Source organism: Balaenoptera borealis (assembly GCF_965194805.1).
Source record: "Balaenoptera borealis genome assembly, chromosome: 10".
NCBI classification, from domain to species: Eukaryota; Metazoa; Chordata; class Mammalia; order Artiodactyla; family Balaenopteridae; genus Balaenoptera; species Balaenoptera borealis.
The window spans coordinates 90,303,218-90,591,575 of record NC_138874.1 but is presented as its reverse complement, the minus strand read 5'-3'; the positions used below and the strand labels follow the sequence as shown (position 1 = coordinate 90,591,575).

Sequence of the window (288,358 nt, the reverse complement as noted above, 5' to 3'; positions counted from 1 at the left end):
AGAAAAATAAAGGACAAGAGATGAGAATGGTAGGTGGTGATAAAGGGCCACCAACAGTTGCTTTGATGTCCTTCATACTGGCATCACCAAGCAATAAGGCATGAAATACTTCAAGTATGGCCTCTCTGAAAATAGCAAGGTGACAAAAGAGAAGCTTATTGAATTAAATGACAGCTATTTGTTCTACATGTTGTATAGCACGTCTAAATGTAAAACACTAGGCTTACCAGCCACCCAGATCGGAGATGACTGGAAAAAGGGCAACCCAAAGGGGCTCATCATACATAGCATTTGGGGATTGTGCTGGAACCTGGAATCAAAGGCATTGTTATTTTTCACCCTTTTCTCATTTATTTATTTATTTTTGGCTGCATTGGGTCTTCGTTGCTGTGTGCGGGCTTTCTCTAGTTGCGGCGAGCGGGGGCTACTCTTTGTTGCAGTGCACAGGCTTCTCATTGCAGTGGCTTCTCTTGTTGCGGAGCACGGCCTCTAGGCGCTTGGGCTCAGTAGTTGTGGCTCACAGGCTTAGTTGCTCCGCGGCATGTGGGATCTTCCCCGACCAGGGCTCTAACCCATGTCCTCTGCATTGGCAGGCGGGTTCTTAACCACTGCGCCACCAGGGAAGTCCCTCACCCTGTTCTCTTTACATAGGACTTGCTGCTTAATTCTCAAGGATTTTTAATATTGCCCCTTAGTTTTATAGTGTAAAGACAGAGAGGGGTCATAAAATAGGTGAATCTGGTTTTTCTGGCTCCTAGCCTAATACCCTAAGCTGCAGACCACTAGATGTGACTTACCTACAGCTCCCAGTGAAACCAGGAGATTCTCTCGGGGGTTAATGGTCTTGTCATAAGGGCGATATCCGTACAGGTGGGCAGCACTGTTCACCAGCCAGGTGGCATTGAGCACAACGGCATAACGCAAGAAGGTGGCGACTAACAGGCTGTGTGGAAAAGTTTCACCCCAGCAGTAGCAGGGCACGACTGTGGGCAGGATGAAGCACATCAACAGGACAGCGGGTTTGTAGTACCTACATTGAGAGATCACACGCCCGGTCAGTGGAGAGAGGACTCTGAGACCTACTTGATTTTCTATTCTCACACAGTTGGGCTGTCTCTTTCTTTCTACATTGTGAGCACAATGTGGCAGGAAACAGAGCAAGAGGGAATGGGGTGGGAAATCTTCTGAGAATGTAGTGTTATTATCATACTTCTTAGATGAGGTAATGAGGGGTTAAATGACTTTTCTAGGGTCACACCACCAGACACCGGTGGAGCAAGGATTGGAATGCTTTGTCTCCTGACTCTAAATCCATTGCTCTCTTTTACTACAGCATAATACCACTTTGGTAAAACAGGTGGGGTCCAAATTACAGACTGAGTTCTCCTTCCTGGGTTTTTCCATCCTGCCTTTGGGCTTCCTTTCTCTTTATCAGTGCTCTTGGCAGAATCTATGTTTAGTATCTTGCCTCCATCTCCTGCTAGCCAGGAATCCTTCTCATCCTTCCTCTTCTTTTCCCTCAGAGAGGCACTCCGAATGTCCTAGATGCCTGCAGGTCTGTCCCTCTGGAGGCCCTGTCCCATTCTTCATTCTCCCAAATGTACAGCAGGCCACTGACATTCCGAGGGAGCTGATTTCCTACATCCCTTCAGCAGTCAAGTCTGATCCTCTTGTATCATTAGTAACCCCTGCTTCCAGCTCCTCTCCACTCCTACCACCACTTCCCTGCACGGATCCCCACTACCTCCCCACCTGTGGCCCTGCTTCCCACCTCTTTAGCTCAAGGCCTTCTTTCACCTATCCCCAGAGTGACCTTTCTAAAGCACACCTCCAACCATGCCACATTCTGGCTCAAAAGCCTTTTCAGGGTTTCCTATTGCCTGGGTTAAATTAAACCTCATCTGCTTTTAAGAATCCAGAAGAATGGCATCGGTTTCCCTTTCTAGCCTTATTTCCTACCACACCCTGTACTTCAAAGGACTCTGTTGCTGGAACACACTTCAGCTCATTCTTTCTGTTTGCACTGTCCCCACCTCCCCACCTGTGAAAATCTCTATCCATCAGTGGATTCCAAAGCTACTTTCTTCATAAGCCCTTCCCTGATGTTCCCACTCTGCAACCTCCCTCCCCTTTGTGCCTCTCCTGGGTATGGAAAATATTTTGCCACGTATCATAGGTATTTGGACACTTGGCTTATCCCTCCACTCCCCAATAAGCTATGAACTCCTTGAAGGTAAGGACCATGACACATTCAGCTTTGTATCCATGACCGTCCTAGGTCAACAAACATTTGTTGAATTTAATTGGTTTAGATAGCTCAGAGAGAAAGAAACAACAACAGTCTATGGCTATGGGCCTGTGGGCTATTAAAAATTAGGGTTTTAAATTATAATTTGGGATATGGAAACCCAGTAAATTTCTCAGCTCATGTTGACAAGTCCCAGGAGAAAAAAGTGGGTCACCAAATGCCAGGTCCCCAGCTCCATCATCATGTCACTCACCTCCTCTGGAACACCAACAGCTTCTCAGCTTTTAGGTCAGATAAGTTTAGCAAACCACCCTTCTCTTTGACGTCTGGGTGTTTGCGCACAAGCAGCCAACCCACGTGAGAGAAGAAAAAGCCACGTCGGGAATTGTGGGGATCAGCATGTGTTTCCGAAAACTTGTGGTGGGCACGGTGATCTCGGGCCCATTCGTAAACGTCATTCTGGAGGAACAGAGAAGAGGAATGAAGGCCTGAGGAGAGACACCCTCTCAGGCGAGTTCCAATGGCTGGGGAGTCTGCACAATCTCTTCCTTCTTTTGCCCCACAGGGACAACGTGGGGAGCCTTCAAGGCATTAAGTGCTATGGCAGAGATGATTATGTAACCGTGGGATATTGCCATGGAGAAGGGGATTAATTTGGTTTCCTTGTTTTTTCCTCTTGCTCCAAGCTAAGCCTTGCACTACATGCTATCCTTTACCCTCTGCTACTGCTTAATAACTATGAGTTCCCTTTCTCCAATTCCCTTCATTCTATCTCTGCTATAAACTTCCTGCTTCAACAAACCTCAACACTTGACTTAGGCAGCCTGGTAGCCCAACATAGGACCATAGCGTTGGTCTACCTAAACCCTCAGTGACACAATTTCCCCATCTGTGAAACGGGGATAACAATAGCAGCTACCTCCTAAGATCATTGTGAGGGTTTAATGAGGTAATCTATGACAAGTGCTTAGAATAGTGCCAGGCATATAGTTAGCACTATAAAAGTGTTTGATCTTCTTACCTGAAAACAACAGAGTTCATGAATCTGTGAAACATTAACTTCCGCCCCATTGTGGTGGCGTCCTAAGACATTAAAGTAGTGAATGTCTTGTTCAATGTCTGCCAGGGAAACCAGGGTCAGTTCCTGCCTTCAGTTCCTGCCTTAGGCACTTATGAAGGACCACAATGGCCAGACTTTGTGATAACAGAGGATCAAAAATGACCCTATACACTGAGAGTATTTCCTCTTTATCTCCTACCTCCCTTTTCCAGTCACTCAGAAGTAAACTTATGTTTTATGGACTTCAGGACTGAACTTGAACTTGACTATAAGGAGAAAGTGAAGTGGCTGTCCAGGTGCTGCTCCTCTCCAGGCACTGATCGCCTCCATTCTGCCCCCAGATCGTCAATAAAGAGTGAGGAAAAAAGAGCTGAGCACAGTTGGCTTCTCACCTGGAATGCCATCGTGTTGGCGATGATCAGGAAGAGCCGCAGGGGCAGCCGAGCTTTGTAACTTCGGTGACTCCACAGGCGATGGGCTCCTGCTGTGACGCCCAGGGCACTAATCAGATAGTAGAAAAACGCTGCCAGGAGAAGACAGGGCAGGGAGTCACTAATCTGGGAAAGCATTCACATGATGTTCTCCTCAGGTCAGAGTCTGTGTGTTCTTTAGCCTCCGAGTGAGGATCTGCTTTTTCCTGAACTCCAGGGATACCTTGATCTCTTAGGCTCCTTTGATTTTATCACTTGAAAAATACCATCACCTCTCATCCTCTCAACCTAGGAGCTGGAATAAGCTTAGGAGTCCCAGGAATTTCAGAAAGGCAGGACAGAGAAGAGGGCTCTCACCCCCCAGCCACTTGGCATTCTCATTCGTGAAGGACACTCTCCCAGATCGCATCTCCTCTGACCTTCTGCTAACCTTCTCCAAGGTTTGAAGGACCACAGACTACTCCTGCAGTGCTTAAGACACATAAGCAAGGATGGTATTAAAATATTTAACAGACAGTATGGTCTGGGCACTGACCAATTCAAGGGTCCCTGGGTTCTAGGGGACATTAAGGGGGCTCAGAACTAGGGCTATTTACCAGCTGGTACAAAAGCATTTCAATCTTTTAGCAGGTGGTGTGGCCATAGGAGGGGAAAATTTGCCCTGTATGTAAGTCATAGCTGCACAGCATCTTAAGCTTCGCCAAGGATTTTATATTCTCCGATTCACTGGATACCTTGAATGGGGTTTAATATCCTCACTTTGCAGTTGAAGAAATAGAAGCTCAGAGAAGTTAAGTGTTTATCTGTCGTCACATGGCAAGTAAGAAATGGAGCCAAGATTTGAAACTAGATTTTCTGTCAATAAGCAGTTTATGTTCGAAAGTCTGGCACAAGGATGTGTACCATCCACCTCCCCAAGATAGGCACAAGGCTCCTGTGTCTCACCTTTGCCATGTCCCTTTGCCAGCCCACACTCCCTCTGCCAAGGCTAATTCTAGATAATAGCGGCACGGACCCAAAGCTGTGGGTGGAGCACCCCAATGCTGTCCTGCCTCACCTTCCTGGAGGCCTGCAGGCTCCGGGGGCGCCAGACAGAGTCTCTAACTGGGAGGCGGGTTGCTTGGCATACCTACCTTCCTCTGTTCAGTAACTCTAGGAGGCAGGGGCTGAGGCCTTGGTAGAGCAGTGACTGTTGACAATGTTTCATTCCTAGGGAAGCAGCTAGAAACAATGGATCCTCAGTGGCCACTGAACTTAGTTGCAGTTGGAGACACCACACATTGTAACAAATCGTCCTGTGTTCTTCAGCCATAGATACCAGTTTCCTAAACAAGCTCCCACCCCACCCATCTTCCTCTACCCTATCCTATTCCTCCTACAGGATGGGGAGGAGAGCCATGGAGCTAGAGTCTGTCCTAGTGAGAGCTCTACCCACAGTCCCTCTGGGCTGAATTAGGGCCCCCTATGATTTGCTGGTCTCCAGCCACGTGGTAATATCCTCCCACATGCAGTATCTTGCCTGCACCTGCACCTGGATAAATGACAGTTGAGCTACAGCCCGCCAATCACTAAGGGTGAAGAAAAATGTCTTTGGGCACAAAAGAAGAAGCGCTCAGCTCAGAAGCAAGGAAGTTATTGGGGTTGTTTCATGCCACCGAAGACCCTGGCAAGTTGACTCAGAAAGCACGTAAGATCCTTGCATTAACAAAGGAATTGGGAAAAGCACCCAAGCCCTCTGGTGCCTTTTTCTCTAAGGCTTATCTAATAGAAGGCCTTGTGTCAGTTGGAAATTCATTCTCTATTAAAGTCCAAATTGATGGTTAAGCAAAACCTCATAGCTTTAGTCCTAAGAAAGAGACTGGAGAAGTTTTGCCCCATGGCATCTCAGTGTAGCCAGAGATATCTCTTCAGCCCTTCCCTCAGGGCTCTTCTGAGACAAAATTGCTCAAAATTGCTCAGTCATGAGAAATGCTGGAATCACAACCATTTGCTAATTTAACACTGTCCTTAGGGATAAAACAAGAAAAGGTAAAGCCAAGCTCCTGAACTCCGAAGGACCCTCTGACCCTCCCCCCAACCCCCTTTTGTTCCTTAAGAGTTCTGATATCCCCATACCAAATCGGTCATTCCGTCAGCTAAGCCATCCACCACAGGGCCCAGGGACAGGAGTAAAATAGTCACAACTCATCCAGTCTTTGTGTGACACATTTCTCTGTCCAAAGGCACAGCACACACCCATGGGCAGGGCACCAAAAAGGTAGCGGGCACAGCCCTGGTTCGGGGATAGCATTCTGCCCCCTGCGCTAGCAGCCGAGGAAGAGGAGTGAGCAGCAGCGGTCTGGCCAAACTCTGGACTTTACGAGAGGCATACAGGGAGACCTGAGGCTGGAAGGGGCTTGCAGGTGACTAAACACCTGGTGAAGACTCCTTTACTGGGGAGAAGGGGTAGAAAGAGGGGTCCACAGTCTCCCTGGGGAATCCTTGTCCCTGCTCTTGATTCCTCACGCTGAACTAAAGTTCTGCTGGGTCCTCAGAAGGGCTAGAGAACAGATGTCCCCCTCCCCTCACAAATATAAGAGCCCTTCCTGGTCTGCAGATGAACTGATTTCATCTGCATGTGGCCGGCTCCAGCAATGACACACGTGTAACTTAAGGAGCACTACCTTTCTAATCTCAAAAAAAGTACTGTCGTCCCCAGTGTGTATCTGGAAAAATTGAGAGAGGGGATCTACCCAGCTGCATTTCTCTGTCTGTGGCACCAAGAGGATTCCCCAAGACAAAGCTCCGTGGACCTCTTTAGTCTAAAAGCAACTTTAGACTAAAGAGGTTCTGGAGGACTCGGCTGAGACCTGCCTGCTGGCCCTACTACATAACTCCCTTCCAAGAGTGCAGCTGTCTGCAAGTGCCCCGCACCCCGGACTGCTCTGGAAATCCTACAGTTGCTTCCTGGAGAGGGAGTTCTGGCCCACCCCCCTCAGACAGTGGCGATGTGGGTCCCCTGGGTCTTTAGGCTTCCCTGCTCTCCCCTTCCGAAGTCAGACTTACAGTGGCAGAGGTGGAAATGCCCTCAGCGCATGTGTGTGTGCAGGGGGCAGGGCCCTGCTCTCCGCCCAAGCCCATGGATTCCTGAAAGAGCTGAGCTAAGGGCAGGGCAGGGATGCACTGGGGACTGTCTCCCTCACTGCAGCAGCCTGAAGGCCAGGGCTACCCAGGCTCAGGAGAGAGGGGCTGGAGCAGGATGACTGGGGAATGGGACATGAAACACTTCTTTAACCTTATCTCATTCTAAGAACATTTTGTTGAGTGGCATGTGCAGTCCCCTGGAGACCTACATGGAGTCACAGAGCAGCGAATCTGTGTAACTTGGGTTACGCAGGAGACTTCTTCACCTGTCTATGTAACTAAGGAGCCTGACAGGGCCAAGGGTCAGGGCAAAATAATTTTGTGGATGACCACCGCTCTGTTCCTCCCTCTTCTACAAACTCTTCCTGAGTAGCTTCTCTCGCTATCCCATGACTGTGCTCAGCATATACCCTCTAAAGCCACTAGTCTAGTCCCATGTCCCCATGCCTCCCAGGTAGGGACCTTGATTCTTTCGTGGCTGGCAGGGCTGGGACAAGCAGTCAAGCAAAAGACTTGAAACAGAAAACCTCTTTCCGGGAAAGCTGACTCTCTGGCACAGTTCTGCTCACTTCAAAACCTGCGGCCCATGGTCTCAGGGGTTCCTCCCCAACACCCAAATTAAAGGACCCCCAGAACTGACACTCCTGCATCCCAACCCCCCTAGGCTCTGTTCCCAGCCCACCCAGCCTCTCAGGACACCAAAGAGAAATGGCTGGGAAAACCTCAGCCTGGAAGGGCTGGTGTTTCTGCTCTATGTGAGATCGTACTTTATCAAGAGTGGAGAGAACCTGGGGTACTGGGTCAGGAGGATGGGGGAAACTCTTACCCCAGAGCAAGGTGTACATTTTGCAGGTGGGGATCCATGTGATCCCATACAGGGCTCCCAAGTGTAGCAGAGACATGAGGATGATGTTTCTCCAAACATACTCAAGCTTGGGATTTGGGCCCTCCTTATCCTGGTAGCTTGGGTCATAGATGTCATCTCTTATTTCAGGGCGGATGTCTTCTTCCAAGTATAGGGGAGTCTTCTCCAGCTTGCCCCCTCCATTCTGCAGGAGCCTGGCGGGAGGCGCTGTGATAGTGGTGGTGGTTGTGTAGGAGCTAGAGATCTGGAAGGGAGAGGAAGTGGAGGGTCAGGAGAGAGGAGAGGACACGTGGACGTAGTAGGGGCCACTTCACTCGCTAATCAAGCTGGGGGAAGGGCGGGGTATAGGCACAGACCTGGCCCCAATACCCACGTTACCTGAGGGCAAGGTCTATCCCAGATGGAAGAGAAGGAAGTCCCTAGGAACGGTGCAGAGAGATTGGGGAGGGGGGGTTGAAACCTCAAGGTGAAAGGGAAATAGGAAAGAGGAGTAAAACGCTCGCACCCCAACGAACACACAAAGACAAGCCCGCACGCCTACATACGTAAGAGTACCGGCACGACCAGATTTTTCTTTAAAGCTTAAGAAACAAAAGTTGTGGACCTAAGTTCCCAAATTACAATCCCCATTCCCAACAAATTGAAGGCAGTACAACTCGCAAAAGATGGCTGTGTGCAGAGATCTCAACTCTCTTCCCCCACCGAGTCACTTAGAAGCCCGACCAGCGCCGGCGAACCCGCGGTCTGGGGGCCATTACTTGGAAGCTCACCTCCTCCTGCAGCAAGTGGGCTGGCATCTGGGCTCTCGGACGCTGGGATCACTTTCCCAGGGCTGAGACTGCGGAGCGGAGTTCGGGGCAGCCCGAACTGAGGGTAGATTAGTTCCCGAGGCCGCTTTTGCGCGGCGATCCGCGGCGCTGCGCTCGGAACCCTTTGCTGCACGGTGCGCGCTGGATCGGTGTCCGGACCCGACCTGCTGTGCGTGGATCTCCCCAAGCTGGTGATTTAAAGGCTAAAGCTGGCAGTGGGTGACCGGGTCCCGTATTTCCTCAGACCCTTTTATTCGTTGCCAACAAGGGGCAAAGTAAGCAGAGTTGGCTCACCGTGGGAGATCCGCATGGGCGGGAGAGGGGAGGAGACGCAAAAATTGGATGCTGCAGACACACCGCGGCTTGGCCGCCGCAGCCCCTGCCTCTGGCCCTGCCCCTGGGGAAATTCTAATGGGCTTCTGTAGACTCTGGCGCGTCATTGGCCAAAGGGAATTTGGTGCCACCTCGTCCTGCCGTTGCCATTGGCTCGGCGCAATCTGCTGTTTCCTCTGCCGCGAGCTCCTCACTCCCCCTCCCCTCCCTTTCTCCTTCTAGGCTTCTCTTCCACCGGCCGCTGGGCCTCTGCCCGGCACCCCGCCGCCTCGGAGGCGCTCGGAAGGGTCCTCTCTGGAAGAGGGAGAGGACCCGATCGGGGAACTGGGGAACGGGGGGTGGGTGCCAGCCCAGGACTGGCCCCGGGCACTTCGCGAATGGATGGGCACTGGGGAAGTTTCCCGGGGAGGAGTGGGGAAGCCACACGGGCGACCACTACACGCAACTGCACCCCCGCCTTCCCGCTCGCCGAGACGCGTAGGAGGGGAGACTTGCTTTCAAGCCCGGGGTCGCGGGCTGCGGGCCCAGCGAAGCCCCGCCTCGCTCCGTGGCGAGCGCTCAGGGGGTGGGGGTGGGGGGCGGTCGGTCCGCGGCGGAACAATGGCTCTGCCCCGCCTACCAGCGGCGCGGCGCTAACCCCGGACTGCTGAACTCGCGGGTCTCCAGCCTCGCGCACGCATAGATGCACTGATGTGTAAACCTGCACGTGCGCACGATGTTCAGCCACTGGGCACGCCCAGCAGGGGACGTTCACCGCCAGGCACCAGTGAGCTGTCCCATCCCTGTGCCCACGCCTCCAGAACGTGTGCGGGATGTTTTGGAGATTCTTCAGATTGTCGGGTTGTAGTTTTGGAATTGCCTTCATGGGGAAAGGCAGGAAGCACCAGACATGTGCTTTCACTCAGAAGCAAGAGAAAGTACTTGTAAGTGGAACAAGAATAGCTAACGTGTAGTGAATTGTTACTGCAAGACAATCCACAAGAATCATTTCATTTAATCCTTACTTGTGACCCTGTGAGGTGGGTAGTCCTTTATTCCCTTTTAAAGATGAGAAAACTGAGCTATGGAGAGATTAAATAACTTGTCTATGGTCACAGCAGCCAGTAAATGATGGAGCTAGGAGCTGAGCCCAGAAATGTGATGATGGAGCCCAAGGTCGTAATCCCTGCTCAGAATCTTTGGTCCCTGACATGCTCTGACTTCATTTGTCCCTCATGGCCCTGTCTTTTCTGGGCCTGTGGGAGCGTTGCCATGGGAGTAAGCTGGGAACCAGGCAGGCTGTGCATTCTCCCAGCCTCTGCCACACCCCTGCCTCCCCAAATACTATCCCAGGAGCCTTCCTCTGGGAAGAGGAGAAAGTGAGGAGTTTTGTGCCAACCACTAGCTTCTCAGGAAGAGAGGCACCCGGGTGCCTGGGAGGAGGACTAAGGAGCTCCCTAGTGGGCCACTGGTCTTGGGGTCAGGCCAGCTCCCTGGCCCGTCACCATCCACCTCTGTTCCAGTCCTGGCTCCCTGTCTAGTACAAAAGTTTTGAATGAGATTAGATGTCTTCAGATATGGACAGCTATCTCGTCACGGCTCAGAAGCCTTCAGCAGGTGTGTGGGAGAGAAGTCTAAGGACATGCTGCTCCTCTCCAGGCTCTCCTTGCAATGTCTAGTTTGCTTAATTCCTCTGCCATCTACAGGGTTATCCTTCAAGGGAGAAGATTCAGGGTTTCTTTGGGGGTGTACCCTCAATTGTGGCCAAAGGTGGCTCTACCGTTGAGACCAGCTTTCTTTCTCTTTAACTGCCCGTTTCCTCCAGACCCTGGACTTCAGCAGAGAACAAGCTGAAAAATCAGAGTTCCCTGGAAACTGCCCTCCTCCTCACTTAGACTCAGGTAGGTATTACTACTGTTATCACTTAATGCTGGCAATATTATGTAAGCCAGGTGGTAGGTCATTCATTTTTCTGCCAGAGAAAGGAATGGGAGGCCTGCCAAGACAAAAATGGAGAACAGGAGTATTTTATTCCTCTCTGAAGACAAGATGCTACCCTTGTCCCAAAGAGGGAACCTTTGGGAGTCTAAGGAAGGTCCGGATAAGGAGAGAGTTTGGGGGAGCCCATCTCACTGTTGATAACTATGATAGAAAGGTGAATGGTTCCCTAGCTTGGGCTTCCTCCCTGAAGTTCATCTGAGGCATATCACATGGCTATGAGTGTGTCACCCATTACTTTAAAACCCTCAGTAGCTTGCCGCAGCCCATAAAACATGGCTGTGTGGTAGGAGTAATATTATGGGAAAAGCATGAGCTTTAACTTTTTTTTTTTTTTAATTTTTTGGCCGCGCCGCTTGGCATGTGGGATCTTAGTTCCCTGACCAGGGATTGAACCCGCACCCCCTGCACTGGAAACTCAGAGTCTTAACCACTGGACCACCAGGGAAGTCCCAGCATGAGCTTTGATATCAAGAAGTATTAGGTCAATGGCAAATTAGAAGTTATAAATAAGTATGTGATCAATATCTGTATCCAATTGCATTTATACATTGATTAAGATGATAGATATTTTAGCATATAATAGGAAAGTATAAAGTATGCTTGGGAGATGGAAATTGGACCTATAAATCTTGCTCTACGAAAAGGGGCACAGGGTACCATGGCAGTTTCTGAACTTTGTTTTGATTCTTCAACTCAAGAGATGAAGAAGAAACAGACCCTGTTTAGCTCTCTTAGGTAAATAAGATGTCATTAGCAAGAAGTCACAGATAACAGTCTCTCTCTTCTTCAGCCCTTCTCAAGTGTTCCTGGATCTGGTCTTATAGGCCAAGAACATCTACAAAAAGGCTGCAGCTAATATTATACTTAATGGTGAAATATTCAAAAATTATTCCCCTAAAATAGGGGAACAGGCAAGCATGTAATCTCTTACCACTTCTATTCAACATTGTACTAGAAATCCTAGCTAGCATAATGGTCAAGAAAAAGAAATAAAAAGTATAAAGATATGGAAAAAACAAGTAAAATTGTTATTATTTGCAGAAGACGTAACTTGTGTATGAAAAATGTACGGAATACACACACACAAAAAGCCCAAATCAGTAAGTGACTTTAGAAAGGTCAAGGATAGAAAGTCAATATAAAAAATTATTCCATCCTACATACTATTTAAAAACAATTGGAGAATTAAAATTGAAATATACTATTTACAATAGCATCAAAAATATCACATACAAAGGATAAATCTAACTAAATATTTGTGGGATAGCTACACTGAAAATGACAAAACGTTGCTGAGAGAAACTTAAAAATTCTTAAAGAAATGGAGACAAAATAGAAATTGAGACATACTTGTTCATAAATGGTTAGACTCAATGTTGATCTGTAGATTAATTTAATCCCTATAAAAATCCAACAGATTTCTTTGAGGAAATAGACAAGCTGATTCTAAAATGGAAATGCAAAAAGGGTCTAGAGTAGCCAAAAACAATCTTGGAGGAATTAAGTTGGAGGAATTAAACTATTTTAATTAGGACTTACTATAAGGCTAGAGTATTCAAGGGAGTGTGGAGTTAGAAAAAGTAGAGACAAATAGATCAATGAAATAAATTAGAAATTTTGAAATCCACCAACACATATATGGTTAACTGACTTTTTACAACGGTCCCAGGTCAATACAGTGTGGAGGGGAAAATCTCTTTAACAAGTATTACTGGGGCAACTAGATATCCATATAAAATAAATGAACCTCAACCTCTAGCTCACTCCACACACAAAAATTAATTTGAGAGGGGTCATAGAGCTAAATGTAAAACCCACGACCATAAAGTTTCTATTGGGTTGGCCAGAGAGTTCCTTCGGCTTTTAAGTAAAAATAAAAGGCACATTTTTCATTTTCACCAAGAACTTTATCGAACAACATATTCACCATTTTGTTCCACTACCTTCTGCCATTTTCCAGGCAACTTCATAATTCCATCTTCCTAAAACTTTTTGTCTTTTTGAGCAAAGAACTGTTCCAGGTGCCTTTTACAGTCTTGAAGGGAATTGAAATTTTTTCCATTAAGAGAATTTTGTGAAGACTGAAATAAATGGAAATCCAAAGGTGCAAAGTCTGGTGAATACGGCAGATGAATCAGAACTTCCCACCCAAGCTGTAACAGTTTTTGCCTGGTCATCAAAGAAACATGCGGTCTTGCATTATCCTGATGGAAGATTATGTGTTTTCTCTTGACTAACTCTGGACGCTTTTCATCGAGGGCCACTTTCAGTTGGTCTAATTGGGAGCAGTACTTGTTGGAATTAATCATTTGGTTTTCCGGAAGGAGCTCATAATAGAGGACTCCCTTCCAATCCCACCGTATACACAACATCAACTTCTTTGGATGAAGACTGGCCTTTGGTGTGGTTGGTGGTGGTTCATTTCGCTTGCCCCACGATCTCTTCCTTTCCACATTATTGTACAGTATCCACTTTTCATCGCCCGTCACAATTTGTTTTAAAAACGGAACGTTTTCATTATGTTTCAGTAGAGAATCGCATGCAGAAATACGGTCAAGAAGGTTTTTTTCTGCTTAACTTATGTGGAACCTAAACATCAAAGCCATTAACATAACCAAGCTGGTGCGAATGATTTTCAACGCTTGATTTGGATATTTTGAGTTTGTCGGCTATCTCCTGCGTGGTATAACGTTGATTGTTCTCAATGTCTCAATTTGATCGCTATCAACTGGTCTACCTGACTGTGGAGCATCGTCCAGAGAGAAGTCTCCAGCACGAAACTTCACAAACCACTTTGACATGTTCGATCAGTCACAGCACCTTCTCCATACACTGCACAAATCTTTTTCTTTTGCGTTTCAGTTGCGTTTTTACCTTTCTTGAAATAAGAAAGCATAATATGCCAAAAATGTTGCTTTTTTTCTTCCATCTTCAATATTAAAGTGGCTACACAAAAATTCACCAATTTTGATAAGTTTTTTTTTAAATGCACGCTGATATGACAGCTGTCACAATACAATCTAACAAAGTTGTTTCAAATGACGTTAAAGGCAACTAAGTGCTACTAGAGCCATCTTACAGAAAAAACCAAACAAACTCTTTGGCCAACACAATATATAAAACAGAGGAAAATATCTTTGTGACCTTGAGGTAGGCAGAGGTTGTTTGGACAGGAACAAAAAGCAGTAACCATAGAGGGGGAAATGGATAAATTAGACTCATGAAATTTAACATTTTCATGCAACTAAGAGTTTGCATGCCGCAACTAAGACCCGGCACAGCCAAAATAAATAAATAAATAAATAAATAATTTTTAAAAAAGAAAGTTAACATTTTCTGATACCAAAAGGAACTATTAAGAAAACAAATAGAGGGCTCCCCTGGTGGCACAATGGTTAACAATCTGCCTGCCAATGCAGGGGACACGGGTTCCAGCCCTGGTCCGGGAAGATCCCACATGCTGCGGAGCAACTAAGCCCATGCGCCACAACTACTGAGCCTGTGCTCTACGGCCCGCGAGCCACAACTACTGAAGCCCGCGCATCTAGAGCCTGTGCTCCACAACAAGAGAAGCCACTGCAATGAGAAGCCCCCGCACCGCAACGAAGACCCAACGCAGCCAAAAATAAATAAATAAATTTATTTTTTTTAAAAAAAGAAAGAAAACAAATAGACAGGACAGGGAATGGGAACATATAGTACAGTACATAAAAAGATAAACAACTCAAAAATGGCAAAAGATTTAAGCATAACGTTTCACAAAAGAAGGCATAAAAATGGCCAATAAGCACATGAAAAATTACTGAAAAGCACTAGTCTTAGATATGACACCCAAAGCATAGGCAACAAAGGAAAAAATAGATAAGTGGGACTTCATCAAAATTAAACCTTTTGTGCTTCAGAGGATATTATCAAGAAAGTGAAAAGACAACTCACAGAATGGGAGAAAATGTTTGCGTATCATATATTGGATAAGGAACTCATATCTAGAACATACAAATAACTCTAACAACTCGATAATAAAAAGACAACTAACCCAATTAAAAATTGAATAGATATTTCTTCAAAGAAGATTCACAAATGACCTATAAGCACATGAAAAGATGCTCAACATTGTTAGCCATCAGGGAAATGCAAGTCAAAACCAAAATGAGATACTTCATACCCATTAGGATGGCTATATTCAATACCACAAATAAAAAGTATTGGTGAGGATATGGAGAAATTGAAATCCTGCTGCTGGGAATGGAAAATGGCGCAGCCTCTTGAAAACAGTTTGGCAGCTCCTCAGAAGGTTAAACATGGAACTGCCATCTGATCCAGCAATTTCACTCCCAGGTATATCCCCAAGAGAAATGAAAACATATGTCCGCACAAAAACTGGTACACAAATATTCATAGCAACTTTATTCATAACAGCCCCAAAGTGGAAGCAACCTAAAATGTCCATGAACTGACTAATGGATAAATTAGATGTAGAATATTTTTACAGAGGAATGTTACTCAGCAGTAAAAAAGAATGCAGTACTGGTACATACCATGACGTGAATGAACCTTGACAATATCATGCTAAGTGAAAGAAACCACTCAACAAAGAACCGTATATGTATGACCCCACTTACATTAACTGTCCAGAATAGCGAAATCTATAGAAACAGAAAGTAGGTTAGTGGTTGCCTAAGGCTTGGAGGGGGCAATGGGGAGGTTGTGTGTGTTGGGGTGGGGGTGATGGCTAAGGAGTGCAGGGTTTCTTTTCAGGGTAACAAACATGTTCTGAAATTGATTGTGGTATTGGACGTACAACTTTGTGAATATATTAAAAACCACTGAGTTGTACAATTTAAATGGATAAATCGTATGGCATGTAAACTGTTTCTCAGTAAAGCTATTTTTTAAAACTATAATGAGATACCACTAACACTAGAATGGCTAAATGATAAGGACTGAGAACACTAAATGTTGGTGACCATGGGGAATCACTGAAACCCTCAAACATTGTTGGTGGAGGCATGAAACAGTACAACTACTTTGGAAACAGTTTGGCAGTTTCTTAAAATGTTGAACATTCATCCATCCTAAGATCCAGTAATTCCACTCCTAGGACTGTCCTCAAGTGAAATGAAAACATATGTCCACCAAAAGACTTGTACAAGGAAATTCATTATAGCTTCATTCATTATAGCCTCAAATGGGAAACAACCCCAAAGTTTGGCAAGAGGAGAATGGATAAACAATTTGTGGAAAGAATGAACTACAAACACGTGCAACCACGTGGATGATTCTAAAAAACATGCTAACCAAAAGCTAGACACCGAAAGTATATACTGACTGATTTCCTTTGTATGAAATCTGGTAACAGGAAAAACTAATGTGTAGTATGAGAAGTTAGAGTGTGGTTGCCCAGGATAGGGGGATTTGACTTGGAAAGGGGCCCAAGGGAAGATTTTGGTGATTGAAATGTTCTATATCTTGTTTGCGGAGCTGGTTACCTGATTATATACAATCGTCAATATTCATCAAACAGAGTACTTATGATCTGCATAGTTTATTATATGGTAATTTTATCTCAACTGAAGTAGGAAGGGTTGGGAACAAGCGTAGAACCCAGGAAAGGGAGTCCGAAAATTTGCTTCATTCATTTTTTTATTCATTCATTTAAAGTACAATAAATATTCATTGAGCCTCTACTCTAGAGCAGGCACTGTTCTGGGAGATAGGGACACTGGTGAAAAAGCTCCATGTTCTTGTCTTCATGGAGTTTATATTCTGGTGGGAGAGATAATTAAAAAAATAAACAGATATATAACGTTGAATGCAGGAAAGAAAAAAGAATAAAGGAATTTAGAGTAAATGGTTCTATGAAATGCAGGAACTTTGGAGATTCTGGGCATGGTCTGTGCTCAAGAGGAACCCAAAGCTCACATGTTTTTTCTTTTTTTTTAAATTGCTGTCCGCTGGCCCTAATAGTCCCCTGCTTCAACATTTGTGCCTATTTCTGGGCTGAGTTCCCACTTAGCTATGACTTTTCTGGCTCCTCTTTGGGACACAAATATGTACTCAGACTTGCTGTCCTGTATGTTCCTGGGCTGGACCCAGAGTAGACAGAATCTCCATTGGTGAGGCTGATTTCTAGGCTGCAGGTAGTTGCAGGGAACAGCCTGCAGGCAGAGCTTGCCAGAGGGACTGAGTCTCTTCACCTGGCCTCTCATCCCTTCCTGGCCTCTCATCCCTTCCTGACCTCTCATCCCTTCCTGACCTCTCATCCCTTCCTGACCTCTGCTAGGGGTGAGGCGGTTTCTGAGGATTTCTGTGCCCTAGCTCTTATTTCATTTTTTTTCCCATCAGAGTCCGGCAGCTGAAATATCCCCAGTACTTGTGCTGTTGCATATACCTGACCTCTGGCTCACAGGGACACCTGAGAAAAGGGAGGTCAACTCAGAGGAGTTTTCTACCTCTTCCCACTGCTGGGAGGGCAAAGATGTTGATTGTCCTGTCAAAATTTCCTCCCACCCACAAAGAAAGGACATGACCCCAAGCAGGCAACAGGTCACTGTCAAGAGAGAGGAAAAAGAGAGAGAGAGAGAGCTGCCTCTGGGATATAGAGGCGCTTATCAGCATGGCATCAGCCCCTCCCCTCGTGTGAAGGCCTCTCTTTAATGACCTTGCTGCTCCAAGCATGGCTTTGGGCGTCCCACTCTAAGCAGCCCAGCGAAAGTGCGGTAGGCTTCCCTGGGAAGCCATGATCTGCCTGGAAGAGGAGTCCTCCAGGTGTGTGCGTAGGGAGGGTGGCCCACTCCCGGAGCTTTCCCGGGCTTTCAGGAAGAAGCAGACTTGTGAGGCAAAGTTGCTTCTCCCTTTTTCACCTCCCGTGGTTGTGAGTCACTCTTGGCTGCAACATCAGCTGTCATGTCTGTCAAGACAGTCCCTCTGTTGACTCTGACATGGCCGGGGCAAGGGTTTTGAAATGTAGGGGCACACACTCTGCATGCTGGTCATTCTGACAGTTTACTAGTGTCTCTCTGCTTCCTGGACTCAGGTTGAAGCCTCCAGAGTCCCTGTTCTGAAGACTCTGGCAGCCCAGGCATTATGATACTGGCTCTGCATTGCTTTGTGGCCAACCACATCCTACCCTTGTAGGTTTCAGTTTCTCTCCCTGTGCGCAGTAGGCAAGGGGGTGACACAGTAGACGACTCTGCTGGGCAAATAAGCTGACACTTAGGAGTATGGAAAATAGCAAGATTCCAGAGCCTGTTCCTTTCTCTTCCAACTCTAGTCCCAGCTTCATCTCTGACTTGCTCTTTTAATGCTGTCCCTCAGTTTCTTGTCTGTGAAATGGGGACAAGCAGACTTAAATTATCATATACTTCCCTCGTAGGTGGGAGGTCAATAAATATCTAGCTCTGGTCTCCCAGGGGTTTGGGGAAAGGATGAGGGCCCTGTGATAGGCTTTCTGCACGTGTGTGACCTTTATCCCAAGAAATCTCGTGATTCTCGTGAACACCTGCTTATGACATGGATAGGCCCCAGCACTGGACACAGTTTGGGCCTCCCTTTTCCCTTTCCTTGTTCAGGGAGAGGGAGCTTGGGGACACATGCCTGGGATCATGGCACATTAGGCTGCAGAAGGAAAGAGGAAGATGGAATTGCAGCTTAGTGGTGGGGCCGGGTGCTTGGGTAACACCTCCCTTGAGGATCTGTGACTGTCCCCAGTCAGATGTCAAACGGGGCTGGAGGAGAAATATGTTCACAGCTCTTCATGCAACCTGGACAGTCCAGCCCACTTGACAGTCCCTTCCTTTTGCCCTCCACGATCTCTGTAAGGAGAGGCCAGCAACATCTATAAGGTCTGAGCCTGGGGAGGTCAGGCTTACAGAAGGACCAGCTGTGAGCCTCATAGGTGCTCAGGGACATCAGGCCTGTCTCCTGCCCCAACTCCCCCCGGTCTGTCCTTCCTTACCCCCTCCTTCCTCGCTCTTTTACGCAGATCTAAGCCAAACCTTGGATGTACATAAGTAAAGATAATACATTCCCTTCACCTAAGGTCCTACTCAGTGATGCCAGAAACTTGGCCCATCTCTTCCCCCATGACTAGCGAGTACCCAAGCTTTCTCCCAGCCACTGTCACTTCAGCCCCTCAGATCCTGAGGGCATCTCAGGACAAACAAGCACACTGAGACAGGGTATGACCGAACTTGCCCCACAATGCCATCCACACTGCCCATGGCATTGTGACATCAGGGCAAGAGGCCAGAGCTGTATAAACTGTCCTCACAACCGTGACCTCAGGCTTTCCCATGGGATCTGTCAATGTGGTGGAGGGATGGAAGCCAATGCCCACATCTGGCCCGGGGTTTGCCCCAACCTGTCCTCTGTGCAGAGAGAAGGGGCAGGAGCCTCCTGGGCTGTGGGCTCTTCCCTGTCTCATGGTCCAAGCTGAGTCACAGGCAGCAGACAGCCAGGAGAGCTAGCATCAGTGGACTCCCTTCCTCCTGCCCGGAGGAGTGGGGACCAGGCTGCTCTGCCTTCTGGGTACCCACTGGCTTCTGGGGGAGATCAAGTGAAACAAGGGATGGGGCCCCCACACCCCCATAAATATATTGGTTCCCTCATTCAATGAATGTGGAGTGCCACGTGGTCCCAGGCACAGTGGTAAGTGCTGAGGTCATAAGGAGGTCCTGCCCTTGGGCAGTTCACCATGGTGGAGGAGATCCTTGTAACTGGCTGATGGAGTTTAGCACAGGGTGCTATGGACTCCAGAGGAGAGGCACACGCCAGACCAGCATGGGAGAATCAGGGATGACTTCCTAGAGGAGATGGCAGTGCTAAGCCTCAAGGGGCCACTGGGATGGATGATGTGGAGAAGGGCATTTCTAGGACAAGTTTAGAGGCTCAGAAGAGGGAGAGAGACTCAGAACTGACCCTCTGCTGACTAGGACCTGGAACATGCTCCTCCAGGGCCCCAGGCCAGAGAGATGGTGCGAGGTCTTGTGCTGTGTGACCCTGGTTGAGGAAAGGCCGGTGCACTAGTCCAGCCAGCTCCCTGTATGACCACACGTCTGTGTATCTGTACCATCCCTGGAGCTGTGACCTACCTCTCTGCAGCCCTTCTCCCCCAGATTCTGCCCGTCAGGCACAGAACAGCAGTGTGTGTGTGTGTGTGTGTGTGTGTGTGTGTGTGTGTGTGTGTGTGTGAGTGTGTGTGTGTGTGTGCACGCGCACGTGTGCGTGGGCGTGCATGCCTTTGTGTACGCACATACTTGCATATGCAGCTGTGAGTGCCGGGGGAGGGGCCTCTACCAAGTAATTACTACCTGTCTCTGGGAGCTGGGGCTATGTCTGCAGATCAGAGTGAGTGCTACTGGGAACAGTTCATGTCTCTGGGCAGAGTGTGTGAGCCAGGGACTGACAATCTGGGCAGGCGAGACCTGGGGACCAAGGTCTTAGGACCAGGGTCCAGGACCAGAGATTTCACTGACACCCCGGGTAGGTGAGACCTGGGGACAGAGATCACGGGACCAGGGCCAGGCCTGGCGATTTCTGTGGTGACCTGACCTTCCGCAGGGGATCTTCCCCCAGCCCGGGAAGGCATCCCACACCTGAGCATTTCATCTATGGTGGGCAGCAGAGAGGACAGGCACATACAGGCCCAGGGCCTCCAATAACAAATACGTGAGCTGAAATGAAAGTCTTTCTTGCCCTGACTCTGTTCTGAGCTGAATGGGGAGGAGAGGGGTTTGCCCCAGCCTTGCTTTTGTGGTCAGAGAGAGGTGTGCCCCCATTTGCTTCGTACAGTGGCTAAGTGTCCTAAAGGAGTCTCACTGTCTTCCACAATTCCAAACCAGTGTTCCCTCTGTCCTACAGGTGGAAGGTTCGGGGCCTTAGCCATTCCATGCCCTTCGCCCCCTCTCTTTGGCTTCTCTCCTCCCTCTCCCTCCCCCCTTGCTGCTCCCTGCAGGCCCCTGTCTGTACCCACCCCGCACAAGGTACCCTTTCCCCAGCTGATCCAGCCTGTAGCCTCATGCACCCATGGAGCACAGACAGCCTGCTCTCCCCTGCCCTTCCCTTTGCCTGACAGTAACCTCTTCCACAGCTGATGTCACCCTGCTTTGCACTGACACAGCAGCTGAGCTGGGCACAGCAGGGCTGCAAGGTCCAGAGGGCAGCTGGCTGTATTCGGAGCCAAGCTTCCCTCTGTGCCCCCCTACCCCCAGCCTCTCCCAGCCAAGAGTCTGCTGCTCTCCCTCTGGGCCAATTCCATCCTCGGAGCCAGTGTATCCACCTGGGGATTGAGTGTTGACTGAGGCTTCGCAGTGCCCAGTGGAAGGTCAATTCTCTGTTCTGAAGGGGACAGGGGTGGAGAATGGAGCCAGAGTTCTGGTCCTGCCCCTGGGGAGCTCGCAGCTTTCCAAGAGAAACAGGACAAAGCACAAGAGCTAACCAGGCAGGATCGTATCTGTTGATGGCAGACTGTAAACATACCATACATATTAAGTGGGGTATGGGTTCAGGAAAGTGAGAGGGGCCCTTCCTAACAAAAGTGCCCCTAGAATTGATTAGAAGAAGAGGATGGGCCTGAGACAAACACATTTAGCATTTTTTTAAGTGTCGACTCCTGCGCACTGGGCTAGGTGCTCTGACAAACTACTAATATTTATTGACATATTTAACCTTCTTTTACAAGGCTCAGAAAAGCTGTGCCAGTCTGGGGCTATTGGGGTGGAGGATGATGTGGTGGTAATGTATCTCCTACATCTGCTGGGTGTGTGGTAGATACTTCATAGATTTGTCTAGTAAGTAGCGCTTTGCCAAGCACAGAACGATCGTGCTAAGCAGAGAGTGGGAATGAGTTGTGCTGGTCCTGCATCTCCCAACCCCTACCTGAAAAGGGAAAATCCCACGCTTGCCCCCAGCTTTGCCTTTGATGTCTAGGTGTAAATAATGTAATCAGGGTGGATTTCCAGGCTATTTCTCTGCTGCTCCCATGCCAGGGGTTGGATGGATGCCCTTTTAAAGCCCAGAGTTATTTCCTTCTATTTCCCTAGGGGACTCTGGGTTTGCAATGTCATCTGGCCCAGACATGCTCTTGCAGAATCCTTGGTTTCCCCATGTGCTCCTTTCAGGCAGCAGCCCAGAGAGCCAGCTGTATTCATCCCATCCCTGCCAGGCTTGTCTTTCAACTGAGGACCAGCCAGGGGGAGGGAGGCGCCAAACCCAGAGTTCCGTGCACAGCGGTCCCCTCAGCCCCAAGAGCGCTCAGGGCACCCTCAGAGGCTATTGACTCAGTCAGTCCCTGTCATGCCAAGCACCCAGCAGTCTTCTTTCCTAACACCCTTCTTACCAAACTTCTGCTTTCCATGGGCAAATGCCAACTTCTTCCTCCTGGCCCCCAAGAGCTACCTGGGCCTCTTGACCATGTGACAAAGCTATGTCTGCCCTGTTATATACTTGGCCTTGGCTGAGGCCAGAACCATACTGCCAACTCTGGGGCCAGAGGAGGGTCACCCGAGACAGCAGGACCCCAGGAAAGGGATGGGGCCTGGTGCTGGCCAACCGCTTCCTGCCAGGGCAGGCTGGTACCTGGGCCTGTGAGTCAGGGCTGAAGCCAACACCCAGCTAATCCCATTACCTCCTTCACTTTTCAGGGCTTATAAGCAAGAAGGCGCCAAAGGCAGGGCCTGGAAAAAGTAGGGCTTTCTTGGGAGGGTGCATGTGCCTGGATCCATCCAGGAGAGCAGAGAGTCAGATGCAGGGAATGGGAGTCTGTTCTCGGGTCTCTGGGGTGGGGTTGGAAAGTGGGGAGTAAAGTCAGCACAAGAGGTGTGAGGTGGGGATTGGATTGCCCCTCTCAGAGGTGGGGAACACAGATGGCCCTTGGTGGAGACTCCTGAGGGCTGAGGCTACTCCTTCTCCAAAGGAAGGTGTGGAGGCCATGAGAACAGGCCTTACAGACCTCCAACTACTGGTGGAGTAGTTGACCAAGAGCCTCCACCTGGGCCACTTCTAGGTGTGCAGCCTGGGAACTTGCAATTCCTAGGAGCAGCCCAGCCAATAATTGAGCTTAGCAGGGATATTAAGGCAGCCCCTTTCTTGGGAGATACAGAATTCTCCTGGTGGTTTATTTTGGCTCCCTGTAGGTCCTGGCAAACCTTTCTTAGACTACCTATACTGCAGGAATCCACCCAACTTTCCTACCCTCTCTCCTTCATTCGGGGTCAGACTTACATTCTGGTCTGACAACTCTCCCAGCCTTCCTAGGCTCACTCCCTGTTTTCACTCACAGGTGTTTCCCCCACTAAAAACCTTTGTACCTTTATCCAGTCGTGGCTACTGCTTCTCAAAAGACCCATATTAACTCAGAAAGCTACTGTGTCTCCAGAATGATAAATCCCTGTGGGTTAGGACCGGTTAGCAGGGCCAGAACCTTTAGAGTTACCCAGAAGAAAAGAATAAGTAACAGGAAGGAGCAGGGGAGAGAAACAGTCCCTAGGTTGGAGACCCTCTGAGCACATAGCCTTCCAAACTGGTTTTGTCTGCACTTAAACTAACAAGAGACAGGGTGAGGGGCCTGCTGCCACCTGGTGGACATTTTAGGCAAAGCACCATTGCACCTTTTCACTCTGTTCTGTGATTCTGCTCAAGAGGGTGGGAGTGGAGAATTTATTCTGGGGTTTGGGGTCCTCTCTCCCTCATTTACAGCATAAATTAGAGGAACTGAATTCCAAACTTTGCACTCAAACGTTTATCCTTTAAAATCAGCACCATAGTTGTACATGTCTGTGTAGATGCTAAAAATCATTGGCTGTACACTTTAAATGGGTGAACTGTATGGTCTGTGAATTATATCTCAATAAAGCTGTTTTTAAAATTCAGCACCATAAGAGGAGTTGGAATGAACTGAAACTTTTATTTTTTTAATTTTATTTTATATTGGAGTATAGTTGATCTACAATGTTGTATTAGTTGCAGGTGTATGAACTGAAGCTTTTCGAACATGAAGATGAGGATGGTGGGTTTCGGTTTCTTGGGACATCCCCAAACAGATATGCAAGAAGGTCAAACAGCAGGTACTCAGTAAATACTTAGTAAATTACGTGTGCAGTTAAATGGAGCCGCTTCTTTCATTGCCTCACCACCCACCCTTTAACCTCTACACCCCGACTCCTCCAAATCAGGTATCTCTAGCCTCCTCACTTAGCAAGGTCCCCTGAGAGATTCTAGTCTAAACATCCAAAAGCTTTTATCGGACCCCATGACCTTGTAGCACCATTTGATACTGTCCATCAGCACCCCCTTCTTAAAACACTGCTCCTCTGGCTTTTGTGTCTTGAAAATCCCTGTTCCTCCTCCTGTCTCTAATGACTCTCTCTCCCTTTTGGCTCCTCTTCCTTCCTCCAGCTCCTTAAGCCCTTTTCTCTCTTTGTTCAATCCAATCCTTTGGCAATCTTGACTGTTCCTGTGGCTCCAATAAACACTTCTAGCCACATGATTCCCACATCGCTCTCCCCAGTCTTTATTACCCTCTCAAACTCTAACCCAAATTGTTCAATGGCCTCTCAGATTTCATCATCTTAACACTTTAGACTCAAATATACCTAAAGCTGAATTCATCACCTTCCTACTGAAATCCGCTCCTTTTGATCCTTCTCCTCACCCCCCTTTTAATAGCATCACCACCCTTCCAGTTGTCCAGGTTTGAGACCTTAGATGTACTTTTGATTTCTCTCCCTTGCATCCCACATCCAACCAGGTGCATTATAATCCCAGCAGCTTCTGCCTTTGAGATTTCTCATATATCTTTCCATTCCTTTCTATTCTTATTTCACCGAAGGAAATTCAGGCTTTCGTTATCTGTCCCTGAACTAGCACAGCAACCTTCCAACTGATTTTCTTGCTTCCGATTTCTCCCCAAACCAACCCATCCTGTTGTCACACTATTTTTCATAAAATATAGCTTTAATTTCATTACTCTGTTCAGATGCTTTCTTTGTCTTTCTGTTGCCTAATGAATTAAATGTCTGGCATCTGAGGCCTTCCATATTTGCTCCCAACTCTCTTTCCAGGCTTCCTATTCTCCAGCCAAAGTGGGATTGTTCTTCCAAAAGAGGCTTACTTCCAAGTTCCCACCTGCCTCCCTTTGTACACTCTGCTGCCCCTGCATGATGACACACAGGAAGTCATTATCACTGTAGTCAGACCCAATTCGGAAGCCTAATGCCACCATAAGTTCTCTCTCTGATCCTCAATTTCTTCCACCCATAAAGTGGAGATAATGAAAAGCTATCCCATAGGATTGTGTGAGAATTAACTGAGATAATACACAGTAAAGTGTCTGGCATGTGGGTGGTTAATAAATGGTAACTATACTTTATTACTGTCTCTTAAAATATTATCCATCCTTCAAAATCCATCTCAATGCCGTTTCGTTCAAAATTCCTTTCTTGACCTTCCCACTTCCAAACCCAATCACCTCCCTTCCTCTGTTAGATGCTGTACTTCTCATTACATTACTTATCATTGTAGCTATTTTCACACCTGTCACACATTTCGCTTATATTCTTCCCCAACTGTTATCTCCAAGGAAGTAGCAATTAGGCTTAGAGCAAGCAGGTGATAAGCAAATCTATTGCATGATGACTCCCATGTCAAGAAATGAACTGTACTGATATTTCGCTGACAGGGAGAGCTAGTGTGGTGAAGGCAACCAGCCAAGAGGTTCTCTGAGTCTCAAATGAAAATGAACCTCAGGTCTCTGTGAACATAACTACTGACAACTGGCTTTTTAAAAATTATTATTTTTTCCAAATATAAAAGTACTCATAATCATTGTAGAAAAAAATCAGCAAAATAAAAAGCATCTATAATCACACCATCCAGAGCTACTGCTACTAAATTTTTTATTCTTCAATATTACTCCTTTTTTTTCTGATGCATCAATCTAAGTATATACACAGGAAATTTGGATTCTGTAGATGTATATGCCAGAATTTTCATATAACATATATTGAGCATTTTCTTATGACATTAACTATTATTCAAAAATGTCGTTAATTTCTGCACAAAAATCCATTATGTGAATGTGTCTTAATTTATTTAATCTTTTCTTTTTTTCTATTGTTGGATATTTGGGCTTCCTCTTTTTCAGCTTTTTCTTTTTTTTTTAAACTGTGATCAATCATGCTGATAGAAATACCAAGATAGAGTTCTAGATTTGGGATTACAGGGCCAGTGGAATAAAAGAGAAGAAAGCTCTTGGTTCTGAATTCCTGTTCAGGAAATTTTTTTAAAATTTTGAAATACAATTGACCTTTATTGAGTTATGATTGCCATACAAAAAGCTGTACTTACTTAATGTGTACAACTTGGTGAGTTTGGCGATAAGTATACACCTTTAAAACCATCACCTCAGGAAATTTTTCATCAATTTGTAGTTTCACCAACTACTCTAGCTCTTTTATTCATTTGTCTGCTTTTCAGATTTTGAAGAGATAACCAATTTCAGGAGTGAAAAAGTGGTTGGATCTGTGTCTTTGGAAAGAACCTGAGCCTTGAGTAATTCAAGCTTAGCTCAACTCACATTCCAGTGACCATGCAGGGATAAAGATCACTGTACGTTTTAACATTTTTTGCAGTGTTGTAACTTTCTCCTTGTTTGGTCTTTTAACTCAGTCTGTTTCCTTGTGCATACTTTGCTGCAGGGACAAGAAGGGGGAAGAGAGATAGAAATCATCATTCCATTCTTCACTGGCCTCAGAAAGTTGGGTATAGCCACACAGCACTTTTGCTTCTCCCTGGCAGCACTTTTTATGATTATAAATCATGAATTATTTGTGTATTTGTTTAATGTTTATCTTCTTCACCAGAATGTAAGTTTCATGAGACAGAGGCCCTGATGGTCTCATTTACTGCTTCATCCCCAAAGTGTAGCATAATCCCTACCTATATTCGGCACTCAATAAACATCTATAGAATGAATTACCATTGGAAGGACTCAGGATGGAAGAATATGTGTCTTCCGTAATGGGGCTCTCAGAGGCGGAGACAAGGAGGTGTCTTGGGTGCTTGCCCTGAAACCCTGAGGTGCTGCTGGAAGAGTGAGCCCTGGGGAATCTGCCCTGGTACTCCAGTCTCCCCTCCTCACAGGCTTGGGACTTTCAGTCAACGGTGCCTCATTGTGAGATTTGGTGAGTGGCTCCTAGGGGAAGAAGAATTGCGTTCTCTCACGTCCTCTTCCCTGAGCCTCTCTACCCTCCATCCCTTTTCCTTCTCATGCCTTTCTTTCTCCTGGTATCTCCTCCCCTTTCTTTCTAGGCTGGTATCTCCAACTCTCGTGGAGCTCTTTCCTTCCCCACTCCACCCCCTCCAGCAGGTGGCCTAACACTCCACACCAGCTACAGAACCCTGCCTGCCACAGCGGGAGCTCTGCCTAGAAGGGATAATGCTGACGGATTATGTCAGGACACGTGAGCTCTCCGGATGACCGGACTACACTCAGCAAGAGGACATGATCGTGGCCTCAGACCCATTTCCCAGGGCTTAGTCAACTGACAACTAACTTACTTATTTTTGTTGATGATATCATCTGTCTCCTACCACCTGGGTTTGATTGCTTCCCTCCATCTGTCCAATCTTCTGTAGAAGGTATGGACAGACGGACATTGATGTCCAGGAGGGTCCTCTAGAAATGGGAGGAAAGCTGAGGGTCTCATTCAAAAGGGTTCTTTTTGGAGAGATGGAAGATGCAAAATGTATTCCAGAAGGACTTTGAAATCAGAGAGGTGGAAGGAAGGGAGAAAAAAGTTAAAGTGGGTCCTTTTGATGAGGAGATGGGTCACCTCCAGCCTCTCTGTGAGGTCCCTGGTGAAATAGAACAAAGGCTATTTTCTTGCTGTCCTGGGCTGGGACAGCTGCAACAGGACTTCATATACCTGGACCTTCCAGCAGATCTGGCTTGTTCATTCTGGTGTATGGAGAAGCTGGGACTTGTGGTGGCCCCTGGTGCAGTGCTGTGGTGTTTGTTACATGAAAACAGGCAGGGGAGGAGTCCCTTCTGCTTAGCCTACTCAGGTTGGTTTGCTTGGTCCACGATGTTTGTTGTTGAAGTCTTGTGCTACTCGAATTTCAGTATTTTTTAAAAAAATAAATTTATTTATTTATTTGTTTGTTTTTGGCTGCATTGGGTCTTTGTTGCTGCTCGTGGGCTTTCTCTAGTTGCGGCGAGTGGGGGCTACTCTTTGTTGCAGTGCGTGGGTTTCTCATTGCAGTGGCTTCTCTTGTTGTGGAGCATGGGCTCTAGGTGCGCAGGCTTCAGTAGCTGTGGCTTGTGGGCTCTAGAGCACAGGCTAAGTAGTTGTGGCACACGGGCTTAGTTGCTCCGCGGCATGTGGGATCTTCCAGGACCAGGGCTCGAACCCATGTCTCCTGCATTGGCAGGTGGATTCTTAACCACTGCACCACCAGGGAAGCCCCAAATTTTGGTATTTTTACCATGCAGATGACTCTGGTGGTGAAGGTTAAGCTCTTATACCCAGGGTTCTTTCTTATGGATAAGTGATTTCTAGTGTCTTCCACTGAGAATCATTGCCATAGTGAGCCCTTGTTACTTATAAAGTGTTTCCTAATGTTTATGTCTATTGGGGTGAAAAAGGTTGAGTCACTATGTAAAATACAGAAGGTGGTTTGCAGCTTGTTTCTCCCTGTAGAACCTGGACTGTGAATCTCCCCAGAGTTCCTTTCTCTAAAGTATGGAAAGTGTCTTATCCCAGAGGAAGTTCTATGGAAAACTTATAAGGAGATGGACCACAAGTTTCCATCTCATAGACTTTGATGTCTCTGGACTCTGGTGGTGGGAATAGGATAACTCTCTTCCTGGTGTCTTCATGAGGAGAGCATGTGACCAAAAAATTTATCCCACTGAAGCAATGGGACCAATTCACCAAGTGGTTAAGAGGCTTCATGATGAAGAGGTACTTTTGGTTTAGATGACTCACAAGGCTTGTCATGTGGTTATAAAACTCTTCTAAGAGGTGCTTTCATTGAAAGGCTACTTGTATAATACTCTCCACCTGAAATGCTACCATTCCATTCTGTTGGTATCATCTGAAATGAAATGGGTGTAGACACAGAGAGTTCTGGGACCCTTGTCCTTCAGGGACAATGACAACAGAGTCCTGGCTGAAGGTGTCTACCTTAACCATGAACTGCTGGGTGTGAGTGGAATGCACCAGGATGGATGCAATGGTATGATCATTAAATTTGTTGTGTGCTTTATAGTGTACAGAGTTTATAAAGACATCTATATTCTATTTTAGTTTTAAAATAGTCCTTAAGGTCAACAAAGCTGGCCTTATTATCAACAATTTGCAGATAGGTAAAGAAAGTCTCAAAAGGGACTTGCCCAGAACCATCTGGTTTGTGTGTTGCTGAACAAAGAGTTAAACCCAGGAGTTCTGGTTTCAAGTTCAAGCCTCTTGGGTTTTGCTACAGGACTCCCCTGAAGTCAGCTGCCCTTTTTAACAGAGTGAAGTCAAGTGCCAATAGAAGCTGGAGGGCATGGAGAACTGCTGGCCATTAAATCCTTAGGAGATCCCACTTTATTACCACATTTACAACTTCTTGAGTAAGACTAAACCTCCTAGGAACACAGAACATCTTTCAAGAACATTTCTCAAGCTCTGTTGCATAACCTGTGCCCCCTGGGGGCATTATAGGTTGATCCTTACTTGGGGAGTGCTCAAGACTGAGCAGGGAAGCGCAGTGTTGGCCAGGTAGGTGATCGTGACAGGACACACACTGCTGGCCTTAAGCTCCCAGTGATACCGAGCAGTGCCCTGTGGGGCTCCTGGGCACAAAGCCTTTCTGTGTCCCCCATTTCTTTGATTACAGGATATAGTCTTCATTCAGCCTCCTTGACCTTCCCCGAGTTCCAATGGGCAGATTCAAGCAGTTACTAATTAGGGAAGGGAGGGGATGAGAGACCAGGGAGAAACAAACAGTCAAGAGAAACAGTAGTGCAGCCTTGGGGCAAGGTCCTGGTTCCCCATCAACGATACACACAACAATATCTTTGAGCTGTTTTGCAGATACTGAAACCCACTCCAGGTGGGAGAAGTTAATGATTAATGATGGTATGCTGCCCACAGGCATGTAGACCCCAGACCAGTTGGAACCTGGAGGTTGATGATGCTGACTCCTACTTATCTCACCACCAACCCATCAGAAGAATGTCCACAAGCTGAGCACGGCCTCTTTGAACCATTACTGTAAAACTTCTCACTCTCCTCTCCAAGAGGGACACATAGTTTTCAAGGGCAGGAGCACACTGTGTCCCCCTTTGCCTGGCAAAGCAATAAAGCTGTCCTTTTCTACTTCACCCAGAACTCTAAGATTTGATTTGGCACCAGTGTACAGAGAAGCTGAGCTTTCAGCATCATCAGGGGTCTGGGACCTGTCACGTGATGAACCTCCTTGGGTCCATCCAAACACCTGCTATTCACAAGCCTCCCTTAGGATACAAAATTACCACAAAGGAATCAGAAACCATCTCCAGTTCCTTTCCCCACTTCTCTGGACTATACTGCTAGCTTCCTGTTCATCACCTCTGTCCCAGAGTTCATTTTTGCAAGCCAGGGGTCCTTTTGCAATTGTTTGAAAAGCATGTGGGTGAGAGGTAGCAGCTCCCTTTCCTTCACTATCAGATGATTTCAGACAAAATGAGCAGTACAGGCCCAGTCCCTGATCCTTTGTCTTCCCAAAGAAAACAAACACCTTGGAATGTATGTCCCGATAACCAAAAAAACGGAAAGATGGGAACTCCTCCATCTAGGAAAGCTCACAGAGTGGCCTTAACTCCAGCCCAGACAGAGAGTTAATTCCCTTCGTAATATCTGGGCCTGAGGCAGGAGCTCCAGGCAGCAGACCCAGGGGTAGGACAGCCGCTATCTCAGATGCTGAGGTACATTTATTTATCAAGGAGCTGAGCCCAGCCCTGGGTTGTCTGGGATCAGGATCTCTTTATGGGGACACTTAAGACTGGTGGCTTCCACCAGGCTGATGTTGTACTGAGCACAAAGGTGGGCTTCAGGCCACCGCATCAGTAGAGTAGCCCAGATGGGGAACCAGGAGCTGGAGAGAGGGCAGCTCCCACTCCAGCCATCAGGGAGGACGTAACCACCTGCCCTTGTGGGACCAGCCGCATACTGAGCCTGTAGACGAACGAGCCAGGGCATGTGATCAGAGGCTGGATCTGGGCACAGGCAAGGATGTGCTCAAGGGTCCTTGCCAGGGTTTTGATTCAGAAACCAAGACTGGATAAAAAGCGGATCAGCCTGGATACCTCTTCTATGAGCATTTTGTGCTCCTGCTTTGAGTTCTAGGTCCAGTACTAAGCAGAGCCACAAGATAAGATTCTCAGCTGAGCTGGGTCCAGATATACCTTCCCCTTAAGGAGTCCCAGGTCACACAGTCCTTGCCCTTTGCTCTCTGATCCATCTTCCCAGTCAGTGCTTAGCCTTTTCCCTAGGCTGAGCCCTACACCTTCAAAGAAGACCTTTCTAGCAGCATAGCTCACCCATAAGCTACAAGAGGGCAGACCTCGGAAAAAAGGATACAGATAATCTGGAACTCTGCAGGCTTTTCCCCTCCTCATCAGTGGCCAGAGAACCTGTCCCTTAAGTATCTGAAGCAGGGGGTCCTCCTGCCACTATACTTGTCCCCCAGCTTCGGGGGTGGAATGAGGTAGGAGAGGGGCAGCTCCAGGTGAGAGAGTAAAAGAGCCTCAGACACCGTTGGCTGAGCCTGGGAGGGAGGCAACACTTTTCAGTCTCCTGTGCCTGCCCTTGGTCCCCACCCCAATCCATGGCGGCCCTTTCAGGAGCTTTTAGTGGACATGAACTCAGACCTGCTGTGGAGTCCGCCAGCCTCCCACTCCTCCCAGCCCCACCCATTGCTCTTTCATCACCTCTTCTGTCTGACTCAGGACCATCCCTCCCAGGCCCCATCTGCAGGCAGCCCTCCTCTCCCCACAGCATTCACCTCTCTCACCCCTCCTTCCTTCCAGCCCCAGTCTCCACAACCTCCTATTCCCCATCAAGCCCCTGGCTCCCAGTTCCCTCCCACTCCCTTTCTTCTTGGCCCCGGCACTTGCAGCAAGACAGGGGCAGAGCCCCTGATAGGATTGATGGTCATTCCCCACCCTTCTTCTCCTCTGCTCCCTCCCCTGAACAGGCACCGCTTTCCCCCTACAAAAGGCAGGAGACAGAGGCTGTGTGAGACCAGCTGCTCTCACGCACCCTTTCCTTTGCCCTCTGCTGGCTAGGCTGGGCTGTGTCTTTGTTCTCTCTTTCTCCAGGTGAGAGTGGGTACCTGAGGTGCCAGGTCTCCTGCCTCATTCCCCATGAATGCTGTGCAATGTCCCAAGGGGCAGGAGCTACAAAAGCTGGGGAGCGGAGCCTGGGACAACCCCGCCTACAGTGGCGCCCCCTCCCCGCATGGGACACTGAGGATCTGTACCGTCTCCAGTGTGGTGCCTCCTCAACCCCAACCCAAGAAGCCTGAAGATGGACCCCAGGAGAAGGCACACAAGACCTTGGTGTCCAGTTGCTGCCTTCAGATCTGTCGTGGCATCAGAGGTACCTGTGGGGGAGAGTTCTCCTGAGATACTGGAGTCAGGAGAAGGGGTCCACAGAAGCTGTTGGAAGGGAATACAGTCTGAAGAAGAGGTGGAATCTCAGTGTGTCTTTGAGGTTTGTGAATGGTCTGTGTTAGAGCTGAATGCCCCAGAGTACAGAGGCTAGTCTAGTGGTCTCCCAGAGGGAAAGCCTGGCATAGTCATCTCTTGGGGACCCAGAAGAGTATGAGGGAGCTAGTTTGAGGGAAGACATGGATGTGATGATGCCTTAGACTGCCCCACCTGGGATAAGGTGACAGGTAAAAGGGCTGGCGTGGAAATGAGAATAAAGTCCAGGGACTGAAATGTAGGGTAACTGGAAGCAACCCTGCTGCTGGGAATCCTGGGCATCTTTCCGATGTCCCTCCCTTAGGACTTTGGGGAACAACCTTGACTGAGAACACAGCTGAGAACCGGGAACTTTATGTCAAGACCACCCTGCGGGAGCTTTTGGTGTACGTCGTGTTCCTGGTGGACATCTGTTTCTGTGAGTAACATCTGTCTCTGTGTACATCTGTGTGTGAGAACATCTATGTGTACAACAACTGGGCACACACCTCTGTGGGCCACATCTGTGGGTACAGCCTCCATCTGTATGAGCAGGCTGTGCCCTGGGATCTCTATATCAATAATAACATTCTATTTTATACCTTTTCAGCTTAAGATTTTTTAATTAAAAAGAACTTGTCACTGAGTTCAGGAGAAAAAGGCAGACTATTGGAAAACTTTTAATACAGGTTACTTTGTCAAGTGTTACAAGGGGAATCCACTTTTTAAGTTCAAGTTCCTGATATCTACTTAACAGCCACTGTTTTCTATTAGCAGGTGGAAGTTTTTACCCTTCTGTAAAGAGTGGAAGACACGCCTTTCTTTTATTTATTTATTTATTTATTTATTTATTTATTTATTTGGTTGCACCAGGTTTTAGTTGTGGCACGCAGGCTCCTTAGTTGCAACTCCCGAGCTCCTCAGTTGTGGCATGTGAACTCTTAGCCATGGCATGCATGTGGGATCTAGTTCCCTGACCAGGGATCGAACCCGGACCCCCTGCACTGGGAATGTGGACTCTTATCCACTGTGCCACCAGGGAAGTCCCAAGACACTCCTTTCTGTTCAGAAAAAATAGTTTGGTGGGTTTCACAGAGTTATTATACTAGGTCTGATCCACATTTCTTTGGAGGCAGAAGGAAAAAGATTCAGCAGGCCTTAGAGCGCAGATCCCTAATAAAAGGATTAAAGATGCAAATGGTGTGGTAGTCGGTGCAGCTAAGGTTCTCCCATGTGAAAGAGCACCATGCCACAGGCTTTGAGGGAAGCTTTTCTGAAGATCTGTCTATAGATATAAGCTGGGAAGGTTTGGTCTCTAAGTTGAGAGAAGCAAGCGAATAGATCGGTGAACCATGGAAGAATAGAGTCAAAGAATTGGAGATAATAATAAAGGTGGACCAAAGAGATGCTATAAGGCCTACAGATAAACATGCTTTGCTTATCTATTAATTGCTTCTTTAAATTTTTGCACAAGTGAATTTTGGCTAGTTTCATAGAGTTGTGTGTGTATGCGTGTGTTGATTGAAGTTGCAGCTTGGACCTTACAACTAAGGTGCCTCCATTACTAGGTGGTTTTATACCCCACAGAAGCCTGTGTTCTTTTTAGGATGCATGAATCGTTTGCAAGTAGAATCTGAAGGTCTGATTATATAAGTTTTGGTTAAAAATTTCATCATCTTTGTGAGCTATCCACATGTGTATGAGCCCTCTAGGAAAGCTGAACACTTGTTTTGGTTGTACTCTGTTGGGACTCACTCTGTGGGGATAGACAGGACAGTTCTGCGTGTTTACCACAGGCCATCAGCATGGAGTGAAAGGAGGCAGAGCATGTGGGGAACAACAGTCAAACCAGTGTACATTTTGTGGGGCCCATTTGACTCCTTTCAGCAATGACTCTCAGAAATTCATTTGTTGACATATTTACTTTTTGTCTCAACCATCTGCTAGGAAGGAGTGTTTCTCTCCTTTTTCAGATCCTGTGACAGCAGCTGTAACCTGCAGGCAGAGCCTTTCTCTATAAATGACTCGAATATCTCCATTTCCAGGTTAGCCTTTGGAGCAAGATTGGGAGGTTTCTAGCTCCCCAGAGTTAGAGTGAACCATTCTGGCTTCAGGGTGGGAAGCTTAAGTTCTGGGAGCCCAGAAGTCCTATCCACTTGTGTTCTCTACTTTTTGAGATCTCAATGCACTGACAAATACTAGATGGTCTGTAGCTTGCCAAAGTCTGAGTCGTGGACTCAGTCCAATAATTACAGAATCCTTGAGTGGCCAGGAGCTTTAGAGGTCATCTAGTTCAAGGATGCAGAAATCCTTTCTCCAATATCCCTCCTGCGGTGCTCTGTCAGGTGACCAAGCAGCCCCATCGTGGGAACATCCATGGGAGTTTCACTCTTTCATGGGGCAGCTCTTCTACTGTTGGGAAGCCCTATTTCCTTTCATCCACTGAGCTCCCCTTTCTGTGCCAGACATTGGACTGAGATATACAGAGATGACTGATCCTTGAGCCTTTCAGGGGCTCATCTTCTCCTTTTGAGAACTTCCTTCTATTGAGCCATCTACTTCCCTGTTACTCTCCGAAGTGACAACCCTTCAACTGTGACTGAATATGGCTATCATGTTTCTCCTTGGTAATATGTTCCCTGGATTAGTTACCTTCTAGTTTCTCACTAAACCAGTCATTATAATATGGTTTCCAGAAGTGGTATTATGCAGAAATTGAAGGCATGGGCTCTGAATTTACACAGACTTGGGTTCAAACACCAGGTTCTACCATTTACCAGGTGAGGGACCTTGAGTAAGTTGCTTAACTTCTCTGAGTTTCAGTTTTCTCATCTGTACCTACCCAATCCAATAGGATTATTACATAAGGTACATGAGGCAATATCCATGAAGTCATTACCTCAGTGCCTAGCATATAGTAAAAAATATTCCATAATGCTCACCATCCTGCTTGCCTGTCTCTAGGCCTGATCTATATGATGCCCAGTAATGGACAAAATACTCCATAGTCAGTCTGACCAGTTCAGAGTTCTGTGATGCTGTTACTTCAGTTGTATCCAGATTTGGGGAATATATGAGGACATGCAGAGGAAATAATTTCTAAACTAAAATCTGAAAAATGAGGAGAATTTAGCTCCCTGAAAGAGAGGTAAAGACAAGGGAAGTTTCTGGGGAGACAGAACAGCATGTGCCAAGCCCCAGAAGTGACAGAGGGCATGGTTTAGTAAGAGTGCATCAGTGTGGCTGGAGCAGAGAGTTTGAAGAACAAAGTAGTAAAAGATGACAAGGCTGGCCATTTAAGCAGGGGCGGGTCATGAAGGGTCTTATAAGGTACGATAAGGAATTGGGATGCTATCCTGAGGACCCTGTGGGGAGCCATTGAAGAGTTATAAGCACAAACTGCCAGCCCCCTCAAGAACATTCTTATGAAAGAGAATTTGGAGGCCTTCACATTCTGATGGTTCCTACAACACATAATAAAATACTACTAAAACTAGTTTCCTAGGCCCCATGCTCTCCCAGCCCCTTCCTTCCTTCAGGCTAATCTTCAGGCAACATTGAGCCTTGGACATGGTCTCAGGAGGGCTTCTTTGGTGCTCTCCAGGGTCCTGACCTCACCTGTCTGGCATCTCAGCTTCCTCAGCCTCCCTGAGCTCTGGCCACCTGCAACTAGACTATATATTCTCAGTGGGGATGATATAGCCCCCAAAGGGGTGGAAGTAGTTTCCTTCAGGGCAAAAAAAATCCCACTTAGATATTTCTATAGCTTTTTGGCTCTCCAAAGGGCTATAGTACATAAGCAAATGTAGAGAATATATGTGGTATTAACATACTTTTGCCTAGTTGTATCATATTGTACACTTCCACTTACAATTATATCATAGTTCCTCATGTTTGTAAGTTGTTTTTATATTTTCATTTTAATGACTACAGTCACACCACAATTAACTAAAGCATTTCTCTTGTTATTTCAATATTTGCCTAGAGTAGGTAAATATATCTATGCTTGCTGCTTTTTTTCACCACTTTTGTTGAATTATCTCCTTGGAATTTCCAGGGAGAGAAAATTACTACAAAGACAGGAATGTATTCTTGGTACTTGCTATGTGTTGTCATTTTGCCTCTGTAAGCAATCATATAAATTTATTATGTTGCTAGCACTGTAAGATCATACCAATTTTTGTCACAACTTCACTAACATTGGATATTCTTATTTATATTTTTTATTACTGAATAGGCATAACATAGTACAATTTACCTTAATTTATTGGTCTTTGGTTACTAGTGAGGATGGACAATTTTCTCATGTTTTAATATACTATGTGTATTTACTTTTGTGTAAATTGCATAAGAAGTATATTTGAAGACAGGCAAAGAAGAAGATTGGGGGTGAAGTTTGGCACATTAGACCTTAGGTGAGGGACCAACCATCAAAGGGCTTATTTCCAGGATGTGGGTTCCTGGGGCTGGAAAGAACAGTCACCTAAGTCAGGCATCACCTGCACAGCAGTTTGGCCTGGGATGGGCCCTAGTAAACTATAGTGGTCAGCCATACTGAACACATTTCTTCTCCCTTATGCTTTACTCTAGGAACTGGGTGGGTCTAGACACCAGGGCTATTTGGAGTCTCATCTGGCTAAAATAGATCTATCTTTTTAATGCAGGCATTGTGGGTGAACCATCGATCTTTTCATAATAACCATATCAGTCGTGCAGCCCTTTAAACCTTACAAAGAGCTTCCATACCTATTATCTCATTTGATCCTGACAGCGATCCTGTAAGGGATAGATATTATTATTTCCATTCGACAGATTAGGAAGCTGTTATTATTGTCATTATGAATAGTCCAGGAGTGATCAGTAATTCAGAACGGTCCCTGATGGGTGGAGTCAGTCCTATTACTGGGCAGAGAAAGTGCTGGAGAATGATCTTCCTGCCTCCACCCCTTCCCTCCCACTGTCATGCTGTTTCTTTAAGGGCTTCCAGCCTTTTGTCTTCTTGGTGTGATGGCTGTAGCCTTTTGTTGATGGAGGAAACATTGAAGGTCTTTGTGTGGAAACAATGGCTGTTTGTTTTAGGAGACAGTATTGTTATCTCAAAGGTGCACCTGGGACTGCCCCCACTCCCCCCCACAGGAGCGGCTCTGAGCCAAGACAAGGCTGGGTCTGGTCACCATGGAGCTGGGGAGGAGGGCAGAGACCCTTGGCCTTTGGCGACTTGTATCTACACACCAACTAACGTCAATTGGATGTTCTTTATCCGCTACTGGTTGTAAGGAAATGCCTGCCTCTGTTCACTCTGCTTTCTTGTAGAGAATTTTAAGGTTCTGTCCGTAGATTGGTGGAATCTTGCATTAACAGGAGGGGCTGAAGTAAGCTTGGAGATCAGGAAGAATATGTCTTTTTTTAAATTGAGGTACAATTGACATGTAACATTGTATTCGTTTTAGGTGTACAACATGATGATCTGATAGATTTACATATTGTGAAAGGATTACCGCAATAAGTTTACTTAACAATCATCACCACACATAGTTACAGTTTTTTTTCTTGTAATGAGAACTTTTAAGATCTACTCTCTTAGCAACTTTTCAAATATAGAATACAGTATTATTAACTATAGTCACCAGTCCTGTACCCCAGGATTTATTGATCTTATAACTGGAAATTTTTATGTTTTGACCACCTTCACCCATTTTGCCCATCTCCTGCATCTGGTAACCACCAATCTGTTCTCTGTATCTATCAGTTCAGGGGGATTTTTTGTTCTTGTTTTGTTTTTGTTTTTTGTTTTTTGGTGTTTGTTTGGTTTTCTTTGTTTTTTAAGATTCCACAAATAAGTGAGATCATACAATATCTCTCTCTCTTTCTCCACACACACACACACACACACACACACACACACGCATACACACACATCACCTTCTCCTTATCCACTCATCCATCAGTGGACACTCAGGTGGTTTCCATGTCTTGGCTATTGTAAATAATGCTGCAATAAACTTAGGGGTGCAGATATCTTTTTGTGTGTGTGTGATAACAGATCAATTTTAATTCTAGCACCTGAAGCTATTCAAGGGTATGCTTTAAAAACTTCATGGAACTGTTGTACACATTCAATAAAGTGACAACTGTGCAATACCACTTAGTATCTCAAAATCAGGAACATACTTTTGAATTGTTTAAACACAATCCACAGAATTAAAAACAAAATCAGACGTTATCCACAGTTATACTAATTGTCAATTAAAAGTTTTACCACTTACTACTTTATATAACAGTCAATATCTAGTAGGGGATATAGGAAGTGATTTCAGACTCTCATCCCATTGTACTCTATTGGGAAGGTTTCTTGAGTAGCTATGTGACTGGGCAAAGGTGGGTACAACCAGGACCAGAACAGCATGTAAGGCTCTACCACAGTTTCTGTAGTTTTGACTTTTTTTCCTTTGTCAGCTAAAAGTGCACAGTGAGAATTAAATACTTATCTTTACACATACACAAGGTATGCTGTGAAAGCATATTTGCTTACAAACATATAAAAATACTTGTTAACTGGTTTGATAAGAAAATAATGTATAAAAGTATATAGCAAAACATTAATCATCTCTGACCCTGGAAAGATCAATTCCATATTTTATATTACAAACAAAAACAGTTTTAGTTTTTTTGAACCCCTTATCCAGAAATACTTGAAAAGGAAGACAGACAGGAATTATTTATTTTTACTCTCAACATGGCTGTGAAAAGGGTTAAATTAAAAAACCAAGAACACTAAAATGACTAAGTCCAGAATGAGTCCAAATATTTGGCCACATAGAATATTATCTTTAGGAATAATATTAAAGGCTTTACACGCAGTTTTTAACCTATAAATACAATAGGCATTTTGGTATTTTGGCCACTGGAAAACAAAGGCTATAGCATCAGTAAAGGTCTGAGATGTCTCACTTTTGTGGATTCAATTCAGTGTATTTAAGGTTAACTAAAGTTGACATCAAAATTTTTAGAGATAGGCAAAAATTCACATTTAAAAAAAACTCCCTATGTTTCTATTTAGAGTAACAGTAGGCAATATGATTCCAGAAGTTAAAAGTTATTTCACAATCTGACTTCAGCTTGGCAAACAGCTTAGGTTCCAAAACTGGTTCATCCCTATTAAAAGTAAGTCCTTAAAAAAAGAATGTGTCTGTGTATATAGATATCCATTTTAAAGGAATCAGATAATCCTTGAAGCAACCTTAGTGTTTCCTTTAAATCTGTCTTGAATGACCATTGGATTAGCTTCATGGAAAGGATTAGCCAGCTTCTTGGTCTAAGGTTACCACGGTGATCATTTATCTAAGGCTAGAAAGGTACCAACGTGATGCAAACTGTAAGGAGAGAGGGAGAAGATGAGGGCTTTTCCTGGAAATTGGTAGCTAAAATTCAAGGGATTCTTAGAAAATGACCCAGTGGCAGCCTTTCTTGTCTTTTTCTTTCGTTGGTTCTGGTGAAGGAGGACGTTCCTGCTCTTGAAATTTCCTTATAACCTGGACAAGTTCATGGAAAGCTTTATCTATATTCATCCTAATCTTTGCTGACGCCTCCATATATGTTACCTTAAGCTACGGTGCTAACTGCTGTCCTTCTTCCTGCATTACCTGTCTCTGATGATCCAGATCTGCTTTATTATCAGCTAAAATCATTGGAAACTCATCACGATCCTTTACTCTGAGAATCTGTCTTTGAAACTTATAGATTTCTTCAAAACTGCCTCTATCTGTGACTGAAAAGACCAACAGGAAACCCTCGCCAGTTCTCACATACTGTTCTTTCATAGCTCCAAACTCCTCTTGTCCCGCTTTATCCAGAATATCTAGCCGGGCTGCCCGGTCACCCATCACACACTGCTTTGGGTAGGAATCCTCCACGGTTGGATCATAATCCGTTACAAAATAAGACTGGATGAACTGGTTGGTGAGCGCCGACTTGCCCACGCCACCCCCGCCGACCACCACGAGCCGGTACTTCTTTTGGCCGGAGCCGTCCCGCCAGCCGGCGGAGGCCATGGGGACGCCGCCCGCCCTCGGCCCGGCTCCGGGGACCTGTGCGGCCGGCGTGCTGCGGGCGAGCGGCCGGGCGGGGCTCCCGGGGGCCGGGAGCTGCTGGAGGGCCGGTCCGGGCGGCAGCGCGGCGCCCGGGCTGACCGGGTCCCGACCGAGACGCGGAGAAGCGAGGTGACCGCAGCGGCGAGGGGCTGCAGCGGTCGGGGGCCTCACTCCTGCGCACGTCTTCGCAGTGCCTGCCGAACGCAGCCTCCAGCCCCCGCTGCAAATGGCCCTCTCAGCAGATATCTTTTTGAGATAGTGATTTCATTTCCTTTGAATAAATACCTAGGAGTAGAATTACTGGATCATATGGTAGTCCTATTTTTAATTTTTTGAGAAACCATCATAGAATATGTCTTTCTTGACTGAGCATACCTAGAATTAACAAAGAAAGGAACAGAAAGATGTTGGATGTTCAGGAAATGTCTGTGGGTGAGCCCCTAACCCCCATGTGGCTGTAATGATGGCAGAAGATAATTGGTCACATAATATCATAACATTAGTGAAGGCACAGTGGTGACGGAGAGAGCATGGGACCTGGAATAAGGTGACTTGCTTCAAATGATGGTACAACCAGTTACTAGACACGTGCCTTTGACAAGATGTAGGTCAAGATACTTAAATCTCTGGAGGCCTTGATTTCCTTGTATTTCTTTTCTTTTCTTTGTTTTTTGCACGGCTTGTGGGATCTTAGTTCCCTGACCAGGGATCGAACCCGTGACCCCTGCAGTGGAAGCATGGAGTCTTAACCACTGGACCGCCAGGGAAGTCCCCCTTTTTAAAAAAATTTTTATTGGGGTATAGTTAATTTGCAATGTTGTGTTATCCTTGTATTTCAAATGAGGATAATGTCTGCCTTTGTGAGACTGATGGAAAACAAATAAGGTACTTATTACAGTGCCTGGCATATAGTGGGCTTTCAATAAATATCAGTTGTCATTCCACATCATTTCCATAAATTTGGAAAATATTGAAATGTAAAGTTTAACCCACCGGAAGCCCAAGGTCTGTTTGAAAACACCAGGATAATGCTTAGCAAGGATCAGAAAGATTAGCCCTCTAGAAGGGGTTGCCAAGGATTAAGAATGGCCATGGGATGATGATTTCATGCCTCAGCACACTCAGTTACCCTTGGCCTATCCAGACCCAGAGAATTACAAAGTCCTTCTAGTACTAGGGTGAGGTGATCTGAGTCAGTTCAACTTAAACGATAGGGATTTAGGCCCTACCAGCAGGCTTTGACCTATATTTGCTATAGCAGAATTCCCTGGTGTCCCAGAATTTCCAGGGCATGGATCACTATTACAAGACCGGTGGGCCTGGACATATCCTGTTGTCCAATGCTGAGTGACAACTTGTCATTTAGTTTCCCCCATGTGGGACTGTCATTGGTCACTAGAAGTACAGTAGTACATTTAAGTGCTAGATCTTAGGATCAGGGAAAGGGTTTTTAAGAAGAACCCTCAAGAAGCAAAACAAAAACCATAAAGCAACAAGAGTAGCAATAGCATGAATAGAGGAAGTGAGACATCACTAAACTCAGATTTTTTAAATTCAAATTTATTTATTTATTCCATTTCTACAACTCTCTTCCTTTGCCACTAACCCTCTGGGTTCTTTCGCACCATGCTTCAGTCAAGCACAGAAGTGCAGGCAGCACTAGCTGATGAAATCTGGGCCACCACCAGTGTAAGTGGCCAGAGAAAGGACACGTAGCACGTACTCATAAGGCACAAGTCTGAGTGCTGACTCTGCCTCTCGCCAGCTGAATGATCCTGAGCTATTCATATAAACTCTGAACTTCATGATTCATAGGAAACCACTCATGGGTAAGGTGGAACAATCAGGCCATGGCTGACCGGCTATAGCAAGATATTGCATGGAAAAGCTCTTTGAAAACTATGCAATGTGGTACACAGGTAAGGGATTATAATAATATTGATAATGATCTCTTTACACTATGGAGTGGTGGCAGCAGGAAGTCTAGGGTTTTAAGTTCAGGCAGATTCTCAGGTCTGGGTGGAGGTGCTAGTCACAGAAATGAGGCATAGGGCAGTGGTTCTCAAAGGTGAGCAGATTATTTCACAGCATGAAGGAAAAGGACAGGTGAGACAATGAGAGCTTGGGTATTCATACATTCATACGTTCAAACATTTATGAAGTCCTACTATGTGTCAGGCCCTAGGCCAACTGTTAAAGGGTTTGAAATAGAGAGACTCATCCTCTGCCTTCAAGGAGCAAAGGAGGTGGACATGTAAACCAACAGTGACCTGTGGTGTGATGAATGTAATGGTGAAGGAGTGCTCTGGACCATGGCAAGATGTGAGGGGCAAAATGGTCAGAGAGACCTGGGAACTGTTGCAGGTCCCAGAGGCAGGCAACCATTCACATCCGAGGAGGCCCAGGGTCAATGCCAGGGAAGCCTAAAGTCATTGCCGTTTGCTTGCTTGTTTGTTTTAACAACTCTGGCTTTCAGCCTGGAGGAGGCAGGAGTCGAAGGAGGCAGCAAGAGCCAGCTAAGACCTCAGACTATGGAAATGCAAGAGCTTTGCTGAGTCTGGAAGGGCAAGTATGAGAGGAAAATGTAATTTTAACTAATGCGTAGTCCTTGTTTTAAAAAGTCCAATAGGGCCACTGTTATTAACCACTATTAATAGCTTGATGTATATCATTTCAGCCATTTTCTAGGCACATGTAAATATACATAAATTTTAGATAAGAGGCTTTGGTTGGTTTACACTAGAAGGCGGTCTGTGTAAACAGAGATGAAATGTCCCCCGAAGGTGGGAAATGTAGGAGGCTTTCCCAAGGTGTTGATGGCTGATGGCAATAATCTCAGTGTAGGAGGATCTCTTGATGTACTTCGTAGAAACTAACACACTTCAAAATATCTTCCAGGAACTGCCAGCTTGCAGTGAAGGCAGGAATCAGGGACAGTGCTTCTTGCTGGGTACTTCTGTATCCTGGACTGACTCTCCCAGCATCTCTTTTTTTCTCTCTCGTCTCTTTCCCCAGCTCTGGTCCACTTTGCTTTCTTCTCACCTACCTCTGCCCACAGTATTTGACTCTTCTTTCCTTTTGACTTTTTTCTCTGGTCCACTGTCCGTTGCCTTTTCCCTGTCCTCCTGTCCCTGACACAGCTTCTTGAGATTTCTTTGAAAGGCTCTCTCTGATGGGAACTCCAGGGAAACATTGTTCACTTTTGGTTCTTGAGCCCCAGGGAAGGTGTGTTTTGTTTTGTTTTTTTAACTGAAGTTGATTTACAATGTTGTGTTAATTTCTGCTATACAGCAAAGTATTTCAGTTATGCATATATATATATATATACATTCTTTTTTAAAATTCTTTTTCATTATGGTTTATCATAGGATACTGAATATAGTTGTCTGTGCTATACAGTAGGACCTTGTTGTTTATCCATTCCATATATAATAGCTTACATCTGCTAACCCCAATCTCCCACTCCATCCTTCCCAAACCTCCTCCCCCTTGGCAACCACCAGTCTGTTCTCTATGTCTGTGAGTCTGTTTCTGTTTCCTAGATAGGTTCATTTGTGGCATATTTTAGATTCCACATATAAGTGATATCATATGGTATTTGTCTTTCTCTTTCTGACTTACTTCACTTAACGATAATCTCTAGGTCCATCCATATTGCTGCAAATGGCATTATTTCATTCTTTTTTATAGCTGAGTAATATTCTATTGTATATATATACCACATCTTTATCCATTCATCTGTTGGTGAATGTTGAGGTTGCTTCCATGTCTTGGCTATTGTGAATAATGCTGCTATGAACATAGGGGTGCGTGTATCTTTTTGGATTAGAGTTTTGTCTGGATATATGCCCAGGAGTGGGACTGCTGTATCATACGACAATTCTATTTTTAGTTTTTTGAGGAACCTCCATACTGTTTTCCATAGTGGTTGTGATCTTGGCGAGGCAGCAATGAGTGGTGGTGTGAAGCGAGATCTTAATTCCCTGCCCAGGAATTGAACCTGGGTAGCCTGGATGAAAACTAAGAAACCTAGCCACCACACTCCCTGGCTCTTGCCCCCAGTGAAAAATGCATTTCTCACAGAGGCAAAACTGTAAAAAACAGGTACAAAGTTTATTATTAGAGACATAGCACAACAACAAGTGGGAGAGCACACAGAGAAACAGTTTGTTTAGTTAAGATAGAAGCAAGGCAGAGATGCACACCTGGAGAGAAAGGGTGGGACATCCTCCCTAATGAGGAGGAGCACAGTAAAGAGGCGGTTAAGTCATTTATATAGGTCAGTTCTTCTGGGTCTTTGTTTACCTTTGGCCAATTATCTGGTTGCTTTTTCCACACCTGACCTGCCTTAGGAGCCTCCCCAGCATGCGTGCGCAACTTTCTTCCAAGATGGATTCCAGCCAGAGGCCGATGGGACGGCCTTAGCATCATGTATTACGGGGTGGTGCCCCCTCCTTTTTGACCCCCAAGGAGCCTTTCTGCACATGTGCAATGTTTCCCTTGCCCCAAGGATGGGAAATATATGACCTATTGATCTTTTAACAGGGTGTAGTCCCACTCTGTCCCTGCCATAAAAATGTCCAATGTCCGGTTATTTACCCTATTTCTGTTGCTGGTTTTTATGAGGTGCAGATCTCGAAATATAGACAGGAGTCCAGTCATAAGTATGTAGTCCTGGAGCCCATTTGTCTCTTGCTTCAGGAAATGTAAACAGGGAGCTAGTAATGAATGTCTGGCCTGGAGCCCATCTTCTTCTTACCCCAGGAAGTGTGAACAGGAGGCCAGTTGTAAATGTCTAGCCTGGAGCCCATCTATCTCCTGCCTCAGTTGTACCAACTTACATAGGAAAAGTTTGATAATGTGTTTCAAGGAGTTCACGCCCTTCAAAGCGATAATGACATGGTCTCTATTTAAATGATTTAAAAATCAATCCATATATTAATTACTTAAATATGTCTTCCCTTTCTATAGAGCAATTTGAGAGCCTCCTTTTGTGTACTGAGTGCGCATGCCCTGTAGTAAAGGAGATGATGCATTTATCTGCGTGTCTGAAGCTGTCTTCATACATTTTTCCTGGACTGCTTTTATTTTGCAATATCACATGAGCCAATCAATGATGGGCTATCCTTAACAGACCCTGTAACTCCAGAGAGAATCAATTCTTGGCATTGGATGAACATATGGTTTGGTCATGGTATTGATTATCCTACAATCTTCACGGAATCATTGATCCATGCAGCTTGGATTGCAAAATTACAGGTGAAATCCATGGCTTCTCTGCAGTGAAATCACTCATTACCAATTCTACTACCTTAGTCACCTTTCTGTAATCTTTTATAAGGACAATGTGTGAAATGGTGGCATCATAATTGGGGTAACCCCTATATATGTGGTTTAGGTATGTCTTGCCTGGTTTCCCGAGTTTCCTGGGTCCACATTTTCAAGGACTCTAGCCATGGCACCCTTTAACATCAAGGGTTCTTCTCTTAATGCTTCCTCAGTTTTAGTATTAAGTATCTCTTTGGTGTAGTTAGATATAGGCAGCAAAGTCTTTATTTTTTAAAAAAATTTATTTATTTTTGGCTGGGTGGGGTCTTCGTTGCTGCACGTGGGCTTTCTCTAGTTGTGGCGAGCGGGGGCTACTCTTTGTTGCAGTGCACGTGCTCCTCATTGCAGTGGCTTCTCTTGTTGCAGAGCATGGGCTCTAGGCTCGTGGGCTTCAGTGGTTGTGGCACATGGGGTCAGTAGTTGTGGCTCACGGGCTCTAAAGCGTAGGCTCAGTAGTTGTGGCGCACGGGCTTAGTTGCTCTGCGGCATGTGGGATCTTCCCGGACCAGGGATCGAAGCTGTGTCCCCTGCATTGGCAGGCAGATTCTTAACCACTGCGCCACCAGGGAAGTCCTAGGCAGCAAAGTCTTTAAACCTCAGGTCTATAGTACTCTCCATGGCCTTGGCGTTTTCCAAGATGATCAGTCTCTGGGAGAACTCAGGCAAAATCTTTCAAGGAAACACAGATAAGAGCAAGCACAGTCTTCCTCTGTAACCTTCTAGGAGAATATGTGTAGAACCACTTCTGACTCATCAGCCAGTAAAAAAAACCCATACTAAGACAGGTCTCTTATGTTATACCCCAGTTGGTATCTTCTCTTGAAACAGTGTGCCCTTCTTCTTAGAGACCAAAGCTATATATGTCTTATATATCTCTCCTGATATTGCTGAAGTTCATTCTATATCTTGAGGTTTTTGGACAAGAACTATGCTATTTGGGGGGCAGTATTTTTCTTTCCAGGATGGCCCTGAAGAAGACCATCCATCTTCCTCCGGGCCTTTGACCTCCTGGTTTAACTGCTGTCTTAATAAACGTGTCAAGTGGTTCTGAAACCATGTAACAGTTTACAATCCATCAGCTAAGGTTATATTAAATCTATAAGAATCAATTGCTTTTGCTCGCTCTTGCATCTGCACTAAGAAATTGAAAAGAACAGAGAAATTCCAGCAGCTAATCACAAGTGTATTCTTGTGGCCTGTTCCCTAGTCCAATCTCCAGTCATGTAGTATCTTATTTCAGTATTTCATCCCCTGAGATGATCTGTTACAAAATTGATTCAGCATGGACACATTTTTATAGGTCTTTCTTACCCCTGTCATAAGATCTCAGAGCTGTCAGAAATTTTAGGGGGATCACTAGTCAGTTCTTGGATTCGTTTTCCACTTCTCAGAATGATCACCTTCAGCCTGATTGAATTCCTTCAAAAGCAACTCATAACCCTGTGGCCGGGAATCTGATATCCTACGAAAAAATGGGCCATGTGTAGTCATAGGTTCTCTAGAACTTTATTCCTCTCAACGTAAGTCCTAAAAGGCTTGATAATGCTTAGTTACCAAGGCAGCTGTGAGTGATATAGTTCTCTCAGCTGTATTCTCTTAGATACAGTGATGTGAAATCCTTCAGTGAACACTCTGAGGACTTAACCCTTCCCTCATTTCCAGGTCTCAACTTTCTTCTGCCTACTCTCCATCTTAAGAACCATAAGGTATTTGGAATCCAACTTTGGATGATCCAATAGCATTAATCAGAATGTGTGGGTGGAATGGCAAGCAAAGAAGAGCGTGAAGGGAGGAATTGCCCAAGAAGAAGAACAACAAAAAATTTCTTTTTTAAAAAAACTTTTTCATTTTGTATTTATTTGTTTATTTATTTACTTATTTATTTATTTATTATTTATTTATTTATTTATTTTGGCTGCACTGGGTCTTAGTTGCGGGATCTTCACTGCGGCATGCAGGATCTTAGTTGCGGCATGCATGCGGGATCTAATTCTCTGATCAGGGATCAAACCCGGCCCCCCTGCATCGGGAGTGTGGAGTCTTACCCACTGGACCACCAGGGAAGTCCTGACAACAAAAGAATTTCTTAATAGGCGACATCGTACTAAGAAAAGGAAAAATGTTCTGTGTATCCAGTAAATGATTTTAACCAAGAGGCCTGAGATTAGACTTGGCTTTTCTTAGGATAGGAATTTTGTGCTAACAGCTTGTTGACTTCAACTGTTCTTCCCTCTATGCTTATCCTAATTTTCTTAGAAAAGTTCCTTTTGCAAAGTACCCTTCTGATATGGATGTATTCATATGAATTACTTCAGTTGGGATGTTGGTTTAGCTGCAATAACAGTGGCTTAAGTAAGATAGAAGCTTGTTTCTCTGCCATGTAACAATCTGAGGTATAAGGAGCCCTGGACTAATGTGGGGCTCCACAGTCATGTGGGGCCTAGGCTCATTCTACCTTATTGCTTTGCCATCCTCAACATATGGCATCTGTCTCATGTTCCAGCTCCTGCTCTTAAGTCCATGCTCTAGCCAACAGGAAGTAGGAAAATAGAAAGGGAAAGCATTTTCCTTCCTTTTAAGGACATAAGTCAGAGATGTACATGGGAACATATCACTCCACTTGTATTCCATTGTCCAAAATTTATTCAAATGGTCACTATACCTAGCTGCAAGGGAAGCTGGATAATGTGGTGTTCAGTTGGGCAGCCATGTGCCCCTAGATAAAATTATATTATTATGCAAGAAGGAGAGGAAAGCTACTGGGGAATAACTAGCAGTCTGTGCCAGGTAGGGGGAGAATAAATCGTGTCCATAGTTTGGCATGGGAGCAGCAACAGCTAATGGAACCTGGAGAAATCAAGGAACTCATAACCTCCCTGACATAAATCATAATGGAAGCTGATGAGATCTGGTTCTTTTCCATCAGGAGTGAGTATTAAAGTGTTTAGCTAAGCTATTGTGAAACTATCATCAGAAGCTGTTGGGGAGGCATTAAGAAGGGTGAGTTTCAGGGCATTGTATTTTATTTCACAAGATAGTAGACTCACCCTGTAGGGATAATCATACACCTTATTTCCCTCCAAATTATTTACATGACCAAAGCCAAATGGGATGCAGTGTCCTAATAAATAGGTAAAGATATTTCAGAGAGCTTCTCAGCAAGCCAGGTGATAAGAGAGGCTCAGGAAAAGGCCATTAGAGGACCTGTTGGTTAAATATATAGAATTGGTAAAGCCCAAGGAACTTCCAACTCTTCAACAGTTGGAGGACTGATATCACAGTGGAAGTTCTATCCACATAATGACTGCCAGGGCTGGGATTGGGGTGAAAGAGACCTCCATTTTTCTAGAGAAGCATCCTCAATGCTTTTCCTCAGAGCTAGCCAGCTTAGGAAAGAGCAGTTGGCTTTTGCGTGTCAAACACTTGAAGGCACAGAGTTTCCAACAGAGGAGTAGTGTAGACACACAAAGGAATTATACACTTGCTGGCAGAAGCACCCCAGCTCTTCAAGGTTCTTTGTCAATTAGTTGAGAGAAGGCATCTCGTTTCTGCTCAGAAAGAGTGCTGTTAGAAACGGATGGCTATGTTCCCTTAAATAGTAATTAGGGACAGGGAAGGAGCTCAGTAACTTGATGATAACCTGTATGGCAATCACCTGGGAAAGGAGAGGCACAAAGCAACTGCTGACTTCTTATTGCTCTGAGCTGGGAAGGTCTTCCAGCAATTCAAAAAAGAGGACAAGAATATTTGGTCTCTACTGTAAACATTGGAATGGATAAAATCAAGTTATTATTCAAGCTCACGATGATGATGATTGATAATAATTATTACACTCACACTTATTTAATTACAATATACTTATGCCCCACCTATGTCCAAAAGGAATCTGAGCCACTTACATTAAAAAGCACAGATACAGGGACCCAGTGGTTAAGACTCTGCGCTCCCAATTCAGGGCCTGGTCAGGGAACTAGATCCCGCATGCCATGACTGAAAAAAAAAAAAGATCCCGCATGCCGCAGCTAAGACCCGGCGCAGCCAAATATATATATATATAAATATATATATATATATATATGTTTTTAAAACACAGATACAATAAAATATAACCCTTTAGAATTGTAATAAAAAGACTTAACAAAAGATGTGGGAAGAGATAGGGGAGGAAGATAACTTAAGATAAACAAATGCACTGCAAGTGAGAACAAAGCCTGAGGTTCCTGGAAACCAAAGCAAAGAAGAAAACGCAAATAGATTGAGTAGTTCTCACTGTGAGTAAGAAAGAGCACACCAGTTAATAAGAAGATGCTAACTCTGGGAAGAATTGGCTTTGTTGGGTTTTATGTAAGAAACAGGGAATATCATAATGGATAAAAGCAATGTTAAAGATTGGAGCTACTTTTCTTTTGACTGTTTTTTATATCTGCCTCCCTTAAAATCTGTATAATATCCTTACTCTATAAAGGCAATTTTTAGGAGTAGGGATATATATTTACATACATATATATATTTATGTATCTCTATACATACATATATGTGTGCATATATGTACATTATAGATATTTATAAACACACATATGAATGTTTGTGTGTATAAATTTCATGATATTCTAGAAACGTGACTTTACCCAAAAATATAGTTCAGAAAGCTTTGAGAAATAAATGGTAGGCATGTTCCTAGAATATCATCATCAGTTGACCTAGTCAGCAAGCCCTCTTCAATATAGGGTAATAATGTATTTTAATTAATGTAGACTTTGTCACAGATGTGCTAAAGTCATCCACAGCCCTCTAGAGACGTTCAGACAGTAGCAGAAGCTTTTCTAGCTCCATTTTCCTCAGAAATAATACAATCTTTTTGAAAATGTCATGGTTTTCCTATAAGTAAGGAATATGTCACAATAAAATAAAATCCAGTGAAAACAGATGAATGGAATTTTTTGTCTAGGTAATGAAAGTCCAAAGGAGGGCAGGGTTCAGGGCTGATCAATCCAGTGGCTTAAGGACATCATCAAAGACACCTATTTCTGTTATTCAGTTCTGTCAGCTGCACAATCAGTTTCATGCTAAGTCTGGATCATCTGGGGCTTTCTTATTCGTATCTAGTAAGAGACAGTAGGTCCCAAAATGTTCCAGAAATCTCTCTTCATGAGCCCTTGATCTCAAATGGATTACATGCCCATCGCTGAACTGATAATGGTACCAAGGGTGGGGTATTTGTGGATTAGCTTAGCCCTGAGCTCCCTGTCCAAGTCCTAGAGCCAGCTGTGGATTCAGCACCCGGCAACATATGTGAGATGATTAGTAGAGGTGTGATACCTCAAATAAAATCATGGTATGAACCAAGAGAGGGTCTTAGGAAGTAGTCACAAAGCCCAGTATAGCATCCAGCACCTGGAAATTTCATCCTGTGACTTGAAAACAAATAGGTGGAAAGATTTTTAAAATGATTTTATTATTTTTATGTTCTATTATTATAGCATTAATTGAACTCCATGGGAATGAAGAGAAATAAAATCTGCCTATTATACTGTTCATTAAAAAGTCCAATTTTCCTTTAAGGTTTTATATATTTAATATTTTTAAAATATTTAAATGTAATGATAGCAGTGAAACAATTTTGCATTCTGCTTTTATTACCATTTCAATGGCTGTATCATACTCCATTAAGTGGCTCAGTGATATAATTTATTTATAATTATTTATAATTTATTGCCTCTCTGTAGGCCATTTAGGTTGCTTGTAATTTTTTGATATTGTAAATAACCCAGGTAACATTTTTATGCCTGTGATTTTTTTCCTTCTTTGAGACTCATCTATGTCAGAATATGATTCTTCATACAGATTTATATACATTTATTCATTTATACCAGAATGAAGAAATTTGAAGCTTCTTTTTGTTTTTTAATTAATTTATTATTATATTTTTGGCTGCGTTGGGTCTTTGCTGTGCGTGGGCTTTCTCTAGTTGCGGTGAGCGGTGTGCGGGCTTCTCATTGCAGTGGCTTCTCTTGTTGCGGAGCACGGGCTCTAGGTGCACAGGCTTCAGTAGTTGTGGCATGCGGGCTCAGTAGTTGTGGCGCACGGGCTTAGTTGCTCCGTGGCATGTGGGATCTTTGCTCTGCGTCATGTGGGATCTTCCTGGACCAGGGATCGAACCTGTGTCCCCTGCATTGGCAGACGGATTCCTAACCACAGCACCACCAGGGAAGTCCCTGAAGCTTCTTTTAAGATGCTGATCTTTTGAGTTTACCAACTGCTTTCATAATTTGCCTCCTGACTCAGATATTGAACTCTTCAAATAGTTTTCTTATAAGGACACCTTATAAACGTGCACAATCCTAACCATTTGGATTGACCTTTGGAAGGAGAGTCAGGTCCCTAATCAGAAGGATTTTGAGTAGTAGAGTGATATGTTAGTATAATGTAGAGCAGTGGCTAAATTCAGGGTCTTTGGAGAGAATCAGACCTGAGTTTGAATTCAAGCCTACCTGCTTGCTATCTGATCTTTGGACAAGTTATTTAATAACATTTTGGATTTCAGTTATCTGCATAAAATACAGATAGTTCCTACTTTATGAGGGTTTTTTCCAGGATTATCGGAGTCAATGTATTCAAAGCCTGGTGAATAATAAGTGTCAGTAGTGGTGATTATCGTTATTATTCAGCAACTGTGAATTTGATCTGAAGCCAAGGTTAAAAGGCATGATATAGTGTATAGGAGAATTTAGTTTCTGTCTAAGAGAAAAAAAATCAGATTCTCTGTAGTGGATGGCCACCTGGTCTCTGAATCCCTTTCATAGCATTCTCATGCAGTCATTGTGCAGTGTCTGAAAATTTCCTGGAACGAGGCCCTCACTACACCTAAAAGGTGTTAAAGTACTGACATACTGACATTTGATATACTGACACAAATTCTGATTCCTCCCTGTTCCTTCCCTTTCTCTGGCCTCGTGTTACCTTTTGAAACACACAGAGCAATTCCACTCCTTCACTGGATCTTAAAGGAAGGATCCAGGAAGGCCAGCCACTGCCCATTGCAGGAACCCCTTCCACGTGATCCTCAGCAGATGGTCCTTTGCTGACACTCTCAGGGGCAGAATGATGTTTGTGAAGTGTGGTCCTTTTCTTAATAGGAAGCACTAATGGTTAGGAATCTCTGCCTTTTATGAAACTTAAGTTTTCCCTCCTGTAACTTCTACCTTTTGGATATAGTGCTGTCCTTAAAACAGAACAGAATTAGTTTACTATGGAGGCAAACAGATTTGCATTTGAATCCTGGCTCCCTTAGTTGTTTACCTTGAGAAAGTGACTTCAGCCCTCTGAGACTGGGAAATAATAGCACCTAATACATAGGGTTGTTGTAGGATTAAATGAAATAAGCATGTCAAGCACTTAACATAGGGCATATATTAGGTGTTCTGAGTATCAGTGGGCATTTGACTAGGTGAAACCATTTTTCTCAGAATACATAGTCTTTACTGTCTTGGATAATAATCAGTGATTTTATGCCTCCGTAAAGGGTTGACAATCTTTTCAGAGCAATACTGATTTTGAGTGGTAACTTATAATTGGAGAATTGGAGAGGAGAAAAAGATATAGCCGTGACTACCACCTAGTGGCCATCTAGAGGTATAACAATTTAATCAGCAATGTCTTTAGGAAAAGTTGAGCTCACTGACCATCAGTTCTAACTGCTGCGGACCCTCAGCAGACAGAAGTTTGATTTCCAACCCATTTTCCAGATCCAGAAGAGTTGAGTCTGAGTCCTACAGATACTAAGGATGGGAATCACAGATTTGATTTAGAGAGAAGTCAAGTCATTTCTTGGAATTAATAGAGTGGAATGCGGAAATGTGAAATAATGCTTTCTTTTTGCTGATTTCCTCCTGGAAACATATGATGTTGCTTGTGCCTAATCTGGGACCACTCACTGGCCTCTCTTTCCCCCAAGACTGTGGATGAAATTCAGTCCACACCAAAGCATTCCCTTTCCAGAAAGGGAATAAAATATGTTCCAAGATTTGAAAATAAAATTCTTAAAGGGAATTGCTCACAAGAAGCTGACAAATCCCACTTTATTTAATTTTTTGATTTAAAGTTTAATTAGTGAACTGAAAAGTTACAAGAGTAATACAAAGAGTTCTTACATATATTTCACCTAGATTTCCCAAATACGAATATTTTACCATGCTTGCTTTTCCTTTATCATTCTCTCTCTCTGCCCGCCTCTTTCTCTGCACACATACACACACACAACTGTTTGAGGGTAAACTGCAGACATAATGTCCTGTTATTCCTAAATACTTTAATGTGTATTTTGTAAAAACAAGGAAATGATCAAAGTCAGGAAATTATCGATGATCCAGTACTATCATCTAATGAACAGACCTTATTACAGTTTCACCAATTATTCCACTAATAGCCTTTACAGCAAAAGAAAAAAATTATGGTCCAGGATATAATCCAAACTAGATGCACATATTGCATTTAGTTTCCATGGTTCTTTAGTATTTTAGGACAATTTCTTTGTTTTTCATGACCTGGCTAAAAAAACTGAGTAACAATTCAAAATATTAACAAATTATAAAAATTTTTATAGAATTATAGAAATTTTAAAGAAAAGACAAGAATCCATGAGTTCATACTGATATACATACATGAATAAATTAATGAGGAAGAAGGAAAAGCTCTTCCTGAAGAGAATGCCAACTAATAAATGCAGAAGGAATGATGGAATGAGAAAATCACAGCTTGACAACCTTAATAGTAATAATTAGGCAAAAGTCGTCAAAGGATGCTAAAACTAGTAAGTGAAAGATTGATGAATAACAGGATATTTACATAGTTTCCAAGTATTTCCCCACAAAATATGTATTCATTACAAAGAGAAAAATAATAATTGTATATTGAAGAAAGCTGGATGATACCACCTTAACAAGGGATCAAAGTTAATATCACCAGTAATAATACAGTTAGACAATTTGTGCCTCCTGATATCATGCACTGAAAAGGACACAGTCTACTTCTTTGATATTCCTTGCCAAAAATGTATAATGTGAATTTAAACACAAGGAAATATCAAACAAATCTAAATTGAGGGGCAATCTATGAAGTAAATGGCTTATACTCTTCAAATTGTGCCTTTTAACCAGAAAACTTATAGCATCCCTTGACAGCCCTACTTCAGACTGGATGTGTATATTAGGGTGGTCAAGGGAGATCTAGTTCTTCAGGGCAAAGGCCAGGTTTTATTTTGATCTGGGGATGCTCTGAGTCCCTCTCTCAGGAGACAACTGTGCCCATCAGGATGCACCAGGGCCAGTGGTGCCATGCCTACCTCCTACTCCCGTGACTGCAGAGTTGCTGACTCCAAGGTCCAGGATCCCACATCTCCATTGTACGATATTTGACCAGGGCCTTGGCATACTCTAGAATTTGGAGGCATTTTCCCAAGGGCATTAATAGAGGACAAATAAAAGGAAGCACTACCTGATGCAGAAGGTAGAAATTTCTTGGCTCTGGGGAGTAAGAACTAGGAAGTTAAGCTGGTTCAGGAAGAGAAAAGTGAATATTCAGAATGACAATGTCAAGAGATAATTACTGAGTGGAGTTCAGTCTTTCTGAGGTGAGTTGGGAGGAGAGAAAGAGAGCTTATAACCACAACTCTTCCCTAAGGTATTCTCTGGTTTCCCCAATGCAACCGTCAGCCTCCTTAGCCAACTCTAGGGGATAGGTCCCATCCGGGTGGCATCTTTGGCCTCAGGGCAGAGGCTTTCCTGTACCCTCTGGATAATGGAGAAGGGAACAGTGTTCAAGACACAGCCTTTTGGGTTGGTTTATAGTGACCTATGGAATGACAAACTCCAGCGCCTATTACTACACCAAAGTGATGTCTGAGCTCTTCTTACATACCCCATCAGACACTGGAGTCTCCTTGCAGGCCATCAGCAGCATGGCGGACTTCTGGGATGTGAGTATGAGATCTCTTCTATCCCTCCCCTCTTCTTCTCAATGGCCTAAAGCCTGAGGCCACAGGCCAGGGTTCAGGGATGTCAGACAGTGGATAAGGCCATATCTAGAGACCAGGTCATTCCAGAATCAGGCTGAGTCAAAGGATGAATTAAAGGCATGAATTAAAGCGTCAGACTAGACAGAGTTCAGGTAGTGATAGGTTAGAAATCAGGATGATAATCAGAGATTTAAGTCAATACTTAAACTAGTATTGAGAATCAGAGGTAAGGCAGAACTTCAAAATGTATTTTAAATAAAGAATAAGGCCACACCAGGCTAAGATCTGGCCAAGGTTCATGGGTCAGATCTGGCCAAGGTTCAAGGTTCATGGCCAAGGTTCATGGGTCAAGAGTCCAACAGAAGCATACTGGAGACAAGCTGGAGGGGTCAGGGAATGTGGGAAAAGGTCATTCTAAGGGTAAGGGTCAGGATGAGGCTGGGTCAGGTTCAACCCAGTTCGTGGTCTAGTTTGCCCAGGGCCCACTACTGGACAGTTTGTATTGGACCAAATGGTACAACAACCAGAGCCTGGGCCGCGGCTCCCACTCCTTCATCTACTATGAGAACCTGCTGCTGGGGGCTCCAAGGCTGCAGCAGCTGAGGGTCCGCAATGACTCCTGAGTGGTGCACGAGGACTTCCGCGAGGACATTCTGAGCTGCTACGACGTCTACTCCCCAGACAAGGAGGAGCAACTCCCCTTTGGGCTCCTCAATGGCACAGCGTGAGTGAGTGCCCCCACCAGTGTCGCAGGGCTTGCCCCTCTGAGCCTGACACCACCCCAGGTTTGGGAACCACTTCCATTGAGTCTTAAGGAGCCTTGGGGGTACTTGGGGGAGCTGGAGAGCATCTCTCTGAGACCCATCTGTGACTGTTTGGAGACCTTGGTCTGGGGTCACTGAGGAACAGAGAGGGTATGTTAGCAGACAGAGCCATAGCCTCTGGACTTGTTTCCACACACAGGTCACAGTCACAGTTGCCCTACTCTGGAGGCAGTCCTGCCAGAGAAAGCATCCTTTCTTGCCCAGAATTCCCTCAGGGGTACGGAGAATGGATGAAATATTGATGCTGCCACACGAGTCATGTTTGGAAGAGTCTGACCCTTGGAACTAATAGGGGAAGGCAGCAAGGGGCCAAGGATGGATGAGGAATTAGGGAAGAAAGGGGAGATGTGTGGATAGGACAGGAAAGAAGGGGAAGGAAATAAGGGTCCAGGGAGGAAAGTTTGTGGACAGAACAGAAAATCATAGGGTTAAGTAGACAGGTGCAAAACTACAAGAGCGGAAGGGGTCTTTTCTGGCTTGTGTGGGCCGGGTGCTTCCCTTATGGGGACTACTCAGGCTGGAGTCAAAAGTGGGCTTGGGTTTGTCATCCGTAGGCTTGGTGACAATGTGAAAATCAGGAGATTTACATTTGAGTTTCAGTTCTGCCACTAACTAGCTGGATTATCTCAGATATCTGAGTCTTAGTTTCCTCATTTGTAAAATGTAGATAATATTTACCCTCCCCTCCTCAAATAGTTATATTAAACAAGGTAATATATGTGAAATATATATTATATGTGTGATATATATATATATATGAAACTGTAAAGCCCAGACAATTATAAAGTATTGCCGTTGCCTTGGGAGACCAGCTTCTGGGGCTGGTTCAGACCTCTCTGTTCAGATGGCTTCTTCTGTGACAGATGGACCTACCACTCGCAGGATGAGCTGGGGGGCTCCTCTCACTGGGGCCGGCTCACAAGCTACAGCGGAGGTGGCTACTACCTGGACCTTCCAGGATCTCGACAGGCCAGTGCAGAGGCACTCAGGGACCTTCAGGAGGGCCTGTGGCTGGACAGGGGCAGTCGGGTGGTCTTCATTGACTTCTCAGTCTACAATGCCAACATTAATCTTTTCTGTGTTCTGAGGTGGGTCCCCTTTCCCTGCCTTCCCTCCATCCATGGCTCCTGATTCCCTTCTCCTCTGCTGGAGACCCTTCCCTAAACTTGTACCCTATGGTGGGGGTGGAGAGGGGAGGGGATGGGTAGAACTGTCCCAGCCCAGGCCCCACCAGACATCTCCCCCTCCTCCCACAGACTGGTGGTGGAGTTTCCAGCTACAGGAGGTGCCATCCCATCCTGGCAAATCCGCACAGTTAAGCTGATCCGCTATGTCAGCAACTGGGACTTCTTTATCATTGGCTGTGAGATCATCTTCTGCATCTTCATCTTCTACTACGTAGTGGAGAAGATCCTGGAGCTCCACATCCACCGGCTTCGTTACCTCAGCAGCATCTGGAACATTCTGGACCTGGTGGTCATCTTGGTGAGGGGCAGATATCTTAGACTTGGGACATATGGGGTGGTGGAAGGGATCTACCCTGATAGGGGCTCCAAGTTCTTCTTTTTGGAGTCCCAAGTCCTCCTTGTGACTTCTGGTCAAATCACTGAGTAACAGCTCCCTAAACCAAAGGCTGATGTTCCCCTAGCTCAGCCCTGGAAAAATCCTGTCTCCATATCCCCTCTCCCTCTGGCTTATGATCCAGGCCCTGCTCTTTTATTTTTGTACTTGATATTAAGTTCCTCTTCTGTCTCTTGCCTTCATGACCTGTCCCCTTGACAACCCCCCCACCTTTTCTCTTCTCTTCTATTAAAATTTTCTGCCTCTTCATCTTCATCTCCTTCCTATTAACAGGACACATTAATTTCTGACCAAGGCTGGGAAGTGGTGGGGGAAATAAAATTGCTTGGCTCCATTTCTCCATGGTCCTTTACAACCTACATATTTACCACTGGCCCTAAAGCCTTCTCTTGGGCTTTAAGACGTTCCCCAATCATCCTATCCAGTTCCATTTGAACCTGAGATAGTCAACAACTCAGCAGGGAAGGATGTGGTTTTTTCCCCCACCTGTCTTACCCACTGCAGTTCTCCCCTGGGACCTCACTGTTGAACTTCCCTTGAGATCCTCTTGACTCTCTGACACCCCCTGAGCCCTGTTGTAACAGCTCTCCATTGTGGATGTAGGCTTCCACATATTCCAAACCCTCGAGGTGAATCGGCTGATGGGGAAGCTTCTGCAGCAGCCAAACACGTATGCTGACTTTGAGTTCCTAGCCTTCTGGCAGACACAGTACAACAACATGAACGCCGTCAACCTCTTCTTTGCCTAGATCAAGGTACCCTGGGATTCCTCACCCCCGGCAACACCTCAGGGCATGCATTCTCCCTTCCTCAGGACTTGTCTCATTTTCCTTGTCTGGTGTGGCAACTCCTGTGGCCCCCTTAGGCCCCTGGGATGGACCGTTCCAAGCTTTTCTGTTTTCTTCCCTAATCACTTGGTTCAACATGGCCCTTCCAGATATTCAAGTACATCAGCTTCAATAAGACCATGACCCAGCTCTCCTCCAGGCTGGCCCGCTGTGCCAAGGACATCCTGGGCTTCACCGTCATGTTCTTCATCGAGTTTTTCGCCTACGCCCAGCTGGGCTACCTGCTTTTTGGGACCCAAGTGGAAAGCTTCAACACTTTCATCAAGTCCATGTGTGTGTTCTGCCCCTTCACCCTCCAGCTCTGTGGATGTGTGTATCCTTGGGGCAGCTGAGTATGTGGATGTGGGCGTGTCTGTGCTTAAGCATCTGTGTGAGTTCCTGGAAGCCCTGGTGTGTGTGCTCAGTGTCTCTGTACCCTGTTCTGTCTCCATCAGATTGGGCGGAGGTGCAGGGAGGGGTCTGAGTTCACTGAAGAGCAGTAGGGAGGAAAGTGGGATGGGGTCAGCATTGTGGTTGGGCTCTGGGTGAATCCCAGACCCTGGTCTCTCAGTTTCACTCAGTTCCAGATCATCCTTGGGGATTTTGACTACAATGCTATCGACAATGCCAACCGCATCCTGGGACCAGCCTACTTTGTCACCTATGTCTTCTTCGTCTTCTTTGTGCTCCTGGTGAGGGTCCCTCTGAGGGGTGGGGATTTGGGAACCTGAGGGGTGGAGACGTGGATGGCCTGCAGGGTGGGGTTTTGACCCCCCTCCATGTTCTTCCTAATGATTATGATGGGTTTCTCAAATCAAGGGTAGAGAGGTGGGGGAGGGAAGAGCTTCTGGATCTTCTGAGAGCTGGCTAATGTGTGGTCAGCACAGTTAGGCAGTTTGCAGAGTATAAGGGAATCTGCAGGCTCCCTCACTAAAATCAAACCCCTATCCTCCAAGGATGGAAAGAGAAGGAAAAGTGCCTCATGAGGAGAAGAGACTGCCCCTAGAAGCTTCTCCGCCTATTCTCTAAGACTCCCCTTCCTCTGGGGATCTCTGGCTTTTTCTACTACCACTGCTTTGTATTTGCTCTCTCTCCCTGCCAACCATGAAAGATCTGGGTTTGATTTTTATCAGAAAAGCCAGTGTGTTTCTTTATTTGATCAGTAGATGGGGATACAGACATGGATTGGGGATGGATGGTAAAGAGAGCACAATTTTACCCTCACCTTGGAAAGTTTCTGGCTTCAGTGACTGGTGGACTCCTACATGGACGGGGTCTGTGGCATATGTTGGGGTATCTTTGTGGTCAGGTTACTGCAGCAGTTGAGTGAGGACACCCGGTTGATGAGGGAGCATGACCCATCTGTAACAGAATTGTGCTGAAAGACTGGGCTCTGGGGACCCAGAGATGTGGGGATTAGTGGGCTGCTGAAAGCACTGGCCCTTTTAGAACATGTGTCTGGGACATTAATAGGGTCAATGGGCTCGATGCTGTTAATGGGTCTGGGAGTGAGGACCCCGCTCCCTGTTTTATCCTCCAGAATATGTTTCTGGCCATTATCAATGACACATACTCAGAGGTCATGGAGGAGTTGGCTGAACAGAAGGATGAGCTACAGCTTTCGGACCTCCTGAAACAGGTGACTACTTAGTCTCCTTGAGCCACACATGTGCATCAGGGCCCAGGTCCAAGGCTCTGTGTCCTGGTCTGTGCCTGACTGGTTAGGGGCCTGTGCCCTTGTGTGCCTTCAGCTTATCCCTGGGATCCTGTCACCCTGTGGGTGGGGGTGGGAGCAAGAGATGAAGAGGAGGCTGTGGGAACTGGTGCCTGTTTCCTTTCCCCTTCCAGGCCTACAACAAGACCCTACTGAGGCTGCATCTGAGGAAGGAGCAGGTTTCGGACGTGCAGAAGGTCCTGCAGGGTGGGGAGCAGGAGATCCAGTTCGAGGATTTCACCAACACCTTGAAGGAGTGAGCACCCAGAGATCCAACCTTCCCTGACATTGGTCTATAAGTCCTTGACCCTCAAGCATACACCCTTTGCCTATAAGCCTCTGATCTTGGCCAGTGGGCCTTTGACCTTGGTTTACAGGCCTTTGACCTTGGTTTATAGGTCTCTGATCCTGACCTTCAGAACTGTGCCCTTGGTTTAAAGGACTCTGACAATGTTCTATGATATTCTGGACCTTGTTGAACAACTCTTAGGACTAGTGTAATAATAATACCCTAATCATCGTATACATCCCTCATTCCCACAAAACTCTGATCTTAGTTCTATGCTCCCCCACAAACACAGGTCTATTTCCTTAGCCATCCTCTCCCTGCTTCCCAGGTAAACATATTAACAAGCATTGAACAAATATATTGTGAGCACCAGCTGTGGGCCAGGCACACAGTTGAATGAGACAAAGTCTTTGTCCTCCAGGAGTTCCTAGACATGTAAGCAAATAAACAGAATCACAGAACGAGTTCCACAACAGAAGTAACTAGAAGGGAGGGAGCATGGGGTAATAAAAGCACATACAAAAGCAAAGAGGTATGAAATTGAGCAACATATACAGGAGTAATAAGTAGCTGAGTATGTAAGGTATCAAATGAAAGGTCGGGCAGAGCAGGAGATGAGGCCAGAGAAGTGGGCTAAGGTCACATTGGGAAAAGCCTTGAACACCACTACTCTATTCAAAGAATAGGGTGCCCAGGAGGGATTTTAAGCAGGGAAGGGGTATATTTAGTCTTGTACTTTAGAAAGGTTAATTACTCCAATTGCATTATGAAGGATGGATTTCAGGGGAATGGAAGGCCATAGGGCAGGGGGTGTGGGGGAGAGGGCAGGTTATTTGGAGGCAAAGAGATTTCGCAATAATTCCTTTAGGAGGTGATGAGAGCCTGAACCTAGTCAGCAGAAGTCAGGGAAGGAAGAAATAGATTCAAGTGATTTCTTGGGGGATCAAATCGCTACATCTTGGATATCCTGGCTTTCTCATGTGGCCCCCTTCTTCCCTAGAGAGCAAGACTCTTGCCAGAGTCTAGCAAAAAAGAGTGGGGAGTCCATAATGGAAAGCTCACAGCCACAGCAGGTCAGAAGTCATTTCATCACCCTGTTCTCCTCAGGCCGGGGCACATAGAGCATGAGATCACTGAGCTCACGGCTGCCTTCACCAGGTTTGACCAAGATGGGACTCACATCCTGGATGAGAAGGAGCGGGAACAAATGCGACAGGACCTGGAGGAGGAAAGGGTGAGCCTGGCTGGTGGAGAGGCTACAAGAAAACTGCTCACCCTCCCCTCCCTGCCAGCACACCTGGAACACAAACCCAAACTGAAAATCCTCCGACAGATGCGCAGGAAAGGGCTCTCTAGAATAGTGGTTCTCAAACTGCTGCATATTAGAACGCCCTGGAGAGCTTTAAAAAAGTCCTCATGCTCCGGCCACACACTCTAGACCAGAATCTCTGGGGGAGGTGGGAGGCCCAGCCATCAGTCCTTTTTACAACCCCCCTGGTGACTCCAGTGCATAGCCAAGGTCGATCACCATTGCTCTAAAACATCGTCTTAGGGAGAAAAGGACCAACTGTCTGAGAATCCCTGACAATTCCTTCTGAGCACCTGCCTTCTCCTTGGGGTTCTCCAACTCTGATCCTTAGATGCCCCTGCTATGTCTGCTTCATCCCTATCCAGTATAGACCAAAAAGCCAAGGGTAAAAGGAACAGTGCCAGGACACTGTCCCTGCTCTCCCAAATGGAGTTGGCTTCTAGTGAGCGCCTCATTCATCAATGCTTCAAGGAGCTTGTGTTTTGTTTCTTGTGGAGGTGATTCTCTCCCAGAGGTTAGGCCAGCTTTGTGTTCAGCACGACCATTCTGATTCTACTGTCTCCAGAGTCTGAGAGGGAAGGGGAATAGCAAGCACTGGAGCCCAAGGCCTGGTCCTGCGATCCCATTAGAGCAGGTGATGGGGCAGGAGCTGATGGCTTCCAAGTCGTCTTCTCTCTGCTCTCTGACTTCCTGATCAGGTGGCCCTCAACGCTGAGACTGAGAACCTGCGCCGGTCCACTGTGAGTAGCCCACCAGGCGAGTCGAGTCCAGAGGCTGCCGAAGCAGGTGGCTGGGTTTCAGAAGAAGAATTCTACATGTACGTGCAGCCAGGGGGCGCAGGGCTGACTGTGTTTATGTCATCCTACCTTGAGCTTCTTTCCACAACCTTCCAATTCCCTGTACTACCCCAGGGAAAACCCCTCTCCCCCTTTAATTCTCCTGACAAGGCTGGGCCTTACCTTCCTTGCTCCCATCCAGACACATACTCTTCTGTACCCACTACCCCTGGAATCACCCAGCCCTCCACACACATATTTCTCCTCCCTTGGTCTCTCTCAAATCTTGCACAGGCTCACAAGGAGAGTTTTGCAGCTGCAGACTGTCCTGGAAGGAGTCATGACCCAGGTTGATGCCGTGGGCTCAAAGCTGACGATGCTGGAGGAGAAAGGGCAGCTGGCTCCCTCTCCAGGCATGGTGAGTGGTCTCTCACCTGGCTCCTCTCGGCTCCCACAGCTGAACTCTACCATCTTTTCCACTCACTGGGGAGAGGCAAAACATTTTTTTTTTTTAATTTGTTTTTGGCTGCGTTGGGTCTTCGTTGCTGCACGCGGGCTTTCTCTAGTTGCGGTGAGTGGGGGCTACTCTTCGTTGCGGTGCGCGGGCTTCTCACTGCAGTGGCTTCTCTTGTTGCGGAGCATGGGCTCTAGGCGCGCAGGCTTCAGTAGTTGTGGCACGTGGGCTCAGTAGTTGTGGCTTGTGGGCTCTAGGTGCGCGGGCTTCAGTAGTTGCGGCACACTGGCTTAGTTGCTCCGTGGCATGTGGGATCTTCCCGGACCAGGGCTCGAACTCGTGTCCCCTGCGTTGGCAGGCGGATTCTTAACCACTGCGCCACCAGGGAAGCCCGAGGCAAAACATTTTTGAAAGACCAGTGTTTCAGGCTCCTGGGGCAACATGTTCCCAGTAGTCAGTGAATCGTGGAGGTGGGGGTTGGAGGGAAGACCTCAAGTTGGTTGCTCTGGCCTTGAGGGCAGCCTTAGCCTCTAGGAGAGGGTCTGGGGTTGGAGAAACAGATCCAGGTAAAAGGAAAAGTGGGACACAAGGTCCTCCTCCAAATGACCTGTCCCTTTTTCTTCCAACAGAGGAAACAAGGCATTTGGGAGCACCTGCAGGCAGCCCCAGCTGTGACTCCAGCCCCCCGGGGACTCCAGGGCGGGCAGGAGAGTGGTGGGGGAGGGGTCCTAAAGCATCAGACAGCAGGCTCCTCTGTCACCACCTCCCCAGAAGCCCCCTCAGCACACGCCCTCCACTTCTAGGGCAGCGGGTCCCACCACTGCTGCTGCTGAGTCCCGCCCTGTGCCCAGCCTTCTGAGCCAATGTTTCTGTGTGTAACTCTGTGAAATACCTCCCACTGGGTCTTTCATGCCCTGTGCTCTGAACTCTGCTGTGATGATTTTTTAAAAAGTCAATAAAAAATAATAAAGGAAAGGAGGGTAATAACTTTCCTAAGCATCTGGATAGCCATGATTTGTGAAAAAAGTAGAAGCTGAGAGAACAGCAATATCTAGATGTCTTCCTACTTGCCAGTGAACCTTTTCCTCTGTGCATCTAGAGATCCACTGCCAGTACCCATGGGGTTCATGTCTTCCCTATAGGGTTTCCCTGTGAAAGAGAAGGGGAAGCCAGAGAGGACACTTTCTCTTGTGGGGAGAGTACAATGTTGCAGAGGAGTTGGAGTGGTGACTTCCCCCAGCCTTCCCCAGCAAAGTCCAGGAAGACTCAGTGGAAGAGCCTGCCTCCAGACATGCCGCTGAACACTGAGGGGGCTGTAAACCAGGACAGAGATGGAGCCTCAGGAGAAGCTGGCAAAGAAATGCCCTCAGGATTCCGAGATATTTGGTTAAAATGTGGGGGACTCTGACTCTGTCCTTCCATAGGACAATGTGGGTTTGCCTGGTGATTATCAATAAAAATCCTTAGGAAAACCAGGACTTTGCACTTGCTTCGGGGACTGCAGGGGAAAGAAGAGAGTCTGGAACTGTGAACCATCCTTGTACCTGGGCTGGAGAAAGCTCACCCCTGCTGGGAGGTGTAGAGTTGAGGCAGTGACAATGTGAAGAAGCTGGCTGTCCCAGGAGTCCTGAAAGAAAAACTTCTGAGTCATAGGAATGGTTTGAAATAGTGGACACTACCACTGGAGGGAGTGGAGACAGTGACCTAGGGAGGCCTGGTCCTTAGAGTGAAGAGATTATGGTGTGTGTGTTTGTGTGTGCATGTGTGCGCTGTTGGGTGTGGGCGGTGAGAGTGCAGATGGAGGATAAGCAGGGATAAGACAAAGAACTCCTACACCAAGATTCTGGACGTATAGGCCTGCATCCTGAGACCTGACATTTATCCCCTCTCTCTGCCCCTGTGACCTTTATCCCCCCCTCATTCTGCACCTTCCATTGCTCCCCAGTTTCTTTTTTCATCCATTCCCTTCACCCACCCGCATTCTCCCATCCCATCAAATACATTCTATACACCCAGAAGTCTTGTGAAACAGCTGAATGCAATTAAGATAACCAGAGTGTATCCTCAGTCCTAAAAAATTATGATCTAAGCTTTCTTCAAGAAAGTCTGTTTCGGGACTTCCCTGGTGGTGCAGTGGTTAAGAATCCGCCTGCCAGTGCAGGGAACACGGGTTCGAGCCCTGGTCCGGAAGATCCCACATGCCACGGAGTAACTAAGCCCGTGCGCCACAACTACCGAGCCTGTGCTCTAGAGCCTGCGAGCCACAACTACTGAGCCCGCGTGCCACAACTACTGAAGCCCGCAAGCCTAGAGCTCATGCTCCGCAAGAAGAGAAGACACAGCAATGAGAAGCCGGTGCACCATAATGATGAGTAGCCCCGGCTCGCCGCAACTAGAGAAGGCCCATGCGCAGCAACAAGTACCCAACACAGCCAAAAATAAATAAACAAAGAAAGGCTGTATCAACCCAAGAGACGTAGGTGCCAGCCTGAAGTTTGGGAAAAAAGGTCCAATGAGCTGATATTAATCTAGGACATAGGAAGGGAGAGTATTTCGCCTCAGGGATAATGCCCGAAGGTTTCCCAGAGCCTAGATGAGACTATCTTCAAAAGCAAGGATTCCTTGAGCAGTCTTTCAGTGACTAATAGCAGCCGGGCTGAGGATTCTCTGGGGAGGGGCTAACTTGTCTCCGGTCATTTTAGTCAGCAGGCTGCACTGGGCTCGACCCATCCCAGGGAGGTCCTACTAGGCTAGTGATCCCGCCAGGGAGTGGCCGCAGAATTGAGCGCATCCTTGTTCCAGACGTCGGACTCTTGGCAGCTGATCGACTCACGAAGCCTATTTTAGCTTCAAATTCGTCTTGGTGCCTACGCTAGGCTATCACTCATTCCTTGCGGTATGCCTTAGCCCAGAAGCGCAGAATCACAGGGCAATGAACCCTGGGCGGGGAGGGCGGGGCACGCCCGGCGCGCATGCGCAGGCATCCCAGACCCAGAAGCAGCGCGGGGCCGGGCATGGCGGCGGCGGCGGCCGAGGGTGTCCCAGAGAGCCACCGCGAGGAGCCCGTTCGGGGTATGTGGAGTGGATGGGGATGAAGTGTCCAGTGGGAGGCCTGGGGCTCTGGGTTACGGGTCCGAAATGCCAGGGCTCACCTGGCGGGAGCGGGCAGGTCGGAGGGGCGCGCCTGTGTGTACGCGTGTTTGTCCTGTCAGGGCGACTGAGAAGGTTTGGCCGCGGGGTCGAGTGTGAGCTGAGGCCGGTGCAAGGGAGCAGAGTTGGCGTGTCAGGTGGGGCAGGGACGAAGTGAGGGACTCGAAATTACGGCACATGGAGAATGGAGCCGATTTGATGCAATGAGGACAGGTGGAGGGATGTAGGGAGTGGCTTCTGTGGCAGGATTAGGACCAGGGCAGGGCGGGGCACTTACTCATTCTCCTTTGATCCAGATGATGCCGCCGTGGAGACCGCTGAGGAAGCAAAGGAGCCCGCTGAGGCTGACATCTCTGAGCTCTGCCGGGACATGTTCTCCAAGATGGCAACTTACCTGACTGGGGAACTGACGGGTGAGGCGGGGCCCGGGTTGATTCCGGTAGTTCCGGGCACCCCTCGCTGGAGGTGGGGTTTGGCCCTGGTAGGCCTGTGAGGTGCTTTAGCAGAGTCAGTCTGCGGCTCCCTCCCTAACCCCACACACCTCGAAACATGCCTGGTGGAAGTTTGGGGAGGTCAGGAATGTGTAGGAAAGAAGTCCATCCGTCCCCTGGAGAAATTCACGAACTAATTTCAGCAACACAGGATAAACAACGAGGTCCTACTGCATAGCACAGAGAACTATATTCAATAGCCTATGATAAACCATAATGGAAAAGAACGTAAAGAAAAAAGAATGTATATATACGTATAGCTGAATCACTTTGCTGTACAGCAGTAATTAACACAACATTGTAAATCAACTGTACTTGAATAAAAAAAAAATTCGGTACAGAAACACATAAGAATACTTAATACAGCCCTGCAGGCCTCCGTAGTGTAGACTGAGGCTGAGAAAACAAAAAAGAATCCATCAAGAAGTGCTTCTTTGGGAGAGGTGTATTTTGAACAGGGTTGTAAAGCGATTGGCCAAAAAGTGGGAAATGACTGGTGAGTGAAGTGGTATAAGCAAGCAGTTTGTTTGGCTAAGCAGATGTATTTACTAGGTTAAAGGGAAATGGGGAGTGACCTGCAGATTTAGGGATCTATTAGGTTCATCTCTCCCACCCTTTGGGACATGATTAATTTTTTGGTCCAGTGTGTATTTCCAGGTGAACACATGACCCATGTGTGGAGGAGGATCTAAAATATGAATTCTGGTCCAGTGTGGCTTTTCATAAAGGCTGTTATGTTGTTTCACTTCCCCAGGAAGTTGCTGTGAGATAAATTTATGAACCAGAATGTATGGGAAAATGCTTGGTGCAGAATAGGAGGGGTTGTGAGTCTCCAACAGCCTATTTATTTATTTGTTTGTTTATTTCTGAGCAAAAGAAACCAACAAAATCTAGATTTTTTTTTTTTTGGCTTTTTTAAAAAAATTCCAAAGATTTGGCAGTAGTAGTCCCCCATTCTTGCAAGGCTCTAATTGGCTAGAGTTGGGCATTGTCTCCTTTAAATGGACCAGCGCTGTGCAGTTTGTCCCCACTACTCCCTGTTTTCTTCCTTTTACTGAGAGAGACCTGGTGTCAGTTGCCATTTATTACTGTTCTTATATTGTTGTTTTTTGAGTAGTGGTACAGAAATGGTTTTCTGTACCAATCAATGCCTATCAAAATAGGTAAAGTAAATGATAGACTAAGACTAAGAGGATCATAGGTTCCAAGAAGTGGGAGAGTATATTTCTTTGTAGAAGTGAGTAATCTTGCGTTTAATATGCAAACAGCTGGCTTGCTTCACTCATTTACATAATATTGTTGGCTCCTGGGTATTTGAGTGTGTGACCCTTGTTTGAGAGAGACTAATTTGATAGCAGTGAGAGTATGGATATGGAGGAGACACAGAAGAGCAATATTTCAGATGAAAAGTAACGGTCTGTGACAGAGTGATGGTAAAAGGAATGGGGAGGGGAGCATGGATGCAAGAACATTATAGAAGTGGAATTTATAGGACTTGTTGAAGTGGGTGTTAAGGGATGGGAGCAGCTTAAGATGTGTCTGTAGTTTTAAGCCTGGGTGGTGTCATCAGCCAAAATAGGCAGGTTAGAAAGAGGATCCATGTTTAGTGTGAAAATAATATTTTCAGTTTTGACTTGGCTGATTTTAGTTATTACTGGGACACTGAGGTGACTGTTATCAAGACATCCAGGTGACTTCAACATGTGAGTCCAGAGCTCAGAGAGTGATCAGAGCAGGAGAAACAGATTTGGAAGTCACCTGCATAGCAGAGTGAGTTGAGGCTGTGCAGGGTGAGACTGCCAGGGAAGACCATAGAGGTCGATAAGAGGACCTGGACTAAAATCTCAGGGAATGCCTGTACTGGGCAATTAATTTGTTTTTATTAACAGTACTTAAAGTACCTAGGTTTCCAAATGATTTATTACAAAATGAATTTTAAGTGGATTGTAATTTCCCTATGATTGTCATTCTTACCTATACAGATACTTTTTTGAGTTTGGAAGGAAGCTAGCATAACCCTGGGAATGCCCATGGAAATGTGCCACCCATGTAAACCTCAGCCATGTGTCACAGCTGAGGGAAAGTTGAGAACTGATAGTGAAGGGGGTTAGATGAGAAGAGATCTGGTATAGAAACTCAAAAAGAGCAGTTAGAAAATGCTATAGCAGCCTAGGGAAATGAGTGTTTCATGAAGAGAGAGAGATCAGTAGTGTCAGATATTATGGAGAGGCCCAGGAGGATAATGACTGAGAAAAGGCCATGGATTCGGTGGTTAGGAGAGCACTGATGACCTTGGCACTTGTAATTTTTCTGGGTGGTGGGGACAGAGACCAGACTGGAAGAGTTTACATGAGTGAATGGTGAGGAGGAGGAAGCAGTGAGTGTAAGCTACTCTTTCAGAAGGGTTAGCAGTGAAGCTCCTTTGCTTTACTGAGCAAATGATGTAGGTGTACCATAGAGGGAGTGCTTTTGGGCTGGAGGAAACCGGAATATATTTCTAGATAGAGAGGAAGGTGCCAGGATGGAGAGAGAGTTTGGAAGGGCAAGGGAAAGGAGATGACTGAAGAGAGGCCCTGAAGAGGTAGAAGGATTGGGATCTGTCGTGGCAGGAACAGGAACGCTTCCGCCTCTTGAGAAGATACTAAGGTACGGAGAAGTGTGAAAGTGAGGCAGAAAGATTGAGGCAGTTTATGTCAGTGGGCTTGGCTTTTGGGAAAGTTGGAGTAAAGGCCATTTGCTTTGAGTAGGGATGGGGAAGGGCATTGAGGATGTGAGAAGCAGACAAATGGTTTGGAAGTCAGTGTATAAAATGGAGTACAGAATCACAAGTAATAAATGAGTTACTAAGAAGTGTTGAGGTCCTAGTTGACTTCATATATATTTTGATATATATATGTATTTATGCTGCAGTCTGCCAAATTATATGTTTTCATGTTGTAGAGGCACCAAGACTGTTTCACCTCCCTTTTCTTGGTACATGAGTTTATCATTTTCCTTTCTAACTAAGATCCTGAAGCTTCTGGATTTTATTTGGTTTAAATAGTTTGCTGATTGTTGCCTGAATTTCTACTTAGACATTTAGAGTACATAGGCTGAGTATAAATGTCATAGATCAAAAGTGGCCTGCTTCTTTGACATTCCCTAGGTCCTGCCTTGAACCACCATTTGGTAGTTAATTCCACATTCCAGTTATCTAAACAAATCTTAAAGGCATCACATCTTCTGTTTGTTTTAAAGCCACCAGTGAAGACTATAAGCTTCTGGAAAATATGAATAAACTAACCAGCCTGAAGTATCTTGAAATGAAAGATATTGCTGTAAACATCAGTAGAAACTTAAAGGACTTAAACCAGAAGTGTAAGTAATAATTTTTTACAATTAAACGTGTTTGTATTTAATGTTCTTTTGTGCTTGGGGCAGTGGAGAAGGGAAGGGAACATGGCCCCTGTCCTCAGGGAGCTCATTTTCTAAAAGTGAATTAGAAAGTTAAGGTGAATTTCTTCCATTGTGAGGATTAGCATGCTTTGGTGGTATGGTTATTTCTGCTTCTGAATCTTGATTTGATCCGTTTATTCCTGGAAAAACAGTGAATTAATTTAACAGTGAAATCTATAAAGGACTACTTTATAAACAGAAAACCAGAACATCTATAATTGGAAAATGCTACTTTAGACTGGTAGAATGTATTTTCCCATTGACTTATATTTGTGTTCCCTGTTTATACTTGTGTTCCCTGTCTTATATTTGTGTTCCCTTCTTGGTCTGGGAGTACCCAAGAAACCGAATCAGTAACGGAAAGATTGCTTGAGGAGCAAGGAATTTAAGAGAGGAAAACCAGTAGATGAGAGAGACTTAACTTTGTTTAGGTCACCGTCATACCTGATCAGCTAGCTACTGTCTTCTAAGGCGTCTGCCTGCTAGTGATCAGAATCATGTCACTCCACCCACTCTGTCTTAAGCAGAGCTGGAGAGACACTAGCATGCTTACTTTCCACTTTTTTCTGCACTCTTTGTTGATGCTGTGGTCTGTCTTTGTTTTTAAAGATGCTGGACTACAGCCTTATCTGGATCAGATCAATGTAATTGAGGAGCAGGTAGCAGCTCTTGAGCAGGCAGCCTACAAGTTGGATGCGTATTCAAAAAAACTGGGTAACCATTTTTATTTCTGTTTTGATTTGATGAGTACCCTCCTGCCAGTATGACCTTATATAATAAGATGGTTAACATTTATGATGTGCCTACAGTGATCTATTTTAATCTTCACACAACCTCTTGAAAGTAACTTTTTATTAGTGACAATAATAAAATAACATTTCCTGAGTACTTAATGATATATCAGGCACTGTTCTTAATATTTTGCGTCTATTATGTTTTTTATCCTTCAGTCTCTGAGGTAAGTACATGATTTTTATCCCCATTCTATTGAAGAGGAAACTGTGGTTGAAGGGGTTATAACTTGCTTAAGGACACAAAGCTAGTATATAGAAGAGCTGTATTTCAAACTAGGTCTGATTGATTACAAAGCTCAAGCTCTTCATTGTGGTTCAGCAGGCTGAAGCATCTTTAATAATGTAGATACGTGTCTTAAAAAACAGAGTAGTCAATCAAGGCTTTCTTGAAGGGTTACTTTTCCTTTAAGGAGGAAACTGGTACTAGTATTGATGCCTTGCTAATTGACTCTGGCTCTTACATCCATGATTAAAAATAATGCAGTTGTTTTTAGCCTAGATATAATTTACAGATTATTTTATTTTTATCATTGACAGTTGTTGACTACTTCAAGAGATTGGTTTGTAGCAGACTGAGATTTGACATGCGTGGTAGTTAGCAGTTTCATTGTCCACAATTAAATTTACTAAACGGTGACTGTGAACTTTAGAAGGCATTGTGCCAGATGCTTTCAAGGTTTTAAAGAAAAAGGGAATCCATAACATTGAGGTTTATTTGATGGTCTTTTAAATTTCTGTATCTTTCAAAATTGTTTTCCTAGAGAGAGGGGTAGGGATAAGAAAATAAAAGGTGAAACATACTTCTTGAAAGTCCCAGTCTGGCTCTCAGAGGGTACCTGGGACAGAGCCTGGAGAGGCAATTTCCTGTGCTTTGTAAGGCTCCTGGTGGCTCAAGTGCCAGTAGGTCTGCTTAACCCTGGTGGAGCATCTGAGCAGGTACTGTTGATAGGGTTAGAATTTAGGGAACTCATGTTAGGTTCTCAGTTCTGTGTGTGTATATTTGACTCCTTAAGTTGTGCACATTGATTATATTTGGACAGATATCCAAATATCTGTCCTTAGCTAATATGATAGTTGCCATTTATGGTATGCCTATAATTTGGATACAGTTTGGACAGCTAAGAAGACTGAAGTTAATAGATATTTTTTAATGTAATAGACGTTTTTGAATTTGCCTAGAAATGCTAACTGAAAAGTATCTTTTTAAGAGCCAATTTTAAAAGATATAACTTCTTCTCCCTCTCCCCCCTGCAGAAGCCAAATACAAGAAGCTGGAGAAGCGATGAAAAACTTATTCCTATGGGACAAAATCTTTTTTAATGTGGGAAGAATGTTTTATAAGACCTGAATCTTGAGGCTGATGAATTGTCAAAACTCCTCAAACGGCAACTATGCTGGTCGTCCCAGAAACTTTGCAACATTGGAGTAAACTGGAGGACTCTGGCTACTCCTGGAAGAACTTCTTCTGAGGCAGAATCCCTCAAAAACTCATGCTTATAACTCCTTACCTTCTACTTGAATGCTTCATCATCCATTCAGGACAGAGACTCTCTCAAAGTTTGCATAAACCTGGACTTGCCAGTAGAATCAAACGAGTGGGCCTGTTTTCCCTGGTAGCTGTTGATTACTACATTATTTTCTTAAATGGTTGGTTTTTGAGTTACTGTGTAAATGGTTGTTTTTTTCTATTAAGGATGTAATGTATTGCTAACAAGGTTCTAAATTTAAAAAGGAAAACAAAACAGTCTTGTTCTTGACAGTTTGTCACCTTGTGAATGTCAGTAATTTTCCATAACATTGCAAATAACAGAAAATCTTAAAACAATTTCAGGCCAAGTCTTCTAGACTGAACAGAAACAGTGAAAGGAGTGTTGTTGCGATAGTTTGGTGTATGTGATGGGCCCCTCCTGTCTCTTCTCTGTATGAGTCAGATGGCTGGGGATGGATATCATCTTGGCATGTGCTCCCTTTTGGAAATATAAGGACAGGATGTGTACGTGTGTGTACGTGTTAGGTGGGGAGGTGGGGCTGCCACTCGGGCTGCTACTCATTAAATAAAGCATTTTTATAAAATATCTTCCTACTTGTGTCTGCAGGGTCAGGGGGGCTCCCAGGGACCTGTTTGCCTTTCAGACTAAAGACATCAGTGGATGGAGGATACTGACTGACCAGTCTAGTTTGGAAGACAGTCAACCATATCCAGAGTTGGGTGTTAGTGGTTAGAAAGGTGTCTGAGGTCCCCAATTCCATCTCCAAAAGAGTTCTTAACTCTGTTTTTGTCATTTCCCACCATTTAAGTTCTAGTCCACCATCATTTATCCCCTTCTTCTCTGGACTACGGCTGTGGTCTCTTCTTATCTTAAATATCCCTCCAACCTGCAGTCCACGCTGCTGGCAGACCAAACTTTCTAAACTGTAAACTGGCCACATTACTCCTGCTTAGATTTCTTTCATGACTTCTCCTGGCCTCTTTGAAAAAGCCAGACTTTTTTTTAACTTAGAAACCAAACTTTTAATAAATATTTCGTATTACTTTTGTGTTTCTGAGGGTGAACTAGTCTAATGTAATTCTCTTTGGCTCTTTATTAAACTTTCTATAACTTTTTCATACAAGATTTGAAGCATTTAGCCAGATACACATCCTGACACAAATTTTGAAATTGATATACATAAATAGAGTGGACAACATCCCCAATTATATTTAGGATATAGGGTTCTCCCAAGATAGAGCTGAAAATACCATAGTTTTACTCTTTCATTCTATAAATGTAGTGTATTACATTTATTGATTTGTGTGTGTTGAATCATCTTTGCATCCCAGGGATAAATCCCAATTGATCATGGCATTTAAGTCTTTTAATGTGCTGTTGAATTTGGTTTGCTAGTATCTTGTTGAGAATTTTTACATCTATATTCATCAGGGATATTGGCCTGTAGTTTTCTTTTCATGTAGTATCCTTATCTGGCTTTGGTATCAGGGTAATGCTCACCTCATCAGATGAGTTTGGGAGTGTTCCCTCTTCAATTTTTTTGGAAGAGTTTGAGAAAGATGAGCATTAATTCTTTTTTTTTTTGTTTTTGGCACTAATTCTTTACGTGTTTGTTAGAATTCACCAGTGAAACCATTTGATCCTGGGCTTTTCTTTGTTGGGAGGTTTTGGTTACTGATTCAAAATCGTTACATATTATTGACTTGTTCAGATTTTTTCTTCATGACTCAATCTTGGTAGGTTATATGTTTCTAGGAATGTATCCATTTCTTCTAGGTTGTCCAATTTGTTGGCAGATAATTGCTTACATAGTCTTTGTATTTCTGTAGTCTTCTCTTTCATTCATAACTTTATTTATTTGAGTCCTAATTTGTTTTTGTCTTGGTTAGTCCAGCTAAAGTTTTGTCAACTTTGTTTATCTTTTCCAAACCAACTCTTAGTTTCATTATTCTCCATTTCTCTATTCCATTTATTTCTGCTCTAATTTTTATTATTTCCTGGCTTCTGCTAACCTTGGGCTTAGTTTGTTCTTTTTCTAGTTCCTTGAGGTGTAATGTTAGTTCCTTGAGGTTTATTTGAGATCTTTTTTCTTCATATAGGCATTTTTGTTTGTTCTTTTTCTAGTTCCTAGAGGTGTAATGTTAGTTCCTTGAGATTTAGTTGAGATCTTTTTTCTTCATATAGGCATTTACAGCTGTAAACTTCCCTCTTAGAACTGCTTTTGCTATATCCGTAAGTTTTGGTACGTTGTGTTTCCATTTTCATTTGTTTCATTTGATTTTCCTTTTGATCTCTTTTTGTCCATCTGTTGTTCAAGAGTTGTTATTTAATTTCCATGTTTTTGTGAATTTCCAATTTTTCTCCTATTACTGGATTCTAGTTTCATGCCATTGTGCTTAGAAAAGATACTTGATATAATTTCTATCTTCTTGAATTTATTTAGACTTGTAGCCTAATACATGATCTATCTTGGAGAATGTTCCATGTGCACTTGGGAAGAATGTGTTTTCTAAAGCCAGATTTCCTAGCATGCATACAAGGCCCCTATTTTATTCCTTTTTTCAATTTTATTCCCTGTTACTCTGACACTTAACACTGTATTGAGCTATCTTGAGCTACCTTAAATTCGAATGGATGAGATTTTTCCCATAAACTTTCTACTTTACAACAGACTTAGATTTGCTGGAAAGTTGCAAAGATAACACTGAATTCCATATACCTCAATTTAGAAAAAAGAACACAGAATTCTATGGATGAGTTTTCATATCTTAACTGAGGTTTCCTCTTCCTGAAATTATCACCTGCCCATGCTTGATAAACTTCTACTCTTCTTCAAGATTCCGTCTTGACCTCCACTGCTGGGCTGTGCTGTATTACCCCCAGAGCAGAAAAAATATCAATGTGAGAGCAGTACAGAGGCATCAATATTTTGAGGCAGTTAACTTGATTTTTCCCAAAAAAGCATTGTAGAAGTTGTGAGGAAAATCAGAACTTTGTTGTTCTTCCTTAAACTTATTTTAAGTTTTAGTTAATTTTGAATTGCTTGGCTGCCTTTGGTGAGTCTCCCATGCCCCTCAGTTGTCAGGAACACTTCCATTTCCTTAAACACTGTTGTCTCCAACCAATAAGGCCTTAATTCTCCAAAAAACTCAATGTCATGAAAAACAAAACTAAAAGGTAGGTGGGCTATTGTAGATTAAAAGAGACTAGAGGGACTTCCCTGGTTGTGCAGTGATTAAGATTCCGTGCTTCCACTTGCAGGGGGCGCGGGTTCCATACCTGGTAGGGGAACTAAGATCCCAGGTGCCCTTGGTGTGGCTAAAAAAGTGAAATAAAATAAAATCGTGTATTACAAATTTCCCAAGTACTCTCTTTTTATTTTTTTTTAAATTTACTTATTTGGTCTGTCTTGCCCACGAGAGTTACCTCATTAGGTTGGGGCCAACATCGTGCAGGGAGTTTTCTAGCAATTCAATAATTTCAACTGCCCCCAAATAAAAAATTACAATCGGAATGTTTGTCGTCCTTTGTCCCTTCTCCACGCTCCCGGTTTCTTGATTCCTGCTCGAGGCAAAACCACCTGAGAGAGGCATCTGTCCCTCGGCGCTCTCCGTAGGTAACTGAGCTTTCATTGGCTGGGAGCGCTGACGTCTTATCGTAGTGCGGCCGCCTTTTCCGGAAGAGCGTAGGTTCGCTGTCCCTATTTTCGGTGGTCGTCCCAATCCAGGCGATAAGGGCAGATGGCTCAGAAACCGCTGCGCCTGTGAGTGACCCTGAGTCTGAAGCGCGCGCGCGCGCGTGTGTGTGTGTGAGAGAGTGACCCTGAGTCTGAAGCGTGTGTGTGTGTGACCCTGAGCCTGAAGCGTGTGTGTGTGTGTGTGTGTGTGTGTGTGTGCGCGCGCGCGCGCGCTGCAGGGGTTTTTCTAAAGACAGAAAGGCAGGGGCGGAAGCCCGGCGGCTGCTGGTGAGCTTCGATCGCGTCTTTGCCTGGGCACTGCCGGCCTCTTTTCCTGTCCGTTTTCGCTTCTGAAGAGGGGGACTCTTGGCGACACTCGCTGAGAGAGGAGGAAGCTCCTAGCGTCAGGCCTCCTCCATATTAGGCCGTCTTGGTCTCTGACATCATTTCCCCTTCGTTTCTACCCGCAGTATATTTACTAGGCAAAAATTGTAGTCATGGGGCCCATTGATGGGCTCTGGGCAGTGGTCGACAGGAGAGAGAGACAGGGCCTTTGCCCTGGCGCGCTTTTTGAGGGGATGATGAAGAGAGGACTTGCATTTATGCATTCATTCAACAATATTGATTGAACAGTTGCAGTGCGCCGGGCACTGTGCTAGACGTTGCACAGATGGAGTTCCTGCCCTAATGGATCTTACAGTTTAGGGAAACGTATATTAATCAAAGAATCCAGATAAATGTTGAATTACGGTCCTGATAAATGTCAGGAGGAAAAGGTTCACGGTTCTGGGAGGGTGTATAGGGTATTTGGATTAATGTGAGGAATCAAGGTAGTGAGGATTGAGCCTTGATTAATAGTTTTGTCTTTATCCTAAAAAAGTCACTGGATCACTGGAATGTTTAAGAACGCCTTGGCATGATCAAATTTTCATTTTGGAAAGCGATTCTGGTTGCAATGTGAAGAAAAAATTATTGCCAAAGTAGAAAACAGCTAGGATTAGATAGCGTAAAGGCAGAGGAGAAGTGCGGGGATTCAAGGTTTATTAAGGAGAGGACAGCAACAGGGTTTGGAGGTGGTTTGGTTATGAGTGAGGAGGTGTCAGCATTGTCCCGGTCCTAGATTTCTTTCTTCAGTGGGATAGGAAACACTGGTAGAGCGCCCAGATGAGGAGATGATGAACTTTGAGGTGTCTTATGATGTACAAACTGGACAATGGCTCTCCCCAAAACAGAGATAATTCCATGTGACAACTGCTATGAGAGAGGAAGTGCAGGATCCTGTGGGAGCACCAGGAATTGGTGACTGATAGGGGCTGGAGGGCTTCCTAGAAGAGGTGGTGCTCAGAAGATAAGTGAAAGTGGTAATAATTTATTACAGAGATTGCTCTGAAAAGCTATATGGGTTTCTGAAGTTTTGAGAAGAGGACTTTCTGAGCTGGTCAGGAAGGCTTTAGAGATGTGATAGGCCTTGAAGGATGGGAAAATTTTAGACTCAAGATGGGTAGTGTGGGACTGTTAGGAGAAATAACTACCCCAAGGGAATGGCAGAGACAGAGAGTGATCAGATCGACAATAGGGAAGGTTTCTGTTATGGAAACTTGGAGAAAGCATTGGGAAGAGAGATCAGGGACTTGTGGAAAGCTGTGGTTCCTCAGGCAGTGGAGTTGTCTTAATGTTTTTGAGGAAAGAACATTAAACTGCTGGCTTTATGTAGGGTGGACAGGAAGAAGGGAGGGTATTAGAGGAAATGTAAGTATATTCTCTGCGTTGTATCCAATACCAGATTCACTGTATTTCTCTCCGATTCTGCCTTTGCATAAACTACAGGACTCTCAGTTGCTCGACCCTGTAATTATCCTCCATTCCTACTTCTCCACTCCAGTTTGTGTTCAAGTCTTCAGAATTCTAAATTTCTCGTCTGTTTCTGTCCTCCCCATCTTCATTTGACATTGCCCTCTTTGCTGGTATTTTTGCTTATATAGTCACTTGGTCCTCCAGACCATCTTTCACTCTGTTACTAAAATGATCTTTCTAAAACATACATGATCGTGTCACTACCCACATTTTCACTACCTTGAAAATGTTCAGTGGTATGGACAGTAAAGCACACCAGAAAGACATACTGACAAAACAACAAGAACTATAATATTTCAAGATGAGTTAAAAGACATTAAGAAAATGATATGAGAAGTGGAAAAACCATGTAAATCAAAAGTATAAAAACTCAGAAACGAGATTATAGAACAAGTTACCTCACAACTTAGGGTTAGTCTGGCTTACAAACCTCAGGTCTTGCCAGTTTCTATCTCCCTACCCCATAACACTTTACACATACCTCCTATTATTGCCCTTTTTCATATAAATTTATAACTATCGGCATATCGCCCCTTCCCTGATTGTGTACTCTTTGAGGCTTGAACTGAGTCTCCTTCTTCTTTATACTCCTAACGTGTCCTTAGCATAGTACTTGGCATACTGCACTTAGCAAGCATGTGGTAGATGTCCTGAGTGTGTTTGTTGAATGGATGAATGAAGCCCTGTGCTAAGATAGTGGTAGTGGAAACAAAAAGGACAGGATGACTGTGAAAGGTATTTGTAAAAAGGAATTGAGGAGACGATGACTGGATGTGGGATTTTTGAGTCTTGGTAACCAAGTTGGCAGTAGACTCAGCCACAAAACTTGGCAAGTGAGAATAAGCTGGTTCAATTTTGGAGGAAATGATAAGCTAAATTTTAGATATGGTGAAGTTATTGGTGAGACCTTTAGGTGGAGCTGCCCAGTGGTCATTAATAGTTCACCTGCAGTGAACCTCTCAGGTAACCTCAGAGAGACTGGATCACATATCTCCCTAATCCAGGAAGACTAGTATATACCAAACCTGGCAGGCCTATTTGTGTGTCCTGCATTGCCTTAACATTTATGTCTTGTTTGCAGCTTGGCGTGTGGAGATGTTGAAGGAAAGTTTGATGTTTTATTCAATAGAGTTCGAGCAATTCAGAAGAAAAGTGGAAACTTTGATGTAAGATGTTTCTTTTTACTGCATTTAATTTGACTGTTGTAATCAAACATAGTAAAATAAAGTTTGGGCTCCTTTATACATTTCTCAGTCGAACACATACTCTCCTTTTTTGTTAGATTGAGTTCCTTTTTTTTTTTTTATGTATACAAATTTATTTATTTATTTTTGGCTACACTGGGTCTTCCTTGCTGCACACAGGCTTTCTCTAGTTGCGGTGAGCGGGGGCTACTCTTTTTTGCGGTGCGCGGGCTTCTCATTGCCATGGCCTCTGTTGTTGCGGAGCATGGGCTCTAGGTGCGCGGGCTTCAGTAGTTGTGGCATGTGGACTCAGTAGTTGTGGCTTGCGGGCTCTAGAGCACAGGCCCAGTAGTTGTGGCGCATGGGCTTAGTTGCTCCGCGGTATGTGGGATCTTCCTGGACCAGGGCTCGAACCCATGTTCCCTGCATTGGCAGGCAGATTCTTAACCACTGTGCCACCGGGGAAGTCCGAATTCCTTTTCTGACCATGGGAGTTTAGTAGCTGAAAAGTGGTGTGGGAAGGGAGATGTGTTTACTGTAGACCTTTCTATACTTTTTGAATTTGAATTTTGTTACTTTATTACTGTACGCAAAACTGAAAACAGACTAGCAGAACCTCCCTAAGTGATTCTGACCCTGGGTTTGGGAAGCACAGATCTATTTCATAGGTATATGGTATGAGTGAAGTCAGATGGCATATGTGCAAATGCTTCACAAACTAAAGAGCCCTATGTAATTGTTGTGTTGTTGCCAGCTAGACTGTAAATTTTTAGAGTACAGAAGAGTGTTCTAGATATGGGGATAATTTGTTCATTGGGATAAAGGTTGAGTAAAGATAACAAGCAGGAAATGTGTCCTTTATGCCCTGTATCTCTCAGGGTATCTAATATAGTTTTGTATTTTGCAGAGAGATTTTTCAAGGTTGATTTCTCCATTTTTCCCTGACCCTCTTGTCTCCTTCCCCAGCTTGTATTTGACATCCAGGGAGCCAAAATTTAGTAATTTATAGAATCAGTAACTACTACAATTGTTGTAAAAGAATTATGTTTAGAAATTCTGTAAATTGATTAAGGAAATTCTGTAAATCGATTAAGGAAAAAGCTGGGATCATTAAATAGGATAATTAGCTCAATAACGTTATGATCAATTAATTATGTACTATTTGATATTTTTTAAAAATCTCATATATCTGTTTAAAAAACTCATTTTAGCTGCTGTTGTGTGTAGGAAATTTCTTTGGCTCCACTCCAGATGCTGAATGGGAGGAATATAAAACTGGCATCAAGAAAGGTACAGAACTTATTTTTAACATATGATTTCTAATAAAGTTTCAAGGCTACATGGTTCTTGCCTAGTTGTTTTTCACACGTTAGTGATTTAAGAGTTTGCCTTTGAGTTCTGCATTGACCTGGGAAGAATGCCTATGTATCTAAATGTTCACATTTTGAATTTGGTTGGACTTAGTTCCAGAAAAAGAATTCTCTTCTCAGTAGGAAGGAATTGAATAATGCAACCATATGTGTTTTTTTTTTTTCTTTTTCCCAGTTTCAGTGTTTTTTATTAAGCTCTTTGGGGTCTGTGTTTTCCTAACTATACATTGACCATCCTCTCTAGGATGTTACTTCATCAGCCTAGTGATACCATTTAATAGTCAAGCCACAAGGTTGGTTGTAGGATATCCTATGTGGTGACCATGTTCCATATATAGGACTGCAGACTCTTTTTGGCCGTGCCATGTGGCTTGTGGGATCTTAGTTCCCGGACCAGGGATCAAACCCGTGCCAGGGAATTCCCTAGGATTGCAGACTCTTTACTTTTGCTACAAGTGTTTTTCCTATGGGGAAACAGTTCTCAGGTTCCAAAGCAGAACTGGTAACTAGCTGGTGTCATGTCTGTTTCTCTCACTAGCTCCTATTCAGACATACGTGCTGGGTGCCAATAACCAGGAAACAGTAAAATATTTCCAAGATGTTGATGGGTGTGAATTAGCTGAAAACATTACTTATCTGGGTAAGTTGATATCTTGTGTGTTTGTAATGAACATAATGTGTCCCAGGAATGAGCCTCCCAGGAAATTTGTGGCTGGATTCATCTGCCATTATTGCCTGAGAGAATGGGGATCAGGGTTTTTTTCCCTAAAGTCAGTGTCTATACCTTTAAGACTATGTCATTTTTCCTCTGTTGTCTCCCACCTCTCCCCAATCTCCTTGTACTTTCACAACCCAATATATACTCTTTCAGCCAACTAGAGGAGTAAACTATTTGACTACAGTGTTTGGAGTACTTCAGGTATAAATTGTGTTAAAAAAAAAAAAAGTCTATGTATGTGGTCTCACCATGTAACATTGCTAGATGTATATAGCTTATTTGTTAATTGGACTTCTAATTTGCTATAGCTCTAGGTTTCACTGAGGTTTTGAAAAACTCAAGTTTTTAGTGTCGATTCTTGGGTTTTTCACTGCTTTTGTCCTTTTTCTGATTCCAGGTCCACTCTTCAATTCCAGGTTAAAATTGTTCCTCCACAGCCCCCTGAAACTCTTAGTGGTTCTTTCAGTGTCTGGCTGTTGTAAAAAGCACTGTCAAATTTTGCTTTTCTTCTCCACCTGCTCCCCTCCCCCCACCACTACTGCTTCTTGGATCATTCAACTCATTTTTTTCTAAAATGGCTCAAATGGTCTTCACATTTCCTCTCTCTTGGTCTCTCATTTCTTTAGAAAGCTTCTACATTTCCTTTGCTATAAATGCTCTTTTTATAGTTTTTTTATTAGTATGTGTGTTCCTTTTTTACTTTATTATTCTTTGTTCGTCAGTATGTGTGTTCCTTTATTAGTTAGTATGTGTGTTCCTTTATGAGTTAGTATGTGGAAAGAGCCATTTGAGAAGAAGAGACTCAGTAGATGAAAGGGAAGTGAAAATTGATGGAACAAGGTTCTGGAGGCAGCAAGAAGGAAACGGAATCAAGGGCACAAGCTATGAATAAATTTAGAAGATGGCAGAGTCTCTTACTTTTTCACAAGTAATTGCTTTTTCCAAATGTTTTCCTTCATTTGGAAGCTTCTGCCTTCATGAAGAGTACATTTATTCTAGACTATAGCTTACTCACAGCTGCAATTATTTTTTTTTCTTCTCAGTGCCTCTCCCTGTATCCAGGTGTCTAGATTTCTTTTAGTCCCTTTGGAGTCTCTGGAAGGCAGAAAGCCTTTTTCTTAATCAGTGCTTCCCAAGATTTTCATTTGCAAGGCACCTGGGGCAATCAGACTGTGGGCTCCAGCAGCCTTCACATAAGGACTGCTCTTACTTACTGAACAGGAATACTGTTGTAGCCATCCAACATTGAGACCTAGGAGCTGGAAGTGGGGCATGGGGAAAGAGATTCATCACCAGAGTGACATTTCATTCAGCAGTTTGACTAAAACTTGTCCATTTTTCTTTGAACCCAGGTCGTAAAGGTGTCTTCACTGGAAGCTCGGGGCTGCAGATTGTGTACCTCAGTGGGACAGAGTCCTTAAATGAACCTGTCCCAGGTTACAGTTTTAGTCCCAAGGATGTGTTTTCCCTGAGAACAATGCTGTGGTCAACATCCCAGTTTAAGGGTGTTGATATCTTGCTCACATCCCCGTGGCCCAAGTATGTGGGGAACTTTGGGAATTCTTCTGTGAGTAGTGTTTGTTCAGTTGGAATTTCTAAAAGCAAATTGCAGTGGCTTAATTTGATCTTTTTTGTTCTTTATGTGACTATTTCAGCTCTTAGTTCCTTTCAGTAGAAATCTTTTGTGAATTTTTCGGGATACTTAAAGCCTTATTGGCTGACCAAAGCAAAAGTTGATCTTAATGAAAGCACGATTCACTGAAGAGAGAATGCTGAAGTCTTACTTATAAATGAATTTTTTAAAAAAATTCTATTCTCTGCTTCAAGTACCCTTTCTCAAGCTTCTTCTTAAGTTTTGAGGGGTCACTAATTTTCAGTGAAAAGATTTATAGCTAGTGGCAGCTCTGCAGTTTTATTTCCCCCTTTCCATTCAGATTATATCTTTTTGGCTATCAACATATTTTAAAAGGTGGAATCATCATGGGATTGAGGATAGTGATCTAAAGTTGGGAAGCAATATATTGAAAACTTAGTACTTTTCTAATGGGAAAGCTTTAATGTTGGAATGTATTGGAGCGTGCCATGGCGTTCGATCTAAATATTTTTGTAGGAAGAGGATGTACACCAGGTTGGTGAGTGACAGCTATCATGGGGAGCTACCTTGGTGGAAATCAGCCTAAGGAAGACCTTGAAAGGTTGTATGTGAGAGCAGAAAGCATCAGCTGAGCTTCAGTGAAGGAAAATGTAAGAATACATTTAGGGACAAATATCAATTCCTAGATGTAGAGTTATCAGAGATGATCCAGAAAAGGGCCTTGTAGGCCACTCTGCCAACTTTAACATAATGTGTCCATGACTAAAAAGGCCAACAAAATACCAGGCATTGTCAGGATTTTGAAGGGAGAAGGGACAACACTTTCTTCCCCTTCCACAAACCTATGGTTATTCTTCCACTAGTATACAAGAGGCAGTGCTGGTTGCAGCATAGAGAAGATACAGCAGAACTAGGGAAGATCCAGAGAAAGACTACTAAAGTGATGATGGGAGAAAGACACGTGATACTCTATAAGGAAGAATGAAGAGCGGTGCTAAAAAAGTTTACAATTTTTGATTAAAGTAGATTTTGATGAAAGTTTATAAGTAATCATACAAGGTATTTATAGGGGAGAAAACAGTATATCTCACTAGTCCCTAAGGTACTGCAACTAACCTCAAGGTCAGTTCCCTGCCCTTCAGCAGACACCTGAAGGAGGCAAGCATAAGACAAAAGGAAGGTTTTGCTTTACTTAGTGGAAAATTAACTCTGGTAATTTCTTTATTTCCAGTTAATACCTTCTCTTAGAATGAAGTTCATAAATAATGTTATGGATGAGAGAGCACATAATTTATTGTTAATGGAAGCTCTGGGAACAAGCCTAACTTTTGACAGACTTTGTATTACAAACTGTGACAAGGGCATGGTTGTGCCCTTCCACAAGCCACACCTTCCTTGACTGAAGCAAAATAAAGAATTGTATGCTTATGTGATGAAGTCCATGAATGTTCTATGGCAAATATTCTATGGATCCTAGGGGCCCTGAAAGCTAGCTTTTAATTTTGATCTTCTGCAATGACTATGACTGTCTGCATTGTCAGAACTACAGGAGCACAATGAAGCAAATTATAGACGTACAGTCTGTGGGCTCCAGAGAGAGAGTGCTTACTTTCCAAAAAAGTATTGTAATAAACCTTGTTTTGGGTTTTAGTATGGAGGAGTTACCTTTTCCCTTAACCTCTGGCTTCCAACAACTGTTCCTATTTCTGCATTTGTAATAGCCCGGTTCCCCTTATGTGTTGAGATTTCTCTGATTGCCATAAGTATGGAATTCATGATGCAAATTCTACTGCCCACATTGTAGCCACATAAATATTCCAAAGACATTTCAAAGTGTCTTGTTATATCTCTGCATTTCATGATAACTCTTAGGTCTGTTATGATGACTAAGTTTCTATTTACTAGGGAGAAGTGGATACCAAAAAATGTGGCTCTGCTTTGATCTCCAGTCTTGCCACAGGCTTAAAACCAAGATATCATTTTGCTGCATTGGAAAAGACTTATTATGAGAGGCTTCCATATCGGTGAGTAGCATTTCATTCTTTTTGGTTTTTTGAAGAATTTGCCTGGATTTTCTGTGTAAACTTCTCATGTTCATTTCAGCCATATAATATCTTGGTTTCTTTTAGTTACTCAGGCATGAAATGAGTGACTCTCAAATCATTCCACTTTTCTGAGTTTGGTTTCCTAATTTGAAATACAAGGGATTGGATGATACTGTATCATCCAATGTATCATTTAAAGCCCCTTAAAGGTTTGAGGGTCTGACATAACAATGCTGTTTAATCATCATAGCTTGATGTACAGTAAGTCCTGTTTTGATCAGGTTAAACGGTTACTTCTTGTATAGTCTTAAACTCAGGATAATCACCTAAGAAGTATTTCAATTTAGGAATCAAGAACTTGTATCAATTTTTTCTCTCTCTCTCTTTTTTCAGTATAGCTTGGAGATGGAGTTTTTAAAGGATGTATTACAGAGAAAATAAAGCCAGTGTTTTATAAGTAATAGAGCTAAGTAAAGTTAACTCTGAAAGATCTTCACTTTAAAGGCATGGGTAATCCCTAAAATGATTTATAAAAACCTTTTTTTTTAATATACAAAAGCAATATATGTGTTGTTGAAAGTTAAAAAAATATAGGTGAGCAAAAAGAAGACTATAACCTGCCCTTTCCCTATAATCCCACAGCCTAAGATATAACCATAGGTACTACGGATTTTTCTTTTATATCTCCATATATGCATTCCAGAAAAACCTCTTGTTCTCTGAAACCATGCACTAAAAACAGAAGGGTTATAGGAATAAGCCACTCAAAACTTTTAAGGATCCAAATACACATTTCTCTGAAGAACGTAAACCAGTGGCCAATAGGCACATGAAAAGATGCTCACGCATCATTAGCCATTAGGGTAATCCAAATCAAAACCAATGAGATACCACTTCTCACCCCACTAGGATGGCTATAATCAAAAAGACAAATAATAAGTGCTGATGAGGATGTGGAGCAATTGAAGCCCTAATACATTGCTGGTGGGAATGTAAAATGGTACAGCTGCTTTGCAAAAATATTTGGCATTTCCCTACCATATGACCCAGCAATTCCACTCCTATTCCAAGTGAAATGTAAACATAGGTTCACAAAAAACTTGTACACAAATGATCATAACAGCATTATTCATAATCGCCAAAATGAGGAAATGACCTAAATATCCATCACCTGATGAATGGGTAAATAAACAGTGGTATATCCATATGATGGAATGTTATTCAGTAAGAAAAAGGAATGGAGTACTGATATAAGCTATATGTGTGAACCTTGAAAAGATTATTCTAAATAAAAGAAGCCAGACACAAAATACCACATATTACATGATTCCATTTATCTGTAGTGTCCAGAATAGGCAAATCCATAGAGATAAAAAGTAGATTAGCGGTTGCCAGGGGCTAGTTGGAGGGAAATGGGGAGTGACTGTTAATAGATACAGGGTTTCCTTTTTTAGATGATGAAAATGTTCTAAAATTAGATAGTGGTAGTGGCTTAGTATATATGAATATGCTAAAAACTGGTGAATTGTATGGTATTTGAATTAGATCTTAATAAAGCTGTTAAAAAAAACAACAACAAAAAACCCTGTACAACTTTTTAACCAGAGCTGTAACAAAAACCCGTAACTATCATAATAAAAATACTGGCATTTTTTTTCTAGGAAACATAGACACTCATGTATTTTTATATTTTTCCTAAGAGAATGAAATCATGCTATGTATTACCATTTGAAGCATTGTTTTCCACTTAAAACTCATTTCTCTTTGTTTTTCATTATTATAGTTTTTTATTACACAAAAGAAGAGAGAATAGTATAATGATCCCTCCTGAACCCATAACCTACTTCAGCAATTATCAACATTTTGCCAATTTTCCGACTCTTTTAAAGCCAAATTTAGAGTTTTTTGTGCTTTTCAAATACGTGATCTCATTTTCTTCCTAACAGCAGCTCTGGGAAGTAGGGGTGATTATTCTACTAGATGGACAGGTAACATCTGAGATGTTACTGGTGGTGATGTAGTGATAGACTTAGGACCTGTGCTTGTTTCATGGCCCCATGGAGTCTACATATTTCATAATTGCAGATCAAAAGTAAAGTTTGTTGGTGGGAATTCCCTGGCAGTCCAGTGGTTAGGAGTCGGCGCTTTCACTGCTGGGTTCAATCCATGGTCAGGGAACTAAGATCCTGCAAGCCTCGAGGTGCAGCCAAAAAAAAAAAAAAAAAGGTAAAGTTTGTTGGTAACCTATTATCTTTCCAATATATTATAGAAACCACATCATTCTGCAGGAAAATGCACGGCATGCCACCAGGTTCATAGCTCTGGCAAATGTTGGAAATCCAGAAAAGAAAAAGGTAAATTTTGAGTATTTGGTGTTTGGTTAATATTTATTGTCTGTCTGATAAATGTTCCTCTTGCCCAGTTTAGCATTCATATCTTCTCTTCTCCCCAACTGCGATGTCCCAGTACTTCAGTTACTTTACGCTTTATAATAATATGGTAATGAAAGGTTAGGTTTCCTTGGGTCCTTTGTAGGAGATTTTAGAGAAGGGTTTGGGAAAATAGGCCCAGTGGAACAAAGGCAAAATTTCAAATGAATGATGTCCTTCTTCCCACATCCATGTGGTCGTCTCTATGGGTATTTTTCATGAGTTTGACCTCAGATGGTACTCTTGCTTTGCTTCTTTTAGCAACTTCATTTAGCAGAAATAATAAAATCTTCCCAAGGATTTACCTAAGCCCTCCTTGGCTTTGGGAATCTTAATGATACCTGGAATCTGTCTTTATACTGGAAAACAGTGCAGGTGAATGAAAGAGGGTATACCAGAAAAGTGTATTGTTCTTCTCACTTCCCTGAGAGCATTTCTGATTCTGTAGGGCCAAAAGCAGGATACTGTGGATTTCAATAGCTAAAGATCAGAACAGTCAGTCACGTGGGAAAATATATAAGTTATCTGAAGATTATCCTACTATATATAATATGCCATAAACAATGTACATGCAAAAGATAAGCAAATACCTATTTTGTTTTTTCCATAATATCTTAAACTTTTAGGCCCAATGCATTCTTAGCAAGTTTAGATTTGTAATTTTTTTAACTTCCTTCCCTCCCTCCCTTCCTTCGTTTCTTCCTTTTTTTAAACTGCCCTTTCAAGACTGAACATCACTCACAGTATTTTTAGTCTATTGCTTTACTTTCAGGGACATGTTAGCCTTAACCCTAAGCAATGCATACTTCACTCAAAGAATATGCACATTTTAAAATTTGGCAAGTATTAGTAAATTCATTTCAAAATTTTGTTCCAGTTTACACCCCTACCAGCAGTGTATGAGTCTGTTTTCTCAATGGGTAGTGTCAAATTTTTACTAACATTTTTTGCCATTCTGATAGAAGAAAGTTGTGTATCATTGTTAATTAGTTGTATTTCCCTGATCGGTAGTGAGGTTAAGCATCTATTCATATCTCACGTAAAGTTTTCAGTATCTGTGCCATTAGTCCATGGTTTTAGATATTTATGTGAATATTTATTTCTTTGCTACTAATCCCTAAGAAAATCTATCAGCATATACAGCAGAAATTGTGTAAAATCAGAGGGAAACACTAAGTTGTCCAATTTAGTTTTCATTAGAAAAAAAGAAGGGCAGTGCAGTGACTATTGACAAAGTGCACAAAGATAAAGGACTCAGAGACAGAAGCAGTTTGTCTTCAAGGGTTATGGAGCAAGTCCCTCTGGGCCTTGCAGTGATAGTTGTTTTGTGTAAGGGCTGGGCTTTGATGAGTTGCTTGTTACTTCATCAGCCCGTGGTTTGCCCCTGCAGAGATCACTGAAATGGCATTGCTATGGATGCTCTGAACCGCAGATGGGCTGGTTGCTGCTCTTTGATCTTACTCAGTTTCTGAAGCTTTATGTGAAATTTTATGGTAAAATAGGTTGATTACATTTGCATAAATAGTATTTCCCTTAATATTATGTTGTTCTTCTCCCAAAGTATCTTTATGCATTCAGTATTGTTCCTATGAAACTAATGGATGTAGCAGAACTGGTAAAACAGCCTCCAGATGTCACTGAAAACCCGTACAGAAAGTCTGTGAAGGAAGCATCCATAGGAAAGCAAATTCCTGCCCCTGAGGTATGTTCTGACTGAGAGGTGGCATTTTCTGGGCAGGATTGCCCATTACAGGTGTCCTTTTCTTGGTTATAGTTTAATTCACAAGGCAAGTTTAATCCCTCGAATCTAAATCTTTTTTTTTTCCTTTGGGAAATCATGCTGGTGATTAGAAAGCCTTAGTAGATTTCCAGTAAGCTCAATGTGTTTTTTTGTTTTGTTTTGTTTTTGTTTGTTTTTTTAATTATAGTTTGGGGTTAACAGTTTCATATTTTTAGTCTTTCATTGTCTAAACTTGGTTCATATGTTGGGGTTACACATGTAAAGTCTTTCCTTGTCTAAAGTTAATTCTCTGTTCTTAACTTTTCAGGCAAGGATCCAACTGCTTGGTAGCAATGTAATCTGTGATTTTATAATGAGTGGTATAGGTGAATAAGATTTACTCTGAAGAAATTTCTTAATAGCAGACTTTTCTGAAATTCGTTTTCCCTTCACTAAAGCAAGGAATGTCAAGTTTCCTTACTAGTATACATGGTCTGCTTTCTCAGACTTTTTTTTCTTATCTTTTTAATTAAAACTCAGAATTGTTTTATCTGTGAAATTGTAAGACTGCACCATGTCCCTACTGAGAAAGGGAAAGGAATGTGGGTGGGTTCATGCTATTCTGTTTTAGGCAAGAATTGCTGTATAACTTGCATTTTAATTCACTTTTCCAAAGGAATAAATTTGGTGGTAGCTTGGATAAGTGTTGAGAGGTATGACTGAGAGTCCAGGCATCAGGATTGGGAAAATATTTTTCTTCTCTAGGATAGGCAGAAAGGGCAAGGAGGAAAGACATGACATGGCAGGAACGTTCCCTTGTATGTGGATGGTTGGCTACTTGTCTAAAGGTTAGTTTAATAACATTTACTCTTCTACCTTTGGCTGTTCCAGGAAGATTCAGCCTGTCAGTTTTTCTTTGATTTAAATGAAAAGCAGGGAAGGAAGCGTTCATCTACAGGCAGAGATAACAAGTCTTCTCCTCACCCAAAGCAGCCTCGCAAACTTCGTAAGTACCTTGGTTCCAGAGGTCTCTTATGTGAGCAATAACTGTTATTTTGGGTCTTGTTTGGGAAGCAGCATTGCTAAGAGAGCCTCTTCTGGCAGAAGAAGATTGTATATTGAGTCATTAGGACCAATAAGAAAAATAAAAGAATGCAAAGGTGGCCTGACTTTGAGGCTGTCTGAGGCTATTCCTGTCAGAACTATGGAAGAAGCTCCTTTCCGTCATGTCTGTAAACGTAAGGTTAAGAGCCTACAAAACCAGTATGGGTTTATAAAATAATGGAATAATCAAACTGGTAGAAAAGACTTACAGCTATTACATTGAGATCCTCTTTCTCCACTCCCTTGTTTCATAGATGAAGAAGCTGACTTTGGGAGGGTACACGTACTCCCAGGGTCATGTGGATAGCTGGTGGCATGACTAGAACTAGAATTGGGGCTCCAGACACCCAGTTGAGTGTTCTCTCATTGCAGTTAGTTGCCAGTTACATGTTACTTTAGTCAATATATGGTTATCACATGGATCACCTACCTGTGGATTGGTTACAAATTCAGAACTTTTAATAGAGGTTTAGTTTCATTGATAATGGTGATGGGGGCAGGGGTCATAGTGGGAGCACAGCAGACCCAGTCCGTTGTGGCAGTACTGTGTACATATCAGTGTTTGCAGGATACAGAGATCAGACAAGGCTGAATTCTGTAGGGTGGTTATGTGCTGGAGTGCTTGGACCATGGTAACATTTGTCTTTCTTCCACATGAAGCTCAGCCTCCAGGACCCTGCTGGTTTTGCCTTGCCAGCCCTGAAGTGGAAAAGCATTTGGTGGTCAACATTGGCACACATGTGAGTTACTTCCATGAACCTTTTACAGAGGAGACACCTGTTTGTTTTCTGTTAACTTTATTGAGTCATAATTCACATATCATAAAATTTACCTACTTTAAGTGTGCAATTCAGTGATTTTTAGTTAACTCACTGATTGTACAGCCATCACATAATACAGTTTTAGAACATGTTCATCACTCCAATAAGATTCCTCCTGCCCATTTACAGTTAGTCTCCATACCCACCCACAGCCCCAGGCAACCACTAGTCCTTTTTGTCTTCATTTCTGTCTGGGCATTTCATATAAATGGAATCGTACAGTGTCTTTGTGTCTGGCTTCTTTTACTTAGCATAATGTTCTTGATGCTCATTCATGTTGTAGCATGTGTCGGTTTTCTGTTCCTTCTGGTCAAATAGTATTCCATTGTACAGATAGACTACATTTTGTCTATTTATTTGTCAGTTGGTGGACATTTGAGTTGTTTCCACTTTATGGCTATTAATGAACATTTGCATACATGTCTTTGTGTGAACATATGTTTTCATTTCTCTTGGATAGACACCTAAGGAGTGGAATTGCTTGTAATTTTATGTTTAACTTTTTAAGATACTGCCAAACTATTTTTCAAAATGGCTACACCATCTTGTTTTCCCACCAGCAATGTATGAGGGTTCCTGTTTTTCCACTTCCTTGCCAACATTTGTTATTTTCCGTCTTTTTGACTAGAGTAACTATAGCAATTCTCCTGTGGTTTAGTAGAGCCAGTTTCACAAGATTGCTCCTTCTCTCCCTCCTCTCTGACAAATAGGTATGGCTCTCCTAGGGTGATGTTTTTATGTAATTCTTGAACTTTATATGTTTTTATTTCATACTACTTGGGGGTGATGAGTTGCTTTTTTGAATTACTATTTAAAACAAGGATTTTCTTTTCTTTTTTTTTAGTTAATTAATTAATTTATTTTTGGCTGTGTTGGGTCTTCGTTGCTGCGCGCGGGCTTTCTCTAGTTGAGGCAAGTGGGGGCTACTCTTCGTTGCCGTACATGGGCTTCTCATTGCGGTGGCTTCTTTTGTTGCAGAGCACAGACTGTAGGCGTGCGGGCTCAGTAGTTGTGGTACATGGGCTTAATTGTTCCATGGCACGTGGGATCTTCCCAGACCAGGGCTTGAACCCGTGTCCCTTGCATTGGCAGGCGGATTCTTAACCACTGTGCCATCAGGGAAGTACAAACACAAGGATTTTCTTTGTCCCAAAAAGAGAGTCTTCTGTTGCTTATACACTCATATTTGGCTAAAAATGTTGATATTCTTTTTTATATCTTCAGATTTAAAAACTTGAGTTTATTAATTTTTGTGATAATTATGCAATGTTGGGAACTGATTTACACTGATTATATAAAAGACTATAAAGAGATAAATTCTCAGTTTTGCCTAGTAGTAGAGGATATAGCTTCCTAATGACGGGAATACCCACATCCACATTCCTGGTATGGGTATCTGGGAACCCAAGATAATAATTACAAGATTGCTTGGTAAGCACTGAATCAGACTATGAGAACTGGATGATTTTGAGAAGGATTTTATTCAGGCTATGGAAAGTTCTGATGAACTATGTGTGTCTCACAGTAAAGTCATCCTATTTCAGATTTCCCCAGATACTTTTCCTTGGGCAGGGCTTGATTAGGTATTAAATAATATTAGTTTTTGACCCTCATTCCTCTGGGATTCATATAGACCATTATCCTTCTTCTTCATTTGTTTAGAATGAAAGAAGCTTAATTTTCAGGGTTACATTTGCACCCTAGTCACCCATGACTAGAATTGGCTATTTCCCAAGGCTCCGGAGGAAAATATTTACAAATCATTTCTTAGTGTGTGATGCTTCTGCGGACAGATACTTTCATCCATTTTTCATTGATTTATTCTAATTTTGTTTCCTGGGGATGACCTTTTCCTCAGCTTATCCTGACAGTGAGGGCCCTTTTCTGTGGCCTCCTGTAGACTGACTAGAATCTGTGTCATCTTACACTCTAGTCACATCCCCCTCCTGCCATTATTGTTTGACTGAAGAGTCCCAGTCATTTACATTTAATTTTTATGTCTTGCTTATTGGCACACTCCTGTCTCTAGGGGGAGCATGAATGGGGTCAAGGCCTGTGACACAGCTGGGCCATAGAGCCTGTGGATGAACTCTTCAGTGGGAAGAGAAGCAAACTTGAAAAACTCTTCTTTTTATAGGAATACCCTCTTTGGATTAACTCTTGGATCTTGGTTTCCTCCTTGGATTAGTGTATGCTATCCTTCTCTCCCATATGGTATGGTATGGGAGAAGGCTTCAGACTGCCTTCTGTTTAGGAAACTTCAGTAGGTTCGGAATGCCATGCAGGGCACAAGAGATTTGGAATGGGTGACTTAGCTCTGTGCTGCTCTGGGCCTCCAGGAGAGATGGCCTTTCCTTTCCATTTATTGTACCTTTCTATTGCCTAGGGTATCTGGCTTAGGGTATGAGCCTAGGGGATAATCAGGAAACCTGTTTGCTTCTCATCTAGACCTAAAGCTAGAGGGGCAAAAAGTATCTCAGATTTTGATTGTGGCCCAACCCAGCACCCCAAGTAGGAGGTCACATGATGATTTTAGCCTAGAGCCTACCTAGTAATCAAGTTTACACTTACCTGCGCTGTCCTTTGTTGTCAGAAACCTCTTGGGAACCTCTGGTGACCGTGGGTGTCTGGCACAGGGCTTGGAGTCCCCTCTGTAGCCACTCCTCTTGATCTCCTTTCATTACTTTTTTCCCCTGGCTTTTTCTCTGTCTTTGCCATGCCTTCCTCAAGGGATATACATAGAAGTATGCTAATGGCCCATGGCTATAAATTGGTAAAAGCAGGTGCGGGCTGCTAAGAGTCCAGAGTAACTATTGCAAAATCCATGCATTTTTTTTTTTTTAATTTTATTTATTTATTTATTTATTTATTTACGGCTGTGTTGGGTCTTCGTTTCTGTGTGAGGGCTTTCTCCAGTTGTGGCAAGTGAGGGCCACTCTTCATCGCAGTGCGCAGGCCTCTCACTATTGCAGGCTCTCTTGTTGCGGAGCACAGGCTCCAGACGCGCAGGCTCAGTAATTGTGGCTCACGGGCCCAGCTGTTCCGCGGCATGTGGGATCTTCCCAGACCAGGGCTCGAACCCGTGTCCCCTGCATTGGCAGGCGGAGTCTTAACCACTGCGCCACCAGGGAAGCCCCCATGCATTTTTCTATGGGAGAAATATTCATTCAGGTCCTACTTATACATTTGAGATAAAATTAGAGATAATTCAAGTATAGAACAGATTACAAGTTGAGAGTTTGAAAAGAAGGGAAGAGATCGGCCAAGTGTGAAACTATTCACAAGAACTAGAAGGTACTGTCTTGGGGGGTGTTATTTAGTCTAGACTAGAAACTTTAGTAGCTTCAGTGCACATCACAGTATAAAAACTGCTGTTTATGGCGGTGACCCACTGACATAAAGGAAAGGCTAGAAGACTCAGGCTTCTAGAGTAACCTTTTAAAACAAACACAATTAAAAAATTTAAAATTTTTAAATTTAAAAATTTTGGGGTACTGATTTACTGGTTATTTAAAATTTTTTTTTAATGTTTTAGCACATATGAGGTTTTGATGAACTTTAGTCATCTGGGATATTAACTCTAGAGATGTGTTCAGTCCTCTGTGCCAAGGAGATCAAGGGTGATCATGCTTTAGTTTGTTTCTGATACTTATCCTGTCATTCTGTTGGGCTTTCTCAGTGTAGATGAAAAATAAATGACTCCTTCCTTCAGCCTTAACTTTGAACCCACCACACTAAAAGTATACTTTGGATTGTTTTTCTAAAGCTCCAGTACCTTCATTTGTCTGCGTTGATACTCACTGGCCCTTTCTCTACTCACTCAGTGTCTTCCCTTCAAAGAATGTGTGAGTGGTAGAGCAGTATTGCGTGTTTGGGTTTTGACAGAAATATTTTTAGTTGCTGTTTAGCTGCCGGCAGCCATTGTTGGGAACTACAGTTTTTTTGGATGTACCTGAGTTTGAGGTTTCTTCTTCTTCCTTCCCTATTAGGTTATGTTTGCTTTCATTTTGTAGAGGTTAGGCAGCAGCTTAAGGCTGTAGGGACACTGGATGCTAATCACGTCATCTTAGCCTTTTTCGTGAGCCTAAGAGGTGTATTTAGGGGTGAGATTGGGTGTCACTGTAGGGAAAGTAGTCCATTTGAAGTCAGAAGTGGTATCTTTCTGTGGCTGGGGGTGATAATAACTGAAAAATTGTTTTCAAGTTCGGAGCCTGGGAGGAAAAACCAACCGTTTGTTCCAGTCTCCTTCAGCTCTGGTGTGTTTGTAGCCAAAAGCCGGTGTGCATGCTGCTCATTGGCTCCCAGTTCATTTGATAGTTGCATAGAAATTTGTTGCATCTGGGAACTCCCTGGCAGTCCAGTGGTTAGGACTCCACACTTTCACTGGAGAGGGTGCGGGTTCAACCCCTCGTCAGGGAACTAAGATCCCACAAGCCGTGCAGCCAGAAAAAAAGAAATTTGTTGCATCTAATCTCATTCTTCAGCAGGTGCTTGACAACATTGTTGTTATAACCTCTAAAATTAGATTTTTTTTAAGAGGAGAATTTCTACTGAGAGCCTCTTGAGCACTTTTCCCACACCCTTGGGCTCACGCTCTGTAGAGGCTTTTCTCCCTGAAGAATCACACATGGGGTATTGACGTCTCACTTCTGTGTGCTTCCTCTTCAGTGCTACCTTGCCCTGGCCAAAGGAGGCTTATCTGATGACCATGTCCTCATCCTGCCCATTGGACACTACCAGTCAGTGGTGGAGCTTTCAGCAGAGGTGGTGGAAGAGGTGGAGCAGTATAAGGCTACATTGAGGCGCTTCTTTAAGAGTCAAGGCAAACGCTGTGTTCTATTTGAGAGAAATTATAAGAGCCATCACCTCCAGCTACAGGTAGGTGGTCTCTGCCCAAGAACTTGGAAGGGCTGTATGGGGACCTGGATATTGATAAATATTTAAATAATGTTAATTTTTTTGAAGTATAGTTGATTTACAATATTGTATTAGTTTCAGGCATATGGCAAAGTGATTCAGTTTTACATATATATATGTATATATATATTTTTAAGATTATTTTCCATTATAGGGTACTACAAGATATTGAATATAATTCCCTATGCTATACAGTAAATCCTTGTTGGTTATCTATTTTATGTATAGTAGTTTGTATCTGTTAATTTCATACTCCTAATTTATCCTTCCTCCCTTCCCTTTCCCCTTTGGTAACCATAAGTTTGTTTTCTATGTCTGTGCGTCTGTTTCTGTTTAGTATATAGAGTCATTTGTATTTTTTTTTTTTTCAGATTCCACATATCAGTGATGTCATATAATATTTGTCTTTCTTTGTCTGATTTACTTCACTAAGTATGATATTCTCTAGGTTCATCTATCTGTGTTGTTGTAAATGGCAATAGTTCATTATTATTATTTTTTTTCATTATTTTTTTATAGCTGAGTAATAGTCCATTGTATATTTGTACCATATCTTCTTAAGCCAATCGTCTGTTGATGGGCACTTGGGTTGTAGTGTAAATTGGTGCAGCTGCTATGGAAAACAGTATGGAGGTTCCTCAAAAAACTAAAAATAGAGCTATCTATGATCCAGCACTCCCTCTGCTGGACATATAACCAGAAAAGATGAAAACTCTAATTCGAAAAGATACATGCATGCCAGTGTTCACAGCAGCACTATTTACAATAGCCAAGACATGGATACAACCCAAGTGCCCATCAACAAATAATGTTAATTTTAATACTTAATTTTAATTAATATTTAAGTATTTGATTCTAATATAAGGTTAAGTATTTAAATAGTTGATTTAATATTTAAAATATTTAATATGAATTTTCATATTAATATTTAAATAATATTCATTTAAAAGGTTAAAGAGTTTCTGGTGATAACTCCAGAGATTTTACAGGGATTCACAGGAAAGTGCATGGCAGTACAAGTGAATAGCACAGATAGTAAGTGCCTTGTTAGAAAAGGAATGGGTAGTCGAGGAAGGTTCCAAGAAAGGTGTGGGCCTTGATAGAGTTTGGAAGAGAGTGGGTATTTTGTGTGAAGCTCAGCATGAGTGGCAGCTCAGAGTTAGGAAATAGTCTCAGATCCTGCCTGGGGCTAGCAGCTCAGAAATTCAGAGACTGTTACGGATAATTTGATTGTCGTTGTGGTGGTTTTCTTTCTGGCACATTTGTTAAGTTTTCAAATGGGCCTGACTCTGCCACATATATTATATAGGAGCTGGCAAAGGCTTAATGACAAAGAGATCTCTTTCTAGCCTTTCCCACATCAGAGATGGGCTCCCACATGTGGCAGGCAAGCTCATAAGTTTAAGTCCTTACAGACAGGCTGACATAGACCTGTCTGGCCTGAGGAGAATCTCTGCTGAGGGGTGTTTCTCCACCCCTGTGATGGATTTGCTACGTCTCAGGGACTGTGCAGGAGGCATGACCTCTCTGAGACCTGCATGAAGAATTTCTCCTGCTCCTCCCCCTTGCCCCAGGTCATTCCTGTGCCACTCAGCCGCTGCGCTACTGATGACATTAAAGATGCCTTCATTACTCAGGCACAGGAGCAACAGATAGAGCTGTTGGAAATCCCAGAGCACTCCGACATCAAGCAGGTAAAACAGGAGGGGAAGGTCATATTCCAGGAGAAGTAAAGACCTGGCTTCTGACATGTTGAGCCTGAGATACTCAAAGGTGTTTAAAAAATGTTAAATAGGCAGGTGACAGTTTGGTACTAGAGCATGGGGTATTGATGAGACTAGAGACGAAGATGGTATTACATCAAGGCCTTAATGCTTTCCTGGGAAGAGCAAGAAATTAGAAATTTCCTAAGGCAGGAACTTAGGAAGGTAGGTGCTACTGGGAAGATCTTTGTAATATCTGCCAGTTTGGCTTTTTAAACTCTAGTTCCACTGAGTGGCTTGGGATTTATATCTGCTCACATCCTTTTTCTTGTGCTTCTAAGCTGAATTCTTTGCCAAATTAAAGCTTTTAAGAGATGGGCTGGGATTTTGACTTTTAAAGCACTATTGCATGTCCTCATATGACTCTGTTTACTTTAGATTGCACAGCCAGGAGCAGCATATTTTTATGTTGAACTTGACACAGGAGAGAAACTTTTCCACAGAATTAAAAAGAATTTTCCTTTGCAGTTTGGAAGGTTTGTACATTTTTCTTATTTTAAATGTATTTTCACTAGACCTACTCTGAATGAAGTAGTGGGCTGCATGGCCAGTTGAGTAAAAAGCCAAACAAGGAACAGTCCTTGCCCCAAGGAACCAGTAGTCTTAGGGCAAGTCAGATGTTTACATATATGACAGTAATGCAATGCAGAATGTGAAAAGTACCGTAACAAAGTTTTGCGGAACAGTGTACTTTAGAAATTCAGAGAAGGGAGAGCCCATTTCTACTTGGTGGAAGGCGTCATGAAAGGGCTGAAGTTGAGCCTGAGAGATAGATTTAGAGGGTAAACTTTGGCATGTGGGCATTCTAGCCCAAGGGAGGAAAATGCTACTATTAATTGAACATGTGCTCTGTGCCAGACACTGTGCCAAGAACTTTCCATGCATTGCCTCATTTAATCTTCCGAACTCTGTAAGGTAAATACTGTCATCCCAATTTACCAGTATGAAGAATGAGGCTCTGGAGGAGTGCCAATAGAACTTTCCCTGATGATGGACATGTTTTATAAAAGTACACTGTCCTATACAGTAATCACCAGCCACATTACTAGTGACTACTGAGCACTTGAAATGTGGCTAATGTGACTGAGGAACTCAATTTTTAATTTAATTTAATTAGAATTAAATTTAAATATGTCAGGCTAGTGGCTTCTATAGTGGACAGCATCGCTCTAGAGTGGTTAGGTAGCTTGTCCATGGTCACACAGTGACCCTGGACCCCAAAATGTGAGGTCTTAACTCATTACTCTGTAGTGTCCTAAAGGTCTGGATGAGGCTTCATTTTTGCTCCTCATATCATGGAGAACATGACTGCAGAACTGTACAGGGAGTGGTATAAATTAGGCAGAGAATGAAGGCAGGAATTTGCTGGCAAGAAGAGAGAGTATGGAGGGGAGTTGAAAATGTGCGGAACAGATTATCTGATGCTGGTGTCTGTGATTTGCAGTGGTTTTTTCCCTAGTTAGAACTGAGCTTTGAGTCAACCTTGAACCCTTTTTGGACCAATTTGGAAAACCTCCAAGAGATTGCCACCATTGGATAAGTCCAGTAAACGTAGTTGTCTACATTTTCAAAAAGATAATAAATGAGAAGAAATGTGTTAGGAGCTTCAAACATCTGACATTATCTTTGTGTTATTGATTCAGCAACAGACACAGGTGTGAACACTGATGACACAGGCACATAAGCTCACAAAGGAGAGAGTCTCTGAATGATTTTGTGCTCTTGGTAGTTGGTTGTATTTTCAACATTGAGTATTTTTCACAATAGTAACTTACAGTTACATAGCATTTTACAGTTAACGAAATACTTGAAAAGACATATTTTTTTTCCTGCTGCACAAGAAGGGTGGTTCTGTCTTCATTTTACAGATGAAGAGGTAGACTGATGGTCTGCCCAGAGAACTAGAACTTGAGCTTAGGTCCTTTGACTTTTAGAAGACTCATGTGATTTGTTTTCAGCCTTTCTATTTACTGTAGCTTCAAAGTGGAAAATGAACCATACAAATATACAAATAGAGTTCTTTTCTTTTTTTTGACAAGAAAGGATTTATTGGTGGGCACGAGTAAGGAGGAGATGGCGCCAAGGCTCTCTCGAGTGCAGGGCCCGCCATGTGTCCAGGGGCCACGATTAGGGACGTATTTGACGCCACAGCCATCCGGGATGAGCCGCTTTTCTGCCACCATGTTTTCAGATTCATTTAAACTTAGTTAAAGCCCCACTTCTTGGAGACGTGGATCTTCTGGCAGCCAGGGAACTTGAACTTCGCCCTGCGGAGGGCCTCAATCACATGTTCCTTGTTCTGCAGGAGCAGTTGCAGATGGACATTATGACTTGGCCAATGTGGACCCTGGCCACTGTGCCCTGGGGCTTTACCAAGGCACTGTGTGTACCTGTGTGGAGCGTAGATCGGGGACAGCATGCCAGTCATGAATGTCCACTGGAAAGGGCTGTCTCCAGGGTCCCTTAGGGCAACCCATAGAGGCAACAGGCTGCATACACTACTAAGAAGGCTGCTCTTTTCAGTCATTGCACACAGGGGCCCCATGGGGAAAAGAGCACAGTCAGCTTAATTGGCTGCAAAGGAGTTATTTCTAATATATCAGAATAAGTAAAAGTATAAAGCAGTGGCATTTAGAAGATAGGTTGTGTATGTGGTGGTTTTGTTGACATTGAGCCTGTGCTGCTGTGCCTATGTAGGCCTGAGTGCACTAGAAAGAAAGGCAGAAAGTCAGAGTGGGGTATGAGACTAGGTGCCTGACTTTTCACCTCAGCACACTAATGGCCCGAGGTGACAAAACTAGAGTCTAAGGCAGGATGTAATTACAGCTAGTTTGGTGCTTTGATTATGTTGTCTCCATACATCAGAAAACCCTTATTTTGCATTTCATAGGCAAGGAAATCAAGGCACAGTGATGAAGTAATCTGTTCAAGTCACAGACAGCAAGTGGCAGAGCTAGGAATGGAATCCAGTCCCTGATATTTCTGATATCAGGGGCTGCCCTCTTTCTACTGTGCCATGTTGCTTCTTTAGGTACCAGTAATGTAGTTCCAAGTTGTTCAGAGAAGTAAATGGAATTTGAGGGGCTAGAAGAGCTAAGACCTGAGCTGGTCACTTATAACAGGCGTGACTTTGATAGATAGAATGGCAGAGATGGCTCTCAGGGCAGAGAAAATGGTATGAGCAAAGTCAGAGAAATTTGCATGCCTTCTTTGGGTGATGCTGAGTGGAGCTCTCTGGCTGGAGAGGAATGGAAGGAAGAGTGGGTTTTGGACTGATACTGTCCGTTTTGACTTCTTTGTGCTTTTTGTGCAGGGAGGTCCTGGCTAGTGAAGCTATCCTTAATATTCCTGACAAGTCTGACTGGAGGCAGTGTCAGATCAGCAAGGAAGAGGAGGAGACCCTGGCTCGTCGCTTCCGGAAAGACTTTGAGCCCTTTGACTTCACTTTGGGTGACTGAGCAAAGGGAAAAGCACTTTATGAACTTCACAGGATGTAATGGCAGCCTGTTTTTTGAGAAACAACAGTCTCCCATGGGGACTGTTTCCCTGCCTCTTTTTTGTGTATTCCCATGGAACCTGCCTGCAGCAAGAGGCCTAAGATTGAATATTTTTTAGAAAAAGTCGCATTCTAGGATGAAGATCTTATGTTAAAAGCATGTCTGTCATCAAACTCCAAGTACAGCTTGTGTTTATCAACATTTTCAAAAATATTTAAACTATCATATAAAATCCAAATGCTTTTTCATGGTTGGGAAGTGTCTTGTGTTCATGTTACCTATAACCATTGAAATGAAGTAGTGTGTGTGTATAGTAGGAGGGGCCAGGGCTTTAGGCCCAGCTGTTATCCCAGGATCTCACGGGTGGCTTCTCACTGAGCAACCCAGGATGGAGAAGGCCTTTGCCATTTTTCTCTTATAGCAGTCATCTTACTGATATAGAAGAGCTCATTCGGTCCTTCAGCAAATACTTAACTCCTATGTGCCAGGCATTTTTCAGGCTCCAGGAGTATAGCCATGTCCCAACATGATCCCTGTTGTCCAGAATTTACAGTCTAATTGGGAAGAGGAGGGGCAGATTTTTAAAAAGAAGACGAGTTCTCCTTTAGATACTGAGTTTTAGTTGCTGTTTGATAGTTACAAATTCATGGAGATCTGGATTGGTGATAGGGTTTTGGGGCTCATCAGGGTATAGGCCATAGGTGAAATTATGAGAATGGATGGAAATAGGGTGAATACAGTCCTAAGCTGAAGATGACTACCTGAGAAATATCAATATTTAAGGAGTGCTCGGAAATAGAGTGATCCAGTAAGTACATGGAGAAAGAGCAGAGAGAGAGAGAGAGTGATCACAGGAGAATGCCAGATCTTGGAAGCCAAAAGAAAAATAATTGCTCCTATATACTGGGCACTTATGGCCCAGACACTGTTTTACTTAATCCTCAAAAAATATCTATGAGGTAGGTATTATTACCTCCATTTTTTACATGAAGAAAACAAACTGGCAAACTTGAAGATTATGGAGCCTGAAGTTAACCAGGCAGGATTTTTTTTTAATTCAGAAAAACCTCAAAAAGTGAACTATGGGAAACAACCCAGTTCCTGCGAAGATGGCCGCTTCAGGGTCTTCAGGTCCTCAGCATCCCTTCGCAGCTCTTCCAAGTGAGAATTATGGGATTTTGGCCCCACCTGTGGAAATCAGATACACTTCAGAGCTAGATGCTGTACACCTAGCAAGTGAGGGCTTCATACTATTAGAACAAGCTGCCACAATCATCTGTGCAGTCTGCCCAGCTCTAAGGGACATGTTTTTGGAGGTAACATTTGCCACCTCCAAGTCTGATGCTCCAGCTCCATGGCTAGCAAGCACATATAGGAAACCAGAATCTCTGATACCACACTCAGGTTACTGATGAACAACTACAACACAACTTGTTTTGTATCATACAGTGATCAACATTCTCGTTGCAATATTCAGGGATTCTGGTGACAACAGACATTTGCTCTGCCAAAGCCCATTCAATGCTTCCAAAGCAGCCAGCAGCACTGCGGAGGTGCACATGCTGTATTCACCTTGAGAAGTCTCAACATGCTACATCTGTTGTGGCACAATCATGTGTCACAAAGTGTTAGCTGGAATTCTATGTAGTTCATAGGCCGGGCTGCACAAATCATGGTTCAAGTGCACATAATCTCAAACGAGGTTCAAATGACCACATTTAACAGAGCTGACACATTTCTTTAGAGAATTTAATTCCATGCTGATGTTATAGCTTGGAGTGATTGATGAGATCCCCAAGTTCCGTGAAGCATACAACCAACTCAAAGTGAAAACGGGGAGCTGGTTCCCCTATTCTAAGGCAATCTGCCACTCAGAAGCACTTCTTGTTGCACCAATAGCATTCGGAAGCTTGCCCCTGCAGCCCTGCATTGCTCATGGGAAACAATCCCCACAATGAGGAACTACCGCGCTGGCAAACCCACAACTGGGGGTATGCCTGACAGCAAGCTCAGTGAGGGCGTTTAGGGAAAAGCTCCCGAAGTCAGGAGGAGCATTCTTTACTCCAGAACAGCGTCACATCCTTGAGTTGTTTGGGGTTATAGGGGAGATCCTGGAACAGGTGTATAGGAAGTCAAGCAAAAGAAGAGCTGACCTGACTGTCAATGGAAGATGATTAATCATTTAAGAGAAGAAAAACAACTATGAAGCCTAATGCATCAGTGGGCCTGTTAGCGCAGAATTCTTTCTAGTTCTACGGATTTCGCAATATTCAAATCCTTGGTGGCCTTTGCCAGTGCCAGCTCAGAGGGTGGTGAAGCTGGAGGATAGATGGCAGAGGTCTGAAGAAAGGTGAAGTGTAGACAGGGGTGGAGACGACGTGACGTTTAGAAAAGACGAATACGGGAAAGACTGGTTTGGAAACTGATTTAAAGGGAATGAAGGGTTTGGAGGGATCTTATATTTTTGAAGACTGGAAAAACACATATGGGTTCTCTCAGCCACGAAAATTCCCAGGGCACTTAGAATGCATTGAAAATGCTCGCCTCCTCTCCCCACCATTTCCCCGGCTGGTCTCCTGCGGTCCCCGGGAGAAGTTGGGGCGGGGTTTTTCCTGCCGCAGTTACCGGAAGTGACACATCCTCTCGCGAGAAGAGAGACCCGCGAGCCTCGGCAGCCCGGAACCGGCCTCGGAACAGTGGCGGAACGTGAGGCCGCTAGCCCTCCCGCCCCATGGAGCGGCCCCCGGGGCTGCGGCCGGGCGCGGGCGGGCCCTGGGAGATGCGGGAGCGGCTGGGCACCGGCGGCTTCGGGAATGTTTGCCTGTACCAACATCGGGTGAGGCGGGGCGCGCGAGGGAGCGGCGGTGGGTGTTTGTCAGGGCGCCTGTGGAACACAGTGACTGTATGTGAGAGATTGGTGGTGAGACCTTGGGCAGTATTGTGGGCCAGTGAGCGTGTGTGTGTGTAAGAGAGAGAGCGCACAAGTTGTGTTTGTGAGCCTGGTGTCTGAGTCCGAGGTTGTAGTTGAGGTCCTGGTCAGTGTGTGTGAGGTAGAGCTGTTATGGGGAACTTTTGTTATGACTGTCAAGACGTGACAAAGTGTTTACTGAGCGTGACGGTTCGTATGTGTCCCTCTGAATGTAGAGTCAGGGTGTGTAAGGCAGACGCACATCAGAGTGTGTGTTATGAGCATAAGTGGGGGAGAAGATGGGCCTGCCTGTTGGAATGTGTGTTCATGTGTGTGCTTGGAGGCCATGTGATGTCTGTAGTGCCTGGAGTAGATAAGGACGGTGTCATGGTGGGTCCACAGTTAAGCTTTTGGACGCATTGGGTAGGCTTCGGAATTGGGGACGCGTTCTAGGTAAGGAACAGTATGAGGATCAGCTGGTGAAAATGATCATGGCTTCACAAGGGAAGGAGATAGATTGAGGGTGAGGTGCTCTAGCAGGTGGAAGACAGCCAGCATCAGACTTGGGAATTGTGCTTTGATTTAACTGAAAATGTTTAACCATTGTAGCAGCAGCTAACAATAATGTTTGAGCCAGTCTTTTGATACACCAATAAAAGTTAGGAACCCTTTCCCCATGCACAGATGCATACCCACACAACTTTATGCATGGCCGTTTGAGGGGGTCCATGCTCTTTTGAAGGACATTCACAGACCTGTTAGGTTTATAGACCCTGGAATAATAATCCCTGCAGTATAGCTTTTGTTTTGTCATGTATGAAATGGTTATAATAATGTATATACATCATGGGTCTGTTTGAGAGTTAAATAAGGTAATGATGTGTCTAAAGCTAAATAGAGTACCTGGCCCATGGTAAGCCCTCAGATGTTAGCTCCTGCTGCTGCTGTGTTGTTGCTATTGTCATCATCTTCATCATCATTAACTGACATTAAAAACGGAAATGTCAAGGTGAAAGTGGTGTTCTCAAAGATTTTTTGTAAAAGATAAATCTGTGTGGAGAAACAGATGGGACAAGATGAACAGTTAAGGTTTACTAAAATGCTTGCATTGCCCTATGAATTAAGAAGTGGATTGAAGAGGAGAAAGCCTGATTTGCTGTCCTAAGAAATATGGGTGTGAGTAGAGAGCCCACCATATAGGGTAGATGGGAATCTACCTGGGAGGAATAGGCTTGTTTGTGTGGCAGTTGCAATGACAAATGTCACTGATATAACTGAGGACATTTTGTGAAGCAGGTTTCTAGATAGAGCATAGGAGGGAATCTTGGAGACAGGGAGAAAGGAAGGTGAAGGACTAAGGCATTAAGTACTTTGACAGCCAGACAAGTAGTAAATTTAATAATTTTCACCATCAGACATAAGGCACTCAAAGAGTAAAGAGAGGGAGCCAAATACTTCCAGCAGAATATTGACTGTGGTCTTGTTATCTATCTAAAGCTCCCCATCAGTCTGGTCATAAGAAAAAGAAGTATGCATGCTAGCATGCTTATGTGACTGCTTTGCTTGGTCCCTGGCTGGGGATGGATGAATACATCAATTTTTTTTAAAAATTGTGGTAAAGTATGTATAACATAAAATTTACCATTTTAACCATTTTTAAGTGTACAGTTCCGTAGCATTGTACGTTTACATTGTTGTGCAACAGTCATCACCATCCATTTCCAGAACTTTTTCATCTTCCCAAATTGAAACTTTGTGCCCTTTAAACAATAATAACACCACCCCCCGCCCCCATTTCCTCCTCCCCCCAACCTCTGGCAACCACCATTCTACTTTCTGTCTCTATGGAATTCATCACTTTTTAAATGGAAGAGATTTGGGTTCCTCTAGAATCTTAGAAATCTCTCAGGAACTTTCCAGATGTCCACAGTGGCCCTTCCCCAGAACTGGGATGTTTGACAACTGAGCCTGTAGTGAGAAAAGAAGAAATACTCTGTCATAAGACTTGAAAACAGCATAATTACTTTTTCACTTACAGCTTTGAGTTTACAGCTTTCAAGATCCTTGTGTTTTGGTGGAAGCCACATCTCAATATTTCACCTGTGCTTCTTAAATCACGAGAAAGGGAAAAGGATGTGAGATGGTTTATTTAGCTGATTACTGTGCTGGGTGCTGATGGTACCAGAATCAACAAAAACAGTATTTTCTGCCCTCAAGGAAATTTCAAGCCTAGTGGGAGAAGTAGACACTTTAAGTACAATTTGGTACCCTATATAATGAAGGTACTTGTAAAGTGATGTGGAAGCATGGCAAAATAACCAAAGAACTCTTCCTAGGGAATAATAGGGTGGCACATCTCAAAACGTGTTTGGAAAAACTAACCTTGTGAAATGCTTTGAAAAAAGGACACAGTGATCAATACATTGTATAAATGCTGCATATAATATTTCTTCATTTGGAGAGTCATAACCCACATTAGCATATTAAAAGCTCTGTGAAGTCCTATAGTAAAGAAACTAATTTAACTTAGTATTTTCCAATTTTTTTAATTGTTAAAATGGCATAACATTTGCCATTTTAACCATTTTTAAGTGTACAGTTCTGTGGCATTAAGTACATTCACATTTTGTGCAGCCATCATCACCATCCATCTCCCGAATATTACCTTCTTTTTTTTTTTAACACAGAACTCTTCTTTTTTTGTTTTGCTGGACATCCATAAACTTTCCACAGAACATTCTTTGTGAAAAGGTAGAGTGAAGAAGGCCTTCACAGAGTAGGTGAAATATAAACTGAGAAGTTGAAGGATCCTATAGGATGGGATCTTTTCGAAATAGATAGCTTCCTGCCTTATTCATATGATAATTTAGGACTTAATGTTGTTCATGGTTAGATTGACTCCCTGGTAGTAAAAGCTTACATGGGACCTAGCAGCAACTGGGTACCTACGCAAAACAAAAGAAAGGTTGAAGGGAGGGAGGACAGTGGTTAGGTTGGATTGTAGTCTGTCCTAGCTTCTTACTCTCTATACATCAGCTGTCTTATCTTTAGCTATCCCCCATTTCAGACCACCCCATACAAGCTGTCTTGCTTCCTGTTCCTGGGCTGCATTATTACTGTTGCCAGAATGTGATGAGGTCTGGCTACTTCCTGTAATGTGCATCAGGTTGGGTTTAATTTCAGTTAGAATTGGCTAAATTACTAGTCATAGAGGCAAGAGCTGTTAGGTTCATTTTATAGATATGTAAATATACAATCATTGTTAAGATTTTTTTTTTTAATTTTTTTTATTTTTGGCTGTGTTGGGTCTTCGTTTCTGTGCGAGGGCTTTCTCTAGTTGTGGCAAGCGGGGGCCACTCTTCATCACGGTGCGCGGGCCTCTCACTATCGCGGCCTCTCTTGTTGCAGAGCACAGGCTCCAGACGCGCAGGCTCAGTAGTTGTGGCTCACGGGCCCAGTTGCTCCGCGGCATGTGGGATCTTCCCAGACCAGGGCTCAAACCCGTGTCCCCTGCATTGGCAGGCAGATTCTCAACCACTGTGCCACCAGGGAAGCCCCATTGTTAAGATTTTTTTAATGTCATTTGAAATGCAAAGGTTAGGAACTAATTTTGGAGTTTTTTTGTATTAGGTTTGGTCATCTTAAAACTATTTCTTGCTGTTGAGCCTGGGAACCCTGAATTATTCTCCTCATTCTAGTTATGCTGGAGCCTGGGGCCCTTGTTAGCTGTCTTGACTAAATTCAAAAAGGAGTTTACTAGGGAGACAGGGCCTTTGTATTATTCTAGCAGTATATGTGAGACAGTGTTCTGAAGAGATCTGTTATAGGATCAGCTTCAGTGACTTTTTGCTTGTGTGCTTTGGTGTGTTTGAAGGTCAGTTTTAAAGCATTAGTTTAATAGTCTCATGGTGTACCTGGCAAAAGCATTGGCTCAAGAGAACTGTGGATAAATATGTTTAATTAGTAAAGCTAAAGAGTTTTGTTTCCCCGGGTTGGCATTTCTTTCTTAGCAAGTAAATCTGCACAAGAACCTAATTTATAATTTTCTGTTGATTTTCTATTTTGGCAGGAACTTGATCTCAAAATAGCAATTAAGTCTTGTCGCCTGGAGCTAAGCACCAAAAACAGAGAACGGTGGTGCCATGAAATCCAGATCATGAAGAAGTAAGTGTACTTGATGACTTAAGTTTCCCCAGTTTTGCAGCCCATCCAGATGTCATCATAGGGAAGGAGGCTAGGAATCTATTCTTCTTAGGATCTTTTGGCGAACATATTTTTCTTTCTCATTAAATATATGTGTTCTATTTCAAGTAATAATATCACATCATGCTTAAGTAGGTTTAGTTTAAAAAGTCAGCTAGGTATTATCAGACTCAGCTTTCTGAGAGCAGAATCTGTTTCTTCTAGATCTTGGGCAGTGCTCATCTATTACACTTTACAGTTAAATAACAATCACTACTCTCATTTCTTTACTCTCACCTACTTTGTTAAACAGTGTATCTACTGCTTTGTAAAAAATTATCTTCAAAGTTAGTGGCTTAAAACAACAAACTTGGTATCTCACAGCTTCTGTGGTTTAGGAATTTGGGAATGACTTAGGTGGGTGGTTTTGACTCAGGAGATCCCTCCTGAAACATCTCAAAATGTTGACTGGAGCTACAGTCATCCAGAGGCTTGAGTGGGGCTGGAGTATCCACTTCCACGCTTATTTAGTGTCTGTTCGTTAGAGGCATCGGTTCCTCACCATATGGGCCTGTCCATAGGGAAGTTTGAATGTCTTCCTGACATGTCAACTAGCTTTCCCCAAAGTCAGTGATCTGAGAGAGAGCAAGCTGAAAGCTGACATATCTTTATGATCTTTCCTCAGAGGTAACACTCCATCCTTTACAAATAATTTTTTTTTAATAAATGTATTTATTTTATTTTATTATTTACTTTTGGCCGCATTGGGTCTTTCTTGCTGCACGCGGGCTCTCTCTAGTTGCAGCAAGCAGGGGCTACCCTTCGTTGCGGTGCGCAGGCTTCTCATTGAAGTGGCTTCTCTTGTTGCGGAGCGCGGGCTCTAGGCGCGTGGGCTTCAGTAGTTATGGCATGTGAGCTCTAGAGTGCAGGCTCAGTAGTTGTGGCGCACGGGCTTAGTTGCTCTGCAGAATGTAGGATCTTCCCGGACCAGGGATCAAACCTGTGTCCCCTGCATTGGCAGGCGGATTCTTAACCACTGCGCCACCAGGGAAGTCCTACAAATAATTTCTATTTGTTAGAAATTAGTCATTAAATACAGCCTCCACTCAAGGGAAAGAGAATTAAACTTTTGAAGGGAGAAGTAGACATATTTTAAAACCTCCACAGGTAGTGTGCTAATATGTGCTTGCAAATAATTCTTCTAGTTGTCACAACAACCCTGAGTTTAGGCATTATCTCTATGTTATAGAGCAGGAAGTTGAAGCTTATAGAGTCATACAACTGGTAGGTAATAAGAGTCTGGATTTGAAATAAGTACTTTCTGACTTCAGTGTTCTTGATGCACTATAATGGTTCTCAAACTTGGCTGTGTGGCAGAATCACTAGGAAAGCTTGTCAACAATATAAATCCTCAGGCCCTACACATGGAAATTCTGTTTCTTAAGGTCCCTAGGCCCTGGGAATCTATTCCAGTTTTGAGATCCACTGCATGATAATGATGATGATGATGATGATGGGATGATATATTGCTAAGTTTAAAAAAAGATGTTAGGAAATAATATATAATGTGATTCGATATTTATTGAAAAAAATGTATTTGTGCACAAATTAAAAACTGGGAGGAAATATGCCAAAATTTTAATAGTGATTACAGCTGGGTGACACTGTAAGTGATTATGGGAGCGGTAGTATGATATGGGCTTTGGAGCCAGACTGCCAGATTTGAATCCTTACTTGACCACTTACTCGTTGTGTGATCTTATGTTACTTAACCAATTTGTGCTTCAGTTTTCTCCTGTGTGATGAAACTCTTAATAAATCTACCTATAGTAGGATTATTGTGATAAGTAAATGAGTTAATGTATGTAAAGTGCTTACTACTTGGCATATAAAAATGTAGTAATTGTGATAGTATTTTTATCTAGATTTTCTTTTTAACAAGTATTAATTTTTAATTATACAAATGAGAGATTAGAATATTATAAATAATGTCAGCCTTTCTTCGCCTCACTGCCCCCCAATTAACTACCATTTCAAACTCAGTCCCTTTTCATTGGAAACAAATTTTTTATTATAATGTTTTCCCCTTGTTAGGTTGAACCACGCCAATGTTGTAAAGGCCTGTGATGTTCCTGAGGAATTGAATTTTTTGATTAATGATGTGCCTCTTCTAGCAATGGAATATTGTTCTGGAGGAGATCTCCGGAAGGTAGTGTGGATGTTTTGAGATGATGAGATAGTAAATCACGAACTTTAGCAGTGTTCAAATCCCACTCAATACAGTAGAGTAAGAGTCTGGAGTGTATGGCCCGTGATCTGCTTTTGTGGCTGGTTTCTTGTTATAGCAGCAGAGTTGAGTAATTGTGACAGATTATATGGCCTGCAAAGCCTAAAGTACTTGCTTTCTGGCCCTTTGCGGGGAATGTTTGCTGACCCCTGATTTAGAACATGCATTTTTTGTTATTGGTGGTGCAGTTTTCAGTATGGGACTGTATTGATGGTTTTAGTCCACAGTATCAATGTTTAAAGTGTTTATTAATAAGTTGTTTTCTCTGTTGCAAATCTTTCTCTCCAATCTCATTTTAAACCTACCATATGGCTATCTTTACGTATTTATCTGTGAGATTTTTCAACTTCTATTTCAAAAACTTTCTCCCTTTATTTTTACTTGTATAAACCTTGTCATGAAACTTACATGTCCTCAGTATGGATTTGGTAATTTTCCTCCTTATATTTTCTTAATCATGACTTATTTTCTTATTTGAGTATTTTCTCAGAGTATAATGATTAATGATTAATGTATCGGTATTACTGCCCAGCAATATTGGCAATATACATTTTTAGACTTTTTTTTTCTTTAGCTACTCAACAAACCAGAAAATTGCTGTGGACTTAAAGAAAGCCAGATACTTTCTTTACTGAGTGATATAGGTATGTAATCAATATGAAAATGCCATCATAATTTAATGCCCCTTTGGTCTATAAAAGATTCTATATACTACTTGGGAATTAGGAGAATTGTTGATGTACTGTACAAAGCATAGGTTTTTAACTATAAGAAACTTTATAAGAAATTTTTTATCTATAAGAAATTATTAGAAAAATTTAACTGTTAACAGTTGATGCTAAGTTAAAATTAGGATATTTTGTTTTTTATTTTTTGTGTTTGGCTAGGTGTCCATTTGACTAATAGATCTTCCAATTGCCAGAAAAAAAAATGGTGTGAAATGACCTTATTGAGTTGTACTCCTGCTCCCTCCCTGATTAACATAGTAACTTTATTTACCAGTGACATTGCATCTCATGGGCCCAGGTTCTTTTAGGGTGAAGTCGCTTTTTAATCATAATTACTCCTGCAGAATTCCTAAAATAACCAGGACATAGGCCCTTGGAGGAAGTTCAAAAGCCCAGACTATGCTTCTCTGTATATTTTGATTTTGCTTCTTTTCTTAGGTCATGGAGGCAAAAGTCTAGTTGAAGAGGGTGATCTAGGTCGGAAGGAAAGGCTCCAATGATAAATACAGGGATTTTCTCAATTGCTTGTTCCATTTCTTTTTAATATTAATTTTCATAAGTTAAATGAGTACATGTTATAATTCTGCAGTATTTGTTACTGGATTTTCTGTGGAGAAAATCTGAGCTTCTATTAAATCATTAATCATGTAGTTATGATGGTCCATATAAATTCGAGCATCGGAGCAGATCTGTACAAAATGTGAGATGAATTTTTTTTAATTCAGTGTTGTTTATTACCTCAAAATACATTTTAAACTTTATTTAGGATCTGGGATACGATATTTGCATGAAAACAAAATTATACATCGTGATCTAAAACCTGAAAACATAGTTCTTCAGGATGTTGGTGGAAAGGTAGGTAAAACCTGAAGAAATGTTCATGCCAATCGAATAGAGTCTCCATGATGTAGTTTAGTCTTTGAGGTTTGGTGCCCTCCATATAGCATTCTATACTTCATCCCAGCCCTCACTACACTGAAGTGTGGTTTTGTGTTTAGTTGTTTGTCTCCTCTGCTAATACAGTTAGCTCCATTAGAGAAGGAACTACACCTTGTTCATTTCTTTTTTCCAGCACAGTATCTAGCAGAGGTAGGCAGTGAGTAAGTAATTTGTTAATCCTTACAAAGCACATCCAAAAAACACACACATCCTCTGTCTGCTTTAAGAAAAACATATGTTTAAAGTATGTTTCTTATTTAAGAAAAGCAAAACAAAACAAAACTCTCTCTCCTCCCCAAAAGTCCTAAGTTCTATATTTAATTAAAATTCAAAACCTTGATTCCTCAGTTTCCTAAAAGAGTCATCTTGAGAAGAACCAGAAATTGTGAATTGATTCCTGGAACGTATATTTTTATCAAAGTAATTTGAGCAGTTTTCTTGCTTCTGGTGCCCAAATTCCATTCCAATAAAGACATAAAGCCAAGAATCTCAACCTTGAATTGGATTGTGTGGCCTTAGGTAGTGAAGATAATGATCAGTTGGAGGTGATGAAACCTTGATGATGCATCTTCTCTTAGAAGCCCTTTGTGTATGCTTTGCACCAACTATTTGGGGTTTTTTTTGTATCCTGAGACTTCAGGATATTCTTGAAGTTAGATAGGTGTTTACTCACATTGATCCACTCTAAAATGGTATGATGCTTCTTACAAGTTTGGAAGTTGCCTTTGCCTTCCAGTTTTAATGGATCAAGCTTATTCTGAATATACCAAAATAAAAATTAATAGCCAGCCTATATTTAGTTTTTACCATATGTCAGACACTGTTAAATTATTTTCACTATTTCATTGATTCCTAATAGCAATTCTGTGAAGTAGGGATTGTTAGTAATACCATTACATAGGAAACTGAGAAAAGTTAAGTAACTTGATCAAGATCACATGGCTATTTAAATGATGGAGCTCAGGCTTGAAACATGTTTGTGTTATTTCAGAGCCCATGCTCTTCACCACCACCCTCTCCAGAGCCTTATAAAGACATCATTGCCTTTCCTTTTCAAATTTCTCAACCATTTAATACTTACTATTTTGCAGATTATGCATAAAATAATTGATTTAGGATATGCCAAAGATGTTGATCAAGGAAGTCTGTGTACATCTTTTGTGGGAACATTGCAGTATCTGGTAAGACATGTATTGTTTCTTTGAATTTAATTGTACAGGATTCTCATTCTTATTTCTGAAGGTTGTGAATATAATAGTTCAGAACTCATGTAGCTTTTCTCTTATAGTGTTGATGTTTAAAGCATTTTTTTCTTTTTAAGGCCCCAGAGCTCTTTGAGAATAAGCCTTACACAGCCACCGTTGATTATTGGAGCTTTGGGACCATGGTGTTTGAGTGTATTGCTGGGTATAGGCCTTTTTTGCATCATCTGCAGCCATTTACCTGGTAAGCAATGGAAGAGAACTTTGTTATGATTAATGGGAATGGAAATTTTCAGTTGCCCGCTTCCCCCCCAGCCTTTCTTTAAATGGTATAATTGCTTTTTAACACATAATTGAATAAAATTAAAAGGCAGAAATTCTTAGTGTTTGTGAGAATCAGGTTGTCAACTGAGGTAGCTTTTGTTTTTATAGGCATGAGAAGATTAAGAAGAAGGATCCAAAGTGTATATTTGCATGCGAAGAGATGACAGGAGAAGTTCGGTTTAGTAGCCATTTACCTCAACCAAATAGCCTTTGTAGGTATGTATATTTTAGTTGAGGAAGTTTGCCTCAGCTTCTTCAGGGTTGTAAAAGAACAGTAGAGTTGTTGTCTGTTTCAAGCAGCATTATCCAGTGGAACTTTCTGTGATGATGGAAATGTTTTATATCTGTGCCGGCCACATGAGTATCTGAACACTTGAAAGGTGGGTGGTATGACTGAAGAACTGAATTTGAAATTTATTTAATTTTAATTAACTTAAGTGTAAATGCAAATAGCCACTTGTGACTAGTGGCAACCATATGGACAGCACAGGTCTAGTGGAAACAAGAACTGCCATTCAACTGGTTGGCTTAGGTGCTAAGAACACTCTTGGGATACTATGGTGAATGGGTTCCTTAGGGAATGGAACTGGATTCACCTGTTGGAGTTGCCGGTAACTTGCATATGTGCGTTTGGGGTTGTTTTTTATGGAAGAAAAGCTTGTCATGTGTCATTTCATGAATTATTTGAAAGTAAGATATAAAATGATTCAAATAATGACAAAGGAAATGGACAACCTGTAAAACTACCTTTTCTTTTTTTTTTACAAAGCTAAAGGAAAATTGGAACGTAATGAGTTTTATCCCATTTTTGTATGTTTTCTAGTTTAATAGTAGAACCCATGGAAAACTGGCTACAGTTGATGCTGAACTGGGATCCTCAGCAGAGAGGAGGACCTATTGATCTTACTTTGAAGCAGCCAAGATGTTTTGTATTAATGGATCACATTCTGAATTTGAAGGTTAGTTTGAATGGGGTCTACTTCATAAGACTTGCATTGAAGTTAACAAACTTATTTGGAAAATGGGCATAAATATATTTTAATAATCTTTTCCTGATGCTTATATGAAAAAGAAGATGATATCCTTAGAGTGGATGCATTTTTATTTCTTTAGTAAGCGTTCTCAGTTTTACTTTGAAATGGTCTTGTTGATTATTCCTTTGTAGCATCTTTTGGATTTTCCCCTTTCTCATATTGGTACCATTTCACCTCATTCATTTAGGTCTAATCATACTAGATTTGGTTTGGTGAGGAAGGTTCCTACCTGGCTTTCATGCCTCTATATTTCCTTTCCATCCTACAGTCCATGCAACATGAACTGCCTGTCTCATCTTCTGAAAATGCTTTTTTATTCTCCTGTCCAAGAGACTTAACAGTTCTCTCTTGCCTACCAAGTCAAGTCTAAACTGATCTGCTTGGCTTTTGGGGGCTTTCTTAATTCAGGTCCACCCCATCCAAGTGCTTGTTTCGTTTCTCTTACCCTTTACTTCACTTAGGACCAGCTTGTCACTGCTCCTTATGCCATCAAGCCCATTATGCATTTTTGTGCTTTGACAGATGCTTCTGCCCATACTGATATCTATCTCTGTGTATCTCCTCACCTACACTGGCACGTATTCAACTCTCCTTTTCTCTGAATGGTCTGTACTTCACAGTTTGTCATTTAATCATTTTTACTATTATATATTCTCTAATTGTTTCTCATCTCCCACTCATGCCTCTCTGTACAGATTGTCTTTTCAATGCTAGGATTGTTTTTACTACTTTTATTAACAGTTGTCTACCCTACCACCACACCGTCCCTATGCCGGCATTGTGTACAAAGCAGGGCATGTACCAGGTTCTCAGTAAATATCCAGTGATATGAATGAGAGGTTCTATTATGCTGTATACCCAAAAACAACTCTCATCTATGGTCTTTTCATATTTGTTGATTGCTTGTAGCAGATAGCATTTCTAAAATTGAAATGAGAAAGAAGTAGTCATATAACTACTACATGAGAGTTTTACTCTCATGTTGATATACTTTTTAAAATAGGAACTTGAGGCCATGTTGGTGTCGTTCTTGGCTGACATTGAAAAGATATCTGTTGTCATGATTTGATTTTCTTCTACTGTGCCAAGGAATAAATCATCCCCTAATGTGTTAGACAAGCAGGACTTGGTGACACTCTTTAGTTCTTTGTTGCCTTCAAAAAATTTTGGTTTTTATCTCAGATTTTTTTTTGCCTTGTCATGGTAATCATAGCATCACTTTTACTTGGAAGGGGTCTGTGAGCATGTGCTTGTCATAGAGCATGGGGAAAGAGTCCTTTTGTGTTTTGTGGTTTATAGACTTTAGTCAGTTTGCAACACCACAGTTTGCATATCTGTGAATCTGGGCAAAAAAAAAAAAAATTAAAAAAAAATACACACACACACACACACACACATATACTTACTTATAGCTCAGGTACAGTAATGTCTTCTTTAAAGGATCAGTATTATTTTGAGGTTGTACAGAATAAGGTATGTGTAGGGTACTATTCATAGTAGTTCAGGGATGCTTCCCAGACGTAATAATAGGACTGAATTTTGAAGGATAAGGAAGTGTTAATCCTGAGAATGGGCAGGAGGAAAGATATACAGGCAGGGGAATGTCATGAACACAGAAGCATGAACTGCAAAACAGGTTGGTGTTATTGCAGGGCATTTTTCTAAGGTGTTTATTACATTGTTCAAGGAGGGAATGGCATCTGTTTTATTTTCATTTAAAGAAGAAATCAACAAAACAGTTACTGAAATATTTCTTTCCCTTAAAAAAAAAGTTTAGCGAGTCTGCAGATTTTTCCAACTATTTATTATGAAAAACTTTATGTAGCAAAGTTGAAAAAAGTATACTGAACATTCTTTGCTGCTAAGAGTTTCTCCTTAGCTTTCTCTTCTTCCATATTACTTTTCTTCCTTTTCTTTGGCAGTCTCTCCAGTTGTATAACTTTAACTATAAACTGAATATGGATAACTTCCAAATTTATCTCCTTAGTTGTGACTATACAACTCTCTGTGGAGTATTTATAACTACACTTGGTGGTCCCACTTATCCAAGACATAATTCATTAAAAACTGAGCACGTTTGCTCCGTTAGTTACTTCTGCAGCTTTTCCTGTGCCTCTTACTTGCACTGTCACCCTTCCAGTTACCTAGGTTGGAAACTTTGGCTGTCTGACTATTCCATCTCCTTCAATTTACATATCCAATTATTTTGTGAGATTTATCTTTTGAATGTTTTAACAATTCTGAACTTGCCAGGTTCTCAATTTAGAAAGCCTTCCATAGTTCCCTTTCAAAGTCCAAACTCTTACATTGGTATTCAGAATCTATCTTGGTCTCATTTCATCCTGCACCTCCAGGCTTAGCTCCTGTTATGCCCTAAGGGGTCATCATTTTAGGTACATTTGAACTGAATAATTTATATTCTCTGATTATGCTCATCCCTTTCTACCTCTCTGCCTACCTTGTTGTTTTCTGCGTAGAAGAACCTTTCTTCTTTCAATCTTTTCTTGTTCTAATCATTCTTCCTTTTCAAAGTATAGCTCAAATAGTGCCTCCTTTATAAAGCACCCCTCTCCTCCCACCAAGTAATCTCCTTTGGAATCGGCACAATATTTTACATCATTACAGTACCTATTGCATTTTGCATTGTATTTTAGTTCTTTTAATGTTTCTTAATATCTTTTATTTGACTATTATCCTATGGAGGGCAAGGATCAGTAAGTTACTCAATATGCATACCCATTACTAGCACAACACACTAAATAGTATGTACCATAGTAGGTACTTATCAAATATTTGAGTGAACAAAAGGATTAATTTAGGTTGTGTTTCCTCACCCTTTCTTTTGCTCCCTTCTAGCTCGGCTTTAGTAGTGGGATGCTATGATCACCCCACCGTAGTTTGAAATATACCCTATGTAAAAGTAAATGTCCACCTTAGGATTTTCATACTAAATTTCTGCTATTGTTCTTAGTGGCCACTGTCACAGTGTGAAATCTGCCTAGGCCAGGATGGAATGGAAGGTCCCAGCTTTTATGCTTGTACTGTAATCCATGTCAACTTGGAAGATTCCCTTCTCTTCCCCCCACCTTTTTTAAACTTAGAAGGTTATTATATATTAAAAGAAAGTTAGTGCTTTACTTCTGTAATAAACATTTCTAGCAGAGATAATTTTAATCATTTGTATACACTAGTCAGTATGAAGCATTGGGGAAACATAGGTATTAACTTTGTATGGCTTATCTAAGGACAGTAGAAGGAAAAGGATTTAAAATTATGTTGTGTTCAAAAGACTGACCTCTAACTCTGTGGCTGTCCTTGGTTACTGGGGTAGAGCCCCACCTAACTCAGTCTCACACTTACTTGGCCTGTATCAGGCTATTTTCATTGGGGCTTTAGGCAAGAAGTTCTCAGAGCTCTGGTTCTGTCTTTGCCAAAATGGAGATTAGAAGATCTAATTAACAGGACGTTATGTGAAAGCACTTAACTTGTTGGCATCTATTAGGCAATTCATAAACATTTCCTTCCAGGTCAGTGATATATTTCTCAAAGTAAGTGTTACCTTTTTATTTATTTATTTATTTATTGAATTTTTGAATTTTATGTATTTTTTTATACAGCAGGTTTTTACTAGTTGTCTATTTTATACATATTAGTGTATATATGTCAATCCCAATCTCCCAATTCATCCCACCACCACTACCCCTCCCCGCCACTTTCCCCCCTTGGTGCCCATGCGTTTGTTCTCTACATCTGTGTCTCTATTTCTGCCCTGCAAACCAGTTCATCTGTACCATTTTTCTATACGTGTTACCTTTTTAAATTGGGGGTTTTATTTCTTGATTTTGTACATCCCTAGAGCTTTGAAACTTTATTCCTTGGAACTAACATCTGTTGCAGTAGAAAAGTAAACTCTACTCTTCAGTTTTCAGAATGTCATTCTATAATTATAGAAGGAGATCTCACTTTGGAAAATGAATGAACCTTGTTTAATGCAGAGATAATGCCTTTTGCTTAAATTCTCTTTAGTATCTAGCACTGAATCTTTTATGTAGCAAATGATCAATAGTTATTTCTCTTTTTTCTTATTTAAACAGATAGTACACATCCTAAATATGACTTCTGCAAAGATCATTTCTTTTCTGTTACCACCTGATGAAAGTCTTCATTCACTACAGTCTCGTATTGAGCGTGAAACTGGAATAAATACTGGTTCTCAAGAGCTTCTTTCAGAGACGGGAATTTCTTTGGATCCTCGGAAACCAGCCTCTCAGTGTGTTTTGGATGGAGTTGTAAGACAATTCTAATATACCTAGAGTATAAGAAATCTGTTTGCACAGAGGGATTGCATGCCCTGCGTTTTTGATGTATACTTGGAATCCTTTGGGGGATGGTCCGCATCTTAGAACTCTTCTTTTAGTTTTATCCTACTCATTATGCTTATTGCTTTGCAAGGTGAAAAGATAGAAATGAAACATTTGTTGTTTTGAACTATGCATGACTTTCTCTTTGGTGCCACTTCCCTCCTCCCTTTTTTTTCCCCTTTTTGTACTAAAGCCTAGAACCTTCAAATTAGACCAGCAGTCTCATAGGTCTTGTCAGAGGATAGATGGATGGTAAAATATGATTTTGGTCATGACTCTTTTTTCATTTTTCTTTTTTTGACTTTATTGAAGCATATTTTATATATCATGCAATTTACCCTTTCAAGTGTACAATTTAGTGATTTTTTTTTAGCAAACTATCCTAATTGCACAGCCATCATCATAAATCAGTTCTAAAACATTTCCATCTCAGTAAGATCCTTTACGTTCATTAACTGTTAATATCCATTCTGTCCACCCCAGAAAAATCACTAATTTACTTTCTACCTCTATAGATTTGCCTTTTCTGAACATTCCATATAAATGGAATCATATAATCTATAATCTCTTGTGTCTGATTTCTTTCATACTGTTATATTTTTGAGATTCATTCATGTCATAGCACATATCATTACTTTATTCCTTTTGATTGCTGAATAGTGTTCCCATTCTATGGATATATGTTGTTATGACTTTTTGCTTTTGTCCTTTTGGGTCTAGTGATTGTTTTTCACTTTAGTCCATACTACAGTTATTTATTTATTTTTCCTAAACAAAAGTTTAGATCTTAAATCTGTGAGATGTATGCTAATGAAATTGACTTCACCATTGGCATTTCAAAGTAGGAAATCTGATGCTTAGGTACTCAGAGAACCTAGGATTTTCAAGGATCTTTTTTCTTAATTGTTTGTTTCTCTTTCAGAGGGGCTGTGATAGCTATATGGTTTATTTGTTTGATAAAAGTAAGACTGTATATGAAGGACCATTTGCTTCCAGAAGTTTATCTGACTGTGTAAATTATATTGGTAAGTATAGTTCATTTACTGACTGAGCTTTAAATCTGAAATAATATAATTTTGACTCAACATGACTAGTAGAAATGGTCCTTTGGTGTTTCTGTTCTGTGTCTCATACTTCAGGTTTCTATATGTGGTGAAAGATGGGTTTGTATGGTTTGAAAGGTGAAGAGGTAGATTTGAAATCACCACCAGATCCCTCATTTGGGAGAAGACTTACTTTCCTGTGGATAGGGTTCTCACATATAAAACAATGAATCTTCACTATTAATTAAGCCCACTTTTTAGTTTCTCCTTCATTATTTAAGCATGTTCAAATACTTATTTTATCCTATGAGTACTGCTTAACATTCAAATGATTTCATTTATCCTGAGAGAATTATTATTTTCTTTTGAAGAAGTTAAGTGATCAATTTCTGTCTACCCAAAACTAAAAACAAGCCCAAAATTATAAAATCAAGAACAAAATTGGGCATAAGGGCTGAAATTATATAATCTTTCCTTTTCATTAGTTTTTTTTTTAAAGCAGTTCTAGATTTATAGAAAAATTGAGCAGATAGTATAGAGTTCTTATGTTACTCCCCTCCCCCACACATATAGCTTCCCCTATTGTTAACAACTTAAACATTAGTATGATAACTTTTGTTACAATTAATGAACTAATATATTATTATTAACTGAAGTTCATACTTTATTCAGATTTCTTTTAGTTTTTAATCTGATGTCCCTTTTCTGTTCCAGGATCCCATCCAGGATACCACATTACATTTAGTTGTCATGTCTCCTTAGGCTCTTCTTGGTTGTGATAGTTTCTCAGATTTTCCTTGTTTTTGATGACCTTGAAAGTACTGGTCAAATATTTTGTAGGATGCCCCTCTGTTGCAATTTATCTGATTTTTTTTCTCATGATTAGACTAGGAAAATGGATTTTTGAGAGAAAGATCACAGAATTCAAGTGCTGTTTTCATCACATTATGTAAAGGGTACATATTGTCAACATGATTAATGACTATTAGTATTGACCTTGCTCACCTGGCTGAAGTAGTGTTTGTCAGCTTTCTCCACTGTAAAGTTTAGTCTTTCTCCTCCCATTCCATACTGTACTCTGTGGAAGGAAATCACTGTGCAAGAACCCACATTTAAGGAGTGGGAGTTATGCTCCCCCTCCTTTAGGGTAGAGTATCTACATAATTTATTTGGAATTCTTTTGCACACACGATTTATCTCTTCTTTCCCATTTATTAATTTATTCAATTATTATATCTATTTGAATTCATGGATATTTATTTTATATTATGGATTATAATCCAATGCTAGTTTATTTATTTTGTTGTTCAAATTGTTGGAGCTTACATTAGGAGCTCTTTCAGTTGGCTTCCTGTGCCCCGTTTACTTACCCCATCAATAAGGGTGTTTCCGTTTTTGTTTTCTTAAGCACTTCCTTACTTTCTGGTACCACATGGTATTCCAGGACCATCTTTTAAATTTCCTGCCCTAGTCCTAGAATCGGCCATTTCTCCAAGGAGCCCTGGTTCCTTTCATTTTAATTGAGAATAGTATTAGAAACCAAAATCTGTATACTTGATATGATACTTGGGGTATCATTTCTAGGCCCTTTCAGACTTTATTTTTGACAGTATATGATTTTTCTTCCAGGCTCTCCTCACCCAGACTCTTTTTTAAAAGGTGTGGATTTTGTTTTGTTTTGTTTGTTTGGTCTGTTAGAGGAAGCCTCAGGAGTAAGTGTGGGTATATAAAAACAGAAGAAAAGTTACTTGAGGCTATTAATCATTATTAGGAGAGGCAAAGATTTTTCCAGATACACAGCTTTATTTTTTTGAAGTCTGTTTCAGATAATGTGTTTTCTCAATATGAAATCTAGTGTAGTGACCTTTCTCTGAAGATTTTCATTGGAAAAGAATAACAGAATATAATTGCCACCTTAAGTATGAGATGAATCTCTCTTCAATCTTGGAGAATTTTATAATGTTAAAATGGAATTTCATTGAACTTAATATATACCTGCCATGGTTTTAGAAAGAAGCATTCCCTTTGCCAAAGAAAAGACAAGAGATAATCATAAATAGATAATTTCGTAAGTCTTACACTGAGGAAGGCATTTCTTATTAAGCTGCTGTTTACCCTGTAATCACATACTGTAAAAAATAAAGTTTTCCTGAAGCTGGGTTGGTAGTCCAGGGGATGAAATTTGTTATTCAGAAGCAGAAAAGACTGTGGTGGATTGTGGAGGACGTGGGACTTGATTTAGATCTTCAAAGAAATAAAGAATTTGAATTAGTGGAGAAAAAAAAGTATTCCAGGTTGGAGAGAAGCAAGGAAAAAATAGACAGGAATAATTGTAAGCTTTGCGATTGTGTAGTAATTACGTCTTCTTCATTTTTATTTCCCCTTGTATCTGGAGGGCTCATGTTAGGTGTACAGGTGGTTGGTAAATGTACATTGACTGAATGAAACGGTAACAAGTGGTTCTTTCTAGCATCCGTTTCTAGTATCTATGGGAATGCTATTTGTATGGACAGGAAATCACAAAGAATAATAAATGAACTCTAGAATCTTAAAAAGTAACTCCCCTCTCCTTTTCCCCAACTTCTTACACATAGTACAGGACAGCAAAATACAGCTTCCAATTATACAGCTGCGTAAAGTATGGGCTGAAGCAGTGCACTATGTGTCTGGGCTAAAAGAAGACTACAGCAGGCTCTTTCAGGGACAGAGAGCAGCAATGTAAGTAGATTCTCTTGTTTACACGCCCAATGTCATGTGCATTAATGCTCAAGAATTAATTTTGCCAGTTTTCACTAGTCAATATCCCATGCAATACTATATACTGGGCCAATTTGAAATGTAATATTCTGATCAGACTTGTAGAATTCTTACTAATGGTCTGAAACCATCCAGTTGCAAAAGCTTGACAGTAGTTCCTGAGCAGTCCTAGTATAAGAAGATTGTTTTATCATAGAGTATCATGGGCAGGAAGTCTTTAGAGACCAGATTCTAGAGATCACCTATTTCTTATAGAAACATAGGCTGTAGGCTTATGGCAATTTGAGTCTTTAAACTTTTGTCCAGTGTTTCTGAAATGCTTATATCTTTTTTTTTTCTTGCTATGGTTTAGGTTAAGTCTTCTTAGATATAATGCTAACTTGACAAAAATGAAGAACACTTTAATCTCAGCATCTCAGCAACTGAAAGCTAAATTGGAGTTTTTTCACAAAAGCATTCAGCTTGACTTGGAAAGATATAGTGAGCAGATGACTTATGGGATATGTAAGTGTTGGATAATGTATTTGAAAGAAGTGTCTAGTCTCTTAAAGCCATTTGCTATGTTGCCTTCTTCTTAGCCAGTTGTTTCACTTACATTCATACTAGAACAAGAGAGAGGACATCTCAGATCATCATAAACCGTGTTTGGTTTGAATGTTAGTTTTTTTTTTTTAACCTTTAGTTGAGCAACTTTATTCCCCCCCCCGCCCTCCCCGCCCACCTCCCGTCCCCACCACCACCACCACCACCACCACCACCACCACCACAGTTGGACTAAAATTGTTCAGCTTCGGAAAAATACAAAATTGATTTAAGAATTTGTAATTACAATTGTAATTGTAATTTTCATTTAGAAAATAGATACAAAGTCTGTATTGGGGTGACTTCTTAGCCTGGGAAGTCTTAAACTACTTATCTTTCTATAAATAATAGCACAAATAATTCCAGGGTTTTTGTTTCCCCCAAACCACCTACCGTGGAGTCCCACTGTTTTTTATTGTATGCAGCCTCCAATTTTTCAGTATTTCACTCCAAGTTTATCTCCCTTCAGATGTACTAAGGAAATGTGAAAAGCAGAGTTAAAATTCAAATAATAAACCAAAAGGGTCGCCTTCAGCATTTCTATTTTCTTTCATGAAACAGATCTTTTTTTGGGAAATAAATCTGGTTTGTATACTTATCTTGAGCAAGGCATGTGTATTTCAGAATAAATGATCAGCAGTGTCTAGTTGGGTAAATAAATTTACCGACTAAAGCTGGTTCTATGATTGATGTTTTATTTCTATTTGTATATTATAGGCATTCTGATGAATGGCAAACAGTATAATTATTTTATCAAATTATCTTTGACTTGTCAGTTGTATATCTTATACTGCTGTTTAAAAAGAGTGATGTAGCCCTATGTGTGCTGATGTTAAAAGATCACTTAGGTCTTTAACGGCAGCAGTGTTTTAAGTTGGGGAAAAAAGCAAAGAAGGAAAAGTATATATAGATGGTCCCATTTGTGAGAGAAGAGGATATGTATGTGTCTATGTAAGAAATGACTAACAGAGGGATCCCTGAGGGTGGAGGATGGAGGGGAAGAGAGAGACTTTTCTTTTTATACCCCAATATAGTATTTGATTTTTTAAAAAGATCATGTTCATGTATTACTTTTAAATTTTTCTTTCTTTTTTTTTTTTTTAAAGAGAAAATCATCTGTGTTGGCTTCCTAGGGTTGCCATAACAAATTGCTATAAACTGTGTGGCTTAAAACAACAGAAATTTATTATCTCACAGTTTCAGAGGCTTGAAGTCCAGAATCAATGTGTTGGCAGGGCCGTGCTCTCTTTGAAACCTGTGGAGAAGAATCCTTCCTTGATTCTTCCTAGTTTCTGATGGTTTGCCAGCAATCCTTGGCATTCCTTGTCTTGCAGCTGTAGCACTTAAATCTCTGCCTCTGTTGTCAAATGGAGCTTTCCCTTCATGTGTCTGTGTCTGTGTCTCTTCTCCTCTTCTTATAAGGACTCTAGTCATTACTGGATTGAGTCCATCTTAATTTAGCTAATTGCATCTGCAGTGACTCTGTTTCCAAATAAGGTCAAATTCTGAGGTACTGAGTTAGGACTTCAGCATATCTTTTGGGGGGACAATTCAACTCATAACTCTGTTTTTGATGTTGATATGGCAAGAAGATGGGTAGGTCAGTAATTAAAGCTATGGCTATTTCTGAGATAACCAATTAAGACTTTTTTTTTAGCCTCAGAAAAAATGTTAAAAGCATGGAAAGAAATGGAAGAAAAGGCTATCCACTATGCTGAGGTAAAATCATTGAGCTCACTTTGTGTGCTTATTAATTCCTGAGGTCTCCCTTAGAAATTGTCTTTGGTTTTGGTTTGTAGAGTATTTTTCATGTCATTCCTGAATATCAGCCAAATATCTAGTAGATACTTTGTATATATAGAGGGAAGTACCATAGTGGATGAAAACCAAGGCTTTGGGCAAAAGAGACTAAATTGAAGTCTCACTGAGCTTCAGTTTCCATATGATATTATAGGGACTGTACCTGTTTTTATAGGGTTATACAGATTAAATGGGAGTGAATAACAGATGGTAGTTATCACTGTTATTTTTATGACTGGTTTAGATAGGATGGCTGGACATCCTGGTTTACCTGGGACAGTTTCAGTTTATACCTGTCTTGCCATAATTATCAATAATACTCTCAAAATTATGCTAGTTCGGACAATAAATTATATAACAATAAGTTATATGGTCACACTAGGTATAGATCATTCTCTAGGTGGCAGATTCCTTCCTTACCCGGTACATCTGTCTGTGGTCCCACTAAGTTGTTGCTCTTCTTGATGCCAGCACTTCCCTGAGGGCATGGTTGGGGCAGTTGGTATCCTGGGTTGGGAAATCCCATGCCTTTATCTTTCTGCATCCTTATTCAAGGCAGTTGGGAGGCAATGAAAATCATAGAACTGAGATGCAGTGGTTTTGATGGCCACTTTTTCTTGTTAGTGACACTTTTATCTTTTTGCTTCTCAGGAGGAAAAAGAAAATGCTAGTAGTCTACTGTTGTCAGGAGAGAAAAGAGAGAAGCCTAGGAATAAGTTGGTGCTCATGTGAAAATTACATGTCATAATCTGAAAGACAAAAAGGCTTCAACAAAATCAGTGTTTTGCATTAAATCACTTAGTTCTCTTACTGCAGCCAGTCATTCTCTGAGTTCTTTGTGTTGTGTGGTGGTGAGCCTGTCATTTCTTTTGTGTTTCATCATATTTTAGGTGGGTGTCATTGGGTACCTGGAGGATCAGATCATGTCCCTGCACACTGAAATCATGGAGCTACAGAAGAGCCCCTATGGACGACGTCAGGGAGACTTGATGGAATCTCTGTAAGGGTGAACTCGTGTTGTTGGTGTTGGTGTCTGTAATTTTTGGTAGCAGATTATTTGTTCTTTGTACTTCTGGCAGATTAAGTCTATATGTGATTCTTTTCTACAGTTTTCCTTTCCCCAAATATTTTGGCATCATATTTAAAAAGGAAGTTCTTTTTTAGTCACAGTAAGTTTTGGAAGTAACTCTTTGGGTTGACCTTTGCTTTTTAAATCGAAACATCTTTTCATGTGAGTGTTAAGAAATTTTCAAGTATTCTAGTCACAAACTATTTCCCTACTTACCATACTTCTGGTTCAAGGAAGATATTGTCTATTAGATTCCCTAAATAAGGTTAACTTCCTAAGTGTTTTGATTAGAAACTTGAGATTTTTTTTCTCTAATCACAGGTCATAATTTTTTCCCATTTAAGTGTTTCTGGTGCAAGGACATTATATATGTGATAGTAGATCAGAGCAGATATGAAGTATTAATTTATTAAACGTTGCATCTTAAGATCTTGCTTATTACCCAGTGAAATGCTCTGTAAAATATTCATTGGCAATATGTACTTGCTTTAAAATGGGATCATTACTCTATTCAAATAATGTTGTTCATTTCAAGTTGGGGATTATTAAAGTCATTAAGCTATCTTCACATATAGAACCTTTTTTTCTCTTTCATAGGGAACAGCGTGCCATTGATCTATATAAGCAGTTAAAGCACAGACCTTCAGGTAAGACACTTTTTCACAGTACACAAAGGCATTTTAGGAAACCATCACTAGCAAATCTAGGAGACTGGATTTTAAATAAGCTGCAGAATAAATTCCAGTTTTGGTATTGCCATTGAGATGTTTATGGTACAACAGCTTTTAAGTTTGTGAGAATTTAAGAAATTAGGAAGGCAAAGTAAGAAAATTGGAAGAGAAAAAACTTTAAAGGGAAGTGAAAGAAAGGAATGAAAGAGAAAAAAGGAACTCAAAGAAGGGAAAGAGGAAGCAAGAAAATGTGTGGAAAGATGGGAAAAAATAAGTGCTGCTTAAAATTAAAGAGATTGGAAAGAATTTGATACTGTGGGTTCAGGTGTGGAATGGGCAGAGGGATGCCCATGTGCTAGGCCAAAGCATTTACTTTGAAAATGATGCCTTCATCTGCACGTGGTCACTGATTGCTTATTTCGTTGGCAAAACAATTCTGTTGAACATCTGCTGAATACAGAGCATGTTCTGCTGGAAAGAGCACTGGATTGAGAATAGGAAGGCTTGAATTCTAGATAGGGCACTTTACTGACCAAGTGACCTCAGGCAAATAACCTTTTCTCCCTGTATCTCATTTCCCTCTTCTGCAAAATGGGGTTGAAACCTAGCTTTCCTAACTCAGTGACTGTATGTGGCAATGTATTTGAGAGGATGTTTGTGAAAGTGCTTTGAAAACTATGAAGTATTATGTATGTGCAAGATATTATTCTTCAGTTAAAAACTGATTTATTTTGAAGGGTTATAGAAGAAATAAAAGGTGAAGTTTGTGCCCTAATTTGCTATATACTGAAATTGTAAAAAAACAAACAAAACCCATAAGTTTTACACCTTAAAATTTACAAACACATGCAAATTAATATACATCTTAAATTGTATTTAGCAAATATCAAAATCTCCTCTATGTTGGTTTTCATTGTAGTGGAATTTGTTCAGTTAATTTCTACAAACATTTATGAGGTACGTATACAATAGGCATTTAACCCTGACTGGAGGTCAGGGTTGGTTAGAGGAGGTTTCCTGCAGGAGATGATATCTGAGATGAGCCTTAAAGGATAAGTAGCAGTAGCTCGGTGAAAGGAGGTAGGCTCTTGCATATATAAGTATAATAGGTAAAGACGTATACATGTAACAATTAGCATGTTTGAGGAGATGCAGCGTGACTGGATTGTAGTTTCAGAAGGAGAGATGTGGCTGGATAATAAAGGATTTGGTATGTCATAGTAATGATTTTGGATTTCATCATGATGGCAAAGAGAAACCCTAAAAAGTTTTAAGCAGGGGAATGGCATGATCAGATTAGCATTTTAGAAATACTGCTCTGGTAGCATTATGGATAATGGATTAAAGTGAGGCTGGGCTAGAGACGTGCATTAGTTATAAGGTTGTTGAAGTAATCATGGCTCAGGATAAGGTGGGTCATTAGCTAAGGCAAAGAACCTGAACTGTGGCAGTGGGGTGAAGAGGAGGAGGGTAAGGGCATGAGGGAGATTTAGGAGGTAGAACTGATAGTATTGGGTGATGGATTTAATATGGGTGGCAGGAGATGGGGTAGAGAATCATGGATGCCTGCCAAGTTTCTGGCTAGAGCAGCTGGGTGCATGGTAGGACCACTCACCATAATGGAAAGTATAGGAAAGATGACAGACTTAATGGGAAAAGAACATGAGTTCATTTCTGTACATGTTGATGTTAAGGTGTCAGTGGGACATTCAAATAGAGATGTCTAGTAGTATTATATATGTGTGTATGTATATATGCATGTATATATAAACACACACACACACACACACACACACACACACACACACACACACACACACACACACACACACACACACACGTGTACATATATATATGGATTTAGTAGAGAAGTCCAGGCTAGATATTTAGCTATTTTGAGAGTAATCAGCTATAGGAATAAAGTGATCATCTTGAAAAAGTATGTTGAATAAGAAAACCAAGGATGGAATCCTAGGGAATACCAACATTCAAGAAATGGCTAGAAGCAGAAGAGCCTACAAATATTGAGAAATGGCTCAAATATGTAGCAGGAATGATATTATGGGAATAGGACAGAGAGAGTTTCAAGAAGAAAATGATCAGTAGGGTGAAATGCTACAGAGATGTGGGTAATAAAAATGATAATGAAAATATTCACTGGACTTAGTAGTTTGGATATCATTGGTGATCTTGGTAAAATAACGGCCTTTTGGGAACAGAAGCCAGATTGTAGTTGGCTGAGGAGGGAGCGGGACAGGAGGGAATGGAGAAGTCAGTCTAGATCAGCAATTCTCAAAGTGTGGCTCATGAACCCCTGAGGATTCCTGAAACCTTTTCAGAGGAGTCAGTGAGGTCAAAACTGTTTTCATAATACTAGGATGTTATTTGCCTTTTTTACTATGTTGACATTTTCACTGATGCTGCAAAAGCATTGGTGGGTAAACAGCTTGCACCTTGCTTAGCATGAATGAAGGCACGAGCACCAAAGTATGCTAGTAGTCATTGATTTTCACTAACATGCATTCATATTTAAAAAAAATACCAGTTTTATTTAAGAGTGTCCTTGATAAAGCAGTAAAATTTCTATTTAAATCTCAACCCTTGAGTATATGTCTTTTTAATATTCTGTGTGACAAAATGGAAAGTACTGATAAAGTGCTTCTGCTACATACTGAGGTATGATGGTTGTCTTAAGGAAAACCACCTCAGCGGTTGTTTACATTGTTGTTGACTGGCCTCTTCTTTAATGGAACACCATTTTTACTTGGAACAATGACTGTCAGAAAAACTACGGTTATTCAGATTTGGTTGTGGGGCAGATGTTTTCTAAAAATTAATGGAGCATGCCTATCACTTGAAGGAAAAAAGCCAACAGTATTGTCAATGATAAAATTCCATGTTTCCAGCAAAAAATTAAAATGTAGGAAAACATCTATCCATCAGCTGAAATTTGTCAGCTTCCCAATACTTAAATGCTTTTCTGATAAGATTGGTGGTGATGTTAAAAAGATTTGCAAAAATGTAAAACAATGCCAATGCTCTCACTAAATTTTGAGGGGGAAATACAGTTATTTTGAATAAAAATGTATTAATAGATGAGTTTATTGTTATTTTTAAATGAATAAATAAATATTTTTATATTTCTCAGTTTAATTCCTGAAGAACACTTTGGAGTTCTTAAGAATTTTTGAGTGTAGGTGTCCTGAGACCAGTAAGTTTGAGAACTGGTTATCTAGGCTATTCTTTCCAGAAGCTTGGCTGTTAAGGAAAGAAGAGAGGTGAGCAGCTAGGAGGAGATGAAGAATCAAGGGAGGTCAGTTTTCAGAAGGAAGACCTGAGCTTATTTATGTGCTTGGGGCCAAAAGCCTGTGGAGAGGGAAGTCTCTGAACAAGTTTGAGAGGCTGACTCCAGAGAGTAGTAGGAGGGGTTGGGCTTGTTGCCACTGATATTAGAGGGGGGGATGTGTGTGGATACAGACACTTATGTGGGTATAGGGGTTGGAAGGTGAGGATCTTCCTGCATTATGTCCTCCTATCCCGAAGTAAGAAGTGGGGTTATCTGTAATTGAAGAGGTGTGATGTCGTAGATTTAAGGAGTATGCTAAAGATTTTTGAAAGCTGGTGTGTGCAATGGCAGATGTTGCTGATCCAAGACATTTATTAAGAATCCAGAGCAGAAGTGAAAACCTGTGAATTAGTAGTTACAACAGAGAGAATGATAGTATAATTTTTTTGTTGGTAGTGGTTAGTAGCTTGGATACAGAAACTGATAGAGCAGGTGGTTAGACTGATCTAGGGTTAGGATCTTGCTGACAATAAGAGGACAGAAAAGTTGAAGATATTGACAAAAAAGTGATATAAGTGATAAAAGTTGTGGTTAGAGTAAAATATTGAAATTTAAGATTTCAGATAGAGCAAGGCTAATTTTTTTTTCTTTAATCGATATTCATTACTCTCCATCTTCTGGCCAATGAATCAGATATTGCAGATGAAGGATATAAAATGCCATCCATTGACTCAGTGGATTAACTTTCCACAGTCATTGATAACATTTGTTTGGATTATTTTTATAAAAACTTTGCAGTAGCCATACATATCAGCATATCACAGGGCCTAGAAATAAATTTGCTATCCAGGTAGCTTCTTTGAACTGATAGTCACCTTGAGTGACAAACTAGTTGTGAGAAGAAGTTTTGTCTATTGTTGGGGCTTATGTAATCACACTTGAGGTATGGTTTTTGGTGTCTTTTCCAGTTTAGAGTTGCCTTGAAACTTTTGTTCAGCTGAAAATGGTGAAAACCAACTTTCTTCATTGTTTATGTTGGAGTAGGTTAAAGTTCTGAGGTCTTTGACCATCTAAAAGAGCTAGTTATATGGGAAAGCTGTTGGGCCTAGTCCGTGGGATTTATGAAGAAGTGCTGTTTGGAGAGGAGCCTTTTTGGAGTCTCTGTATCTGGTTGTTGTTGAGGGAGAGACAAAGAAAAACGTGTGGGGAATCAAGTTGAGTGCTAGGTGAGGTCTTTGCAGTGCTAACAAAGGACACAACTTTTTTTAAACCTCTTTCGATACTCCTTTCATAGTAAAATGTGGGTAACAACAGTAGCCATCTCACAGGACTCCTGTGAGGGTTAAATGAGAAAATTTTAAGTGGAGAATAGCAAATAATAATAATAATATTTTTGCATTCGAGACTAATTATTGTCCGGGGAAATACCAGCATGATCCATGAGCAACCTTCCAGTGTTTTAAAACTTAAATAGCCATTTTCTGAAATATAACAGTTAATTGTAGTTTTTTGTTTGTTTGTTTGTTTTTTAAATGAGATGGCATCTATAACAGTAGAACCCACTCACTGTGACCACACAACCATCCCATTTGAGGGCATTTGTCAGCTGCCAGTTTGCTTTAAGATTTTATACTACCCTCAAACTGAATTTTCAAGGTGTCTACAGGTCCTTTTATTCGTGCATCAGATTTGGCTTAAGTTGGTCAGCTTTTTTCAACGTTTTCATGGGTATAAACAGGTGGATAAACATGAAATTCCAAGCAAGCCTAGCTGGGATTCCTTCCTTTGAGTCAGTGAAAGTTTGATGAATTGTCCTACTGCTTCTAAACAAATGATGTTAATCATCCAAGAAAAAATAATCTCTTGTCCAGAAAGCTGCATATGTGTCTGGGGCTTGGGTTAGTATGGGTGAAGGATAGCCAAGATGATTCTTCTTAAAACTGAAGATACAGTTGTAAATCTATATATACATTATATATACACAAACACACAGACTTCATTTTTAGTTATATGATTATTTATAGATATATAATCTTAAAATCTTTTATCTTAATTTAGTTTTGAAATTAAATGGAGATGTTAATTAAAACTAGTTTCAGATTTTTAGGAATTTTTTGTTTGGAGGCTGATATGTTCACGCAGAAGAGAGGTTATACCTACTGACTGAGATCTTTTATAGATCACTCCTACAGCGACAGCACGGAGATGGTGAAAATTATTGTGCATACTGTGCAGAGTCAGGACCGGGTTCTCAAGGAGCTGTTCGGTCATTTGAGGTAGAAATATTGTTTTCCTTCCTGTTGAAAAGCCAGGATACTTTTATCATGTTCCTTTCAAAGTGTAATACTGTTTTCTGGTAAATATACTAGAACCAGGAAGAGTACTGGCAGTACATTGGGAACCCTGACCACAGCTGCATGCATTTATGTGTCCTGTTTGTGTGCATTGCTTTGTAGATCAGTCATTAAATCTATGCTGATTGTGATTCATTCCCCCAGCTGGGTTTGGGAGTATGGGGTACAGTCTTGGGGGATGTATAAGTGTCTGACACAGATTTTACCTCTCCAGCAAGTTGTTGGGCTGTAAGCAGAAGATTATTGATCTACTGCCCAAGGTGGAAATGGCCCTCAGTAACATCAAAGAAGCTGACAATACTGTCATGTTTATGCAGGGAAAGAGGCAGAAAGAAATATGGCATCTCCTTAAAATTGCCTGTGTAAGTAATTTTTAATGAATTATGTAATATGACATTGATTTGCTGTTACTCCCTGCAAAAGGAATTTTTATCAGCATGATCTGTGTACTCTTGAAGACGTGTGTATTTTATGTTGGGTTGATGCTCATGTTCTTTGCTTGGTGTCTCACTAGCAATTCTGATACAGGACTTCATGATCATCTTTCATTATCTCTCTCCTTTCCAGTTTCCTGTTTTTATACTCCTCTCAACCCTAGACCACTGTGGTATCCCAACCCAATTTGGGGGTAGATGTGCCTGACTAGTTTAAAAAACCAGTCCTTTGTTCAACTGGAGTTTTTTTTTTTCCAACTAAAGTAGAATAGAAGGATAGATACATTCGGTTTTAGTCAATGAAGAAAGGGGTCAAGGACAGGATAGTTAGTAGGGGTGTGTAAAAGTAGAGATAGGTTTATACAGAAATAGTCTGGTTATGCATAAAAGTAGTGATAGAAATGTTAAGTCTTAGGAATATGAATGTGTGGAGGTGCTTGCCTGTAATCTTTTTTTTTTTTTCCTTCAGACACAGAGCTCTGCTCGGTCCCTTGTAGGATCCAGTCTAGAAGGTATAACCCCTCAGGCATCAGCATGGCTGCCCACAACTTCAGCAGAACGTGAACATCCTCTGTCATGCGTGGTAACTCCTCAAGATGGGTGGGTTCACTTTGTTACAATAGATAGTTGTATTTTCAAGAGCAGTGGTAGGAATGAGGCAGTAGAGTGCAGTGGTTAAGACATATTCTTCACTGCCTTATAGACCAGGATTGAATCCTGATTGTCTCTTTGTAATAACCTTATACAGTTAACTTGACTCTTTTAATGTTCACATTTCCTTACCTGTAAAATGGGAAGTGCTGTGAAAATTCAGCTAGACAGTGTATGTAAAATGCTTAGGAAGTGAATCTTCAGCTAATGTTACTTCTTATTAGCTCAGTCCAGGTTCTAAGTTCTTTATCTGTTATTGGCTTATCAAATCTTTTAGCCAAACTTTATTCCTCACTTAACTATTTATCTCTCAGAAATTATGCTGTCTTTTTGCAGTTATCATTTTAGGGCCCTTGATCAGCCCTCTAATGGAATTGAGTTTAATCTACTCATTTTATAACTTAGTATTTCTAAAATGACTTTTTTCAGTGCCTTAAATCATTTTTGCAAATAACTCAAGTTTGAAGTCCTATATTTTCTTTTAATTCCTACTCTTCTGCTAAAAGCTGAATGACTATCCATTTCTGTTATTTTTCTCAGCATAAGATGTGCCATATCCAGAGCCAGTGGCTCTTTGCTAGCTTGTGTATTGTCGCTTTTCTCACAACTCATGGAGACCTCTACAGTACCAGCATTTCCTGGAAGCTCTGCCCATAATTAGTTTTGCAGAGGTGCAGCCATGTAACATCACTGCTCAGGAGGTCATGCAGTTGCACATTCTGTACTCTGCTTTTATGAGAGAAAAGCACATGGCAGGAAGGCAAGCTGATACCAGGTATTTTATCTTCTTAAAGAAAGCAAGCTCCAGGGTATATCTTGGGGTCATTATACATTTGGCCCAATGTAATACATCCACAGCTACAGCATAGACTATAATTAATTATATGGACTTTAGGAAATATTCCATTAATCAGAATTGACACAAATAAAATTTAATACCTTTTTGCTTTCATTAAAGGCATGTAGGTTTATTAGGGGATGCAAATGGTTGCAAATGTTACCTCTATACAAGTGATTTTCAATGTGAGGTTGTGGTTGTTTGTAAAAGTATATTCAACAGGAATTTTTAAATACATTTTCCAGTAGGAATACATTATAAAGGAAAACTTCAGTTATAATATACCTGCGGTACTTAACCACCAAAGATTGGGAACTGTTGGCCTCAATTTTTCTATCTGTTGAATAAGCTGAATGAGAATTTAGTTCTAAGCTAATAGTGACTATCTTCCATGGCTTAGAACTGATTCTAGTCGGGTAGGGACTGAGGGTTAGTAAAAGGTAAGGATGGAGGCCATATGGAAGAGGGAAGTGTAGAAGGTGGAAACCAAATTCAGGATTTCCTTCAAATACAAACTTCAGGGATACTTCTTGGTTCTCGGCAGCTCCCCTGTCACAGGTTTCTTCTGCTGTCCTCAGGAATCAGCTTGCTTGTTTTCTTTCTCATTGCTGTCATCTGTATTTTCCAAACAGTTTTTTTCACCTTCCCTGATATTTGCAGAAAAGATTGTACTTTTTTATCTCCTCCCCTACATGTGTATTTCTGAAGTAAGCATGCTGATGTTTTTACTACTTATAAGGAAAGGGAAATGTTTCAGAAACAAAGAGCTCTTTCATCTAGCTGTGCCACAGGATCTTTTTTCCCCCAGTGAGCATTTTCAGGGGGAAAAAGTTGTATATAAGTGCTACTTATATTTCAGAGGAAAATCAGATTGCAGTTATAGTGGACTCCTTATTGTTAGAGCTGGGCAGAGGCAGCAGCTTGGAGTAACAAATAGGACTCTTGCCTCTGGGTGGGAGGGATGAGGAAACTGAAGACTACAGGAATCAGCTGCATTGGGTTGCAGGGTTGCAGTGTTGTCGGAAGGGCAGAATCATCCTGACCCTGAAGACCAGAAAATAGAGGAAATTCATATGCCTCTTTGCTTTCATTCCACAGGGAGACTTTAGCACAAATAATAGAAGAAAATTTGAAATGTCTTGGCCATTTAAGCACTATTATTCATGAAGCAAATGAGAAACAGGGCAACAGTATGATGGTAAGTTTTATATGGATACGGATGTCTGTTTTAGGTATGTTGGGTGCAAAGGATTTAACTTTCCATGCTAGATTTATCTGGCATTTGGGATGCAGATGGGGAATAGAACTCAGAGGAAAGAGCATTTGAGGAATGCTTGATCTCAACTCCCCATCTTCTCTTACTCATGGATATACTAGGATTATGTCATCAGTTATCTTCAACAATAGCATTTTTGGTCAAGTTAAATGAGTAGTGAGCTTTCTTTGCAGTGTGACCACTGAAATCGAATGGTTTGTACTTTTTTGCTTCAGCAATCAATTTTCTCCAATAAGATTGGACATGATTTGTACTGTGATTCAAGTATAGTAACTGCTGTATGCAAAATGAATAATGTTAATATGGTTATAATTTATAGAAGTGTTTATATGAAGATTTGGTTACTGTGAATTATTTGTTAAAACTTGGAGAAACTACAATAAAATGTTTACTGAATTAACTTTCACTACATTTAGTCTTGATGTTAATTCTTTGTTATTTCCTCTTTCATTAATTATTTGCTTCAAATACTTATAAAAACTCTGAAATATTTTTTTTAGTTAGCAGAAAAGGTAAACTAAACTCCTTAATTGTAACTTATTTGTACTTTTGGTTTTTCAACTTTTGATTATAAAATGTCCAAATATACAGAAAACTTGCAGAAATGAACACCCATATACCTACCACTTTTAGTCAATATCTAATTGTAACTTTTTCATGCCTGGTTTTAGAATCTTGATTGGAGTTGGTTAACAGAATGACTTGCCACTTACTGACTGTCCCAAACCTATGAAGTTGCTGCACATGTTGGAAATTTGTTTTTCTCTTATGAAACCATTCTTCAGACACCAATCAATGGAAGAAATGACTATGATCAGAAACTACACATGATTTCACAGTGCAATATTTTGACTCGGGGTAATTTTAACCTCTGAACAGATAGAATTTAATGAGTCAGTGGACTTGTTTAAATACTACAGCTACTTAGGAGCATCGCTGGAATCCATTTGTCTTCAAACTTGATAAAACATTACTTATTTAACTTGACTATCTTTCAACATTTAACTTTTGGGTATAAGGCCAAAGTAATGTATACAGAGAAGAAAATCTCAACTAACATGTATTCTAAGTAAAAATTGTTTGCCTGTGTTTCTGTGGAAGAGACTGCTTGCAAGTAGAATTGTACTTCTTGAAGAATAAACTCTACCTCCTTGTGTTGCACTCAACAGTGCTTTTCCTGGCATCATAAGGAGTTAGTTTAATCCCATTTTCAATTTCAATCCCAAATGCACATTTGACTGTATCCCTTTCCTACAGAAGGGATTGTGCATCTGTGCCTTTAATACCAGCTGATTCTTTCAAATCTTGTTAAGTGTGCTATGTGTATATGTATTTAAGATGTACATTTAATAATATCAAAGAAAAGATGCCTGTTAATTTATAATGTATTTGAAAGCTTATCTGTGTTTTCATTTGTAAAAATGGGTCTCTTGTTTAAGGAATCTTTCATGTCTTGTCATATAAATTTATAAAGGTCTGTACTCCTGATCTGTAATTCCAAAACCCAAAAAGCTCTGATAACAAGGTTTTTCATAAGCTTGGTGACAAAATTCACCTGCTTGCACATCCAACGTGAACTGACATTGAATCTATCCCATTTAGTGTGAATATTCTTTTTTTTTTTTCTTGCTGTAGAAATATTAACGTGTTTGCTTGTTTGGGGGTAGGGTGCTGCCACAGACCCTGCCTGGGGTTTATGTAGTATGGTATATGCACTGAATTACCTTTCTAAAATCTGAAAATTTCATAATTCTGAAACACCTGGCCCCAAGGGTTTCAGATAAAGGATTGTGGATCTATCATCTGTTAAATAATTTAGAAGGTATTACTTGTTTAAAAAAAAATGTGAAATTCTTTTGTATTCTAGACAGTTTTTCACTTTGTGTATTAAATAATTTTTAAATTACTTTTTGAACCTCTATTCACTAAAATCAGATTATAATAATTGAATATGCTTTGGGAAAATGTGAAGGTTTTATGAAGCAGAGTTGGAGCACAGAATAACATAATGGGCTCTCAGTGTACTTTCCTTAGGAATGAAACAGGACTTATGGTAAAGACAGTATTGGGTAGCTTCTTTAATATAGTCTTTTCTCCTGAGATGTTCTATCAACACTATCCATGTCTAAAAACTGTGCTCATACCTTGCCCTATAAACTGCTGTCTTAGTTACACCATCCTCATTTTTGCTAGAGGTGTCATTTTCCCAGTCATCTAAGTTTGATACCTTGGGGTTGTCTTCTCCTAACTCTAGTCATCTGGTACTACTGTTTCTCTGAATATGGACATTCTGACTACCAGCTGTTAAAATAGGCAGTCTCTCTCTTCTCCAGTTCTAGAAGGTTTTAATCAATAAACATTTATTGGGTACCTATTGCTTGGAAGATATTGAGCAAAATGGGAAGATCAGAAAAGTTAACACAGGCAGTACAATAAGAATGTTTATTTGGAATGAAATTATTGTTAAAGGATTTTTTAAATGATCATGCATTTTCTAAATATCATTGTAATAACTGATAAAAGATCTGGTAGAGGGTGGGGCCATTTTTATGGTTTGTGGCTGATGTGATCTCAGGCTAGCCTGATCTGTGTGATACCTAAGGGCAAGTGGTGTGAGTCAGAACAGTCTTTTATAGTGCAATCACCTCAAATTTGCTTATGATACATGAGTTGAACACTGTTTATTGGCTGACAACTTTTCAGAGTTAAGTGTCAGTTGTGCATTATATCCATTTCATTCCCTAATTCAAGCAATATGAAAAACTAAGAGAATCCATCCAGAAAACAGAGGCTGGACAAGTTATTTTTTATTCTCTTTGCTTTTTATCAGTTAAAATAGCCAAGCTCTGCAAATAACATTTATCTGGTACAGACAAGGTCCCACATACATTCCTAGGTAGTAGAAGTCAAATGAATGATACAGGTAAGTGCATTTATTGAAGGGAGAAGATACAGTGGTCTGGGAGGGCTTCCTTTAAAGAAGATTTTAATTGATTCTATTTACCTCTTCCCATTTCCACTGTTACTACCATTGTAACCTTGGGCCTGCAGTTTCCTAACAACTTGGCTTCCCTGTCTCTTGTCTCCACTCTAAGCCATTTTGTAGACTCACTGGCCCTAAGGTACTGCTTTCCCATACTTCCCTGCCCAAGAGGTAACAGAGTCCTCCAACCTTAGTCTACCTTGTCCAGTTGTGGTCCCACTGCTAGCCTTTCAAGGCTTACACCATTACTGCCCAACCTCTTCTAACATGCTGCCCTTATTTCCTTTGTATCCATCTTTCTTACTCCCATCTCTACTCTTTCACTTTGTCCTTTCTATTTCCGGTAATACATGCAGATAATGCATAATTTAAAAGAACAGAAAAATATGTAGTGAAAAGAAAGTCTGTCTCTATTCTTTAGCCATCCAGTTTTCCCTCCCTACAGAAAAAGTGAATTAGAGCCTTTCAAAATCTGGGCCTAGCCTAGCATCCGACTCCTTTCCATCACACAGGCTTCAAGGAAGCTCAAATGCTCACTGTCTTCAGTCTTCCCGGAGGACCTTCCAACACACACCCACGTTTACGTGCTTATTAGTTTATTCTGTTCTTATTGCTTGGATGGCTTTCATAAAGCCCTCACTGGATCAGCATTCTGGCACGTTAATAGGTGACTCTACACAAGAACACGCTGACCAGTCCCTTGTCTCAGAGGCCCTCTCCGTTCCTCTGCCTCCTTCCTTACTCCACATTGCCGATTTCCCGTCTCTTCCGGAGCAGGAAACCAGCAGTACACAGTGGAGAGCCCACGTACCTTCGCGCGAGATAGCTCGGCGGGCGGCGGCGAGAATTTTGTCCCGTCCGCTCCCCGTCTCTAGTCGCGGGGCGAGTGCGGCGTCGGTGTGCGTGTCCGCGCAGCCGCAGTGCCCCGCGGGTGGGCGGGGCCGGCTCTTGGCGGCGGTTGGTGCGGCCCGGGTGGAGACTTCACGTGCGCGCGGTGGGCGGTGCGTCACTGATCGGTGAGGCGCGGCCGAGGGGTCGGCCTCTGTCCGGAGTCTGCGGCTGGCCCCCTTCACAGTTAGTGCTTTCCTCTGGGCGGGGAGGAGCGACTGTTGGGGGGGGAGGGGTGTCAAGACGCTCACCGAGCAGGGGCGACCCACGGGCCGGCTCGCGCGGAGGGGTTGGCGACGGGGAAGCGGGCTTTGCGAGAAGGAGAAAGAGGCACAGGACTCCTCAGCTCGGCCTGCGGGAGGGGGCCAGGTCGCGGGAGGGCGAGGTGGAAAACGGAAGGTGGTCCTGTCACTCACGGGGCTGGGGCTCCGTTCCTTCCTCATCCAGGAGGAACTAGGATGAATATGACTCAAGCACGCGTTCTGGTGGCTGGAGTGGTGGGTCTGGTGGTTGTCCTCCTCTACGCCTCCATCCACAAGATCGAGGAAGGACACTTGGCCGTGTACTACAGGTGAGTGGCACGTGCAGTCAGCTCAGGTTCTAGAGCAGGCAGAAGGAAGACTCCCATTAGAGTCTGGGAAGTTGTTCCCTCTGCGGTGTCAGGGAGCTCTTTCCAGTCCTAGGAAGTGACTTTTGTCGCAGCCCTAGGGAGAGTATGGGAGCTGTGGCAGGCTTTTGCAGAGCATCCTCCAGGTGTTGGACAGTTTCAGTGCTATGTACATTGTGTGCAGAGGTTAAGACTCCCTGCAGTTGTTCCTAGTAGTCAGTAAACTCAGTCATTTGCAGAAAAAAATGAAGGGTGGAAGGCAGTGGTGACTCCACCTGTGGCTGAAGAAATGGATAAATCATTGTTAAATTCCATACAGCTGTACTGGCTTTTAGTTTGCAGCGGTAGGTGCTATTTAGAAACTGGTCCTGTTTGTGGTTGTTTCTTAGATTTTTTTTTTTTTCCTTTAAAAAGTTCTGGTGTCTGGTTTGGGCTTGTAAGGCCATTAAGACCATGACAGTTGTTAAATTCCTGGACCTTGGGAGACAAACACAGGATTGTGACAGACACATCCTCCTCCCACCTTTCCCTGTCTTTTCAAGTTGAGGAAAGCAGTGGTGTGGAATGTGTTGATCTCTAGCTGAGATGAATAGCTTTTCCTTCAACGTAGTTACCACCAGTTCTTTTGATATAGACAGAGGACAGTTTGGAGAAACTGAGATAACGATGTATTTGAAAGAGCTTCAACTTTTTGCTGGCTTCTGTCATCTCGTAAAACCAAAATTTCTACTTTTAGATCCATCCTGAGTCTTAGAAAGTCTTCCCTGTGAAGCACTAATTTCAAATACAATTTTAGTGATATGTCTTAGCAGGTGGGGGGTCTGGCATTTTAAAAATGACAGATTAGTCTGTATTTCCATCTAGTTCAGCATTGTCTTCCTGATAGTAAAGCCAAGGAAAGAACATTTCAAGGTATGGCTCTCAAAAAATTAAGGATGGACCTCAAACAGTTCATCTTTTATTAGCTATTTGTTATGAATTCTTTGCAAACCTATTTATATTTTCAAGATAGGAAGGTAAGTTCTATTAATTTACTATTCATTATGTAAAATAGGACTTCTTTTTTATATTTGCCTCCAAATTACCTCCTTTTTATAACTTGCAAGATGTGCTTTCATGTTTCTCACATTCCAGAATTTGGTGAACAGGTCCACACTTATATCTATTTGTAGTCTTATCCCCTCACCCTTCATCTTTCCGTGCTAATTTTTTGTTGTTGTTGATTTTATAGAGGCTTTATGCCCCCAGTATTTTTTTCTTTGTTCCAAATAAGTTTCTTTTTTTATTTAAAAAAAGAATTGTTTAAATTGTTAATTTACAGTGTTATGTTTCAAGTATATAGCAAAGTGATTCAGTTATACATATATATATTTATTTATATTATTTTTCAGATTATTTTCTATTATAGGTTATTACAAAATATTGAGTATAGTTTCCTGTGCTATACAGAAGGTCCTTGTTGTTTACCTATTTTATATATAGTAGTGTGTATGTTAATCGCCCCCAACATTTTAATTGCTTTGTAGGTAGATAAAAAGAATCTTGAGCATCAGAAATTTTCTCCTTCCTTGAAAGTTTGTGTTATCTATTTTTTTTCAGCCTGGTGATTAAATGTATTGTGTTTTGATCTGGCTCATGCTATGTACAATTAAAGTACATCAACTGAGAGCCATTCGAATTTTTTTCACAAGTAGTTCTCAAAAGGTTAAAGACCAAAGAGAATCTTTATACCTGAGAGTGGTGCTGGAGACCCAGAGGTATGGTTGGTACAACTTGTGAAACAAGGTGTAACATGGGCAGTTTAATTTGATCTTTTCACTTTTGTAGGTGTGGCAGATATTTTAGGGACCAGCAGTTGTTCATCATTAGTAACTCATATTAGTGAGGCTTTAGTAGATCAATAGCATGAGTAAGAATGAATATTTATTATAGCATTTTAGATTTGGAAAGAGAATTTCTCTTTTTATAATCTTGTCAAATTGAAACATCTTTTTGCAGGGGAGGAGCTTTACTAACTAGCCCCAGTGGACCAGGCTATCATATCATGTTGCCTTTCATTACTACGTTCAGATCTGTGCAGGTGAGTGATTCCTAGGGAAGCCCCCACACTGGATAGACAGGTGTGAGCGGAACAGTGACCACATTCACGGGTGGAGATAGAGTTCCTTATTTCTTTTTTTTTTTTTTTAATGTTTTTAGTTCTTATTTATTTATTTATTATTTATGCATTTATTTTTGGCTGCGTTGGGTCTTTGTTGCTGCGCTCAGGCTTTCTCTAGTTGCGGCAAGCGGGGGCTACTCTTCGTTGTGGTGCGTGGGTTTCTCATTGCGGTGGCTTCTCTTGTTGCAGAGCACGGACTTTAGGCGTGCAGGCTTCAGTAGTTGTGGCACACAGGCTTAGCTGCTCCGCGGCATGTGGGATCTTCCCGGACCAGGGCTCGAACCCATGTCTCTGGCGTTGGCAGGCGGATTCTTAACCACTGCACCACCAGGGAAGCCCGAGTTCCTTATTTCTTAAGCTAATGGTAGTATTTACTTAAATGTAGGAGTTAAAAGTTCAGAGTACAGTTGTCACAGCGTAAGTTATGGTTTTGAACCACGTCACTCTCTTGAGGTATATTAGAAGTATGAGCTAGGCAGCTTGGAAGGACTCACTTCTCCCATCTATATAGTGGTATGCAGCAGGTTTTCTGTTGCTGCTGTCAAAATAAAAGCAGGACTTTGAAACACAACTAGAGATACAAACCAGTGATAACTTGGTTTAGAATGGTGTTTGGTTTCCATAGAGGCAAGCTCCTGGGCTACTGTTAACATGGAGGATCTGAATTTTTATACACAGCTTCTCTGCTTCACATTTTTGCCTGGAACATTAAGCATAATTTTATGTGGAACCTTAGTGAGTGTTCTATTTTGACAGAATCCCGGAATATCTTAAATAAGCGGCTGGTTCTTGAGAACAGACACTTAGTAAATATCTTTTGAGGTAACAAGATGACAAAACAGGATTAGATTGTTTACTACTTTTGCAGGCACTGTGTGATTATAAATCTTTGGATTCAGAAGTTTGTCTATTATCCGCTACTAATTTTTCAGGGCTCGGGAAAATTCAATGTATTTAATCTTGTAATTTAAAGTCTAGGCTTCCTGCTAAGTGAGATTTTCATTATGAATACTTAAATCCTCCAGATTTCCCTCCAATTCCCTTTTAGATGGCTTGGGGCAAGAATTGTGTCTGTTAAAGTGAAGTATAGTGTTCTTCCCCTAGTCAGACTGATTTCCATATTGTTTTCCCATATTTATTTTATTCATTCTTGCCTAGGCTGATGCTGTCACCTCTTCTCTCACCATCTCTCTCTTTATTCCTTATTTCCTGTCTATATCTTGCCAGCCTTTTTAAGGCTCATCACAAATCCCTCTCCTCCTCTTCCATAGCCCTTAAAGTCTGTATTGTAAGTTTTGGCCCTTGATCTTATTTCCTTTAATAATGTTGTCTTGTATTGTTCTCTTAAGTTTTTGTGTGAATTTTTTTTTTCCAGAAAGTGTCCAAGCTTTTTGAAGGCAGGGGTCATAACACGTTTATATTTCTGACCTTTCTGCTTGTGGTGAAAGTTGTTAAATTGAGCTGATATCTCTGGAAGCGGTATGGTGTAGTGAACATGGGGCCAGAAACCCGTAAACTAGGTTCTGGCTCTGGCTCTGCCACTAATTGTTCACATGACTTTGCAGAAATCACTTAACCATTCTAGACTTCAGTTACTCCTCTGTGAAACAAGGGGTTTTATTTGCATGAACCCATCAACAGCTTAAATAGTCTATATTGATGTTATCAATGGCATCATCAGACCCTTAGAGATCAGGGGCTTTTTTAGATCTTGTTCAAAGCCAGGCAGATTTGTCTGTGCCTTCTTGGAGCTTAGTATGTTGAGTCATACTGATGCAGAGATATATAAAAGAGATACAATAAACAAATAGATTTTAGAGTTTAAGTACATATATAACAAATACACAGTGTGTGTGTTTATATATTTGTGTGTGTGTGTGTGTATTCGTACATATACACACACACACATAGAGTGATAAACTGTCATAAGAAGTGAAAATGAGGGACTTTCCTGATGGCGCAGTGGTTAAGAATCCGCCTGCCAATGCAGGGGACACGGGTTCAAGCCCTGGTCCGGGAAGATCCCACATGCCGCGGAGCAGCTAAGGCTGTGCACCGCAACCACTGAGCCTGCGCTCTAGAGCCCACGAGCCACAACTACTGAGCCCACGTGACACAACTACTGAAGCCTGTGCACCTAGAGCCCGTGCTCCGCAACAAGAGAAACCACTGCAATGAGAAGCCCATGCACCGCGATGAAGAGTAGCCCCCGCTCACCACAACTAGAGAAGGCCCGTGCACAGCAACGAAGACCCAACTCAGCCATAAATAAATAAATAAATAAATAATCTTATTTTTAAAAAAAAGAAGAAATGAAAATGAAATTAGTAAAAAGATTTACTGCTGGAGTCAGTGTGACTAAATAAAAATGGTCTGTCTTTATATGTGAAACTGTAACGTTCTAGGAAAGAATTATATTAATAAAACCCTTTTAAGAAGTTGTTTTCATAAGAATGAGATAAAGAAACTTATTTTTAGGAATTTTTGGAACACATTAGAAGACATTGCTTATATAAACAAATGGCTTAACAGACTTGGCATTTGAAAGGAATATTTAAGAAGCATCTTGGGGAAATGTGAGATCCCATATATGATGTAAGAAAAAAAAAACTATGTTTAGAAAAATATAAAAACCTTCAGCCTTTAAAATATATATTTATATAACAAAACCAAAGACTTTTAAAATAAACATTCATACTGGGAAAATAATTTTTGAGGTAATATAAAAGAAGTATAAAAGTACATGAAGATAGGATGTTAAATTGAAGATTTAACATTTGAACTCTTTCCTAGTTCTACCTGGTTTGAAAATTGACTAGAGAATACCCTTTAGGTTTAAATAGGAATGTATATTTAAAGTTGATTTGGAAGTTGAATTTGGTTAATGTTTTGAAGGAAATAAATTGAGCTCACCTCTCTATCAACTTCCCTCACTCTACCTAGATCCTGTCACTAATGTTTACTATCACCCTTTTAACCCCAGACTTAATATTCTATTCTTTTTCCTCCTGGAATTTTATATGAAACTAGTTATCAAATACCTTCTCTATTGTATCTCCTGGGTTGAAAGCTTTAAATTTCCATGGCCTTTTCTACATTAACCTAAATAAATTACTACTTTAGCTTCCCAGCTGGTTTTCTTGCCTCTAGATATGATAGATAATGAGAACCACATCACACATAAGCAAAGGAATGAAAGAAAAGTCCTATTATTGAAAGGTTTGTTTGTGGCTGTGTATAAGATGGACTAGGGAGAGCACAAGCCCCCCAGCAAACATTCAGGGCCCTCTACCTAACATCATCATGTTGTCTTCTCAGAGTTTCACCTCTCATCTATATTGTCCCCTCTGCTCCAGGCAAGCCAACTGCTTCCTCACACCTGTACACACAGTTTGTCCTCAACTTTGTGTATTTGAATAGATAGGTATTGAATGTAAGATGCTTCTCTGGCTTATCTGTTCTTATTTCTCCTTCTCTAGACTGGGCTTATAAATATTTCACCTCAGAGAGCTTTTCAAATGATTATTTTACTCTATCACTTAATACCTAACAATTCAGTTTATACTCTGTTATTTGTACCTGTTATGGATTGCTTTGTAAGGATTTTATCTCCTGTGTTGGATTGTGAGCTCTTTGGAAACAAGGACCATGCTTCTTTTTTCTGTTGTATTCCATAAAGTACTATGTTGCTGTGGGCTTAATATGGTGCAGTGTGTCCAGATTACACTCATTATGTGCTCGCCTGTTGGAAACCTTCAAGTGCAATAGGGAGTCATTCTGGATCCAAACCAAGTTGTGACAGAAGCAGAGTAATTAAGTACCAGATGGTTGGTTCACAAGGAGGAAGCAGTGCTGATGGTGGCATTTCTGTTAAAAAGGAAATTGAGAGACTGTCTGAGAAATCTCTAGGACCTGAACTAAAATATTGACTAAAGCTTTAGAGGAAAAGGTTGGTGTTGAGCTCAAGGGCCCCTTTGAGTTGAAGACTGCTTGTATGCATATAATAGTTATCTTTTGCCTTCATTGTAACCATTAATATTAGCAATGGAATCAGGGTTCAGAGTACAAATCCTAGCAGTAGTATCCTTGTGGGTAATCCATGTAGTTTGCAGTCCCAGGCCAGCTCCAGGCAAATAAGGGACTGACTGAGAGATTGAACATTGAAACTTTCAGATTGAACATTGAAGCTTTCCTGGTGCATCTTGACTCAAACATTAACTGTAAAATATTCTGTCTCTAGTCTTTCATGTTTGCCAGGATACAAAAAGAGATTGCTCTGATAGCTAATCTTTGGGGACTAAAATTGTAATGGAGCTCTCCTGTACTTACCTTTCAGCAGTTCTCTAGAGATTTTCCTTTGGGACCAGTGGTTCTTTGATGATATGTGTGCTGAGTATTGATGAGATATTTTTTCTTCCCCAGACAACACTGCAAACTGATGAAGTTAAAAATGTGCCTTGTGGAACAAGGTAAGCGTTCCCCTTGCTTACCAACCTCCCTTTGGTTCAGATGTATTTTCTGTTCATAAGCTGTGATCACTTAAACATCTTTCAAATAGGCATCGTAGCAACCCAGGGGGATTTCTCTTCTGAGCATTATTTGAGAAAAGCCCTGTCTCCAAATAGGACCTTTCCATCTTAGGAGCCATTTTAAACTAACAGTAGATAGTTTAAAATGAAATCAGCTCACCTTGTCATCTGTAGTATTAAATGCCATCTAATTTAGAGTTTCTGATTCAGTAAGTCTGGAATGAGACCCGAGAATTTGCATTTCTAGCAGAAGTCCCAGGTGATCCTGAGCTGGTCTGAGGATCTTACTTTGAAAAATCACTGCTGTAAAGTATTGGGGCAAGAAAGGCAAGCAAGGCCCAAATTATTTTTAGAGTATAATCAGTACATTGAATTGTATCAGAAGAAAAGTATAAAGTTCAGTGTATGTTTTAAATTCTGTATTTTAAATGACCAAAATATCACAGAAATGTTCTTAAAGAGGGAGCAGATTCTCTCTGTTTTAAGTTAATGTATTTGATACAAGTTCTCCCTAGGTCTATCTGTAACTTTTTTATGGATTCCTTTTAGAGGTGACTCAAAATTGGCAGCTGATGAGATGTTGGGTAAATTTTATTTTTATCTTCATGCTTTCCTGTATTTGTCAGATTTTTTTCAGTGAGCAGGTATTATGCTTTTTTATCAGGAAAAAAATGTCATTGTAAGTTGGTAGGAAGGCTTAGTTGTATAGTTTCAAAATCTCTTAACTTCATGTATCTTAAATTGAGGTTCACATGTTCCTCAGGGTCTGTGCTGATAGGCCAGGAAGTATAGGAAGCCATTAATTAACAAGACCTATCTTTCTGGAGTGTCAGTTTTACTTCAAGGTTTGGGGGAAAATTCTTCTTTTCATATTAGGATAAATACAGATGAAAAGTAGATTAAGATAAGGCAGGGAATCAAAAGAATTTCAGCCTGTGGCTGACCTCCATACCTCTGGGGAACCACTTTACCAGATTCCTTGATGGAGAAGTTTGAGAAGTGCACTGCCTTAGCTGTTGGCTTCATTTAATAAGGGCAAAGTGCTAAGCAGCTCTAGGTTATAGATCTAGTCTTCCTGTGAGCTGATTCTGATCACAGCAGTTACAGAGGTGAGCTTTTGGTTATGAGAGGAGCCAGGTGAGTGTGTGCAGGGTCATTTGAGTAGTGATCAGTGAGGTCAGTTTAATCAATCAGTAGTATATGTCTTTAGATTTTCCTTCTAAATTTCTGTCATGTGCGATTTGTTTGATGCTATAGAATTAATCTAGGGACATAATAGGTTTGTATTTGGCTCACATTTTTCCATTTCTCTGTTTTTAGTGGTGGGGTCATGATCTATATTGACCGAATAGAAGTGGTTAATATGTTGGCCCCTTGTGCAGGTATGGTACCCATCTATTCTGTTATAGTTATAATCAGAGTTATCTGTAACTGAGAGATTCTGTAAGGAATAGGAATAGATTCCCTAAGGAAAGTTTTATGACCTCATTCATTTCTGATATATATTAAAAAAAATAATCGCTGGAATATTTTCCATTCCTAGGGAATGGCAACAGAAATAGGTCACAAATCCTGGACAGAGTTGACTTTCTGCAACTGTATGAGTTACTCTGAGCTGAGCTGAGTGTATCTAAGAACACGACAGTCATTGATTATTTCTAGAATTTCTAGAAAGTAGCATTTTATCCAGTCAGGATGAGAAATAATATCCTTACGTGTTAAAAGTCTATGACTGATCAGTTCCTTGGCTACATTGATTTGTGACCATAGAAAAATCTTTTCTAGTTGAGATTTGCTATAACTTGCAAAGCAATCTGAAAGTGCTCAGTGTGGGGAGAACATTTTCTTGGTAAAAGATGAAAACTCACAGAGATGGAGTACTGTTCAAATCAAAAACTTAATTAGGAGTTATGAAGTAATATCGACCTTCTTAATGTTTGATTTTTTTTCGTAATTTTTTTTTATTCTGATAAAATACATGTAACATAAAATTTACCTTCTTAACCACTTTTAAATATTCAGTGGGCATTACATACATTCACATTGTTATGAAACCATCACCAGCATCCATCTCCATAACTCTTTTCATCTTGCAAAACTGAAACTCCCTACCCATTAAACAAGAACTCCTCATCCACCCCCTCTCCCAGCCCTGGCAACCACCATTTCTGTCTTTCTGACATTTCTGTCTGTACTTTCTTTCTCTATGAATTTGACTACTCCAGGAACCTCATAAATGGAATCATATAATATTTGTCTTTTTGTGACTGGCTTATTTCACTAAGCATAATGTCCTCAGGATTCATCCATGTTGTAGTAGCATGTGTCAGAATTTCCTTCCTTTTTAAGGCTGAATAATATTCCATTGTATGTATATACCACATTTTGTTTATCCGTTCATCCATTGATGGACACTTGGATTACTTCCACGTTTTAGCTATTGTGAATAATACTACTATGAACATGGGTGTACTTGGGTTTCTTCGAGACCCTGCTTTCAATCAAAAGATCTGCCATTTTCAGAAGACCTAAATGGACATTTCTCCAAAGAAGACATACAGATGGCCAACAGGCACATGAAAAGATGCTCAGCGTCACTAATTTTTAGAGAAATGCAAATCAGCACTACAATGAGGTACCACCTCACATCAGTCAGAATGGCCATCGTTTAAAAGTCTACAAATAACAAATGCTGGAGAGGGTGTGGAGAAAAGGGAACCCTCCTACACTGTTGGTGGAAACGTAAATTGGTGCAGCCACTATGGAAAACAGTATGGAGGTTCCTCAAAAGACTAAAAATAGAGCTGTCATATGATCCAGCAATCCTACTCCTGGGCATGTACCCAGACAAAACTATAATTTTAAAAGATACATGCACCCCAGTGTTCATTGCAGCACTATTCACAATACCCAAGAGATGGAAACAACCTAAGTGTCCATTGACAGATAAATGGATAAAGAAGATGTGGTACATAGATGCAGTGGAATACTACTCAGCCATAAAAAAGAATGAAATAGTGCCATTTTGCAGCCACATGGATGGACCTAGAGATTGTCATACTAAGTAAAGTAAGTCAGAAAGACAAATACCATATGATACCACTTGTATGTGGAATCTAAAATGTGACACAAATGAACTTACCTATGAAACAGAAACAGACAGGACAGATTTATGGTTGCTGTGGGGGAGGGGGGGATTGGGAGTTTGGGATTAGCAGATGCAAACTATTATATAGAGAATGGATAAACAACAAGGTACTACTGTATAGCACAGGAAACTCCATTCAATATCCTGTGATAAACCATAATGGAAAAGAACATGAAAAAGAATGTGTACATATGTATAACTGAATCGCTTTGCTATACAGTAGAAATTAACACAACATTGTAAATCAACTATAATAAAATAAATTTTTAAAAAAGATCTGCCATTTTATTTTTATCCTTACTACTAAAATTTGCATGCTTACTATGTCAGGATACTGTGTTGGCAAAAACAATTTTAAAAGGTGAAGTTAGAGCCTTTGCCTTAAGGGCTTTTTATTTTACTTGAGAAGACATGATACTGACCTAAAATATATATATATATGTGTGTATATATATATATGTGTGTGTATATATATATGTATATATACACACATATATACGTATATATATAGGAATGTAAGGTCGTGCTAAGTTTCATATCACTGGTACAGGCACAAATAGCAAAAGAATTTCGGAACAGAGAGCAATCTGTATTACTATCAAGTGGATTTGGATTATATTTTTCAGCAATTAAGTATTTTCCTGTCTTTTATCATCTACTTTCCCTGGTCACAAATCAGTGGAATGGACTATGATTGAAAAAATAGAAGAAGGGGAGATAGTGCTCGTTTTCTGGCCAGAGATAAAGAGGAAACTACTTATCACCAACTCATTTGGAAATGACCAAGAGGATGAGGTAGTCAGCGAGTATTTATTGATGGCCTGTTCATCTGTTGTGATCTGGAATCCGGTTACATCTAGTATCCTCCGTGGGAAGGCGAGTAGAGCAAGTCTTGGATTTGAAGGGAGAAAGCAGCATGTTTTAATAAGTGGGGCACAGGTTCTGGCATGTTCTAGTATGTACCCTTAGGCACATTTCTGAAATTCTCTGTTTCTCAGTTTCATATTATGCAAAATTAGGAGATTTTTTGTGAGAATTAAGTGTTAATGTATATAAATTGCCTGGTATAAAGTCTGGCCCAGAAATGTTAGCTTCTTTCCTTTCTAGCCTGTTATTTTTTATTTTTATTTTTTTTTAACAGCCTTTAAAAACTGCCTTTTTGAAAATGGTCTTTTGGAGCTGTCTCCTTTTTTCATTCCCACTGTTCCTCAATTAGTTCAGGCCCTCTTCACCTCTTAGCTAAACTTTTACCTTGCAGTAATTGCTTTACACTTCCCCTGCCTCTGATTTATATGCCTCACAATTCATTTTCACTCTGCTGCCAAAGTACAGATCTGATTGTGTCATGCCCTTGCTCAATCTTTGACGGTTCCTTATTACCTCCAAGATAATATATACTCTCCTTAGTATGGAATTTGAAGTTTGCCCATTAGAATTGCAAATGCAGTAATATCTGGAGAATAAGGCACAAGGAACACATCAAGGCTTGGAGTCGTGTTTCATGTTTTCACTATTTCATTGGCACTTTTCCTCATGTATATTTTATCACTGTAACTTTTACCTTGGCTGAATTAGAGGATACACGGGTGAACATGGATAGTACCTCTCTTTCAGTGTTTGATATCGTGAGGAACTACACTGCAGATTATGACAAGACCTTAATCTTCAATAAAATCCACCATGAACTGAACCAGTTTTGCAGTGCCCACACGCTTCAAGAAGTTTACATTGAATTGTTTGGTAAGTGTCTCATTTGTTTTAAATATATAAATATATTTAAATATATAAATAACCAATTAGAAATCTTGTTCAACTTGTCTGTGAGTGCTATAATAATATTAGTAAACATTATGCTATTTGAGCATTTCTTCTGAATTTATAATAGAGCAATTGTCTTTAAAATATTCTTTATCTTAAGTTTAAAATTGCTTAAATTTGCTTAAAATTGCTTAAATTAAGCAAATAGTTACTCAAACAAGATATTTTAAGAATGATAACCATTTTCTGAAATATAAAGTATGTAACTTGGTAGAGATTGGAAAAAGATCATTTGTTACAAACTATATTCTTTGTTTTAATTAATTAATTTTATTTTTGGTTGTGCTGGATCTTCGTTGCTGCACGCGGGCTTTCTCTAGTTGCAGTGAGCAGGGGCTACTCTTCGTTGCGGTGCACGGACTTCTCATTGTGGTGGCTTCTCTTGTTATGGACAGGCTCTAGGCATGTGGGCTTCAGTAGTTGCAGCACCCAGGTTCAGTAGTTGTGACCTGCAGGCCCTGGAGCACGTGGGCTTCAGTAGTTGTGGCATGTGAGCTCAGTAGTTGTGGCGCACGGGCTTAGTTGCTCCGCGGCATGTGGGATCTTCCCGGACCAGGGATCAAACCCGTGTCCCCTGCATTGGCAGGTGGATTCTTAACCACTGTGCCACCAGGGAAGTCCCAGACTATATTCTGTTTTTACTATGATAATATACTGAAAATTAGCTTTGTTGCTAGTTTAATAGATAATTTGGAGAAATTAAGAACCTGTGTCTTGGAGTTTCCCAAGACCCACCCCCACGTTTGATGATTTGCTAGGAGGACTGACAGGACTCAGTATAATCATACTCACAGCTAAGATGTACTACAGCAAAAGGATACAAAGCAGAAGGAAAAGGCACTTGGGTGAAGTCTGAAGGACATCAGGCACAAGCTTTCAAGAGTCTCCTCCCAGTGGAGTCATGCAGGATACACTTAATTACTCCAGCATTGAATTGTAACAACACATGTGAGATGTTGTCTGCTGGAGAAGCTCATTAGAGACTCTCTAGGCAGGATTTTTACTGTGGGCTGGTCATGTAGGTACCCTCTGCCTAACATATACCAATATTCCAGATTCCCAGAAGGAAAGTAGATGTTCAGCATAAAACATTGTTTGAATAAACAATTTAGGCACAGTGAGTCATTGTTATCAGTTCTGGGGATAGAGGGAATACTCTCCAAATCCATGACCCCAGGTGACAGCCAGAGGCCAAATTGCAAACAGGCCTTTCTAAGGATAGTAGTTTCAGGCTTGCTATGTTGACTCTCTTCTGTACAAGTTACTTTTCATTTGTGGTAGGGAAAGCTCTGGCCAGGGATTGGGTTGCTGCTATTGGCTGCTCACTTCTCCCTCCTGGAATTCTTAGTGAATTTCTTAGAGGCAGGCATAGGGATGGTTAATCAATTTAGAAATCTACCAATTGATTCCTCATTGATGATTGAGAACTGTTGGGGTGGTGTTTGAGAAAACTGGTCTGTCCTTAATTGTCACATCACTGGTTATTTAATAATGGGGAAAGTACTGTTGAGGTGGATAGAAAATTCATGAGTTACAAAGCCAAGTGAAGTGACATCTTTATTGTCCATTCTTGTGTGCTTCAAGGACCTTCCTATGAGCCTTCCCCCCACCCTCTCTGTTTTTAAATCCAAAATAATTGGCAGAGGTCCATGGAAATGAAATTTAGTTATTTGGGAATTTGGATAAAGATTGACTGAAGATGAAAATTTGTTTTTTTAGAGAATCAGGACACATATTAAGTAGCAACACTGAATTTAGATATTAGAAACCTAGATTCTTCATTTATTTGATAAACTTCAAGTAGCTGCTTGCCATCTTTCCTTCTTAATTTCTTTGATCGGTAATTCCTCACAATTTTTCCTCACACAAAAGGAAAACTATATATATATATATTTGTTTTCATATGTGTGTGAAATGGTTTAAGCTCTATAAAAGAATAGTACCATGGAAACTTTAGGTCTAATTATGATTGGTTTTGTTTAAATGTTAATACAATGTAAGGAAATTCTTTTGAGTGTAATAAGAGCTGTTGTTCTTGGCTTCAAAAACAGATCAAATAGACGAAAACCTCAAGCAAGCTCTGCAGAAAGATTTAAATGTCATGGCCCCAGGCCTCACCATACAGGTAAGCCCTTCTCCTAGGGAAATTCTTTGGGAATTTTGAGAGCTTTGTATTTAATTGTCCTTTCATCAGACTGTTTATTCAGCAGTTATTTAATTGTAGTGCTAGGGTGATTTACAGAATATCTTTCTCAGTTATGGGTGGCATTTTTTTCTGAACTCTTAGAGGGAACAAATAAGCTGAGGCTCTTGCAAGGAAATAAAATCCGTATACAGCTAGGTATGTGTGTGGCATTATTAAGATACAGTAATGGTTATAAATCAATTTAAGACTAATCCTTGCCCTCAGTAAGATTATGAAAAAGAATTTCATGTATAAAATTTGAATAATAATTCTAGACAAAGTATTAATTGACGGATGAATTGATTGGATGATTATTGCTCTAAGAGTTTAAAGAACATTTCAAGAGAGTCTGCCTGGAAATGACTGATTGAGTTGGGATTTGATTGATAGGTAGGTCTGGAAGAATTAATAGGATTTATAAGGTGGAAAAGAGTAAGGAAGATATTTCAGGTGGATGGAAAGACCTGAGTAAAAGCAAGGTAGCAGAAGAATTTAGTGGTGTTGTGGTGGTGGCAGTGGCATTGGGAGATAGAATGGTGAGAATGACTGCTTTTTTTGGGTATTTTTTCAGATTGGGTTGAAATCCACTAGTAGGTTCTAAAATCAATTTTAGTGGGTCATGACCAGCATTTTAAATAAGATGGAATTGAATAGGAAAAGAAACCGGAGCACATGGCATGTAGTAAGTTAAAGTATCAGTCTGTGAGGCTTTTGTTTTACATAAGTGTGTGGGGTAGATGTTAATATTGGGTGTCACTGTAAGATGCCTTTTCTACTGTAGTCATGGTCAGTAACATTAGAACACAGTGGCTTTGGATCTAGATTACCTGAGAAGTGGTAATGTGGCTTCTCTAATGTCCTTTCTTAGTTTCTAGATTGCACTGCTTCTGAGAAGCGTGCATTTACTGTGAGTGATCATGTGCGATCTCATAAACAAGTCTGGAAAACTTCTGAAGGTTTTCCCCTGTCCTCCATCTTGCCATTATCTCTGCCAGGTGCCTGAGGGGGAACTGCCAAAGTTAAGGGTTCTTTTGAAATGTCCCAGAGCTAACTTTGTAAAACTCTCTTGGTTGTCCTGGAGTAGCTTTTCAATTTTAAAGATAATGTGAATGCCACAGATTCCTAGATTCTGCTCAGGTCGTTACTTGGAGATCTAGCTCATTCTTCTAAACAGCCCCCTAGAGTTCCTTGCCTTATATTACATAACCATTTCCCTACTGTTTCCAATTTTTTGCTATTAATAAACAATAGCGTATTGAATATTCCTGACACACCTCCTTGTATGTACACTTTCTCTCTCAAAGTGGCTGTATAAATCTACATTCTTTTTTCTTAAATATTTATTTATTTATTTGGTTGCACCAGTTCTTAGTTGCAGCACGTGGACTCCCTAGTTGCGGCATGCGAACTCTTGGCTGCGGCATGCTTGTGGGATCTAGTTCCCTGACCAGGTACGAACCCAGCCCCCCTGCATTGGGAGCGTGGAGTCTTATCCACTGCGCCATCAGGGAAGTCCCTAAATCTACATTCTTACCAGCAGTATATGTGAATACTTGTTTCTCCACAACCTCATCAGCATGTAAAGCAATCAAACATGCTGATTTTTGCTGTATGGATAGATGTGACGTTATCTCTCTCCTTGATTTGCATTTCCTTAATTGTTAATGAGGTTGAGCATCTTTTTGTTTATTTTTTTGTCCATTTGTACTCATCTGTCAATTGCCTATTCATATTCTTTCCCCATTTTTCTATTGAAATGTTTTTCTTACTGATTTGTAGTAGTACCTTGTATATTATCAATATTTTTATACACACGCATGTTATATGTGTTGTAAAAATAATCAGATATTAGGAAAAAGATGAATAACAGTGAAATTGAACAATAGTCTTACTATGCAGAGATAACATAGTTCGTTGTATCTTTCCAGACTCTTCTTAATACAGAGGAACATATGTTTATAGTTATAAATAATGTTGAACTAAAATGGAATCATACCATAGCTGCTTTTTTCACCAGCAATATATATAAGCATCTTTTCAAGTCAAAAGTAAGATTTGCTGCATCATCACTTTTAATGTTTTTATTTAATCCCTGTTGGCTTCCAGTTTTTACTGTTATGTGCATGTTATAATGACCAAGCTTATACATACATCTTTTAAAATCCTTCCCTTAAGATAAGTTCTTTTTTTTTTTTTTTAATTTGTTGTGTTTGTTTTTTTTTTTTTAACAAATTTATTTATTTATGGCTGTGTTAGGTCTTTGTTTCTGTGCGAGGGCTTTCTTTAGTTGCGGTGAGCGGGGCCCACTCTTCATCGCGGTGCGCGGGCCTCTCACTATCGCGGCCTCTCTTGTTGCGGAGCACAGGCTCCAGACGCGCAGGCTCAGTAGTTGTGGCTCACGGGCCCAGTTGCTCCGCGGCATGTGGGATCTTCCCAGACCAGGGCTCGAACCCATGTCCCCTGCTTTGGCAGGCAGATTCTCAACCACTGCGCCACCAAGGAAGCCCAAGATAAGTTCTTAAACGTAGGATTGATGCCTTGTTTGGGGGCTTTTTGATATATATTGCCAAATTGCCTTTCAGAAAAATTTTAGTAGCTTATACTCTCTCATCAGCAGTGTTGATGAGCCGTTGTTTTCTATACATTTGATTGTGTGATCGTACTCAAATAATTAACAGATGCATACCTGCTCTCTAAATCCTTTTGGAAAAAATGAATCTGCCATTGTGTATTAATTATTGAGGTTGAATGCCCTAGGATGTTTATTGGCCCTCTGTATTTGATTTGTGAATTGTGTTTGCTCATTTTTCGGTTGTTTTAATCTGTTTTTCTCATTAACTTAAATAAACTGTTTTTGATATGTTAATTATTGCAACTCTTCTTTAAATGCATAGTAAACATTTTCTCCTAGTTTTTTTCTTTGTCATTTAACTTTTCTTTTCCCCTTGACAGTTCTGAAGTTTAATTTTAGTACTTTTAGCAGTAATTTTAGTATTTTTTTCTTTATGGCATTTTGCTGTGCTACTATGCTTTTAAGAGCCTTTCACCAACTTTAAAATATAGAAATTTAAATAAAATCAGAAATTACAACATTTTCTTTACTTTTACAGTTTTATTTTTAGATTTAAAATTTTAATTCATCTGGAATCCATTTTGATTTCATTTGTGAGGTTGGGCTCCAATCTGCCCCTCCCCCAATTTATTAGCAACAGCAATTACTGAATAATTTATGCCCCTCTCTCCTCTTTGTTTGAAATGCCATCATATTATTTGCTGAATTCCGTTATATAGTAAAGTCCTTTTTGAACTTTGTTCTGTTCCATTGATTTTTCTATTTCCTATTCTTTCATTAGTTCTTGAGCCCTTGGTCTTTTCCCATCCAATCTACTTCTCTCCTGTTTTTTCCCTCTTGTTAGTAAATGGCTCCTTCTTACCCTCAGGCCAGTCTAGAGGTATGGGAGGCGTCTTTGAGGACCCTCTAGCCCTTAACATCTAATCAGTCCCCGTATCCTGCTGATTCTACCAAATCCATCTAAAACATCTTCACTGCCACCTCTTTAGACCAAGTACTATTTCTTGCCTGGACTTCTGCAGTAGTCTTCTATCCTGTTTTCTCACTTTCACTCGTCCACATCATTTTCTGCACGGCAGAAAGAAGGATCTTTTAAACTTATCTATATTTATTTGTTGTTTTTATAAACGTTATTGAATGAAAAAATGTCACTTTATTGGTTTTAAACTGATAGATCAAGATCTCCATTTTTTTGGTTGCTTTATTCTTGTTATAAAATAGTTTCTTATGATAGTTGGAATGCATTTTTAGAACTTAAAGGCTATTTTTCAGCATTCCTATTTTTAACATATTACCGTATGGTCATGATAATTCAACTTTTCATTCACTTTTAAAATTTGATAAGATATATTATCTTTTAAAAAATAATGGCCTTTGGCAGTACAGTAGTTAAGACTCCATGCTTCCACTGCACGGGGCACAGGTTTGATCCCTGGTCGGGGAACTATTGGTAAGATACTACATGCTGCATGGTGCGGCCAAAAATAATAATAATAATAATAATGGCCTTTGATATTTCTGCCAGTTTATTCTACAAGGTGAGTTTTCATTATTAGTATTTTCAAGTCATATCAGGTACCTAAATTGGCTTATACATTTAAAAATTAGGAACATAGTCTATGACTTTACTTATAATTGTATTATCATTTTTGTTTCTTTTAGAATTTTTTTTTTTTTTTACTGTTTTTTAAAATTTTTAATTTATTTTTTGGCTGTGTTGGGTCTTTGTTGCTGCGCGCAGGCTTTCTCTAGTTGTAGCAAGTGCGGGGCTACTCTTCATCATGGTGCGTGGGCTTCTCATTGCGGTGGCTTCTCTTGTTGCAGAGCATGGACTCTAGGCGCATGGGCTTCAGTAGTTGCAGCACACGGGCTCAGTAGTTGTGGCGCGTGGGCTCTAGGACACACAGGCTTCAGTAGTTGTGGTGCTCAGGCTCAGTAGTTGTGGCTTGTGGGCTCTAGAGCGCAGGCTCAGTAGTTGTGGCTCATAGGCTTAGTTGCTCCATGGCATGTGGGATCTTCCTGGACCAGGGCTGAACCTGTGTCCCCTGCACCGGCAGGTGGATTTTCAATCACCACGCCACCAGGGAAGCCCCTCTTTTAGAATTTCTGACCTAGGTGAGAAACCCATATCCCAAGTTAAATTAATATCCATGAATTTAATGAGCTTTAATGCTATTAAATATGTAGTCTTTTTTAAGCATTGAGGAATGCAAATGATTCTTGGTGACTTTATTGTATATTTGCAAGTTTGCTGAATTAACTGTCTCTAGTAATTCTTTTGGTTAATTTCCCTAGATTTGTGAGTGTGTGTGGTAAAAAATACTTAACATGAGATTTACCCTCTTAAAATTTCAAGTGTACAATAAATACATTTTTATTGACTGTAGGTACAGTGTTGTACAGCAGATCTCTAGAGCTATTCATCTTGCTTGACTAAAACTTTATGAATTTCCCTAGATTTTTTTTAGTTATATACTTACGCCAAAAAAAAAATCTTGATTTCCACCCCAACCTAGTATTTTAATTCTTCACATAACACTAATAACTATCTGAAATTCTCTTGTTCATTTATTTGCTTTTTGTTGTTCTTTATTGCCTTTTTTTCTGCCTTTAAAATTTTAAAGTCCATGAGAGCAGTCTTGCCTTATTCATTGCTGTGTCCACAGTGGTTGGAACAAACAGTACTTGGTACAGACTAGGCACCCAATTAATATTTGTTGTTGAGTGAACCTTCTCTGTAACAATCAGTATTTTCATTTTTCCCTTCTCTGTATTTGTACCCCATTTTTTCTTCTTGAACAACTACTGTGGCAAATTAAAGTGGTGAAAATAGGCATTCTTGATATTTTTTCCTATGTTATTTAAGGCAGTGACTATATATATTAAATGCTGGCTTTTGGTTTAAAATATATGCTTATAATCCAGTTTCAACAGACATATTCATTTCATCAGCTTTTTTTTTCCCTTTCTTCACTCACTGTGTGTGTGTCTTTGTGTGTGTGTATTTTGACCATTGTTTTTGAATATGTTGCCATTTTATTCCTTAAATCTCTTATGAAGCAAATTACTCATGGTATCTGTTACAGTAGGTGCTTATATTTCACATATTTGAAAATTATGAGATTTCCCAAGATTGGCAAGCATGTAGTATGTTCTTCAGCCTCACACAGCAAGAGAAGCCTTCAGAAGAAGTCCTATTTCATGCTCTTTTTATAAGACTATAAAGATACATGGCCAGTCTCATAATTAAATGCAATATGACAGTGCTTCCCCCTGAATCATATTGGAAGTCATCTGTATTTCTGGTAGTCACTTGGGAAATCTGGCATCTCTTACAAATTCTGGTTCTGAATTTTTCTTTGTCTTCTGGGTATGTCCATGAGTTGTTCTTTATGGCCTCACATGCCTTACCATTAGCATGAAATGACTTTTTTCATCATGGTCCCCAGCTTCTTATTCCATTTCACTCTAATTCTTGTATTTAGTTATTATAATCCTCAAAATTATGTACAGATCTGACTTGTCTCTTTTATGTAGGGGAGGCTATGTTGCTTAAAAGTTTTAAAAGCCTTCTTTCATAAGCCCTAAAAAAAGGCTATGTGCTTAAAGGCCTTGTTGCTTAAAAGTTCAACCAGTTTTCAGAGGGAAATTAAAAGTTTCTTCAGATCAGCAAAGTGCTTTGTGTGTGTGTGTAGTAGGGTGGAGGGGTGGTGTAGGATGTTTAACTAGTAAAATCAAACACTTCTGAGAGATCAAGTCCTTGATACAGGAAAGTCAGCCTTCGGAATCTGTATTTCCCAAGCAGATGTAACCCTGTAAGGGATTATGTGCCCACAGCACAGAAAGCCAAACTCTGATAGTGGGTGTTTGCAGCAAAGTAAGGGTTTTTTTGCAGGGTCCAGCAAGGAGAATGGGCAGCTCATGCTCAAAGGGCCCAAACTCCCCAGTGGCTTTCAGGGAAGAGTCTTTAAAGGCAGCATTTGGGGTGAGGTTTGCAGGGGGCATGACTTTCTTCATGGTGATGTTTCAGAAATCTTAATCATCAGTCTTCTGATTCCAGCCAGTCTGGGGTCTCTGTGCTTGTGCTCATGTAGTCAGCACCCTCCACCTGGGCGAGGGCCTTAGTTACTTTAGAACAGCTCAAAGGTATGCATTAGGTTGTTACGTATATCCCTTGAGGAGGAACCAGGACTCTGTTTTATAAATTACTGTTTCTTGACTGCTTTTCCTTTGTTTCTACATTTCCTCACTCCCGAATTAGTAACTGCTTGAGTTTGTTCTTTGGAACTCAGGGAAGGCCTAGGAGACTAAAGCCTTCTTCTACAAACCAGAAACAGGGAACACAGAGGGGCTTTTTTGTACCCGGCTCTTGCACCCCAAAATTATCCTGTTTCATAGATAATTATGCCAAAGTACACTATGGTTAGGGAAACAGGGTCTAGTAAACAGCGTTTACAGAGATAAGTAGACTTTGTTTTAAGTGAGGTTCTAGGAAGAAAGAATACAAGCTGCTAATTGGTATTTGTTAATTGTTAATTGGTGTTTGTTTTCCCTCAGTGTTGTGCTGTTTGTTTGTAGCCAGTACTGAGTGATTACAGGTTTAGGAAGTGGTAAATTCATTTACTTGTCCACTGTATTAAGTTGCATATACTGACCTGGGTTTTTGCTTGTTTATATTTTTGGTTTTGACTGTTTCCTACTTTATAATTTAAATCTTGAAATTTTGCCTTCCTTCTGTTTCTTTGGTTTGCAGGTTTGAAAAGGAAACACAAGTATCCAACTTAAGAGCTTTGTGAAAGGTCTTTTAAGAGAGAACCTTTTCTCTAAAAATTTATTTCCTCAGCAGGTAGAGTGGTTTATCCTATAGCCAGGCATTTTTTAAAGGAAACAAGAAGCAGCTTATTTTGATTTTTGGAGGTGATGGCAGGAACAGTAGATTTTCTAGTGGGATCCCTACGTGTGTTAGTAGGCAGCTATGTCATAGCTGTTTTATTAGTTTCATTTGAGGAGCTGTTTTGTAGAAGATTTAGTTTGACGATTTATTTTTCAAATGCACTTTGGCTTTTTCACTTTTATTTTTTAGGCTGTGCGTGTTACAAAACCCAAAATCCCAGAAGCCATAAGAAGAAATTTTGAGTTAATGTGAGTAATATGCATGGGATCCCAATATTTTTATATAGGGCTGTCTACATTAATTTACCAGTCTAGAGGAAAATTATGTTTCAGATATTACACTGGGGAGGGGTATATGTCTATCTTCCATTCTTTAATTCTAGTGATATTACCTATTCTGGTGTCTTAATTCCCACTAGACTCTTATTAGTTTTCTCTTTATATATGGACATTTCAGGAGCAGCTTCAGTGGCTAAGGATGCAGTTTGCTGTAGAACTGTTGTTGGAAGCCTAAGGAGCTATAATTTGGATGTGAATAATACCTTGAATTAAATATTAATAGAGGAGAGAAAGGGTCCTAGCTGTTAAGGTTGAAGAGAGTGCCTATATTTTGTTACTGTGTTATAAATGGTAAGAATAAACACATTGGTATCAAGTTTGCTTTTCCATTGTATGTGATTATGTATCTAAAATTAGACGTGATCTTTATAATTTGCCTTTGGGGAAGCTTTGCCTGGGTTGACTCCTGGTAGTCTTCTCTTTTATGTGTCCAGGGCTGACTGGGAATGAGAAGTTACTTGCTTGACATTAAATTAGTTTCGAAGTGTTTTAGAAGATTCCTTTAGGGGACTACCTGTTGCAGGTGAAATGTCAGTATTATTCTCATATGACAAGTACTGAAAAGAAGAAACAAAAGTCTTTAGGAAACTTGACAGATATGTTAAGAGGCAAAATATGAAATACTGGAAAACTAACTTTGCAAAAGTCAAGAAAACAAAAGACGTATAAATACAGGGGGTCCAAAAAGTAATAATACTACTTCTTTGTAGAGTGTTACACTTCTGAGTTACTGTTGTTCCCAAGTCTATATCTTTTATTATGCAGAGTTGTATCTTCGCTTTTTTCATCGTAGAAAAGGATTTCTTCTTTTAAAACTGTAAAGCACAGAGTGCTAGGCTGAGTAGATCATGGGTCTGATCCATTTATAGAAGAAAAATAAATTTCTTGAAGGCTCAGGATGTCTTAGGCTTTAAATATAATAGCTTCTGGTGATGGAAAGATGAAAACTATGTGTTATCTGCCCTCAAATAACTCATAGTATCCCGAATGTCATTTTATGTCTTTTATCAATGTTGGCAGGAGGAAAGGAGAGAGGTTGGGGGGGGTGATGTTTGGGGAAACTATTGGAGTTACTTTTCAGGTAATTCTGGATCTTTCCTAATTTTAAACACTTTTGGAATTCTAGAATTAAATGCTACCTTGGGATAATCCAGTCTAACTTCCCACCTAATAGTGATCTTTTTTTATACCCTTTCTTCCATGTGGTCACCCAGTTGCCACTTGTACATGCTTAGTGATTGGCCACCTATTTCCATTGTTAGAAAGCTCAGATTCTTAGAAAGTTCTTTGCATTGAGCCCCAGTTCACCACCTAATTAGTAACTGCCACTTAGTTATATCTTCTGTATAACAAATAGGGCTGCTACACAGGGGTGTCTGCCTGAAGAGGGGCTGAAATCCAGCCCCCTTCTGCTTGCCAAACCATGCACCTGAGGGGCTGGCTACATCTGCCCAGAGGTTAGTGCCTTTTACTAATTGGTGCACATTAGCTGGAGGCCTAACAGCAGAGGAAGCATTCATATACTCCAGACACTTCCAGATCACAGGCCTTTCCATGATACGATTAGAGGAAAGGGTCTGACTAAAATTCAAATATACTAAATTTGATTCCTATTTCTGGGTGACTTTGGGCAAATCATTTAACCTTTCAACCTCAAATTCATTATTAGTAAAATAGGATAACACCTCTCTTGCCTACCTTACTGAGTCAGAAAGTTCTTGTTGAAAATGGTTCTCTGACCCACTGTAGAGTCAGAATTACTACCTGTGACTGTACATCATTTCTAATTTTTTGTAATATTTTACTCCACAGGGAAGCTGAGAAGACAAAACTTCTTATAGCTGCACAAAAACAAAAGGTTGTGGAGAAAGAAGCTGAGACAGAGAGGAAAAAGGCTGTTATAGGTACTTGGATTTCTTTCTGAAATGGATGCCTCTAAGTACATGTGTTATGAGTTTGTCCTGTTCTTTGTCCATCTCATGTTGGATATTGATGGGACTCAAATAAGATTGCATCATACATAGTGGAGAATTCTGGAAATTCCTTTGTGTATTCAGATGTCCTAAAGCCTTTAAAAGTAGATGAGGCCAGTAGTTGATGAAGTGCTTTGGCTCTTCACCGTGGTGTTGGCCCCCACTGTTGTCTTTTGAGGACAGGAAATGTGGATAGGGTTTGGGGGCAGCTCTAGCCTCTGGTGGAGTAGGGGTTTTGTTTATACAGATTCAGAACAGGCAGGTTTTTTGGCCAAAGCTCAGGATTATACTATGCATCCTTGCTGTTGACGTGCACCTAGTTTTATCTGGATAGATAGATGTTACCGCCTTTAGAAGTACAGCAGGGTTGCTCACGGCTCATTTTGAGTCCCAGTGACTTCCCTAACACTCCAGCATATTGTGTATTCGACTGCCGTCTTAGGTTCTCAATTGTTTGTTCCTTGGTTTGCTGAAAGTTTGAGTTTTATATTAAATATTTCAAATATACAGGAACATACAGAGAACAATATAATGAAGGCTTAACATTTTGCCATATTCCTTCAGATCATATTTTCTTTTAGGAAAAAGTTTATATATCTATTTGAAGCCTCCTTTGTACCCATCCCTGGTCTTATTTCTTGACCTGTCTTCTCAGAGTACATTCTATTCTGAAGTTGATGTATATTTTCTGTCCATATTTTTATACTTTTACTCTAAATATGTAACAATAAACAATTCATAGAATTGTTTTACTACAAAAGTGGTATCAAACTTCACCTTTTATTTCACAACTTCCTTTTTTTACTAACATTGTTTTATTCATATTGATACATGTAGATCTAGTTTATTTTTAACTGCTCTGTATGTATCTCATTCTATGAGTGAGCCTCATTTGATTCTGATGGATTACTAATGAGTTAGTTTCTGGTTTTTCCTTATTACAGACAGTTCTGCAGTAATACCCTTATCCATGTCTCTCTGTGCACACATGCAAGAGTTTTCCTAGAGAAGTGCTACTGCACATGTGATGTGGGTCAGTGCCCTGTCACCGGCTTTTTGTTTTGGATCCACAATGAGATGAGTATGGAAATTGAGAATGAGTGTTTAGAAGTTCTTACAGCATTTTAACACAGTAATTTTATTGTCTGTTGAATCTAATAAAAAACTGGAGCTTATGTTTTTCTTTTTTAATATTTTTCTAGTGACTCATTATAATTTATAAAATATTGAAATACAAAAAAAAATGCTTTCCCACAGGTAGTTTGAGAAGCACTGCTCTAGAATGCATATCTTGAAGTAGAATTGCTGGGTCATAGGGTACACACATCTTCAAATTACAACACGCTGCCAAATTGCTCTCCAAAGTGCTTTCTCCATTTTACCCTCTCCTCAGCAGTGTTTGAGTTTCAATTTCTGTGCTGCCTTATTCAATTCCCATTTCCACACATTGTCCTCTACCCTTGGAGTTACAAGATTTTTAAAAATTTATACCAGTTTGGTGATGGGCATAGTATCACATAATTTTGATACGAGTTTTCCTAGTTACTAGTAAAGTTGAGTATTGTTTATGGGTCATTCGGGTTTCCCTTTTTTTGATATGTGAATTGCCTGTTAATATCTTTAGCCCATTATTTGATTACTTTTTTAAACTGATTTGTAGAAGTTCTTTGTATCTTCTGGATATTAATCCCTTCCCAGGTTTATGCATTGCAAATATCATCTCTCAATTTGTGGCTTGTCTTTGAACTTTATGATGTCTTTGACATACATATATATTTCATTTTCATGTAATCAAATTTATCAGTCTTTTTCTTTCCAGTTTGTGCTTTTCCTATCTTGTTTTAAGAATTCTTCCCCAACCCCAAAGTAATAATTCTATTCTAAAAGTTTTAAAGTTTTTCTTCTCCTATGTAGGTCTTGAGTCCATCTGGAATTTATTTTAATGTTTAGTGTGACATAGAAATTCAGTTTAATTTTTTCCAAATGGCAAGCCAATTGTCTTAGACTATTTATTGAATAGTTCCTTATTTCCTGTACTTATTTCTTTTTTTTTCTTTTTGTTTTTTAAATTAATTAATTTATTTATTTTTGGCTGTGTTGGGTCTTCGTTTCTGTGCGAGGGCTTTCTCTAGTTGCGGCGAGCGGGGGCCACTCTTCATCGCAGTGCACGGGCCTCTCACTATCGTGGCCTCTCTTGTTGTGGAGCACAGGCTCCAGACGCACAGGCTCAGTAGCTGTGGCTCACGGGCCCAGTTGCTTCACGGCATGTGGGATCCTCCCAGACCAGGGCTCGAACCCGTGTCCCCTGCATTGGCAGGCAGACTCTCAACCACTGCGCCACCAGGGATGCCCTCCTGTACTTATTTCTAATGCCACATCTGTCATATAATAAGATCCTATATATAATTTGTTTTGTTGTTAGGGTTTCTATTTTCTTTGAATTTCTTGGTCTATCCTTTTACAGTAATACCTTGCTTTAATTACTGTAGCTTTCGTTTTAAGTCTTGCTATCTGAGAGAGCAAGTTCCTTCTTAACTATTCCTCAAAACTGTTCCTATTTCTAAAATTGTATTGGACTATTCCAGGCCCTTTATTCCTCCAAATAAATTTTAGAACCAGCTCCTCAAGTTCTATAAAATACTGTTAGGGTTTTGATTGTAATCACATTACTTGTATATAGTACATCAGTTTGGAGAGAATTACAATATTTATGATACTGAGTTTTATAAATCTGTTATATTTCTCCATTTACGAGAATGAAAAATGAAAGAATGGTCTTTCAAAAAAGTATCATAATTTTCTTCTCAAAGTTCTTACACACTCTTTGTTAGAGATTTATTCCTATATATTCCTCAAATTTTTTGCTATTATAAATAGGCTCTTTTTTCAAGGCACATTTTCAAACTGGTTTTTACTTTTGTATAGGTATGCTGTTAATTTTTTCATTTAGCAATCTTGCTGAAAATGCTGTTGTTTCTAATAGTCTCTTGGATTTCCCAAGTAATCATATTGTCTTCAGATCAGGACAGTTCTGGTTTTTTCTCTGTACTCCCACACCTTTTAGTTCTTACCTTACTGCTTTAGGCTATGACTTCCAGTGAAGTGTTGAAAAGAAAGATGGTGACAGGCATTCTTGTCTTGTTCCTAACTTTAAATACACAGTCCCAGTGATGTTTGCTATACTTAACTTTTATCGGGTTAATGACATTTCCTTCTGTTTATTGCTTGCCAAGGGTTTTTATCATGAATGACTGCTAAAACTTTTAGAATTTTTTTCTAAATCTGTCGAGATGACCACATAATTTTTCTTTTTAAAGCAATTAATATGGTGAATTATATTAATAGATTTTCTCTTACAGAATTATTTTGTCTTCCTGGAATAAATTCACTTGATCATGAAGTAGGAGTTTTACCCTAATAATTTCTTTTAATTTTTTACTTTTATTTTCATAAATGGTCAGCTTTTTTGTTTTCTTACATTCTTACTCTCAGGTTTTCAGGGGTTTTTTTGTTTGTTTTTTGTATCATGGTTACACTAGCCTCAAAATGAGTTGGAGAGCATTTCTTCTTTTTCTGTGTTCTGGAGCATTTTGTATAAAATATGTTTTACCTCCTCTTTGTAGGTATGGTGGAACTCAATTATAAAAACCATCTTGGTCTAGTGGAGTTTGGGCTTTTTTGTATGCTCGTTTAATTTTTATGGCAACACTTAACCTACTGATTTAATTTCTGTATTGTGTAAGGTATTTGTTTCTTTTTTAAGTCAGTTTTGGTAGTTATACTTTATAGAAAATTCTCCACATTTTATCTGTTATTTCAAATTTGGGGGCATAAATTTGTTTGTAAAGTTCTCTTATGATTTTTAAACCCTCTACCAAATCTGTATGCCCCTTTTCATTCCTGATATTGTTTATTGGTGCCTTCTATTTTGCTGGATCAGAGATCTGTTTTATGCATCTTTTCAGAGAACTAAATTTTGATTTGGTTGATTCTTTAGTCACTTTCTTTTCAATTATTATTTACACTTATTTTTTATTATTTATTTATTTTCTGCCTTGAGTTTACTCACTGGTTCTTTTCTTACTTTTTGAATTACTAAATTCTTTAGTTTTTAGTTTTTTCTAATGGAAACATGTAAGATTATACATTTTCTTCTAAGTTCTGCTTTTAGGTACATCCACAGGTTTTGGATGTAGTTTATTTATTGGTGTTTGGTTTTCAGTTTTTTTTTAAATGTCCATTATTTCTTCTTTGACTCATGAATTATTCAAAGTATATTTTTCAGTTTCTAATTTAATTGGTTCTCCGGGGGCTGCCTTTTTATTGTTGATTTCCAATGTTATTGCATTGTAGTCAGAAAATATGATCTGTTATATGGATTCTTAAGTATTTGTTGAAGTTTGTTTTGTGGATTATCAGTACGTGGTCCTTTTTTGGTAAATGTTCTATGTGTGCTTGAAAAGATTGAATGTATATTCTCTATTTGTTGGATGCAGGTTTCTCTGCATATTCATTATGTCAGGATTATGAATTGTATTGTTCACATCTTCTGTATTCTTCTAATTTTTGCCTTCTTGAGCTATCAGTTACTGAGAGAGGTGTGTTAAAATCTCCCACTATGACCATGAATTTGGTGACTTATAACTTTTTTTCTTTATGTATTCTGGGGCTATATCATTAAGAATGTTTAGTTTCAGAACTGGATTGTTACATCTCTGTGTAGAATTGGTCCAGTTATGTAATAACCCTCTTTTATAGCCAGACATGCTTTTTGGCTTAAGGTCTATTTTGTCTGATGATAATATAGCTATGACAGATTTCTCTTGGTTAGTTATTTTCTTGATGTGTCTTTTCACATCCTTTTACTTTCAACTTTTCTATGTCATTATGTTTTAGGTGTGTCTCTTGTAAACAGCATATAGCTGGATTTTGTTATCTTATCCAATGTGAGAATCTGTCTTTTAACTGGTGAGTTTAGTCTTTTTATATTTATCGTGGTTACTGCTATATTTGGACTTGTTTGTATCATTTAATTTTGTGCCATTTACCATGCTTCTTTTCCCCTTCTTTTCTGATTGGTATTGAATTGATTGTATTTTCTTTATTATTTTCTTCCTTTTACTTGATTAGAAGTTTTACATTCTATTTCTAGAATTTGTAACTAGTTGTTGCCTGTAAAATGTTAACAAGCATACCTGACTTGACAGAATCTAAAGTTAATCATTCTTTCCTTCCTCTTCTTGAACAATACCTTAGGATGCTTTAACTCTTATCACTGTCCTCCAGTTTTACGTATTATTGTTGCCTAGTATTTTAGTTTCATGTTGTTTTTATTCCCCCATTGATTATTATCATCACTGATTCTTACAGTAAATATTTTATTTTGATTTAAATATGTTGTGTAATTTTTTCCTCTCCATTGCTTCTGGCAATTCATTCATTTTTTCTGCTAGCTTTTTTTCAGTAAAGGCTAAGGACTGGAAAACTTATTCCGTCTTCCTTGGTCTGAAATACTTTTATTTCATTCTTGAATGGTAATTTAGCCTACAGTTCTAAGCCCAACTAAACTTACTTTTCTTTGTCACTTTGGCAATATTATTTTGTTTTTGTTTGGCTTCTGCTCCTCTTTTTACTTTTAAGAATTTTCTCTGTTAAAAAAAAAAAGAATTTTCTCTATCTTTGCATATTCTCTAGTTTCACTATGATATGCCACTGGGCTGGTGGGTAGAGTTGCAGCCCTTTAGCAGGTCCTCGGGTTTTATAGGGGAATTTCAGTTTTAACATCTCAAGGCCTCATCTCCTGGCCCTGCATGGGCAATAGCCCAAGGCCCTTTCTCTTACTAGTCTAATAACCACTCCCAGGGCTGCCATCATACAGGCTCTCAGCTCTCTCTTTACTTGTCTCTCTTGAGGATCTCTCATTCTTTCTTATGATCTCAATTATACATTAGAAAACAATTTTGTTATATTTTATCTAGCATTTTAAGGTGTTGGAAGGGTTTCTCATTAGCCTACTCCACCATTTTTCTAGAACTAGAAGTTTGGTCATGCTCTTTATTGGTTTTATGCCCACACGTCAGAGAACAGTGTGAAATGGGATTACTGCATCAGTTCCCCATGTTGAGGCACCATTCTCTGGGTTCTAGCTGCAGGCTCCAGATTCCTGACTTTTTATTCAAATTTTATCTTGAGTTTCTGCTTATAGCTAAATTTTTAGCCCAGCTGAACATAGCCTGTTTTTAGGATGGTATGGTGATAGATTGATTTTATGCTGATGGGGAGATAGGGAAGTATGCCCTAGAGTAGCTGGTAAAGGATCCTGCCTTATGGAAAGAAGAAACCACCTGGAAATGTTCTTTCCATTATACACTTCCTCCAGAGGCCAAGGAGAAGAATGTTAAAATATTCAACTTCTTTGGCTGAAAAGGAGAATTGAGAATGTTCTTCAAGAATTGCAGTGATTGTATTGAAAATATAATTAGAGTCTTTCTTCCCTGGTCCTGAATCCTTTGGTTAGGCCAGAGATTTGCTAAGGATGTTTTGTTTTCCCTGCCTGTAACTGCCTGCTGCAGCTACCTTGTTCACTCCCAACACTTGTTTTCACATTCTCAGGTGAATTACCCTGCTTTCTCTTTTATCTTCTACAGTAGTCAGAATACTCCTCCTCTGGTAACCCTTCATCACATCATTTCCCTGATGGTTACATAACAGTTGATCCTGAGTATATATTAAAGTTAAATTCCTTAGCCTGTCACTCAAAACAGGGGTCTTCCAGCCCTCTCTGTAATTTTTTTGTTGTCTTCTTTTGTCAGCTGGCTCTTTATCACCTCTTTAACTGCGACTTGCTATGCTAATTCGTATATCTTGTTTTTGCTTACACTTTCTGCCAGGTCCTCTTAGGTCATGGTCTATTATTTTCTTTAAGATTTTTTCCAGAAGGTCTTCCTTGTTTTATCTTCCTTATTCTTTATTTCTCCTGCCACATTATATAATTGTCCTATGTTGCCATACATTTGTGTTGCTCTGTTTTTGTTCTGAGAACGTTCATGAAGTATCTTTTTTTTCCCCATTAGCTTGTGGACCATTGCCATTTAATCCCATGAAGGACTGGAACTGTCACCTTTTGTACTCTTCCTTCCCACAAAACAAGCACTGTCAAAATAGAACAGTGAAGTAGGAAGTAAATTCCCTTTTTTCTGTTGAGTTGTTTATAGTCTGAATGGATAAAACAATGAAACAATGAGCCCATAAAACCTTATATAATTAAGTGTTAGACTGTGTGCTCATGTTTCTAAGTACCTCTGGAACTAGAGAAGTGTTTTTGAAGGTCTTGTTTTGTATATAATTATAGAAGCAGAGAAGATTGCACAAGTGGCAAAAATTCGGTTTCAGCAGAAGGTGATGGAGAAAGAAACTGAAAAGCGCATTTCTGAAATTGAAGGTACCTCAAGGAGAAAAGAGGCTCTGACCATCCTGAACTGCTTCTCTGTCTCAGGGACTGGGTCTGGGTTATGGTGGGTGGTCTGGAGGAAGTAGCTGGCCTGATATTCTAGACAAATTTTTTTTAAATTGCCATTGCGTATCTAGCTCTTTTGTTTGTGACTATGGGAAACTCAGCCTTTCATTTTCCATCCTTAAGTTGGGGCTTATTTGTTCTCAGGCAAAGTAATCAGTTTTAAAGAATATACAAGATAAGAAACCCCACCACCAGTTTCTTTTCTACCTGTCAACCAAAAAAATAACCAAACAATTAGCTGGGGAAAAAAGAAGCCCCAATTTTCGTAGAGGCTCCCAAACTCTTGATTACACATAGTGGGATGTCGATGTTCTTAGCTCACAGTCTTGAAGACCAAATATTCAACCTCTTTTGCTTATATAATGATGCTTCCTATCATTCTACATTAACTGATTCTGAATCAGATTTGAAGGGGATGGAGACAGTGCGGTAAATAGAGCATAGCTCTCATGTCTGGACTTAATTATTAATACTTAAAGCCTAGAGCCTGGGTGGGGTGTGAGGCTTTGGGTGATGAGGGGTGGAGGAAAGAAGGAGCAACTTAAGGTGGAAAATGAAGTGGGTTCAGACGAGCTGAGAGTTAACTTGACATTGACAAGAGTATTCCCCTTTGAGAAGGAGTTGTCTGGGGACTGGGATTTGAAAACTGCTAATGTTGTTTTATGCCTTTAAAGTAAAGTGAATGATTGGAATATCAAGCAGTGGATAAAGGGGCTTCTACTTAAGGTAGAGTCTGAACTCTTACCCAGCTGAGGAAATGGATTGCAACTTTGCTCTGTTTTAAACACCCTGACTGTTTTGCTTACTAGATGCTGCATTCCTGGCCCGAGAGAAGGCGAAAGCAGATGCTGAGTATTATGCCGCACACAAATATGCCACTTCAAACAAGGTGACTGGCTCTCTGTGTCACTCTCCTAGTAATACAGGTTAAGTTTTTGCTTTCCCCTGTGGGGGTTCTAACACGATGGAGGCGATTTTATCCAGTGTCAAGGAAGCATAGTTACCATCACACCCTCTAGAATCGGCCAGTCACTTGGAAAGACATATGTTGCACATTCTATGGGTAGAGAACTTTGTATAGTTCTTTATAAAAGTGGGGAGCTAGGACAAAGGCAAGCAGATATATAAACCCAGGTCAAATGCCATAAATTCATCCATTTGTACTGCTGTATAAGGGCTCAATAATCAGGAAAGTTAAAGGTCTTCTCCTGAAATGACAAGAGTGACAGGAGAGGAGTAAAGTTCACTTAAAATTGCTTCCCAGATCAGGTAGACCTTTTGGGTAGATGCTAAGCTTGTTTAGAGCAGAGTTTCTCATCAGACATTCTTAGCATGTTGGGGTGAGATACTTTTTCATTGTTGCAGACTATCTCATGCATTCTGGCCCTTGCCTGCTAAACTGTCAGTAGTGCTCACCAATTATTTTAACAGTCCACACCCCCCACCACACACACACATTTCCGAATGCCCCCAGTTGACTACTGCTTGTTTTTTGGATTTAAAAAATACTCTAGTCATGAGGAATTTCATATGTGGTAATTTGAGAAAGGAAGTTGGGTGATGTGTGAGTGAACAATTTTTGTATAGGGACTGGGGTAAGTTTAGGTCTAGAGAGTACAGACCTAGTTAGTAGGAATTATTTAATTAAAAGTCAGCTAGAACCCCTAGTAGTCTGAGAAGGGAAGGACATAGGGAAGGATATGACCTAGTTTTATAAGGTTATTAATTATACAGTAGAGTGGAACAGAGGAAAAGTTGAGAAGGAGGTTGCTAAGGTATATGATGCAATCTGAAAGGTTAAAGTCAAGATTTAAGGTATAGACAGGGCTTAAACTTTTTCCATTTAGGAAGGAACAACATAATCTATATTCAGAAGAAGTCTGAAGATATGGTAGGTTGTCAGAACGAGAGTTGTCAGTACTTTGAAATCCAGTGTAAATTTAGAAATAAACTTAACATATTGGAGGACACAACTCTATAGAAACAGAACGGAATTTGGTCAAGATGAAGGCAAGATGAGAAATTTCAGTTTCCAAACCAGTGATCCAAATCTGTCATGGGGAAAGCTGCCCAGGCACAAGTGACTTTGTCATTGAGGTGAGCCTTATGCTGAAAGGGGAAGTAGTTTTATGCCATTCTGAAAAACGCTGTCAATGTGATAGCCACACTTCAAAGTGAGAGGGTCATTGGTAGCAATTCACAGTTGAGGAATGATATTCAGGAGAACAATAGGGAAAATCTGTGTAAGGAAAGAGAGTAGTGACTATTGCACCAAAGTGTTCTGATGCCTTTGCTCTTGTTTGCCTCTCACAGCACAAATTGACCCCGGAATATCTGGAGCTCAAAAGGTACCAGGCCATTGCTTCTAACAGTAAGATCTACTTTGGCAGCAACATCCCTAGCATGTTCGTGGACTCCTCTTGTGCTTTGAAATATTCAGAGGTTAGGACTGGAAGAAAAAACTCTCTCCCCTCTAAGGAGGCTCTTGAGCCCTCTGGGGAGAGCCCCATCCAAAACAAGGAGAGCACAGGTTGATGCAACAGGTGGAAATGTTCTCCCATATCAAGATATGGCCCAAGGGGTTAAGTGGGAATGATGGTTATACGACTCTTCAGATTTACAGAGAACTCATGCTCCGTCTGTTCTGCCTTTCCTGTGGTAGTCCTGGTTTATCAGCTGATTGCAGGATAGAGCCAGCTGTCTGGCACCCAGATGGTCTTTTCAGGTGCAGTTTTATCAAATATCCTGTGTGTGTTCCTTTCTAAACTGGTACTCATGAATGAGGGGAAGTCTGATGCTAACATACTGCCTGCACTGGAATGTTAAACACTAAATATTTAACAAGCTGTGTTTTTCTTAGCTGAGATTTATTGGATAATGTTTACATTGGTCCCCGGGGAAATGTGTGCTCAGTCATTCAAGAGATAGGAGGTCAGAGAGAAGGCGGCCAGGATGTGGTAAGTGTAAAGAAGACTGATTATGCCAGGACCCAGGCTTTCTCTTTGGGGTGCAGTCCCAGCATTCATCCATGTGATTAGCATCTAGTCCGCTGAAGTTCCCCAGGAAATGATCTTCCACTTGAGCAACTATTTACTTAATACGATTTGCACCTTTTTGTTTTCCTAGAGTCAAGATGGTGGCCTGCTGGGACATGCACCTTGCCACCCAATCAGAGATTCTTCATAGAGATTCCTAATCATTAGTTTATTGCATTAGTAGGCTCAGAGATAGAGCTTAGTTTGAAGTTTTGGGTGAGATAAAACCTTTGCTTTGAACCAAAGCTCTGGGGGCCGTGCATACCCCTCCATTGGGTGATGGCTGTCTATGTCACTGCCCAGGCCATGTGTGACTAAGGTGCCTGGTTTTTAGGCTCAGACAACTCCTTCTATGTCACCTCTCAGCTCTGGCCAAGAGTGGAACAGGACTTTAACCAGAAATAGAAGCAGCATCCAGTTCCTAGCTGTTCACTGCACAGTATTGTATCATAACTGCAGGAAGTTTTTATTTTTAAAACTGGATTTGGGGTACATTCATTTGCCCCGGTACCTCTGCCTAAAGGTCAGATCCTGGGGCTGCCATGGTTACTGGCCCACGGGTTCTCCTTCTCAACACTGATCAGGAGCCCACCGGGTGGATCAAGGGAGTAACCTAGAAAGCACCCTTGGTCATCTTTGTCTCCTTCCCTCCTGGCCCTGAGATGCTGAAATCTAAGTTGTTCCGCAGCTTTCACCTCAACTAGGAGATCAGGATTATTCCACTGACTTCCTAGGCAGCCAGTGGATTTAAACTTACATGAGAGGATGACAGAGTTAGCCTGTGGCTATGGGAGATCTGTTTCATCTGGACGTTTTTTTAATCTTAAGATTAACTTTCTTGAATCAGTGTGCCCTGTAGTTAGGCCTGAGTTTACACAGTTTAAGACACCATTTGTGTACACTGTGTTCAAGCCAGACAGAAAAGTCATGGGACCACTTCCAGAAACCTTTAAGCGAACTGTCAGTCTCATGACAGCTTCTGGGTTGTGCCAGACACTTAATACAGGAAAGGAGTCCCAGATTTGAGGTCTTTTCCTGGGGCCTTATCCTATAAAGGCATTTGTAATATGGAAAGAATAATTTTTTTGTTTTTGCTCATTTAATTATATACATTCTCTTTATGAATGAATTTTGTGTTCTCTAGCCCTTTTTAAAAGATTTTTGGAACTATATAATAAACTCTTTACCTGTCATATATTGTTGCTGCATATAAATAATGATTGTTGTGGGAAATCTGGATCATTGACCTTTGTGCTTTCATTCCTAGAGATGTTTCCTATTCCCATGAACTAAAAACTGTTGCCCCAAAGTGATGAATATGGGTTTTCTTACAAACCACAGGCTCTGGTGGCAGAGTTGAGGAACAGGGAAGTAGCACTGTGAAGTTCTCAAGAAAGGACTTCTGCTTAAACTCTCCATGGAATGTGCTTCTCTGTGCTCACTGGGGCTCAAAGTCTGCCCCACCCCCCGTGCCCCCCTTCAGGGATGTTCCTTTTGGTAATCTTGAAGTCTAAATTTATATGTGAAATGCTACCTTTTTTAAAAAAGAAACTAAATAAAATTATTTTACTATCAGTGATTTGTGTTTTTCCCATATGTCTCCTTTCTCTGTTGCTTAACCTGCTCCTCAGGCTGTCCTGCCCATTTCAGCTCGGGAGCCAGTTTATTTACTAGTTTAACTTAACTATAGACGCTCTCCTTACACTCTTCCCAGGAGCCTCATGTAAGAATTTTGAAAGCAGGGTTTCCATTCTTTCCTGACTCACGGAATTTAACAAGGGGTGTTTTGATTCCTCGTGGGATGCAGCCAGCAGCAGAGGAGGGAAGAGGGAGGATGGAGCATCGTGCCCCTCGGAGACTGCCTGAGAGCTGAAATACTTACACTGAGGAGGGGAGGGGACATTATCCTGAGGTGGAGAAAAGACAAACTGTATAAATTACAACTGGCAATGGTATGATATAATTAACCTCACTAATTCAGATGTTAACCCAGGAGCCAGGGTTGGACCTGCTCTGCCCAAGCTCTCAACATTCCCTCCTGGGGACAATTTCACAGTGCTGTTGGGACATCAGGGCTTGATAATTGGGAGTTCTGGGGAAAGCAACCCTTTTACTCGGGTTCCTGTGGGATCCAACCCCATAGTATCCTACATCTGTGGCTACAAACCAGGGAAATTTAATTCAAACTAATTATCCTGTAGGCTTTTGGTACGTCTTAAAATGAAGTGATTTAGAATTAAGTGATTTCTGCCTCTTGCTGTGGGGAAGGAATTTTGTGAATTAGACGTTGTGGCTTCTGATTGCTTTAGGATTAAGTCCCAAGTGTGTACACACTGACCTCTCCAGCCCAGGTCCTTGAATGTGCCTTCTCTCTGTCCCTTTGCATGTATTATTCCATCCACCTGGCCTACTTTTTCTCCCTTATAGCTCCAACTTTGCTTTGCTAACTCCTAAAGAGTCTTCACTTCTTCAGAGAGGTCTTCCGGAACTGCTTGCTCAGGTCAGCACCCCACGTTTCCCTGTTTGTAACACTCCACACGCCTCACGTTACCTGCTTAATGTCTGTTCTCACAAATGTTTAGCTCCCTGGGGGGCAGGGACTGTGACCATGCTCTTCCCTGGGATGGTATCTGTTGCTCATGCCTTGGCACTGTGCCTGGCCCATATGAGTTGGTCAGTTATGTTGTGTGAAAGAACAAAAGGATGAATGTGAAAGGCAGGTAAGTGAGTAGTGGGGAAAAAAGGACATAGAAGTTAGGCTAGAGTGTCCACGTCAGGGCTTAGTGTGTAACCATGGGAAATTACCTAATATCTCTGAACTTGTTTACATATTCTTACAGAGCTCTTCAGTGGGTTCAGCAAGATCTGTTTATGCACCTGGAATAGTGATTTGCACGTGGTGTTTGTTGGGGTGCATTAGTTCACCCAGCCTATTGGAGTCGATACATGTTTCTGTCTCTGAGTAGCCTGTAAGTTCCTGTGATGAACAGAGAGCACAGTGCCTGATACATACAAGTGCATCAGAAAACACACATTGAACTATGTCTTCAGCAGCCGTGACCTAAGCTAGCTGGATTTTAAACCTCAACCGCAGCCCTCCAGGAACATCTCAACAAGCTGGGCCAGCTTCTCAGCTATCCTCTGGTCTCTTGTCTTTGTGTAAGCATTTTAAACTAATTTACTGTTAATTCATTGCTCACTCCCCCAAGTGTCCATTATTATATAACTCAGAATGACATTTTACTTGTTTTCCTTACCACGTTTCTTTGGAATTAGTGCCTTTCATGTTTTTCTCCTATTATCTCTTTGTATCCATTTTTCTACCTTCCATCTGCTACAGGCTGAATGTGTTCCCCTAAAAGTCATGTTGAAGCCCTAATGCTCCATGTGATGGTATTTGGAGGTGGGGCCTTTGACAGATATTGGGTTAGCCAAAAGGTTCGTTTGCTTTTTTCCCTAAGATGGCTCTAGTAGCGTTTAGTTGTCTTTAAATTCATTCGAAACAATTTTGTTAGATTGTATTGTGACAGCTGTCATATCAGCGTGCGTTGAAGAAAAGCATATCAAAATTGGTGAATTTTTGTGTAGCCATTTTAATATTGAAGATGGAAGAAAAAAAGCAACATTTTCGGCATATTATGCTTTATTGTTTCAAGAAAGGTAAAAACGCAACTGAAACGCAAAAGATTTGTGCAGTGTATGGAGAAGGTGCTGTGACTGATTGAACGTGTCAAAAGTGGTTTGCAAAGTTTCGTGTTGGAGATATCTTGCTGGACGATGCTCCACAGTCGGGTAGACCAGTTGAAGTTGATAGCGATCAAATCGAGACACTAATTGAGAACAATCAACATTAATACCACGTGTTGAAAATCATTTGCACCAGCTTGGTTATGTTAATCGCTTTGATGTTTGGGTTCCACATAGATTAAACGAAAAAAGCCTTCTTGACCGTATTTCCGCATGCGATTCTTGACTGAAACATAATGAAAACGTTCCTTTTTTTTTTGGCCACGTTGGGTCTTCGTTGCTGTATGCGGGCTTTTTCTCTAGTTGCGGTGAGCGGGGGCTACTCTTCGTTGCAGTGGCTTCTCTTGTTGTGGAGCACGGGCTGTAGGTGCAGGGCTTCAGTAGTTGTGGCTCGGGGGCTCTAGAGCACAGGCTCAGTAGTTGTGGCTCACTGAAAATGTTCCATTTTTAAAACAAATTGTGATGGGTGATGAAAAGTGGATACTGTACAATAATGTGGAAAGGAAGAGATTGTGGGGCAAGCGAAATGAACCACCACCAAGCACCCCAAAGGCTGGTCTTCATCCAAAGAAGGTGATGTGTATATGGTGGGGTTGGAAGGGAGTCCTCTATTATGAGCTCCTTCTGGAAAACCAAACAATTAATTCCAACAAGTACTGCTCCCAAGTAGACCAACTGAAAGCAGCACTCCACGAAAAGCGTCTGGAGTTAGTCAACAGAAAACACATAATCTTCCATCAGGATAACACAAGACCACATGTTTCTTTGATGACCAGGCAAAAACTGTTTCAGCTTGGCTAGGAAGTTCTGATTCATCTGCTGTATTCACCAGACATTGCACCTTCAGATTTCCATTTATTTCGGTCTTTACAAAATTCTCTTAATGGAAAAAATTTCAGTTCCCTTGGAGACTGTAAAAGGCATCTGGAATAGTTCTTTGCTCAAAAAGATAAAAAATTTTGGGAAGATGGAATTATGAAGTTGCCTGAAAAATGGCAGAAGGTAGTGGAACAAAATGGTGAATACGTTGTTCAATAAAGTTCTTGGTGAAAATGAAAAATGTGTCTTTTATTTTTACTTTAAAACAGAAGGAACTTTTTGGCCAACCCAATAATTAGGTTGTTAAGGTGGAGCCTTCATAAATAGAAGTAGTACCCTTATAAGAAGAGATGTCTCGCTGGGCCATATGAGGACACAGCAAGAAGGAGGCCATCTGCAAACCAGGAGGAGAGCTCTCACCAGACACCAAATCTGCTACCACTTTGGTCTTGGACTTCCCAGTATCCAAAACTGAGAAATGAATATTTGTTGTTTAAGCCACCCAGTTTATGGTATTTTGTTATAGCGGCCTGAGCAGACTAAGACACCAGCTATTTCAATTTTTTATCTTCAAGTATTTTTAAATTTTTCCTTTTCTTCCTATAAATATTTACTGGGTATCTAGTATGTGCTAGTTGCTGAGGCAACAAAAAAGACTTTTAGCCTTGTGCTGGAGGGGTTGCTGTTTGGGTGGTACGACAAATAAATAGGCAAGTATGATAATGTGGTAAGTACCACAGCAGGCAGAACACTGGATGCAAGGAGTACAGGTGGGGGTCAAAACAGGCTGGTGGTTTCTAGGAGGCAATGTCAGATCTGAGCCACATTTTTAAGGATATACAGGAGGCAGCCAGGCAACTGAAGAGAATGATGGTAATGGTGGAATGCGTTCCAGGCAATAGGAGCACCAGATGCTATTGTATTTTAAAATGCAATTCACTGGGTCCCCATGCCTCAACAGTGCCCTGCAGGCAATTAACATGTTGTTTTTCACTGCAGGGTTCCTCCCATACTATGGACGCTGCAGTCATTCTGCAGATGTTTTCAACTCAGATATGCACAAGAATTAATATCCCGAGGGACAACCCTCAACCAATGGAAGAGAGGAGCACAAATGGTCAGAGTGGAGGTAACCCCTAAAACCTTCTCAGTGGAGACAGCAGCCCTCCTGACACAACAGGAGAAACAATGTGAGCATCAAATTAAATACAATTCGAGTGTTCAAGTGCCTGGTATGTGCCAGGAAACCTAAAATGTGTTAAGTATTGGACCAACAATGAACAAAACAATAGTGAATAAGACATGTAGTCTTTGTTTTCTTAGAATCAACAGTCTCATGGGAAGGTAGACCTTAATCAAAGAATTCCAACTATGATGAGGCTATACAAATGGGAAGAATGTACTACTGGTAGTGTAAAAAAAGAGAAGGGGGAGATAAAGAACGAGAAGGTATGCTAGCCAGTTAAAGATCAGGGAATAACAAAAATTTTACAAAAAAATTTTTTTTTAATGAGCAAAGGATCTCAATAGACATTTCTTCAGGGAAGATATACAAATGGCCAATAAGAACATGAAAGATGTTTAACATCATTAGTCATTAGGGAAATGCCAATCAAAACCACGATAAGATAGGACTTTATACCCACTAGAATGGCAATAACAAAAAAGACAGACAATAACAATTGTTGGCAAGGATGGGGAGAAATGGGAATCCTCATACACTGCTAGTAGGAATGTAAAATGGTACAGCTACTTTGGAATATGTTTTGACAGTTCCTCAAAATGTTAAGCAAAGAGTTACCGTAAGACCCAGCAATTCTGCTTCTAGGTATCTACCCAGAAGAATTAAAACATGTCCACACAAAGTGAACTGTATACTTTAAAAGGGTGAATTGTATGTGAATTATATCTCAATAAAGCTGTTACTTTAAAAAGTGAAAGCTCACATGTGGAGCCTTATAATGTGAAGACCTCAGTTCAAGAACCTTCCAGGAATGGACCAAAGTTTAGTACAGGTGTAACATTATTAGTGAGAATAGGAGCACCAAAAAATGAGACTGGTGAGGTAGGTGTCAAGAGGGGAAGAGGATCATTGTGGGCCTTCTGAGTCTTGTTACATACCAGTGATTTTTCCAAAGGTTAGAAATAAACCTTTCAAGCAAAACATTTCAGAATTTAAAATTTAAAGCACAATACCATTTATATTAGCACCGCAAACTATGAAATAGGTATAAATCTAACAAAATATGTATCTACAGGATCTATATGAGGAAAACTACAAAACTTTGATGAAAGAAATCAATGAAGAACTAAATAGATGGAGAGATAGTCCACGTTCATGGATAGGAACACTCAGTATTGTCAGGGTGTTACTTCTTCCTAAGTTGATCTATAGATTCAATGCAATCCCAAATCAAATCCCAACAAGTTATTTTATGAATACTGACATACTGATTCTAAAGTATATACGGAGAGGTAAAATACTCAGAATAGCTAGTGTAATAGTAAAGTATGAAGTTGAGGCCATGACCTAACTTCAAGACTTATTATAAAACTACAGTGATCAAAACAGTGTGGTACTGGCAAAAGAAGAGACAAGTAGATCAGTGGGACAGAAAAGAGTCTAGAAATAGACCCACGTAAATATAGTCAACCAATCTTTGACAAAGGAACAAAGGCAGTACAATGGAGAAAAGATAGTCTTTTCAACAAATGGTGCTGGAACAACTGGACATACACATGCAAATATACCACTCTGGTTCAGGACTTTGAGGGAGTATATGGGAGCTCTGTATCTTCTGCTCAATTTTGCTGTGAACCTAAAACTGCTCTAGTAACATAAGCCTTAGTAATAAAAGGAAAAGTCTATTAAAAACCAAAAATTAAAAAAAAAAAACCCTTTCAAGATTTTTAAGCAGGGAAATTAGGTAATTTTAAAACTTCCCTTTTCCAACATGTTTACCAGTCCACTCTGTTTATTCACTTGCTTTCAATGTCCAAAACATTAAAGTTCTAACTTTTCAAGCATTTCAAAGTCAATAATTTACCTCATTGTGGAATGTCTGCAAACAAATGCTTGCAAACAACTGAGGGTAAGCATCAGTGGACACTGGTTTCACAGAAAGTGCCGGAAGGAATACAGCAATGTATTAATATATGAAGTCCCTAAGCTACCTATGCCTGGGTTCTTCATGCACAAACCCATCATCGGCTATGGCTGCATCCCAGCCTAGTGGCCCCACAGCTAAAGGATATATGAATGCAGGCCAATAAGGTTGGTTAATGGAAGCAAATAGTCTGCTGTGGGAATATACAGAGAAATACATGGCTCTGAAATTAGTGAAAAATAGTAAAGTTGAAACAATGAAGAATTTTAGTGCTAAATAGATTTTTTAATGTTTTCTGTAATAGTAGGAAACAACAGTAGACTTTTTTTTTAGATTTTGAAAAAGATTTATTTTAACAAATTCCCCATAAGATAATGTCTAGATTCTGAGACATTACTATTAATAGTAAGATTTATCTCGGGACTTCCCTTGTGGCGCAGTGGTTAAGAATCCGCCTGCCAATGCAGGGGACACGGGTTCGAACCTGGTCCGGGAAGATCCCACATGCCGCGGAGCAACTAAGCCCATGTGCCACAACTGAGCCTGCGTGCCTAGAGTCCATGCTCTGAAACAAGGGAAGCCACCGCAATGAGAAGCCCGTGCACCACAACGAAGAGTAGCCCCCGCTCACCACAACTAGAGAAAGCCCGCGTGCAGCAACGAGGACCCAATGCAGCCAAAAATAAATAAATAAATAAAAATATAAAAAGAAAAAAGAATGACCTTTAAAAAAAAAAAGTAAGATTTATCTCAAAGAATAAATAAAAGCATTAATTACCTTAAATGCAAATACAAGTGAGAGAACGTTTTCAAATACCAACTAAGTAATCGGGTTTTTTTCTTTATTGTGGTAAAATATACATAAAATGTACCATTTTAGCCATTTTTAAATGTACAGGTCAGTAATATTAAGTACGATCACAATTTTGTGCAGTCATCACCATTATCCATTTCTAGAACTCTTTTTTTAATGAGGTAATAACAAAAATTCTCGCACAAGGAAGGCATCAGATTGTTTCACTGTGGCATTTTATCAAACTTTTCAGGAAAAATAATACTAATCTTTTAATTAAAAATTTAAAAACTTTTATTAAAAAGAAAAAAATGGAGCACTTGCCTACTTATTTTATCTGGCTGTCATAAACCTGATATTAAAACCAAACACAGAGAACAAAATTTCAAACCAACATTCCTCATGTACATGGGTACAAAAATCCCTAACAAAGTAATGGCAAATCAAATCCAGCAAAATAGAAAAGTTTTATTACATCATGAGAAAGAAGAGGTGTTCATCCTAGGAATATAAGGTTAGTTTAACACTTAAAAATCAATCATTGTAGATTGCAATTAAAAAATTTTTTTGTTAGCTTTTTTTTTTTTACGTAAATTTATTTATTTTTTTGCTGCGTTGGTTCTTCATTGCTACGTGCGGGCTTTCTCTAGCTGTGGTCAGGGGGTGGGGGACTACTCTTGGTTGCGGTGCGCAGGCTTCTCACTGTGGTGGCTTCTCTTGTTGCGGAGCGCAGGCTCTAGGCACGCGGGCTTCAGTAGTTGTGGCTCATGGGCTCAGTTGCTCCACGGCATGTGGGATCTTCCCAGACCAGGGATTGAACCCGTGTCCCCTGAATTGGCAGGTGGATTCTTAACCACTGAGCCACTAGGGAAGCCCTTTTTGTTAGCTTTACAAAAATTATCTATTGAAGTATAATTGCTGTACAATATTATTTAAGTTACAGATGTACAATATAGTGATTCACAAATTTTAAAGGTTAGGGACTTACCTGGTGGTCCAGTGGTTAAGACTTTGCCTTCCACTGCCGGGGGTGCGGGTTCGAACTCTGGTCAGGGAGCTAAGATCCCATATGCCTTGTGGCCAAAAAACCAAAACATAAAACAGAAGCAATATTGTAACAAATTCAATAAAGACTTTAGAACTGGTCCACATCCAAAAAAAAAATCTTTAGAAAAATTTCTTAAAAGTTATACTCTTTATAGTTATTGTAAAATATTGGCTATATTCCCCATGTTATACAATATATCCTTGTAGTTTGTTTTATACCTAATAGTTTGTACCTCTTAATCCCGCAGCTTTATAGTTAATGAATCATTAGTGCTAAAAGGAAATAGTACATGTAATGGAGAGGCTTAAAAAATCAAAAGTTGCAGATTTTGTGAACAAGAGGTAGGAAAGATATGAATCCTCCCTAATCTCAAGCTTCAGGAAGGTAAATACGGCCAAAACCAATTCCAGGTTGTTTTTTTTCCCAAGTCCAAGAACTCAGACCAGCCTTTGGCTGGCAGGTCGTACCCCGGGTGTGTACAAGACTTTGCTAACAAGCAATCCAGACAGTTACCAACATCGAGTAGCTGAGATGGCACTGCTGGAAATCACTACTCTTGCTCTTGTGATTTGTGTCACTTGCCTGGTTTTCCTTTTTGTGTGGAAGAAAAGTCACAAAGCGGGAAGGCTTCCCCCTGGCCCAACTCCCCTTCCCATCATTGGGAATCTGATGCAACTAAACCTCAAGGACGTCCCTGCATCTCTCTCCAAGGTAAGGGGGTTTCATTAGAGTCTGGTCATCTCCACGTAAGGGGGGGTCATCTTCAGGTTATCTTCATGTCATCTTCAAGCTTTCTTAGTTTTAACTCACTACTAGGACACTTTGGGGTGTCTATTTCTGTATTACAAGACAGATATCTTTTTTTTTTTCTGGATTGGATCACTTTAGAGCAGGTAGTGAGGTGTGTTGACCTGACCTGAGATACGGGTTGAATTCTAGTGAATGGGAAAATTCTGAAGTCAGAACATACTTTGACTGAAAGGCTTCCAGTCCCCTCTGCGTGTAACACTTAACCAAAAGGCAAGCCAAGCAAATGTAATAAATGTCCTTTTATATTATTATTACTATTTTATACTAATCTGTGGGATACTTTGTGATCCTCCTTCTAAAGAGTGATCCCCACATCTTGCTCTGACACAGCCCAGCTCTGCTACCCTGACTGACATTCACTCCTTTGGAAATATTCTTTGGGAAAAAGTATTATCTCAATGAGTTCATTGTGCAAGCATATATTCTCCAGAACAACCCTAATTACTGTCCTCTGATGGATGAATAAAGAAAATATGATGCACACACAGGAGTATTATTTATCCTTAAAAAAGAAGGAAATCCTGCCATTTACAACAACATGGATGAACCTGGAGGATATTATCCTAAGTTATATAAGCCAGACACAGAAGGACAAATACTGTATGCACTCAAAATGTGGACTCTAAAAGAGTCAAACTTGTAGGGAGCAGAATGGTGGTGGCCAGGGGCTAGGGAAGGGGGAAAATAGGGTGATGTTGCTCAATTTTGCTGTAAAGAGGAAAGTCATGTTGCCATAGCTGGAAAGGACTAGAATCCAGTGCACAAGTTGGAGAATTGGGCCTTTTTTAGGAGCATGGAGAGTCATTTATATTAACAGAAAACTATGTACATGGGCACAGATTCAGGTAAACAAGTAGATGCTATGGTAGAAGCATATGGACATTCTCTTCTGGTTATTTCTATTATCTCTGTGAAATAGGGAGCAAAGTCATCAGCTGAGGGTGAGGTTGGGAGAGGAGGACCTGGCATTTTGTGCCCCAAAATATAGAGAGACACTCATTCAAAGGGAACAAAGGAAGTAAGTTTCATTTTCCTGGGACAGAGAAAAGAGGCACAAAATGGCAAAATTCTCTACCATTTAAGTTTAAAAAAAAAAGGCAAAAAGAAAAAAAGGTGTCAAGTTTTTCTTCTTAGAAATAATCATCATAAATAAAAAATGGAGGATTATAATATACAAATGGATTTTTTAACAAATGGATTTTTTTTTTTTTTAATTTTTGGCCGCTCCACGCAGTTTGCAGGAGGATCTTAGTTCCTCAACCAGCACTCGAACCCGCGTCCTTGACAGTGAAAGCACGGAGTCCTAAGCACTGGGCCACCAGGGAATTCCCTAACGGATTTTTAAACATAATTTTATTTTTCAACAATTTAATTTAGAACTTGAACATGTTTCTGCACCATTGTACATCCTCAAGTAATTTCAAATGGCTGCTTTGAATTTAACTGCACGGTTGTAAAATACATTTGAAAACACCCCTAGCTGTCAGATGTTGTAGCACTCTATTTTCCCTCTTGGCACAATGCTATCATAAATATATAGATTTCATCCTTTTTAATACCTGTGTAGTGAGCTCTCCTTCTGGCCCTTATCCTGGCTGCTTCCTTCTCATCTTTAGTTTTACCTTAAATGTTACCTCCTCATAGATTCCTCATCTATTTTATTGTTTTCCCATTATCATCCAACATAGTACATTCTTTATCACTTTCATAGAATTATGCTCAGTTTCTATTGCAAATGTAGTTTGTTCGGCTATTTACTGCCTGTTAACTTCCACTAGACTCTAAGTTCCATGAGGGTTCCTGGCACAGTGTCTGACACAATATATGTGCTTAGTAAATATTTGCTCAATTGTTGCATGTATAGATGAAGGAAAGAATGAATCCATGACTGTACCGCAGGTTAAATTCCTGAAAGGAAATTAATGGAGCAAAGTCTAAGCTACATGTGAATCATTACTTAATTTCCACTGAAGCCTCCAATGGAGAGATTTCACAATAGCCCTTACAACCACTTGCATCTCTTTCCAGCTGGCCAAAGAGTATGGCCCCGTTTACACTCTGTACCTTGGATCCCAGATCACTGTGGTCTTACATGGATATGAAGCGGTGAAGGAAGCTCTAATTGATCAAGGTGATGAATTCCTTTGCAGAGGACGTATTCCAATTATTGACGATACCCAGAGAGGATATGGTATGTTTCAAAATAAAAGTTAATTCTCTTTAGCAAAAAAGTCTGATTAACCTAATGAGTGTCTGTTCTGCAACAAGCTACAAACTAGATGCTGCAATACTGCGCTGCAATTCTGATACTAACTACCCAGAGTTAGTGCAGACTCCATAGGTTAAGGGCATCATTCCCAAGAAGACTGCCCTCACTTCTGATGTCAGCCACAAGTTCAGGAATCTCCAGGTTACCCACACTTCTGACCAACTGGCTAAAAATTCAGGGATTCCGTGACCACCTCAGGTTCAGTAATTTGCTAGAATGACTCACAGAACTCAGGAAGGTGCCATACTTACAATTACAGTTTTATTTATATGAAAGATAAAAATGGAGAGACACATAGGGCAAGGTTTGGGAGGGCCCGAATGCAGAGCTTCTGTATTCTCTTCCAAGGAAGCAGAATGCATTACCCATTTGATGCATTGATGTGTTCACCAACCAGGAATCTCACCAGAGCTTGGTGTCCAGATTTTTTAATTGGAACTTTATTACCTGGGCACGATTGATTGAGTCATTGGCCAAGTGATAGAACTCAGTCTCTAACTCCTTCTATTCCTTGAAAGTCAGGAGGTCAGGCTGATATCACTTGGCTGAAAGCTCCAATTCTCTAAATACAAAGTTGGTCTTTCTGGCATGGCCAGCCCCACCTTGAAACTGTCTAGGGATCCACCATGAGTCACCTCGTTATCATAAACTCAAGTGTGATCCTAGAGACTCAGCATGAATAACAAAGACACTTCTGTGTTAGAAGTGGGCATATCCAAGGGTTTAGAAGCTCTCTCCCAGGAACCAGGGACAAAGACCAGACAAATTCTTTTATTATTCAACAGATGCTCTGATAACTATTGAGATAAACATCAAAAACAGACTTCAAGTTCCCTTTAAGGTAAATCTGCAAATATGATTGTGATAAAAAACAATCTGGGAACATTTTGAAAAAAAAAGTTGTCACCCAGAGGTCTAAGGGTTTAGGGAGCTGGAGAAGCCACGCTTGGGGTTTCATTTCACAGGGTACAAAGGCTGCAGTGGCATAGTGGCAGCAACAATAAACAGATGACTAGGTATAGAAATTACTGTGTTTTCAATGTCAGCCTGGTTTGGGGATGGCAGCGGGGGTGGGGGGGCGTGGGGGGGTTGGGGGGCGGTGGTGAGGGAGCCAGGAGATGGTGGTGGTAGGATCAGAGCGGTAACACACAGGGAGCTACAATGGTCTTAGTCAAGCTCAACTTCTTCAGTGGGACAATAGGCTTACAGATAATTATTTTATTTTTATGTTTCGAAACTTAGACATATGTTACATATATTCCTTCATATGTATGAAGTATTACACACACAAAAACCTAGGACAGCCTGAAAGTCTCCTCCAATCCACTTCAAATTGTAAAATTGCAAGCCCCAAAGAAATAGAAACAATTCTTTTCAAAGCATATTTATGAATAATTAATTAAATATTATGCAGTGTACTAAGTGATAAAAGAGAAGCAATTTTTGATCTCTCACATAAGATCAGGATGCATTTGCTCACCTAAGAAGCAACCAAACCTTCCCGGTACTTCTTCCCTTTTTTCTAAACACGTTGATTACATTGTCTGTGTGTGAGCTTTAAAATCAACTTTTTTTTTTCTTTTGGCTGCGTTGGGTCTTCGTTGCTGCACGTGGGCTTTCTCTAGTTGCAGTGTGCGGAGGCTACTCTTCGTTGCACTGCGCGGGCTTCTCACTGCGGTGGCTTCTCTTGTTGCAGAGCACGGGCTCTAGACGCGCGGGCTTCAGTAGTTCTGGCACATGGGCTCAGTAGTTGTGGCTCACGGGCTTAGTTGCTCCGCGGCATGTGGGATCTTCCCGGACCAGGGCTCGAACCCGTGTCCCCTGTGTTGGCAGGCGGATTCTTAACCACTGCACCACCAGGGAAGCCCTAAAATTAACTTTTGATTGGAGTGGGAAGCTTCTGGGTTGGATTGAGCTCAAGAGGGAAAAAATTATTGCTCAAAAAATTGCCGTTTTCACAACTCTGAGAAAATTGGTTTTCAAACTTCCTATAAAATCCTTGTTACTGCTCCTTACTTGCCTGTAATGGGAACAGATAACTCAGCTCTTCCTTTCCTAAAACTTTCTTTCCTGGAAAATAACAAAGAGAAGAACCATTCATTGATATTTTAGTTTTCCTTCTGCATTAGTTTCCTGGGGCTGTCATAATAAAGTACCAAAAACTGGGTACAAACCTTAGGACAACAGAACTTTATTTTCTCACAGTTTTGGAGTCTAGAAGTCTGAGATCAAGATGTCAGTGAGGTTGGTTCCTTCTGAGAGCTGTGAGGGAGAATCTGTTTCATGTTTCTCTCCTAGCTTCTGGTGCTTTGCTGGCAATCTTTGTTGTTCCTTGGCTTGTAGATGTATCACCCCAATCTCTGATTCATGTTCACATGGCATTCTCTGTGTATATAAGTCTCTGTGTCCAAATTTCCCCTTTTTAGAAGCGTACAGTCATATTGGATTGGGCCCACCCTAATGATCTCATTTTAACTTGATTACCTTGGCAAAGACCCCATTTCCAAATAAGGTCATATTCACAGATACTGGGGGCCAGCGCATCAACATATTTTGAGGGGAAACAAACCCATAACACCTTCGTAAATGAAATGTCTGCTAAAATACTAGATAGCTTTCTGATCTAGTGATCTTTGAACACTAATACAGTGCTGAAGATTTGTGTCTAATCAAGTTGTTGAAACATTTTCTGTTAACTATCAACTCAATATTTTGTCTAGTGTTTTAATCTTTTAACATTTATCTCATTGACAGATTGCAACAGCTTAAGCCCTTACTTTATCTTTTTCTTTCTTTTTTTTTTTTTTTTTCTGAAAAAGTTTTATTGTGCACAGAGGGTAAGGGCTCAGTCCTTTTTGGCTGCCGCCTTCCTCATGGCGGCCAGGGCATTGCTCAGCTCTTCTCTCTTCCTCTTGGTATGGATGTGTGTCCCCACCCTTTTCTTGACGAACTTGAGGGCCCGCTTGTCCTTGGAGACCTTGAGCAGCTCCATGGCCCGCCGCTCATGAGGGGTAAAGCAGCACACCTCCCGGATCATGTCCCGCACGAACTTGGTGTGCTTGGTGAGGCGCCAGCGGCGGCGTCTGTGCCTCGGCTTGCTCACGTCCTTGGTCACCTTGTGGCCCTTGTTGAGGCCCAAGGCCATGGGTAGCGCAGAGCCATGGCTGCTGCTCTGCAATGGCAGCCGCGGCAGAAGGGCCTCCGACGCGCGGAACTCTGGGATTTCTCCCAACACGCGGGCGGCAAGTGCCAGAGAGGCCCCCTTACTTTAACGTATTCATTCAATCCACACACCAGTTTTAGATGCCATTGTTCAGTCGCTAAAATGCAAAAATTAAAATAACTTAGTGCTCTGAGAGGTATGGATAAACAGCCATTCATTCTTTACCTGGAGGAGTGCAATGCTGTAACATTTTTGGAAAGTACTATATCTATGGACATATAAACTGTAGAGACCTATTGAGGAATCTAGTTTACATAAATAGAAACAACCAACTATGTAATTATTCACCCATGCACATACTTGCCCCAGTGCAGTGGGAGTGGAGAGGGCATTGCTTCCTTGGAACAGTCCACGCCTGCAGGGATGCAGGTGTGGTAAAGAGAAAGAAGTATATTTTTTTAAAAGATATTTACATAATGGGTATAGATTCTGAACAAAGTGAGAAAAATAGGAAAGTATCACAGCTATCTCTTGTTGTGTAACAAACCACCCCAGACTCAGGGACGTAAAACAACAACCCCCCAGCCCCCACTTTTTTTTAATGCTCATGGATTCTGTGATCGGGAATTTGAACACGGCATAGTGGAAGGGGTTTTCTCTGATCCACAAGGCCTGGGGCCTTAGCAGACATCCAATTTTTTTTTTTCCAAATAAAGCAGCTAAGGGTGATTCAAATAGCTGAGGGCTGAAATCATCTGGAGGCTTCTTCATTTACAAGTCTGGCTTCTGGGCAAGGATGACCCAAAGGCTGAGCTCAGCTGGGCCTGTCAACAGAGCGTCTCCAAGTGGCCCACCCATGTGGCTTGGGCTTCTCGCTGGTGCCTGGAGTCCAGGAGGGGGCATCCTGAGGGGGAGCATCTGGAGAGTGAGCATTCCAAGCTGCAAAGCTTCTTCAGACCAAATCTTAGAACATAGAACCATTTTATTCATTGCAAGTAATTCCCAAAAGCCAACCCGAATCCAAATGGACAGGAATTAGGCTTCCCTTCTTGATGGGGAAGTGGTGGTGGTCACACTACAGAAGAGAATGAGGGATGGGAGATATTGTTGTGGTTCACTCTGGAAAACACAATCTGCCCACAACAAGCAGGTAGAAGAGGAAAGTATCACCTCTGCACTGATAAGGGAAAATTTGAAGAACAGAAGTTTAAGTGGGAGCCAAGTGGTCCTGCAGTGGAAGATAGGATTAGAGAGTCTTCTGCATTGAGTCACAGACAACCCTGGACCGACACTGAACTCCCCGTGTAGAAAAGAAGAGACTGACTACTGTATGTGAGATTCATGTGCGTATATGTGTACATTCCCAGATTCGGACTCCCAAAAGCATTTCAATTTCGGAATAGGGCAATAGAAGATGTCAGATTTTCCTCTGAAATAGATATTGTCAAGAGCCTTGACCTTAAACTTTATTTATTTATTTATTTATTTATTTATTTTTATTTTTATTTTTTTTAAACATCTTTATTGAAGTATAATTGCCTTACAATGGTGTGTTAGCTTCTGCTTTATAACAAAGTGAATCAGTTATACATATACAATATGTTCCCATTTCTCTTCCCTCTTGCATCTCCCTCCCTCCCACCCTCCCCATCCCACCCCTCTAGGTGGTCACAAAGCACCGAGCTGATCTCCCTGTGTTATGCGGCTGCTTCCCACTAGTTATCTATTTTACATTTGGTAGTGTATATATGTCCATGACACTCTCTTACCCTGTCACATCTCACCCCACCCCCTCCCCATATCCTCAAGTCCATTGACCTTAAACTTTTAACTGACAGCATCAGTGAATCAAAGCAGCCTTCACATAGCTCATTTATTGTAATCAGAACCTAGAAAATATACCGGCACTCTCTCCCGCCGTCACATTTGCCTGGCATATACTCCAACACTGGAAGAATTCAACCATCTTCTTCTCTGTGCGTGTGTCCAGAAGATAAACACTGCTAGAGATATTCTCTCAGTAATTACACTGGCTTCCCTTTAAATTAATACTTTAAACCTCAATTAGACTCTTAATACAACACATTCCTCTGATTGGCTCCCTTTTCCACTCTCAGAGACTCCTCATTCCTCCTATTAACACCCGCATTATACATTTCCTCTCTCAGAACCATTGTATCATAACTCATTGTAACAACAGAAGCATCAGAAAGGAACTCTCCAGTTTCTTAACATTTTATCTACGGGTCTATCTACCCCTGCACCCACATTCTCCTTTTTTTTTCTCCTGTTACAATTGAAAAAGTGTCCCTTTTCTTGACAGGGAAAATTTCCACATGTGCCCTAGATCCTATAGCATCTCACCTTCCCAAGGATTTTACTTCTTTGGTAATGCCTTCTCCATCCCTGATTACCCATCTCTCTCTGCTTGTCTTGAAAGCCACTCCTGTCTCTTCCCTACTGGCCCTGGTTCCCAGTGCTACAGTTACTGCAAGCTGAAATTCCCACACTCTTTCGACAGCTGGCTCTGACTGGGATCAACCAAAGAGAGGCACTGGCAAGAGATTGGGGAGTGGAAGGAGAGCCAGAGGACCCCCTCTCTCTGTGCCTCAGATAACATCTCTTCCAAGAGCTGCATGTCCCCCCGTAACTCCAGGGCCCCTTTGGTTCCTGGCCAGGTAACCCCAGCCACTGAGCTCCTTTGTCCCTTCCATGGGGAGATGGTAGCAGTTTTCTGCTGTTGATAATTACCAGTTGTCTCACTGTCCCTGGTTTGGCCTCTCAGTGTTTCCATCACCTTAAAACCAATTCCCTGGATTAAGTTTCCTCTGTTTTAAATATTGAGAGAGGCTTCTCTTTTGCTGGTTGGACTGTGACTGATAAACTCACTCTCCAGTGAATCATTCCCAGGAGCATGTGAATATTCCACAGCACTCTCCTCACAACTCCCTTCGGTTACTGTTCCAGGTTTCTTGCCCCTTAACAGCCAAACTTCTCTAAAGAGACATCCATAATGATGGAGTAATTCCCCTTTAGAAACCTATCTTGAGAGATAATACAAGATGTGGGAAAAATTATAAACAAGAATGTTCACGGTAGTAATATTTTTAGAATCTGGCATATAGCCGGTGTCAACCAAACAAAAAATGCACAGTGTGAGAGCTGTGAGTTCACTTTTATTTGGGGACTTACTGAGGACTATAGCCCAGGAGACAGCGTCTCAGATAGCTCTGAGAAACTGCTCTGAAGAGATAGTGGGGGAGGTCAGTATATACATGATTTTGTGAAGGGGGTATGTGCAATCAAGCCCCCATCTCAGTAGAAGGCTGCTGCTAGTCACGAGGAACAGATGTCTCCCTAAATGATTTTATTGCTTTTCTAAGTATGAGGAAATGCAAGAAATTGAGTTCCTAAAGTTTTCTCCTGAAAATATCTAACTATCTGAAGGCCTGTTCTGTCAGTTTCCCCAGAGCACAAAGTGCCTCATTCCTGATCTCCCCGCTGAATTCCTTTCAGGGTCTGTTGAAGGTCAGTGACTGCAGCGGCCATTGACCTAATCCTTGTAGAGCCGGATGGCAAGTGACATGCTTTTAGTTGGCACAGGATAGCAATGAAAATTTATTAAATAAATGGAAGAATAAATGAAGAGCAAAAAAAGGCAACATTTAAAAGTCTAATTAAGGATTAAATAAAAATTGTACCAAACTTGTAATTGCTTTTTGATTTAAAAGTGATGCAAAAACAGTTAAAAATTTAAAGAGATAAAAATATTCCTAAAATCCAATAATAATAATAATGTTATTATTAATAATTATTATGAACATTAGATGTTATAATAATCATTGGAGTATTATTGAATTATTATTATAATAGCTATAATTATATAATATTAGCTAATATTTATTAAATAATTCTTGTTTCTTTAGGTAGGCCTGTATAACTATAAACTTCTCTCTTAGAACTGCTTTTGCTGCATCCCATAGGTTTTGGGTCGTCGTGTTTTCATTGTCATTAGTCTCTAGGTATTTTTTGATTTCCTCTTTGATTTCTTCAGTGATCTCTTGGTTATTTAGTAATGTATCGTTTAGCCTCCATGTGTTTGTGTTTTTTACGTTTTTTTCCCTGTAATTCATTTCTAATCTCATAGCGTTGTGGTCAGAAAAGATGCTTGATATGATTTCAGTTTTCTTAAATTTACTGAGGCTTGATTTGTGACCCAAGATGTGATCTATCCTGGAGAATGTTCTGTGTGCACTTGAGAAGAACGTGTAATCTGCTGTTTTTGGATGGAATGTCCTATAAGTATCAATTAAATCTCTCTGGTCTATTGTGTCATTTAAAGCTTCTGTTTCCTTATTTATTTTCATTTTGAATGATCTGTCCATTGGTGTAAGTGAGGTGTTAAAGTCCCCCACTATTACTGTGTTACTGTCGATTTCCTCTTTTATAGCTGTTAGCAGTTGCCTTATGTATTGAGGTGCTCCTATGTTGCGTGCATATATATTTATAATTGTTATATCTTCTTCTTGGATTGATCCCTTGATCATTATGTAGTGTCCTTCCTTGTCTCTTGTAACATTCTTTATTTTAAAGTCTATTTTATCTGATATGAGTATAGCTACTCCAGCTTTCTTTTGATTTCCATTTGCATGGAATATCTTTTTCCATCCCCTCACTTTCAGTCTGTATGTGTCCCTAGGTCTGAAGTGGGTCTCTTGTAGACAGCATATATATGGGTCTTGTTTTTGTATCCATTCAGCAAGCCTGTGTCTTTTGGTTGGAGCATTTAATCCATTCACGTTTAAGGTAATTATCGATATGTATGTTCCTATGACCATTTTCTTAATTGTTTTGGGTTTGTTTTTGTAGGTCCTTTTCTTCTCTTGTGTTTCCCACTTGGAGAAGTTCCTTTAGCATTTGTTGTAGAGCTGGTTTGGTGGTGCTGAATTCTCTTAGCTTTTGCTTGTCTGTAAAGCTTTTGATTTCTCCATCAAATCTGAATGAGATCCTTGCCGGTAGAGTAATCTTGGTTGTAGGTTCTTCCCTTTCATCACTTTAAGTATATCATGCCACTCCCTTCTGGCTTGTAGAGTTTCTGCTGAGAAATCAGCTGTTAACCTTATGGGAGTTCCCTTGTATGTTATGTGTCATTTTTCCCTTGCTGCTTTCAATAATTTTTCTTTGTCTTTAATTTTTGCCATTTTGATTACTATGTGTCTCGGCATGTTTCGCCTTGGGTTTATCCTGTATGGGACTCTCTGCGCTTCCTGAACTTGGGTGGCTATTTCCTTTCCCATGTTAGGGAAGTTTTCAACTATAATCTCTTCAAATATTTTCTCGGGTCCTTTCTCTCTCTCTTCTCCTTCTGGGACCCCTATAATGCGAATGTTGTCGCGTTTAATGTTGTCCCAGAGGTCTCTTAGGCTGTCTTCATTTCTTTTCATTCTTTTTTCTTTATTCTGTTCCACAGCAGTGAATTCCACCATTCTGTCTTCCAGGTCACTTATGCGTTCTTCTGCCTCGGTTATTCTGCTATTGATTCCTTCTAGTGTAGTTTTCATTTCAGTTACTGTATTGTTCATCTCTGTTTGTTTGTTCTTTAATTCTTCTAGGTCTTTGTTAATCATTTCTTGCATCTTCTCAATCTTTGCCTCCATTCTTATTCCAAGGTCCTGGATCATCTTCACTATCATTATTCTGAATTCTTATTCTGGAAGGTTGCCTATCTCCACTTCATTTAGTTGTTTTTCTGGGGTTTTATCCTGTTCCTTCATCTGGTATATAGCCCTCTGCCTTTTCATCTTGTCTATCTTTCTGTAAATGTGGTTTATGTTCCACAGGCTGCAGGATTGTAGTTTTTCCTGCTTCTGCTGTCTGCCCTCTGGTGGTTGAGGCTATCTAACTAAATACTTCTTATGTGCCAGATACTGTGCTGGAGGTTTCTCATGTATTACCATATTCAGTTAACACAGTGGCCCCATGAAGAAGATATTTTTTATTTCCATTCAACAGAGGAAAAGCTGAGGCAACAGAAGTTAAATAACTCACCCAAATTAGAAAGTTTTGGAGTAGAGATTTGAGTTCAGTTTGCCTAACTCTAGAACTCAGAACCACTAACCATAGTCTCAATACACTAACCTATTCTTAAATTTTTTTTTAATTTTTTAATTGAAGTATAGTTGATGTAACATATTTATTTTTATGTACCATCTCCCAGATGTTGTTCATATGCACACATATTTTACATAGTTGTAATTATAGTATAGACATATTTGTATACTGATTTTTCTTTTAAATATTAACATTTCTGCTATTTTTACATAGTTTTCATAATCATCATTTTAACAATTGCTTACTTTTCCTAATATTGATTTACTATCATTGTATAATTATGCAAAAAATTACCCTATCATTAGCATTTAGATTGTTTACAAATTTCTTAAATCAGTATAGATGACATTGCAATGTACACCATTTAACTTTTGCTGAATTATTTCTTTGTGTAAATTCTTAGGAAAGCAATTAATGGATCAAAGACAATTTTAATAGTTTTTGCTATAAATATTGTTTTAATTTCCAGAATAGGTCGTGATATACAAAGAGGCTAAACAATGCACCAAATTTGCCACAAGCTTGATTGCTTTAGGTACAAAATTTCTTTTTAATGCTTGCTAATTTGGTAGATGTGAAATGAATATTTAAATTATTGTGTATTGAACATCTTCTATGTGCAAGGTAAGAGATCATCATGTGTCACAGGAAATATTTGGAGAGATGCGCCAGTCACTTAACTAAGTAAAATCTAGTATAGGAAGTAACACAAGTAAACAAATTGCTGTAATACAAGGTAGAAAAGATAAATTGTATTAAAGCATCATGCAAGCCAATTCAGTTAAAGGAAGGCAAGATTACCTCCAGTAGAGGATAGGGAAGACTTCCAAGAGAAGGTTTTCAAGATGGCTCTTAAAGGAAAGCTAGAAACACAACAAAGCGAATAGGGCGGGAGCAGACTTATCAGCAAAAGGGAGAGAATGAACAAAATAAGGGTGCAAAACAATGTAGTTGCATTTAGTGAACAGCTGTGATTGGTCTATATGCTCAGAGTTAGAGCCAAGGGAGAGAATGATGGAAATGTTTGAGGTTTAAAAGGTGTCAGAATGAGACCGGCGTGGGGAGGTGGGGGTGGGGTAGGGGGACCCATTGAATGAATTTTAGCACCAGCCTAATTGTCCCTGTATTTGATTTTGAGTAACCTGGAAACTGTAGATTTAGAGGAGTGAAAGGGGAAACTGGTTTGAAGATGATTAGAACTTTTAAAATCTGTAAAAGTGTTAGAACCTGAAGTGTGGTAGCGTACTATGAATTGACAAGAAGGGACAGATGAGAAAGACATTTTGGAGATGGAATCGACAGGACTTACCAAGTGCAGATGTATAGGGTGAAGGGCAAGAGGGATATGAAGATGCCCTGAGGTTTGGATTTTGGGCACTAGGAAACTGGTGGTGCATTAAGGAAATTCAGGACATGTAACTGGTTTTGTACAGAGGAAGGAATGAAAAAACACTGGTGTGAACATACTGAGTTCCTTTGCTCCTGAGTTTCTTCTTGTTCAGATTAGCTAACATTAGCTGTAGTAAATTCAGAGGCGAATGGAAACATATATTCCCTATTGCTCTGCTTTCCAGTTGCTTATCCTCTAATAGAGAAAATCACAGGTAGGATTAAACCACAAGTTAGAGGGATATTAAGTGTAAAACAGACACTCAGGAAAGAGGTTTGTGAGAACACATGCCAGTCTTTACTATTTTTAACAAAACCAGGCAGAGGGCCCTTCCCACACTTGGGAATGTTCTCTACCTGCCAATGATCCTGCCTCCTGACTCCATCACCCCTGCCCTCTGTTGACCAGAGCTTGGGTTTTATTTTCTTTGTGACAAATATTTCACCCAAACCAAAGAATATGTTGTGCTCTTCAAAGGCCAGTTGCTAAATCCCTGATAAGGGGCACTGGCAACAGTGCAGGGTGGACACAAGAGATAAGCTTCAGGGAAAGTCGGACTCCATGATGCAAAATTCTTTCCTGCTCTTTGCTTCTTTTCCTAGGAATCTTTTTCAGTAATGGAAACAGGTGGAAACAAATGCGGCGCTTCTCCCTCATGACCCTGAGGAACTTTGGGATGGGGAAGAGGAGCCTCGAGGAGAGGGTCCAGGAGGAGGCCCAGTTTCTGGTGGAGGAGCTCAGGAAAACAGAGGGTGCGTTCCATTGACCATCCTTTAGGGACAAGGGGCTTCTACACACAGAGCTTCCCACCAAAGCTCCTCCTTTGGGAGGCACGCAATAGTCCACAATCTGCTCTATGAGTCAGGGCGTTGACTAGGAAAAAGGCCACAGGAAGAAAATGACCCAAAACTGTTACTTAGGACTCATGAATCCCTTTGTTTGGATTCATCTCCCAACTTCGGCACTTACTGGATGTGTAAATTTGGACAAGTTACTTAACTTCTCTAAAACGCAGTTTCCTCATGTGAAAAATGGGGCTAAAAACCAAACCTCAGAATGAGGGTTAAGTAATACAGTTTGCAAAACATTTACACAGTATCCAGCATGTATAATACTCCGTAATATTACCTGTTGCTCTTACGACTATTACAGTATTCATTGAATAACATAATAATTAGTAGTAGTAGCATAGTATAATACTATAGAGCATGTAGTACTAGTAGAAGATCCCTACATCCTAATCTGAAGAAATTTAGAGAAAATAAAATATAGGTATCAATATGAGCAAGAGGGAGGCCCTGTTCTTGAAGCCATAATGCAGGCTGATGAAAATTCTAAATGTTAGAATTGTTTTTTTTTTCTCACATCAGCTCAGCCCTTGGACCCTGTCTTCACCCTCTCCTGTGCTTCCTGCAATGTGATCTGCTCCGTCCTCTTCAACGAGCGTTTCCACTACAACAATAAGACGTTACTCTCCCTGTTGAGTTTGTTGAATAAAAATTTTAATCGAATAAACTCTCCCTGGAACCAGGTAAAGCCAAGTCTGCATCTGCCCTTGCGGTTGATCTCATGGGGGCACTGGGACCCCATAGGCAGGGTAAAGGGCTGCGAGCTCCTCCCCCTGCCCCATGAGCATGTGCCAACAAGCACTGTCACCTTCCCTCCACGTGTGTCTTGTCGAGTGGATGAGTGCAGTGTCGCTTACCCCAGCACCTATGGAAGGCTGCCCTCTGCTTGCTTCTGTGAGCTGACTCCCACAAAAGAAGACATCACGTTCCCAGTTGCCTACGTTTCTTTTAAGGCCCCTACGCACATTCTCCCCATCTCTGACTCTGAGGTTGGCCAAGGTCGATTGAGCAAGGAGATGGGAAGGGGCTGCTCTCTCATGTACGTGATGGTCACCCTCCCTTCTCTTCTGCTCAGAAGCTGGAGGAAGAGATTCTCCCTAGCCAGACCCCACAGAGGGTTAGGTGCTCCACTTAGAAACACTGGTCTCTCTTCACAAACTGAATTGCTGATGTATTTTTTTTCTCATTTTAGATTTACAATCTATGGCCAAAACTCATAAAGCATCTCCCTGGAGAGCACAAAGCATTCTCAAAAAGGCTTAATGATATTAAATATTTTATTCTGGAAAAAGTGAAGGAGCATCAAAAGTCCCTGGATCATAATAACCCTCGAGACTACATTGACTGTTTCCTCAGCAAGATGGAGCAGGTACTGTATGTGACATCTTTCCCTGATACTATATTTTAGCAGTCCATGGAAATGCAGGAAAGCATAATCACACCATGTAGGTAATTCTTTTTTTTTTTTTTTTTAATTTGGTTGTGCTGGGTCTTAGTTGCGGCAGGCAGGCTCCTTAGTTGTGGCATGTGAACTCTTAGTTGCAGCATGCATGTGGGATCTAGTTCCCTGACCAGGGATCGAACCCAGGCCCCCTGCATTGGAAGCGTGGAGTCTTAACCACTGCGCCACCAGGGAAGTCCCCATTTTGGTAATTCTTAATATTTTGATATCTTATGGCAATGGGGTACACTATTAACAATAACAGAAATTTAAAAATAGTCCAAAGCCCTCTTTTTCCTTTGTATTTCTATTTACTTCCTACACTTGGATATTAGCATTTAATGAAGTGTTCTCGATACATATTTACAATGAGCTACATATATATATATATGTGTATATATATATATATATATATATATATATATATATATATATAAACATGCATATATATATATGCATGTTTCTGAGCACATATTTATCTTGGGGTGGCTAAACACACATGCATCTTCTCTACACATTATTTACACATACATAGTCAGCCATTTTTGCCACAGTGCTTCCCAGGTAGCATGTCATAGACCAATACATTATAAAAACTGGATTGTGTTTTCCCATAGAACAATCTTGTTATTTGAAACTGGTGACAGATAAAGGGTTCTAAAACAAATACATTATACGTTAACCATGGATGGTATTAAACATATTGAACAGCAAGTATCACACAGCCACCAACCCTCAGAACATCCCTGACATAAAATACCAGCATGAGTGTCCATGAGAACATCAGTAGAAAAACAGTCAAGACTGACAAACAATAGATTGTAAAAAAGATATTTAAATGTATATACACATATAACAGCTTAAAATCTGAAAATAATTCTTTGAGCCCTATAAAATTAACCTCATTTATGCCAAATTTCCCCAGATATATATAAACAAAAGAAAAACACCACTCAAATATATCATAAATGTGCAAGTTATAGCAAACAATTAATAATAACTTGTTTGGTCTTCTTAATCTCTAGGAGGGCTGATTTGGAAAGCTTGATTTCCTTAGAAAACATGTTGAAGGAAGGCATGTTGATGCCCTTTTTTCTTCTCAGAAATTTCCCTGGGGTCAGTAGAGTCATTCAAGCTCATTCCACTTATCAACAATGTACATCAAAATAGCCTCTTCATTCTGATGGAAAAGTTTGTTGTTGGCTCTCAGAGGACTAGATGTTTGTCTGGAAAAGAGAAAAAAAAAATAGCCAGGTTATAAATTCAATCATTTAAAGATTTTATTTAACACCAACTCTGTATCAGTCATGGTGCTTGGTAAAGGGAATAAAATGATGAATCAGATACTACCCTGTAATTTTCTTTCATAGCACTTATCATAGTTTAACAAAGTATTTATTTAATTTACCTCTACATTCTCCACTACACTGTATACTACAAAGGGCTGCAGTATTGTCGATTTTTCACGCTTTGTATCACCAGCAACTAGCACAATGCCTAAAATATTGTAGATAAACATAAATATTTATTGAAATAATTATTGAAATAATTAATTAATTAATTAACAAAGATACAGTCCTTGACTTAATGGAGCTTACAGTCTAGTGCAAAGATCATCAAAACAAACAGTAACAATGAAGTGCTAATGGGGAAGTACAAGATTGTTATGGGAGAATGTGGCAGGAACACTAATGCTAGTCTAATTCGAGTCAGGAAGGGACTTCTAAACCAAGGCCCAGTGGATACATCCCTGCTCACGTAGGTGAACAATTGAGCTGAGAGCTGAAAGGTGAGTAGGGATTATCTGCATAAAAGTAGCAAAGAAAAATATACCAAGCAGAGGAACAAGATGTGCAAAGGCCCTGAGGCAGAGGGAAGCTTGGGGATATGAGGGGTAGACAGAAAGTCAGTGTGGCTGGAAGGGAGGGAGCAGGGGAGAGTGGTGGGAGAGAAGCTGAAACAGCAAGAGGTCAGCAGGCAGACCATTCATGCAGAGCCTGGCAGGACACATTAATTAGTTTAGCTTTTATCCTAATATCAGTGAAAATCATTTGCAGGGTCTAAGCACTGTGTAAAGGATGACCATATTTGTGATGTGGAGAACAGATTGTAGGGGTCAACAGTGGATGCAAGGAGAACAGCTAGGAGTTGTTTCAGGGTAAATTTCCTGGTAGCAGAACCTAAAATGGGGATTTGTGTGGAAGTGATTTATTAAGGGAGTGCTATCAGGAGAAACTTCTATGTATGTGAATGAGAGAAACAGGATAAGGAAGGGGAAAAATTAAAAATAGATGTGGTTTCAGGTGAAGCCTAGTCTCTACCTGATCCTACAGGGGGCTCTAGAGTATAAATTGCACTGCAGAGTTTGTCCTTCCCTGGGGCAACGGAGCTGGGCTTTTGTACTCTTGCACCTATCAGTCATTGGTCACAGGCAGCCCCATGAGGGTGGTCTGGGAGACTGATTCCCTCCCAGGCTTCTCTTGTCATTGTGGGTCCAGTGTCCAAGGGACTCCAGAGAAAGTTGCAGGTGTGAGCCAAAGCAGCTGTGAGGTAGGTTATCAGAACCAGTAAAAGGGATCTGAGCAGGGCACCAATAGCATTTTCTATACGAGATGATTGCACTGGCCCAAGGCAAAGAAGATGGCCAAGGGTACTGGTGGTGGAAATGAAGAGATGTGGATAGATTTGAGATACTTTTAGGAGGTAAAATTAACAGTCTTGGTGGTGAGTTGGGAAATGCAAGAGATGAGGAGCTGTGTTCCTGGCTTGCCTAACTGGATGGAAGCTGGGGCCATTCACCAATACAGGAATCACTGGAAAGGGACAGTTGTTAGCATACATACCAAAGCCTTGAGATCCTCTGAAAGAGTCTAGAGGAAGGAACAAAAGAAAGTTGATACGCCAACGTCTGGATTTCAACCATTCCTTCCTCTCCTCCCCTCCACATCTATTTTTCCTTTAAGATAACTATCAACAGAAAATGGATAGAAACTTCTGAAGCATTTCTGCTTTCCTGTAAATTTTGTTGCATTATGTTTTAATCTCTAAACCTTACTACATAACAGATATGGGTGTGTTAAAAATTAAACAAAATGGTGGAGTTCACCAATGGTGGAGTTCTACTTAGCTAAATTACAGAGTTAGAACATAAATAGAGAGTTAGAACATAAATAGAAGATATGTTGATATTTCCATTTTCTCGTTCACTCTCTTCTCAAGCAAAGATTTTTCAAAACCTACTGGACTTTCTGTTGTGAGGGAGTTATTTAAAATGCTCAGTATTCCAGATCAAGGCAGTAAGAACTATAGGTAGGAAGTGGCAATGTGCCTAAAAACTTGGACATCCATATGCAGAAATCATCCCATTTTGAAATGAACAGGAGAGACATGGTATAAAGAAACTGAGTTAAGAAAAACTTGATACAGAGCTTTAAAAGTAAAGCTAATAGTTAAAAGAAGTACTCTAATACTTTTCTTAAATTTAAAAACAGTGGTATTAGAAGCCCACCAAAAATTAATCAGCAATGAAAATAATTTAATTATAGTGAAAAATAGAGATTTTATTAGCTTAACTAGTTTATATATATTAAACAATAATTTATTCAACAAATTCTTAGTGCCGGCTATTGTGCCAAGGGTTGGGGATACATCAACAAAGAAGATTTAATCCCTATTATTTTTAGTATAGTAATTGTAAAATAGAAAGCTCAGAGATTGGTTCAAGATGGCAGAGTAGAAGGACATGCACTCACTCCCTCTTGTGAGAGCACTGGAATCACAACTAACTGCTGAACAATCATCAACAGGGAGACACTGGGACTCACCAAAAAAGATACCCCACATCCAAAAACAAAGGAGAAGCCACAATGAGATGGTAGGAGGGGCGCAAGCACAATAAAATCAAATCCCATAACCACTGCATGGGTGACTCACAAACTGGAACAATTATACCACAGAAGTCCACCCACTGGGACTTCCCTGGTGGCGCAGTCGTTAAGAATCCACCTGCCAATGCAGGGATCACGGGTTCAATCACTGGTCCGGGAAGATCGCACATGCTGTGGAGCAACTAAGCCCATGCATCACAACTGCTGAGCCCGCATGCTGCAACTACTGAAACCTGTGTGCCTAGAGCCCGTGCTCTGCAACAAGAGAAGCCACCGCAATGAGAAGCCCGCGCACCACAATGAAGAGTAGCCCCCACTCACTGCAACTAGAGAAAACCCGCACAACAATGAAGACCCAACACAGCCCAAAATAAATAAATTAAAAAACAAAAAACAAATTCTTTAAAAAAAATTTTTAAAAAAAAGAAGTCCACCCACTGGAGTGAAGGTTCTGAGCCCCAAGTCAGGCTTCCCAACCTGGGGGTCCAGCAACAGGAGGAGGAATTCCCAGAGAATCAGACTTTGAAGGCTGGCAGGACTTGATTGCAGGACTTCAACAGGACTGGGGGAAACAGAGACTCCACTCTTGGAGGGCACACACAAAGTAGTGTGCACATCAGGACCCAGGGGGAAGGAGCAGTGACCCATACATAGAAGACTGAACTAGACCTACCTGCTAGTGTTGGAGGGTCTCCTGTGGGGGGTGGGGTGGGTGGCTGTGTCTCACCGTGAGGACAAGGACACTGGCAGCAAAAGTTTTGGGAAGTACTCCTTGGCATGAGCCCTCCTGGAGTCCACCAACAGCCCCACCAAAGAGCTTGTAGCCTCCAGTGCTGGGTCACCTCAGGCCAAACAACCAACAGGGAGGGAACTCAGCCCCATCCATCAGCAGATAGCAGATTAAAGTTTTACTGAGCTTCTGCCCACCAGAGCAACACCCAGCTCTACCCACCACCAGTCCCTCCCATTAGGTAGTTTGCACAAGCCTCTTAGATAGCCTCATCCCCCAGAGGGTAGACAGCAGAAGCAAGAAGAGCTACAATCCTGCAGCCTGTGGAATGAAAACCACATTCACAGAAAGACAGACAAAATGAAAAGGCAGAGGACCATGTACCAGATGAAGGAACAAGATAAAACCCCAGAAAAAAAACTAAATGAAGTGGAGATAGGCAACCTTCCAGAAAAAGAATTCAGAATAATGATAGTGAAGATGATCCAGGACCTTGGGAAAAGAATGGCGGCAAAGATTGAGAAGATGCAAGAAATGTTTAACAAAAACCTAGAAGAATTAAAGAACAAACAAACACAGATGAACAATACAATAACTGAAAAGAAAAATACACTAGAAGGAATCAATAGCAGAATAACTGAGGCAGAAGAAAGGATAAGTGGCCTGGAAGACAGAATGGTGGAGTTCACTGCTGTGGAACAGAATAAAGAAAAAAGAATGAAAAGAAATGAAGACAGCTAACAGACCTCTGGGACAACATTAAATGCAACAACATTCGCATTATGAAGATCCCAGAAGGAGAAGAGAGAGGGAAAGGACCTGAGAAAATATTTGAAGAGATTATAGTCGAAAACTTCACTAACATGGGAAAGGAAATAGCCTCCCAAGTCCAGGAAGCACAGAGAGTCCCATACAGGATAAACCCAAGGAGAAACACACTGAGACATATAGTAATCAAATTGACAAAAATTAAAGACAAAGAAAAATTATTAAAAGCAACAAGGGAAAAATGACAAATAACATACAAGGGAACTCCCATAAGGTTAACAGCTGACTTCTCAGCAGAAACTCTACAAGCCAAAAGGGAGTGGCATGATATATTTAAAGTGATGAAAGGGAAGAACCTACAACCAAGATTACTCTACCCAGCAAGGATCTCATTTAGATTCGACGGAGAAATCAAAAGCTTTACAGACAAGCAAAACCTAAGAGAATTCAGCACCACCAAACCAACTCTACAACAAATGCTAAAGGAACTTCTCTAAGTGGGAAACACAAGAGAAGAAAAGGACCTACAAAAACAAACCCAAAACAATTAAGAAAATGGTAATAGGAACATACATATCGATAATTACCTTAATGAATGGATTAAATGCTGAATTAAATGTGAATGGATTAAATGCTCCAACCAAATGACACAGGCTCACTGAATGGATGCAAAACCAAAACCCATATATATGCTGTCTACAAGAGACCCACTTCAGACTTAGGGACACACGCAGAAGGAAAGTGAGGGGATGGAAAAAGATATTCCATGCAAATGGAAACCAAAAGAAAGCTGGAGTGGCAATACTCATATCAGATAAAATAGACTTTAAAATAAAGAATGTTACAAGAGACAAGCAAGGACACTACATAATGATCAAGGGATCAATCCAAGAAGAAGATATAACAATTATAAATATATATGCACCCAACATAGGAGCACCTCAATACATAAGGCAAATGCTAATCGCTATAAAAGAGGAAATCGACAGTAACATAATAATAGTGGGGGACTTTAACACCTCACTTACACCAATGGACAGATCCTCCAGACAGAAAATTAATAAGGAAACACAAGCTTTAAATGACACTTTAGACCAGATAGATTTAATTGATATTTATAGAACATTCCACCCAAAAGTGGCAGAATACACCTTCTTCTCAAGTGCACACAGAACATTCTCCAGGATAGATCACATCGTAGGTCACAAATCAAGCCTCGGAAAATTTAAGAAAATGGAAATCATATCAAGCATCTTTTCTAACAACAACACTATGAGATTGGAAATCAATTACAGGAAAAAAACTGTATAAAACACACGTATATGGAGGCTAAACAGTGGGCTACTAAATAACCAAGAGATCACTAAAGAAATCAAAGAGGAAATCAAAAAATAGCTAGAGACAAATGACAACAAACCATGACAATCCAAAACCTATGAGATGCAGCAAAAGCAGTTCTAAGAGGGAAGTTTAGAGCAATACAATCCTACCTCAAGAAACAAGAAAAATCTCAAGTAAACAATCTAACCTTACACCTAAAGGAACTACAGAAACAAGAACAAACAAAACCCAACGTTAGTAGAAGGAAAGAAATCATAACGATCAGAGCAGAAATAAATGAAATAGAAACAAAACAATAGCAAAGATCAATAAAACTAAAAGCTGGTTGTCTGAGAAGATAAACAAAATTGATAAACCCTTAGCCAGACTCATCAAGAAAAAGAGGGAGAGGACTCAAATCAATAAAATTAGAAATGAAAAAGAAGTTACAATGGACACTACAGAAATACAAAGCATCCTAAGAGACTACTACAAGCAACTCTATGCCAATAAAATGAGCAACCTGGAAGAAAGGGACAAATTCTTAGAAAGGTATAACCTTCCAAGACTGAACCAGGAAGAAATAGAAAATATGAACAGACCAACCACAAGTAATGAAATTGAAACTGTGATTTAAAATCTTCCAACAAACAAAAGTCCAGGACCAGATGGCTTCACAGGTGAATTCTATCCAATATTTAGGGAAGAGCTAACACCCATCCTTCTCAAACTCTTCCAAAAAATTGCAGAGGAAGGAACACTCCCAAACTCATTCTATGAGGCCACCATCACCCTGATACCAAAACCAGACAAAGATACTCCAAAAAAAGAAAATTACAGGCCAATATCACTGATGAATATAGATGCAAAATTCCTCCACAAAAGACTAGCAAACAGAATCCAACAACACATTAAAAGGATCGTACACCATGGTCAAGTGGGATTTATCCCAGGGATGCAAGAATTCTTCAATATATGCAAATCAATCAATGTGATACACCATATTAACAACTTGAAGAATAAAAGCCATATGATCATCTCAAGAGATGCAGAAAAGGCTTTTGACAAAATTCAACACCGATTTATGATAAAAACTCTCCAGAAAGTGGGCATAGAGGGAGCCTACCTCAACATAATAAAGGCCTCATACGACAAACCCACAGCAAACATCATTCTCCGTGGTGAAAAACTGAAAGCATTTCCTCTAAGATCAGGAACAAGACAAGGATGTCCATTCCCGCCACTATTATTCAACATAGTTTTGGAAGTCCTAGCCACAGCAATCAGAGAAGAAAAATAAAAGGAATCCAAATAGGAAAAGAAGACGTAAAACTGTCACTGTTTGCAGATGACATGACACTATATGTAGAGAATCCTAAAGATGCCACCAGAAAACTACTAGAGCTAATCAGTGAATCTGGTAAAGTTGCAGGATACAAAATTAATGCACAGAAATCTCTTGCATTCCTATACACTAATGATGAAAAATCTGAAAGAGAAATTAAGGAAACACTCCCATTTACCATTGCAACAAAAAGAATACAATACCTAAGAATCAACCTACCTAGGGAGACAAAAGACCTGTACGCAGAAAACTATAAGACACTGATGAAAGAAATCAAAGATGACACAAACAGATGGAGAGATATACCATGTTCTTGGATTGGAAGAATCAATATTGTGAAAATGACTATACTACCCAAAGCAATCTACAGATTCAATGCAGTCCCTATCAAATTACCAATGGCATTTTTTACAGAACTAGAACAAAAAAAATCTTAAAATTTGTATGGAGACACAAAAACCCTGAATAGCCAAAGCAATCTTGAGGGGGAAAAAATGGAGCTGGAGGAATCAGGCTCCCTGAGTTCAGACTGTTCTACAAAGCTACAGTAATCAAGACAATATGGTACTGGCACAAAAACAGAAATATAGATCAATGGAATAGGATAGAAAGCCTAGAGATAAATCCACACACCTATGGTCAACTAATCTATGACACAGCAGGCAAGGATATACAATGGAGAAAAGACAGTCTCTTCAATAAGTGGTGCTGGGAAAACTGGACAGCTACATGTAAAAGAATGAAATTAGAACACTCCCTAACACCATACACAAAAATAAACTGAAAACGGATTAAAGATCTAAATGTAAGACCAGACACTATAAAACTCTTAGAGGAAAACATAGGAAGAACACTCTTTGACATAAATTACAGCAAGATCTTTTTTTGACCCACCTTCTAGAGTAATGGAAAGGAAAACAAAAATAAACAAATGGGATCTAATGAAACTTAAAAGCTTTTGCACAGCAAAGGAAACTATAAACAGCCCTCAGACAGCCCTCAGAATGGGAGAAGATATTTGCAAATGAATCAACAGACAAAGGATTAATCTCCAAAATATATAAACAGCTCATGCAGCTCAATATTAAAAAAACAAACAACCCAATCAAAAAATGGGCAGAAGACCTAAATAGACATTTCTCCAAAGAAGACATACAGATGGCCAAGAAGCACATGAAAACCTGCTCAGCATCACTAATTATTAGAGAAATGCAAATCAAAACTACAATGAGGTATCTCACCTCACACCAGTTAGAATGGGCATCATCAGAAAATCTACAAACAACAAACGCTGGAGAGGGTGTGGAGAAAAGGGAACCCTCTTGCACTGTTGGTGGGAATATAAATTGATACAGCCACTGTGGAGAACAGTATGGAGGTTCCTTAAAAAACTGAAAATAGAACTACCATATGACCCAGCAATCCCATTCCTGGGCATATACCCAGAGGAAACCATAATTCAAAAAGACACATGCACCCCAGTGTTCATTGCAGCACTATTTACAATAGCCAGTCATGGAAGCAACCTAAATGCCCATTGACTGGCGAATGGATAAAGAAGTTGTGGTACATATATACAATGGAATATTACTCAGCCATAAAAAGGAATGAAATTGGGTCATTTGTAGAGACGTGGATTGATCTAGAGACTATCATCCAGAGTGAAGTAAATCAGAAAGGGAAAAACAAATATCGTATATTAACGTGTATATGTGGAATCTAGAAAAATGGTACAGATGAGCTGGTTTGCAAGGCAGAAATAGAGACACAGATGTAGAGAACAAACGTATGGACACCAAGGGGGGAAAGTCGGGGGTGGTGGTGGTGGTGGTGGGATGAACTGGGAGATTGGGATTGACATATATACACTAATATGTATAAAATGGATAACTAATAAGAACCTGCTGTATAAAAAAATAAATAAAATTCTAAAATTCAAAAAAAAGAAAAAGAAAAAAATTGGGGAATATATGCCAAAATATTGTCAATGTTTATTACTTAAATGATAGGATTAATTTTCTTCTAGTTCCCCTGTATTTTCTAAATTTTTGACAATGTTCATGTATTTGTACACATATAATGCATTCCTGTATGTAACACTACAATGTATTTGTATTTCTATGATGTATATGTATTACTTTTGCAAAGTAAATATAGATATATGAAAAAATAAAAATAAAAATATATTTTTGATTTAAACATTAGAAGGGTGCAAAAAAAAAAGAAAGCTCACTCACTGTTTTTAAGCCCTGGATCAGTTTATTTTCTAAAGACTTTGTAGATTCCATGCAAAAAATTTTAAGTCAAAATGTCCTATATGTACAAGTACAATCTTCATAGTAGAAATGCCAATAATGGGGGTGGGTGGGAGGGAGGCTTAAGAGGGAGGGGATATATGTATACATATAGCTGATTTACTTTGTTGTACAGCAGAAACTAACACAACATTGTAAAGCAATTATACTCCAATAAAAAAAAAAGAAATGCCATTAATAATGATGAGTGTCATATGTGAGAGTGTGGGGCTGCGAATACCTATGTCTTTGTAAGTGAAGGAAACAGACCAGTCCCAAACCAGTGATTTCTCTACATTGTGCTCACATGGAGCTTATCATCTAGTCTTTTTCGTTAAATATAGTAAAAGAAGATACCATTCTTTGAGTATTTGTATATATGAAGAATTTTTCCAAGATCTTCCACCGATTAATTCTTTTAATCTTTATAATAACCCTATGGGGTATGTTCTATTTTTTACCCTAATTTCACAGATGATGAAATTGAGTAAAAAGGTAAAGTAACTTGCCAAGTGCACACATCTGTTCATTGACTAACCCGGGATTTGAACCAGAAGTTTCGATTCCATGACGGATTTTTTTATCTACCACCCTACCGTGCACAAAATGAAGCCTATTGCTAGGATGGGGTGTGATCATAGAACTCTGATAAGCCACTGCCTTCTTTTTAACTCATGTGACCATTAACTGTACCATCTACAGGAGAAACAGAACCCAGAGTCTGAATTTCACTTGGAGAACTTGGCAACCTGTGGATCAAATCTGTTTTCAGCGGGAATAGAGACAACCAGTATCACTCTGAGCTATGGGCTCCTGCTCCTAATGAAATACCCTGAGGTTCAAGGTACAGCAAATATCCTAAGTATTTATGTAGGATAAAATATGAGCTTCTGGCACTGGTGAGGGTGGGAAGATACTACTGGCAGTGACGACTTCTCTTTCTTTGGACTGCCTTGTAGAACATCATGCAAAGGGTCATCCATGTGGTTTGATTTTATAGATCAGAATTATATCAAATGATGCTGATAAGAAAGAGAGAACTTTACGAACCCAAAGACTTTCATTTAAGTTTAAACACAGAGGAGCTTCTGAATCCCAGCTCTTCCATATGTGATGCAATGCTGAAGAGTGAGCCTTATTTAGATGAGGGATGCATGGATTCCCATGGTGGATTCTCATTCTCGGCCTGCCCATACCTGCCTGTGTGACCTCAAACAAGTTAGTTCACCTCACAGGCCTGTGTTTTTCCATCTTGAAAATGGATCAGACTCCCCAAAGGGAATTTTTAGCTCCAATGTAACTTAAAATTAAAAAATGAAATTGTAGTAGCGTGATTTTCTCAAGCACGTTCTCAGAGCACAGGTCTTAGAAAGCCAGTGTTTATACTGCTTAACAAAATGGTGTTTGCCATTCCCACAAAATGTGTAGGAGACTGGATGAGGCTGACAAGGCAGTTGCTCCTACTAGAGTGAGGATTAAACATTTCCTCTCTACAGCTGCTTTGCCAGGAATCTGGGGTAAACCTTAATCCCTGCCACAGATGTCATCTCCTCACCTGTACAGGAGGACAAACCAATTCAGGCAGGAGGCCAAGGACATAGCTGATGCAGCTTTTATGTTTCCTGCAGCAAAATCTCTGGTCTTTTAGACCAGAAAATAGAAAATAGAAATTCCATTGAGGAGCAGACCCGTGGGCTGTTTAACAACATGTCTTTGACCTTGGGAGCCTTTTCTAGGCCACTTTCTATTATACATCGTAAGCATTTCCAGGTGTCCAGGGGACACATCTCTTGAGCAGCATTCATGATTCATGTCTTTGCAGCCAAAGTTCATGAAGAAATTGACCGTGTAATTGGATGCAACCAAAGCCCCTGCATGAAGGACAAGATAAAGCTGCCCTATACAGAGGCCGTGCTTCATGAGATACAAAGATACATCACCCTCCTTCCTTCTAATATGCCCCGTACTGTGATCCGGGACACGAAATTCAGACAGTACTTCATCCCTAAGGTTAGAGGTGTCTGGGAAAGCTGGCTGGGATAGAAGGGGCAGCATGATACCTCAGTGGGGCCTGTTAGAGACATCTCAGTTCTGTTTCAGGAAGAGAGGCAATTGAGAGACATGGAAAGAACACAAGGTCAGAGTCACATGGCCTGGGTTTGAAATCTGTCATTGCCATGCAGTGCACCCTCAGGCCATTCTGTCACCTCTGTGGTCCTGTCTCTGCCTTCCTGGAATGGGGAAGCTGACCTGGGGCTCCCAAGGCCCCTCACACTCTCACGTAGAATGTATTGAGGGAGAAGTGATTTGCATTAATGCGAATCTTGTGGGAACAGAAACCTGATTTTCCATGATGGATTTTAAAAAGGGGGAAGAGATGGAAAATGTATATGCAGCTCTAAAGTAATCAAGTCAAATGTCAACTTTCTTTAACCCGAATTCTTTCCTCTGAAGACCTCATATACCAAGACATTTGGGATATTGCTGCCCATGACAGTTAACAATTAACAAAAGAGTAGTCAGTCTTCTGTAGTCAGTCTTCTGTAGTCATTAAGGGGTTGGGTTTTACATTTAATCCATTCAAGGGTATAGAAGAGGAAGAAAAGGTGACAGAATACTGCAAAACTGAAACAGCCCCCAACCTTACTGCCAAATGTCAATGCAAAAGTCTATTAACACATACGTCTAGCATCACATTAAAAATACTACATCACCAGCAAGTGAAGGTAATCAGGAACACAGGAATGGTCTAACACCAGAAAATCTGGTTTAATAAAATTCACCATATAAATAGAATTTAGAGAAAAATCACATGATAATCACATTTGTACAGAAAATGCTTTTGATAATATTAAAGAGTTTAACCCTTAAAAAAATAGGAATAGATAAATACCTCATTAGCCACGGAAAACATATTTCCCAAATCATGCTTTTTGACTAAAAGCATGCCTATTAATATCAAGAATAAGACAAGGCTATCCACCATTACCAGTATTTAACTAGAATTAGAAAAAGGTAATGAGATAAGACATTTAAGAGCTGGCGTCAATTTGTAGGTGACATAACTGTACCTGGAAAACTCAAGAAAATTAACTTAAGTACCACTGCAAAAATAGAATTTTCCAGTGGTTGGGTACAAATTTATTATTAAAAAAATCAATTTCTACCCTATATAAAATAAAAGCTATGTTTTAAAAACATAATGAATAAAAGCTTTTTATTGATAAAAACGAGGATAAAATACTTAGGAATATACTTGATAAGAGATTTGCAAGATTTATACAAAAAAAAAAAAACCCTTAAAATGTTAATGAAAGATATACAAGTTTTGAATAAATTAGAAGACTTATTCTGTGTTCAGGTAGGAAGATAGTAGTTACCCTGAAATTAATCTATGCATTTATGAGATCTCAATGAAAATATAAACTAGATACTTTTTTGGAACTAAACTAACAGATCTCAAATTTGATATGGGAAATTAAAAAATAAAGAAGAGTCAGGGACAGGTCCTACCAAATATTAAAACATAATGTAAGGTCACAGTTATTAAAGCACTATAATACAACTTCTTGAGTCAACTGATCAATCAAATAAAGTCTAGAAATAAATGTAATTATACATGGAAACTTAGTATATGATAAAGGTGGCTTTTTCCTTGTAATCTAGAGGAAAAATATTGATTATTCAGTTGTAGAACTCCCAGGGGAGTTGGAAAAAAAAGAATAAGAAATCCCTACCTCAAACTTTCATATAAAATAAATTTCATATGAAAATTTATTCTTGGTGGCTCAAATATATACACATAGAATATTAAACTATAAAAGTGCTAAGGATAAAAGCAATAATTTTTTTTGAGAATTTCAGAGTGAAGAAAGACTTTCTAACATTGACCAAAGAAAAGAGGAATAAGTAGGCTATACATTTAAAAATGGATAAATTTGGTTACATGCAAATAAGAAAAATCTACCTAAGAAAAAGAAACAAGTCAAAAGACAATTGACAAATTGAGACAAAATGTTTCATAGTTCATAAGAACAAAGAACGAATTGCTGAAAAATAAAATGAACTCCTACAGTCAGCATGAAAAAACCCCAGAACCAACAGATAAAATGCATGGGAGACAAAATTTAAATTTGAGTGAAAGTAATTACAAATGGTTTTTAAATATGTGAAAATATACTTACACAATAAAATATATTGAAAATAAAAATGATAAAGAAACATGTTTTCACTTGTCACAATATGTTGGCAAGATATAAAAAAACATATGTTTTTGCTAGTAGTATAAATTGGTGTAACTTCCTTGGAAGGCATCATTGCAATTTCTATGAAAATTCAAAATGTGCATAGAAATTTGAAAAGCAGTTCCACTACTAGGAATTTATCCTTTGTATATATTTCCCCCAAAATAATATTCATTGCAGCAATATTGGTGCTGAATATTCATTTAAAAAGGACTTAAAATTATTATTATTATTATTTTTGGCCACGCTGCATGGCTTACAGGATCTTAGATCCCCGACCAGGGATCGAAACTGGCCCCTGCCAGTGAAAGCACCAAGTCCTAACCACTGGACCGCCAGGGAATTCCCTAAAAATTATTTATGTAAAGTAGAATACTAAGCAAGCTACAGAACACTACAGGATGCTACTATTTGTGGAAAAAGTAGGAAATAGGTGTGCACCTTTTTTTTTTAATCCATAAGATATATCATAAAGGATATATCAAACACTGGTAACAGTGATTACATTAAGAAGGAAACCAGGGGACTTGAGAATAGGAAAGAGACTTATTTTCACTTTGAACCCTTTCGTACTTTTTTTTGTGTGTGTATTTTATACCATGTGCATGTATTACCTACTCCAAAACTTGTGAAATAATGTTTCAGGAAATACAAAATGAAGTAAAAATGGGAAGAGGAGGCTTTCATTTAAACAGGGGTGCTTTATGACCCATAGATAGATGGGTCAAATTCTAACCATGCCACTTGCTAAAAGTATAACCTCAAGTAAGTTATTTCTTCTCTCTGAATCTCAATTTCTGCATTTATACAATGTGAAACAAACAAACAAACAAACAAAAAGAGCCTACTGGATATGGTTGAAGTGAGAATTAAATTTATAAACTACTAAACACAATGTCAGGTAAATGTGAAGCGTTCCGTATCAATGGTCGTTATTATTTTGTCATTTAAATCTCACAGAATCTAATGGGGCAAAGAGGAAAGCCTATTGTTGTTACCCCACCCCGTTTTACAAGTGAGGGAAGTGGGGTTTGACCCAATAGATTTTATAGATTACAAGTTTCCATCTCTCATTTTCTTCCATTCACACTTGAATTCAGAAAGAAAAAAATAATGAAATGTGAGCTCTTTCAATTTGAGGCAACAATTCCAGTAAAGCGCATGTCTAGACAATATGGGTTGCAAACCTTAGCTTTTTAACAATTGATTATTGCACTTTGACCATAACAGTGCTCTTCCCACAGAGAACCATCTTACTACTTGATAAAAGATATTGTATGATAATGTGTGTAAAAGAGCCATCACACGAGACAGTCCTCTCCAGGCAAACTTAAGAGTGCTCGATCCTATTTAGTCCACTGTGATTAAAAGTGTTAGACTTTTTATGAACCAAAGGTAAGCATGATAATGTGCCGCTCCACTCTCCATTTCTTGGTTCCAGGGCGCTACTGTATTGCCATTACTGTCTTCGGTCCTGTATGATTGCAAGGAATTTCCCAACCCAGAGAAGTTTGACCCAGGTCACTTTTTGGATAAAAATGGCAGCGTCAGGAAAACAGAATACTTCGTGCCTTTTTCCATGGGTAAATACAAATACACCCCATCCAAACCATACACATGCACCTTTTGGATAACTTTTAGCTTTACTGAATATGGCATAACTAAGTAATCCATTGATGACAGCAAAGTCAATCAAATCAATCTGTTATAAACCCCCAAATCGGGATGGATCCATTTACGTCTGTATACCAGTAGGATCAGGTAAGTCTTCCAGGGACTCTTTTGTTGTTTGGTGATTGAGTACAATGCTAGTTTTTAAAGAAACCAAGGCAAATCAATTTAATTCAGATGTCACACATTATCAGATAACAAAGGGACCTCCTTTTACAAACTCTTGCCTGTTGATCTCCCTTTCATAATATGACTTTTTCAAAACAAAATGTTCAAGTTTCTCTCTTCTTATAAAATTATTAACCATTATTAATTTTCTGATTCTTAGAGAGGCCATCAGAGACACCTTGGCCACTTCATCCTCTTTCTTCCCCTCTGAAGTCCGGAGCCCCACATACCCTTGCCTCTTTGCAAGCGCTGGTTGGCTCCCAGTTGCTAGTTCTCATAAAGTCATAAAGACAACTTAGGATTTCTCAGCACCCATTCTTTTTCTTTGTTACCCTAGTCAATCATTTGATTAGTATTTTCAAAAATAACAGTATATTTTATTTCTAATTACAGTGATAGTAAGTGTTCAGTATAAAAGATGGAAAATGCAGAAGAGCAAAAAAAAAGAGAACGGAGGGACTTCCCTGGTGGTGCAGTGGTTGGGAGTCCACCTGCCAATGCGGGAGACTTGGGTTCCTGCCCTGGCCCGGGGGCTCCCGCATGCCAAGGAGCGGCTGATCCCATGCGCCACGGCTGCTGGGCCTGCGCTCTGGAGCCCTTGGGCCGTGGCTGCTGAGCCCGCGTGCCTGGGGCCAGAGCTCCGTGACGCGAGGGGCCGCTGCGGTGCGGGCCCGCGCACCGACGCGAGGAGTGGCCCCTGCTCTCCGCAGCCTGGTGGGGGTGGGGGGGCGCGAGCAGCCACGAGGACCCAGCGCAGCCATAAATAGATGGATGAGTGGATGGGTGGATTTGTAAAAAGGAAAAAAAGAAAAAAGAAAAAGGAAAATCATTTGCAATTTCAGCTATAGCCTGAATTTCAGATTCAGGCTATAATCGCTGTTAATATTTTGCTATATATTCTTCACACAGTTGTCTAGATATACATAATAAATGTATATTTTATTTTTAAAAATCAGTCTCATTCTGTACAATCTATTTGATAACCTGCTTTTGTTTAGTGTGTTGTGATATAAGACAGTATTAAATAATCTTCCGTACAAACATGTTTAGGTTGTGTTGCATGATAGATGCACAAGGATTTATTTAATTAATCCAGTATAGGTGGATGTCTAGTTTTCAACTAACTCATCAGTGTCATAAATAACAATGCAAGTGACGCCCTCATAGGTGAATCTCTAATTCCTACAGATAAATCCCCAGAAGGAGAATTACTTAATTAAGAGTGAAAATTTCTTTAGAGAGTTTTGATATGTATTGACAAATATCCGTCTAGAAGAACTGTACCAGTTCATTGTCCTCCAGCAGTTTCTTAGCCGTCCCTTTTCTGATCAGTGTTTTCATTGGCTGTTAGGAGTGTATAGTATTTGAATACAAGCTATTGTATTTGAATTTGGAGCAAGCTAATGGAACTGTCTCCTCCTTCCAGGGAAACGGGCATGTGTTGGAGAGGGCCTGGCCCGCGTGGAGTTGTTCCTGTTTCTCACCACCATTCTGCAAAACTTTGTCCTGAAGCCCCTGGGGGAGCCAAAGGACATAGAGACCAAACCCATTGTTACCGGGCTTATCAACATCCCACAACCCTACAAGCTGTGCTTTATCCCTAGACAAAAGAAGAACTTTTCTCTTTTAACAATTTAAATCAAAGTAATTGCTTTTTCCTCTCATTCCTTCCCCCACCCCATAGTCTCTTTTCATTTTAAATACTGCCTAGGACAGAAACACTACTCACTAAAAGCTTGATGGACATTTGTTTAAACCTACAAATCCCTTGCCAAAAAGGATCTGGGTCCTGAAAACTTCAAGGGTAAAACAATATACTTACATCCTATAGAGTACTTTATAAACCATGATCCAGCCAAACCAAGACCAGGCCCACAGAAGGACTTTACTGAGACAATTGGCAAATAGTGGAGCCTTCACTCTTTCTGTGGCTTTGGAGATATGCTGATTTTCTATAGTTTTTCAAAATAGAGAAATTAATATTATGGCCTATGTGTATTTTTTCCTATTTCCAATGGAAAGCACTTACATGATTTCTGCCACATTCACAAAATAAATCCTTTTATTCCACAATAGATTTTCTTTGAATGTTTGACTTTATATCAGTTCTCAAAAATCCCTTTCCTTGAGCTATGGGCACTCTATAATTAGAATATCATAAACAGATGAAATGATAATCCCCACCACAAATCTCTCCCTGCCCCACCCCATCTATTTGCAGCCATTGATTTACATGGGGGCCCAAGGAGCCCCCTTGGATAAGAATTCAAACCATGTTCATAGGTAGGATTCAGACATGCATAGTTACATCTTCTTCAGAAAGTGATGAGGGTCAGGGCTGGGGGTTGGAGAGCAAGCGGGCAGATTGCAAGGAAAGACTGAGTATTGCTAAGAGAATCGTGACCCAGAAGAGAATGGCTAGAACAACTGCCCAGTGGTGGCCCAGTGGAGTGCTATGAGCAGCAGCTGCCACAAAAGCCTGGCTCAAATGCCAGCAGGCAGCCCAGGCTCCAGGACACTGGGAGGGAAAGAAGCTTTAAAAGCAGAGCTTGGGACTTCCCAGGCGGTACAGTGGTTAAGACTCTGTGCTCCCTACGTAGGGAGCACAGGGTTTGATCCCTGGTCAGGGAACTAAGATCCCATATGCCACATGGCATGCCCCACCCCCCAAAAAAGTAAAAGAAAATAATAATAAAAAAATAAAAGCAGAGCTGAGTTTCTGGGTGTATACTCAAAAGAACTGATTTTTTTAAAGTTCTCTCCAACAGATATTTGTACACCCATGTTCCTAGCAGCATTATTCACAATAGCCAAAAATGTGGAAACAACCCAAATGTCCATTAGTGGATGAATGGATAAACAAAGTGTGATTATATACATACAATGGAATATTATTCAGCCTTAAAAAAGAAGGATTTATAGTCTAACACATGTTACAAATGGATGAACCTTGAAGACATTATGCCAAGTGAAATAAGCCAGTCACAAAAGGACAAATATTGTATGATTCCATTTATATGAGGTACCTGGAGTAGTCAAACTCATAGAGACAAAGTAGAATGGTGCTTGCAGGGGGAGGGGGAGAATGGGGAGTTACTGTTTAATGGGTATGGAGTTTCAGTTTGGGAAGATAAAGTTCTAGAGATAGACGATGGTGATGATTGCATAACAATGTGAATGTACTTCACATTGTGAATGTGAAGTACATTGTGAATGTGAAGTGGCATGTGAATGCCACTAAACTGTACACTTAAAAATGGGTAAAATGGTAAGTTTTACATCATGTATACTTTACCACACACAAAAAAAGTAGAGCTGAGGTCCTTGAGGTGGGGATTTTGAAGCTGTAAATTTTGGACCTAAATGTTAATGTGATTTGCTAACATGTGAAGGTCTCTGTTTTCTTCCCACCCTCACACTCCTTTCTAGCTAACAAGAGTTTTGTCTTTTGTCACTCAGAGTCTCCTCCTTCCATGCATTCTGAGAAGTTTTGAATTTGCCAGCTAGGTTCCCTAACTTGGGATGCAGAACTAGTAGAATGAAGAGAGACCAGACAGAAGAGGAAACTAGTTTGGGAGGTGAGGTTAAATTCCATAATAAAATAACATAAAGATGGGACTTCCCTGGTGGTCCAGTGGTTAAGACTCTGTGCTCCTGGACTTCCCTGGTGGCTCAGTGGTTAAGAATCTGCCTGCCTATAGGACATTCCATCCAAAAACAGCAGATTACACTTTTTCTCAAGTGCACATGGAACATTCTCCAGTATGGAGCACATCTTGGGTCACAAATCAAGCCTCAGGAAATTTAAGAAAATGGAAATCATATCAAGCATCTTTTCTGACCACAACGCTGTGAGATTAGAAATCAATTACAAGGAAAAAACATGAAAAACACAAACACATGGAGGCTAAACAATACGTTACTAATAACCAAGAGATCACTGAAGAAATCAAAGAGGAAATCAAAAAATACCTAGAGATAAATGACAACAAACCATGAGAATCCAAAACCTATGGGATGCAGCAAAACCAGTTCTAAGAGGGAAGTTTAGAGCAATACAATCCTACCTCAAGAAACAAGAAAAATCTCAAATAAACAATCTAACTTTACACCTAAAGGAACTACAGAAACAAGAACAAACCAAACCCAACGTTAGTAGAAGGAAAGAAATCATAACGATCAGAGCAGAAATAAATGAAATAGAAACAAAACAATAGCAAAGATCAATAAAACTAAAAGCTGGTTGTCTGAGAAGATAAACAAAATTGATAAACCCTTAGCCAGACTCATCAAGAAAAAGAGGGAGAGGACTCAAATCAATAAAATTAGAAATGAAAAAGAAGTTACAATGGACACTACAGAAATACAAAGCATCCTAAGAGACTACTACAAGCAACTCTATGCCAATAAAATGAGCAACCTGGAAGAAAGGGACAAATTCTTAGAAAGGTATAACCTTCCAAGACTGAACCAGGAAGAAATAGAAAATATGAACAGACCAACCACAAGTAATGAAATTGAAACTGTGATTTAAAATCTTCCAACAAACAAAAGTCCAGGACCAGATGGCTTCACAGGTGAATTCTATCCAACATTTAGGGAAGAGCTAACACCCATCCTTCTCAAACTCTTCCAAAAAATTGCAGAGGAAGGAACACTCCCAAACTCATTCTATGAGGCCACCATCACCCTGATACCAAAACCAGACAAAGATACTCCAAAAAAAGAAAATTACAGGCCAATATCACTGATGAATATAGATGCAAAATTCCTCCACAAAAGACTAGCAAACAGAATCCAACAACACATTAAAAGGATCGTACACCATGGTCAAGTGGGATTTATCCCAGGGATGCAAGAATTCTTCAATATATGCAAATCAATCAATGTGATACACCATATTAACAACTTGAAGAATAAAAGCCATATGATCATCTCAAGAGATGCAGAAAAGGCTTTTGACAAAATTCAACACCCATTTATGATAAAAACTCTCCAGAAAGTGGGCATAGAGGGAGCCTACCTCAACATAATAAAGGCCTCATACGACAAACCCACAGCAAACATCATTCTCCGTGGTGAAAAACTGAAAGCCTTTCCTCTAAGATCAGGAACAAGACAAGGATGTCCATTCCCGCCACTATTATTCAACATAGTTTTGGAAGTCCTAGCCACAGCAATCAGAGAAGAAAAATAAAAGGAATCCAAATAGGAAAAGAAGACGTAAAACTGTCACTGTTTGCAGATGACATGATACTATACGTAGAGAATCCTAAAGATGCCACCAGAAAACTACTAGAGCTAATCAGTGAATCTGGTAAAGTTGCAGGATACAAAATTAATGCACAGAAATCTCTTGCATTCCTATACACTAATGATGAAAAATCTGAAAGAGAAATTAAGGAAACACTCCCATTTACCATTGCAACAAAAAGAATACAATACCTAAGAATCAACCTACCTAGGGAGACAAAAGACCTGTATGCAGAAAACTATAAGACACTGATGAAAGAAATCAAAGATGACACAAACAGATGGAGAGATATACCATGTTCTTGGATTGGAAGAATCAATATTGTGAAAATGACTATACTACCCAAAGCAATCTACAGATTCAATGCAGTCCCTATCAAATTACCAATGGCATTTTTTACAGAACTAGAACAAAAAAAATCTTAAAATTTGTATGGAGACACTAAAACCCTGAATAGCCAAAGCAATCTTGAGGGGGAAAAAATGGAGCTGGAGGAATCAGGCTCCCTGAGTTCAGACTGTTCTACAAAGCTACAGTAATCAAGACAATATGGTACTGGCACAAAAACAGAAATATAGATCAATGGAATAGGATAGAAAGCCTAGAGATAAATCCACACACCTATGGTCAACTAATCTATGACACAGCAGGCAAGGACATACAATGGAGAAAAGACAGTCTCTTCAATAAGTGGTGCTGGGAAAACTGGACAGCTACATGTAAAAGAATGAAATTAGAACACTCCCTAACACCATACACAAAAATAAACTCAAAATGGATTAGAGACCTAAATGTAAGACCAGACACTATAAAACTCTTAGAGGAAAACATAGGAAGAACACTCTTTGACATAAATCACAGCAAGATCTTTTTGATCCACTTCCTAGAGTAATGGAAATAAAAACAATAATAAACAAATGGGACCTAATGAAACTTCAAAGCTTTTGCACAGCAAAGGAAACCATAAACAAGACGAAAAGACAACCCTCAGAATGGGAGAAAATATTTGCAAACAAATCAACGGACAAAGGATTAATCTCCAAAATATATAAACAGCTCAATATTAAAAAAACAAACAACCCAATCAAAAAATGGGCAGAAGACCTAAATAGACATTTCCCCAAAGAGGACATACAGATGGCCAAGAAGCACATGAAAAGCTGCTCAACATCACTAATTATTAGAGAAATGAAATCAAAGCTACAATGAGGGGCTTCCCTGGTGGCTCAGTGGTTAAGAATCTGCCTGCTAATGCAGGGGACACGGGTTCGAGCCCTGGTCCAGGAAGATCCCACATGCCGTGGAGCAACTAAGCCCGTGCACCACAACTACTGAGCCTGTGCTCTAGAGCCCACGAGCCACAACTACTGAGCCCACGTGCCACAACTACTGAAGCCCGTGCGCCTAGAGCCTGTGCTCTGCAACAAGAGAAACCACTGTAATGAGAGGCCCGTGCACCGCAACGAAGAGTAGCCCCTGCTCACCACAACTAGAGAAAGCCCGTGTGCAACAACAAAGACCCAACGCAGCCAAAAAATAAATTAAAAAAATTTTTTTAAATCATTAAAATGAAAAAGGCTCTGTGCTCCCAATGCAGGTGGCCCAGGTTTGATCCCTGGTCAGGGAACTAGATCCTGCATGCCGCAATGAAGATCCCACATGTGGCAACAAAGATCCTGCATGCAGCAATGAAGATCCCGCATGCCACAACTAAGACATGGCACAGCCTAATAAATAAATATTTTTAAAAATATAAAAAATAAAATAACGTAAAGAGAAGAGAAGAGGAAACAGAAGGATGATGATTGCGGGGAGAATTCAGTTTGACTTGGTGACTTTGGGGAGACAGGGATAAATTCTAGGGGAGCTGCTGAGAGCAAGGGAATTGAGAAGGAAAAGGAAGAGAATTGAAGTATGTTTGTGGCTTAATGTTCTTTAAAAGACAGAAATAAATAATGGAGTTCCGTTTTAATTACTTTTGACAGATTATTCTCTTCACTTGCATGTCCCTTCAGAGACTAAACCACAGGCATCAGCTCCACGATTTTCTTAGCCCCACACACAGGCTATGAAATTTGGAGCCATTTGGATTGCAGCTCTAAGCGTCCATTTGCACACTGCCGAGGTAAAATCAAGGAAATATCACTTTGAGCAAGTCCCTTAACATTTCCCCAACTTTATTTCCTCATTCGTAACATGGAGATCACAATACTCACTTTCAGAGTGGTTATGAACATTAATTGAGTTTACGTTGCATTAAGGCAAAATCATTCTCTAAAGATGTGTAATAAAATGTGTGGATTAAAATGGAACTCTCTGTCTGCATTTCAGCTGGGCCATCCAGGCAATAGTTACCAAACATGACCGCATTCCAAGGCATGGTGCTAGATCACCAATCAGGAGTTGCTGCAAAAATAATTTGCTAAAAATAGTTGCTTCAAAAATAGTTTCTGAAAAACAAAAAAACAAAAAAACAAAAAAACAAACAAACAAAAAAATAGTTTCTGAGCCTTAGCCCCTCATCCTCCTGGAAATTCTCATAAGATTGAAGTTGAGAAACAGTATTTCTTAGGAGTGAGTAGGCAGAAGGTTGTGTGTTTCGCTACTCTCACCAAAAGGAATAAAAGGAGGATGCTTGCCCCTCATGGCAAACCGAGCAAGGGGGACTTCATGAAAACAATTTAGAGAGTTTGACAAGTGTTCCCAGGACTGGGGTAGCACAATGTACTGAGGGCTGAGATACACCTGGGGAAGTCTTTGAGAGACAATGACTGCCGCTAATTTCGAATGGCCTATACTCTCAGAATTCCTAAGGTCAAAGGGTGTGTGGGCGTTTCCCACAGATGAGATGTTAGCCTGGGAGAGAGAGATCTTAAAGGGTTTCCGCCCAAGAGAATAGCAGCTAGCTTTGGATTGTGGCCATGGTTGGCACCTCCTATGTTACCAAAGTTAGGTCAGAAAGAGTCTCATATAACTCAGCAATAAAAAGACTACCCAATTTAAAAATGGGCAAAGGGTTTGTATAAACATTTCTCCAGAGAAGATATGCAAATGGCCAATAAACACCTGATAAGGTTCTCAATATCATTAGTCACCAGAGGAATGCAAATCAAAACCACAGTGACATACCACTTCACACCTACTAGTAAGGTAAAATTAAAAAGATAATAACAAGTGTTTTCAAGAACGTGGAGAAGGTGGAATCCTCATATATTTCTGGTGTGAATGTAAAATGGTGCAGCCACGTTGGAAAACAGTTTGGCATTTCCTCAAAATGTTAAGCATAGTGTTACCATATTACCCAGCACTTTCACCTAGGTGTCTACCCAAGAGAAATGAAAATATATGTAAACACAAAAACTTGTACAAGAATGTTCATAGGATGATTCATAATAATTAAGAAGTGGAAACAAGCCAAATGTCCATCAACTGATGAATGGATAAACAAAAGGTGTTATATCCATACAATGGAATATTTTATGGCCATAAAAAGGGAATGATGTACTGATACTTGCTACAACATGGATGAACATTGAAAGCAGCCAGACACAAAAGACCATGTATTATATGATTCCATTTATATGAAATGTCCAGAATAGGCAAATCCATAGAGACAGAAAATAGATTAGTGATGGCGTAGGTCTGGAAAGTGAGTGCAAATGGCTAGGGAGTGTTCTTGAAGGGTGATGAAAATATTCCGAAATTAGATTGCAGTGATGATTGCACAACTCTGTATTTTATAAAAACCACTGAACTGTACACTTAAATGGGTGAACTTTATAGTATGTGAATTATATCTCAATAAAGCTGTTTTTTTTTTTTTTTTTGGCTGTGCCGTGCAGCTTCTGGGGTCTTAGTTCCCCTACCAGGGATCAAACCCGGGCCCTGGCTGTTAAAGTGTCGAGTCCTAACCACTGGACCACCAGGGAATTCCCATAAAGCTGTCTTTTTTGAAAAAAAGAATATATACACAAGCACAAAAGCATCAATAATTAGCATACATTTTCCTGATAAAATAGAAGCATGATGACTAGTAAGTACTTTTTGGCTCATAGGTGTCTTTTAAACCCTGCCTCAGGTCATGCAACAGTCAAAACTCAGTTTCAAGGCAATATCCCAGGGCAAAGCAAGCTAGGACATCAGAAGTCTAGAATTGGAACAGGCTAGTAAGGGGAAGGGAACATCCTAGTTTCAGGCACAGTCAGAACTGGAGGCAATTGGGCCACTTACAGAGTCAACAATTCAATCTAGAGTTTTCAAGGGATCTTGGTAAACTCAGGCTAGGTTGAAGCTGATGCTGTTGTAGGAGGAGGAGACGGGAGAGATGGATTCAAGTGCATGCATAGGTCCTGTCTTATTGGTATTTCTACAGATTTAAAATCACAGCAAGAAAGGTTTAGGACAAAATGCCTTTAGGCTTAGAGATATCAACTTTTAAGTCTCAAAGGCCTTTACATAATCGGTACAAAAATTATATTGGGTGGTCATTTCTAGCTCTGAATTTTCAGTGAAGCTGGACTTAAGTTCATAGTTTTGGTCATTTAGGATGAAATAACCCTCATGAATTTCCATTCTCAGGGCCCTTATAAACAAAACCCAAGAAGCTTGCTCAGGACTCTCTTTCCTATTTATCTTCTCCATTAATTTCTAACACAGAAGGAATATGTTTCTTCAGTGATGATCTAGTTGCTCAAACTGAAAAAAAATTTTTTTGTTCTTAGGTAACAATTATTTTTATCTTTAGGGTCAGTGCTTTCTTCAGGAGGGAGCATAGAATAAAATAAAGGTAATAGGTTTTATTTATTTCTTTTTTAAATTAATTTTTATTGGAGTATAGTTGCTTCACAATGTTGTGTTAGTTTTTACTGTACAGCAAAGTGAATCAGCTATACGTATACATATATCTCCTCTTTTTTGGCTTTCCTTCCCATTTAGGTCACCACAGAGCATCGTGTAGAGTTCCCTGAGCCATACAGTAGGTTCTCATTAGTTATCTATTTTATACATAGTATCAGTAGTGTAATATGTCAATTCCAATCTCCCAATTCATCCCACCCCCCTTTCCCCGTTTGGTATCCATACGTTTGTTCTCTATGTCTGTGTCTCTATTTCTGCTTTGCAAATAAGATCATCTATACAATTTTTCAGCAATAGGTTTTAAAATCTGATCATATCTGACATATACTAGCTGTGTGACGTTGGGCAGGTCCAGACTTTCTCAGATCTTCATCTAAAAAATGGAATTAACGCCACCTACCTTCCAGGTTAGGAGGGTGAGGATTAATGATAATGTATGTATTTTCCCTGGCAATTAGGAGGGGCTCATAAATGATGGTTTTTATTATCAAGTCACTGAAAATTCTCCCACAGTCAATGCAAATTCAAGCTTTTAGCCATTCATTGCTTTTCGCTACTCTGCTTCCTGTTTTAATGTGTGATATTCCATGCTCAGTTATGATTAAATCAATTAATATTGGTTATTATATTTCTCTGGTATAATAGTGATGTTGGATTTCTCTTATACTTATTATAATGTTGTATTTCTCTGAATCTAAGATGCCATCTGTTTTAAGATGCATTTCTGTTTCAGAAACATTAAAATGTGAAATCAAGAGCACCTTAGAATCAATGAAATATAGTTGCCCCCTACTACATTTGGGCCCATAGACTGCTACTGGTCCAGTTAACAGGCTGCTCAGAGTCTGATGTATGTTGGTCCCTTCATCGCAGATGACCAGATCACTTGGATTCAGGCTCCTCTTTTCCAGTTAACCTAATACCCTGATACCCTCATACCTCACATGATGTCGTATCAGTAAACACACATTACATTAGTTTTTTCAAACTCAGAAAGAACCTCTTTACTCCCATTAAGGATTACACAGGTACAGGCTATTGACAAATTAGGCAACACTGGTACACAGAACGGATTCAGAGTCCATGCCATGCACGTTTTCCATCAGCTAGAGGGCAATCTGAATCAACGTGTCACTAAACCAACAATTGCCCTGTTGGAAGCAGGGTTAGTGGGGGCATGTGGAAGAGCCTGGATTTCTGGAATTCCAGTAAGTCATTTCCTGCCCTGTTATAAGGTCAACAAAATGTAAATAGAGAGGAGATAGTTCATTTTTTGTTATTACTCTTCAGAATTTGTTTAATCCCTGTTATATACCAAGTATAGGTTAAGGACTGGGAATCCAGAAACAAGATATTGTCCCTGGTCTTAAGGGCCTTATGCTTTAATCATGGAAGACAAACAAACCAAAAGTGACAGCATAATGCTGTTTGTAGAGAAGTATGCACAGAGTTTTCTAAGGAAACACAAGAAAGGTACAACAGAAGTCAGACCAGAGGTAAGTGATAGAAAAGTTTTATAGAAAATGATGCCTGCACTTGGTTTTGAAACACAAATAGGAGTCAGCTAGCTTCTAAATGGAGGGAGAGGAGTTGTTTAAACACTCTTTTATGCTGGTGTATTTTACCATAATTTTTTAAAATTGGAGGGAAAAAAATGCAGTCTTTTGAAAGACTGCTCATTGTTTGGCAAAGCCTGCAGGAAGGAAGGGTGTTGGGGAAGAGAGGTGAGAAAGACAGTGATCGCCAGGTGCTGGAGGGCCTTGTTTCCGGGACAGATGTTTGGAATTAACCGAGGAGAATGGAAAACCAATAAAGGGTCTGAAGGGTAGAAGGGAGGGGCGAGCGGGAGGCGCGACGTGGTTGCGTTGAAGGAAGAGCACGAGGTGTGCAGCTGGCGTGGGTGAGTTCCAGGCAGCAGGGCCGGTCCCGGCAGGGGTGAAGAAGCGCAGAACCAAGCAGCGGCTGTGCAGGGGAGAAGCAGGACGCGTGGTGAGATCAGCAGCAAAGAAGTGACAGGGCTTCGAGGGTGAGTAAACGCGGGAGGTGAATGAGAAGGGAGAATTTCGACCAGCTCCCATGTTTTCAACTTGGGCAACAGGTGGTGCCATATCCCAAGAAGAGCTGCTCTGGGGGCAAACAAGCGGCATTTAGATTTAACGGGTTGCGCCTGAGGGCCCTGAGGAAGGGGCAAAGTGGGAAGGCATCCTAGTCAAGGCAATACGGGAAATAAATACAACTGACGTGTGCACAGCAGTCTACAGATTATACAAAACTGTTATTGACAAGTGAGACGTGACTGGAGCAGATAATGCGTGTTGGGGGGCGAAGTTCTGAGGGAAGTTTATCTGGTCGGGAGGAGCAGCTTGTTTATAGAGAGCAGTGAACATCCAACCCTGGAGGTCCCGCTAGATCCAAAAATAGAAGAAACCCCGGAAGGGTTGCATTTAGAGGCAAGCATATTCAAGAATATTTCTTCTGGCAAACTCCAGTTAAAGATAGCAGGGAAAGGGCATTTTGAATTCACTTCCAAGTCCTGAAACCAACTGAAAGCAAAATAAAAGAGCAAAAAGTAAAAAAGAAACTTCCACCTTCAGTTAACAAGGCAAGAGTTACAAAACAAAACTATGAAGAATGGCTGCCAAATGAAGAGAATTTTGACCTAAAATATATGAGAACACAGAGCCAATACATCCCTGTACAGACTCTGGGAAAGAGATCAGTTTACCTAAAATTAAGTGTCATGTTCCTGAGAAGTACATGCAGTGATCCTCTGCGGGTAGATGGACAAGGTACAAGGTCTGACAAAGGGTGGGTCAGAGATGGTCAGTGTTCTGTAATAGCTGTCCTCTCTTTTAACTGTAAGAGAACCTCTGATTTTTAAAAATTGAAGTAGAGTTAATTTACAATGTTGTGTTAGTTTCTGGTGTTCAGCAAAGTGATTCAGTTATAGATATATTATATATATATAATATATTCTTTTTCAGATTCTTTTCCATTATAGGTTATTACAACATGTTGAATATAGTTCCCTGTGCTATACCAGGACCTCTGGTTTTTTAGCTGAGCACATGGCTGGCTAGCTGGCTGGCTGGCTGGGATAAAGACTGCATTTGTTAGCTTCCCTGCGTGTGGGCATGACCATGTGACTGCTTTCTAGCCTATGAGATGTAAGTGGGAGTCATGTGTAAAACTGTGGGAAGTTTGCTTTTGTTTTTATTTTTTTAAGCAACTTTATTGAGATATAATGCACACACCCTATGTAAATGGAATCATACAATATGTGGGTTTTTTGTGACTGGTTTCTCTCATTTAGCGTAATGTTTTCAAAGTTCATCCATGTCTCAGCATGGATCAGTACTTTGTTTCTTTTTATTGCTGAATATGTATCTAGCACATTTCATTTATCCATTCTTACCAGCAGGGTGTGAGGGTGGGAAGTTTGCTTTTGAAGGAAGAAGGTGTGCTCCTTCCTGGTGGTTGGATTGTGAATGTGACAGTGGGGCTGGAACATCTGTCTGGACAATAAGTTAAGTGTGTGTTGAGATAGGTAGAGCAACAAGCTAGAAGGAGCCTGGGCCATTTGATGAGCACAACACTGGCCTTGAACCTATTGCTTCCAAGCTCCATTTATGTAAGAAAGAGGTCAAGCTCCAATCATTTGGCATTTTCTATCTAGTCCTGAAGCATATAGGGTGTTGGGGGCAGGGAACACTGATGAAAATCAGAGAATATAGAGAAAGCCATTCAGGAAGGCAGAATAGCAGGGAGGTGGCAAAAGGAAGAGTTCAGGAAGAAAAATAAAAGAAAAAAAGAAGAGCATTACAAAGAGCTCAGCACAGCCTTGGAGCATCAGGAGCACATGGCTTTTTATAAGAGACACTGACAGCTTTGATTTTGTGGCGGGTTTTGATGAGTAAATGAAACTTACTGCAAAGTGCAGATAAATGCACTTTGAAAAGGTATCAACCTAATAATCTTGAAAATATAAATTTCATTTAAGTTTAAATTGTTTCTGTTACACTCTTTTTCCTTCTCTACAAATGTTGTTGAAAAAACATAGCAACATAATCACCATCCCTTAATGATTTCTGGTTTTCTTTTCTTTAGAGCCATTAGTTGGCAACTAATATTTCGTCTTGTGAAGAAACATTTTCCCAAAGGTAAGTGATTCCTTCAGCTTTATTTCAACTTCTTTTTCTTCTGTTAAATATATGTTCAATGTAGTAATTTTTATTTTTAAAAGCATAAAGACTATGATCCGTTTTTGTAAAATTATCTATCCCTCTATCTGCAAATTCATTCTTTTACAAATATTTAGTGAGCACCTAGTATGTGTTAAACATTATGTTAAGCACTGAGGACAAAGTAGTGAGAAGAAAAAAAAGAAAAAGACCCAAAAAAATAAATAAATAAAAGCAAGACAGTAATCCTTGCCTTCATACAACTTACATTTTAGTGGTAAATACAATCCCCCAAAAAAGGAACAAATAATTATATAGTTTGCCTTTAGATAATGATAAGTATTATGAAGAATAATCAAGTAAAGGAATAGATAATGGTAAGGGGTGGCAACCAGGGACTAGTTTAGGTGGGAAGGTCAGGGCTAGCCACTCTAAGGTGGTGGTATTTGAGTGTGGACTTAAGTGATGTAAAGGGAAAACATTTAAGATAAGAGCATGCAAACATTTAAGATAAGAGCGGTCCAGGCAGAAAGAATAGTAAGTATAAAGGCCCTGGGGTAGATATAAGCTTGGTATGTTTAAGAAATTAAAAGGATTTTGTGACCGTTGCTTACTGGGCCTTTTTGCTATTGTAAGAATTTTTTATTTTAAGTATGGGAAATCACTGAAATGTTTTGAGTCAGAAAGTAATTTAATTTATGTTTTTAAAATACTCTGGCTACTGTGTAGGGAATAAAACTAGTAGGGTAAAAAAAAAAAAAAAAAAATGGAAATGGAGAATATTTGAGGAGGCTTTTGTCATTGTCCAAACAAGAAATCTATGATGGGGCTGTTGTCACCATCCAAGCGAGTAAGATACGGTCACCTGGACTAAGATGACAGTGGTCAAGGTGAGAGAAATAGTCAGTTTCCAGACATACTTTCAGACATACTTTCAAAGCAGTCTGTATAACTTGATGATATGGGGAGTGAGATAAAGAGAGGGATTGTGGATGAGTCCTAGGTTTTGGTCTAAGAAATTGGATCGATCATGGTAATATTTGCCAATTTGGGGAAACTGAAAAGGGAAAGAACAGATTTTAAGAGTCATCACAATAAGATTGATTGTCACCAGTTGATTACAGTGTCCTAGCTGATGGGGTATGGGGGCAGTATCTTATTTTTATCCTCATATTTTTCTATGTTTTCATAACAAACATACTCACTTTTACATAAGCATATAAAGTTATTTTTTAAAAGAAGGATTATTCAGTTACTCTTAAGAACTGGAAGCCAGATTGAAGGCAGTTTTTGTGATGTAACCAGGCCCACGTGGTGGAGGCATTCGGTGTTATGGAAAGCACCAAGCTTTGGAGTCAGAAAGCTAATTTAATCTCCAGATTTTCTAACTATATGTTATATGAGCTGGGAAAATCATTTAAATTTTAGGGATCTTCATATATGTAAGTGGAATATAATGGTCTCAAGAAAGATTGAGGTGAAGTTCAAATGGGATTATGTGGGTAAAAGCATTTAATCATTCAATCATTCACTGACTCCACAAGTATTTAGTGGAACTTACTACATGCCAGGCCCCAGTCTAGTTGCTAGAGACACATCAGAAAATAAAAGAGATCAATTCTTTGCCCACAAGGTGCTTATAGCCTTATAGGGAGAGAAGACAATAAACAGACAATTAAATATACAATATGTCAGATGGTAAAAAGTGCTTTGAGGAAATATTAAATAGGGGAAGGTGAAAAGGGAGTGCTGGGGACACGGTTGGTTTCTCCTCATCCAATTGACCCATCACTGATTGGTGTCACTTGTGGACACAGTTTGTATCTGTAAGGCTCTGTCTGGCTCCAGGGACTGGAGTGGGGGTTAGTGGCCTTAGGAATGGGTACCTATTAGAAATCCTCATGGAGGTATGAGGTACGTAGCTGGAAGTACAGTTTTGGAGTTCAGAGAAGTAGAAGCAAGAAATATAAATTTGAGGGTCATCAGCTTATAGTGGGATTTGTCGATGAGACCATCTGGAATTAAGTGCTGATAAAGAGAAGAAATTCAAGAACAGACCCCAGCAGACTCCTACAGGGTCAGCGTTATAAGGAGGGATCAATAAGCTTCACCCCTCTTAAAACTCTCACCAAACACACACTCCTCTACCGTTTTTAATCTGGTTAACATCTATTCATTCAGATCTCAGATCTCAGTTCATACATTACTTCCTTCATTTTAAAATTTATCCAGAACATTATACTGGGATTTAGTGGTGAACAGTAAATAAGATAAGTTAGTCTTGCCCTTCACTGAGTTTATCTTCTACTGGAAGAGAAAGCCAGTAGACAATAAAGAAGCAAATAAATAAATAAGTACAGACTAAGTCAAATATTCTGATTGAAATAAACAGGAGATAAGACTGAGCATAACCAGGGGAGGCCTCTTTAGATGAGATATCAGGGGAAGGCCTCCATGTGTAGTTCACCATTGTGCTAATATCAGAAGTATAAGATGAGCTGGGAGAAGAACATTCCAGGCAAAGAATTGGAAGATCTTTCCCGAGGACTGACTTGCCTTACTCTCCACGCTCAGCCAGGTTCCTTTTGCCCTACACTCTCCTAACCCTTAAAACCCAAGTAGCTCTCAGAGTCCTTGCTGACTTGAATTGAGCTGGACTCTTGATTCATTTATAGGTCCAGTCAACTAATAATTTATTAAGCAGGCTTAAATTACATTGAGACTGTACTGCAGAAGCTCAGAGTTACTGCTGGAGGATAGAAAGAAATTTTAAAACTAAGATTACTGAAGGTGTGGGTTGGGAAGTTTGATTCATTTGCCTAAACAAGGCTCTGCAGGGCTGGCTTCCCAAGATTTGAGTCAAGACCCTCGAAGGATGTCAGACAAGTGAGCTTTCTGCTCCAGCTTTCCCTGACTTCCAAGAACCCCAGCTCTATCCAAGACTTAAGGTATTAGGGGGTGTATTCATTTCCTATTGTGGGTAAAAAATTACCACAAATGTAGTGGCTTAAAACAACCCCGATTCGTTATCTTACAGTTCTGGAGATCAGAAGTCTGAAATGGGTCTCACTGGACTAAAAGCAAGGGTTGACAGGGCTGCATTCTTTTCTGAAGGCTCCAGGGGAGAATGTGTTTCCTAGGCTTTTGTAGTTTTTAGAGGCTGCTTGCATTCCTTGGCTCATGGCCCCTTCCTCCATCTTCAAAGCCAGCAATGGCCCACTGAGCCTTTCTCACGTCTCATCACTCTGACTCTGACCCTCCTGCCTTCCTCTTTCTCTTATAAGGACACTTGTGATTACACTGGGCCCACCTGGATAATCCCTCCATCTCAAGATTAGCTCATTAGCAACCTTAATTCCATCTGCAAACTTCATTCTCTCTTGCCATGTAACATAACATATTCATGGGTTCCAGGGATTAGGGTGTGGACACCTTTGGGGGCCATTATTATACCTACCACAGGAGGATACAGGACTCTCTGATCTGATTCAACTCCCACATATCCTCCAGCAAGCCCTCCCTGATCCCCCAAAACTAGGTTAGGTGACCCTGCTCGATGGCCCATGTGGTTGCATCCATCACTCTTCCCCTAGTGTTGTGCTTGTTCACTAGTCTGTATCTTTGAGGACAGTAGCTGCTTTTTTCACTCTTGGTTATCTGTCTCTTCACTGGAATGTAAGCACCACATGGTCAAAGATCTTTGTTGGTTTTATTCTATATCAAAAATAATGATACAAGTAAAGCCTTTAGATATATTCAATATATGTATTGACTGAATGAATTGTATCTCCATCACCTAGCCTGGTCTCTAGCACAGAGTAGATAGATGCTTAATGCTGCTGCTACTATTAATACCGCTAATAATATTTATTAAGCCCTTACTATGTGCCAGGCACTGTGCAAAAGGCCTTATGTATATTATCTTGTTTGAGTCACACAACTCATGAGGAAGGAGCTGGTTTTTCTCCATCCTATACGGAGGGAAACTGAGGTTATAGAAGTTAATTATTTGGCCCAAGATCAAATGGCCTAAGAGGGAGTTGAACTTGTATTTAAAATTGTATATCTCTGCATATGCTAAGTGAAATAAGCCAGATAGAAAAAGACAAATACTGTATGATCTCCCTTATATGTGGAATCTAAAACAGCCATACTCGTAGAAACAGAGTAGAATGGTAGTTGCCTGGGGCTGGGGAGTAGAGGAAATGAGATGTTGGGCAAAGGGTACAAACTTCAAGCTGTAAGACAAATAAGTTCTGGGAATCTAATGTACAGCATGGTAACTGTAGTTTACAGGACTTTATTATATACTTGAAAGTTGCTAAGAGAGTAGATTGTAAATGTTCTCATCTCACACACACACACACACACACACACACACACACACACACACACACCACACACACACACACAAGTACATGAGGTGATGGAGGTGTTAATTAACCCTAACGTGGTAATCATTTTGCAATGCGTACATGTATTAAATCATCACATTGTATACCTTAAATGTACACAGTGTTATATGTAAATTACATCTCAATGAAGCTATAAAAAATTTTTTTTAAATATTATATCCCCCTGACACTCAAGTTCCTTCTACTTCTAGTTGCTTTGAGAGACATTGTATGCCCTCTGGCTTCAGGGCATATGCTCTGGTACTCTATGTGAAATTCCAGGGAAGGAGTGTCAACCTCAGCCCTGATGTACAGAGGGTATTCCTTGTTTACAACAACCCGAAGTTCATACAAGCAAGGAGGGTACATCCCTCTCCTAGAGAATGGGTGTCATCTGTTTAGCATGAGTGAGGTCACCATAAGAACTAAAGAGACATTTACCAGAGAAATGGGAATTCTTCTGCAGAGGAACAATTTGGGACTATCTCGGGACCACTAAGCCAAGCCTGCAATAATGACAGTAGATATTGTCCTGTTGACAAAAATTCAATTAATTATCAAGTTAAGAGGGGAAAAAGGGGGAATGTTATTCAAGCCAAACTGAAGATTGTAACCTGGAAAGCATATTCTTTTTTTTTTTTTTTTTTTTTTAATTTTATTTATTTATTTTATTTATGGCTGTGTTGGGTCTTCGTTTCTGTGCGAGGGCTTTCTCTAGTTGTGGCAAGTGGGGGCCACTCTTCATCGCGGTGCGCAGGCCTCTCATTGTTGCAGCCTCTCCTGTCGCGGAGCACAGGCTCCAGACGCGCAGGCTCAGTCATTGTGGCTCACGGGCCCAGCTGTTCTGCGGCATGTGGGATCTTCCCAGACCAGGGCTCGAACCCGTGTCCCCTGCATTGGCAGGCAGATTCTCAACCACTGCGCCACCAGGGAAGCCCTCTTTTTTTTTTTTGAATTTTTTAATTTTATTTTATTTATTTATTTGTTATACAGCAGGTTCTTATTAGTTATCTATTTTATACATATTAGTGTATATATGTCAATCCCAATCTCCCAGTTCATCCCACCACCCACCCCTTCCCCCCTTGGTGTCCATACGTTTGTTTTCTTCATCTGTGTCTCTATTTCTGCCTTGCAAACTGGTTCATCTGTACCATTTTTCTATATTCCACATATATGCGTTAATATACAATATTTGTTTTTCTCTTTGTGACTTACTTCACTCTGTATGACAGTCTCTAGGTCCATCCACATCTCTACAAATGACCCAATTTCATTCCTTTTTATGGCTGAGCAACATTCCATTGTATATATGTACCACATCTTCTTTATTCATTCGTCTGTCAATGGGCATTTAGGTTACTTCCATGATCTGGCTATTGTACATAGTGCTGCAATGAACATTGGGGTGCATGTGTCTTTTTTTTTGTTTTGAAAACTCTCTCTTGGTTCTTTCCAACAAGATGGGCAATGATTTATTTGAAATCACCAAAAATAACATCTTACAGAAAGGGAACTATACATTACACAACCAAGTGTAGCTATAAAATCTCAAACATTCAGGCAATGCTTTATTTAGATCACCAAAAATAAGGTTTTATAGAAAAGGAACTGTAACAAGCAAATGTATAGCTGCACATTTTCTTTTGCCATCAATATCAACTCCCTCTAAAATATTCTGGGACTACTTTTCGGTTTCCAAACAAAACTAATGTTTTGTTGCTCAGCCTCATCACAAGAATGAAAACGGCTTGCAAAACGATTTTGTTTAATGCTAACAAATAACTAAAAAATGTGGTTATTGCTAACATGTAACTCCGTCTACTGAAACAGCCCAAGCTACACACACTTCCGTGAACATTTCACTGTGAACACAGCTGCTCTTTTCTGGCCATCACAGATGACATGTACCATGGCAAGGGTCACATGTTGGAGGCCGTTCAGGCACCTAGGAAGTAATCCTTAACAGAAATAACTACGGGAGGTAAGCAGCTCAAACAAGTGGGCCCGCCACAGCCCCCCAAGACGGGTATCGCATTCACTGTGCCTGTAAGGAAGGCCCACCAACTCCCTAGTTCTTTACTGGGGACCAAGAGCGCAAAGCTAGATAGAGAAGCTGCTCTTCCAGAACCATCAAAACCTTAATAAATCACCCTGGGGTTCTTTGTGCTGTAGTACACCTCACAGGCAGCAACATAGGCAGACTCTGGGAAAAAGTCATCATGGTATTCTGCTAAAAACCTCAGAAAGAGATCAAAGTGCTTCAGTAAAGCCTTCAGATTCTTCTCAGAAAAGGACATCTTTCCAAGGATTTCTGGAAGTTTCACAAACAATTGCAGCAAGTGTTGCGCCCCATAAATGTAAGCGGGTGGAGGTGGCTGGTCACCTGGGGGGTAACTGTCGGGTACAGGTTTCCAGGAGAGGACCTCATTTATCTCATTAGTTCCTCTGCCTTCAAAGCCAGCAAACACCGCACTCCCTTCCTTGCTAGGGGTCAGAGGAACAGGTGAGGATGATCTGCTATGAGCAGGTGTCTTCTTTTCCAGGTGCAGGAACAGCTTGGGCATGCTGGCAGATGTGTCCTGCTGCTGGCACTTGGGCTGAGGCGAGGCGCTGCTCTCAGACAGCTTGTCGCAATTGGCAGAGTGGCGTGTGGACCTCCTCAGAGACTGCAAAGCTTCCAGCTCGGCTTTGCACCTTTTGGGGGTGGCTGGTTCGCCTGTGGTTGGCTGACTCTCTGTGGACTGTGGTGTGGATGGATTCAACAAAGGTGGGCTTGGAGAGAACTCCTCCTGGTTCCTATTAGCGTTTGTGGTACTTTACTTAATCAGAAGAAAAAATTTGGACGAAGTCACCTTTTTATACTGAACTTGTTCATGTGGATAGAGCAAAACCAATGGGAGAGTGTAATCATAGGTTATTCTTAATCCATCCACCATCTCCTTACAAAGGTCAACGTTCTTTTCTGCTGGGATATAATGCACATTCATGTTGGCGTGTGGCATAGCGTGATGGTGATGAGGCCTCTCATTGGCTGAAGAGGCTGTATTGATAGCAAAATGCTTCACGTACGATTCCAAAATAGTTATGATGTTGGTCTGGCATGGAAGTTTCACTAACCGTTTTCTCCTGTTGATACAGTAACAATCGTCCTCAAGCTTCTTCTTCAGAACTTCAGGGATTTCTATAGCTATTGTTCTTTCTTCCATTTCCTTTTTTGCGTGCCGCTCTGGTTCTTCCTTCACTTCAGTCTTTTCTTCAATATCACTTTCTTCACTTATTTCTTCATCCTTTTCTTCACTACTGTCATCAGAGGAACTGCTTATTAAGTTTTCAACACTTTCATCTTTTTCTTCAGCAGGGAGGCTTTTTAAGACAGAGTCCACACCAGGCAACCTGCAGCGCTTCCTCTTTCTTCCTGTGCTTCTCAGGCGAGCTACAGCTTTTCTTGCCAACTTACACTGTAATCTCCAATTTTCATTGGTGTCACGAAGGACATGATCTTCAGCTGCCCATCCATCCCAGCTTCTGTTCCACCCATTCAAATGGATCAGATATTCTGGGATCTTTCTGCCTTTTTCGTCTTTACCAACAATAACATCGACAGTCTTGGCATCGTCCAGCACTCGTGCCTTGGTGGGGTCAGGCTCGAAGCACAACACTTTCTCCCCTGAGTGGAATTTAAATTTCACGCCCTCTCTGGCGCTCATTTGCTCATCGTGGTGGAGGGCGAGGCTCTGGGGTGGGCGGAGCATGTGCCGCATGTGTGTTTTTGAATTATGGTTTTCTCAGGGCATATGCCCAGTAGTGGGATTGCTGGGTCGTATGGTAGTTCTATTTTTAGTTATTTAAGGAACCTGCATACTGTTCTCCATAGTGGCTGTATCAATTTACATTCCCACCAACAGTACAAGAGGGTTCCCTTTTCTCCACACCCTCTCCAGCATTTGTTGTTTGTAGATTTTCTGATGATGCCCATTCCGGGAAGCATATTCTTAGAAAGCTCTGAGAACCGTTCCACCTGTTAGGAGTCTAAGGCACAGTCACATACGTTTTCGAGACAAAGGATTGTACATCAAAATGGCATATTGATATTTTACATAAAGTTCACCAAGGATACATGGTCCACGTAAGCACGTAGAAAGCGAGCAGCAAGTCACCACGACCCCCTACAGAGCTGGGAAAGAACAATATTCTTTTAAGAAGTTACACTGCTAGGAAAAACATTGATCTTTACTGTAGAGCAGGCCCATCTTTGAGGAGCTCTGGTTAATGTGTAATGTGGATGCACACTGCACATGAGGGAGGGAAGGAGGAGGTCCAAACAAACACACAGAGAAAATTTTATGTTTAATTTTTTCTTGTCCTGCCTTAAAATATGAATTTTATTTCATCAGTCCTAGATCAAGGGCTTAATGTGTAACAACATTAGTGATGTCCTTTCAGCTTTCTCTCTTGATGCCTGCCCTCACCACCTGGGGTGTCAGGATCTCATCAGAAAATTATGGGATTTTAGCAGTGGGTGCAAAATCCTGTGGTTTTTACTCTGTGGTACTGCTGATTTGGTACTGATCTTGGGCCAACTCTCTAGACCATCTGTGGGCCAGACTGGCCTGGCTATAGTTTGTTCACCCTATATAACCAAGAGTTGATAGCTGTCTTTACTGACAGGTGAGAAAAGCATAGGATTTCCTTGGAAAAGTTTGCTGAAGTGCAGGAGGATGCAAGAGGAAAAGTCAATAATGGGGCTATTCATTCATTCAACAAATGTGCACCCATGCCAGGCTGTGTGCTAGAGGCTGACGATCATCCTGGGGGGCAGGAACAATGCATCAGCAGGGCTGCCCTCTATCCTAACACCTGACACCTAGCACAGTGGACAAGTGCATAACAGGCAAAGTCATAAGATTGCAGATGCAAAGACTGATGGTAACAGCAATTGCAAGGGGACATGAGGAAGACCCAGGGTTTGGAGCTGAGTTAAGCTACCTGGGGAAAGAACATAAGCAAAAGCAGGAAAGCAGGTGATGAGGGCATGCTCAGAAGACAGTAGGCACTGCAGCGGGGCTGCACTGGGGTGAGGTCACAATTGGACCTGGTAGGAGTGACTTGAAAACCAGGCAGAAGCATTTGGATTTTACACTCTAGTGCATGAAATTCCACTGAAACTTTGTTTTAAAAAAAAAAAAACTTTATTGAAGTATAATTTACATACCATAAAATTCATCCATTTTAAGTGTGCAATTCAATGATTTCTAGTAAATTTACCAAGTTATGCAACCGTCACCATCACCCAGTTTTAGAACATGTTCATCACTCCAACAAGATCCCTCATGCCCATTTACAGTGAATCTCCTTCCCCACTCCCAGCCCTACTAAGGCACTATTTTACTTTCTGTCTCTGTAAGTTTACTTTTGCAAGACATTTCATATAAATGGAATCATACAATAAGAGGGTTTTCTGTGTCGGCTCCTTTCAGTTAGCATGGCGTTTTTGAAGTCCATCCATGTTGTAGCATGTATTAGTATTTTATTCCTTTTTATCGCTGAATAATGTTCAATTGTATGGATATACCACATTTTATTTATCCATCAGTTGGTGGACACTTGGGTAGTTTCCACTTTTTGGCTACTACAAATAATGCCGCTATGAATATTCTTGTGTACAAGTCTTTGTTCTCTTGGGTAAGTACCCAGGAGTGGAATTGTTGTGTTGTATGGTAAATTTATAGTTAAATTTTGGGTGGCTGTACTTAATTATTTTTATTTATTTTTTAAAAGCACCTTTATTGACATATAATTTGTATACCATAAAATTCATCTGCTTCCCGTTTACAATTCAATGAATTTTAGTGTATTTACAGAGTTGTACAGTCACCACAATCTAATTTTAGAACACTTCTATCACCCTAAGAAGAAATCTTGTGCCCATTTGTAGTCACTCTGCATTTTCACTCCTAGCCCTAGCCAACCTCTAGTTTACTTTCTGTCTCTATATGTTTGTGTTTTCTAAACATCTCCTATGAATTGGATCATATAATATGTGATCTTTTGTGTCTTCTTTCACTGAGCATAATATTTTTAAGATTCATCCATCTTGTACAATGTATCAGTACTTCGCTCCTTTCCATTGTCAAATGATATTCCCTTGCATGGATATGCCATATTTTGTTTATCCATTCATTAGTTAATGGATATTTAGATTGTTTCTACTTTTCTATTGTGGATAATGCTGCTATGAACATTTACATACTAGTTTTTGTGTGGATATGTGTTTTCATTTCTCTTGGGTAGATACCAGGAAATTGCTGGATTGTATAGTAAGTATATATTTAAACTTCTAAGAAACTGCAAAACTGTTTTCCAAAGTGGCTGCACCATTTATATTCCCATCGGCAATATATGAGGGTTCTAGTTTCTCCCTATTCTTGACAACACTTGTTATTGTGTCTTTTTGATTATAGCCATTCTAGTGGATGTGATGTGGTATCTCATTGTCGTTTTAAGTTGCATTTCCTTAATGACCAATAGTGTTGAACATCTTTAATGTGCTCATTAGTCATTCATATATCTACTTTAGTTGAATAAAATGTCTATTCAAATCTTTTCCCCACTTTTAAATTGGGTTATTTGTTTTATTACTGGGTTGTAAGAGTTCTTGATTTATTCTGGATATATTGTCAGATACATGATTGACAACTGTTTTCTCCCAACCTGGGGCTCACCTTCTCATTTTCTCAATGGTATCTGTTGAAAGATTTTTGAGGAGAAAAGGGACAAAACAGAGCTGTGCTTCGGAAAGATAGGATGTAGAATGGATCAAAAGGACAGAGTGTTCTATTTTAATACCCTTTCCTATATTGTAATATAGGGAACAAGGACAGGCCAAGCTTCTCAAAATTCTCCGGGAATCAAAGGGTTATAAGCAGCTATTTATTGAAGCCTGTTTACAGTCCAGTTAATCAGTAAACCAGAATCAGTGAAACTACCCAATCTGAAGAAGTGCAAAAACCTTTCAAAAGGTTTTCATGGATTAGGAGAGGCAGAGAAATGGGGGAGGGGAGATGAGTGCCTATTCCAGAGCTACATAAATAACTTCTGGCTTTGGAGGGACAGTTCTGAACTTTCTTCCCAGGCACTGTCACACTGGTGTTTACTGGTGGGAAACTAGGAAAAGCTGGTTCTTGGCCCTTGGATTTTTACTGGGAGAAGCGGGGCCCATTTTAGTGAGTCTCTGAAAAAGCCCAGCAAGATGTCAGACCTGGTCTCAATTTTCCTCCAGCTCCTTCTCTTCAAGTTGGTTGCCCCGGTAACCTTTCGCCACCACCGCTATGATGACCTCGTGCGGACGCTGTACAAGGTGCACAATGAATGCCCCCATGTCACGCGGGTTTACAGCATTGGGCGCAGTGTGAAGGGGAGACACCTCTACGTGCTGGAATTCAGCGACTACCCTGGAATCCACGAGCCCTGTAAGCCCTGAGCATGTGTCTTAAAGTGTGTGTGGGCAGGACCTTTCCCTTACAAATCCAGTAATTGGGGTGGTTTCTGGGGAGGTCCCTGGACCCCTCCACCCATAAAGTATCACCACTTCCTCAGCCTGGGCTAAGTATTTCCTTGCTTAGCCTACAAACTGGCCCTGCCTCTGGGGAGCTGCAACCCCATTTCAGGCTCCAGTCTGTTCCTCCTTTTTGGGTTCTGTTTGCTCAAGACCTTAATGGTAAAAGGTGAGTCTTCTTCCCTGCTCCCTTCCCATCCCCCCACCTTCCCTCCCATTACCCTTCTTTCTTCCTTGCTGTTACTATTCTGCCTTTCTGTATCCAATGCCTCTGGAGAAACAATTAGCCCTTCTAGTTCTGCCAGAGTTTAGGGATAGCTCTTAGGGGAATGACGGTGTACTCAGAGTATGGGATCCTGGAGAGAGTTTGAGGTTTGGGGTATTCATCTTATTCATTGCATTATTTGTTGTTAGTTTGTTTCTATTATAAAAGCCATCCATGTTTGGATTAAAGTAGAAATTAGATAAGGAACAAACCTCACCCATAATCGCACCACTCACAGATGACCATCGTTAACATATTGATGTATCTCCTTCCAGACTTTCTTCTACGCATGTTTAAGCCACCTCCTCTTACATACACGTCATTTTTTTAATAAAAATGGAATCATACTATATCTGCTTTTCTCATTTCATAGTCTTTGATGAGTAGCATGTCTGTAAATGTAGATCTACATTATCATTTTTGGCTGCATAATATTCCATGGTTGCAAGTTTGTATTTAACAGTTCATTTATAGATGGGCATTTAAGTTGTTTCTACTTTACTGCTTTACTTACAGCAATTGTGACATTCAAGTACGTCAGTTCCTCCTTCAAACTGTCAACCTCAAGTCTCTTTTCCTCTCCACTTCCTCACCCTTCCCCCTAGCCCAAATTCCATCACAGCCTGCCTAAATGATTGCACCAGGCTCCTGACCGTTCTCCTAACACCTAACGGCCACCACTCTCTAAACCTTTCATTTAAGACACAGATGCTAGATGTCCAAATACTGATATAATCCCCTCCCCCCTTGCTTAAAAACCTTCAGTGGCAACCTCACACCCAGTGGATTCTGTCCATGACAGCTTCAAACTCTTAAGTGGCCAGTTTGGGGGAGGGGGGAGAGGGGGATGGGAGGCTGGCTCAAGGAAGGCTACGTGATTAGGTGACGATAAGGGCCTTGCTTTGAAAATGCACTTGCAGAGCAAACACCCTGCTTTTACTCAGGTCGTGTGTTCATTGTGGAAGCTTGTGGGTGCTAATGGACATTGTAGGCTTAGCCCCCCACTCCATGCCCCTTTCTTGGTGCCCTGTCTACTTTCTAGCATTCAGTGCCTTTCTTGAAGCTTTTCATACTATTGTACCTCACTGATCCCTCTTTTCTCTGATGCCCTATCAACGGTATATCCATTCATTCCTTAATTATTCCACAAGCATTCCTGATGATCTACTCAATGTAAGCACTTTGGTAGACTCTGAATATAGCACAGAGAATGAAACAAAGACTCTGCCCTCAGGGCCTTAATTCTAGCGAGGTAAGACTGGCAATAAATAGGTAACTAAATAAATATATACTATACCAGATGAAAATAAGTGCTATTGAGAAAAAGAAACCAGGAAGGAGAGATAGGGAGTTGTGGATAATTGTGGGTTGAGTGGGGGAGGGGGTGTTGCCTTTTAGGAAAAGCTTCTCCTTCCAGGTGATTTTTGAGTACGTGATTGAGGTGCCATACTGATACTGGGAAGGAAAACACTGCACAGGGGGAAGAGCCGGAGCATGCCTGGCATGTGTGAGGAACAGCGTGGAGGCCCCTGTGGCTCCAGGAGAGTGAACCACAGGAAAGCAAGGTCAGAGCAGAGCTGTCGGGATTACCGGGCAGGAGGAGATCACGTGGGGCCTCACAGGCTTCTGCAAAAATTTTGGCTTTTGCTCTGAGTGAAGTGAGAAGCCGTTGGAGGGTTTTAAGCAGAGGAGTGACATGATCTGACTAAAAATTTTAAAAGATCACTCAGAACAAGGGTCAGCAAACTAGAGCCTTGAGGGCCAGCTACCTGTTTCTTTGTTGTTTGTTTTTTTTTAATTTTTTTCACACACACACACTGTATTTTATTTTTACAAGAGATAAATAGACTGACACCAAGCATTGTAAATGGATGACCACAACAAAAGCAACAATGATTGCAATTACCAAACACGAAACACACTCATACTATGTCATAATATTGACATTCAGTCCAGTAATCCTCCACTGTAACAGCTCCTTTACTTTGCAGTGAAAATTGATTTGTATATTCTTTGCCTCTGAGTCCTTGTGGGATTTTTTTTTTTAATTCAAACAGAAAGTCACAAAAATTATAATCATCTTCATCAGTTCACTCAGTCCCATGTAATTAATTTTTTTTTCATCTTGATCTTTTGTTAGCACTTTTATGAGTTCATCAGTTTTTCATTAGAGTTCTGAAAATGCTTATTCATTCAGTTCAGCAGTATAGTCAGTTACCAGAAACCTGTACTTGTCAGAGTCTTTTCCATGAATTCCTTGAAGATGAAACCCTTTTATAGGAACATATTTGCAAAAGCATCAGAGTACACCCAGAACTGTCTGTAAATGACAAAAGACTTAGAAATGACCACGGTTAAAGATTTGATGAAAGTTCATAGTAATGCAATTGACAAGGAAATTTAGTTATTTCTGAGATATACATTTTAAATAAAAATTAGAATTATGACTTATAACATTATACCAGAACATATAAGATTTTTAGAAATTTCATGTAATGTCTGAAACATTTATATTAACATATTTCCATACAAATAACCCAATGAAACTTTAGTATTAATTGTTTTGTTTGTTTGTTCTTTTATACTGCAGGTTCTTATTAGTCATCAGTTTTATACACATCAGTATATACATGTCAATCCCAATCGCCCAATTCAGCACACCACCATCACCACCCCACCGCAGTTTTCCCCCCTTGGTATCCATATGTCTGTTCTCTATGTCTGAGTCTCAACTTCTGCCCTGCAAACCGGCTCATCTGTGCAATTTTTCTAGGTTCCACATACATGCGTTAATATACGATATTAGTTTTTCTCTTTCTGACTTACTTCACTCTGTATGACAGTCTTTAGATCCATCCACGTCTCAACAAATGACTCAATTTCGTTCCTTTTTATGGCTGAGTAATATTCCATTGTATATATGTACCACATCTTCTTTATCCATTCGTCTGTCGATGGACATTTAGGTTGCTTCCATGACCTGGCTATTGTAAATAGTGCTGCAATGAACATTGGGGTGCATGTGTCTTTTTGAATTATGGTTTTCTCTGGGTATACGCCCAGTAGTGGGATTGCTGGATCATATGGTAATTCTATTTTTTTTTTTTTGGTAATTCTATTTTTAGTTTTTTAAGGAACCTCCATACTGTTCTCCATAGTGGCTGTATCAATTTACATTCCCACCACCAGTGCAAGAAGGTTCCCTTTTCTCCACACCCTCTCCAGCATTTGTTGTTTGTAGATTTTCTGATGATGCCCATTCTAACTGGTGTGAGGTGATACCTCATTGTAGTTTTGATTTGCATTTCTCTAATAATTAGTGATGCTGAGCAGGTTTTCATGTGCTTCTTGGTCATCTGTATGTCTTCTCTGGAGAAATGTCTATTTAGGTCTTCTGCCCATTTTTGGATTGGGGTGTTTGTTTCTTTAATATTGAGCTGCATGAGCTGTTTATATATTTTGGAGATTAATCCTTTGTCCGTTGATTTGTTTGCAAATATTTTCTCCCATTCTGAGGGTTGTCTTTTCGTCTTGTTTATGGTTTCCTTTGCTGTGCAAAAGCTTTGAAGTTTCATTAGGTCCCATTTGTTTATTTTTGTTTTTATTTCCATTACTCTAGGAGGTGTGTCAAAAAAGATCTTGCTGTGATGTATGTCAAAGAGTGTTCTTCCTATGTTTTTCTCTAAGAGTTTTATAGTGTCCGGTCTTACATTTAGGTCTCTAATCCATTTTGAGTTTATTTTTGTGTATGGTGTTAGGGAGTATTCTAATTTCATTCTTTTACATGTAGCTGTCCAGTTTTCCTGGCACCATTTATTGAAGAGACTGTCTTTTCTCCATTGTATATCTTTGCCTCCTTTGTCATAGATTAGTTGACCATAGGTGCGTGGGTTTATCTCTGGGCTTTCTATCTTGTTCCATTGATCAGTGTTTCTGTTTTTGTGCCAGTACCATATTGTCTTGATTACTGTAGCTTTGTAGTATAGTCTGAAGTCAGGGAGTCTGATTCCTCCAGCTCCGTTTTTTTCCCTCAAGACTGCTTTGGCTATTCGGGGTCTTTTGTGTCTCCATACAAATTTTAAGATGATTTGTTTTAGTTCCATAAAAAATGCCATTGGTAATTTGATAGGGATTGCATTGAATCTGTAGATTGCTTTGGGTAGTATAGTCATTTTCACAATATTGATTCTTCCAATCCAAGAACATGGTATATCTCTCCATCTGTTGGTATCATCTTTAATTTCTTTCATCAGTGTCTTATAGTTTTATGCATACAGGTCTTTTGTCTCCCAAGATAGGTTTATTCCTAGGTATTTTATTCTTTTTGTTGCAATGGTAAATGGGAGTGTTTCCATAATTTCTCTTTCAGATTTTTCATCATTAGTGTATAGGAATGCAAGAGATTTCTGTGCATTAATTTTGTATCCTGCAACTTTACCAAATTCATTGATTAGCTCTAGTAGTTTTCTAGTGGCATTTGTAGGATTCTCTACGTATAGTATCATGTCATCTGCAAACAGTGACAGTTTTACTTCTTCTTTTCCAATTTGTATTCCTTTTATTTCTTTTTCTTCTCTGATTGCCGTGGCTAGGACTTCCAAAACTATGTTGAATAATAGCGGTGAGAGTGGACATCCTTGTCTCATTCCTGAGCTTAGAGGAAATACTTTCAGTTTTTCACCGTTGAGAATGATGTTTGCTGTGGGTTTGTCGTATATGGCCTTTATTATGTTGAGGTAGGTTCCCTCTATGCCCACTTTCTGGAGAGTTTTTATCATAAATGGGTGTTGAATTTTGTCAAAAGCTTTTTCTGCATCTATTGAGATGATCATATGGTTTTTATTCTTCAATTTGTTAATATGGTGTATCACATTGATTGATTTGCGTATATTGAAGAATCCTTGCATCCCTGGGATAAATCCCACTTGGTCGTGGTGTGTGATCCTTTTGATGTGTTGTTGGATTCTGTTTGCTAGTATTTTGTTGAGGATTTTTGCATCTATATTCATCAGTGATATTGGTCTGTAATTTTCTTTTATTTTAAATTAATTATTTATCTATTTATTTATTTTATTTATTTATGGCTGTGTTGGGTCTTCATTTCTGTGTGAGGGCTTTTCTCTAGTTGTGGCAAGTGGGGGCCACTCTTCATTGCGCTGCGCGGGCCTCTTATTATCGTGGCCTCTCTTGTTGCGGAGCACAGGCTCCAGACGTGCAGGCTCAGTAACTGTGGCTCACGGGCCTAGTTGCTCCGCGGCATGTGGGATCTTCCCAGACCAGGGCTCGTACCCGTGTCCCCTGCATTGGCCAGCAGATTCTCAACCACTGCGCCACCAGGGAAGCCCTGTAATTTTCATTTTTGGAGTATCTTTGTCTGGTTTTGGTATCAGGGTGATGATAGCCTCATAGAATGAGTTTGGGAGTGTTCCTTCCTCTGCAATTTTTTGGAAGAGTTTGAGAAGGATGGGTGTTAGCTATTCTCTAAATGTTTGCTAGAATTCACCTGTGAAGCCATCTGGTCCTGGACTTTTGTTTTTTGGAAGATTTTTAATCACAGTTTCAATTTCATTACTTGTGATTGGTCTGTTCATATTTTCTATTTCTTCCTGGTTCAGTCTTGGAAGGTTATACCTTTCTAAAAATTTGTCCATTTCTTCCAGGTTGTCCATTTTATTGGCATAGAGTTGCTTGTAGTAGTCTCTTAGGATGCTTTGTATTTCTGCGGTGTCTGTTGTAACTTCTTTTTCATTTCTGATTTTATTGATTTGAGTCCTCTCCCTCTTTTTCTTGATGAGTCTGGCTAATGGCTTATCAATTTTGTTTATCTTCTCAAAGAACCAGCTTTTAGTTTTATTGATCTTTGCTATTGTTTTCTTAGTTTCTATTTCATTTATTTCCGCTCTGATCTTTATGATTTCTTTCCTTGTGCTAACTTTGGGTTTTGTTTGTTCTTCTTTCTGTAGTTCCTTTAGGTGTAAGGTTAGATTGTTTACTTGAGATTTTTCTTGTTTCTTGAGGTAGGCTTGTATAGCTATAAACTTCCCTCTTAGAACTGCTTTTGCTGCATCCCATAGGTTTTGGATCGTCGTGCTTTCATTGTCATTTGTCTCTAGGTATTTTTTTATTTCCTCTTTGATTTCTTCAGTGATCTCTTGGTTATTTAGTAACGTATTTTTTAGCCTTCATGTGTTTGTGTTTTTTACGTGTTTTTCCTGTAATTCATTTCTAATCTCATAACGTTGTGGTCAGAAAAGATGCTTGATATGATTTCAATTTTCTTAAATTTACTGAGGCTTGATTTGTGACCCAAGATGTGATCTATCCTGGAGAATGTTCCATGCGCACTTGAGAGGAAAGTGTAATCTGCTGTTTTTGGATGGAATGTCCTATAAATATCAATTAAATCTATCTGGTCTATTGTGTCATTTAAAGCTTCTGTTTCCTATTAATTTTCTGTCTGGATGATCTGTCCATTGGTGTGAGTTAGGTGTTAAAGTCCCCCACTATTATTGTGTTACTGTCGATTTCCTCTTTTAGAGCTGTTAGCAGTTGCCTTATGTATTGAGGTGCTCCTATGTTGGATGCATATATATTTATAATTGTTATATCTTCTTGGATTGATCCCTTGATCATTATGTAGTGTCCTTCCTTGTCTCTTGTAACATTCTTTATTTTAAAGTCTATTTTATCTGATATGAGTATAGCTACTCCAGCTTTCTTTTGATTTCCATTTGCATGGAATATCTTTCCATCCCCTCACTTTCAGTCTGTATGTGTCCCTAGGTCTAAAGTGGGTCTCTTGTAGACAGCATATATATGGGTCTTGTTTTTGTATCCATTCAGCAAGCCTGTGTCTTTTGGTTGGAGCATTTAATCCATTCATGTTTAAGGTAATTATCGATATGTATGTTCCTATGACCATTTTCTTAATTGTTTTGGGTTTGTTTTTGTAGGTCCTTTTCTTCTCTTGTGTTTCCCACTTAGGGAAGTTCCTTTAGCATTTGTTGTAGAGCTGGTTTGGTGGTGCTGAATTCTCTTAGCTTTTGCTTGTCTGTAAAGCTTTTGATTTCTCCATCAAATCTAAATGAGATCCTTGCTGGGTAGAGTAATCTTGGTTGTAGTTTCTTCCCTTTCATCACTTTAAGTATATCATGCCACTCCCTTCTGGCTTGTAGAGTTTCTGCTGAGAAATCAGCTGTTAACCTTATGGGAGTTCCCTTGTATGTTAATTGTCGTTTTTCCCTTGCTGCTTTCAATAATTTTTCTTTGTCTTTAATTTTTGCCATTTTGATTACTATGTGTCTCGGCGTGTTTCTCCTTGGGTTTATCCTGTATGGGACTCTCTGCGCTTCCTGAACTTGGGTGGCTATTTCCTTTCCCATGTTAGGGAAGTTTTCGACTATAATCTCTTCAAATATTTTCTCGGGTCCTTTGTCTCTCTCTTCTCCTTCTGGGACCCCTAGAGTGTGAATGTTGTTGCGTTTAATGTTTTCCCAGAGGTCTCTTAGGCTGTCTTCATTTCTTTTCATTCTTTTTTCTTTCATCTGTTCCGCAGCAGTGAATTCCACCATTCTGTCTTCCAGGTCACTTATGTGTTCTTCTGCCTCAGTTATTCTGCTATTGATTCCTTCTAGTGTAGTTTTCATTTCAGTTATTGTATTGTTCATCTCTGTTTGTTTGTTCTTTAATTCTTCTAGGTCTTTGTTAAACATTTCTTGCATCTTCTCGATCTTTGCCTCCATTCTTATTCCGAGGTCCTGGATCATCTTCACTATCATTATTCTGAATTCTTTTTCTGGAAGGTTGCCTATCTCCACTTCAGTTCGCTGTTTTTCTGGGGTTTTATCTTGTTACTTCATCTGGTATATAGCCCTCTGCCTTTTCATCTTGTCTATCTTTCTGTGAATGTGGTTTTTGTTCCACAGGCTGCAGGATTATAGTTTTTCTTGCTTCTGCTGTCTGCTCTCTGGTAGTTGAGGCTATCTAAGAGGCTTGATGGGAGGCTCAGGTGGTGGGTCCCAGCTACCTGTTTTGGTAAATAAAGTTTCACTGAAACACAGTCACACACATTTGTTTTTGTATCATCTATGTCTGCTTTCACTGGAAGCATTGAGTAGCTGCAGTGAAGACAATATAGCCCAGGAAGCCCAAAGGATTTACTATCTGGTCCCTTACAGGAAACGTTTGCTAAACACTGACTCAGGAGAATAGACTTGCATGGCTGGGCAGATGCAAGGAGTTCAAGTAGGAGATTTATTGTAGTAATCCACACTTGCGATTGTGGGACCTTGAACCAAAATGATGACAGTGGTTGTTAGGAGAAGTGGTTGTATTGTATTCTGGATATACGGAAAGTAGAGACAAAAGAATTTTATATTGAATACCTCCTAAGAGGAAGGCACTATGGTAGGTTCTACAGGGCAGTCGTTCCCAAACTTATGGATTTCACACACACAAATATATATATATGGGAGATCAGAGGGGACTAAAATAGATTTTCCAAATTTTATTTTACTGAACAAGGATGTTGAAGACTACTACCTGCCATCTGCTATCCCCATCCTTTCGTAAAATAAAGGATAACTTAACACCAAGAAAATAAGAAAGACATGATAAGATTAAAGAAATACACTAAGATTAAAGAATGTACATGATAGAAAATCCACCACACAGTCCTTATGGGTTATAGACATTCCTTTGGGAAAGACTGTTGTAGCAGGTAAATAACAATGGATTGTATCCTAAAGAAAGTTTAAAATGGCATACATTGCAAGGGCCAGGTCCAGTAAGGAAAATAGGACATGTGCAAAATTAGCCAAAACTCAGAGTAGAAGGTGGTATCATAAAAGGGAAGTTTAATAGCAAGTTCACTCCCAGCAAGGAGAATCCAAGATGGCTTCACAGAGTAAGGAGCATTTGAGCCTAGATGGATGGTGAGGAGGGCATGGAAATGTGAAGATGAAGAGACACAGAATCAGAAAAGGCATGAAGGCAAGAGAGTGCTGGGTGGGGGCTTCCCTGGTGGTGCAGTGGTTAAGAATCTGCCTGCCAATGCAGGGGACACGAGTTCGAGCCATGGTCTGGAAAGATCCCACATGCTGCCGAGCAACCAAGCCCATGCGCCACGACTACTGAGCCTGTACTCTAGAGCCCACGAGCCACAACTACTGAGCCCACGTGCCACAACTACTGAAGCCTGTGCGCCTAGAGGCTGTGCTTCGCAACAAGAGAAGCCACCTCAATGAGAAGCCCGCTCACCACAAAGAAGAGTAGCCCCTGCTCGCCACAACTAGAGAAAGCCCGCGCATAGCAACGAAGACCCAATGCAGCCAAAAATAAATAAATAAAATAAATAATTAAAAAAAAAAAAAAAGAGTGCTGTGTGGAAGGGAAATCACTTGGCAAGGGCTTTCTCCTTCCTTTTAAAACAGGGCAAGAATGATTTTTTTAAGTGGTTCTAGAGGCTCCTCTCATGACCTCAGTTCTAACTTCAATTGAACAGTTAGCATAGCCAAAGAAAAGACTAAGGATGAGACATACATAGACTCCTTCCTACTCTGTGCCTCAAGACACAGCATTCTCAGATATGAAGGGGAGATTTTAACCTGAGTACCAAGAAAATTAAATTTTCAACTGGTGCAATTAGGAATTGTTATGCTATAACCTGGAGGACTTTAGGCCAGCAAATCTTGGAAAAACACTATCCTTATCCTGAAAAGATTTGTCTCTGAGAAGCATTAAGCTACCTCAGTGGCACCTGGACTTTGACCTCCATTATTAATCTGCCAGGTGACCTCAGACAAGTTACTTAACCTCTTCCATACCCAGTACCCTCATCCTGAGGCTAATAATGCCTACTTTACAGGTTTTCTGTGAAGATTAACAATAACATAAATGCCTAGTACACAGCAGGGTTTTAATAAATAGTAGACATTATTATCCGTGGCATGAATTTTTGTAGCATTTGTAGTTGCAGTTTGTTCAAAGGGGGCACAGGGATTATTGGAAAAGACCTAACAGAAGCATGAGGTTTTCTTTTATTCATTACTGAAAAAGAGGGGAAACGTCCCTTTGCATGGTTAGGAATTAACTACACTCGTAAGCTTTCCCCATCTTCTTTATGTGTGTTTCTCTCACTTGCAGTGGAACCGGAAGTCAAGTATGTGGGGAACATGCACGGCAACGAGGTGCTGGGCCGCGAGCTGCTGCTGCAGCTGTCGGAGTTTCTGTGCGAGGAGTTCCGCAACAGGAACCAGCGCATCGTCCGGCTGGTGGAGGGCACGCGCATTCACATCCTGCCGTCCATGAACCCCGACGGCTACGAGGTGGCCGCAGCCGCCCAGGTACCGAGCCCCAGGGGGAGGCCCTGAGGAGAGCAGAGCCGTCCTAGGGAGTAAGGAAAAACCGGGAGACCAGAGGTGTCCTCTCTGTCCCACTGTAAATGCCACGATGTGATAGAGGAAAAGCTGGAGAAATAGAATGAAGTGTGAAGATGGGTTCAGCACTGTAGCACCCTATGCAATGAATGGGGGTTCTCTCTGAGTCTCAGTTCCCTCCCTCCCCCGCCTTTCCAGCTGAGTTCTCCATTTCATTGTGAGGATGAGTGAAGCAGTATCAGCGACAACATTTTATCAACTGGAAGGTACTGAACAGGTGTGAAGGGATATTGCAAAACGGCCCTTCTTCCCTGAACTTTTAGCTTCCAACCCTAAATCCTCTTCTTCCCACACTACACTTACATTTGCATTTGGGGGGAAAAGAGAAAGAATGAGCTTTTCTCAGAATTGTGGGGTGGCGGGTTAGTCCTGTTATAGATTCTTCATACTTTATTCCATCTTTGTACGGCTTTTTTCCTCTACTAGTATAGTACTCAGCCTTTGAATTCTTTATTTTAGAGTTACATTGTTCAGGGGACAAATAAAAAAAAGTGTTTATGGGCTTTATTTCCTAACATAACTTCGAAATATCAGTGTGCCTAACTTTAAGTCAGTGATTCTTTTGTGGCTGTGCATCAGAATTGTAGGTGAAGATTTTTGAGATACAGGTTCTCAGGTCCTCTCCCCACCCCAAATCTACTGAATGAGAATTTTCAGTGGGTGAGGGCAGGCATCTGCCTTACACGATGGATATGTTCCTTTAAAAGCTGTATTTAAACCTGGTTTGTTTGGGGTTTTTTTTTTTTTTTTTTGGAGGTGGGTGTAAATGAAAGATTCTTTTTTTTCCATTTAAAAATATGTTTATTGGGGGTAGTCTTAAAATGTTTTTTATGTTTAAGACTAGACTTCACTACTTTACTTTTTTTTTTAAATTTTGCTTTTATTGTGGTAAGAGCACCTAAGATGAGATCTACCCTCTTAACAAAATTTTAAGTGTACAATACACTATTGTTGATTACAGGTAAAAGGTCGTACAGCTGATCTCCAGAACTTATCTATCCTGTTCAACCAAACCTTTATATCCCTTCATTAGTAACTTCCCATTTCCCCCTCCTCCCAGCCCCTGGCAATGACCTTCCACTCTCCGATTCCATGAATCTGACCACTCTGTCCCATACAAGTGGAACCACTCAGTATCTCTCCTTGAATGGCCCATCCTGGTTTAAGCCTACTAGAGGACAGGGCTGAGGGGTGAGGAGAAGCAGGGAGGGTAATGGAGCCAAGATGTTGAGGCAAACACAAATTTGACCCTTGCAATCTTACAACCTCCTGCTGACATGACTCAACAAATGAAAAAAAAAAAAACTTTGTCCCCTCCCCCGCTGCCCCCAACTGGAAATCAGAGAGATGGACATGAACATGCCTCGAGACTTGAGTTTCCAAAAGAACAGGACAATTTGAGAGTGCTGTAGGGGTGAACCCAACCTGGCCACTTTCCTTCTAGTGGCCCTTCCCTGTATTGCAGTGGGGAGACTGGAGAAGCCCCTCAGACCTGCCCACATCTTTTGTGCAGTGAAGTGGGGGTGGGAGGAGGTGGAGAAAACCCCTGCCAAATCCTAGAGCTGTCTCTGGGGAGCCAGTCTCTGCTCACCTGCTACGTACTTGTTCAAAGGGAGCAGATCCTGAAACTGAACCCAAGAGAGGACCCATTGGGTTCTCAGATTCCCAGAGCTACGTGCCGTACCCAGAGGAAACCTGTCTGCATGGCTACACAGGGAAGACCTGCCTGGCCACCTAAATTTAAAGGCACCTGTAGGTAAGGTAGAATAATATGGCTCCACCTCCCAAAGATAGTCAAGTCCTAATCCCTGGAACCTGTGAATATGTAATGTTACATGGCAAAGGGAATTAAGGTTACAGACAAAATTAAAGTTGTTAATCAAGTGACCTTAAAATACCCTGGATTATTGGGTGGGCCCAGGGTAACCAATCACAAGGGTCCTTTAAATGTGGAAGAGGAAGGCAGAAGGTCACAGGCAAAGAGAGATTTGAAGATGTTCTAGGGAAACAGATTCCCCTAGAGACTTCAGAAGGAATACAGCCCTGCTGACACCTTTAGGTCTCGTGAGACCCATTTCAATCTTCTGACGTCCAAAACTGTGAGATCATAAGTTTGTGCAAGGTTAAGCCCTAAGGTTGTGGCAATTTGTTACAGCAGTAATAGGAAGCTAATAACTGAACCCTGTTTATGGGAACTTCTGTTAAAGGAAGTCCTTACTGCCAGCTTAACTAATGACCCGGTGTGAGTAGTAAGTCAGCTGATAGGTAAATTAGCATAACTGTTCATATGGACAGTTATGAGTTAACGCTGACATAAATCAGCAAGCAATGAAAACCCCTGGAAGCATAATGAAAATTATTATCTCATAGAAGTGAACAATCAAACTCCAAATAGAAAAATCTTATAAATGTTTTCCACTGGAACAGAATTGATGTAGGAGACTTAAGAGAATGTCAAAAAATATGTTTTCAATGAGATCTAAGAATAAAATGCGAGCACGATGCCACGAAAATAGAGAAATCTGAGAACAATAAAGAGTTCTTAGAAAAATACGAGAGTAGTAGTACATCTGTGAGTTTTTAGCCTCCTAGTCCATGCATTCACCCTACTTCCAGTAATGGCCACCAATTTGGGCTCTCCCCTCTCAGTCCACAGGGCTCCAGTGGACACTATTCTCCTTCTCCAAAGCCAAACAAAGCACCAAACAGAATTTCAGTTTTGCAAGAGCCTGTGAACTTATCTCTATTCTACTGCTTTATATATTTTAATTATTTATGTAAGTATCTATCTCCCCATATATACCATGAATTCCTGGAAAGCTAGCATAATGTCTCATGATCTCTTTCCCTAGTGTCTTTCAGGGGACTTTGAATAGAGATAGACCTAAATAGATATGGATTGATTAAATGGATGGATGAATGAATGAATACATGACCAAATAAACGATGAAATGTGAAGTGTGAGCAGAGAGGTTAAGGGATCCACGAAGTTGATATTGCTCAGAAAAAAGATAATCAAGGATCCTAAGTAAAAAAAAATAAAGGGGGGGATGGTTTCCACTTTGGAAAACAGTTTAGCAGTTTCTGAAAAACTTAAATATGGACTTACTTTATGATCCAGCAGTTCTACTACTAGATATTAGAAATGAAAACATGTGTCCACACACAGACTTATACACAAATGTTTGCAGCAGCATTATCCACAATAGCCAAAAAGTGGAAACAAACAAAATGTCCATGTACTGGGTTTAATAGTATACCCTCTGCCCCCTCCAATTCATGTCTACCTGGAACCTATGAATATGACCTTGTTTGGAAATAGGGTCTTTGCATATGTAATCAAGTTAAAGTGAAGTCATACTGGATTAGGGGACCTAAGTCAAATATAACCGGTGTCCTTATAAGAAGAGAGCAATTTGTACTCAGAGACACAGACATACAGGGGAGAAGACTATGTGAAGATAGAAGTAGAAATCGGAGTGAGGCATCTACAAGCTAAGGGACGCCAAGGACTGTCAGCAACCACCAGAAGCTAGAAGAGTCAAAGAAGGATCCTCCTCTAAAGCCTTTAGAGAGCATGACCCTGCTTGATTTCAGACTTCTAGCCTCCAGAACTGTGAGAGAATACATTTCTGATGTTATAAGCCACCTAGTTTGTGGTAATTTGTTACAGCAGTCCCAGGAAACAAATACAGTCTATTAACTGGTGAATGGATAAACACAATGTGATAAATCCATATAATGGAATTATTCAGAAATAAAAGGGAATGAAGTCCTGATACATGCTACAACATGCAGGAACCTCAAAAACATTTTGCCCAGTGAAAAAAGCCAAACATATAATATATGATCCCACTTACTGAAATGTCCAGAAAAGGCAAATCCATAGAGACAGAAAGTGATTACCTAGGGGTGGAGTAAAAATGAGGAGTGACTGTAAATGGGCATGAGGTTTCTTTTCAGGGTGATGGAAGTATTCTTAAATTGGGGTAAAAGTTGCACAATTCTGTAAGCATGCTAAAATTCTTTGAATTGTACACTTAAAATGGATGAATGTTGTGGTATGTAAGCTATATATATCAATAAAACCGTTTTTAAAGAATAGAGGTTCCCACCCTCCTACACTGTTGGTGGGAATGTAAACTGGTGCAGCCACTATGGAAAACAGTATGGAGGTTCCTTAAAAAACTAAAAATAGAGCCACCATATGATCCAACGATCCTACTCCTGGGCATATATCCGGAAAAGATGAAAACTCTAATTTGAAAAGATACATGCACCCAAGTGTTCATAGCAGCACTATTTACAATAGCCAAGACATGGAAACAACCGAAGTGCCCATCGACAGACAATTGGTTTAAGAAGTTGTGGTATAAATATCCAATGGAATATTCCTCAGCCATAAAAAAGAATGAAATATTGCCACTTGCAGGAACATGGATGGACCTAGAGATTATCATATTAAGTGAAGTAAGTCAGACAGAGAAAGAAAAATATTATAAGTGATAAGTGATATCACTAATATGTGGAATCTAAAATAATATACAAATGAATCTTTATATAAAACAGAAACAGACTCAGACATAGAAGACAAACTTATAGTTACCAAAGGGGAAAGGGATGGGGGAGGGATAAATTAGGAGTATGGGAGTAACAGATACAAACTACTATACATAAAATAGATAAGCAACAAGGATTTACTGTATAGCATGGGGAACTGTAGTCAATATCTTGTAATAACCTATAATGGAAAATAATCTGAAAAAAATACATATATAACTGAAAAAATTATACTTTCTCACTGCACATACCTCTGTCATTCTGATTAAATAGACATAAACAATTTTTTTAAAACAGGGGTTCCCATTATCCTGAAACACCCTCCTTTTGTTAGAGCTTCTCCTGGGATCTCTACCTCCAGCATGTGGTTTATAGGGAAACTTGAAACACGCCACTGGGACTTTGGATGAGTTAAAGAAGAAAATGCTACATCGTTTGATAGATCAAGCTAATGTGTAAAAAAAAAAACTATACAGTGTTCTTCAAATAGAGCATTCAGTCTGAAACCTTCATCTTTCATTTCTTCTTTTTCCCACTAGGACAGGGACATTTCTGGGTATCTGGTTGGCAGGAACAATGCAAACGGAGTGGACCTGAACCGCAACTTCCCTGATCTCAATACCTACATCTACTACAATGAGAAGAACGGAGGCCCCAACCACCACTTGCCCCTTCCAGACAACTGGAAAAATCAGGTATAAGACAAAATTTGCAAGCAGAAGCAGGTAAATCAGCATCTGGAATTTCTTCCCTGAATCTTCACATCAACTAAATATGCAATAATAAAGCATCAACCCAATTCTGTGCTAGTCTGTCCAGAGCAATGCTAACTGTAACGTATGCCTCTTCGTATTTCCTTCCTCCCTGAGCATAGAGCCCTTCACTGAGCACATGATATTTGATGTTAGTGGTGAGAGTGGCAAAGGAGGTGAAAGTGGTTTCATACCGCTGCACAGCACTTTATAATTCTATAGAATTCTTTCTCAGCTAGCGTTTCAGTTGATCATCGTAACACTCTGGTAAATGCATCAAGCAGTGTTATCCATCCCCGTTTTACAGATAACACTTATAGAAAAAATAATTTAAACTCACACAGCTAGTAATTGGTGGACTCAAGATTAAAACCCAGGTCTTCTGACTCCTCATCCAACATTCTTTCTACTGCACTGTACTGTCGACAGAGAACTGTAACATTCTAAAGAGAAATCTCTCTTGCATGTGATGAACTGTACGCTTATCAACAATTAGCTAGAGAAAGAGGTTAGGGAGTCTCACCCTCAGAAGAGAAGTTTTTCTTCTTCTCTTTCTGTATGACCCTTGACTACTTTACCATACTCTCATTTCCCTTGCTTTCTCAATCAGAGGATCCCATTTGATGCTCCCAGACCTCTTACCCCTTGGTAATGCGAATGGTTTCAGCCTGATGGTCATCCTGTTCCTGGGAATGACTCTTGTCATCCTTGGAGCATCACCACCACCCTGTTTCTTACACTGTGTGGGCTAGTTCTAAACATTCTCTGTGAATATCTAAACTTAGAGACTGGGGAGAGAAAATTAAAGCAAGTGGAAGGCTTTATATTGGGAGTTTCTAGATGGAATATTATCAGGTTTTTCCCCTTGGAATTGAAGCAAAAGTCATGCCGACATGTTTAGATTTTGGATAGCAGCTATGCTCTTGGCTCAAGCAAATAATACATCAAAAATAACTTTGCACTCGTTGACATATCCAGCCAGAAGGATGTTCTGATTGATTAAACTTGTCTACATAAAATAAGGTAATTGAGCCAGTAACAATTAGACTCCCACTGGCTCCTCTGTCTGCATCTTAGAAGGAAAAAAGACAATGAGAAGTCCCTCTTGCTCTTGATGGGCCAGGAACAGTGAGAGGCTGGCCTCCTTCTGATGGATGGAGGGTTAGGACATGGAGAAAGGACTGCTTTAAAGAATCTGAGCCCTGGTCACAGAGCTGGACCGGTGCCTTTGGGATTATATCCATTCTGATTGGGTGAGACTCAACATTATTCATTCAGTCTCCCTTGGAATAGAAAAGATGGGGGCCTTCACAACTGACCCTTGGTCCAGGACGAGCCGTTAACACATTAACACCACATAACCTCTAAGCACATCCATCTTGAGGGGAGGAAAAACAGTGAAGACTGTAAATTATTTACTTACAAGTCCAGTAGATTCAAGGCTTTCTTTAGAATACTGTCACTCACTAGCAATATAATCTGCAATAGAAATCTGCAATAGAATGGGTGGAATCTCACTACTTAGCCAAGACTGGCCCATATTACAGTATGTCTAATTCATGAAATTTGGGTATGACCACAGGAGAACAGTCCACATGTCAACAACACAGCAGATGTGTTGGGGGAAGGAGGAGGTTGAAAACCATTGCTGTAAACCAGCAATTTTCAGATATATTTACTAGAACCCTAAATTTCTGCAGAGGAGCTCCAGAAGCTACTGGAACAGTGGGTAAATTGGAGGACCCTTTCTTTGTTGCCAGAGGAGGCCAAACTGGGACTCTGCGCTCTCCAATTCATGTTACCCCTCTTCAAACTGCTCTTTTTCTCCCTCTCTCTCTCTCTCTTTTTTTTTTTTTTTGGATAGACTTCATTTTTGAGCAGTTTCACATTCACAGCAAAATTGAGTGGAAAGTACAGAATATTACCATATATTCCCTGCTTCCCATTATCAACATCTCCCACCAGAGTGGTACATTTATTACAGTGATGAACCTGCATTGACTTGTCATCATCACCCAAAAGTCCATAGTTTACATTAGGGTTCACTCTTCATGTTGTATATTCTGTGGGTTTTCACAAATGTATCATGACATGTATCTATTTTGCATCATGCACAATAGTTTCACTGCCCTAGATGACCTCTTTTCAGCTATTGAATACTGGGTTTCCATATGAGATTTCATTTTAAACAAGTGTTCCATTCACTTAATTTGTTAAACTATCACGCAAAAGATCAAAATTTCCCCATCTGCACTTCTCATATCTGGCAGGATTCTCTTTGCTTTATTCAGACATGCCATCCTCTCAGGCCACTTCCTGTCAGACATGCCATCCTCTCAGGCCACAACCCGACAAACTCATGTAAACAGCCATCTGGCTTCAGTTGCAGCTTCACCGCCAAGCTCTCATCTCTCCTCAGGTGGAACCTGAGACCCAGGCAGTGATCCAGTGGATCCGCTCCTTCAACTTTGTCCTTTCAGCCAATCTCCATGGAGGAGCAGTGGTGGCCAATTACCCATATGACAAGTCCCTTGAGCGCCGGGTCCGAGGTTTCCGCCGCACTGCCAATACCCCCACGCCTGATGACACACTTTTCCAGAAGGTATGCAGTATGGCTGCCTGTCCAGCCAGAGGAACTTGGGGCTTAGGAGAGTGACTGAGGTCAAATCAGTAACACAGGACCCGGTTAGGAATGAATGAACAGAAAATGATTGAAAACACCTCCTGCTCGTTAAGAGCTTACAATCTAGTATATTAAATTTTGTTTTGAATGATAAGGCATAAATTCATGAAAAAGTAAATAAATAGGAGAGCTTTTTACAGTACAGTTACCAAAATGTAAAAAACTACTTAAGCTAATGACAAGCAAGAAATATGCCAAAAGCCTAATAGTGCTGGTGGTAAGCTAGAGCATTAAATGTGAATTTGGGGGCTCTAATTTACGGTTTTATGGTAATATGGCTATATTAATGAAAAATAGACCATGCACGTGAAAAAGGTTTACATAATAGTTCAAAACAGCAATAGAATAAAATTAACAGATTAGTTATTTTATAGTTAATATTATTAATAATATATAATTAATATAATGATAATATTACTTAGTATCTCAATTTTTTTCTTTTTTGGGGCTGTACCTCGTGGCTTGCAGGATCTTAGTTCCCCGACCAGGGACCGAACCTGGGCCCCAGCATTGAAAGTGTGGAGTCCTAACCACTGGACCGCCAGGGAATTCCCCTATAATGATAACATTATTAATTCAACAGTTAATGAATTACATAGAGAATAACACTAGTTGTTGCTTTGCAAAGCAAGTATATTATTCCATTTTCTTCTCTAGTAATCTCATTTTGTCCGCTGTTATAAAATAGTAATGAAAGAGAATTATAGAGATTTTGAATATATTCCTCTCTTTCCAACACACATCTCTCACCCCCAATACATAATTCTTTTTGTCACGAAGGCCTATCTTTCTTGCTTCTTGATTTCTCTTATAAAACTCGGCTGGAAAATGAGGTACACCTCATTGAGTTACACCTAGAAGAGAGCTTATACATTATCGAGTGCTACCCCTCACTTTGCACTTGAAGAAATTTAGGCCCAGTATAGTGGGAAAATCAGAAGATAGGTCTCCTAACTCTAGTCCACTCCACGCACACACACCCCATCTCTCTATTCCTTCTAGTATTTTCTTTCGCTAAAGCAAATAATCAGTTGTTACACCTAGTGGGTTTCTTGGCCTCACCCTGCTTCTGAGTATGAGCATTGCCCTATGAGTTGGGGATACTCAAGGTCATTTTCCACCTGCTTTACCTGTAGCTGGCCAAGGTCTACTCCTATGCACATGGATGGATGCACCAAGGTTGGAACTGTGGGGATTACTTCCCAGATGGCATCACCAATGGGGCTTCCTGGTATTCTCTCAGCAAGGGTAAGAAGAGTGCTAGGCACAAGAGTGCTGTAAGCTGAAGTAGAATGGGGTTCGTTTCTCCTTTTAAATTATCATTCTTTTTCACAGGGAAATGACAGGAATGATATTTTGCACTCAAGTAGAGATCTGAAAAATGGGAAGTCTTAAGTTGGCATTTAACATCATCTTGTGATTCTTAAAATGGAGGTCGGGACACCTTGTGGTCCTTTAAAACTGGTGGTTTACATAGTGGATTAGGGCATAGGAAGGGAATAATGCAGTCAAGTGGTTAAGAGCGTGGGTTCTAAGGGTACACTGGGCCGAAACCAGGCTTACCCATTCACCATTTATGTGGCTTCAGGCTAATTACTTAACTTCTCTGTGCTTCAGTTTCCTCATCTGTACTTTAAGAATAACACTACTTGCATTGTAATTTTGATGTAAGTATTAAATAATGCACATAGAGGATTTGGAAATGCCTGGTTTATAGATGTTAAGGTTTTTCCGTAGTAGCATGAGGTATGCCGCACGTAGCAAAGAAGGAGAGATGCTGGCCCGGACACAAACAGTTCCTCTGATATGTGCTCTCTGTACCCTGCCTACCCATCTCCCATCAGAAGGGGTTTGCTGTGGACATTGGCCATTGATAACTTAGCAGAAACCTCCAGCAAGAGGCTTCTCTCTCTATTCCCTGGGCTTTTCCCATCACTGAGGGTCAAGATAGAACCTCTGTTCACAGACCTTCAGTAGATAGGGAACCTAAGGTTAGGGAGGAGGCTGAAGCAGGAAGCCAGGTTCTCTTAGGAATCATGTTGCAGCAGCTGTCTTTCCCCATCTTGTCACATCTGACCTGTCAGAGCCCAGGTAGCAGAAAACTCACTGGAGAGGGCTGAGCTGATGGCTGGTCCTATGGAGAGTGGGCAGGAGGAAGGTTAGGGAGTCATCATGTACTGGGAAGGCGGTAGACTTATCGTGGCCGAAAACTGACTTGAACCCAAGGCAAGATTTTTTTTTTCTCAAAGACAGATATATATTTATTACCCTTTGTCACGGAAAGTTTAAAAATCACTGAACAAATACGATAATTTTTTAAAAAAACACCTTACCTTTAATATTCATGTGGAACATCAAGTAGCATCATGTATTACTGGAAGTTTATAAGACTAGATAACAGATTTAAGAATCATCTTCCTTGTCACTTTACTACATCTACCAATATCTACCAATAGTTTACTGTTAACTTAAGCCAAGGCAAGAAGATTGAACTTTACTTTCTTTAGTTTGCATTAGGAAAGCAATAAGTACCCCCTCCCAAATTTAAAATATAAAATATACTTTTTCAAATTATACTTGTTCCTCCCTTTCCCTTCCCATCCTCTGGGAAAGCATGACCCACTGCCTCCCCTGAGAATCATTACCCTAAATTAAAGGAGTGCAATTCCAAGATCATGAAGTTTGTATCAAAATGATAGTATGGTCTCTAGACCAGCATCATCAGCGTCACCTGGAAACTTGTTAGAAATGTAAATGTTCACTGAATACATACTGAATCAGAACCCTGGGGTTAAGCCCCAGCAATCTGTATTTGGCATGGGGTGTTGGGTGGGAACCTGGTTGTACAAATCTGCCACCGCCCTCTTTCCCTTAGGAATGCAAGACTTTAATTACCTCCATACCAACTGTTTTGAGATCACGCTGGAACTGAGTTGTGACAAGTTTCCGCGGCAAGAGGAATTACAGCGCGAGTGGCTGGGTAATCGGGAAGCCCTAATTCAATTCTTGGAACAGGTAAATCCCATTCTTTAACATTCCTGGTTACAGAAAGGGAAGTGTTTTCTGATGGTAGGCAAGGTGTTTTGTGTGACTCAGGTCTGACTTTTGCTCTGACTCATTACAATAGATGTCAGCTTCTCTACCAGTGAAATTAATTCATTCAACATTGTTGAGCACAACTATCTGTCAGAGACTGTATTATATGGTCGGGATTAAGAGTAAACAAACAGGGCATCCCTGGTGGCGCAGTGGTTAAGAATCCGCCTGACAATGAAGGGGACACGGGTTCGAGCCCTGGTCCAGGAAGATCCCACATGCTGGGGAGCAACTAAGCCTGTACGCCACAGCTACTGAGCCTGCGCTCTAGAGCCCATGAGCCACAGCTACTGAGCTCGAGTGCTACAACTACTGAAGCCCGCACGCCTAGAGCCTGTGCTCCACAACAAGAGAAACCACCACAATGAGAAGCCCGCTCACCGCAACGAAGAGTAGCCCCCACTCACCGCAACTAGAGAAAGCCCGCGCACAGCAACGAAGACCCAACGCAGCCAAAAATAAAAACAAATAAATAAATAAATTTTAAAAAGAAGAGTAAACAAACAACAAATATCTCTGTATATATTGCAGCTTATATTCTAGTGAGGAGAGACAGACAATAAAGAAGAAATAAAATAAATTTTATAACATGTTAAATGCAAAATGCTTTCAAGAAGGCCTTACAGAGAAAGTGACATTTAAACAGACTTAAAGGAGGTAAGGGAGTAAACCACAAAGATATCTAGGGGAAAAGGGGCTCCCTGATGAAGTCACAATTGCAAGTGCAAGGCCAACAGCAAGTAGATGAAAAGATGCTCAAAATCATGAGGGAAATGTAAATCAAACCCACAGTGAAATACCACCTCACACTCATTAGGATGGCTGCTATACAAAAACAAATTTACAAACAATGACAGAAAATAGCAAGTGTTGGCAAGGATGTGGAGAAATTGGAACCCTGGTGCAGTGTTGGTGGGAATGTAAAATGGTATAGCCACTATGAAAAACAGTGTGGTGGTTCCTGAAAAAATTAAAAATAGAGCTGCCATATGATCCTGCAAAACCGCTTCTGGGTATATATTCAGAAGAACTGAAAGCAGGATCTCAAAGAGATGTTTGTATATGCGTGTTCATAGCAGCATTGTTCACAGTAGCCAAAAGGTGAAAGCAACCCAAGTGTCCATTGATGGATGAAGGGGTAAACAAAATGTGGTATAGATACACAATGGGCATACAGCCTTAAAAAAGAAGGAAATTCTGTCATATGTTACAACATGGATGAACCTTGAGGACATTATGCTAGGTGAAATAAACCAGTCCCCAAAAAAACAAATATGGTATAATTTTACTTATATGAGATATCAAGAGTAGTCAAATTCATAGAGATAGAAAGTAGATTAGTGACATGATTTGACTTAGATTTTAACAGGATCACTCTGACTGCTCTATTGAGATTATTGGGGATCGGGGTGAGACCAGAGAGACCAGTCAAGGGTCTATCACCATAATCTTTGTGACGATCAAGTGCAGAAACACATGGGAAAGGGCTTCGTGGACTCTCAAACACCACACAAAGGTTTTATGAGCATAACTATACACTATAAACTTTCCTACAGGTACACCAAGGCATCAAGGGAATGGTGCGGGATGAGAATTATAATAATCTTGTGGACGCTGTCATTTCTGTCAGTGGGATTAACCATGATGTCACTTCAGGTAGGTGGCTACTGCTTAGTGGGGTGAGAAGGAAGCTTTCACTCCCTCACCACCTTCAGCATAATCAGGAGGCCAGTTTGTAATCCAGTGAGACCAGCAGGGACATCAAGGACACTGGGGGTGGTGGATTGGAGGAAGGAAGGATAACAGGATTGAGGACAGGAATTAAGAGGCAAGGCCCAGGAAGATGTAAATGTAACAGCTCTCTCAGCATTTAGGAGTCACTGCCTCATACAACTTTGTTAGGGGTGTTTCCTGGGTTTGAGGTTATTAATAGCTCACATACTGGTGTGGAATGGGCTAGAAAAAAAAAAAAGACTGTAAAACTGATGTTTAGTCTTGTCCCTGAGCCAGGCATTTCGCTACACCTCCGTTCAGGGAAAAGTTAGTAAAAGGCATTCCATAGGCTCGCTGCAGGGCAAGATTGATGGTGGGGGCAGATCTCAAAGCCAACTTGGAACCTTCTAGAATGGTACAGAATATCTCACGGCACAATGGTGTTGCCAACTGCCCCAGCCCAATTTGATCAGGTTTGGGGTTGTTTGTTTGGTTTTTAATGTAGAGCAGTAGCTGCCAGTGGTTAGGGGCAGGTGAGATTTGCCTTCCTCCCCCAGCCTTGATACCAGCATGCTCAGCCACATTTCACCATGCAGGCTGTACCAAGCAGGCATCTTACAGCTCAGACAGTCTGTTTAAACTAGATGAATCTCAGCTTTAAGGAGATAACTTATATTCTTTAAGGTGATCCCAACACGTCTTACATGAACAGTTCATTCAAGGCAAAGGCAACAACATTCTAAAGGTAGAATTCTGTAGCCCCAGAGTCAAGCATCAGACACCAGAATCCTCCAGCTCAGTGACTGGAGCCAGGACTGTACAGGGAACCAAGCTTTGGAATCTGTAAGAGCTTCAGGGCCTGCTAGATTCATTCTTTCTTTCTTTCTTTCTTTCTTTCTTTCTTTCTTTCTTTCTTTCTTTCTTTCTTTCTTTCTTTCTTTCTTTCTTTCTTTCTTTCTTTCTTTTTCTTTCTTTCTTTCTTTCCTTCCTTCCTTCCTTCCTTCCTTCCTTCCTTCCTTCCTTCCTTCCTTCCTTCCTTTCTTTCTTTCTTTCTTTCTTTCTATTACTATTATTATTTTTTGGCTGTGTTGGGTCTTCCTTGCTGTGCGCAGGCTTTCTCTAGTTGTGGCGAGCAGTGGCTACTCTTCATTGCAGTGCGTGAGCTTCTCATTGCGGTGGCTTCTCTTTGTTGCGGAGCGCAGGCTCCAGGCATGTGGGCTGCAGTAGTTCTGGCACACGGGCTCAGTAGTTGTGGCTTGCGAGGTTAGTTGCTCCACGGCATGTGGGATCTTCCTGGACCAGGACTCAAACCCGTGTCACCTGCATTGGCAGGCAGGTTCTTAACCACTGTGCTAACAGGGAAGTCCCATAGATTCTTTTTTTTTTTAATTTAATTTTATTTCTTTTTTTATACAGCAGGTTCTTATTAGTTATCTATTTTATACGTATTAGTGTATACATGTCAATCCCAATCGCCCAATTCATCCCACCCCCCAACCCCCACCCCCCGCCGCTTTCCCCCCTTGGTGTGCATACGTTTGTTCTCTACATCTGTGTCTCAATTTCTGCCCTGCAAACTGGTTCATCTGTACAATTTTTCTAGGTTCCACATATATGCGTTAATATACGATATTTGTTTTACTCTTTCTGACGTACTTCACTCTGTATGACAGTCTCTAGATCCATCCACGTCTCAACAAATGACTCAATTTCGTTCCTTTTTATGGCTGAGTAATATTCCATTGTATATATGTACCACATCTTCTTTATTCATTCATCTATCGATGGGCATTTAGGTTGCTTCCATGACCTGGCTATTGTAAATGGTGCTGCAATGAACATTGGGGTGCATGTGTCTTTTTGAATTATGGTTTCCTCGGGGTATATGCCCAGGAGTGGGATTGCTGGATCATATGGTAATTCTATTTTTAGTTTTTTAAGGAACCTCCATACTGTTCTCCATAGTGGCTGTATCAATTTGCATTCCCACCAGCAGTGCAAGAGGGTTCCCATTTCTCCACACCCTCTCCAGCATTTGTTGTTTGTAGATTTTCTGATGATGCCCATTCTAACTGGTGTGAGGTGATACCTCATTGTAGTTTTGATTTGCATTTCTCCAATAATTAGTGATGTTGAGCGGCTTTTCATGTGCTTCTTGGCCATCTGGATGTCTTCTTTGGAGAAATGTCTATTTAGGTCTTCTGCCCATTTTTGGATTGGGTTGTTTCTTTTTTTACTATTGAGCTGCATGAGCTGTTTATATACTTTGGAGATTAATCCTTTGTCCGTTGATTCGTTTGCAAATATTTTCTCCCATTCCGAGGGTTGTCTTTTCGTCTTGTTTATGGTTTCCTTTGCTGTGCAAAAGCTTTGAAGTTTCATTAGGTCCCATTTGTTTATTTTTGTTTTTATTTCCATTACTCTAGGAGGTGGATCAAAAAAAGATCTTGCTGTGATTTATGTCAAAGAGTGTTCTTCCTATATTTTCCTCTAAGAGTTTTATAGTGTCTGGCCTTACATTTAGGTCTCTAATCCATTTTGAGTTTATTTTTGTGTATGGTGTTACGGAGTATTCTAATTTCATTCTTTTACATGTAGCTGTCCAGTTTTCCCAGCACCACTTATTGAAGAGATGGTCTTTTCTCCACTGTATATCCTTGCCTCCTTTGTCATAGATTAGTTGACCATAGGTGCATGGATTTATCTCTGGGCTTTCTATCTTGTTCCATTGATCTGTATTTCTGTTTTTGTGCCAGTACCATATTGTCTTGATTACTCTAGCTTTGAAGTATAGTCTGAAGTCAGGGAGTCTGATTCGTCCAGCTCCGTTTTTTTCCCTCAAGACTGCTTTGGCTATTCGGGGTCTTTTGTGTCTCCATACAAATTTTAAGATGATTTGTTCTAGTTCCATAAAAAATGCCATTGGTAATTTGATAGGGATTGCATTGACTCTGTAGATTGCTTTGAGTAGTATAGTCATTTTCACAATATTGATTCTTCCAATCCAAGAACATGGTATATCTCTCCATCTGTTGGTATCATCTTTAATTTCTTTCATCAGTGTCTTATAGTTTTATGCATACAGGTCTTTTGTCTCCCTAGGTAGGTTTATTCCTAGGTATTTTATTCTTTTTGTTGCAATGGTAAATGGGAGTGTTCCTATAATTTCTCTTTCAGATTTTTCATCATTAGTGTATAGGAATGCAAGAGATTTCTGTGCATTAATTTTGTATCCTGCAACTTTACTAAAGTCATTGATTAGCTCTAGTAGTTTTCTGGTGGCATCTTTAGGATTCTCTATGTATAGTATCATGTCATCTGCAAACAGTGACAGTTTTACTTCTTCTTTTCCAATTTGTATTCCTTTAATTTCTTTTTCTTCTCTGATTGCTGTGGCTAGGACTTCCAAAACTATGTTGAAAAATAGTGGTGAGAGTGGACATCCTTGTCTTGTTCCTGATCTTAGAGGAAATGCTTTCAGTTTTTCACCATTGAGAATGATGTTTTTTGTGGGTTTGTCATATATGGCCTTTACTATGTTGAGGTAGGTTCCCTCTATGCCCACTTTCTGGAGAGTTTTTATCATAAATGGGTGTTGAATTTTGTCAAAAGCTTTTTCTGCATCTATTGACATGATCATATGGTTTTTCTTCTTCAATTTGTTAATATGGTGTATCATATTGATTGATTTGCATATATTGAAGAATCCTTGCATCCCTGGGATAAATCCCTCTTGATCATGGTGTATGATCCTTTTAATGTGTTGTTGGATTCTGTTTGCTAGTATTTTGTTGAGGATTTTTGCATCTATATTCATCAGTGATATTGGTCTGTAATTTTCTTGTTTTGGAGTATCTTTGTCTGGTTTTGGTATCGGGGTGATGGTGGCCTCATAGAATGAGTTTGGGAGTGTTCCTTCCTCTGCAATTTTTTGGAAGAGTTTGAGAAGGATGGGTGTTAGCTCTTCTCTAAATGTTGGATAGAATTCACCTGTGAAGCCATCTGGTCCTGGACTTTTGTTTGTTGCAAGATTTTTAATCACAGTTTTGATTTCACTGCTTGTGATTGATTTGTTCATATTTTCTATTTCTTCCTGGTTCAGTCTTGGAAGGTTATACCTTTCTAAGAATTTGTCCATTTCTTCCAGGTTGTCCATTTTATTGGCATAGAGTTGCTTGTAGTAGTCTCTTATGATGCTTTGTATTTCTGCGGTGTCTGTTGTAACTTCTCCTTTTTCATTTCTAATTTTATTGATTTGAGTCCTCTCCCTCTTCTTCTTGTTGAATCTGGCTAATGGTTTATCAATTTTGTTTATCTTCTCAGACAACCAGCTTTTAGTTTTATTGATCTTTGCTATTGTTTTCTTAGTTTCTATTTCATTTATTTCTGCTCTGATCTTTATGATTTCTTTCCTTCTGCTAACTTTGGGTTTCGTTTGTTCTTCTTTCTCTAGTTCCTTTAGGTGTAAGGTTAGATTGCTTATTTGAGATTTTTCTTGTTTCTTGAGGTAGGCTTGTATAGCTATAAACTTCCCTCTTAGAACTGCTTTTGCTGCATCCCATAGGTTTTGGATCGTTGTGTTTTCATTGTCATTTGTCTCTAGGTATTTTTTGATTTCCTCTTTGATTTCTTCAGTGATCTCTTGGTTATTTAGTAATGTCTTGTTTAGCCTCCATGTGTTTGTGTTTTTTATGTTTCTTTCCCTATAATTCATTTCTAATCTCATAGCGTTGTGGTCAGAAAAGATGCTTGATATAATTTCAATTTTCTTAAATTTACTGAGGCTTGATTTGTGACCCAAGACGTGATCTATCCTGGAGAATGTTCCATGCACACTTGAGAGGAAAGTGTAATCTGCTGTTTTTGGATGGAATGTCCTATAAATATCAATTAAATCTATCTGGTCTATTGTGTCATTTAAAGCTTCTGTTTCCTTATTTATTTTCATTTTCGATGATCTGTGCATTGGTGTAAGTGAGGTGTTAAAGTCCCCCACTATTATTGTGTTACTGTCGATTTCCTCTTTTAGAGCTGTTAGCAGTTGCCTTATGTATTGAGGTGCTCCTATGTTGGGTGCATATATATTTATAATTGTTATATCTTCTTTTTGGATTGATGCCTTGATCATTATGTAGTGTCCTTCCTTGTCTCTTGTAACATTCTTTATTTTAAAATCTATTTTATCTGATATGAGTATAGTTACTCCAGCTTTCTTTTGATTTCCATTTGCATGGAATATCTTTTTCTATCCCCTCGCTTTCAGTCTTTATGTGTCCCTAGGTCTGAAGTGGGTCTCTTGTAGACAGCATATATATGGGTCTTGGTTTTGTATCCATTCAGCGAGCATGTGTCTTTTGGTTGGAGCATTTAATCCATTCACATTTAAGGTAATTATCGATATGTATGTTCCTATGACCATTTTCTTAATTGTTTTGGGTTTGTTTTTGTAGGTCCTTTTCTTCTCTTGTGTTTCCCAGTTAGAGAAGTTCCTTTAGCATTTGTTGTAGAGCTGGTTTGGAGGTGCTGAATTCTCTTAGCTTTTGCTTGTCTGTAAAGCTTTTGATTTCTCCATTGAATCTGAATGAGATCCTTGCTGGGTAGAGTAATCTTAGTTGTAGGTTCTTCCCTTTCATCACTTTAAGTATATCATGCCACTCCCTTCTGGCTTGTAGAGTTTCTGCTGAGAAATCAGCTGTTAACCTTATGGGAATTCCCTTGTATGTTATTTGTCGTTTTTCCCTTGTTGCTTTCAATAATTTTTCTTTGTCTTTAACTTTTGCCAGTTTGATTACTATGTGTCTCAGCATGTTTCTCCTTGGGTTTATCCTGTATGGGACTCTCTGCGCTTCCTGAACTTGGGTGGCTATTTCCTTTCCCATGTTAGGGACGTTTTCGACTATAATCTCTTCAAATATTTTCTCGGTCCTTTCTCTCTCTCTTCTCCTTCTGGGACCCCTATAATGTGAATGTTGTTGCGTTTAATGTTGTCCCAGAGGTCTCTTAGGCTGTCTTCATTTCTTTTCATTCTTTTTTCTTTATTCTGTTCCACAGCAGTGAATTCCACCATTCTGTCTTCCATGTCACTTATCTGTTCTTCTGCCTCAGTTATCCTGCTATTGATTCCTTCTAGTGTAGTTTTCATTTCAATTATTGTATTGTTCATCTCTGTTTGTTTGTTCTTTAATTCTTCTAGGTCTTTGTTAAACATCTCTTGCATCTTCTCGATCTTTGCCTCCATTCTTTTCCCGAGGTCCTGGATCATCTTCACTATCAATATTCTGAATTCTTTTTCTGGAAGGTTGCCTATCTCCACTTCACTTCGTTGTTTTTCTGGGGTTTTATCTTGTTCCTTCATCTGGTACATAGCTCTCTGCCTTTTCATCTTGTCTATCTTTCTGTGAATGTGGTTTTTGTTCCACAGGCTGCAGGATTGTAGTTCTTCTTGCTTCTGCTGTCTGCCCTCTGACCCCCCCATAGATTCTTATACCCTGTTCATGCAAGGGTGGGGAATGTCTCATTCTAGCCAATCAACATACATTGAATACCACCAATTTCACCAATAAGAGTCCACTTCCAACACCCATTTTGCTAAATTGACAAATTACTCATTTCAGTAACAGAAAACCTCATTGCTAACATTCATTATGCTACTTAGCAAAGCATCTAGTGTTGCTAAGAAATAAAGATAGCTGAAGCCCTTGCAACAGCTGCATCTGGAATTGGGCCTTTCTGGTACAATGCTAGCTAACCACTCTGGGGTGTGAGCCCCTAATTAAAGAAAATGACAGCCCCCAGTGTATAACAAAGTATCCAACATATGCATTAAAACACACTGCTTTTGCTAAAGAATTTTACAGTAAATTACATTTAATAGGGGGCAGAGAAGAGACTTACTCATTATTTATCTGTCTCATTCTTAATTGCATTTATTTCAGTTATTCATTGCTGTACAATTAAAAGAAATTTTAAAGGCACAGTCATAATTTATTCTAAAGAGATATAAAGTCATTAGCCAAAATGCTACATCTCTGCCATGAGAAACAGGCTTTCTTTTCCATTTTATTTTCCCCTTTTGATGGTGGTGGAAGAAATATTAGAAATAGGGTTCTCAAACTCAGATCTTTAGTGGAGCACCCCCACTCAATACAAGATTACACACATACAACACCGCTGACAGCTGGTTGTCCAGACCATGTCCATTGGTGCGGGTTGTGCACTGCACAACTGTGTAGCTTTTCAAGAGCCCCTCATTCAGTCTCTGCTCACAATTTCATAAAGCAGTCCATTTCTTTTCTGGTAGCTCATATTTTGTCAAAAAAGTTTTTGCTTCCGTCCCCATTATTTCTTTAAGTAGATGTCATTTCTTCACAATGACTTTTCAGACATTGAAACAGAGATTTCATGTTAGTCTCTTTACCAGGCAAAACATTCATAAATCTTTCGGCCTTTCTCCTAGTAACCCTTTACTGGACATGAGTTTGTTTTAAAATACAGGGTCTAAAATTAAACACAGTACTCTCAGTGCAGAGCACAGTGAAACTTCTGCTTCCCAGGAGCTGAGGCCCATGCTCTTACAACGTTATGACAACCTATGATTGTTTTAGATCTTTACCAGTTTCATCATGCTATTAAGAAAAATCAAGCTTGTGGTCAGCTAAAACCCTCAGATCATTTTTTCATATCAAGGCCTCACCTGGGGCAGATTTCTCATCAGCAAGCTGAGTTATATCCTTGTGACTTTTAGGTGACCATGGAGATTACTTCCGGCTGCTGCTTCCAGGTACCTACACTGTCACTGCCACAGCACCCAAGTTTGACCCAGAGACAGTGAGTGTGACCGTGGGTCCTGGGGAACCCAAACTGGTGAGTTAGGCTGACCTTTACAGAGCACCACAAAGATCACTTATGCAGAGTTACGAATAATCGATTGTACAGTTCTAATCTTTGCCAAGCTTCCCTCTTTCACCATCTAAAAAAAAAATTCTTTGCTCTCATATGCTAATTTTTCTTCTGTCATTCTCCTATTACAACCTTACCCACTTCTTTTTGGTTTTTCCTTTTCGTTCTGTTTAACATAGCATAATGATTAAAACACTACCTGATTCTAAATCCAGCTCATTTGTCCACAGATCTTGGACAAGCTACCTGATCGCTCTCACTCTGTTTCTTCCTCTGTAAATTGGTAATAATAGTGCCTCCTTCACAAGAGGTTGAAATGAGAAAGTGCATGTAAAGCCTTTAGTACAGTGACTTACACGTAGAAAGTGCTCAACAAATGTTAGTTCGTAAATCCCAGAGACCTTGCGCAGATACACAGGCTTACGTTCTTCTGCACCGTCAGCAAGGACTACCACCAGATGGCACTCTGCCCCCTTCTGGTGCCCATGTGCCCGGGCAGCCTTGCTTTCCACTCACCTCAGCAAAGAGCCAGCTGCTCTCCAATATTCAGCTCTCCAAAAGGCTTTCTTTTATAGATAGGATGAGAAGCAAAGAACTTTTTTGATCTACAGACTGGACCTTTTTAGCTTTGGTCGTATTAGATCGTGATCTCAGAGGTAAAGAGGCTCAAAGATCATGGACACTAATCCTCTGGTTTCTCAAATAAGGAAAAGGTAATGATGCCATCCTGGTTAATGAGCCTCTATGGACCTTTTTCTCATGTCAGGTCTTCCCTCCTCAGTCTGTCCTGTTCCTTCTCTATACATCCCAAGAGCTTAGCAGACCCTCCCTCCCCTTTCCCTGTTAACTCAGTGCAGTCAAGTATCTTGCCTTTTCAAATAGTTATATGTACTATTCATTGAACAGCCACTATGTGTCAGACATTATCTGAGAGCTTTCCAGAATTATCTCATTTAACCTTCATAACAACCCTGTAAGGTAGATCTACATATCCCCATTTGTGGCTGAGGAAAGTGAAGCTTAGAGAACATAAGTAACTTGTCCAGTACCACACAGTGAGTAAGTGGGAGCCATGATTCCAGCCTCTGTGGGGCTTTCAGGACTGCCTTCTTAGCCAGTCTGTTACAGGGGCTCGTTCTAAGCTCACAACCTATGTTCGTAACCCCTTATTTTAACACAAGGATCAAGGTCAAGAGCTCCTTAAATCCTTTGAAAATTCCTCTGAAATTTCTAGACAGTTCCCCCTTTCCCCTCCACTCCCATCTCCTGCAGGATATAAACGACTTCTACTTGCAGATGCAGGAAGCAAAGAGTAACTCTTCCCTGGCAGCCAGTTACCTGGTCCCAATTTCCCTACCAATGCATCCTCTTTCCCTTTTTTCTTGTTATCCCCCTGCTCCTCATCTACCCTAAAATCAAATGACTGTTACGCAGCTGCTTACAGAAGTCTTGCACTACATGAAAGTCTGTTCAATTACAAATTCAAACAAGGACAAATCCTCTTAAGTAACAAATTCTGCTTCAAAAGATCTCATCTCCTTTGTCATATAGCCTTTAAATTAATTAACATAACCCATCATTGTATCAAATATAACTCAGAGGCGGGAAAATCTGTCTTTTGGATACAATTCTCAGATACAGTCACAACTAAGAATACTTTTATTGATCCCAGCTGAGTCTTTTCCCATTCTAAAGCAGAGATCCATTTGGTTGAAGGAAGAGAAAAGAAAAAAGATCATTTACTAGAGGGTTTTCGTGCTGCAATTAAAACGCTTTAAAGTATCTCCGAGAGTCCAGTGTTTTCCCCTTGGCTTTCCCCACTGCCTTCCAGATGTCCCGCTCCTTTAATTTCCTCTGTCCTCCCCTCATTTTGTTGTCTCTCTCTCTCTCTCTCTCTCTCTCTCTCTCTCTCTCTCTCTCTCTCTCTCTCTCTCTCACTCTCTCACTCTCTCACTCTCTCACTCTTTCTCTCTCTCTCTCTCTCTCTTTCTTTCCTTCGTTTCCTTGATCCTTATACTACTATATAGGAAATAGTACTGCTACAGTGCAATTGGCTCTGATTTCTCCCGCTTTGGGAGAGCTAGCAGAAAAGCTGGCTGTGGTCTGTTGTGAAAGGGGCAAGAAATAACCCCGTGAAGAGGTCTGTCTGTCACATGTTTTCCAACTCCCGGTGGCTTCAGCAGCTCACACTGTTCCCGGGGCCTGAAAGCCAAGGATGCCTCTGGGGAGTGTGGTCAGAACACTGCGCCACGCCCTCGCCTCTTCCTTCCTGGGGCAGCCCTGTGGCTTCTGCACAGCCGGCACATCCCACACTTGTCGGCCAGAAGCATCTTTACCTCTGTGTGCATGGCCAGAAGGGAAGTTTCAGCGTACTGCTGGAAACAGTACATTAATGCACATGGACACTGGGAGTTTAAGAATCCATACTAACAATCTATATCATCTCTACTATCTCTATTTCCAAACAATTATGACAGAAAGATTAGTTCTGAAGGTCTGAGGCATTCTTTGGCATTCCTGAGCACAACGCCTATGAGTCACAGAGTCAGCATAAAGGGGATTATTGTGGCACCATCCATCTCAGTTCTTGCGCTGAACAACAGTATCGGTAAAATCATGGTTTGAGGTGTAGATATAATTTTTTCTATTACAAATAAATAAATGTATATTAAGTTCATGTCGATATACCCTATGTATCACCAGTGATTATGTGCCACTTTGAGGGGAGTATTAGCCAAGCCTGTATGACACCATCAATGCTGTTCTGGGTGGTTGCTGTGATATTCTCCTTGGTCCCTTGTCCTCAGAACCCAGAACCATGGTAAAACAAGGTCCAAACTGGTCTTCGCCAATTTCAATCCTAGGAAATGGAAAACTGATTCCTGTGCTCGCCTAGCTTCTTTTTCTTTTTTCCAGGTTAATTTCCAACTCAAGAGAAGCACCTCTCCAGCAGCCCCTAAGAGGAGAGGCCCCAACTCAGGGCATAGAGGCAGAGTCTTACCAAAGAAAGTGCAGCCCCGGGCAGCTAGGAAAAAAGAAATGATGATGAAACAGTCCCAGAGAGTCCCTGCCTGAAATCCACAGTGCCCGGGGCAACAGTTTAGAAAGGCTTTGTTCCCGCTCTCACACCAGATGAAGCATTCTTTCTATTTTATTATCTGAGACATATTTAAATATAAACATATTCAGAACAATTCAGAATGGTCTCCATCTGTTCCAGGGGTAAACCCTCTGATGCAGCCGTAGATACATGCAGTGGTGTTCAGTAAGATTTTCCGATTCTGAGGGTATGGTTTAGGTCCAGAAGGCTCTACGCTAGTCTATGCTGTGTCCAGAGGCTGGTTCTGGCTGGTTAGTCACTATCTCTAGAGTCTAGCAGAGAGCCTGCCACACAGTAAATACCCAGTGAAGGTTTCTGGATGAATGGTTGAAAGGCTGAAATGACCCATCATTACATAGCAAGACCAGGTGACCAATTCTTCTGAAATCCCAGAGGACTGTTTCAACAAGAGCCAATAGTTTCTTATTAAGAAAAGGATTTCACACACACAACACCTAGTCCCGCTGCTTCATACATGGGCATTTTAAACAATATGCATCTTTCAAACATTTTCTGGGCGTATAAGTGTAATGCAGATGCCCCTGTGGAATGACTGTGTCCTGACGCTGTGCCAGAGATACACAGCACTCTCCACCCCACTGAGTTCTCCAGAACGAACCCATTTGTACTAAAAGTGTTATTAAGCAAAGTAGATGTCACTGAAGATTTTGAAGGCATGTGTAGTCTTTCATCACACATCAGGCAAGTTCATAAACCCCCACTGGGCCTGCTGGGGTTCCCAAGTACCCTGTCCCCAGGGCTTGCTGGGGGTTCTTTACCCATCATCACCCATTTCAGGGCTCAGCCTCAGTGAGACAGGGCAGGCTCCATTTCCCCCAACTTGCTCCACCTCCCCCCACCTTGTCAGCCTCCCCCCCCCCGGCTCCCCAGCCTCTAACTCACCCAGACCTTTCCTAACATTGAGCAAAGTAGCTGCTCTCAACAAGTATTCCCACACCCACCAGAAATCAAGAGGTGCTCTAGCTGTGACAATCCACCCTCTGTAGGAGGCCATTCAAGATTAGGATTAACACATGATTTATTTTTGTTACTTGAGCAATCTCTCAATCTGCGGTTAAAAGGGAAACAGAAGAAAAATATATCTTTTCCCATTTAAAAAGGAAATTCTCTCCTCAGGTGATGTTTTCTTTCTTCCCAATTTTAATGCCATATCCCTTGGTTCCCTTCTTATTGTTAGAAAGAAGGAGCTACTTGAGAGGGCTCTTTTCAATTCAGTGAGACTTTGTGCCTGAGGTTGCCATATGCACTCGATTTTTCCAGATTGTCTGAATATCACTTACTTTGATTTCACCTTCCCTCGTACATAGCCATTTAACAGAGCTGGTGTTTGCAAAGTATGGTCACAGTGCTTTCTCTGGCCCAACCGTATGCTTTTATTTATTCATTTATTCATTCATTCATGCAGGGGACATTTATTGAGTCCTGCACTCAATAAATGCAGAGAATACAAAGAGAAATAAGATACAGCTCATTATCTCAGGGCTGCCGTGACCTAGTTGGGAAGACAAATAGGTCATTACATTGCCTTGTGATAATTGCTGTGATGCAGTGAACTCTGGGGCGGGGGGATGGGCAGACTGTGCGAAGGGCCCTACCATAGTCTTGGGAAGATCAGGAAAGGCATCTCAGAGTTCGTGAAGTCTATGGTGAGATGTAATAAGGTCAGATAAATAGGCGTTGGCCAAGGGGAGAGAAACGGGGGAGCAAGAGTTAGGTTGAGGGGACTGCAAGTACCGAGGACTGGAGGCTCAGGAGAGGGCGGCCTTTGGGGAGCTGCAAGAAATTCAGCACAGGGGGAGTGAGTGACATGCCCAGAGAGGCCAGTGGGGTGGGGAGGGGCCAGACCGTGCAGGACCTTTGAACCATATTACAGAGCTTGGACTTTATCCTGAGAAGAACAAGGAGCCGCTGGAGGGTTCCACTGAGGGGAGCAGCAGAATCACATTTAGAGCCATCACCCTGGCTGCAGCCTCAAGAGCTGGCTGCAGCAGCGGCAAGGCCGACTCAGCGAGGAGGCTGCTGAGAGCCAGGTGAGAAGTGGCCCAAACTGGGGCTGGGCAACAGGGGTGGGGACCACCAGGCAACTCATGAGTTACCCAGAGGGCTTCCTGTCAGCCCCCGATGGCTTCACTGCCCTCTTCAAGATTTGCAGCCTTCTCATTCAAACACTCCCGGCCTGCCATCCTGAGGATTTTAAGCACTAAAGGAGATGCAGGTTTTCCACCAAACCTTAAAGACTATCCTGAGTAAAATTCACTTAAGCAGGAGGTGATAATACAGACAGAATATTATATGGAAAATACAGGGCCTGGCCATGACTGTACAAAAATTTCTCAATATGGAGGAAGGGTGTGAAATCAGAGCTGATGGGGGAGAGACAGGGCAGGATTCAGGGGACAAGAAGGAATGTCCTCCAACTTTGAGTCCAGCATTTTCCTGGCCAGGAGCCTTTCTATTCTATATCTAGGATCTTATTTTAAAGAGGAAGTCTTCCGCACAAAATGCCAGCCTAGATAGATAATGTTTCCCAAAGGGGTAGAATACTGTAGTTAAGGGCATGGATTTTGGACTCTGACAGACCTGAGTTTTAATCCTAGCTCTGCTCCTTATTTGCTGCGTGACCTTGAACAAGTAACTTACCTTCTCTGAATCATGGTTACTCATCTGGAAAAAAAAAATGGAGATAATAGCTACCTTCACTTGGAATTAAAGGTGAGACTCTCATAAATCAGTAGGGAGGGGAAGGCAGCTCCTGCCCTGGACCCTCCTCAGAGTATTATCACTCATCAGACTAGTCGACTGTAAACCAGTGAGGCTGACAGGGACATCATGGACTTAGGGGTGCAAAGGGGAGTTTGGAAGTGAGGCAGATCCTGAGGAGCTGAACCCAGCCTATTCTGTCTCTCTCTTTTTTTTTTTTTAAATCTCATGTGCTGGAAGGTCTTTGTTTATTCCGTATTCTTCCTAGCACTTTTCCTTCCAGATTGAAAATTTTTTTGACACAGTGATTTTCCTCATGTGACTAGATAGGAGAATTTCCAATTTTCAGACAGGATGATACCGAATGACTCTTGTACCTGGTACTGGTGCCTGAAGAAGTTTCTGCTCTGGTAAGCTGTGACTACCTTACCTTTTCATTTTACTCTGCCCAGCATTCAGAACAGTGCCTGGTGTATATAAACACAGCAAACATATTTGTTGAGTGAATGATTCCAGGATTATTTTCACATTTTTTCCTCCTCCTCTCCTCTTTTACTGTTTTTCTTCTTTTGTCTAGTATAGTTTTGAGCATGCATTTTAAAAATTATTATTATAAACCATGGTAGGCAGAATTCTAAAATGAGTCCCCATGACCCCTGCCCTTGTATAATCCCTCCCCTTGCAGGTGGATGTGACTGTGATAAGATATCACTCCCCTACTTATGTTCCACTATATGGCAAGAGGATTTTGCAGATGTGATCAAGGTTCCAAGCCAGCTGGTTCTGAGTTAATCAAACAGGAGATTATCTTGGGTGGACCTAACCTAAACAGACCAGCCTTTTATAAGCAGAGAGTTTCTCTCCCAGGCCTGGGTGGAAGAAAGCGGACAGATAGGTTGTGAACTGCCTGTGAAGAGAAGCAGCCCCTAGGAGACGTGAGTGGTGCCACGCAACAGCTGGCAAGAAAATGAGGACACAATTATACACCGCAAGGAAATGGATTGGGTCAACCATTTGAATCAGCTTGAGCCCACATTTGGGTGCAGCCTTGTGAGACGGCAGCAGGGGATCCAGCTAAAACATGTCCAGACCCCTGACCAGTAGAAACCGGGGGGTAATACATTCATGCCATTTGAAGCCTCTACATTTATGCTAAGTTGTTACACAGTAATAGAAAACTAATATATAAAGTATCTCAAGTTGTTTTGTAAATTAGGAAATAAACCAATAAAATGTAAATAACCAATTGTGATCACCCTACGGAGTGGTATGGCTGCCATGCTTCTACCTCATATAGAATGTATGTGAAACAAAGAACAGGGAAAAACAAAACCATACAACTCTTTTTAAATAAGACGGCTGGTATAGTCAAGAGTTCAAGAGTACATGTCTCTGACAGCAGGGACTTCAGCCTTTGGATAACTGTAGTTTCTTGCTTACAATAGTTCCCATTATTTGCACCAAATTGTTTGTTACTAGATTGTGGAGATGTACCGCTGGCACAAATACTAAAGCAAGAGAAAATGTAAAGCATGTCCAGAGACTCTGTAGACAGAACTCTTCTTTAGATGGAGGCTCTTCTGCCCTTCCCAACGAGCCAAAATCAATAAACAGTGTGTAACATCCTAAACTCTTCTATCCACCTCAGGACACTTGGAAGGAAAAGCAGGAGCAGGAGCCCTCTTAAATAGCCAAACATAATTTCTCACAGTTGGAAATTTTATTCTAAAACAAAAAGATCCCAATACAGTGGTGTCAAGTTTTTATCTGCGAAAGACCCAAGATACGGATTCAGGGCAGTTCATTCGTTTGACAGATAGTTGAGTCCTTTTATGAATCAGACCCTGTGTTATCTGTGTTAAGAGTCAGGGAGATGGTGGTAAACCAGAGAGACAAGGTTCCTACCTATTTGGATTCTGAGGGTTTGAGGGAGAGACAAAGAATAAAACAAGTTCGTTAAACAAATACATTAAAAGAATTACTAGCTGAGAAGTGGTACTGAGAGAGGAAATGCCAAGGGATCTATTTGAAATAGGATGGTTAGGGAAGACTTCTCTGAAGAGGTGATATTTGGGCTGAGATACAAAGGATAAGAAAAATGAAGGCTTACAAAGAATAGGAATGAAAGGTACAGGCAGAAGGAGTAGCAAGGCCAAGGACCCTGCAGCAGGAAAGAGCCTGGCTGTTTCGAGCAGCTGCATCTCCTGGGTCTAAGGATGTGTGTGTGTGTGTGTGTGTGTGTGTGTGTGTGTGTGTTTAGCTTCCCAATCTATGATCTAACATTCTAGAAGCCTAACCCAGCATAGGTCCAAGACACAGCATAGCATCCAAACCACATTTAGTCTAGTCATAAGTGAGCCAATAAGATTCATTTTTTCCATGACCACAGAGAACGCCCCTAACAAGACCAGCCATCTCAAAAACAAGGACTGAGAAAGTGGAACACACTGGCTTGGGACAAATCTGCCATCAGAACGGGAGAAGTCAAAGTTCATGTGTCTAGAGCATCATCTTCACATATGTGGTACGATGATTTGTCTAATACACACACTCCCAACACATACCCTGTACCAACACTCCGTCATGCCCACCTCCTGCCTAGCGTATTACTTCACTTCAACTTTAACACTAACTTCATTCTGGCTATTAAGCCTGAGTAAACATTCCTCCTGGGCAAATGCCTAAGCAAACATCACTTCTCTCCCTCCTCCCAGAAGTTAAATTCCACTATGTATGAAGGCTTTTTCCCCTCTCACTTTCTCTTATTCCTCCCCTCTGCACTTACGGTTCCTGCCCACGCCCCTTCCCCTCATGGATCTTTCCCTCTCCTACCTTCATTCTCTTCACTTCCCACACATTCCCTGCACCTTTGCCCTCACCCCATCAAGGGCCCTGCTGCATGTGGGATGTGGCTTCACCTAGAAGCAAGGGACCTGGAGCCATTGCCAGATGGGTGACCAGCAGCTAAGGAGAAGCCTTCAGGGGTGGTGCCTATTTCTGCTGACACATCGCTTCTTATTGCGCAGCCCCAGGGAGCAGACAGATAAAACCATCACTTGGATCCATGCCTACCCCACAGGAGGAGGGAGGAAAGGCCTCTTTGACTTCCTTTCAGATTGTCTCACATGAGGCCTTTGGAATGAAGAGTCCATCCTGGGCATTAGATCAAAGGAGTCGAGTGAATTTCCTTAAATCCTTTCTGGACTCAGTTGAAGTACAAATAAACTGAGAAATAAAAGGATCACAACTTTATTATTTTTTGTATATACAAATATAGTATTTTACGTACACTGTAGTTTATAGCAGACTTATTTCACAGACAGATTAAAAAGAAATTTCTTTAATGGAAGGTGCTATGGACCGAATGTTTGTGTCCCCCCCAAATTCATACATTGAAGCCTTAATGTGATGGTATTTGGAGATGGAAACTTTGGAAAGTAAGTAGGTCACGAGAGGGAAGCCCCCATGATGGCACTGGTGTCCTTATAAGAAGAGGAAGAGAGCTAGCACTTTCACTCTCTCTGCCACGTGAGGCTACAGGAAGGCCATCTCCAAGCCAGGAAGCAGGTCTTCACCAGAACCTGACCATGCTTGGCATCCTGATCTCAGTCTTCCCAGCCTCCAGAACTGTGAGAAATAAGTGTTTGTTGTTTGAGCTACCCAGTCTCTGGTAATTTGTTATAGCAGCTGGAGCAGACTAAGACAGAGGGATAGATAAAGGGTTTGCTAACTTTCTATTTTAGACTAACTTTCTATTAAGGACTATTAGAAAAATACAATTGCAATCTACCATCACCATCAATTCATAAACACTCTAATGCCAAAAATTAGAAAGATATAATCTCAGAATTAAAAAGTGTTATCAATGAAATTATTTTTCTCATTTTGCTAGGGGACAGTAAACATTTCATCTCAGACTAGCACTTCTGAACCAGTAGTTTAAAGATGGGACCGTTAGTGGTTCAAATAACTAAAAATTTATATGAAGGGTTTTCAGACATGGCTGGATCCAGGTGCCCCAGTTATGTGGGCTGGAATCTTTCTCCACTTCTTGATTTCATTGTCTTCAGTGGTGACTGCCTTCTCACACAGGTGCTCCCTTGCAGGACTAGATGACCCATAGCAGCTTCAAGCTTGTATTCTACCAGCCTAGCAACAAACTATTGATTCTTGGGCCTGACTCTCAAGAGCACAAATTGGGTGACATGTCTGTCCCAAAAACCATCATGGTGACTGATTGGTCAGTCTGGGGTTGTATGCCCACTCCCAGAAGGCGGAGGGTGGGTATGGGAAGCCAGTGTAGGAGAGTTGGTTCCCGTCTTTTAAAAAAAACAAAACACTGTTACCAAATAAAGAAGAATGCATGGTTATGGACAATAACAACAAAAGAACATTACAATTTTATTAAAATCAAGCACTGTTATAATTTTACTATGACTTTAACTCAAGTGAACTCAGTCATTCAACAAACATTTATCAGACACACCTATGTGCCAGGCACTTTGCTAGGCAATAGGCTACAAGGATAAATCCACTAGTCTCTGCCTTCGATGAACCCAGCTAATGTGAGGAGAGGGAGAGGTGGACACTTTTTACAACAGTGTGTGAAGCGACTGAGATCAGCCCTGTCAAAGGACTGAATCATAGTCCTCATTAGTTCCTTACTTTGCTTGGCTATTATAGACCTGACTTAGTACAGCTTGAAGTTGGATGACTCCTTTATGTGAAACACTTTACACTAATTTCAAACATATATATCATGTAGGAGGTGGGGGTAGGAGGGACATGAACTTGACCACAGTTCAATAAGAGACAGCTATGTGGTCCAGCTCCTTAAGCAGGTAATACATTCCCAGACTGTGTTAAAGAAGCACAGTGTCATATCAAAAGAGCACAGTTCCACCAGGCCGCACAAGAGTCAGCCCTCCTCTGGAGTGTGATTTATAGTTCCCAGAACATTTTTGGGAAGGACACTGAAGGTCATGATGTCACTAAGTCTCATGGATGCACCAGGATAAAACATTGCCAAGAGAAGAAAAACACGGCCGGTTCAGAGAAAAGTTCTGAAACTATCTGAGTGGGGAGCCCACATTGCACAGTGGAAAGACTTTGGCAGATGGTGGTTTGAATCCTAGCTTTGTCATTTACGAGCTCTGTTATCTTGGGCAAATCAGGTATTTCCCAAAATATGGGTAAAGATTCACAAGTAGTATTCAAAATATTCTTTAGGACAACTCAAGTGGTGCATGAGCCAATTTTGCTTGATGTTCTGATCAAGCAATAAATTACTTAGAAAGTTATTCTTTTAACAATTTCTTTAGATCTTTCTGAATATATCAAGGACAAAGTTTCTCTTTGGTTCTAACTTTCTAACACTGACTAGTTTCATTTTTTTTAACAAATGGAGAGTAGCCCTCAAGCTCAGAATTAGAATTTAATAACCATTTTGGGGCTTCCCTGGTGGCGCAGTGGTTAAGAATCCCCCTGCCAATGCAGGGGACACGGGTTCGAGCCCTGGTCTGCGAAGATCCCACATGCTGTGGAGTAGCTAAGCCTGTGCGCCACAACTACTGAGCCCGTGTGCCACAACTACTGAAGCCTGCGCGCCTAAAGTCCGTGCTCTGCAACAAGAGAAGCCACCGCAGTGAGAAGCCCACGCACTGCAACGAAGAGTAGCCCCCGCTAGCCGCAACTAGAGAAAGCCTGCGTGCAGCAACGAAGACCCAATGCAGCCAAAAATAAATAAATAAAATAAATTAATTAATTAAAAATAAATAAATAAAAGAACTAAAAACATTTTAAAAAGTAACCATTTTGTTTTCATTGTATTTGTTTTAAAGATTACCTCCTATTAATTTCAATCTATATACTGGTTTTACGTTTATGGGAGTGGTACAAAATTTCCCTTAAAAAACAAAGTGAGTAAATTTAAATAAAAATATTTTAAAAATTAGAAAGGTGGTGTGCCATTTAGTCAAAAACTATTGTGATGGTTTTCTGAGAGTGCAAGATTATGGCAAAAAGTGGTATAGGAATGACTAAAGTATGGGAAGTGTGGAAAGCACTAGGCCAGCTGTTTAACCCCAGGGAGCCTCAGTTCCTCATTTATAAGCTAAAGATAACAATTACTTGCTGGGTTGTTGTCATGATACGTGCTAAAAAAAAACAACCAATATTATTTGGAGAAGGAAATGATGACCTTGATTATCTTTCTTCATTATTGTAGACAACCTGGGAAAGAAAATAAAGACGGTTTATAAATTACTTTTCAAGAATTATTGATTCTATTCAAATGGGGGAACCCAGGTTCTGTTTCTTGGGGTAATAACTTTTTTTCTGATTAATAAAAGAAAAAAGATAGGGACTTCCCTGGCGGTCCAGTGGTTAAGACTTCGCCTTCCAATGCAGGGGGTGTGGGTTCGATCCCTGGTTGGGGAGCTAAGATCACACATGCCTCGAGGCCAAAAAACCAAAACAAAACAGAGGCAATATTGTAACAAATTCAATAAAGACTTTAAAAAATGGTCCACATCAAAAAAGAATCTTAAAAAAAAAGAAAAAAGATAATATATGGTAAGTTCTTAACATAAGGCTAGCTCTCAATAAACATTTACTATAAACTTGTCTTCAGTATTTCAGCTTCCCTTTTCTTTCCTTCCCCTATCTTCTTCCAGATTCCCAAATATCTTCTTTCTTTCTTGTGTCCTCATGGAAATAGGAAGAGATCTGATAGTGTCACTTAAATATATTTTGATGGATACACAAGAGAATGAGTTTTTTCCAAAATATTACCTCAACTAGGCATTAGCATTTTAAGGTAGATTTGTTTGTTTGCCAGTTTGATTTTTACTTCTAATTATGAAAGAATTTCCTGTTCCTCATTAAACTAATTTCAAGCTTCTGCAAGCAGATAGGAAGAGAAGAAGCCCCTAGGAAACACTATATTAATATATAAGAACAACTCTTAAGATAAACATGATACAGTCCTTTTTTTGAATTCAGAACTTCCTTACAAAACGGGAATTGGCTTTACTTTTGCCAACTGGGGTCTATTCCTAAATGGAACCAAATGGCTTCCATTGTCTTCTTCTAGGAGCTGGCCTTGCCTCAGCGCAAGTCCACTAGACAGATACCCTCTCTCAAAATTCACCCTGGACTCCTCCCTTCCCCAAGAGAGCACCAGACTTCCCCTAGCCTTCCTTCCTCCACTCAACTAGAGTCCTCTCCTTTCTGTCCCGGTGCATTCTGGCACCATTTTAATGCATAGTTATTAGTGTTTCCAAGTGCTATCTCTTCTTTCTCTGACATAGAAGACTAAACCTATGCCTTCTATATTCTACCACTAAGTTGTTCCAGAGGGAAACCTTGGGGAGTTGCCTTTGATTTGCGGCAAAGCCATGGACACTGTTAGTGACGCAGTCCATCATAACAGCAATGGATACTTGAGTGTGTCCTAACATGCTGGATTTAGGTTCAGACATGGGATCAAAGGATGACACGCCTAAATAATTTTTTTTTTTTTTTTTTTTTTTTTTTTTTTGCCTCCAACACTGGCAGTGGAAGAAGACTCCAAATATTTTTTTTTTTTTTTTTAATTTTTTTAAATTTTATTTATTTATTTATGGCTGCGTTGGGTCTTCGTTTCTGTGCGAGGGCTTTCTCCAGTTGCGGCGAGCGGGGGCCACTCTTCATCGCGGTGCGCGGGCCTCTCACTGTCGCGGCCTCT

General features: G+C 40.8%; 9 protein-coding genes and 2 pseudogenes across 35 annotated transcripts in view; 7 read left to right on the top strand and 4 right to left on the bottom strand.

Annotated features, from left to right (window-relative positions):
• SCD (stearoyl-CoA desaturase) overlaps positions 1 to 8,917 on the bottom strand; it is a 15,508-nt gene extending 6,591 nt beyond the window's left edge. Inside the window, exons 1-5 of the mRNA XM_082408167.1 lie at positions 8,498 to 8,917; positions 7,689 to 7,971; positions 3,701 to 3,831; positions 2,502 to 2,707; positions 798 to 1,030 (exon numbers count right to left, since the gene is read on the bottom strand). Coding sequence (XP_082264293.1) covers positions 798 to 1,030; positions 2,502 to 2,707; positions 3,701 to 3,831; positions 7,689 to 7,971; positions 8,498 to 8,524 — 880 coding nt within the window. The 5' untranslated portion in view covers positions 8,525 to 8,917. The remainder of the gene's footprint in view (positions 1 to 797; positions 1,031 to 2,501; positions 2,708 to 3,700; positions 3,832 to 7,688; positions 7,972 to 8,497) is intronic.
• Positions 8,918 to 9,475: 558 nt separating this feature from the next.
• On the top strand, positions 9,476 to 64,886 carry PKD2L1 (polycystin 2 like 1, transient receptor potential cation channel). Its single transcript, XM_082408206.1, is given in 19 exon segments — positions 9,476 to 9,792; positions 10,674 to 10,749; positions 32,196 to 32,475; positions 32,887 to 33,000; positions 55,825 to 55,952; positions 56,462 to 56,611; positions 56,615 to 56,715; positions 57,679 to 57,903; positions 58,072 to 58,300; positions 58,981 to 59,142; positions 59,146 to 59,151; positions 59,334 to 59,515; positions 59,795 to 59,915; positions 60,764 to 60,862; positions 61,072 to 61,193; positions 62,334 to 62,460; positions 63,234 to 63,352; positions 63,606 to 63,729; positions 64,395 to 64,886. Coding segments are annotated over 17 exon segments (2,418 nt in total). The 5' UTR covers positions 9,476 to 9,792; positions 10,674 to 10,749; positions 32,196 to 32,240; the 3' UTR covers positions 64,569 to 64,886.
• Positions 32,996 to 40,670, bottom strand: LOC309636083 (ras-related protein R-Ras2 pseudogene; annotated as a pseudogene). Its single transcript has one exon. The product of its transcript is annotated as a ras-related protein R-Ras2 pseudogene (transcript).
• Positions 64,887 to 66,683: 1,797 nt separating the features above from the next.
• BLOC1S2 (biogenesis of lysosomal organelles complex 1 subunit 2) lies at positions 66,684 to 73,710 on the top strand. The gene is made up of 5 exons (XM_082408193.1): positions 66,684 to 66,837; positions 67,212 to 67,328; positions 70,644 to 70,763; positions 71,451 to 71,555; positions 72,890 to 73,710. The coding sequence occupies exons 1-5, from the start codon at positions 66,738 to 66,740 to the stop codon at positions 72,919 to 72,921; spliced, it is 474 nt and encodes a 157-aa protein (XP_082264319.1). The 5' UTR covers positions 66,684 to 66,737; the 3' UTR covers positions 72,922 to 73,710.
• Positions 73,711 to 76,756: 3,046 nt separating this feature from the next.
• Positions 76,757 to 102,070, top strand: CWF19L1 (CWF19 like cell cycle control factor 1). 5 transcript variants are annotated; one of them, XM_082408116.1, is made up of 14 exons: positions 76,757 to 76,888; positions 79,737 to 79,821; positions 81,051 to 81,129; positions 81,748 to 81,849; positions 83,280 to 83,494; positions 85,427 to 85,545; positions 87,836 to 87,920; positions 89,557 to 89,697; positions 90,607 to 90,721; positions 91,480 to 91,559; positions 96,309 to 96,518; positions 98,132 to 98,251; positions 98,699 to 98,796; positions 101,634 to 102,070. In XM_082408116.1, exons 1-14 carry the CDS (start codon positions 76,866 to 76,868, stop codon positions 101,776 to 101,778), a joined length of 1,617 nt encoding a protein of 538 aa, XP_082264242.1. In that variant the 5' UTR covers positions 76,757 to 76,865; the 3' UTR covers positions 101,779 to 102,070. The 5 variants fall into 5 exon arrangements, with proteins under 5 accessions (XP_082264242.1, XP_082264243.1, XP_082264244.1 ...); XM_082408118.1 differs by having other exon boundaries at positions 76,851 to 76,888; positions 81,067 to 81,129; XM_082408117.1 differs by lacking the exon at positions 98,132 to 98,251.
• A 2,395-nt stretch (positions 102,071 to 104,465) lies between these two features.
• On the top strand, positions 104,466 to 138,449 carry CHUK (component of inhibitor of nuclear factor kappa B kinase complex). 10 transcript variants are annotated; one of them, XR_014249213.1, is made up of 22 exons: positions 104,467 to 104,653; positions 108,795 to 108,889; positions 111,002 to 111,116; positions 111,769 to 111,838; positions 112,689 to 112,777; positions 113,210 to 113,281; positions 113,953 to 114,042; positions 114,183 to 114,307; positions 114,496 to 114,603; positions 115,211 to 115,346; positions 119,516 to 119,710; positions 120,705 to 120,807; positions 123,420 to 123,543; positions 123,935 to 124,086; positions 125,822 to 125,883; positions 126,855 to 126,964; positions 127,631 to 127,680; positions 133,170 to 133,266; positions 133,559 to 133,706; positions 134,248 to 134,361; positions 134,970 to 135,204; positions 136,366 to 136,465. XR_014249213.1 is itself a non-coding variant. In XM_082408079.1 (22 exons), exons 1-21 carry the CDS (start codon positions 104,549 to 104,551, stop codon positions 136,432 to 136,434), a joined length of 2,229 nt encoding a protein of 742 aa, XP_082264205.1. In that variant the 5' UTR covers positions 104,468 to 104,548; the 3' UTR covers positions 136,435 to 136,465; positions 137,215 to 138,449. The 10 variants fall into 10 exon arrangements, 7 of the variants coding, with proteins under 7 accessions (XP_082264207.1, XP_082264208.1, XP_082264203.1 ...); XR_014249214.1 differs by having other exon boundaries at positions 134,248 to 134,378; XM_082408079.1 differs by lacking the exon at positions 134,970 to 135,204 and adding an exon at positions 137,215 to 138,449 and having other exon boundaries at positions 104,468 to 104,653.
• Positions 138,450 to 140,417: 1,968 nt separating this feature from the next.
• On the top strand, positions 140,418 to 178,164 carry ERLIN1 (ER lipid raft associated 1). 9 transcript variants are annotated; one of them, XM_082408164.1, is made up of 14 exons: positions 140,418 to 140,542; positions 140,862 to 140,985; positions 143,020 to 143,101; positions 147,605 to 147,651; positions 149,032 to 149,093; positions 152,435 to 152,599; positions 154,729 to 154,802; positions 162,518 to 162,576; positions 164,479 to 164,570; positions 171,991 to 172,080; positions 172,965 to 173,044; positions 174,469 to 174,503; positions 177,618 to 177,690; positions 178,031 to 178,164. In XM_082408164.1, exons 2-14 carry the CDS (start codon positions 140,873 to 140,875, stop codon positions 178,154 to 178,156), a joined length of 1,098 nt encoding a protein of 365 aa, XP_082264290.1. In that variant the 5' UTR covers positions 140,418 to 140,542; positions 140,862 to 140,872; the 3' UTR covers positions 178,157 to 178,164. The 9 variants fall into 9 exon arrangements, with proteins under 9 accessions (XP_082264290.1, XP_082264291.1, XP_082264289.1 ...); XM_082408157.1 differs by having other exon boundaries at positions 140,454 to 140,600; XM_082408159.1 differs by having other exon boundaries at positions 140,456 to 140,600; positions 152,474 to 152,599.
• Positions 178,165 to 178,246: 82 nt separating this feature from the next.
• On the top strand, positions 178,247 to 219,240 carry LOC309636065 (cytochrome P450 2C23-like). Its single transcript, XM_082408121.1, has 11 exons — positions 178,247 to 178,349; positions 180,756 to 180,946; positions 185,133 to 185,415; positions 187,543 to 187,705; positions 199,050 to 199,199; positions 199,818 to 199,978; positions 200,488 to 200,664; positions 211,783 to 211,924; positions 212,903 to 213,090; positions 216,766 to 216,907; positions 218,590 to 219,240. The coding sequence occupies exons 3-11, from the start codon at positions 185,236 to 185,238 to the stop codon at positions 218,799 to 218,801; spliced, it is 1,515 nt and encodes a 504-aa protein (XP_082264247.1). The 5' UTR covers positions 178,247 to 178,349; positions 180,756 to 180,946; positions 185,133 to 185,235; the 3' UTR covers positions 218,802 to 219,240.
• Positions 188,912 to 239,613, bottom strand: LOC309636068 (MSL complex subunit 3-like; the record flags this gene model as incomplete). The annotated part of the gene is given in 3 exon segments (XM_082408136.1): positions 188,912 to 189,604; positions 238,276 to 238,668; positions 238,672 to 239,613. Coding segments are annotated over 3 exon segments (1,413 nt in total). The 3' UTR covers positions 188,912 to 189,526.
• Positions 189,657 to 190,960, bottom strand: LOC309636089 (large ribosomal subunit protein eL36 pseudogene; annotated as a pseudogene). The gene has a single exon. The product of its transcript is annotated as a large ribosomal subunit protein eL36 pseudogene (transcript).
• On the top strand, positions 224,919 to 288,139 carry CPN1 (carboxypeptidase N subunit 1). 4 transcript variants are annotated; one of them, XM_082408140.1, is made up of 11 exons: positions 224,919 to 229,300; positions 231,382 to 231,434; positions 253,816 to 254,015; positions 259,208 to 259,363; positions 261,840 to 262,022; positions 263,240 to 263,351; positions 264,979 to 265,118; positions 266,756 to 266,855; positions 274,657 to 274,775; positions 277,728 to 279,962; positions 280,530 to 288,139. In XM_082408140.1, exons 3-10 carry the CDS (start codon positions 253,845 to 253,847, stop codon positions 277,884 to 277,886), a joined length of 1,140 nt encoding a protein of 379 aa, XP_082264266.1. In that variant the 5' UTR covers positions 224,919 to 229,300; positions 231,382 to 231,434; positions 253,816 to 253,844; the 3' UTR covers positions 277,887 to 279,962; positions 280,530 to 288,139. The 4 variants fall into 4 exon arrangements, with proteins under 4 accessions (XP_082264266.1, XP_082264264.1, XP_082264263.1 ...); XM_082408138.1 differs by having other exon boundaries at positions 230,259 to 231,434; XM_082408137.1 differs by lacking the exons at positions 224,919 to 229,300; positions 231,382 to 231,434 and adding an exon at positions 243,099 to 243,321.
• Positions 288,140 to 288,358: the final 219 nt, after the last annotated feature.

Bases quoted from the DNA above. Each gene is read 5' to 3' on its own strand.
- BLOC1S2 (XM_082408193.1), top strand. From the start codon at position 66,738: ATGCGCAGGCATCCCAGACCCAGAAGCAGCGCGGGGCCGGGCATGGCG. The intron at 66,838-67,211 runs GTATGTGGAGTG...CCTTTGATCCAG, and splicing joins CCGCGAGGAGCCCGTTCGGG to ATGATGCCGCCGTGGAGACC. The intron at 70,764-71,450 runs GTAAGTAATAAT...TTGTTTTTAAAG, and splicing joins AAAGGACTTAAACCAGAAGT to ATGCTGGACTACAGCCTTAT.
- CWF19L1 (XM_082408116.1), top strand. From the start codon at position 76,866: ATGGCTCAGAAACCGCTGCGCCT. The intron at 81,850-83,279 runs GTAAGTTGATAT...CTTTGAACCCAG, and splicing joins TGAAAACATTACTTATCTGG to GTCGTAAAGGTGTCTTCACT. The intron at 83,495-85,426 runs GTGAGTAGTGTT...TCTATTTACTAG, and splicing joins GGAACTTTGGGAATTCTTCT to GGAGAAGTGGATACCAAAAA.
- CHUK (XM_082408076.1), top strand. From the start codon at position 104,549: ATGGAGCGGCCCCCGGGGCTGCGGCCGGGCGCGGGCGGGCCCTGGGAG. The intron at 112,778-113,209 runs GTAGGTAAAACC...TTGATTCCTCAG, and splicing joins TTCAGGATGTTGGTGGAAAG to TTTCCTAAAAGAGTCATCTT. The intron at 133,707-134,247 runs GTAAGTAATTTT...TTTTTCCTTCAG, and splicing joins ATCTCCTTAAAATTGCCTGT to ACACAGAGCTCTGCTCGGTC.
- ERLIN1 (XM_082408164.1), top strand. From the start codon at position 140,873: ATGAATATGACTCAAGCACGCGTTCTGGTGGCTGGAGTGGTGGGTCTG. The intron at 154,803-162,517 runs GTAAGCCCTTCT...TTTATTTTTTAG, and splicing joins CCCCAGGCCTCACCATACAG to GCTGTGCGTGTTACAAAACC. The intron at 173,045-174,468 runs GTGACTGGCTCT...TGCCTCTCACAG, and splicing joins AATATGCCACTTCAAACAAG to CACAAATTGACCCCGGAATA.
- LOC309636065 (XM_082408121.1), top strand. From the start codon at position 185,236: ATGGCACTGCTGGAAATCACTACTCTTGCTCTTGTGATTTGTGTCACT. The intron at 199,200-199,817 runs GTGCGTTCCATT...TTCTCACATCAG, and splicing joins GGAGCTCAGGAAAACAGAGG to CTCAGCCCTTGGACCCTGTC. The intron at 213,091-216,765 runs GTTAGAGGTGTC...TCTTGGTTCCAG, and splicing joins GACAGTACTTCATCCCTAAG to GGCGCTACTGTATTGCCATT.
- CPN1 (XM_082408137.1), top strand. From the start codon at position 243,102: ATGTCAGACCTGGTCTCAATTTTCCTCCAGCTCCTTCTCTTCAAGTTG. The intron at 254,016-259,207 runs GTACCGAGCCCC...TTTTCCCACTAG, and splicing joins AGGTGGCCGCAGCCGCCCAG to GACAGGGACATTTCTGGGTA. The intron at 263,352-264,978 runs GTAAGAAGAGTG...TCTTTCCCTTAG, and splicing joins CTGGTATTCTCTCAGCAAGG to GAATGCAAGACTTTAATTAC.